Source organism: Cottoperca gobio, chromosome 17, assembly GCF_900634415.1.
Source record: "Cottoperca gobio chromosome 17, fCotGob3.1, whole genome shotgun sequence".
Taxonomy (NCBI): domain Eukaryota; kingdom Metazoa; phylum Chordata; class Actinopteri; order Perciformes; family Bovichtidae; genus Cottoperca; species Cottoperca gobio.
Genome location: NC_041371.1, coordinates 21,142,550 through 21,407,188, shown reverse-complemented (window position 1 = coordinate 21,407,188; position 264,639 = coordinate 21,142,550). Strand labels below are relative to the sequence as shown.

Here is a 264,639-nt window from a genome sequence, read left to right as displayed (position 1 = left end):
TGTGTTTCTTGAAGCCATTGTGGAAAGCTTCAGCTGCACTGCTTCGTTCTTTGTACGGAGAGCCTTTGCTGTTTCTTCAAGGATAAAGGTTGTGTCGCTCTGTGTCGAGGAGTGCATACACAAGTATTTCACAATGTGGCTCACTTGCGGCTGACACCCACACTGGAATGATTGTGGATGTATGAGTGTCTTTAACATTTTTGAATGATTCTATTGGAGGTTACCTCACGTGGTGTACTTGCTGATCTATATTTCTCTTTCTCTTTCACCATCATATTTTGTTGTCATTCTTTCTTCTCTGGTGCGATTATCGTGGAGGCAAGTTGTATGTCTTTTCCTCACGTTTCACACATCTTTCTGTTACATTCCTTCGAGCGATGACCAGATTTTAAACAGTCAACGTACAACTTCTTCTCTTGAACAAACCTTTCTTGGCCCTTTTCCGTTAACTTGCGGACTCTTTGGCTCCCTTGTGGCTCTTGTGTGGAAAGGTTATCAGCTCCTGCGCCTTCAGTTGCATGTGGTTGCTCGTCTTCAACTACACTCACTTTATCACTCTCAGTAGGAAACTCAAGCTCTGACATTTTTACTTTTTTTACTTTGTTTGATTTAACTTGAATATTTCCTAAAGCTAAGTAGTTAGTCTGTTTAGATGTTACCTTTAATGTGAAGCTAACATTCACCCTTAAATGCACTTTGTGACTTAAACAAATACATAATCGCTGCCGAATCGCGCCATTTTTCTCGTCTACTCTTGCAGAGCAGTCGAGTTCTCACTGGAGCTGCCTCCAGTAATGAACATGAGGCCGAGGTCATGTTTTAGAATACGGGGTTTACGCTCATCCTTAACATCCTATCCAACCCGTGAGAACTGGGTTAAAACAGAAAACAGAAGTGAACAATAAATAAATATGTATGCATATGAAATCGATATCAATGCCGCTAAATTACACAATAAGCGGCACACATCTAACACGTAGCTTATAGCACAAGCTAACACATACAAGCATGTAGCACGTGGCATATAGCATTCATATACACACACATAACCTTCAACTCAGACAGTTGCCCAAAACATTATGCAAACATACCTCGTATGCTGCTTGTCATCTAGAGGGGCTGGTGTCTTAAAACTTCATCTTATTGAGTTTTATATGAGTTTATACTCTGCGAGATCGCAAACTCACACTGTGCTGCAATGGTCTGGAGCCGCGAACACTAAGTGCGTCGAATAAATAAACCGTGTTACACAAACACCGCAGATTAGCTCCGCCTCTATGACCTTTTACTTTAAAGGTAGGAACCAAATTAAAGTGCAATACGAATACATAAACAGGGAAAACGTGCAGACAGTTATATTCATTTAAGAAGGACGTTTCCGTTGTCTGCTCTTATTAATTTGTCATGCAGTTAACACATCAGTCATTTTGTTTTTTATAAAAGCTCAACTCCTGGTGTTCTTCCCCACTGTTTTCTTAGAAGGACATAACGGGCGTAACAGCTTTAAAAGTGACATATTCTAAAGTGTTACATTTAAAAACTGAATATGGTGTGGTGATGGGGAAACACTGAAGACCATACCAACAACATTTACTTTACAGACATGTGGAGTAGACATGTTGTAACTGTAAAGCAAAACACTAGCAGGATTATTTCTGATTTACTAACATGTACTTTCAATACTGTAATTATCCAATCCGTAAATGTAAGGTACAGTGAGCACAGTGAAGACTGTTACCTTGTTTTTCTTGGCGTCACTGGGGATTCCCTCAGGGATAGACGGGGCCGCTGAGGCCTCGTCCAGGTAGGAGATGTCCCGCTCTGAAACAACAGTCACACTGTCACTAGTACTGTACACACTTGAGTTAGGCATCAAGACAAGAACATTTAAGTTTTGGTCAGGCTCTTATCCCAACAACTGATTTCTCTGATTATTAATGACTAGTATTTTTCTTTGTTACAATTTGTTTAATACAACATTTCCAGAGCAGTAGTTATATTCTAGTTTTCAGCGTTGCTTCAGACTTTTTAAAATAATTAGTTGTTGAAACTGCTTTTCCTTCCGGGAAGGGGCTCTCCCATCCAAGACCTTATCATCAACATCGGCTCCTCGGTTGTTTCCCCAACTCGGACTGCAAGTAATCTGGGTGTGACACTGGACGCCAACTTCGCTGCAACAACCCGCTCCTGCAGACACACTCTGTACAACAGGCGGATACGTCCTCTACTGACTCAGAAGCTGAGGCAGGTTCTTGTCCAGACTCTTGACATCTCACGCTTTGACTACTGCAACTCCCTCCTGGCTTTAACCTCCCCAAGTTCTCCCACATTACACCGCTCTTCCGCTCCCTTCACTGGTTACCAGTGGTGCATGGCGCTGATTCTATTTGGACTGTGAGTGTGTGTGTGTGTGTGTGTGTGTGTGTGTGTGTGTGTGTGTGTGTGCACGTGTGTGTGTGTGTGTGTCGGGAGCGAAGTCCCGCCCTTTGCAAAACACAGCGGAGAGAATGTGAATGCGCGGGGCTCCATTGAGGGGGCGCGCGCCCCCTGAAACAATGTTAGGGGAAACACTGCATATTGTAAAGCCTGATTGTCGAGCCTCGATCTGAGTGCTCACACTGTCCTTGTAAAATAGAAAATAAGATGGCAGGTCGGCCCCTGAGGAACGTTGTGGCCACAGTCAATAAAGATCACTTAGAAAGCTCAGAAGCAGGTAGTAGTTTGTTTACTAGCAGAGGTATGTCACGTTACACCATACAGTTCACATCTGTGCAAAGTTCATCCTGTGTGTTGAAACATTTTATTTTAAAAAGACCCAGCGTCTCCAGGAGGACGTGGACAATATCAGAAAGATAAAAAATACAGATACAACTCCTCAAGACCCAAGCTCAAGGTCCTGTGCCTTCTTAGTTTTTTTTTTTTACAAAAAACATAGATTGTTTTTATTTATAATGTTTGGAAGTAATAACATTTTCTAATCATATTTTAGTTGATATAAATGTAACTGATTGGCTTTTGATATCAGACATAGCCCATTGGTTCAATGGAGAAAGCATATAGCATGCCCGACATCGAGCAGCCCTGTCTAACCCCCCTCGTTGCCTTAAAGGGTCTACTCAGACAGCCATTGATTTTCAGCACACTCTCAATGTTCTCGTACATTACTTTTATCTTGGCGATGAAACCAGGGCTGAGGCCAAACCTCTCCAGGACTCTCCACAGGTAGCGGTGCTCAACCCGGTCAAACGCCTTTTCCTGGTCCAAGGAAATCAGACCAGTGTTAATGCCCAATGAACTCGAGACTTCCAAAAGGTCTCTAATCAGCGACACATTGTCTACTATGGACCTGCCAGGCACACAGTAGGACTGGGTCCGGTCGATGACCTGGTCCATCACCTTCTTCAGCCTGGAGGCCAGGACTTTGGAGAGCAGTTTATAGTCCGAGCAGAGCAGCGATACAGGCCTCCAGTTTTTAATGTCCTGCAGATCTCCTTTTTTGGGCAGGAGGGTTAAGACCGCTCTCCTGCAGCTTTGTGGGAGGATTGAGTCTTTAAAACTTTCGTTAAAAACATCTAAAATATCTGTCTTTAAAACCGCCCAGAAAATTCTGTAGAACTCTGGTGGTAGGCCGTCTATTCCAGGGGCCTTCCCCCCCTGCATGCTGTTCAGGGCCATCAGCACCTCCTCCTCCGTCAGAGGCCCCTCCAGCTCTTCATTAGAGTCCTCAGAGACTCTAGGCAGGTTACTGCAAAACAGATTAAAAGCCTCTGTATCTTCCCGGTACTCTGTTTTGTAGAGTTCTGAGTAGAACTCCACCGCTCTCCGACGAACCTCTGTGCTTCCTGTCAGCTGTTGTCCTCCTGACGACCGTAGAGAATGGATCTGTCTGCCCTGCCCGTTCTTCTTCTCCAGGCCAAAGAAGTATTTAGACGGTGAGTCCATGAGGGTGGTGTTCTGGAAACGGGACCGGACCAGCGCCCCCTGTGCTCTGGAGTCTAGCAGGTCTGCCAAGATGGCTCTTTTAGATTTGAGGTCCTCAAAACAGCCTCTTTTTCCTGTGGAATCTGCAGAACTCTGTAACTCCACTATTTCTAACTCAAGATCTTTCATTGACTTAGTAATGTCTCGAGAAACATTGAAAGTGTACTGTAGACAGAGCTGCTTTATGTCGGCTTTCCCACGATCCCACCACTGTCTCAATGAGTTAAAATCACCCTTTTCTTCTCTAAAACATTTCCAAAAATAAATAAAAACCTCTTTAAAATGTGAGTCTAAAAGCAGAGCAGTGTTAAAATGCCAATATGCAGATTTGCACCTTATGTTGGCAATAAAAACATCACAACAAACAACAGAATGATCAGTAAAAGCCACAGGTTGAATAGTGCACCCTTTAAAAACATTAAAATGGTGCTTAAAACAATAAAACCTGTCTAGCCTCGCCATTGACATCATACTATCTCGACATTGAACCCATGTGTACTCTTTCTGTCCTGAGTGATGCTCTCTCCAGACATCACTCAGACTGTGAGCTGAGATCATCTGCTTCAGGGCTCTCCCTGAAGCAGCATGAGGTTCACGGTGATTCCTGTCTACTGTACAGTCTGCAGTGCAATTAAAATCACCCCCTAAAAACAAGAACTCCTCTGGATCACACTCACTTAAAAACACACTGAGGTTTTTAAAAACTCAACTCGTCGGTCCCGAGTTTGGAGCATAAATATTTATAAAAACCAGATTAAAAAGCTCATATTTAGCTTTTACTACTAAAAACCTGCCTTTTATCTTTTCCTCCACAGTGTAGGACTTTGGTAAAAAGTTTTTAGCAAAGAGGATTGCCACTCCTGCCCTGGTGTTGCTAAAATTACTTAAGACCATGTCCCCATCCCATTCTCTCCTCCAGTCAGTGCTGTTCACAGTGTCGCTGTGAGTCTCCTGGAGCATTGCGATGTCTATTTTCTTCAGTTTTAAAAACTCAAAAAGACATGCTCTTTTTTTCACATCTCTAGCTCCATTTACGTTGAGAGAGGAGATTTTAAAACTGCTCATTATGCTGGCTGTGAGGAGTGACACACACATTAAAATGGACAGTAAAGAGACTGTCTCAGGCCTTCTCTTTTTGTCCTTCATTTGCAAGCTCTGTTTTTAGTCTTAAAACCAAATTTTTTAGTCTGTAGTATTCACGGTCTGTGAAACCCTCTTCCCCTCTATTGTTCATCTGAGTTCTTACAGACAAGAGCAACACACTCTTATCTACAAAATGATCCTCTATTTTGACTTGTTTGTTTTTTGTGTCTCTCAGGAACTTCTGTATCTCCTGCATTGTGTGCAGCTTATGCTGTGCTGCTGCTGCGCACTGAGACTCGGAGAGAGGCTGGCTGCTCTCAGCACAGACCTCCTGCTCCTCTTCATCCTCCTGCTCCTCTTCATCCTCCTCCTCTTCCACCACCACCTGTTCCTCCACCTCTGCCTGTTCCTCCACCTCTGCTTGCTCCTCCATCTCTGCCTCAACCTCGACCTGCCTCTCTTTCTCCTCCTCCTCCTCCACTTGTTTCTCTTCCTCTGCCTGTTCCTCCACCTCCATCTCTACCACAACCTGCCCCTCTTTCTCCTCCTCCTCCTCCACTTGTTCCTCCTCCTCTACCTGTTGTCTCACCTGCTCTCTCACTATTTTTCTGGCCTTCGCGTCATCTCTTTTGTCTTTCTTTTTCCTTTTTTGTGCAGGTGGTTTGGCACAGTTTTTCCCCTCAGCTGTTTCCTCAGTGAGGTTTGCAGGGCCCACAGTCTGCTCTGTGGCTGCTGCAGCACCAGGGACTGTGGGGTTCTCAGGGGAACCTGAACCAGGACCAATAGTCTGTTCTGCCTCCACTTCACCAGCCCCTAGGTCTAGAGATGGCCCAGCAGAGGCAGCTGGGATCACATTCTCTACACTGTCAGCATGTCGTTCTCTGCTTGGACCTGCTTCAGTCTCAGACTGAGCCTGAGGGGCCACCACCGGCCCCCCGGACCGAGCCCGAGGGGCCACCGCCGGCCCCCCAGACTGAGTCCGGTCAGTCCCACTCCTCTCTCCCTCTGTCTCAGGCTGCTTCAGATTCTTTTGTGGACATGTTCTAGCTATGTGACCCTCTTTCCCACAGCTAAAACACCTCCAGTTCCCTGAGCTGACAAACATGACATAAGGGAACTCATCAGCCTTCAGTTTAAGGACCAGATTGAGCTCCTCGTCTCTTTTATTAAGAACCATCAGGACCTGTCTCTTATCAGATATACAGTGTTTTAGCACTGTATTCTTGGATCCTGTTGATGGGAGCTTCCTCATCTCAGACACTATCTTGCCATACCTAGACAGCTCTCTCTTTAAGTCCTCATTCTCCATCATAGGAGGGACATTTGATATGGTGACTTTAGTGGCCGGTGTAGTTAAAGGAATCACTGATACGCTCATCTCATTCAAGACAATACCGGACTCCACCACTGCGTTAGCCTTCTCAATGCTACTCACAAAGATCACCACTCCCCCTCCCATCCTCGCCGCAAACATCACACTCGGGTACCCTACTAACTTCCCCACAGCCAGGCTGACCTCCTCCACGGAGCAGGGGAAGCTGGGGGACACTTTAAACCCATGTTTGCGAGTCAGTTTGCGGTGGGGATCCATGCCGGCAGCTGCGCGCCGCGCCACTCACACACACACACACACACACACACACACACACAGAGACACGCCGCCCAGCGGCGGTCACAACCTCTCAAACTCTCTAAACCCCGACAAAACACGCCAACAATAAACGACCAAACACTCATCAGACACCCATATAACCCACAACATGAAAGAAAAGTCAGCTAGAAAAGTGAAACGGCTAGCAAACTCACGCGATCCAATCTCCCTCTCTCCTCTCTCCACCGTCACCACCACAAAGGGATAGATGATAGATAGATAGATAGATAGATAGATAGATAGATAGATAGATAGATAGATAGATAGATAGATAGATAGATAGATAGATGATAGATAGATAGATATATAGATAGATAGATAGATAGATAGATAGATAGATAGATAGATAGATAGATAGATAGATAGATAGATAGATAGATAGATAGATAGATAGATAGATAGATAGATAGATGATAGATAGATAGATAGATAGATAGATAGATAGATAGATAGATAGATATATAGATAGATAGATAGATAGATAGATAGATAGATAGATCCTCGCTATTCGTATCGATCGCTCTCTCGCTCGCTATCTATATCCTCTGCTAGCTCTCTCGCTCTCCTCGCTCTGACTCGCTCTATCTCGCTCGCTAGTCTCGCTAGCTCGCTCGCTCGCTCGCTCGCTCGCTCGCTCGCTCGCTCGCTCGCTCCGCTCGCTCGCTCGCTCGCTCCTCGCTCTGCTCGCTGTCGCTCGCTCGCTCGCTCGCCGTCGCTGCTGTCGCTCGCTCGCTCGCTGCGCTCGCTCGCTCGCTCGCTGCTCGCTCGCTCGCTCGCTCCTCGCTGCTCGCTCGCTCGCTCGTCGCTCGCTAGCTCTCGCTACGCTCGCTCGCTCGCTCGCTCGCTCAGCTCGATAGATAGATAGATATATAGATAGATAGATAGATAGATAGATAGATAGATAGATAGATAGATAGATAGATAGATAGATAGATAGATAGATAGATAGATAGATAGTAGATAGATAGATAGATAGATAGATAGATAGATAGATAGATAGATAGATAGATAGATAGATAGATAGATAGATAGATAGATAGATAGATAGATAGGTAGATGATAGATAGATAGATAGATAGATAGATAGATAGATAGATAGATAGATAGATAGATAGATAGATAGATAGATAGATAGATAGATAGATAGATAGATAGATAGATTGATAGATAGATAGATAGATAGATAGATAGATAGATAGATAGATGATAGGGGGAAGGATTGGTATTTATGGTGACACACTGTCTCTGGTGAAACACAGAAAGAGAATAGTGAGTGTACCCCTAATAGCAGTAACAGTACGTTCTTGTTTACTGAATGCGAAAAAATAAATGGCAGAAAACGTTTGCTTCCATCTTCTCATTTATATACTACATAGACCAAGGTCAATTTTACATCAGCAAATATAAACAAAAACATACAAATATAAATTGAGTAAAGAATTATCTGAAGACCTTAGTGCAGTAGTGCAAATATTCAGCGTGAGGGGAATGCTGCAGAATAACTTTTAGTTCAGTGAAAATGTGCCACCGTTTATGTGTAATAGTTCAGGGCCAGTTGTAAACATGCCTGTTCAGAACGGTCTGAATGCTCGGCCTGTGGTATTGCTGCTTTCTTGAGAACCTCTCATCCAAATAACTTCACACTCAACTCTGTGCTTCCTGGGGTCCTGAGCAATACACCTGCTATGACATTGTTGTGTCACACACTCAAGTCACGGCTACTCCCAGTCAGAAACACCAGTGAGATAAACTCTGGTTCACAGGGAAAAACCCCAGAGGCAGACTTTGCATTAGGCAAGGCAACTGTCTGGGGTCCCCGACTAAAAGGGCCCCATAACAGCTGTTATTATGGATACATATGAAAAATATTAAACTATGTTACTATTCTAGCTCATTGTACCCATAAATAACTTACACAAAGCTTCCAAACACTTTAAAAATGTGCAACTCATCTGTATACTACTACTGTACTGCTACTTTAGAGGAAAACATTGTACTATTACATTTAACTGACAGACAAACGTTTCTCGTTACATTGCACATTTAGATTTTACTCACAAAATATGACAATTAAAATGCAATGTATTATTACTATTGCTGATAATGCCTCTCTTTCACTCTTCACTTTTACTGTGCAGAATAGTTTTGAGTACTTCTTCTACCACTGTGAATATTCCCAGCTAAATGTATTAGGCTGTATACTCTGGCTTGAATACATATAGTTGTAGGTATAGCTCAATGTAAACGTTGGAAATGTAGCTAATACAAGCGAAAAGAACAAAAAAGTTCTGTTTTTCTGGTTTAGGAAGTTCTATTTTTGGGCGCCATCTAGAGCACCTGTGCCCCCTAGCTCCCCAGGGGCGGAGACTAGAAATGCAAGTTGAAATAGATCTTCCTTGCATTCAACTATGTCACTGTCGTGTCTAAAGGCTGCGCTGGATGCAGGAGGAACAACAGATTTTGCAGCTGCGAACTCTCGGTCAATATAACACGCACTGAGGGATTCATTGCTTCAGTCGACTACATTTGGCAAGATCTTGAGTTGTTAGAGTGTAATGAAAAGTGGTTGTCTGATTGTTACCAAACAAAAGTGCACTCTAATGTGTCTCCAAGTCATGAAAAAGTAAGTGGCATCTCACTTGACAATTAAGTTTTAAAAACCTCTTACCTGTTTTGCTTCACGGATTCTTTTAACATATCTTAACACATCCGGAAGAGTCTGCAATGTAAACCAAGATATTAAATGTATTTATAAATAATAAAGCATTTAACTCTTTACAATAGTGACCATAGATCCGACAATAGATCCGAACGATCAAATGTTTGATGATGCTGAATCTAAAACAGAGGAAAAGACAACGGCGAAATTAAATGTCACATTTTCACACACACAAATGATCAGGAGTGCTACACACAGTCCACTCCCATTACATTATAAAACACAACACGGATTCTGTCCACTTACTTCAAAGTCCAAGTTGACATATTGCCTCGGTCGCCCATCAGTCCAATACAATCCCATTGAATATGACTTGTGAAAACCAATCCAAAGGTCTGTATTTAAAGATCAGATATTTGCATGGTAGTCCCCCCCCCCACCCCTCTAGTTAAACCAAAATATTCATAAAACATAATGCTATTTTTCCCTTTACTTCTGGATGTGCACTGTACAGTACATCTGTTTCTGACATGTAGGTCGACTATAAACCGGACAACAGCAGACATCAGTGATATTCACTGTAAGGCTGCACGATTATAGCCAAAATGATAATCACGGTTATTATTTTATTCATTGGTTTTAGTAACAACATTTTTTATTGCGCTTTCACATTAAATAAACAGAGCACTGCTTTGATTTCCATGTTGTGCTACAACACTACTAATGTACAAATTAGGTTTGCACCATATTAGAAAGAAACTGACATTGCAATATTACTTTTTCTGCAATATGCATTGCGATATGTGGGAGCCACAGTGGCAGGGTGATGAGCCAATGCGTTTACAGATGGACTCATCCCCACAACTGTAATCATACCAGAACCCTGTGAACAAATCTAAGACATGAAAATCAACATGTTAACAAATATTCGAATTAGAATGTAACATCAAATATGGGGTTAAATTCTAAATACTTAAGATTTCACAAAAAACAAACCACATTTTTTAATGGAGTTTTGGTCAGCATTTGTTACAATAGCAATAGCAAATGTATATTATTTTTCAATTGTTTTTATCTGCCATTTCTGCGCTAGATTCAAATGACCTACTTAAGAACGAGGGATTCATCTAGTGCAGGGGTCACTAACAGGCGGACCGTGGTCCGAGTCCGGACCCAGACGCCGACTATCTTGAACTATCAGAGCTGTATTAAGTTACTCCCAATGCAAATGACACATAATACTGTCGCTGCCTCACATTAAAAGCGTTTAACTGGCGAAACACTGGGTGGCTTTTATTGTGAAGGAGCCACAGGAAACGTATCTGTCACCTTGATTAATGCTTATCGCAATCGTTCATCAAAAGTGTGTCTACAAAACAAGGCTAAGGCCATTTTCTGCATTTTTTGTCAGCTTATCAATTTTTATTTTTACAAGTCTTTTTCTTACTTAATGTTTGCTGTAGTTTAAAACTACACGTGCTGTTACCACGGGTGTCACTGAATTAACCATGTGTGAAATCTTAAGGATTACAATTTAAATGCTTTGATTTCTCATTTGCATGTGTGTCAGTGAAGGTGAATCATATTCCAGTTCACTCACCAGTAGCATACTCCATGACAGCACAGTTCTCATCATTATTCTTGAAATCAGGCTGACCTTCAGCCCACATTTGAAACACCACCGGAGAACCATCCATCCACCTTAATACAACACAAACAAAGCAGTTGAACATTTGTCACAAAAACAACTAACTGTCAGTGATTTCCCAGGGTGGTCATTTGAGTGGGTCCCCAAATGTTTTTGTGTTTTTTGTAAATGCAAGTCAATGCAAACCATCAAAAACCATTATTGTCATCTATAGTGGTTATTATACACGTCTAAAGGCTTATGTGTGTTATTCTTCCAGGTTCAAAACTCAAAAACAAATAATAAAGTGGCTAGATAGTGGAAGAAATAAGGATCAACTTTTATGTTGTGACTAGTAGTAACTCTGCCATTAGTCTGTAATGTTTAGAACGAAAAACAAATAAAGTTACAGAAATGTTGTCAACATATTTGAGACATTGTATACACTTCATACTTGTAATGTATTTTTTCTTGGGACTTATTTTTCAGACTTTATTTTTATTTGTATTGAATTCATACTCACTGGAATGTTCCATCAAGGTCTATGTTCAGGCCTATCCAGTAAGAAGTTTGAGTTTTGGATGTCTGCACACACAGACAGAGGCAGACGCTAAAACCAGCAGTACTTCCATTTCAGTTTGCGCTGAAGTTATATTCTGAGCTGCAAAGTCAACAAATGTGCTCAGTTTATGAGCCGAATGCGCGGTCAGAACACAGCGGTGGAAATGGTTTGTCAGTGTTTGGAAACACGTAGTGACCAAAGTTTTCTTGCTGCATCAGAGTCTCCCACAGGCAGTTTGGCTTGGAAAGCTTTCACTGCATCATGTTCGTGATCACACGCCCGAAGCTGGAGGTTTAACAGTGAGATGCTTCGTTATGTTTCCCTCAACTCAGCCATCGCACCGCCATGTTCAGAATGTATCTCCTCAGGAAAATACTTAAATTGGCTCTTATAAAGTTTCCTGTCTGTGTTACGGTGTTTATTACATGTTCCATCTCCAGAGCTTTACAACACAGCGCTTCCTGGTGTGTGATGCGGTGATGCACCGTGAGCTCACCTGCACAGTTCTCCCGCTGCATCTTCTCCCGCATCCTGCACTAATCCGCTCTTTTCATCACATCGCAGACTCTATATCTGTCGTCAGTCCCGTCAGTTTGTCCCGGGGCAGTTTCATTTCTCACACATTTAGATACTTCCTCAAATATATATATTTCCCCGTGGTTGTGCCATGCATTGATTTAATTACCAAAACCGGCGGGACAGTTATGATAGACATATGATATTTTCTCCCACATATAATCGTACCACTTGCCTTGAGTTTGACACCCGTTTTTTAAGGCATCACACTTGCCACACAGTGAACCGGGTTCGTCTCTATCATCCCAGTGGAAAGTAAAAGCACCACAGGGTACAGGAGGATCAGGAAATACATTTACTACTTTACTTTAGCAGCAACTAAATGCATGATGGCTTAACTAATTAGGCAGTCTTTGCATGATGTTGCCTGCACTAATTCACATTTACATTCAGCCGACATTTCTATTCATTATTTTGTATCTTTAAAAAAAACAACACCAACTATGTTGACATGGTTTATTCTTGGTTTAACTTTGTAAGTGTGCCCTGGGTCATGATGGTGTTAAGTGTGGGGATCCTGGCTGCGTGTGTTCATCACCATAGATCATCATACACGTCTCTTATATATAGAAACACCTCTACACATACAAAAGTCCAATTTACGATCGTTACAATTTACTGTATTCGCTCACGCACACGCACGTTCATTAGTTCTTGTCATGGAAACAGAACGTTGACGTTCTACGAGGTGATGTAAAAGCTGCAGGTCTTCAGAATTGTCTTTTGCGCTTTGACTTGACTCGAGTTGACTTGTGAAACCTGGAAAGTTGAAATCTTGGATATCTGATCGCCTTAAAAACAACTTTTGGATAACTGAGCTGAAGAAAAACCTTTAGAGTAAATCTACAGAAACCTTTCTGGTTGAAAACATGGCTTCTGCTGGATCCCCTGCGGAGGAGCGCCTGCTGACCCGGGTCACTCGGTGGTTCTTTGCTTTTGCAGGTAAGACATATTTTAATTTCATGATAAATATATTTATTAATGTTCCTTAATTGCCTAAAAGTTAATTTCAGTAAGAAATGTGCATTTAATTATGTTAAATTGTTGAATATAGATTAAGGTTAATAGAATGTTGGTCGGCCTGAAGGAAATAAATGATTTTGGCGACAGGAGACGTTTCTTCGGTCTAAAACAATAATTATGTGATAAGAATGTAATATTTTTCGCGGGGCAGCTGTGGAATGTGTTAACAATGGCGTAGGGGTTTGAAAACACCGTTATTTTTGTTTGAGGGTCTCAAATTTCGAAATTTGGCGTCGAAAGTTTAGGAAAAAAGATGGCCATTTTTTGATTAATGCCAACAAATTGTTATTTTTGTGCACCATGGAGATAATCGAACGTTTTAGGAGGAAACGTCGCGACGTCAGAACGTGCAGGTGTAAACAGACCAGGGCACGTTCCTCTGTGGGGACAGTTGAGGTTGCTGCTTAACATGTATCCGGAGATGTTGTTAACTTTGAACACGTTGAAGCGTGCGTAATTGTGCCCTTTGTCTGTATCTCAGTGTTTTTCAAAGCTTATTATATATTCTCAGATATTTTCTTAGAAGAAGATAAAGATTATTGTGTAGAATTATGTCATTAAATGGACTGATTCTTCCCTAACTGAGCAGAGACAGTAGTACTGAATGTCACTTTTAATAAAAAATGATTAACTAGGCCTTTAAACCCCCTGTTTAAGTCTATTTAATGGAAGTGCAGAATGTGACTTTTTAAATACATTTTTTGTTCCTCAGGTGGATCTTCGTGGCCTCTGAACAACAACCGCCCCGATGCTGAGAGTCCTCCCGACGACCCCGTCCTGCCTGACTACGAGGACGAGGACGCTGTGGACGGGCTTCAGGAGGCTCAGCCTCGTGAAGGTAATGGAGATAGTGAGCAGCGCCTCCCAAACTATGGGATGGATGGACAACAACATGGTCCTGCTGCTCCTTCTCCTGTTTACTGCCCTGTTTACTACCCTGTTCCTTATGCTGTTCCTTACGCTGTTCCTTACGCTTTCCCCCATGCTGCTCCTCCTGCTTATGTTAACGCTTATGCTGATGCTTATGCTGACCCTCATGCTGATGCTGACCCTGATGCTATTGCTTACGCTTATGCTCACGCTCATACTCACGCTCACGCTCACGCTCACGCTTACGTTTATGCTCATGCTCACTCTTACGCTCATGCTCATGCTTACACTCATGCTCATGCTTACACTCATGCTCATGCTTACACTCATGCTCACGCTTACGCTGACCCTCAGGCTTACGCTGACGCTCACGCTTGCGCTGACGCTCACCCTCACGCTTATGCTCACGCTGAGGCTTGCGCTACCGGTTGCGCTGCCGCTCGTGCTGACGCTGCCCCTCATGCTGACGCTCACGCTCACGCTAACCCTCACGCTAACCCTCATGCTATTGATGATGATATTGCTGCTGCTGTTGAGGAAATGGTTCGCGGGTACAGGTATAATGTTGAGCAAAGGTTTGGTGGGTACAGGTATGAGCACCAGGAAGACAGATCAGAATGGGACTCGGACTCTGAGGTCGATGTCGTGGGACTTGAAGACGAGGACCACGAGGTTGAGGACGAGTTTGTGTACGATATCCCTGTTCTGGATGTTGAGGACATCAGGCCATTTTCCCCAGAAGATTGTTCCGAAGACTCCAGAGATGCAGAGGTTCCTGGATCCCCCTCAACTTCTGACCACGGCTCCTCCAGAAGAAGACGCAGAGAAGACAGCGACGAGGAGGAGGCTGCCGCGAAGAGGCGGAGGCGGTTCTGAGGACTCGGATTGACTCTACAATGGATGGGCTGATAATCCTAATGGAAACATCAGAGCAATCACTTTGTCCATATCTGCCCTTCATCACTTCTAAATCACAGCAGGACCAATGATTCTCATAGAAGCCTTTGCGTCCAGGGAGCGTCTTGCACCGATTGGATCGACCATTTTCAACATGGAGGAGCTTGCCTTAGCATCTGGCTGAGCAAGCAAGCCCCAGGAAACGTCTTGCACCGGGACCTTTTTTAGTAGTATCTCCTCATTTGTTGCACTGTGGATCGATCTTTCTTTCTTTCTTTCTGTCTTTAATCCTGAGGATTTGTTTTGCCCCAGGTAGCCCTCGTGTCTGGCAGGGCTGTCAACACCTCAGGAAGCGTCTTGCATTCGGGCATTTATGTAACGTCTCATCATTCTTTGCACGGTGGATCGATCTTTCTTTCTTCCATCCTGAGGGCCAGAGTTGCCCCAGGTAGCCCTTGCGTCTGGCAGGGCGAGGAACCTTCAGCTTGGTCGTGTGTTCAAATGAACACAATATTCCTTCTCGCAGCACCAGTGGCTCCTACTGGTTGGTCCGCAATTTGCACAGCGGGAGTTCTCTTGAATCACCAGTGAAGCTGTCTGCAGTCCTCTCTAGGTCAACACTAAAGATATCACTGAAAACCACCGCACTGATAAAAGAAGAAGCAGGAGAAAAGAAGACAAGGCACTTTATTTTCATACCACCTTCATTTGCCAATTGACAGGTAATGCACTGGACCCCTACAAAAACATCAAAGCACAACGTATTTCAGCCACTACTTATCTACGTTCTCTTCAAAGCCACCGGACTTCATTCACAACAGTCACTTCACCTTGCAGAACACAGGAGCTGCAAAATTTACCGCTGCCTCCATCTGTTAGTTCATGTTATTGTGTAAACAAAAGGTCTGACCCATCCCTTTAATATGGCCAAAAAAGGTATGTTAACTATAACAAAAAATATATTGAAATAATTCAAAGAATATTTGTCTTACTTTACTCTTATCTTCCTCCAGCACCTGAGATCCTGACGGAGGGTAAATACCTGGAAATTCTGGACTCCCTGAGATGTCAACCAAACCACACAAAGTCAGCATCGCTGCCGTCTACGGAGCACACTAAGCAGCCTAACCTCTCACCGGTTTATCAATTCAATAAAACACCCTGAAATGTGAATTGAAACTGAAAACAATGAGGATGTTTGGCCTGAAGATGGCGCCAGAGGTGCGGCCATGTTGTTACGTGACAGAAAGCTCTTCACCAGTGTAGGCTGGTCTCAGTTTGACAAAATTATAACCCGTGGCGGGCCATGCATTTCACACCTAGGCCTTCAGTGATGTCCTACACAGTCCTACCTGAATTATTCCACCTCTTAATACCATCATTATGACTCCATGGCTCTAGAAACTATACATTTAGACAGAAACGCAGTATAACCGGGCGTTGCACCACCTTAACATAGTCAAGTACAACAGAGTTATATTAATATTACCGAAACATTTAGTTGTAAATAGCAGGCATTCCCAGCAGTGATTTGAAAGTGGCGGACAAACCCTTTTCCCAGCTGTGATAGGCTCGCTAGCGTTGGGGTTGGCCGTTCGCTTCTCGCGATGTCTATCTTTTCTTGAAAAGTTTGTCTTGAAAATGGCGTTGTAATTATATCTGCGACCAAATCGATCTCTTCTCCTCCTTCAGCCATTGTGGGTTGAAAAAACAGCTTGTAGAAATCTACACAAATTAGCTTGTTCAAGGTCAGTTGCTAGCTCTGCATAGCTCTGCCTCTCAATAGTGCGTATCCAATCAAAAGACGTGGGCGTGCTGACGTTATCGTACACCTGCTAGCTGGTCCCGGTGTCCCCAACAGGCGACCGCACTGTTGATTCTGAAGGCCTCAGGGCAGATTTCGTGGACCCTGGCAACACATTATGGCTGAAATATGATTGGATAAAAGCTCTAACATAAAGGCCAGCCCTCCAAATCTCCATCTGAGGCTGGAAGCAGCGCAACCAAGAGGAAAGCTATGAAATGAAGAGAATAGACTATGGGGAATAATTTAATACATATTTGTGGAAAAAATATATAAAAATTAAATGTATATTCTGATGATGTTTAGGCCAGCAGAGAAGGCCTTGCTGGCCCTGACGGTCCACCACTGATTATAACTATACATACAATTACATTTTAACAGTTGAGAAGATGATATTTTTGCTTGCTGGAACAGTCGTCCAAATTACAATTTAAAACATCTGCATGTTGTGATTGAGTAAAAGGCCTTCAGCAGTGTTAAAAATACAAACCACCAGATTAAAGAAACAGGCAGGAAGAGTTTGTACCATTCTACACACACTCGTCTCTTCCAAAAACCTCTGAAGCATTTTCATATTTTAAACTATAGTCATGTTTGCACAACTTTACTTAATTCCACACATCAGTCCTCATCTAATCATTAATGTTTACAGCAGCAAGAATCGGAATCAGACTCATTGTATTGGGATTATTGGTGCTATAGGTGTTGTCGTAATTTATCTCTCTATAAATCTCTTATTCTGTTTGCAGCCTGTAAACACATACAGTCTCCCTGTACCTTCAACTTTCCATTTGTTTCGTATGCACTGTGATATTCATTTAGTGCAGAAGATGAAATGAAGACAGGAGAATCCTTGCTAAAGAGCATTAGTTTATATTCCACAGGTTACTTCAGAAACAGGTAATTATGTACAAAATCTGGAATATTGGATAGATGCATATCAATCATCATCTCACTAAAACGAGTGGCTCTGCATTGCTGGTTTTACAATCGCAAGTCACTAATGCCGTTATTAATTATTTTCTCAATTTTTTAAGATATTTACAATTTGATTAATAAGGTGTAAAAACCACAGAAGACTGTTAAATAAATAAGAACAATACGGGAGCATAAGAAACCGAGCAACATGAACGAAGAAAAATGTGACATTTTTATCTCCCTAGATCAGGGGTATCAAACTCATTCACAGAGAGGGCCACAATTAAAAACTGGGCCTACGTCGAGGGCCAAACACGGTCCACATATATTGAACAGGATAGACTTAGATAATAACCCATATGACCGTTACAAGAGCAAATAAACACATTTTTGTGACTAGACAACACTAGAGGTCATTAAAAAAATATTTCTCTAAATTGGGACTCCGTTAAAAAAAATTATAATAGAGAAATACACTTTATTTCAACTCTGATTACAAACCTCATCACATTATTTAGGCAAAAACTGTGCCAAATGTATTTATAAATATTGTGTGTATTGTTAATGAAGCTAAGTTTTTACTAAGTATCAAGTGCTGAATAGTGTGAGTCAGTGTGAACATCAGCCAAAGACTGATGATGGTTTTTAAGATTGAATCTGTATTAAAAAAACAAAATAAAGACTTGTATATTCCACTGGGGGCGCTATAATGAAACGTGTAAAGAGAGCAGAGGACATATAATTCATTGATTGTATCTAAATGATGAAGCAGCAAAAACATAGATTTTCATTTCAAGTGTAAGTGTGCATAATTGCACACTTACCAGGAGCGACAGGGTCTGGAGGTGGCTTTGGAGTTGCTCCTGTAAGGACATAGATTACAAATAAATATATTATATAGAGTATTAAGTTGATAGTGGGCAACTCTGGTTTGATATTAACACCTGAACACACATCGCTCGCTCAACTTTTAACAAATGTTACAAAAGAATTTAGTCACTATTTCTTTGAATCCCCACGTAACCAAATGAGTAGGCTGTACCTGCACGGATCTCACACAGCCATCTGCTGTACTTCTCACATTGGACAGCATTCCAAGGATCTAAATATTTCCAACCAGCTCTAGTTCTGAATTGAGCACAAGATTGAACATTGTAAATTCTAAATATGATTTACTCAACCATTGTACAAAGAGAAAACTGTGAACTCACTGGTGATCCATCGCTCCATATGTAACCGATGTCTGGGTTGGGGGCATGAAGTCCAATCCAGACTGGTCCAGATCTATAATGGACCAATTTATATTAATGATTTAAATATGAAACCTGTGTAAAATGTTTGCCTAATTTCATGGTTATCTAATGATTCTATCCCAGTGTTCTCCTAAACACTAGCCACCTTTTATATTTAGCCAATTTTGAACTCTCTTGAAATACTTGAATTTGTTATGTAATCTGTAAATGATCATGCTCATGATATTGATATTAACTTTGTCAAACAGGACACATTTACAGCATCTTGGATAAACAGTGATACTTGATGCAACTCATGGTGATGGCCTAGTGGTCTAGTGGTACGCCTTCCAAAACAAACACCAGAAGGTTGTAAGTTCAATACCAGTGCTGCCACCATTGTGCCCCTGAGCAAGGCACTTAGTTAGTTCTCTGTAAGTCGCTCTGGATAAAAGTGTCTGCTAAATGACCTGTAGTGTGATTTAGACTGAGACTGGGTCATACTGCACCTTTGTATATGTATTAGATCAGTAGCACTGTGGATGCTGAGCAGGTCTCCTCCGATGGCCCTGCAGTAATCTCTCATACCAGGTCCTCGTATGGATAGTATTCTGAAAATAACTTAAACACAAGGCAAAAAAATCCACTTTAATTAAAGGTTTAAAGTAGTTTCACTTTACTAAGATTTGGTAAAGATGAGTTTGTCTCAAGTTGTGCCTTATCAGGGCATATCATGCATAACTTATAAACATTACATAAATTAGTCCAAACTCTTGCCAGACTCATCAAGCTAACTTAACTCAATGGCAGAACCAAGGTAGCATATATATTAGAAATGCAATGTTAAGCTGTGTTCGATTTTACCTTATAGCAGAAACTTCTTGTTACTAATTGAGTCCAGCCCTCCGCGCACATGGGAGGGGGAACAGTCGGTGGTGCAGGGGTTAGAACTGCCCCCTCTGCCAGGTGTTTACAGATGTATGTCTCCTCATTGGTGCAGGGCAGCACATCCCAGAGGCCAGCAAAAACCCCAGTTTGCATGGCAACACAGGAGGGAGAAATTGTAAACTGTCAATTGTGAAGCCCCTTCTACTACATCCTATAGTTGAGGTTTAAAATGTCTCCATACCTGGCATCTGAGCGTTCCAGTAAGTGTACCTCACAGAGTCTGTGTTGTTCCACACAAATAGATCAATGTCTTTCAGGTTTGAGAGGCCGAGCCAGAAGTATTTCTCTGGTCTCTTCCCCACCAAGCTGACAAGGAAGGCATTGTCCACCCTGGAAATATTTGCACCATTAGGATCGCAGGATTTCACATAATGAAGTACAGTAACATGTTTAGTTTGAGTTGTGTATGGAAATCCTCAAACGTCCCATTACATCGGAGCTTCTGAAATTTAACTTGCTCATTTTTAGCAGCTCAGCTCAGAGTCAAAATAATAGTTTTTACCCTTTTGAAACATCAGACACGAGTCGGAGCTCTTGCAGTCATCTTTGGCTTCATCAAACGTCTTTGTCTCTGTTCCTACAAAGTAGCAGTAGGAGCCATGTCTTTTCCACCCCAAAAAAGGGAAAATAAGTTGTTAGTGTGAATATTACATTTTCAGAGAACACAAAGCTAAACAAAACAACCATAATATTTGACACTATTCATTTCTTTGGCTGAGTATTTCACAATATGTTGAGATATCTGACGTTTCTGACACTTTCCAGCATGTATTCTCTCTTTGAGGTAAAGCTTCTTGCTGAAATTGTGTCTGTATTTAAATTACACGTCATTCAAGCTATAGGAAGTAGAGTTTGGGGCTGGCAATAAAAACCATCAGTCACTTTCAAATGAATATTGTACTTTCTCAACAACTTTTGCAAAATGTAGTTAAAAGAAACAAGAACCAAGAAGGTATTTAAGCGTTTGGATCCAACTTTCTGCACCGTCAATGTTTTGTGGACACAAATTGACAATGAGAAAGTTTTGAGGTAGAATACCGAAACCTGTATGAGACACTTTAGGGTTTAACTTTGTTTATTCCCCAGAGACAAGCGTGTTTTCATGCATTAGAAGAAGTGAAGTTCACGCACAGTCTTGCAGTCTACATCCTGCTCCACTTCATCTCCAGAGGGTTGAGAGGCACTCCTTTTCATACAAAGGAAGCCATGTTTCTCGTCACACACACGGTCAGCCCAGTTCCCATTCTGCAAGAAAGAAGCACATTAAAACATTTATCTATGTCAGGGGTGTCAAACATATGGCCTGAGGGCCAGAACGGGCCCACCAAAGGGTCCAATCCGGCCAACGGGATGACTTTGCACTGTGTGAAAATTGAAGAGGAGTCATTAATTCCTCTGCTCTGCTGTTTGTTCACTGGGGGCCACGCTGTCCTAATAAGAGTAGCAGGTATGCTGTATACTCTGCTATAGATCCCAGGTGCTTACGTACAGACCATGTGACACATTACTGTCAAGAATAGGCTGCTGTTAAGCAGGAGGTGTTGAAAATGTATTTTTGGACACAGAGTGTGACACAGGTTCCTATTTCTTCACAGAGGTAAATGGGAAGCCAGTGTACTTGGTTTGTTCACAGCACCTTTTAGAGATTAAAGAATATAGTATTCGACAACTATCAGTCTCATCATGGAGAACAATTCAAGAAACTTGCTATGTTATTGAGGTGCTACACATAATGAACCTTAACCCTAAAGCATTCAAGGTACACACAAGGCAACCATACAACTTGCAGGAAAGAAAAAAAGAAAAAACAGAACGACTTGCCAATGCTACATGATGAAATACAAAACAAGATGCATCAGGATCAGATAACAGTTAATTATCAGTCACGTTGCTTGTTTCAAAAAGCATCTCGGTTTTTACCAGTTGGGAAAAGTGGAAGCAAAAGAGCTTAATCAGTTTCTAGGAGGTGGAAATGTGTAAGGAAAAGCTCACTGCAGAAGCAGAGCAGCAGAATCCAAAGTTAGTTTGAAGTTTGATAAACTGGACGCACATATTGCGTTTATCAATATGTTACTTAAGAATATAATATTGACCAGTTGGGCTCATATTTTAAATTTCCTGGGGAAAACCGATTACCTCCCTAATCGCACATATTAAAAAAAATGGGAGTATAATCAAATCAAATCAAATTAATTTATATAGCCCAATATCACAAATGATACATTTGTCTCAGTGTGCTTTCCAGACTGTAGAGGATACGACACCCTCTGTCCTTAGACCGTCGCATCACACAAGGAAAAACTTCCTAAAAGAAACCCCAAAATTAAAGGGGGAAACATGGAAGAAACCTCAGGAAGAGCAACTGAGGAGGGATCCCTCTCCCAGGACGGACAGACATGCAATAGATGTCGTGTGTACAGGATAAACAACATAGTACAAATACAACATTTGACAGAAATTATGTTGTGTTGGAAAAAAAGAATAGAAAGTATGGATGAATCCAGGAAAATGTCAATAAGGCTTCACGGTGTCCAGCAGGACCAGGTCAGCAGGCGCTGTCACGATTCCTGATCCTGACGTAAACTTTATCAGTGGCAACCTGCCACATGAGACACAGAAACTCCGGGGATGATGCCCCGGATGATGAGTTAGTAACATACATTTACATAAATGCATACAGATAGAGAGGGAGAGGAGGGGAGAGGGAGGGGAGGAGAGAGGAAGAGAAGGAGGAGAGCAGGGAGGTGTCCCCCGGCAGTCTAAGCCTATAGCAGCATAACTAGGGGCTGATCCAAGGATCCTATAAGCTTTATCAAAAAGGAAAGTCTTTAGCCTGCTCTTAAATGTGGAGAGTGTGTCTGCCTCCCAAACACAAACTGGAAGCTGGTTCCACTGGAGAGGAGCTTGATAGCTGAAGGCTCTGGCTCCCATTGTACTCTTAGAGACTCTAGGAACCACAAGTAACCCTGCAGTCTGGGAGCGCAATGCTCTAGTTGGTTTATAAGGTACTATGAGATCTTTAAGATATGCTGGACCCTGACCATTAATTGATTTGTAAGTCAGGAGAAGGATTTTGAATTATATTCTGTATTTTACCGGGAGCCAGTGCAGAGCAGCTAATACAGGAGTAATATGATCCCGTTTCCTTGTTCTTGTCAATACACGTGCTGCTGCATTTTGGATCAACTGAAGAGTCTTAAGGTACTTTTTGGGACAACCTGATAACAATGAGTTGCAGTAATCCAGCCTTGACGTAACAAATGCATGGACTAGTTGTTCTGCATCATTTTGAGACAGGATGTGTCTTATTTTTGCAATGTTATGTAGATGAAAGAAGGCAGTCCTTGAGATTTGTTTTATGTGGGAGTTAAAAACCTCTTAGAGTGTGGGCGAATTTACCTGAAAATACCTACAAAAGACATACTTAAAGTAAATTGAAAGCTGCTCTTCAACTATTTGCACCAGCTGCATGATTTTGGTCTCATTCAAAAGATAACTCTCTTATTGTTCTTGCCAAACAGTGAATAATCACTCCAAGTGCTTCTGGCACTGAGTAATAGTGGTCTGAATATACTGAATTTGAAGAAAATACACTCCGCCAGAATTTCTTTGTTGAAAAAGATGCCCTGAAGATAGGTATAGCTGGTAGTCCCGACCTGAAATACATAATAGAAACATAGCACAAAGTGTTATCAAGTTCACCACCAAATTTCAGATAAAAAGGGATAAAAACTTAATTTGTTAGACAGGTTTTTCTAAGAGTAACACCAGGTGTACACCAACTGTGCAATTTGTACATATATATATATATTTTTATAAATATTTTTTTTATTTATTTATAAATAACTATTATATACCCATATTCCCTGTTAGTAGTAATCACACAGAATTCACAGAGTAAGTGAAGTATAAAGACATTTCTTTCTAATATTTTCATGTTTTTTTTGTATTTTATTCTGAACAATAAATAATAAATATAATTTTGTAAATACATTTTATTTTGAAAAAACAAACCATGGGAAGTGACGCATGTAACGAACGAGGGGTTCATTGTCTATACAATGCGTGCGCCACCAGGACGCTGAGCGCAGCCTGCCAATGAAAAGAGAGGGTGGGCACTTTCTTATCAAGTTGACTCTGGCTCATGAAGGTTGTAAAAAACCCATCGAAGCTCCGATTGGCTCAAATGAGGTGTCAATCTAATGCTGAGAGCCCGCGCTAAAACCAGGACGTGTCTGAACCGTGATGAGCGCACGAGATATTAAGTTATGACTGTTTATGATCACACAATGTAAAAATCGATCAGCTGATTTCACAGATTGCAACACCTGTTCATGGACTTTTATCGATGTGACGATGTTCACAGTGGATATCTTTTTACCGGAAACGAACGTGTGGACATCTGGCAATGCCTTAGGAGCGTCTTTTTCAAAAATATTGCTGAAAAGAGGATATTTATGAGGCTTTATAGGTAAGTGGGCTCAAAGTTATGATTTTGATTTTGAGTGTACTTGCTAGTTTGAGGAGCTGATTGTACCGCTGTTGTGATTTTCATCTCAATATCTAAATAGACGAGATTCTAAGCTTTCCAAAAATCGAATTTTTTTAATACATTTTTTTTATTAGAAAATTCACATGTACAGGCGCAATAAAACTCCTGCTACCGCTACCGCACACGGTAAGAGGTTTAAAAGACAGATCCTGATCAAAGATGACGCCAAGATTCCTTACAGTGGTGCTACAGTGGTGCTGGAGGCCAAGTTAATGCCATCCAGAAAATGCGTTTCGGAGGCGTTTAGGGCCAAGTATAATAACTTCAGTTTTGTCTGTGTTTAACATCAAAAAGTTGCTAGACATCCAAGTTTCTATGTCCTTAAGGCATGCTTGAAGTTTAGCCAATTGATTGGTTTCATCTGGTTTAATTGATAGATATAATTGGGTATCATCCGCATAACAATGAAAGTTTATAGAGTGGTTCCTTATAATATTGCCCAAAGGAAGCATATATAAGGTGAATAGAATCAGTCCAAGTACAGAACCCTGCGGAACTCCAAGACTGACTTTGGCTGTCATGGAGGATTTATCGTTAACACGTACAAATTGAGATCGCTCAGATAAATAGGACTTGAAGCAGCTTAGTGCAGTTCCTTTTATGCCAACACAATGTTCCAGTCTCTGTAGTAGAATGTCATGATCAACAGTGTCGAAAGCAGCACTGAGGTCTAACAAGACAAGAACAGAGACAAGTCCTTTGTCTGATGCCAATAGAAGGTCATTGGTAACTTTCACCAGTGCCGTCTCTGTGCTATGATGAACTCTAAATCCAGATTGAAAAACCTTAAATAAACTATTATTATGTAAAAAATCACACAACTGTTTTGCGACTGCTTTCTCAAGGATCTTAGCGAGAAAGGGAAGATTAGATATCGGCCTATAGTTGGCTAAAACCTCTGGATCAAGACCAGTGGTTTTATTACAGCTACTTTAAAGGATTGTGGTACGTAGCCAGATAACAGGTTGATCATATTTAATAATGAGGAGATTAATTTTGTCTCTAATAATTATAATTTTATCGTTAAAGAAGCTCATGAAGTCGTCACTACTGAGAGATATAGGAATAGAAGGCTCTGTAGAGCTGTGGCTCTCTGTCAGCCTGGCTACAGTGCTGAAAAGAAACCTGGGGTTGTTCTTATTTTCTTCTATTAAGGAAGAGTAATAAGCTGCTCTGGCATTACGGAGAGCCTTCTTATACGTTTTAAGATGATCTAACCAGACTAAACGAGATTCTTCCAATTTAGTGGAACGCCATTTACTTTCAAGATTTCTCGACTTTTGTTTTAGTTTGCGGATTTGTAAATTAAGCCATAGAGCTTTCTTTTTCTGTTTTATGATCTTCTTCTTTAGAGGAGCGACAGAGTCGAGTGTTATTCGCAGTGAGGCTGCAGCGCTATCAACAAGATGATTAATTTGGGAGGGACTAAAGTTAGCATTGGAGTCCTCCGTTATATTGATATTGAGTCCTGGTATTGAATTAAGTGCTGATGGAATCATTTCCTTAAATTTAGTCACAGCACTTTCAGATAAACATCGAGCGTAGGATATTTTGCCTACTGGCTTGAAGTCCAGTAACAGAACTTCAAAAGTTATTAAAAAATGGTCTGATAAAAGAGGATTATGTGGACACACTGATAAACTTTCAATTTCAACACCATATCCCAGAACAAGGTCCAGAGCAGGGGTGGGCAACTGGCGCCATGGGCAGCATGCGGCCCTCGCCCTCACTTTGTGCGGCCCGCGAGTCAATTTTCAGAAATCAATCTGTCGAAGTTCCGCAAGGGTTCTGTCGGAGCTCCGTGAAGGGGGGGTGCAAAGTGGCCCTCTGGCAGTGAGGACACACTTTTTAGCCTGTAATCTCTACTCCAGGGATGCCCCGTGACATTCAAGTTTTATATTTTTCTTTTCTTGCCTGACGCATTCACATTCCCTCCTCCCCTCTGTTTCGCTCATACATACACACACACACAAACACACACACACACACACACACACACACACACACACACACACACACACACACACACACACACACACACGTACGTACATCAGGCTGATGGTGCTTCATGCATTAGTAGTTTCTCAAAAAGTACATTTGTTTTTACAGAGAGAATCCATTAGCAGTGCCTTCTTTTCCCTGCAGCTTTATTCCATTTACTGGGAGTGTTGCACTTGTAGAATTGATTCTGCTCATGCATGCATGGATTATTACAATTATTTAAAATTCCGTTTTGCTCGTTATTCATTTGTGATTTGATGTCATTTAATAAAGTCACTTCTAATATATATTAGGGCTGTCAGGTCATTAAAATAATTAATCTAATTGATTACAAGCTTTGTGATTAATTCATCTACATTAATCGCATATATCAATATTTGCTGTGAGAAGCATTTCAAAATATTCAAATGGATTTTTGGAAGATGAGTGAATCAATGAGTAGCATTATAAACTGGTCAACATGTCTTTTATTTTAATACTCTTTCTCCAATATCTTGTTTGCCACAATTATCTTAAACAACACAGACCAACAGTTTGACATAAAGTGCAATTTCAAATCTGGCATAACATCTTTCATTGCACAATAGACAATAGCCTATGTTGTGGCGGGTTAAAGGTTGTGTCATTTGACGGCTTCTGTAAAGCCGATTTATTTATTTAAGAAATGTTGCTTTATCTACAGACAATTTTGCGACTCCCCCCCTGCAGTAGCTCCGCAGACCCCTTGGGTGTCTCGGACCCTCTGTTGAAGACCTATGGAGTAGAGATTAACGATTTATAAAGAAATATCTCATTTGCGATTATTTTGACTTTGATTCATAATATCGGAGGGAATGTTAATTATTTTTTTCTCTCCAGCCGATGATGTTTTAACTAGGGCTGTCGAATTAACGAGTTAAGTTCGATTAATTAATCACCCGTTTTCCCCTGGATTATCCCGTATTTTTCCTTCTATCCCGCTGTCCTCCCGCTTAAATATTTTCCCGTAATTATCCCGTATATTTAACCTTTCAAAATAAAAATAGGCCTAATATAAAAAAGTGTACAGTGATTAAGTGGCCTCCAGTAAATCAGGTGGCAGTATTATGTTTAACTTTAGTTGAAAATCGTCATCCGCCAGTAAACACACAGAAGAAGAAAACAGGAACAATAACACAGAAGAAGAAGAGAACATATGGATGAGAGTCACAGTGAACGGGAGATAGATGGAGACGCAGTTGTACCTGCCAAACAAGTTCAAACTTTATGGAAGTAACTAGAAAAATGGGAGGAGACCTTCACTTATTTAATAAAAAGCAGAGTCGGGCACCTCTCTGGGAACCATCACCTTATCGTGGTGGAGAGGTTTGTGTGTCCCTATGACCCTGAGAGCTGTGTTGTCTGGAGCCTAGTGCTCCTGGTAGGGTCTCCCAAGGCAAATTGGTCTCAGGCGAGTGGCCAGACTAAGAATGGTTCAAAAACGACTTCATGAAAAAAAGGGAAAGGAAAGGAGAGACCCTGCCCGGAGGAAGCCCGGGGCCCCCGTCTGGAGCCAGGCCCAGAGGGAGGGCCCGACAGCGAGCGCCTGGTGGCCGGGTTTGCCACGGAGCCCGGTCGGGCACAGCCCAAAGAAGCTACGCGGTGCCTCCCATCCATCCATCCTGTGGGCCCACCACTCATGGGAAAAACCGCTGGGGTCGGGTGCGCTGTCACACGGGTGGCGGTGATGGTCAGGGACCTTGACGGACCAGACCCGGGCAGCAGAGGCTGGCTCTGGGGACGTGGAACGTCACCTCTCTGTGGGGGAAGGAGCCGGAACTAGTGCGGGAGGTGGATCTGGTGGGGCTTACCTCCACGCACAGTCTTGGCTCTGGAACCGTACTCCTGGATAGGGGTTGGATTCTATTCTTCTCCGGAGTTGCCCAAGGTGTGATGCGTCGGGCCGGGGTGGGGATACTCACTAGCCCCGGCTGAGCGCCGCTACGTTGAAGTTTACCCCGGTGGACGAGAGGGTCGCCTCCCTATGCCTTCGGGTTATGGGGGGGAAAACTCTGACTGTTGTTTGTGCCTATGCCCCAAACCGTAGTTCGGAGTATTCGGCCTTCTTGGAGACCCTGAATGGAGCCCTGCAGGGGGCTCCAGTAGGGGACTCCGTAGTCTTGCTGGGAGACTTTAACGCACACGTGGGAAACGATGGCCTGGGAACGCCTCAGGATCCCCCAGTCGGAGCTGGAGGGTGTGGCCCGGAGAAGGGAAGATTGGGGTTCCTTACTGGAGCTGCTGCCCCCGCGACCCGATCCCGGATAAGCAGTAGACGATGGATGGATGGATGGAGAGTCGGGCAAACTCGTGCTTTTTGTAAAGTGTGCCATTCAGATGTTAGCATCGCACACGGCGGAATAAGCGATGTTCGCCAGCATGAAATATCGTCCAAGCACAAGCACGCCAAGAGGCACAAAACATACACTGTCAATGACTTCATGTGGCACAAGAACTGTGTCGGAGGCAGACCAAGTGACCAAAGCTGAGGGAAAGATGTCGATGCTTTGCGCCAAGCAAAGTCTGCAACCTATGTTTACAACAAGTCCCTTGCAGATGCTAGAGACTCCCACACTGATTAAAATGTATATATGCAATTAAAATGCATAAATCTTATAAACATGTATGTACAAGTAATACATACTTTAAATAAATATGTAATTCCTGAACCCGTCCCTTATGTGTTTACATTTACATTATAAGGGTGGGGGCTGGCTGGCTCAGAGCTGTTAAGGTATGGGCGGAGTCCTCCAGAAAGTTTCCCTTATTTTGAAACTCCAATGTTGACAGGTATGTTATATAGTGTTGCTGATGACCTCATTCTGTCCAGCTTTCGGATCCCAGCTGAACCACTCCCGACTCTCCCCAGCAGGAGGCACCATGGCCACAGTCCACCGCCACACTGAGTTTCTTTTTTAGTGTGATGTATAAACTATAATGAAACTGTGTTGAAGTGAAAACCTCAAGTTGTCCTGATTACTGTCTTACCTAAATAGTGGTTAGGATGTGTTGAAATATATTGATACTCATATCACAAATGTTGGCATTGTGTGGTGAAGGAAAAGTAATCATCTAAAAGTTGTCAAGTTCCTGGAAACTTCAGTGACTTAAGGAAGTTAATGCTGCGAGCCAAGAAACATAATTTACATAGAAATCACACTTTCTTTTGTTCGAATTAAGTGTAATAATGTGTTGATTTTGTTAGCCAGTTAATCTGATCCTGGTATAACCTTTACAAATAATAATTAACCAAAGAATTCAAGGTTAAGTTAAAACACATAATTTATTTTGCATGTTTAAAATAACCTGCAGACATTTGAACAGGTTCAGTGGGAATTATCTCCACTTTTGAGAACTCTTTTAAAAACAAAACGGTAATGACCGAACAACACAAAACTAGAATACAAATAAGACAAATAAAAATAAGCTTGGTAATACTGGTGATGGACGAGACTGATGAAGAAGTGTTAGACAGAAGAAAAGGGGAATAATGTTTTTACAACAGGATCAGTATGTTACAAGGCCACATGCTTGCACGGTAGTGGTAATAATACACAACCCAACACCAGCACAGCTTCAAACTCGTAGTGTTCTTAGGCCAAATGTTTTGCACGTATAAATGTTACTCTACAGATAAAAGTGTTTTCAGTTGAAGTTGTTTTTAATCCATTCCTTGTTTAAGAGGCAGGAATCTGTGGCAAGCCGAACTCATCCACCAAAACGCCATCCTGAAAACAAAAAGAAGAACGATAAGAAAACACTTGAATGACTGCGTTACATTTCAAGTGTTATTACTCTTTTAGATGTTAAACGATACGGATTCAGTCCGAGGTTATCAGAGCTGCTTGTAAACAGTGTAAAACACGAGTGTTTCCTCTACATTCATTCTGCAGCGGCAGAATTATGAGCACTGCTGCTAAGATTTCACAAGATCCTTAATATCCTCTGCTGCAGTGTTTTCATCCAGTGGCTGCATTCACACCATACAGCAGGGGTATTCAACTAAAATGCAAAGAGGTCCAGTTAGAGAAAATGGTCTGGATGAGGTCCACCTCCAAAAGTACATTACAGGGGCAATGGAAAGATATGGGCTAAAAAGAACAAACATAGCCACCACCAGCTACAGGAGGACACCTGACAGGAGGAACAAGTGAAGAGGAAGATCTGCTCAGCTGCCGAAGACCCAAAAGGTGCAACAGCCCCGTGAAGGAGCACAAACATGTGATTGTCATCTGTGAGGCATGTATGCACTGAGATGGCAGTTTGCGCTGTACCCATATGTTTTTATTTAATCAGTTTCTTTTATTCATTCATGTTATACATTCACCACAGTTTAATATCAATATCTTAGTGTTATTATGTTATGTGTCAGGCGACAAAGTGACAAATAAAGATTTCAAATATTAAATGTATTGTTTGGTCCAAACCACTGCTATAATAATTAGTTTTAACAACATTCTTGCAGGTGCTTGGTCCTTTGTTAGTATTGAAGGTGTTTAGCCAAAACTATAAATATATATTTGCTGAGTAATAACTAGGCTCATCCCCCTGCTGGATGATCACCTCCACCCTGCCCCCTCCCTCAACCCCCAGCTGAAAGCTACTCTACACACCTACTCTGTCTCCTGCTTCCCCCCCCCCCCCAACTACCTCCACTTTGTCTCACAGCCAAATAAGTGAGGAGAGAGCTCAGAAGGTGTATGTTCTAATGCAGGGGTCTTCAACGTTTTTCAGGCCAAAGACCCCCAAACTGATGGAGAGATGGAGCAGGGACCCCCTACTATATATATTGTATAAACTTGTGTTTTATATTAAACTGGGCCTAGTGCCATGTATAAACATAGCTGCCCTGTTATTGTACATTCAATACTAAGCTATTCAATTAATACTGAACGTGTGCGTTGCTGACTGAAAGATAACGTCTTCTGCCTCCATTTATCCGTCTGCTACAATATGTTGGTTTCATGTTAATGTGTATTTAAAAACATTTAAATATGTTGAAAATAAATTGGTTGGAAAAAAATAAATAATAATAAAGAATTGTCTACTCCAGAGGTTCCCAAACGTTCTGTGGCCAAGGCACACCAAACACCAAGCCAAAATCTCAAGGCACACCTGTGTTCATATCCAGCCAGAATCCCCTCTCTAACACATAGTGTCACTGTTATCACTCTGTGAACATTTATTTAGTCTAGTCCTTGTAAGAAGCTGTTCTCCTTCACACTAGCAGAGAGCCTTTGATGTGTCACACTCTAATATTTCCCACCATGCGCGAATGGTTAAAACCAGGTTCGCTTTGACAGATTTCTTTTTAGGCCAAAGCATATAAGACCTATTGTTTCTATATTGTGAAATAAGTGTGTAAGACAAAGTGCCCATAAAGTACAGTGTCAGAGACGGAGCGGAAGAAAGGTAAGGAGAGAATATATAAAATCTGCGGCACGCACGGACCTCATCCAGCCCAGGCAGCACCAGGTGCCTGCAAGGTGCTAACTGGGTGTCTTTTGTTTTTTAAATTAAAATCTTATACGGTCTCCTACTGTGTATTGCAACTGTTGCACAACAATTTCCATCGGAATAAGTAAAGTTATCTCTCTCTCTCTCTCTCTCTCTCTCTCTCTCTCTCTCTCTCTCTCTCTCTCTCTCTCTCTCTCAGTCTCTCTCTTTCTCTCTCTCTCTCAGTCTCTCTCTTTTTCTCTCTCTCTCTCTCTCTCTTTTTCTCTCTCTCTCTCTCTCTCTCTCTCTCTCTCTCTCTCTCAGTCTCTCTCTTTCTCTCTCTCTCAGTCTCTCTCTTTCTCTCTATCTATCTATCTATCTATCATGCAGAAAACACTGGAGGCATGTTTGCATGGTAATCTGCAACAACAATACTATGTTTCCATTCCAGCAAATGACCCATGAAATATGAAGATATGCTGCAATAAAACCCGTTCAGAATGACATTTTTATGATCTTTGTTTAACAACTGGGCGTTCAGACTGATGAAGTGCATCAACAGAGCAGAGGCTTCCCCCTCTCCAGCCCAGTATTGGATCTGGATCTGAACCAAACTCTCACTCAAACTGCTGTAATCAGCAGAGTGCAGCGGCCAGACACTACAGGAAAATCAATGAGCGGGTACAGAATCAAATTAAACTGCTGCAGCTACAATCATTCCTGTGGCCTCCTGAATGTACAAAGCCATCCTGGAAGTACAGAATAAGATACTCGTCGTCAGATCAGCTATATTTCACACTGCACAAATCCAAACCTATTTAGAGATGCTGCACTGACTCTCCCTTTAGATCCAGAATTGTACCACTATATGTTATACTGTATATCTATCTATATATAACATTCAATATCAGAAAAAACTTACAATACAATAAATTATTTCTTAATGTAAGTAATCAAGTGGGAAAGTTTACAATTCATATCTTTAAGGCCGTTTTTCTCAAAATGAGTTTTCTTCTCATACCTTGAAGGCTTTTACAGAGAGGTTTGTTCATACATCATTTACAGCCTTAAGATTTATAGAACGTTTTTTAAGTGATTTCTATTTAATTAATTAAATTAAATTAATTAAGTTAATTTATTTCCCCCTAATCCCCTGTAGTGTCTTACCTTAAAGCAATCACATGTCAGAGGTATAAGGACGTGTGTTAAATGGATCATACAGACGTGCCTGAAATGTAAGCACTCCTGTCTAACTTTGAAACACTCCCTCCTATATTATTCTATCTTTGTCTGTGTAATTACCTGATGAAGAGGTATTCTGTCACAGCTCTCAAAAGATAGTGACCCAGTTCTAAATATATATTACTCAATGTTAATACTTTCTTCTCACTCTTTAAGAGTTTAAGTTTAAGAGTTTGCTTTAATTGCATTTTATAAATGTATTGATTATTTGTTGCTCAAATAGAAACGCTGGAAATGAAACTTCTTTAATGGCCTTTAATGTCTGATGCTCTGTTGTTATAATATGTATACCCTTGTCAGTGGTTGAATTAGTACATTCACTTGAACGTGAGTACTCTCACAAATACACAAACTACAGACTTTACACTTGATGACATCACCAGTCTGAGACTTCTCTGTTGCTGGCTTTGAGAGAGACGCTCATGTTCACAAATATTGATTAAACTTTCCTACGTCAGATAACATACTGGGACTCTGAATTTAGGTGGTGTTCCCCTTTAAATTGATCTTGAGGACATCCTTTGTCTGTTCTTTATGCTTAATTTCAGAATGACATATTGTACACCACTACATGTATTTGAATACAATTACAATGTACAGAATACAGATTATAAATATGGGATGATTTGTTACAAATGAAAGTAACCCAACAGAATATAATGTAGATTTAATTTGCTTTAGCAACACTACAATGCTGCTTATTGTTATAACAATATAACAATTTGCCTTTTGTTTGCATAAGAAATACTTTTCTTGTTTTAGAGAAGTTTTTGCCTTGACTTTGACAGATGACGGTTTAGACATTTGGGAGTGAGAGAGTGGGACGTTGCAGTTATATGGCCGGCGCTGTAACCACTTGTCTACCAAGGTACTCCTACTGTTCTTTTGAGTTTTAAAGGAGGCCTACATTTAGCTGTCGTAGTCTTCAAATATCTGAATACTTCTTCCACTGCTGCTTTACTACACCAAAGGTTTTTCTGTGTCCAACCTGCAGAGGTCCCTCTCACCTGATTTTAAGCTGTTAGGCAGAAGATCCTCCAGTGGAAGCGGCACAGCTCAGTTCACACAGCACCGATCAAAACAGCCTCATCTATTGATCCACTCTGCAGTCAGGACCCAGGACGATCTGGGACCATCATCTCTTATTATATGTGTTTTACAGGTTTGAAGAGCTGTATGACGTAATGTGGAGCACGGGTTATTGCAGTGGCCACCAGTTTGATTAGTCCATGTGTGCTTTATTATGATATATATCATGATATTGATTTAGGCTGTATTGCCCAGTCATTTGAGACCTCAGACCTGTCTCTGACATATTAAATATACTAAATATATTATAAGAACGGCTTCGCTCCCACTGATGTAATTTATGGGGGTTCACCTCAGGGGTCCCTCATAAATTACAATAGACGGAAAGAAAAACAACCTGCCTGCTGACTCACTTTCTTATTATTATATCTGAACGTTGGAATATTTTTGGTTAGGTATGAGTTGGCTTTACCTGTGCATTTATTGTCCTGACCTGCCTCCTATTCTCATTGTTCACGTTTTATATTTAAATTAGATTTAATAAGCAGTGTTGAGTGAACTACATGTAATTAAAATTACTTTAAAAAAGTAAATGGTTTAACTACATTTTGCAGTAGCTTGCTGGTAGTTCAACTACATTCATATTTGCATCATGATACAAGTAGAAAAGAATGATTTTACAATTGCTTCTCGACTGTAATCGAACCTCTTTGATTCTTCTCTGACAAGTAAAAAGATGAGCCCATTTAAATTTCTTTCAAGTGTTTAAATTGTCTTAAGGTGAAAGTAAAAGACTGTTTTAGTTGTTAACATTGAACAAGTCAGATGTCACAAAACTAACGAGTAAGACAGCAGGCACATTTTAGTTTTTAGACCAGCGATCAAGTTGATCAAATGGTTTAAAAAGATACACATTTAATATTGTTTGTATCAGATGTGTTTTTGTTGTATGTGTGACCTGTGAATAAGTGGCCACTGTTTTAAATAAGCTTTTTGTTGGCATGTGACTTTTTAAAACTCTCATTGAAACTCAAAGCAGTGTAGCTCTCAGTTCACTAACACTTGCGCTGACCTCCTCCAAAACCTGGATCCCTTTCTATACTAAACAGATGAGCGTCTCCATGGAAACAAGGGTCTCTTCCTCCATATTTGTCAGGATTAAACACGGGCAGTGCGTTTAATGTGTCTCCATACTCTGCACCACACGTGTGTATGTGATGCATGCACATTATCATGTCACCATTTTAATTCCATGCTATGTTAAGCATGAGTTTGTGATACAACACAATGACAATTTGGTTGACAATATGATCAAATGCAGTAACATTAGATATAATAAAACTCAAGGGAGATACTCACATGCAGTCTAAAATGTTTCACTAAAAAGCATCAACATGAATACAAAAAGAGCTTTGCTCTCTGCATTGAAGGTGCAGCAATCAGACACAACTTCCTTCAACTCAGCAGCCTCCTCCTTTATAGTCGGCATTTCACAACCTTTCACACAAATCTTCACTTTTTCCACAAGCAGCCGAACCTCTCCTTTGACTTTCAACTGCAATATAAAACTTTTCTAAAGCTTGTCTTTCCTCGTATCTTATGAGTATTTTCAAATTCTCTCTCACTCTGGCGGATGCATATTTTGGATCCTTGACAAGAGTCTCTAAAATATCCAGAGCAGCACGGCCAAGATGTGGACGTAAGTGATTTATAAACACAAAGGCGCTGCCAGGCGTCGCTGCTCTGGCTGCCTGCCTCCTCCCATCTGAAGAAGAGCGGGAGCCAATTGAATTCAAGAACCTTAAACTCTGCTTTCCTGAATAATGCCACACCTTAGCTCAAGAAACATATTGAAGGTAGGTTAATAAGGGTCTCCTTAAATATATCATTTCCCTTCAGGGCCCCAGAAGTAAACATGCAATGCTTTTATTTTGCACTGTGTTGGTTTTGAAACATGTGTTGTGGACCGTGATGAGTGGAAGGTTAAAGTAACATTTGTGAACGACCTACGCTATTTTTCCTGTTCTGTTGAAAGTTTAGATTTAGTCTTTTTTATTGCTCTTTTCTTTTAATATCAAACAACAATATAAATGTAGCATGAGTATCAAGATAAAAGTTTTTTCTATGTTAAATAAACAATAACTAATATATATATATATAATATTTATATAATATAAATAAACTATTTATTTATTAGATTCATTGCTGATTACTTTTAATTCTGGTTTGTTTTTAATGCAAACTGTGTAATAGACATTGACAAATATATTCACATGCACATCCGGTATTTCTTACTTAAATATGCTGGTGGGTTACTCAGTATGACCTCGTATAACTCCAGAAATGTTTCTCTTTGAGCCTTAAACAAATACAGCAAACCGTCCACGTGGCAGACACATGGTTCTGATCATGAGACATGGAAAGTCAGAAATTATATCTCTGTTGTAAACACACACTGACTTTACCTCTATCAATATTGGGAGCTGCCGGCTTGTAGATTTAAAGTAGTATTTCTGAGTATTTAGTATTTTTTCGCTACTTTATCGCATACATTTGAATTAAGTGTTTTAAATGTTCCTATTATCTGAATTACTGAATATTGCTGTTACAGGTGGCGTGCACGAAAAACAGCAGAGAAGTCTTATAAATGTCAATGTTTACAGGAGGGAAGCCAGCATGGGATCATGTCATTTCTCTGCACTATATGCACATGCAACTCCAGCCTGGAGGGGGTCCTGGAGGGGGGGATATTTTGAAGCTCTGGGCAGGATACGGTGCCCCGATGTAACTTCAAACTGTCAGTTTAAATCTCTGCACACCATGTTTCCAGTTACTTTGGCCAGGCTGTTCTCATACAGTACACTGCTCGTAATAGAATGTGTATACAACTCACGTAATCATGAGCCAAAGTTCGCAAGGGGAGCAGGTCGGGGTTGATGGGTTGAAAACAGAGGATTTACACTCAGGAGACCGATGTTCGTGTCCCGTATGAAACCAAAAGTCAAGATTGACTTTTTTGTTACGTGCATTAATATAGCAGCATACAGATATTTGCTCAGCAAAGATACAACGTAATGTCTACCTGAGCAGAGAATAAAGTCCCTCTCCATCTGTGTGTTGTAATCTGAGTTTCTCTGTGCTTTGTTTACGTAGCCGAGTGCATGTGATTCCTTGTTGGTGTGCCCCTCTGGCTAGCTAATGGCTGCCGCGCTGTACTGCACTCATACAGCGGAAACGTAACGCCCACCCTCCGGTTCCCCCTCAGGTTAACACTGTTTGCTTTGTTAGCACTGTTGTCGTTTTTTTGCACTTTTAGCCCCGTTCACTGCTAGCCGGCGGCTCAGCGGTCGCCATGTTGAGAGCCGTGTGCAGGCAGGCCTTCTGCTCTTCATTTCTAATTGAGAACCTTTAAGTGACGCCACCTCTTCATTGGTTGATTTTGGGTCTGAGCTGAATAATTAGTTCTGCTATAAGACAAAGAGTGTTTGTTTGAGCCAAATGAGGCAATGCCACCTTGCAGCACCATGTTGTCTGTAGCAAATGTATGAAATCACAGAATCCTGACAATTAAATGATTAAACTGGGATCACACCTGCAGCGACGCCAAATTGGGCAAGGAATGTAAAGTGGGGCCCTTCTCCACTTCCTACCCTCCTTCTTCGGGCGCCCTTGCTCGGACCACACCCATATTTGAACTCGACCTTCATTTTGATCTCAGCTACACATCTGTAAAGTTTCGTTACTGCATCTTGCACAAGTACTCAAAGCGGCTGTGTGGTAGTTTCTCATACAGTGAATACAATGTCAGTGTTGCTTTCGCGGCTGGTAAAGAAACATTCATTTTCAATATGCTAACAATTGGTGAACCCTAAAATGATGACAGTTGGGGTTAAAAATCTTTCGCATCTCAAACTGGTTACCAAACAAGGGAGGATGTGGTGTGACTTGGCCTGGCCAACAGCATTACCTCCTATCATCTGCCGGTCATGTGGGCAGATCCACAGCCCTCCCTGCTCCTTCATGACACTCTGACTCGCTCACATTGAAAAGATACAACATCAGTGTCTCACTTAATAATCCTGATTTAAAATGATGCCTTTGTTTCAGGAGTCTGAATCAAATCCTTTCAGTCCAATAAAATAGCTGGATTTATTTTCCACCTCTTGTTGCATGAAGTCATAGATCATCATCAGTGGTGCCATTACTTAACTGTACCTTGACTAGGTTTGTTCCAGGTGATGAGATCTGCACCCCGTCGTCCAAAGACCTGTGATAAGGACAATAAACCTTCACTGTAGCAGCTGTGCTTTTGTTATTGGCCAATCCTGAGAATCTCATTAAAAATCAGTTGTGGAAAGTAAAAACATTTACTCAAGGACTTAAAGGGATTGTTTGGAGTGGGGTTGTATGAGGTTCTCATCCATAGTCAGTGTACTGTAATACTTTCCTCATCTCTTCTTCCTCTGGCACTATGCTGCAAGACGCAAGTATAGCTGATTGGTGAAAACGCAAAAATGTAATGAATGTCAAAATATGAATTATTTAATTAACAATTAACAATTCATAAGTATCAGCACAGCTTTTGGAAAGAAGATCACTGAGGTGACAATCAACCTTTTTGATGTCCACTACAAGTCTATAGTACGACTGTGGCCGCAGCAAAACGTATTTTAGACACGAAAGGCCCACATAAAATATCTATATCAGTTTAAATGTATTCTCTACCTCACTTGGCTTGGGAACTGGAGGGTCGCTGGTCCAAGTATCCAAAAGGATGCAAAAAGATGCAAAGATTCAGACGCATGAGGCGAAGAAAAGACGCATTTCCTCCTGGAAAACTTGGGATGAAATAAATAAACAACAGAAATTAGTGAAATTATTAAATGATCCGTTATAAGGATATAGACTGGGTAAGAAAACTGGTAAATTGCATTATATTTACATAAAGCATGTCACTACTTCAATATCCATGAACACATTTTAGGGGTATTAAAGGATCTTCTCGAGGCGCTGACACAAACTAAACAGTGTGAAGCACTGTACAGCTTTGTTTTGACACCATGTTTGGATCTGTACTCAAGAAGCAGGACGTTTATGTCTTGAGGGTTAGTAAGATGACAATTTCAAAGTCTTACTTAAGCTAAGTGACCTAACATAACAGTCATAACAGAAATACATTTAGCTGCTGCCCCCGTCCACAGCAGGACATTGTTAGCTTCTTGTTGGAAAAATATTCCTAATAACACAACAAAGTCAGGATCCAAATAAAATAAAAGGTTTAATCAATATTCTTGCAAGAAGGAGCCAAGTTTATTCATACAAAGGATGATCAAACTCACACATATACAGGTTTGTAAAGTCTGCTGTGTTGCTCACCGGAGAAACTCTCCCAGCCTCAGTATTTATACCCATTCAAAGGACAGGAAGTTATGAAGAGCTTCCAGGTCAGTCTTCCTTTGTTCTACAACATGGGGGTTTACAGTAAACACAGATGTACTAATGAACTCAGGTCCCAGACGTGCTAATTCAATCGACTGAGGACTGTTCTTAGAAAGAGCAGTTCACCTCCTGTCTCCTGCTGTGTTTAACACTCCGTCGTTACTCCTGTCTCCTGGTTTACAATCAGTATTTCCTGTATTTTCCTATCACTTCTGTGTCGTAGCTCCTGACGGTTTCTCCAAACTGGAGGTGTGCTGGTCGTCATCTACTGTAGCCAATACACTGACTCTGGGTAAGTACCTCATACAACCCCACTACAAAACATCCAAACTGTCCCTTTAAGTACAATTCTGAGGTACTTGTACTTTACTTGAGTATTTAGATGTATACTTCTGAGGAAAATAATGTGCTCCACTACATTTATCTGACAGCTGTAGTCACTTATATATAATAATAATAATAATAATAATAATAATAATAATAATAATAATAATAATAATAATAATAATACTAATAATAATCTTTATTTGTATAGCACCTTTCATACAAGAATTTCAGCCCAAAGTGCTTCACAGCAGAAACATAACAATTAGTACAAGGACAGAATAAGAGCATTTACAGTACAATAATCACAGTGTAGATGTAAATGAGTCTGAATTACCATTATAAAAATAGTATAAAATAGCAGAATTAAAATAACATTGGAAATCATTGCCTAGTTTCCGTATCTGTGTTCAACTGGTTTACTCCCTTTGCTACACATTCTTGGTAGTCTTCCCGTTTCATAAACAAACCCCAGTCTGTTAAGTTTTATTAGATATATCGGTTAAAGCCAGTTTTTCTCCAAAAATATTCTTTAATCTTTCACTTTTCCATTAATTGTGTAAAAAACATGCAAACCCATTTATCAGAGAAACTTCCTCTTTTCTCTTTTTCCCGTCTATTTGAGCTCAAGTTTTTCTAAAATACACACTCTGAAATGTATCGAAGTTACCTTTACACATTCAATGTTAAACCAGGCATAGAAAAAACCAACAGTACAGAATGAAATCATTTAAATTAGTTTAAAGTGGAATAGAGTAGCAGCGTTAAAAAAAAAATCCCCATCACCATCACCATACTAAAGTAAATAGATAAATAGCAGAATTAATAGTCTTTACAGAATAAAAGCATTTAGTAAAAATATATATTAAAAGGCTAATAGTAAAGAGATAAAATAGCAGCTTTAATAAAAGCATTTAAATGAGTTTAAAGTGGCATAAAGTAGCAGCATTCAAGATTGTATAAAAATGTATTAAAATAGTATAAAATAGCATTGGAAATAGTAACAATGAGTTAAAATGTTTCGGACGAAACACCTTACAGAATTAAAGCATTTAAATGAGTGTAAAGTGGCATTGAGTAGCAGCATTAAAGATTGTATAAAATATCACTATTAAAAGGCTAAAGTAAAAATATATAAAATATCACCATTAAAAGGCTAAAGTAAAGAGATATAAAAAATCACTATTAAAAGGCTAAAGTAAAGAGATATAAAATATCACTATTAAAAGGCTAAAGTAAAGAGATATAAAATATCACTATTAAAAGGCTAAAGTAAAAATATATAAAATATCACTATTAAAAGGCTAAAGTAAAGAGATATAAAATATCACTATTAAAAGGCTAAAGTAAAAATATATTAAATATCACTATTAAAAGGCTAAAGTAAAGAGATATAAAAAATCACTATTAAAAGGCTAAAGTAAAGAGATATAAAATATCACTATTAAAAGGCTAAAGTAAAGAGATATAAAATATCACTATTAAAAGGCTAAAGTAAAGAGATATAAAATATCACTATTAAAAGGCTAAAGTAAAGATATATAAAATATCACTATTAAAAGGCTAAAGTAAAGAGATATAAAATATCACTATTAAAAGGCTAAAGTAAAAATATATTAAATATCACTATTAAAAGGCTAAAGTAAAAATATATTAAATATCACCATTAAAAGGCTAAAGTAAAAAGATATGTTTTTAGCTTACTTTTGAAGATATTGAGCGAGCTTGCCTCCCTAATGTCTGCAGGTAAAGTGTTCTATAGCTTTGGTGCATAATTGCAAAAGGCTGCATCCCCAATTTTCTTTTGGATGTTTCTGGGAACATTTAATAAACCAGTAGTGGATGATCGCAATGTTCTTGGGGGCACCTAGTTGATTAGAGAGTTGGCAGTGTAACTTGGTGCGGTTCCGTTTAGGGATTTGTATACAAGAAGGAGGACCTTAAAATCAATTCTAAAAGTTACTGGAAGCCAGTGTAGAGCGGCTAACACTGGACTGATGTGGTCTCTCCTCTTGGTTCTAATCAGCAGCCTCGCTGCAGCGTTTTGGATGAGCTGATATTATCCAGTATATAAAATAAGATACGGAAAATAAAACTACCTAATAGTTAATAAAATAGTTTCATCTCAACCATAACTACATCATCTGCTTACATGTTAATGGACCAGTAATAGTATAATACATATTTAAACTATAAGTACATTTTGCTGATATTACTTTTACTTGCTGAAGTTTTCCTTGTAATTAATAATATGATAACCGTTACTTAAGTAAAGGATCTACTACTTCTTCCACCTCTGTAGAAACACAGAGCTCCTGTAACACTTGTTATTTGTTGTGGGGAAACTGCCGGAAGGGGACAGTTATAAAATACTCCTTTCACATTTTTAAAGCTCAGCTAAAATTGACAGTGTAAACTGTTACATAAGTGTGTAATGTGGCATAGGTAAATGTCTAAATCAATCCCGCTTATAAAGTCATGCATCAAAAAAGGGATTATTGGTTGTCTGTGAGCATGCAGCTCTAACAGGACTGCTGTTATTGAAAATAACTCTATAGACAACTTAATCAATTGCCATTAGTTCTAAAGTGGTCATGGGAAGCTCAGAGCATCCAGATTCAAGCCTGGCACAGTGTGTATGCAGTGTTCTCATCTGATCACATTTGCAAAGAACATGCACGTGTCAGTCCGAGAACAAACAGAAGACGACAGATAGAAGACAACAGGAAGCTGTGAGCTGCTGTTACTTAATTCTGAAACAGGCCAAAATGTACCATGTACCCCTGTACGCCTCAGGGAGACCTTCAACTGAGTGTCTCTTTGGGGAAAACTTATAAAGACCACAGAAGACAGCTATTCAGTAATGTTTGACCATTATAGGAAACATGGGGTGTTTTGGGAAATGCGATTATTTACTTTCTTGTTGAGAGTTAGTTGAGAATATCGATACCACTTTCCTTTATTTTGAAATGTTTTCATTGTATTTTTCCTACATAGGAATTTACTCACATCACAACATGACACAGATGACAACATCATAGCTTATATACCATATACCAATGACCCAATACATAAATAAGCACACACAAAATAAATAAAAATAAGTAGAATAAAACTCCCAAATCTTTGTTTAAAAAGTTTGTTCAAGTTAGGAGAGAAAAGGCTTCCAGATGTTTTTGCTGAGAGATGATAGTGCACAGAGCCTTGAGGTTAAAGACTGCAAAGTTTCTATTTCAGTATTTCAGCCCAGTATTGGGGTAAAAAATGTATACACAATAAGCAACTTTGTGGAAGACCAACACAAGAAATTTGGCATTGCCAATCCCCCATTTTTTCCCTTTTTGGATATGATTCTGAGAAACTAAAATCAAGGTGTGACGTTCCCTTCGACAGTTTTTTCTACCAGCCAAAGAAATTAAATAAATAAATAAAAAATGTAGGTAAGCCAATGTATCATAGACTAATTTAAATTGAATAAAAACACTTTTCAAGACTTTATGCTAAGCTAAGGTAGCAAGCAGCTGGTGGTAGCTTCAAGATTAGGGTACAAACATGAGAGTGTGTATTGATTTTCTCATCTAACTCAGCAAGTGAGCAAATTATTAATTTAATATCCAGTTGCCTTCTCTGGGAGCTTGTGTGATTTTCCAAATTAGTTTTTGTTACTGGTTGTTTGTTTCGGGCTGTGACGTGGATAGGACGACCAGGGGAGAGAGAGCTCAGGTACACAGCAGGGTCAGTGCTCAGCATCGATTATAGACCCCAGAGAGCGTTGGTTGCTAAGGCTAGTCTTGGCCTTTATGCCGCGGGTCACTAAGTGTTCATTCGAGAGTGATTCATCCTTCTGTGGAACAATCAAAGTGGTTGCTGTCGTGCTGGTTCGGGAGAGGAGATATCGCATTTAGAGACCACACACACACAGCATGACACGCACACAGACTGGTCAGGGATGGAACTTGTGTCAAGCAATACCACAAACCATTTGAGGATACAAAGCCAGCGGCTCAGGGGAGATAATCTGTGAGCCCAGACTCCCGCACAACCTCTGTGAAAACACACGCTTCTTTGATAAATGTTCAATAACTTTTCATGAGGCATTTCCCCTGTGGTTAATGTTGCCCGAAAACATTTTATTTTTCACCTTTTAAGGAACAGAACTAATGTTTCATTTTATGAGCATTTTCTGATTTTCTGCCTCTACAATTAAAGCTGCTATAATTAATCATTTCATTTTAAAATGGATCAAACTACTATGTGTAACGGGAAATGGGTTATTTATGGGACACACCGCCGCGCAGTAACTCGTCGCCTCCATTCATCAAAATGAGGGGAATGCGGCAGTGAGGAAGTGGTTTCCATGACGGCGGTAGGGACATGAAGCAGTTGCCGCCCATGTGAACACGCACAGGTTTTACACACCGTGCTGAACTTCTGCCGATCACTGCCTGGATTTGGCCCACATTAGACAATGATCACTCAGCACTGCAGCTTCCCTCAGCACTATGGAGCGTTTTAGCTTCCTTCAGCTCATTGTTTTTGTTAAACAGACCACAATATGGTTCATTATCAGCGTCGTTTCCAGCCATAGTTGTTTTCAGCAAAAGAAGCTCTGATAAACCCAGTTTATACTTCCTGCTCAGCACCAAACAGCAGACATTCACCGTTAGGGACTAACTGGTGAACAAAGTGGAGCATCCAGCCAGATGTTTCCTTCAGGAGTTGGTGGAGACCAAAGAAAATAGATAAAAGGGAGAGAATATTGATCAAAACCACGACTTCAAATCATTGCTGATATTTTACTCCCTGTCTTCTGGATGTGTAAACATGATCATGAGGATGACACATCAACTTTATCAGTATTGTGTTTAACGGTTGCGTAAAACTACTTGGCAAAGGTTAGAGACTGTTGGTGAGACAGCATCCGCACTGCAGTCTTCAATGTCAAAGCCACAGACTTTGCAGGCCCCCCCCCTTTTTTTGAAATGATAAAGACAAAATTTCCAGAAGCTAACTAGAGCCAACTTACCAACAAAACCAAGTCCCTATGCAGCAGTCAGTTTTACCGTGGGCTTGTAAGGGTGACTGCTGTTGTCAATGAATGAGTCAGTATGTGTGTGTGACATCGGAGGAGTCAAAAGTTTCCACTGAGACAAACAAAAAAACAACTGTTTTAACAGCAACAATCAGTAACCTAATCACGTGTCGTTAAATGGCCAGATATGTCCTGTATATAGGTAACATGGTACATTTATTGATGTTATTACGCTAAGTGTGCCAACTGCTGTGTTCAATTTTCTTTTCAATCATAAAAAATAGCTGAGTTTGACAGATACAAGACATAAAAACAAGTGCATGGGGGATTGAAAAAGCATTAGAGATCAAATATTTGTCATTGCTTTGCATGTTTGCTAAGTTGTCACATATTACTGTATGGCAAGTAATGCATATTGTATCTCACCTGCTCTCTAAAGGCATATTAGGAGCTTTACTTGATGATAACTATCTAAACAGGAAATAACAATTTCTCTTTTAATAGGAAAGTCGCCAAAGGGGTGTGTGCGGATTAAATGGAGCACACCATCCACCAGAATATATCACCTTAACAAGTGTTGCAGCGTTTAAAGGTTTATGTGGCTGGTGTTTGGAGAAAAAAAAGGATAGATTTCAGGGCGTCTACGTGTATTTAGTCATACACTGAACATTGTGCACCTAACTGTGATCCCTTCACGCTGCCTGCCAGGTATTGCACTTTGCACCTCATGTTCATATCACAGTTTGCGTCAATGGTGTCCACTGAATATGTCATCAAAGCAAATAAACAGGCAGTTGTTGTTCCTATAATCCCCATGCATTTAGTTTATTCATCTTGTCACATTTACTTTGATTGCTTTCTGAACTGTAAATATATGAACCTATACAAGATAACACACAGTCAAGTATGTTTTCCTTGAATCTCTCAGCCAATGAAAACCCTAAAAATAATCTTTACTATGAAAACTGGATCTGCATGTTAAGTACATTTACGACTCCAGTCTTTTGGGTGGTCTTGTAAAAGTTTATTTTCCCCAGTTTTCCAGACACTTTATGTCTTTTTTTTTTTAACTCCTTCTTGCCTCATACTTTCTCTCTCTCCATTCACCTTTCCACATTGTGAAGTAGCAAGCAATGCTAAAAGTTTTCTTCATTTAGAGACTTAGCCCGGAGATAGTCTCACATTTTACAGCCAGAGTAAATGCCAGGATGATTAAAGTGTGTTTTCAAGCCATCGGTCAAACAAAGCAGGGCTATATGTGATGGTTTCCATCCTCTCGTGTGTCCTGACAGAGGAATGTGATCTCTCAATCCACCCGGATCTCCTGTGGCCGACTGTGAACTGTGTGTGAACTGTTTGACCTGGACGAGGATCATCAGCTCTCCCAGGTCACGGATCAATACTGGACACTGACATAACGTTTTTTGTGTACCTGTTTACATGTAAACTAAAGAATGTGTTGCATCCAAATCTGTATAAAAGAAGTGCAAGAAGTCACTGTGACGTCACGTATTGGTTTGTGGACTACAGTTTTAAAGCCTTTTGAAGGTATTTTAGCCGTCGTCATCTTGTTTTTTTTTTTTAACCAGATGTGACACAAGAGGATGGAGCTAATTACAACCAAACACTGAACAAGACATTTTTTGGCGACCAAAATGTTACAATTCACTTTCATGAACTGAAAATACTGTGAAAGGTTTAAAGTTGTAAAAGGAAAACATGGACAACACCCAAACCAGACAACACCGTGGTAGCGACCTGTCAATCACAAGGTAGCCCCGCCCTAAAACATACGCTGCTTTATCGTCAATTTCACTCTAAATGGAAACATAATTTACTAAATGATCATAATGCTGTGTTGAAGAAGACTTGAAACTAACGAATGAAACTCATCAGGAAAGTGTTTACTGAGGTAATAAATCAAGTGAGAAGTCAGGTCATTTTCTCATAGACTTCTATGCAATCTGACTTATTTTTGCAATTAGCGGAGTTGCCCCCTGCTGGTCATAAGAAGAATGCAGGTTTAAGGGATGTTGCCACTTGTATTCAACGCAGCATTATTGTAAGACACAATACTATTTTGTTAATGTTAATAAATTGTATTGCAGTTAGGAAATAATGGATTAACAGCAGTGGAATAGTTCTGTTCCCCTAATGCCTTTATTCCAAGCTGTCGATACAGTAGTGAACAGTGTGGATTACAGCCAGGAGCCAATGTCTCCAACAGACGTGTGATGTTATTATATTTCCTACCTCTTGTCTTTTGTCCATGTTACTGCACTTCAGAGCAAACTGATCTAGGCAGCAGACACTGACTAGTCCTGGAAATCTGTCACCTGCAGGTGTCAAATACAGGGCCGAGACATGACCTGTACCCAAATAACCCCCGATCATTTGTCACTTGTTCGGTGCTGCCCTCTTTCACACCTCCCTGTCGCTCCCGTGTGGAGCAGTTGTTTACCTCTAGCTCGGGTTACACTTGCGGTTGTGCCTTAGCGAGTCTTGTGAAACCAAAGCGATGACCTGGAATTCTATCCTTTGACCCCTGTGTGAAAGGTGCGCTTGTGACGAGGCTGCACTCACATGATTGGGTTCTTTCTTTCTCAAAACCCCCAAACCATTTATAGGCAAGAGAGACATGCACAATCAACACAGCAGGCTACAAAATAAAACCATACCTACACAATTCAATACCATAAACATCTAATTATGGGAGAAATTTTTTCATTCAATACGTCAGGGCAAAACACCACGGTATCATATTTCAGGTTATACTCCTCAAACTACCATCTCGGTGTATAGCCCGACCTTGAATGGTGGGAATGTGAGCCACAGTTCACACAAGGCAAACACAGTGCATATTATTTAAACACATGCTAGCTTCCTAGCAAAGGGTTATTTCAGTTATGTACAAAGCCTGTTTAGGCACCACAACAACAAGCCGCATTAAGAGAGTGCACAGCAGCAGATACAAAGGTGAAATATTATTCAATTCTTATGACCACAACAGGAAAAGTGACAATTATAGCACCTTCCAGTTACTTCAAAGAGGAATAAAGATAGACTTATCGCTCTGTTAGTATCAGTGTGTGCTAGAGCAACTCGGGACAGAGTGAACTGAACAAAAAGTTAAAGGACACAATGTCAAGCTCACTGCCGGACAGTATTGATGAAGCAATGGATATTTGTTCATCATTAATTTTTAACTCAATTTTCAACTGAAAATTTCATGTCACTAAACAATAACTCAAATTTCCAATTGGCCTCCCAATCCTCAACAGTGGACCACATGCTGCACAAGTTGAATTATTTTGGTTAAGTTATGCTTCGTTGAGGTTTTTGGCTGCTGGGATCCGATTCCTTAAAGTGCTATGTTGTTATCCATGGCTTCACTTTTTTCAGATTTCCATGAATCTTATGGACCTCACTTGGTTTTCCTCATGCTGACATGATTGTTATTTTGGCTTTCAGAAACAGTGGACTCATCACATCACTGCAAAACAACAGCCAGCCTGGAACTCCGATGGTATTAACATGTTCATGATGGTGTTAAATGAAACAGTGAAATAAAGAAATTGCTAAGAGTATTGAGTTTTAGTGCATCACAATACAACATGTTTAAAAGCATAGCTTGGGGAACACTTTGGGGAATACGCCTGTTTGCTTTCCTGAGGGCATTTAGAGGAGAAGAAACTCTTATGATTGTTAAATCTGAAGCAAAAGCCAGTGTTGTCTATCTTAATTTAGCATAACATTACATTCATCATTTAGCAGACGCCCTTATCGAGAGTGACTTACAGTGAACTAACTACAGGGGCACAATGATGGCTTGGTATTGAACTCACAACCTTCCAGTGTCCTATTTAGAAGCGTAACCACGAGACCACCATGATAAAAAACACAGGGAAACAGCGAGCATAGGTTCTGTACCAAAATGACAATTTGCGGTTAGCCTTTGGACAGAGCCAAACTAGCTGTAATCTCTATAAACAGATTCTGTGTTCATATGCATAAGATGTTGGCATCGGCAGGCTTTTGTTTAATGCATGTAAACAGTCCGTGTGGAGAGCGAAAGAGGCAGAACTATGGGGATAGATTTGTCTCAATATTATTTGTGTGAACAGATTAACAATCTGTGTGTAAATGTGTAATCTGTAAATGTAAAACACCTCCCACAAATGCAAATAAAAGATTTGTAAACTCAGAAAAAGATTTGGCAAATATAAAACAGATCTGCAAATACACAAACAAATTCCACAAATAAAAGAAATCTGTCAGTACATTAAATTGATTTACAAGTAAAGGAAAAAACATTTACAACTTTTGAACAGGTATTTGTGAATCCAGTTTTTATTTGTGGACTTTTCACCGATTGGAAACAAAAATCCGCTTCATCATTCTCTTATCATTGTCAGAAAGTATGTGATTGCCTGTTGCCTGTTCATTTCCGCATTTCAAGTAAGAGCATGCAGTCTATATGACCAGGTTCCTTTTAGTTTTTTTTAAATAGCGACAAGTAACGTGCATTCATTATTTTAGAGACGGAGACGGCTGCCACACAGTTGGTTAATTAGTTACTTAGTTAAGGGTAGGCTACACAACTAAAAAGTACTTTGTGACTTTTATCCACCTGAAAGTAAATGAAAAGTAAAGAATGAGTTTTCTGGACCTCAATTGAATAAGCAGCTCACAAACCCGAGCTTCCTCCTGCCTTTTAATATTCAAACACAAATGTAAACAAAACTGGTTACTTGTGAAACAACCTGTTCGTAGACATCGTCGTCTCTCAACTCCAATTCCCTTCTTGTGTCGCAAGTTGCTAAACGGACTGTAAACAATAGTGATGAGATCGTGCTGTAGATTCTTATTTTCCATACAGACATAAGACGAATGAGCAGATTTCCTAAAATTTCTAAAATATTCCTTCAACTGTTGTAAAGAGGAAATAGCAGAGACAAATGTACCCTAAAGAGACATTGCAACAGTAATTAAGGAAAAGTTGTTCAACAAATGTTCAACAAATTGCAAGAAATCACTATCGTACTCATGAAGAAGCTCGTGAAACAAAACAGAAACTGTGCATGAATAAAAGCCAAGCTTTGTTTTACTACAGTAGAACACTAAAGTGGGCTGACCTTCACAACCATAGTAACCTATATTGTCATTGATTAATAAAGTGTCTCTATGTAAACCATGCCCAGTCCTCTGCAGTCTGTTTGGACAATGGCATTTGGCATTTGGTGTGTAAGTAAGAATTCAAGTAGTAAAACATCAAAAGCTTCGGAGCAATATGGATGATTAAAAGCATACCATCTGCTGTGTGAGTGACACTCCCTTTTTACCATGTTCTAACAGCATTCCTGAAAGTAACAGCACATATATTTCAACTGTCAGATGAAAAAACAAGCCACGTATATCTCCCACACAACGCTGCAGAGAGGGGCAGACATCCACTGCTCGGGGATATTATATTTTCTGAGCAGCAGTTCAAAAGTTTTGTCAGACATTAACGCTGGTTATACATTAACCTGTTTTCTAAATACCTCCACAGCAGAACCAATGCAGCTCTATGTTTGATCGAGGGCAGATGTTTCCCTCTTAGAATGTGCAATAAATCATAAGATGTTCGGAGTTACGAAAAAGGTTGAAAACCAAACATCTTTCATATTCCGAACTTGCTTCCGTGAGAGGATAATGCACCGTCTTGTTTGTTGACTATTCAGCTCTCCCCTCAGGTGCTGGCACTGCAAACTGAAAGGGGAGTGGCAAGGACTCACAGTCCTGCAGACATCATTGCTAGTATTAAAGCTGCCATGAAGAAAAGGATTATTGTTAAAGAAAATGAATAATTTCCCCCTATCGCAATAGGTCAGTTTGCACCAGCTATGCTCAATGAATCACATATGTCCCTCAGGTTACACAGTAATAGATATCAACAGTGGTAACTAAGAGACCACCCTTATAATTCACTTGTCCACTATAAGCATGCTGGACTGATCTCCTGGAGACCTCCAATTACAGTCACTGGATAGCTTGAATATTAACAGCATGCAGGGATGTTGCGTGGTTCATGCTTCATATGCAAACCTCTGCTTAAGGTCGAGCTCGGATCTTTGGCAGGAACATGCATGGAATGCTTCCCTCATGGTTACCAGCAGGAAGCTGCCCCTGACAGCCATTTCCACAGACAGGGGATTCATTATTGTGTTACATGTGCCATAGATTTGGCATTTGCTGATTATCAATGCCTTTAATTTTCTCTGTGTTTGAATGTGTCCTGTTGCAGTTCAGGTTTTATTTTTAACGTCACATTTGTATTATCAATGCTAAAGTTACTGTCCTGCCTCTATATGTTTTGCACATTGGTGATAATGTGAAAATGATTACGCCATTAACATGTTAAGGTTTAAATTGGAGTACACCACCTTCAATGATTTCTTTTTGTTTTAATGATTAATACACTCTGAATCATACAAACCCAATAGTGTTGTGTTACTTTAAGATATTGTGGGAAGTGTTGCAATGTTTCTCTTATTCACCACCAATTGCCTGTAGTAACATATGACTTTGATTGACATTAAAAGCAAAAATAGCTGTTTTATAACCTCAGCAAATGTAGAATGAATGTTTGCTTGTCCTCAGAGCCCAGTGTTCTCACTTTCCCTCGTCTTCTCTTTGGTATGCAGACATCTGATATCTTCAATGGAATCTGTTTTTTATATTGAGTGACTCACCAGCATGGGACGAGGTGAACCTCTGGATTCATCACAGTTCACCAAGTTATCTAATTCACACATCACATCCATATTAGCTGCTTGTCAGCCTGTTGGTCTTATGACAATTCCCTCTGAGGCTGCAGCTGGCGCCCAGACTACCACTAATATTATTAGCTCTTTGAAGCTTATCTCCTAACCTCAAAGTTACAATCAGCAACCGCTCTACCTTCTGCTGCTTTGAGTCTATTCATTTTTGATATAGTGTTTTCTTTATGGCATAAATAGTGCAACAAAATCATCTCTGATCATTCTGAATCTTATTTTATTCTTAAAGGCATTCTTGTTTACAATAAAATATAATAAAATCCAATATAACATCACAAACTATGGCCTCATGTTAAGCAGCTCCTATACACTGGAACATGTTTAAGTTAGGCGGCAAACCTGAATTCTCATTGGCCAGCAGGGGGCGACTCCACTGGTTGCAAAAAGAAGTCAGATTGTATAGAAGTCTATGAGAAAATGACCCGAGTTCTCTCTTGATCTATTACCTTAGTAAACATTTTTCTGATGAGTTTATGTCTCAATCTCTAGTTTCAAGTCTTCTTCAATACAACAGAATGTTCATGGTCCCAGTTACAGTGAAATAGACGATAAAGCAGCGTATGCTTTAGGGCGGGCTACCTGGTTTGGGTGCTCTCCGTGTTTTCATCTTACAACTTTAACCCTTTCACAGTGTTTTCAGTTCATGAAAGTGAATTGTAACATTTTGGTGGCCTAAAAGTATCTTGTTCAGCGTTCGGTTGTAATTAGCTCAAATCCTTTCGTTTAACTTCTGGTTCCAAAAAACCAAGATAGCGACGGTGAAAATGTCAAACTCAAGGCCTCAAAACCGAGTCCACAAACCAATGGGTGAGTATGTCCACTTGTTGTATACAGTTTATGATTTAAGCTGTCCTTTTCAGATGTAAGATAATCATTGTATTTGTACAATGTTCGATCAATAATGCCAAAAAACCTTAATGTTTAGTAATTTTACAATGCAGTGTACAAATTAGTAGTTTGGATTTAGTCGATGGAGTCTCGTTTTAATTAATTTCCGAATGAATCCTAATCTGTCTTTCAAGCCAATCATGCTCGGCTGTTGTTATCTCTCCCGCTGCTCATTTGAATAGAGTTTGCACGAGATGCAAGAGATAGCTAAAAATAGCGTGACTTTTTGTGTTTAGTAAATTACACATTTACATCTATTTGTTCTCGAGGTTATGACAACAGTACTATCATTTTCCTCAAAATACGATCCTCTGGTACGACAGTTTAACATTGCCCATCTGTCAACGCTGTCTCCTTTTGACAAGTGACTGGTTTTATCATCAATTATGTGGATATTAGGTTTCATTCAAGGTCCTTGTCCAAATGAAATTGTACATTCATATTGATATTGAACATAAAGCTGTAAATCAACTACTCTCTGCCCTCAATCAACCAGCAGCCTTTCAACATCATCCAGAGCCACTGTTTAAACTTCAGTGACATTCACACAACTGCCCACATTGCTTTGTGTTTTTCATCATCTCTGGGACGAAGAATACAAACCAAACAGGTTTTTGCCATGTCCCATTTTCAGTATAATTGAGTGCATGAGACGTCTCAAATTTCTAATTAGTAATAATATTCATAAAGTGGAATTCAGCTTTGTAAATTGTTATTTTCTCAAGCTGAGAAATATGGTAAGCATTGCATATGCCTGTGACATAGAATAGATGTGCCTCAAGCTCCTCTTTAGAGTTTTTTTTTTTTTTACTTTTTACGTGGGAAACCTGTATTATTACATACTTTAAACCGTGTCCGGAGGCAGACATTATATTCTAGAACTACAAATAACAAATTTCAAGACTAAAAATACTTCAATAAGACAAACTGATTTGCATGTATATTTCATAAAACACACTTTTTCAGCAACATTGCATCTCTGCCACATTGAGTAACAGTGTTCTTCTATTGCCCTGCAGGACACTGCACTGTTGGACCTACTTAGACAATTGAAGTACTGTTACTTAAAAATGCTAAGTTTCATTGCATTACTTATTATTTTAACACATTTTCACTTTGAATAAAGACATACATTGTTGGCCTGGACCAGCACTGTGGCACCTTGCCAGCTTATAATTGGCAATCTCACTTAATGTTTGTAGTTTATTGACAAATAAAACAACTGCCATGTTCTCTTCACAATTGTTCATGTCGTCGGTCTGTATCTCACTGCAGCTGCCTTCGCCTTAGCAGTGGAGAAATTGTGTGAAGAAGCCAAGTTATCTACAGTCAAAAACACTGACATTTTCTCGGCCATTTGACGAATATGGATCACTTGACCTCAAGTTAAGGAGGCTACACCATTTTCTCTTTTTGTTTTACTGTGAGTTAATTTAGTTTATTTACATTTTCAAATATTAACTCTCAGTGATTCCAGATGATGCAAACAAAACATGGTTGTTAAGTTGTGTTGGGGGAGCTACTTTGAAAGCATAGCTTTCCAAGCTACCAATAACTTTACACTGGAAGAACCACAGCAAAGCTACCCTGGGGAGAAATGTAGTTTGGTTAACTAAAGCTCCTTGTACATTTTTTAAAATTGATAATGTGATCTAAAATCATAATAAAATATAATTCATAAAAGTCACATGGCAGCAAAAAATGCAACTTAATTAAGATTATTCCAATAAGGAGCAGCTTGTTCAAAGGTCAAACATGGACACACACAACCGTGGGCTTTCCCTGCAACTTAAAATGCTGAGTTGAATAATCAGGCAATAAGTTGATTTTACTGCAGATTTGAAGTAATTTAAAAATATGGCTTTCATTGTAGTGCTGAAAATGCTACTTCCAATGTATTAGCATTCAAGTCAATCATTCATGTAAAGTCAACTTGTCCGGGTTAACAGGGTGAAAGTAGTTGTTGAATTGAAAGACATAATTCTTCATTCATTTTCCTCATCCAAATTTTCCCAGCTGCTCTATTGTGGTGGTAAATTTCCAAAGCTAAACCACTGGAGAGCTCATCACATCAATAACTTCCCTCATTCTCTCACATGCATACACACACAAACATACTCTCACACACCCCCACCTCCGTGCAGCCCTGCCCCCTCCCCAAGGCTTAGTTGTAAAACAACAGGGGAATCCGCCATAGTGACACGGTGTCCCCTGGTACTTTTCCACAGATAACATGTAGTGCGAGGTAGAGTGTTGCAATATGTGTTTGCATTGACTTTGCACGTTTATTGCCTCTAATAAAATCCAAGGTAAACTTTGCTTGATTCTTCCTTCAGGATAAAAGAGAAGAAATTAAAGCATATAAAGAATAGAGCTTTAAAGAGACCTGGCCGTCAGACAAGCCTTATGGTGACACATGTGTTTCCATTAATATATTTTCAATTAACTCCGACTGAGAAGTGTGGGCTGTCCAGAGCAGCCCAAGACAGTGACACAGCACTTTCCAGATAGGTCTCGATGCAGTAGTCCTCAGAATTGGCTTTTCCTCTGGATGTACAATCCATGTAGCCCCTTACAACTGAGGATGCATTCTCTGAGGTGCAACAAAGGCACCATTCATGTATCCCTTCCAGGCATTTTATTTGAGGTTGGACCACGCGGACTTGAGTCCCTGTCCTAAAGTCCCTGTCCTCAAGTCCCTGTCCTCAAGTGACCTGAAACCAAAGAGATGACCCAAATATTGTTATTTATATTTTGGTCGGTGTTGAGTAACTCTGCAAACTGCCTGTCTTTGTTTCAGCAAGTGCTCAGGAAGTCAGTGGAAATGTTGCATCTAAATGAATGTTTTAAATGTTAAAGAATTGTCTGTTACTTTCTTGACGTAACATAATTCACTAACTTTTGCTCTTGTTAATTCATAGCTGTTATGATCTCGATGGAACAGAAATGCTCTGAATTCCTTTGTATGCTAAAAGGATCTGTGCACCTGCAAAACAACTAAAAAGCTCCAGCTTTGACAAAAGTAAAATGTGCTGGACCATTTTGGCAACAAAAAGACCCCCATAAAACACAGGATTGATATGATTTATATCACAAGCGCTGAGAGGAAAATTGATGGTCTAATATGAAAATTAAAAGAAGCATGTCCTCGTCTCCGGTGCCGAGCCAAGTTGTGGAAACCACAGATATGAATCTAATGACGAGCATGGGTTGCTGTTGATGTTGAAAGAGCAAACTGTATTTTTAATTGCTGTTTACCCCAATACATCAAATCAGAAAACATGCAGATAGATGTGTTCTGAATTATTGACAGATAGTGAACCATGTTTCAGCTGTCAGTCTGATCTGTGTCCTTTAACATTTTTTATTTAATGTTGACACTGTTCAAAAAGATATGCATGAATGCTGTCTGCTCAAATTCATAATAAACCAAACCAAAATGGGACCCTTTTGACCAGGGATACTCAACATGCTTTGCCCAGACCTCTGTTATGTTAGAGGGGCATTTTCAAAAGAATTATAAGAAATCTCTTCTATTTTTATGTTTTTTTTTAATGAACTTTGGCACCTTATTTATATATTTAAAAATATATATAAATAAGCTGGCCAGCAAGTTGCGTATAAGAATCTAGTGTCTTAGGACAACAACTAACAATTATTTTATTTACCATTAAATCTGTCAATTACTTACTCAATTCAGCAATCATTCTTCATAAAATGTCAGTAAGTATTTTAAATGACAGTAACAAATTCCTGAAGTAGAAAAGAAGAAGAAGAAGAAGAATGTATTGAATTATGTTCATCATGACGTTACCGCTCCGAGCTACCATTGAATGAAAACTGTTTATCACTAATGTGAATCAACATCACATCTTCCACTCGATTTGACATTTTCCCGGTTTACTTTAAAGGTTGAGATTCTCATGTCTTTTTGATCATAAAGCAGGTCTATGTGCCATCTAGACACTGTGAAAGCATCAAAACACTCACGCACACAGCCTATATTCAGAAAACTGAGCCTTTAGACGACCTGTAAGGACTTTGTTGAGTTAGTGATGTCACAACTATACATACATATGAATAAAGTATCGTTACACTGCGTTACAGCCATTCCCCGGCTACAATGATGGTGCAGAGACGCCAAAAGTGCAGATAAAGAAGACCTGGAAATACTGACCTAATGAAAGCAGGTTTGGCCTTTTCAGACAGACGCTAAAAGGCCTAAACGTCACTCGCCATCGTTTGTAAATATTTTATCCAACGGTTAATTATTTAAAACATCTGTCATTGGACATGCATTGTTGGGCGGTTGAGTATGTGCAGTAAGCATCTCAGACATTCTAGCTAATCTAGTATACATCTGGGCATGTCTCACAAAGTCCACATACTATGCAGTCGGAACACACTACATACTCAATTTGACGTCATAGTATGAATAGTATGTTAGTATGTGATTTTGAACAGATCCATAAACTGTGAATTCATAATTTAAATTGTTGATGGACTAATTCTTTCCGCTCCACAGTGTCTCGTGTTGTATTTAATGTCAGCTCATCCACACTCGATTTGATCAGCTAGTCTCATTGAGTTTTAGATTAGGCCTGAGAACAAAAACACTTCAGGTTGTTCACACTCATGGTAAAATGTCATCTGCGCTGAACTAACCCTAACCCTAACCCCCCCCCCCTCCCCCTTATCTGTGCAGGACAACACTCTATTGGCAGTTTGAAACCACAGTATATTCGATGCACCTGCAGTTCACAGGTTATTATGTACAAACTGCATATGACCAGCAGTTTAAATATGTACTTCTCACGATGGTCCCACGCAGGCTGCATGAAGCATACCTTTATGTGGCACTTTTGTGGTTTGTAAAACAACATTCTCATATCATATCATTTTTTCCCCCAAATTCAAGTGCATGCTCCTAGTTTAACAGAAACAAATACTTCCCTTTTCCCCCCCCCGAAGGCTACATGTCTGCAAAGACTGGGCTAGTTTAAGAGTCATATTTTACTGACGTGGCCTTTGATCCCTGTCAGGGAACCATGTGCCTGGGTCATGTTTTAGGACAGACACGTTGATATCCGTCTGCGTCTCGGGCCCAGGTCGGCGGAGTTCATGAGAGGGGGTGGGGAAGCGCTTGTTAACACATAACACGGCCGATTTCACTGGCAGAGAAGGAGAGGGGAACTGCAACACATTGATTCCAGCGTTGGTTGGAAAAATCACATTACGTGTTGTTGTTCATGACATTCTTTAACCGAGCCCTCGAGAAAATGAAAAAGAACCTCAGACGTAATAAGAAACAAATAACGGGTTTGTTTTTGGTTAATCTTTCTGCAACATTTGTATTTTAAAAAAATATATTAAAAAGGTCACTACCAATTTCAAACGATTTCCGTTTACTGGTCATGACACATGTCTTCTGTGTGGGGGAGCTCCCTAAATCAAGATAACATCATCACGGTTTATTTCGGAGACTAGTGTGGACTTTGAACGAAGTCGGACATTATCTGGCGAGGAGGGTCTAAGGACAGTCAGGTATTCATCCAAATGTATTTCACATTTTTACCGAATTTCGAGAAAATCTGCAAAAGAAAATGCCAATGAATGCTTGCTTCCATCCCCGACAGTTATGCGATTACTATGAGTTATTGATTGAGACAAGCAGATACGCTACGTCTCCAGTCAACAAGCCATTATACGCAGAAGAAGAGGGTGCAGCAAGATGACGTGATTAGAAGAGCACCAGTTGAACCTGTGATGATTTCTTTTGAAATTTAAGCGTTTTCATTCACAAATTGAAATTAAGCATAAAAAGAGGTGGGTGGGAATTGCATTATGGGAAATGTAAAATCCAGAATTTTTGGAATTTAACCCATACGGATTAAAAGTCTGGATATCTCAGTTTCTGCTGCTTTGATTTTTTACCATTCTTTTTTAATATGTCTCTTGAAAGGCCCACAACATTGTGGAAGTATTAATACAAATTAATTAAATAATAATAATGAAATAAATGAATTGCTCTGAAACCAATCTCTGTGACCAACAGCAATAACAGACACATTTGTTGCACTTTCAGAAGATTGAGGTGATATATTTTCATGGTGCAGAAAGAATCAGACCTTCCTAGTAGAAAAACAAATGAAGTGGCACAGATTTATTCTGCAAATCGAACCAGAAGCAACATGTTTGTGTGATTAGACTCTTAAATGTGCAGATATCTACCACACAGCAGCAGTTTGTGTGTGTCATATCTGCTCTAGCTTATCAGTTATTGCACTGCAGCTAACGTGACGCTAAAGATGCTGCAGCGATACGAGCAAAGGCTGCCTGAATCTGCAAATCTATGCATCCTCTTGCCTGCAAATAAACAACTAAACCAGGAAATCAGACGCTTCTTTTTCCGCCAAGGCTCTCTGAACGGACTGAACAGTTCTGTCATTCAGAGCAGAAGAAATCGCTTCTTCCAAAAGATGTGAAGATTAACAGACCACAGATACTTGGGCCACTAAAGATAACCGAAGGGAAAAACATCTCGAGTGAAAACATTAACTAGAAATAGACCTCTTTGTTGCCATAGCCACCTGAACAGCTGTAATTCAGACCTGTTGAGCTGCACTGCACATTTATTTCACAGGGAAAAATTCAGTCTGAGAGTTTTTCTTTTTTGCAACATATCCAGTATATAGTTAACATAACAGTAGGAAACTTTGCTGTTTTTCTCCCAAATGCTTGTTGTGCACAGTTTTATGTGAGGATGTTAATTCTAGCAGTCATTTCATATTTTTTTGAAGAGTTAGGAACAATAAACATATAGTTTCTACTGTTACTTGTGCTTAATGTTTGTAAATATGACCTCTACATTGGAATGTGTTAATACCCACTTCTGACCCTGATGAGGTTCCTTGCAAGATTCAAATGTTTGTTGAGACTTTTTGGAAGCGAGCTTATTAATGGTTAAAAAGCTATTGCAGAGCCAATATGAGCAGTTGAAAATATGCACGCTGTTGATAAAGGGGCATGGAGTTCGATTGAACAAACATATGCAAAATAGAAGTGGATCAGTGAAGTCTAAATGTTTTCAGTGACGAACATGCTTCTCAGTAAAGTCATTAGTAGCTCTAGTTCTAAAAACTGTGCTTCTGCTTTTTCCTCCCACTGAATCGTCTAACCTGTCTGAGTGTTTGTTTAGTAAGCCGCACTGCAGCGCACTGTGATAGTGAAAGGTGACGCCAACAGAAGGTAACTCTGTACATTCAAAAACAAGTGGAAAACAAAGAAAATCTTTTAGTTTTTCACATTTAGATTTGACTAAATCAGGGAAGTAAAACAGGGAAAAAAACATCATGCTTATGCATGCTTATAATTTGCCATAATTCAACACACAATTATTTACAGAACATAATGTTTTTATAAAAAACACTTCATAATTAGCTAAATACAGTATTACAAGTGTCATTTCAACATGGGCAGGGGGATAAATAAGTGGGGCTCAGGAAACTTTAAGCGTTACACTTCCTGCATTCTGGTGAATTTTTATTCACCAATTTATAGTGGAAATGTCTTTATTTATTTTTAAAGGAAAACAATAAATTCAGGCACCAAGTGACATTTCAAAACCTAAAAGTATAATAAGATATACACATGTAGACATGACTTACTCACGTAGCGTACAAACTACACGTAGAACTGCAATACACCAGTAGTACAAAATAATGGCAAAAGTGTATTAATATTTATTAACACATTTGCTAATTACTTCGGACGGTGGTGCGGGGTTCCCTGTTGTAGCAATTGTTTACCTATTTATATATTTTTTATCAATATACAGGGAGGGACAGTTGTTCAGGAACTTCTTGTTAGTTGTTCATTAAAAAGTAATTAGTTCCTGATTTGGTGACTCATTCTTCGTAAGTAGCCTACTCAGGATTCTGAGTTAGTCAGATGAGTAAACAGCTGTGATGGTGAGACAGGAAGTGGTGGGAACACAAGACAAGTGCAAGTGAGCTTTTTGGAGTTGAGGACTTTACATACAAACACTCGTGCAAACACACACACACACACACACACACACACACACACACACACACACACATACATACACACACACACACACACACACACACACACACACACATACACACACACACACACACACACACACACACACACACACACACACACACACACACACACACACACACTGCTTTCTATCACCTTTGTGTGATATTAAAAATAGGATGCACTTGCTCTCAGATGTGAGATAAATGATCAGTATTGCAGAATTCCCCAGGAGGCCAATTGTTTACTGTAAACTTATATAAAACGTACTTAAAGAGAAAGCATTCTCATTAATATATTGACCTAAATGTGTTAATTTAAAGTGTAATCAATTCAAACAGATGAAGCATGGCTCCAGGCCAAAGCAGAAACTTACTAAACAGTTAAATCAGCATTGCAACTTTAACTGGCTGCTAAAATACAGCTCGTCAGAGCGAGCAAAACATGAAATAAAACATATGACACAAACGTGTGGTGGGGAGATGTTAAAGAAGAATAACAATACAGAAATAACTGGGATATTGTTTTTCTAATTATTAGAAGATAAGATGACTGACTTTTGTCAACTCTTCGTGGCAGCTCATGCAGGTTAACAGCAGCAACATGCTCTCATATTCCCCACGGTATTTATAACTCGGTCAGCTGACCTTGCACTTGGACCCTTCCACTACACGGGAAGATTATCCAACAGCGAAACTAACTAACTAACTACTAAAAATCTGGCAGATGTTGTAAACAAACCCTACTGTTATGTTGTAAATAATAGTTGTTAATGAGTAACCATATGTTGTGCCGTACAATATTGACAGTGTAGTGTTGAAATGACGCAGATGTCGGTGAGCAGCTCCCCGTCCAGCAGATAATGGTACGGTCTTCTGTTGAAATTCCGAGAATTGAGCCGCTGTGTTTCTTAGAACTGGATTCTCAGAACTGGTGATGCACAGAGTTTCGAGGAAACTTTTACAAGGTGACTTTTTTTCCTTTCTATTTTCTCAGCATTGGGTCAGAAGTGTAGTGAAGTAGCAGATGCTCATGTGGCTACTCCGGGGCTGGAATCTTTTGAATATGTTGTGATACCTTTAGATAGAAGCGAACGAACATATTTGAAGTATGAGAGTTGACTTTGACAGCTGCATTGCTTTTGACTGTTTTAGACGGAAGTGCGACTTGTTTCGGCTGTGTGCGGGTTAATGTGATCACTTGTACTTTAGTAGCTGTTGTTACACTGAAAACAAGTCTCGCGACGCAAACCTTTAGTTAAGGCAGCAGTTTGAGTTTTTAGCCATATCTCAATATTATTGACACCCTTTTTTACAGTTATATTTGATACAGCATTTGGCAATAGAGGCTACCGAGGTGGCGCAACAGGACTAGTCGGTCTGATTCTGTGACGTCTCATTTTCCCTGCGCATTTTCTCACGTCGAGAAAATAATCTTTTAATTTCATTAAATGTTTCCAACGCAGAACCGAGAAATTTCCATTATTAGTTTCAATCGTACAAACACTGTGTATACATAAAGCAGTCCCCTGACATAACCTAGTTTCTAAACTTGAACGGACTTGTGCTGGCCTGCTCGGTGGCTCACAGCCCAAGAAGTTAGTCCGCAACAACTAACCACTCCTTGGAATCACGAAAACATGCCGTCTAATGTCGAGATAGCTCGGGAGATTTGTTTAGCAGGAGGAGGGAAAATGTTAGTGGGTTAAATTAGATGAGTTCTACTTATACGGGGGAACAGGAAACCTCTCTGTGCTGGCAATCTAATCTGAGCAGCACAGGACGGAATGTGCTCAACGTCAAACACGTTTACAACCTACAGGCTGCAGGCTGCCAGCACTGCTGCATGCTGAGAGTCTGCAGCAGGCATGGGGAATTATAGCACACTATGTTATCCTTCACAGTCTGCAATGTAACATTGTGTTTTGCATGTAGCCTATACTGTATGTGTGCGTTTGCGTGTGTGTGTGTGTGTGTGTGTGTGTGTGTGTATAAATTGTCAGTGGCCAATATTTGTTCTGAAAGCGTTGTTCTAATTTTATAGTCGTTGAACCCACTAAGAAATATCACTTTTCTCAGTAATAACATTTTAAAATATTGATCATAGCGTAGGTGCACAGTTTAAAGTAATCTCAAAAGGTTTAGAGAAACTCCCTTTGACTCTCTGCAATGGCGCCGCTCTTTGATGAAACGCTGTCAGGACACTTGTTGGGCCCAACGCTTGTTTTGATCAGAACCTCTGAAGGAAGCTGGCTGGTGTTAGAGACGTATGAGCCAGAGGTGATGACGTACGACATGAGTGTTTATTATCCTATTTATTGAGTGTTCATTTATCTATAATTGACTATGTATTACAAATAAATAACTGATTGAGTTAGGTTTGGTTTATTTCTTAAGCCTTGAAAGATGATTTCCTATTGCATATATTATTATTTAGTAGTGAAGTAATGTGTCTTAAAGAGGTACTTAAACATGTGTTTTTGTTGTTGCTATAAACTTAATACAGTGGTGGAAGAAGTACTGAGTTATTTGAATTAAGTACAAGTAGTAATACCACAGTGTACACATACTCAGTTACAAGTAAAAGTCCTGCATTCAAAATTGTACTTAAGTAAAAGTATAAAAGTATGAGCATCAAAATAAAAGTACAAAAAGTAAAAGTATTCATTCTGCACACTGGCCAATTTCAGAATCATATATATTATATGATTGTATTATAATTATTGAAGCGTCAATGTTTTCATCACTTTAATGTAGCAGCTGTTTAAGGAGGAGCATATTTGTTTACTATATAAACGGCAGGTAGCTTGTGATGTAGCTACTGGAAATGTATCTTAACCTGTAATAATACATGATCAATTATTTGCTCATTTATATTTTGTATTATTAATCTAAATATTCAAATCAACTAAATCTGTCAAATCAATATAGTGCAGTAGAATATTAGCCTCTGAGCCGTAGTGGAGTAGAAGTGTAAAGTAGCAGGAAATGGAAATACTCAAGTAAAGTAAAAATAACTCAAAATTGAACTCAAGTACAGTACTTCAGTAAATGTACTTAGTTACTTTCCAGCACTAACTAAACTGACTGTACTGTGATGAAAGACATCAATGCTGGTGTTGCATATTAGTTATAACATTTCTTAGCAAATCAGCATTTCATGGGTTGAAAATGGCTCAACGCGCCACCTGCTGTTTTAAATCTGCACTGAACCTTGCAAGGCTGACAGTCGACCGGTTGGGACTCAACTATGTCATGAAATGCATATAAAACCACACAACTTTTAAAGCATTTTTCCAAATGATTCAGTGAGAGGAGCTAGGCTCAGACCTGGGGGTGTAATTACACTTTAAACTCAAGTGCTTTTGTCTGAAGGTCTGCTTGAGTTATGCTCATATTGGTTCCAACATGCCCACATTGTTATTTGTCTACCCAGCCTACAGTGTGTGTGTGTGTGTGTGTGCTTCTCTTGTGTGCCTTTATTTAACAGCTGGTCACTTTCAGTGTCCCCGATAATAAACGCACATTTTATTATTGTTACCCTTGCTCAGATTTCGACAGCAATGGGCTCGACTGCAGATGGCTGCATTCAATTCACACGCCATGCAGGCGACGTCCTGCTCAACTTCAACCGCCTTCGCAGCCGGGATATCCTCACTGATGTCACCATACAGGTGGACGGACAGCATTTTCATGCTCACAAGGCCATCTTGGTAGCCTGCAGGTATGCACCATCATGGGATCTGACACATGAGTTCAACATGAGTATGTAAATGTAATTGTTTCCAATTTACCTTTGGATAAGAACCTGACTACTAGCCCTGACACCACCACACCCTCTAATGTCACACCTGAAATGAATAATGTTCTATAACATCTATGCACATGTTCAACACTGAACCACCCTCTCTCTTCTTCTCTTACAGTGGCTTCTTCTATTCTGTGTTCATGGACCCCAAGAACACAAACCTCAGTGCCATCAGCTTAGACCCCAAAGTGGACCCCAAAGGGTTCTCCATCCTGCTGGACTTCATGTACACGTCCTGTCTGGACCTTAAGGACAGCCTCGTCCTGGCCACCATGAACACAGCCATCTACCTCCAGATGGAACACGTGGTCGACACCTGCCACAGGTTCATCAATTCCAGGTGCATAAATAGAGAAAGTGACACATTCTAATATCTTGGTTAAAATTGAAGAGTTGGAAATTCAACTTGTGATTGAATATGTTTCTGCAGCCATCAGATTGAAGAGGCACAGATCAACTCATCACATCTGGCTGAGGAGATCCCTGCTCTGAGGCCTGTTGATGAGAACGAGCCGGAATTTAGAAACAACCACACTTCAATCACGTCCCCTCTCCGGGAGTGCAGGGGCTACACTACCAGTGTTTTCAGGGGGATCAACACCTCCGGCTCCTATCATGTCTACGGTGATTCCCACGTCCCTGCTGGGAAGCTGGAAGGTTCCCATAAGGTCAGCGACCTTCCTAGAGGAGGGGCTTTGTCCCAGCAACGATTCTCACAGGTACCCAGCGCCAACATGGGTCACAAGGAGTCCTCCACCATCATCTCCCACCCCAGCTTCCCCACCACTATCATCCGACCCGCAGGAGCCCAGAGGCCCGTCTCTCCCATGGTCGAAGAAAGCATACAGCATCCACAAACCAGCTGCCTAAGATCGTCTCCAGGTTTGAGCAAAGGTGTGATTTGTAGCCCTCAAAGCCCCCTCAGATCTGACTGCCAGCCCAACTCGCCCACTGAGTCCAACAGCAGCAGAAACGCCACGCTGAGCCTCAGACAGCCCTCAGACTGTCCCAATGACAGCAAGGCCCGCAACTGGAAGAAGTACAAGTTGATCGTTATGAACCAAACTCCTGACGAGAATGAAAAAGAAACTTGGGGAGGCAGCGCTGAAGCTACACACATGTCCCCTACCCTGAGCCCCTGCAGGAGTGCTGCAGCAGGTGGACACAGTGAGGTGCAGGCCGAAGAGGGAGCCAGCGAGCACAGAGAAGAAATCCTCATGTCTCAGAGTGTCGACAGCTGCAGCAGCAGCACCTGTAGCAGCATCAGGTAATACTCATTGCGCGAACACTGTAGATTGGAACTAGATATATGTTTGTTAAAGAGAAGAACTTATTTGAACATTTTGGTCCTTTTTCTGCGTTTAGCTACCGCAGATGCTCGTCCTGCGGCTGTGACAGCTCCCAGTGCATGGACATGGGTCACCTCTCTCCTGACTCCTACGGACGAGATGACACCACCAAGCTACACTCAGAGTATTCCTCCTCCGGCTGTGGTAAGTGCACTCCACAAGTGCCAAACTATCAAGCGATATTGAAGTTTGATTATTCTAAACAAAACCTTTGTTACATTCACATGGATTGTATTGCTTCTTTGTACAGAAAGCAACATCTACTTCTGTAACGGGTGTGACTCCAAGTTCCCAGAGGAAGATTCCCTGAAAGAACACATGGCCCAGGTGCACAGTGACAAGCCATACAAGTGTGATTGCTGCCAGGCTGCGTTCCGCTATAAGGGCAACCTGGCCAGTCACAAGACCGTTCACACCGGTAAGAATAATCAAGAAGCAAGAAAGAAATGTTATGTATGTTGTTGTGTACTTACATTATCCTAAATGTTCCAAACTATTTGTTATTTTAATCAAGTTAAGGGTGCGTCAGAGAAGCTGACTGTAATGACAAACTCCCATGATCCCACGCTTCTTCAAGGCTCCGCCAAACTCCGTCTTTTGTTATTGTTTTGATGGAGAGACCCCTGGTGGCAGCAAATGACACATTGTGTGTTTTAAAGTACCATCTAGTTGACTTTATGGGTCTGACTGTTTCATTCATGGCACAACCTGCTGATCTTATCTTCCAGGTGCGAAGCCCTACCACTGCAACATCTGCGGGGCTCAGTTCAACCGGCCAGCAAACCTCAAGACCCACACCCGCATCCACTCCGGAGAAAAGCCATACAAGTGTGAGACATGCGGCTCCAGATTTGTCCAGGTGAGGAAGAGAAAGGACGGCTTTGCCAATGTAAAAAAAACACAGAGTTGTGACTCAAGTCAGACTTGAGTCACAAATGTAACATTAGAATCGACTTGCAACTTGACTTGGACTCCAGACTCAAAGTTTAGGACTTGGGACTTTTACTTTAACTTGCAAAACAATGACTTCCCAAAGCAAACCACTGTCTTTATTATGTATAATCTATATTTAATTTTTCCTCCAGGTGGCCCATCTCCGCGCCCACGTGTTGATTCACACAGGAGAGAAGCCGTACCCTTGCGAGATCTGCGGAACTCATTTCCGCCACCTACAGACGCTCAAGAGCCACATGCGCATTCACACTGGAGAGAAGCCTTATCATGTAAGCTTCCTCGTCACTGCCTCCCTCCTTATCCACAGTGCTGGCTAAAAAGAGAGTAATCCCTTCTCCCCAATGATCCATGTGCCTATCAATAGTTATAAATCCTAAGTGGTAATCCTGGAGGGCCATGAACTGTCGCTGTGGGGGTTGGGGATGAATCTGTCCCTTAAAAATAAAAGAAAGTGATTATAAATGTTCTCTTTTTTCTCAGTGTGAAAAATGTGACCTTCACTTCAGACACAAGAGTCAGCTGAGGCTTCATCTGCGACAGAAGCACGGTGCGGTCACTAACACCAAGGCTCAGTACCGCAGGACTCCCAGCAACATGATCACGGGCCTGCTGAGCTCCTGCTGAGCCCGCTCTGTCCGCTCTGCTCCCCTTTTGCATCGGCCGCAGTGTTGTCAAAAGATTCTTTGTTTTTTAACAAACAGAAACATAAATATTATATATATGTTTGCCCTTTATGCATTAGTAAATGATGCACATTTCTTTTTGGTATTTCAAAGATTGTAGAAGTTTATGCTTTCGCTGTGAATGTCTTAACAGAATGTACGTTTTGAATGTGAATGAGAGCAGGCATTTCTCTTTTTGGCAAATCACTTAACAGAATGTCAGCGTTGAAGGACGGTCCTCTTTCTTATTCGGACACAAATCACTGTTACAGTTTTGCTTTGGATATTGGTATGAATTTTCCCAGCAATGTGGTCACAGTTATTTTTCATTAGGTTGTTTTTTGTATATAAGATAATATATATTTTCAGATTGCCATCTGCTGGCAGAGTACGAATATATTTGCGTTACGATTGTCAATAACACAACGGCTTGTTATTTTTGCCATTTTGTAGTTTGTGGTACGTATTGTGATATGTACATATTGTCATTCATTTAAAAGAAAGATTGTTATGTATATATTCTTCTTTTTTTCAACCATTTATAGCCTGTTGGTGTTTTGCACATACTCATAATGCTATAATTCATATATTTTCATACTTTTCATTCAGATAATTGTACTTTAAAGCTCTTGACATGTTGACATTGTTTGTTAGACCCAGCACTTGCTATTTTCTTATTTATACTCATTTGTCTTTGCTGTATTCCATTACATTTTGGTGCTGCAATGATCCAGCTGGATTCATAACATTTGATCCTATTTTATCTAACCATGTGTATTATAGTGCATCTGTACAAAGCAGTGTATTAATAGTGCCTTACATTCAGACTTCTGTATTTGCTACCATCCCAGTCTACCTATAAATATGTTATAACTTTGACGATATGAAAGCTACGGTAGTTATGAACTGCTGTTGTGATGCAGTTCACTTTTGGTAAATTGCCCTGTTGTCATGTGTTTGCATGGCTGGTACTTTTGTTGTGGAAGCTGATTATCTGTTGAGTGTAGCTCTTATAATGCAGACGCACCAGGCCTCAAGCTAAAAAACGCTCAGGAATATTAGTAATATGTAAGTAAATGTCTTTGTAACTGCAGATTATATATATATATATATATATATATATATATATTAAAACAAATATATATATATATGATACATGAAAATAAAAATGTATTATGTAGCACTAGTATTCATTATTTTCAAGTAAAGATGTAACTCAGCCTTCAAGTATGTCACAGTATAGTTCTGTAGATCTGTTAAGTATAGCAGCTTCTCTCTGGCGCTCCCTGATGTTCACTCTTGTGAACCATCATTTATTCTCCTTTATAGAAAATTCATTCAGCATTTATTTATTATTTGATGGAGTCTTTTCATCCTCTTTAAAAACCCAACTGAAAAATAAACTTAGATAAACCCCTGGAATGATTTAGTGATGTTTAGCGCCCCCTGCTGGCTCATTAGGTTGCAATTAAGTTATGAACTACAACAGCATAGTTAAGTATACAAAGAAAAAAAGTGTAAAAAGATTTTACTTTTTAAGTTTAATCACCCTTCTTTCAAGCAGATACAGTATAGATGTAACAACATTGTTATCTTCATTATTTCCTTCAATGATTAGCCCCAAGTGTCATAGCTGTGATGAAGCACATCAAGGAGTTCTGCTACAGAGTCAATATTCATTGTACAATGGGCCATCTACCACAGAAACTTATACCGGATAACTACACAAAAGCAACTGCTCCTGTAGTGCTGTCCATCAAACATGAGACATGTTTTATGAATTTTATTTAGAGGCTATTGGATGTTCTCGTTCTTGTCAATCCCAGTCTGTCGTCAACAGGTCAAACGATTTGGTCTGAAGCATTGTGGCTGCTTCCAATAATATCAGAAGACATATGTGATGAATACCAGACTTCCACTAGAAGTGTCTTTGATTGACAGAAAAGTGTCCATCTAAGCTAGCGATACATTTTGTTCCTATGCGAAGGCCTCAGACTATGATGAAAGACGAGCGGTGAGCTCTTCTGATCCCTAGTAGCTGCTAGGCAACTCTTCTCATTCATACAAATACATATTGTGTACACACACACACACATACACATAGTGCAGCATTTTACAAAAGAGTTGGCAAACAAAACAAAAAACTGTATCCAAAAGTAAAAAGTCATATGAATGGGCGTATAAACTAATTATAGTATACTTGCAGTTGATAAAAAGAAAACTAAAAAGGTAAATGAGTGTTGTTGGCAGCTGGGAGAAGTCAACCCTCTTTGTCCAGGACGGCTTTCACATCAGCAAACACCTGAAAGAGAACAGTCGGTGTGTGAACACAAACCTGAAGCCTGTAACACTTCCATAACTGTCAACATTGGAATTTCAAAATAAGGGAATTTCTTTTGCCGGACTCCGTCCATACCTTAACAGCTCTCAGCCACCAGCCCCCATATAATGTGAATGTAAACACATAAGGGACGGGTATATACATTCAGGAGATACATGTTTATTTAAAGCATGTATTACTTGTACAGTCATGTTTATAAGATTTATATATTTTATTTGATGAGTTATTATCATCAATTTATTTGATGATGGATGAGTCGGGAAACATGTCCGCTCCACTGCGACTGAAATCATCACAGAAGCTGAAGGCGACATTATGTTTAGCGCAAAGCATCGACATCTTTCCCTCAGCTCTGGTCACTTGGTTTGCCTCTGACACAGTTCTTGTCACACATGAAGTCATTGACAGTGTATGTTTTTGTGCCTCGTGCTTGTGCTTGGACGATATTTCTTGCTGGTGAACATCGCTTATTCCGCCGTGTGCGATGCTAACATCTGAATGGCACACTTTACAAAAAGCATTAGTTTGCCCGACTCTGCTTTTAATTAAATAAGGGAAGCTCTCCTCTCATTGTCAGGTACTTACATAAAGTTTTAACTTGTTTGGCAGGTACAACTGCGTCTCCATCTATCTCCCGTTCATTCCCGTTCATCATATGTTTCGTCTTCTTCTGTGTTATTGTTCCTGTTTTCTTCTTCTGTGTGTTTACTGGCGGATAACGTTTTTCAGCTAAAGTTAAACAATACTGCCACCTGCTCTACCGGAGGCCACTTTACACTTTTTTTAGTTAGGCCTATTTTTTGTTTTTTGAAAGGTTAAAATACGGCATAATCCCGGGAAAAACGGGAGGGTTGACAGGTATGAACACTTCCCATATTTAGAACTCTGATCACAAGTCAAATACATTGAAAAGCATTTAAACATTCAATGTTGGGCATCATTTTTATTAGTAACATCTTACTCGTCAACTTTGTGGTTTGACGATGAGGTGACATGTCAAGATCATCAGACAGGTTTTATCAAGTTCCCATTCCAAGGATATTTTCTCATGGTTCTCACGGCTCCTTGAAGTTCCCCCAAAGTTTTTGAAAGTAGCCGTGGACAGACATTTATATATTGTGTGCAAAAATAGAAACTGAAGTTCTTCGACATTTGTTTCTGTGAGCTTCTGTAATGCGTACTAGTTCTCGATATGCATCAATATCTCAAATGTTCAGTGTTGTAACAGAAATAGTGCTGCAATTTAGGATTATTGTCATTATGGAATATGATTATTTAATTAATCATTAAGCTTTTCTAATCTAATAATAAGAGGATTGTTGACCAACAGTTAAAAACACAAATATATTCATTTTTACAATAATACCAGAATCAGCCAGTGAATGTTAAAAAAAGCGATTGATCAATTAGCTTAATAGTTTCAGCTCAAATCTGAACTACTTATTTGGAAGTGAAGAACAAGTGCAAACATGCTAAAAGTGTCCCAATCTTCCTGTCAGACATCACATGTCACACACATGTCACACACATGTCACACACATGTCACACACCACTAAAGTGCAGAAGGATTTCTGCCACATCTGATGGATGTTCACAACCATGACGTTGGGTAATATTCTAATATCTGCCTTTGTTTTCACTTAACATACAACTTAAAGTGGATATGTTTAACGACGCCCTCAAGACAAGTTTTTATATTTGTTTTTTATTCCACAAGTTTCATTACCAACCTAAAAATGAGATCTACTCCTTTTTCTTTAAGAGCATCTAGTGGCCAACAGATGAACTACATGTGAAGGCTGCAGAGGGTTCCCTTCTGCCTGACTAGAGGATTTCCTGATTTCTTTTCTGCAGATTCAACAAATTAAATGTAAGACTTTTTAAGACCACATCAAATACAATGTAATACCGATATGCGTTTTGTGATCATACTGGCAGAAGTATGACCTCTGCTTCAGTGCTGAACAATATTGAGAGATACACGCCGTCTGTTGGCGAGTTTTCATTGCGCCGTTATGTTTTTCTCATTTCATGTGCGATTCGAACACTTTGATTATTCATGTCAAACTTCTGAACGGGTTCATAGAAAGGCTTCCACCACATATTCACATTGCATCCTTTTTGCAATTCACACTTCCCCATCATAGCAAAGTGAAGCCGAATTTAATCTAGCTGAATCTAAATTTTAAGAAGCTGGTGAGGTCGCATCATAGTCAACATGGAGATCATGACGCGCTTCATGGATGTGCTGAAGTCAATTCTGAACAGGGTGGAAAACATTTAATCTGACAAAAGATAAATACATTCCGAGGACCCTCTCGATTGTTTTCAGTGAACACGACAGTAGAACATGTATTTTAAGACCTATTAAATCGTATTTAAGACTCTTTTAACTTGAACTTTTTAGGCCTAAATTTCAGACAGTTGAATTTAAGACTTTTTGAGGACCCGCAGAAACACATTATGTGCCAGTGTGTGCCTGAGTGTCCTCCGTTTCCTCTCATTTCTTCTCTAGAAGTATTTGACAGAAAAAAACTGTTTGACTACTAATGAGGTCCTGGAGGTAAATGCTGCTATCTGACAAACTTTATTCTGTTTGTTTATTTGGTCCAATCTTAAAATCCTTTACACCCCAGTGTTCAAGCCAATGTGGAACTGCCCGACTGTGGACCTTGGTGGGGAAAAAGCTTTGCATGTCTCGTTAAGGGATGGTGTGACCTTATTGACAGATTTATCACATCCTCCCAGGCTCCATCTTTACAAAATGCCCTTTCAGAAATCTACGAGTGTTGATCATAGATGCTTTTCTACAGGCGATGCCATTTACTCACCTTATCCACAGAGCGAGAGGCGTCTACAGTGCGCACCTTGCCTAGTTTCTCATACAGGTCAATGATTGGTCGTGTAGACTGCAGGTAGGTTTGGATTCTGCAAGAAAAATATGCCTGGTTATTGGGGTCAGATGCCACAGGGGACCCAAAGGAGACACAAATTAGGCCAAAAACACATGCAGGGTTTCAACTAAATGGGTCAAACAAAACTATACTGATCAGATAGTGAGATTAGTGTTTAAAGGCAGCAGTAAACACTTCAACGTGACTGTATTTTGTTTATGTTGCAGGAGTGTACCTTTTCTCCAAGCTTTCCCTGTTGTCATCAGTGCGTCCGCTGCTCTTCCCTCTCTCTAGACATCTGTCGATGCAAACCTGAGGACAGAAAACACCGAAATCGTGTTCAGTGTAAAATGTGTCAGAGGATATCAGCTCACTTCTCTGTATGCATCTAAAAACAGCTGTTTTAGCTTCCTAGTTTCCATGACGCACCTCATTGCCACAGTCAAAGAAAAGCACAAATTTGACATCTGCTTTGCCATCCATGACAGTGTTCCAGCCCTGGAGGTTGTCCTCGTTGCGGGGGAAACCGTCTATGAGGAAACGGAACTTTTTCTCATCTTTCTGCATGGTCTCCTCCATTGCCTAAGGAAACAGAAACAACAACACAGAAAGGTTTAACTCCTAACGAGAATTCCTTGAAATAGTCATTTATTCAAATGACAAAGTCCAATCCAAAAACACAATGACGTATAAAATTCTACTCAATGTGCTCAGTATAATTCTAAGTAATAAAACCTGTATCATGGTGCAGAAAAGCGTTCAGTCTCACAGTTAGGGGTGCAACGATCCAACCATCCTGGATCAATTCAATGATCAATGACCCAAAGGTCATAGAGGCAAAATAAAACCTTGATACGTATCGTCATCTTTAAGATACTCCTTCATATTGCAATTCTTTACTAATAAAAAAATATTTGCACTTAAACAAGAAGAAACGTGTCACTTTGTAGTGAACAATTCTTTTTTATCAAAAATAATAGTTTTTCATGTAAATGTCTAGAAGAACACAGTAATAACATTGTTAAATCATATTTGAGTTGCTTTTGTGAGTTGATATCGATGTAACCGATTGTGTTAAATGGACTTCTGATCTCGTCTCATAACGATGAACTGATTTGAATAGAAATCGTATCGTGGCACTTTGTGATATCAGCAAGTATCGTATCGTTATATGTACATGTAATGTGTATATTAGTAACATCAATATATGCTAATTGTATTCTAATTTAAATATTTGTTCTGTGTGTGTATATTCAGTTATAATTCATTGTGCAACTCTGTGTTGTAAAATGACAAATAAATGAACCATGTGACCTAAAGCGATCAAATTATTCATCGTGTTCATCGTAGATTATTCAAAAGGTTTTTTCTTGAGTCTTGAACAAAAGTCGAGCTGAGTTGCAAACAGCTCCTGAATAAAAGTGTCTGATCCAGGCAGGCAAACTGATCAAGGTGGCCTCTCGCTATATGTACCTGTATTTACATGCAAATCCGTATTCGGTGCATACCTTCCTCAGTAAGTTGATGGTGATTTCCACAGGGACAATTTTGCCCTCCTTGATGTAGTTGGAAATGAGCTGCCCGAACTCTGACTCCACTCGAGCTCGCTCTGCCCTCAGCAAGTCCCCAGCTGACAAATGGGTGTAGTTGAAGCTCTGAGAGACACAAACTTTTTATTAAATGTTATAAATTGATCTCATGTGATGAAAATCGTATTTAGGGATGGGAATCGAGAACTGGTTACAGTTGAGAACCGGTTACAAATTGTCCGGACCGTTTGGAATCATGTGCCTCTGAGGTTCATTATATCGATGCCGGCATGAAACATGCAAAATAAGAAGGAATAATGGCGGAAAGCAAGAAATGCAAAGAAAGATGACAACAGTGCTACTTGTAATGTCAGTAAAATTTGTCATTTATTTTATCATGTTCAGATTTATTTTAGAAAAAGAAAAGCCGCGCTGACGCTGGAAGCCTGTGTAGGCATACTTTTTTTTATTCCACACCAAAAATTGATCTTGAATCAATAAGACAATCGATAAAAGAACCGGACCGATAAGCAGAATCGATAATGGCGTTGGTATCAAAATCTTATCAATTCCCTTCCTAATTGTATCAAAGCAAAGCACTTTGAGATCCGTCATTAAGAGAACATTTCTGGTGAGGAGAAAGTGACAGTTGGTCATTTAACAAAAAAATCTGCATTTGAGAAAACAGCCTTTACAAACTAAATTCTTCTCTCACAGACCAGGAAGAAGTCGGTCCTTGTGTGTGTTGAATGAAAGAAGCCCTTATGCATAACTGTCATTCAGGCCTAACCACCGCAGTTGACATTTGCAGCCAACACCCAGTAACATCCGTGAACAGAAGTAGTTATAAAGTCTCTCTTATAGAAGCTCTCTCTCAGTTGAACACAAACATCAAAGAATCAATGTTGGCCCCCAGTAGAGCTGCAGCTTCATGAGCTTTCATGAGTTTGACTTTCAGACTAGTCAAAGCTGCATCCTTAAGTAAAATTATGTCTTTTTGGTTGGCTTGTTAAAAATTAAGAGACAGACCATTGGATTATTTTGCTCTTTATCCATGCACCCAGTTTAAAGACTCATCTTGATTAATGAGATATTATTAATAACAATACAAGTAAATGCAAACAATTACAGGATAAGTGATTATCTGAGCACAGAAACCTCAGAACAGGCTTGAGTAAATAAAAGAGTGATGGATTGAAACTGTAGCAACAACTTCTTAAATGTACAGTCCAAGTTGAGCTGAGTTATGCATGTTTAAGTATGACTCATCACGTAAAAAGTCCCTCAGACGTAAATGTGCCTACGTGCCCATCTGTTTCTGCTTGTTCAAAGTCAACGGTGGAGAGACCAAGCCCACTCCAGACTTACACTGACCATTACATCACTTCAACTGCATACACGAGCCAATTACAACAGAGCAAATGTCAACAGGGCATCTCCTGCTAGCTCTATGTACTGTGTGAAGCTCATTAGCAGACATTTAGCCTTTTCATTCAGACGTTTGACAGCTCAACTTTAAACAGTGGGCTAAAATAAGTTGTATTCTTTTACGGTTTTGTCTAAAGGTGTCAGAAATGAATACTTAAAAAATGGTCATTTGTAGCTCCTGTATTCCTGAACAGGCTTGTATATGAGCACATACAAATGACTGTGTGGCTAACTAGCTAGCTGCTAACACACAGGTTCATTTTAGAGGACAACCGGAAGTAAATTACATATAGACATTACCTTATTAAAAAGGCGGTAATAAAAGGCATAACCATCCTAAAATCCACAACATACAATTGTCGGCACGGCATGCTAAATCCTAACATCAAAGTGGGTATTTTTCATTGTCCTTTCTCTCGCCATCTCTCGTACCTCCACGATTTTGGAGCACTGGGTCCCTTTTCCGGCGCCAGGCCCGCCCAGCACGAACACAACCTGGGGCTTCATCATCAACGACACCCGGTACAACAAGCTCGGCACCCTCTGAGACACGTTACCGAACAAACGGCAGATCATAAACCAGCAGCTACAGGCGTGAACAGGGTGGGGTGGGGACCAAAATAATAAGCCGAGCCGACCGGTGAATGCGTGTCAGTGTCGGTGGTAGGAAGTCGATGAGCTAGCCGACACTACTTCCGCTGTTGACTGCAGCAGCCAATTGGGATCCACATTGGAGTGATGCAGGCCTGTAGCCCCGCCCCCTGCACTTGTTTTTTTTTTTCAATGCAGAGGTCGGGTGACGCCCCTCCCTGCCTCTCTAGCATCAGCACCTCCAAACTGAACAAGACGGCTGGGAAAGGATGCTCTCCGGTCCGCGATGCTCACCAGCTCGAGGACACTTAACGATGAGACGACTCACCGAGGGACGCTCGAGCGTCCGGGTATAGTGAGTGCTTTATGCACGTTTATGCTGCCTCGCTGCCTCCATTCATGATGCACCATTCATGCATCCCCAAGAATGGAAGCACATTGCGAGGAAAACATTAAAATAGCCTGCTATAGCCCCACTGTCTCGCCTTTATGAGACACATCATTGCTCATTTGACGAAGCTTCTTTTCATGTAGGTCAAGGTGATGAAGAGCCCGATTTTGTCTTTTGAGGGCGCCGCGCGAATGTAGGGCTAATACAGGAAAAGCCAAGCAAACAAAAGGCATCCAGCCCCCCTCCTCTGACGCACCTGGCTGCCCTGTCGCCACTTGACATGACAGCGCAGAGCCGGGAGCAGAGCAGCAGGATCAAGGGGCACCGACGTAGAGCCGGACGTGTGGACTCGACAAGGAATAGAGGAGCCTCCGGACGCACGGCGGAGAAGCAGCAGCAGCCCAGGGGAGGCCGGATTGCAGTTTCTGGGGACGAGCGCCAAGGGCAGTGCGGCAGTCAGCAGGCAGACCGGGGGGAGGAGGCTGCGGAGATCTGTGATACTTCCCCCCCAGGCCCCACTGGGCTCTCACCTCCATATCATCCTGAAAATATGACGGTGGACGCTTGTATGGTTGATGAATGGTGACTGTGATACTCCCCATCTTTTTATCTCCTTTTTCCCCCCTTCCCAACCAGTCAGTAATGATGCTCAAGTAAAAGATCTGCTCTTCAGGCAAGGGTGGACCCCGCAGGGGACCGATGTGCATACTGGCCAGGTATCATTTGCTCCCTTCTTCTCTGGTTTTGCTCATTTTGCTTGTCGCCTGCACTATGGGCTGTATTCAGAGCATCGCATGCAAGCCCCGCATCAGACGGGAGAACATTGTGGTGTACGAAGTGTCAGCCTCTATTGACCAGTGTCCCACCATCATCGAGGAGAACTCACCGATTGTTCTCCGCTACAAGACGCCTTACTTCAGGGCCTCAGCAGGAGTTGTGATGCCGCCAGTGCCCCGCAATGAAACCTGGGTTGTGGGCTGGATCCAGGCTTGTACCCAGATGGAATTCTACAACACCTATGGTGATATTGGCATGTAAGTGTATAGCAACAACCTTTTTCTACTGAATGAACTCAGTGTGTGTGTTAAGGTTGGTAAAGTGTTTGGATGTGCACACCTCTCCTACACAACCCTGCACCCGCCACTGTTTCTTATCCTCTCACTCTGTCCTCTTCCGTCCCCCATCGCAGGTCCAGCTGGGAGTTACCTGAGCTGCGAGAGGGTCGGGTGAAGGCTATCAGCGACTCAGACGGCGTCAGCTACCCCTGGTACGGCAACACCACTGAGACAGTCACCCTGACCGGACCCACGTCCAAACCGTCCCGTCTGACGGTCAGCATGAACGACAACTTCTACCCCAGCGTGACCTGGGCAGTGCCCATCAGCAACAGCAACACGCCCATGCTGACCCACATCACCAGGGACCAGAGCTTCATCACCTGGCTGGTGGCCATGAACTCCATCACCAAGGTAAGACAAAAACACGTAGAGCAGCCCGACATTGGAGATAAAACAGTTTGTTCCCACATGCTTTAAACTCACTTCTTAATAATGTTGTGTTATTTTGCAGATTGTTATTTATATGAAGAACACTGGCTTCTCTTGCATTACACACACAGACTGACTGATGCAACGTTTCCTTTCTGGTGTAACGTTACAAAGTACCTCATCAGAGGCTTCAACTCTGCTGAATAAAGCCCCTTCAAAGGCCCATTAGGAATCAGTCTAGCTCAAAATGTGAACCACAATATTCACAGCATTCATGTCTTTCTGGAAGAGTTATATTCTTTTATGTTATTATAGAGAAGTTTGTGAGGCATGCTTTTCCTAGCGTTGGTTAATGAGTTAAGAGCAGAAGATTGTATCTATGGACAAAAAAGTAGTGTTAAAATTCTGTATTTTAACTAAACTCTTATTATAAAAATAATATTTAACTAAGCCAAAGTAATACATGATGTATTAGGATGCACATTAACTGCATGTCTATTAGCAGGAAAGCACATAATACACAATCAATTTAGGCTTAAACAAAACACTCTTCCTATGCTTAAAATAGACAGCGCTCTGCATACACATATACTGTATACCATATCTACAGAAACACTACAGGCAAAAACGTCAAACTTCACTTTTGAGTGTTTGGGCTAGCTCCTATAACTTCTTCTTTCAGACAAGAGGAAAGAAAACATCAAAAATACACATTTAGGTGTTTTATTACTAACAGTCTTTTTGTGTCAGTAGATTTCTCACCAGAAGTTAGCATTAGAAAATACCTCATTTGCATATTTAAACATAACATTTCAGAAAACTTGTAAAACTGGGGAAGTTTCATGGTGATATCTATTTGTGATTTTGTTTTTACCCTATTCATCTGTAGTGTCTTGCAAAATGTATGATACATACATACATACATACATACATACATACATACATACATACATACATACATACATACATACATACATACATACATACATACATACATACATACATTTCTCAGCCTCCATCCATTCATAGCCTGATTTATAATGGAAATGGATTTTTCTTTTATGGCTGTTGTCAGTGTTTTCTAATTGATTGAGTGATACAAAGCAATATCCACACTTTTCTCTGTAAAATCAAAATCTGAACCTGGCTTTATCCAATGTTCAGATTTCTGTTCTGGAAATGTATGCAAATTAGCACATTTTTAACAAGATAATGCCTAATTTGCATTTCAAATCTTAACATTTCAGAAAACTTGTGATACAAAAATGAATTGTCTCAATGTTAGTAATGAACTGGGGAAGTTTCATGGTAATATCAGCTAGTTATATTTCTTAACCTATTTACTTGTCATGTCTCCCCTTAACATTACGCCCCTCTCCTCCAGGAGCGAATTGTGTTGCAGACGGTGCGGTGGCGGATGCGTGTGGACATTGCTGTGGACCCTGACATGCCTCTGGGCTCTCGGGCCTCATTGGTGGGTCGTCCCTACCAGGAGCAACCACACATCCTCAACTACCAGGAGCCCATCCCTCCCAACGCACTGGGGAGGCCGAATGCCAACGATGCCCAAGTGCTAATGTGGAGGCCACGGAGAGGGGCGCCACTAGTGGTCATACCACCAAAATAAGAGGGTCAAATGGTTGCACAGACAAAAGTATAATTGTTCCCTCTTGCCGTAAAGGTGATGAAGTCATGAAGCCTATCAGGGAAGAGAGAACTGATGGTTTCCCTGCGCTCGAGATGCCAGTGGCTCATAATCGCTGAAAGATTTAAGTGGACCCTGATGACAAGCCTGAGTGGATGTTTCATCTAGGATCTGACAGCACGGTGTCACAACAGAAGTCGACAACAGACTAGTGTCAAGAGCCCTGGTTGCATCAAGGCTTTTTTGGCCCGCGACAAGTTTTGGACTGCATTTAAAGAGTTCTGCCTGCTTTTTAGCGAAGAAGGAACGCTGTTTTTAGACGTATCACAGAGTTATTAGACCACAACGAGAACTGCATCCTGCATCCTAATGTAGATCTTATTGCATGAGAGAGTGAGAGAGACAAGACACTGTCCTTGAGAAGTTTAAGCATAGCATTTGTTTTGTATACCTTGATACCTGAAGACATTTTGATTGAAAAGTCAGCCAAAAAAAACAAACCTTGCGGGCTGGTTAAACCTCGTCAGTGCCAACAAAGGCCTTCAGCACACTCAGTACCAGAGTTAAAGGATGTATTCAGAGAATTTAAAAGAGACAAAGTATTATATGAATCTTTTTAGGTTAAGATTAACTCATGCATCAATCAGATTGTATTATGAGCACCCACCTTGTATAAAAGTCTGGAAGAAAAATCTGCTGGAGTTTTCACTGGAGTTTTGCTAATACACCAAACTTATGCACCAACATATTTTCAACTCCCTCGTTTCTGTTGTGCAGATGATATTTTATTCAGCTGGGTGATAAACTATCAGAGAGAGGAGCTGGACCTGTTACCACAGGAAATACATAATGTAAGCTCTGCTTTCATTAAGTGTGGTGTAAATTACTTGTAATGGTGCCATACAACAAATTGAAAAGGGTGATAGAATTGTAATCTTCCTTAAAGGACAGTTCACCCCAAAATCAAAACTACACATTTCCCCTCTTACCTGTAGAACTATTTATTAATGTAGATAGTTTGTTGTGAGGTGCAGAGTGTTGGAGATATCAGCTGTAGAGGTCCATCTTCTCTCTAATATAATGGAACTAGATGCTCTCTGCTTGTGGAGCTCAAAGAGCCAACAAATACATTTTAGAAACTCAACAGTAAAGTTTCCAGAAACCATGACCTGGTTACACAAGATAATCCACAGAGCTGGTTGTGAGCAGGTTCATGTAGGAACTATTTTCTTTCTACAGAACTACACTCACCAGCCGTATCACCGTGCAGCAGGAAGTGTACATGTACTCATGGACGAGAGGCTTGTGACAGCACGAGATGTAAACATTAATGGCTTCCTCCTCGGCTGAGCTGTAACATTAGAAAGGGGTCATGATTTCTGGAAAGAGAATCTGCTGTTGAGTTAAATGTATTTTTTGGCTCTTTGAGCTCCACAAGCAGAGAGCATATAGTTCCATTATATTAGAGCGAAGACAGACATCTCTACAGCTGATATCTCCAACACTCTGCAGCTCACAACACAACTATCTACATTATTAAATAGTTCTACAGGTAATGATTGGGATGATTATGGGGTGAACTGTCCCTTTTAAGGAAGATTTGATGTGGCTCTAATCAGGCCATGTTGCACTACCAAGTTACATACATTGTCCTACTATCAGGGAATCTAAAGGTACTCTAAATAGTTTCCTTGGTGTGGAATTAAACCAGACTGCATTTTGAAAATGATTGACTTAGTACCGGTATTTAACACTGGTCTGTATGAGGTCATATCCCAGCTTCTTCTCATATGGTATTATTTTGCAGAAGCGCCTACAGATAGTCAAGCTTTCATGTGTCATGGCTGTGGTCTGTCCAGTGGCTCATCCTGGGCTCAGTCCAAGGCCCTGCCTGCCTCTCCACACAGGAGTCACATGACTCATCCTCCATCTGTGCTTCTCTTCAGGTTCACGCCTCACCTTCCCAATCTGTCCGCTCCTTTTCTCCCCAGTCTGTCCACCTCATCTCACACACACAATTTCCATCCAAATATACTCATTTGCTCTGACATCCACAACTATGCAAAGATTATCTGTGACTGTAAACAGGGAGAAAAACTGGCAAAATAGGAAAGATGTGTATTTTTGTTCATCTGCCTCAATCTCTTTTTTATTTGTCAGGGTCATTGTTCAATAAAAGTTGTAATTGTAAAATACTAAAAGAGGTTAAAATAGGTTATATTAATTCAGTGTGTCTACATTTGTCGCGGCACCGCAGCTCATTCTGCCATCTGTTGCTATAGAGACTGGTTTGGTTTTTCTGAGCGTACTGCAACTGGAGCTAAAGAAAAAAACAGTTCAAAATATTCATGGGTGTGCCTAGCTCTGTGTGTGCATTAGTGTGTGCGGGAGAGAGGGCGCACAAACATACACACTGACAGCGTCAATGTATCCATTCATTTCACTTTGAAGTAAGAAAAAAAGATCAAGGCAGAGCTGGTGGTTTCAGCAAAAAAAGATGGCTTAATTTATTCATTTGTTCTTACATAAAGACCCTTATTTTGCACTTAATTAACAGTAGAATGGGTGCTTTCGATATAAATAATAAGACTTTGAGCAGCAAGGTCGAAGCATCCATATCATAGCCATACCCTATCTCATCTCATATAAAAAAGGACATTCAGCATCTTTGACCAAAGATAACCCCTCCTCTTTGCAGCAAGTTTGCTCCTCATTCCACCACTAGATGGAAGCTCTGTCGAGGCAGGCACTCTCAGCACCATGAATACGCTTTTTGTTTAGTAAATACACCCTATTCCCCATACCACATAACATATAAATACATTTACAGTAAATACAACTATAAATTATCTGTTAAAAATATCAACCATTCCATAAAGTCATGGTTTAATCATAATCTCTGTAATCCCTGTAAATTGCATTTACAGTAAATTTCTATGGGATAATTCTGTCATACACACTGTGGGGAAGATGACTTTTGGAATGTATTAGATTACATATTTATAGTTACCCTGTTAAAGATGTAATAAGTAATTTAACTATTTAAATTACTTGGTCATTTATTACATTTGATTACTTTTCTAAAGAATGTTTTAAACCGGGCAATAAAGATGAAAAGTCCTAAAAACCCACAGAAACCAGGCAGTGTAAACCTCAGAACAACACTGATTACTTTCTAACTTAAAAAGTGTAAAGTTCTTCAATATAACTTAAATTAAGATTGGTACAGAGCAACTGAATGAATGTTATATTCTACATATAAGCTTTTTACCAAAAATAATATATTATTAGGATGTAACCCCTTTGTAATCACCAACATTTTGAAAAATCACTGTAATTTAATACATATTTTGATTACAATTACATTTATTTCGTAATTAAATTACATAATTGCATGTAGTATATGAGTTTTAATGCCACAATGTAGGCCTAGTCCTGTTAGTATGTTATAAGAAAAAACTAATGTATTTCATATTATTATCATATTATCTTTTGTACAAAGCAGCATTTTCCTAGAGAAGAGATGGGGAACATTCAGCCTCAACAGCCTCCAGCTGTAGTTGCTTTATCACTTCCATATTTTCCCGCTTTATTCATTTCCATACGCCAAAATCAATGTCACAGTTTATAGAGTCCTGCTCAGTCTATGTTGGGTTTCAGATGTCACTTCTATCAGGTAGCGCACTTCAAACTTTGATGGCGCCACCACTGGCGGGTTTGTGCTCGTTGCTGTACAGAAATGTGGCAGCAATAACCAGCATTGCCCCTAGGAAAAATAAACTGAGAGAAAGGTGCAAACAGGAAACAATAGAGAGAAAAATAAATAAGAATTAATAGTGAATATAAAAAACAAACAATTGTGTGCTCAGCTCATGTCATATAAACAAGTTTACAGCCATGCTAGCGGCTCCTCGATGCTGTACTTGAGCTAAATACTAACTTCAGCATGCTAACATGTTAACAATGACACTGCTTACATTACATTACATTTAGCTGATGCTTTTGTCCAAAGCGACTTACAATAAGTGCAAACAATCATGAGGATACAACTCTGAACAATAAGAATCTTGCAAGAACATTAGCTTCAAACAAGCCGAGCCAATGTAAGTACAACATAAAGGAACGATAGAATATAAACTCAACCATTAGCTAGTTACATACAGAAATAAGTGTTTTGTTATTGGTCAAGGTGCTGTTGAAACAGATGGGTTTTCAGTCTGCGACGGAAGGTGTGAAGACTTTCTGCTGACCTGATATCAATGGGGAGGTCGTTCTACCATTTTGGAGCCAGGATACCAAACAGGCGGACTTTAACTGAGGGGAATCTGGGTCCCACTCGCAGTGAAGGAATAGCGAGCCTATTGGTCGATGCAGAGCTAAGTGATCGAGCTGGGGTGTATGGTTTGACCATGGCCTGGATGTAGGAAGGGGCTGATCCATTCACAGCACGGTAGGCCAGCACCAGAGTCTTGAAGCAGATTCGGGAAGCTACTGGTAACCAGTGAAGGGAGCGGAGGAGTGGTGTAGTGTGGGAGAACTTGGGTAGGTTAAAGACCAGTCGAGCTGCTGCATTCTGAATGAGCTGTTGAGGTCGGACGGCACATGTAGGCAGTCCAGCCAGGAGGGAGTTGCAGTAATCAAGTTGTGAGATGACAAGAGCCTGGACCAGAACCTGTGCTGCCTTCTGGGTCAGTCTGGGACGTATCCTCCTGATATTGTAAAGTGTGTATCTGCAGGAGCGGGCTGTTGCAACGATGGTGACAGTGAAGGATAGTTGGTTATCAAGTGCTACACCCAGATTCCTTGCAGTCCGAGTCGGGGAAACAACCGAGGTGCCGATGTTGATGGTAAGGTCTTGGATGGGAGAGCGCTTCCCCGGAAGGAAAAGCAGTTTGGTCTTGTCAAGGTTGAGTTATAAGTGATGTGCGGATCCAGTGAGATATGTCAGCCAAACAAGCAGAGATACATGCCTCCACCTGGGTTTCAGACCTGGGAAAAGACAGAATCAGTTGAGTTTCAACTGCATAGCAGTGGTAGGAGAAGCCATGAGAGTGAATGACAAAGACAAGTGAATTGGTGTACAAAGAAAAGAGGAGGGGATCCAGGACGGAGCCCTGAGGAACCCCAGTGGTGAGTTGACGAGGGACACTGTAGGTAGGGTTTGAGCAGGGAGAGAGAAGAGCCTGAGACTTCCAGTTCTTGGAGGGTATGAAGGAGGATCTGGTGGTTCACTGTCTCAAAAGCAGCAGAAAGGTCCAGAAGGATGACAACAGAGGAGAGGGAGGCTGCTCTAGCAGTGTGAAGTTCCTCGGTGAAAGCGAGGGGACAGTCTCAGTTGAGTAGCCTGCCTTAAAACCAGATTGGTGCGGATCAGGAGGGTTGTTCTGGTGTAGGTAATACGAGAGTTGATTGAAGACCAAACGCTCAAGTATTTTGGAAAGAAATGGAAGAAGAGAGACAGGTCTGTAGTTGTTCACTTCAGAAGGATCGATTGTGGGTTTCTTTAGGAGAGGGTTCACTCTTGCCACTTTAAGATTGTTTGGAAAGCAACCAGTTGTTAAGGAAGCGTTGATGGGTGAGAAAAGGAAGACGGTCAGGAGAGATAGACTGAAAAAGGTAAGAGGGGATAGGGTCCAGAGGGCAGGTGATAGGGCGGGCAGAGGTAACAAGAGTTAGAACTTCATTCTGAGAGAGGGGGGAAGTGATGTGGATGGTGAACAGTCGATGTCAGTCGGTAAGATGGAAAAGGAAGAGTGTATGTCATCTATTTTTTTATGGTTAGGGTTAGGGTAGATGACAAAGTGGCATGGTAGAAGGGAAGAAGGAGGTGGAGGACTGGGGGGATCGAGGATGGTGGAGGATATAGAGAATTATTTTTTGGGGTTGGAGAAGGAGGTTTGAATTTTAGATAGGAAAAAAAGGCTTTTTGCTTTAGATATAGAGGAAGAGAAAGATAGAGAGCCGAGTTTGAAAAGTAGGGAGGTTGTCAGGGTGTTTTCAACCATTTTCGTTCTGCTGCCTGTAGGATGGTTCTGTCAGCACGCACTGAGTCATCCAACCAGGGAGCTGGAGGGGACTGGCGAACCTGCGAGAACAAGCGGAGGGCCATTTTCAGGGATGTTAGAGAGGAGAACGTCCAATTCCTCCAAAAACTCCCCCAAAGAACCACGGACGGCATGAAGTTCAAAAGACGAAGGAGTGAAGTCTGGCAATGGGTAGAGAGAAAAACTCCATTTGGGGGAGATCAGTAGACCAGTGCTAGTTCAATCCTATTAAAAGCAAATACACATTAATTTTGTAAACTATATTCTCACAGTCAGATCCTTTTAGATTCCAATGCACATCATGAAAGTTTACATAGTCTAAATGTCATGATGTTTAGCAGGTATAATGTTTGCCATTTTTTGCATCTGGTGCCATGCCAGGCCCATTGTTCTGTTAACCCAATAGTCTGAAAAAAGTTCCATTGGAGCAAAAACCCATTTGTCCGACAGCCCATGACCCAGAGAAAAAAAAAACATTACTCTGAAGGCCAACTGCTCCGAAAATACACAATCTCCCTGCAACAAACACACACACAGCAAATTATTATGCCAAATGACAGCAAAGGCAGGACTTGCCCCACTCTGCCTCTTACCATTACAATTACCCTCACCTTAAGTAATCTCACTGCTCATGCATAACCCTAACCAACCTACGATGTCAACGACTACTATCCAATCAGTGGCAGAGTAGGGTTGGTCATGCCGTCTGTACAAAACTTCATGGAAAACCATCTGATAGTTGTTGAGATATTTTAGTCAAAACTACAAAACATCAAAGTGGTGCTAGCGGAAATATTAGGGGATCATTAAAGTATGTAGGATACATCACCTGAGAACCACAAATGTCTGTAATAAATGTCATGGCAATTAATTTAATAGATTATATATAATAGTTGGATATTTCAACTGACAGCCTGACATTGCTTTCCTTAAACACACGCCGCTAGCATGGCTTAGTTATGAATAATTATTCACAAATTAAAATTGAGCCTTGAGGGAGAGTGCATGAGCATGCATGTGTTTACCTTGTAGGGCTAAAGTCTTCCATCAAGAAATAAGAAATGAGTGTGGACATGATGATGGACAGAGAGGTGGCGAATCCTTTGAGGATGTTGTCTGCATATTTAATGACCACTGCTATGACCAACCCGCCCAGAGCCTGTACACAGAGAGTTTGAAAGTACTCAGACCAACATACTAAACATGAAGACAAATCTGGTGCGTGTACACAAAATGCATTTTGATGACAATTTGACAAATGTCAGAATGAAGAGAAACGTATTGATAGACCTGTAAGGCAACAACTGTGCAGGTGATGGTGTTGTAGCCCTCAAACATTCCTGACTGGCTCACACTCTGGCCGTCATAAACTATCATTCCTATGAAGCCAAACACAAAGCCAAACAAACCTGGAGGAGAAAAGGAGAGAAAGAGAGGTGAGTTTATTGCACTTACGTATATAAGAAGTGGATGTAGTCACCGCACGTCACACCTTGGTTTATGGAGAAAATACCAAATCTTACATAATGTTGCTTTAACAAAATGTAACATTGTTTGCTAGCTAACTAGTTAGCTAAAAAGTCAGTTAGTTAGCCTAACGTTAGTCATCATGGGTCGGCAGGGAAGCTCTAATTGCTCCTCTGAGAAAAACTTAAAGAAGCATTATGGCCAAATAATAGATTTGCAGACAGTTTAAAAGGATTGACTGGAATGTACAATCACCACCTCTAGGAAAGCTCTTGTATGCCTTCATTTGTGCGTTGGTTGCCCACGACGTTTGAAGCACAAGGTAGTTCACAATATCAGGATATTCAATCGGCGGTAATGAATCTAAATCCTCAATATAATCCGACGGCTTTAGCGTGTACGGGTCACGGCCGCAAATTTGGACTTTTTCTCTGAATCCTGCCTTTGCAGAGGACTCCAGAGAGTCACAATACTTTGAAGAAGTCGGAGTTGTATTGTTGTTGTTGTTCGCTTTAGACGCCATTGTTGATTTGTATACCAACCAACATGGCGTCGCACGCATACGTCACACAGTTTTGTCACGTGTTTGCACACGAAGAATTCCAACAGTGTGCAATTATCACTTTTTATAACTTTTGCAATTACACTGTCATGTGCAATATTCACTCCTACACATTTTTTTCCAATGACTGTACTTATATTACTTATATTACTGTTACTGTATTTTTATTCTATTTAATTGTTACTTGTCACTTTACTCTCTTTGCTGTAACAACGTAAATTTCCCCGTCGTGGGACAAATAAAGGATTTCTGATTTCTGAAACAAAGATAATTAAAATATATATATATATACTGTATATCATAAAACTCGATTGGGTTGAGTCTGTCCCTTAACTTTCTTCGAGGGGACTTGATTATCAATGTCCCGTATTATGAAAGTTAATACTGGATCACATTTTAAATTTGAGTTTTGGTGTAACAGTATAACATTTAATCTAGGTTTAGAGTACATCTAAACTGACGTTTATAGAGAGGCGTAAATGTAATTTTTTTTTTTCAAAGTTTGGTTTAACATGCTTTATACCACGATTAAATTAGATTTAACACACACACACACACACACACACACACTCACACACACACACACACACACACACACACACACACACACACACACACACACACACACACACACACACACACAATACTACAATACTCATTGAATTGAGAGAAGTTTCAATAGAAGGAAGGAAAGATGAAAGATGAAGACAGAGTCTGTAATCTTTGAACCTCCTGCCCTCTGCTGTTCTGAACACTTTGGTTGTTCTGTCCCAGCATTTTGTGAACAAAGAACACTTTTACAATATATATGAGAATATAAGGGTCAATTGACAAGTCATCTTAGCAAGTGTGTCGCTGGAGAGAGAGACAGCTTTTGGTGAAATAAGCAGAAATTAACAAATACTAAAATCTAATTTATTTTAGTTTTTTTCAGAACATCTTTCAAACGGAAAATCAGATGCCTCATCATCCTATCATGTCATACATACACACAATATATTGTAAAAGATGCTCTTATTATTTATAATTTCCCCAAATTCCCTTATTAATATTGTAATTTACAACTTCAAGTTTTGAGAGAAAGTTAACTATTATATTGGTTTTGTTTTCCATATTTTGCAATCTTCTAGTGATGAGTGCCCACTAACAGCTTGAGTAAGCAATCTAATACCAGCCATGTGAAAGTTATATCTTCTCTTGTAATCTAGTAACGCAGAAATAATATTATGCCAATGAGCTTTAATGTAACAGAACCCCAGTTTCATTGACACGCCTATCGCTGGCACAATCCCCTGCCACCTTTATAGCTGTAAAGTAATTGATATGTCTGGCATGGAGAAAAGCAACAACCCCCTTGAATCAGCCTTGAGCAAAGCACAATGGGATCACTCTTGTAACGTAACGTGGCTCTTATTATCTGCAGAAGGCCACAGCTGTTAACCTGGAATATAAACTCAACCATTAGCTGTGTTACGTACAGAAATAAGATTTTCTTTTGTTATTGGCCAAGGTGCTGTCGAAACAGGTGAGTTTTCACTCTGCAACGGAAGGTGTGAAGACTGTCTGCTGACCTGACATCAATAGGGAGCTCGTTCCACCATTTTGGAACCTGGATAGCAAACAGGCGGTTTTGTTTGAGGAGAATCTGAGTCACACTCAAGGTGAGGGAGCAGCGAGCCGATTGGCCGATGCAGAGCGAAGTGAACGTGCTGGGGTGTATGGTTCGACCATGGTATGGTTATTATAAAAACTTTTGTGCCTTTACTTTTGTCTGCAGCAACACCTCCATATCTTTAAAGATATAAATGTGGCAGTGTGCCTTTGTCAGTAGATTACAGTGACCTGGAAGAGCTTAGCTCCTTTTTGTATGCAGACAGCATTATTACCATTTTCTAATCAAATTTGTGTCTTAATCAAATCAAATGCTAACCCTGATGACATCATCATTTCCTCACATTTGAAAACCTTTAATATCCAGAGCCTCAGAAGACATTATGTTAATAAACCATTCGTTAACTCTTAATAGGTCAGTAATAACCCATGAAGAAGACCAACTTTTGGGTTGCCAGGTTGCCAAAACTTAAACTTCTCAGTTAAATGTGGGGGATGACATTTCAGAGGCTATATTACTCAGGCAGTGAGCTACAATTAGGAAATGATTTGGAAAATGATGAAACCTTATATCAGTTAACGTTTGTGAGAGTGTGAGAGGGCAGGCTATTCTTATACACTGTTCGTACTTATATAACAAAGTTATGAACTATAATTTGTAAATAACCAATGTGTCTGTAAGCCACGTAATCGCGGGTCAGGACAGGTCACGTAGTATAAAGAGTGAAAAGGTGCATGTAGGGAGGATAGGGTGGCTAGGTGGGTCCAAAAGCAGCAGACTTTTACCCAGGAGACCGCTGTTCTTGTTGTGTGAAAACAGAAGTCAACATTTACTTTTTGTTACGTGACTTCCGAACTCAAGTAACGCTACTTCCATAGTTATTTTAACCTAAACCTAAATCTTGTTCTAAAAAGCAGCAGAAACTCTACAAATCTTTTTTACGGGTTGTACCACATAGTTGAACGCAGTCATTGTAAGTAGCTTTGGATGAAAGCTTCAGCTGAATAAATGTAAGGTAATGTAAATTGACACATATTTGTCTCTCTCATTACGCAACAACCAGAGGCTATAGTTACTCACCCAGCTGTATGTTACGGACCCACACACTCTGCTTTGTTTCCTTCAGGATTTTCTCAAAGTAAACTCCAGCGAAGCCACTAGACACACAGGCCATCAGCACAGCCATCAGTCCCACAAACTGGGAGCCTGCAGTCAGGATCTTCTGCTCAGAGTCACCTTCAGATTCTGTGGGCCACTGTGGAGGTTAAACAGGCAGAGTACTTTAAATCTGTCATTTAGTAAATTGCTCAGGAACTTTGCAGATGCAGCGTCTGCTTGTACCTGCACTAGAGTGACTCCAGCCATGAGGACGAGCAGGGAAAGCCACTGGTAGAAGCCTAACCTCTTCCCCAGCATGGAGACAGAAAACAGTGCTGTGGTGAGGATCTTCAACTGGTATGTGACCTTTGTGGAGGACAACACAAACACACCACTTAAACAGAAAGTAAGGTGGGGTATGTAAGTATAACAGGAGAACATGAGTTACATCAAACTAAGCAAAAGTCACACGGAGGGCTAAAGCTCTGCCAGTCCTGCTCAGTTAGTTCCAGCCTGTCATGTCATACAGGGTTTCTTTCTCTCTGAAAGTCTGAAACGTTAAGTTTACTCTCCATACTTTAAGATAAATTGGTATCTACTACTGTACTGCGTAGAACAATGCCCCACCTAATTTTAAACAAGAAAAAAATGGGATACATCCCATCAATTGTAGCCATTGGTAAACTGACTTCACCGCTTCATGGGAGCTGTAGTTGTGTAATGCTGACCAAATATTATCTTAATATTTCATCTTTGTTAGAATCTGCAGCGCTCAGATGTCCTATACAGAAGTAGAAATCCATTCGGCTAATATTACAGAAACCCTCAGTTTATGGGTAAAAGCACTGAGCTATAGGGAGGCTAAGAAAGGGAGTCAGGACATGGGAAGTTTCACTGCCCTTGAATGGAACTCATGAGGATGCATTTTTGAAATGAGAAGTTGAGAACACTAATAGTGTTCATGTAGTTTCAGCTGTGAGAACGGTGCTATGCTTTGTTTCAAAAGTACATTATTCTGAAACTCCAATAGTCCGAAAAATGTCCCATTGGACCAAAAGCCCATTTGTTCGACAGCCCGTTACCGCAAAAACAAACACCCATTACTCCAAAAGCCCATTGCTCCGAAACCATATTTATATTTGTTTGTTTGAAAGGAGGTTTTGTAAATGTATGGCATGGCCATATTCAGAGGGGTTCCTTGACTTCAAGATAACCTAACCTAACCTCAAGATATCTGAACGAAAAAAGCTTCCATGGATACCCACCAGTTTCTCCTTTACATACATGCACGCTAATAATAATAACAATAATAATCCCATGTCGTTTGGGGCAAAAAAAACATGCTGTTTTCATGTTGTGACACCATTTTATGAATATTTGACTTCACTGTATAAAATGACCTGTTGTGACCTCTAGGATAATCACAACCTTATGAAACTTAACAACCATGAACTATAGACCTAGGGCATTCAGGGGATGTATATCCCTCTAGGTATATGAACAATAACAGTTTTCTGAGAAGTTTCCAGAACAGAAATGCTCGTCATCCAATTGCTAAAACAAAATGCAATCTGCAGAAATGCTCCTAATGTTGAACGCTTTCATGCCAAATCACAGCACGGATTTTTCTATGGTGTTCCTCAAGGTCTTGGTGTCTTAATGTCGTATTTTGAAGGATTTAAAAAAAAAAAAACTATTCTTGAGTGGCAAAAATGTTTTAATAGTATGAACCCCAAAATAGCTGCAACAACTCATAAGACATAATAGAGCATGGGGATGGCCATCATATACTTTCATCATAATGTTCTCAGAACTTATGTACTCTAAACTTATAACATTTGAATACGTGCCTAACCGAAACACAATGTTTATTACAGATTTATGACTGGAAAAACTTGACCCACAGTGTTGATAATTAATTTTCATGTCCCCAGCTTTCAGATAATGTACACCACTTATATGTGGCATATACTGTTGACCTGCTATATCCCCCTAAAGATCCCCTGTCCCCCCTGAAAAAGACAAAGATGGGTGCATGGTAGGTAATGGGGGAGCAGAAGAGGTTAAAAAGAACCTCTGACACATAACAAGCTCTGTAAATGCATGGCTACACAGTGAGGCCAAACCATACAGAAATCACACACACACACACACACACACACATTCATGGGTTACCTGATAGGTGGCTGCGTCCAGGTTGGATAAGGCAACATAGAGCAGATTGTTCTGCAGTGTGTAGATCCCTGCAGGAATGGCCAACTTCATGGTCTCCAGGGGCTTGTTCACAATCTCCTCCTTCAGCAGGCGCACACTGAAGTCTGGCAGAGAAAGAGTGTTGCCAGTAGTTTAATCCATGGACCACCCATGGAGTGAAGAGACAAAGAGAGGATCTGACAGTTAGCTGTTTAAAGATTGGAGGAAAAAAGAAAAAAGAGAGAAAACGCTTATTCTCATCCCACCCTTACTTACTGTTCTCCATGAAGACGAGGAGGGTGCAGGCGAGGATCTTCAGCACCTCGGCCGACACCACGGCAGAGGAGGCCAGGTAGCGGGGACCGTCTTCCTTCAGGGTGCGGGAGTAGCGCATGGTGAGCACCAGCGAGGTGGTCTGCAACACCAGCACCCCCAGAGACAGATACTTGAGTCTGGGGGAGTGTGGCGAGGACAACACCATCGTTGAGGAGTCTGTGCTCGAGGCAGCAGACAAGAAAGAAATCTTTGGGGTGGACGGAAAGAAAAAAAGAGAGAACGAATGAATGAGTCTGGTTCAGTCAGAGAAATAAGGCATACCCCTACAGCTCCTACCCATCGCAGGGACTAATGGAGTGTCCTTAAGCAAGAAACCAACTTCTGCTTTGGGAAATTTATGTATAATATCACAAAATTAAGTACAAACTATGGAGGGAGCCTGAAAGCACAAAACAAAACAATATAAATCCTGAGGGGGGGGGGGTCCGAGAGGAGAGAGTGAGTGTAGAACATCAGGAATGCTGGTCAGTAGTTAAAGGCCCGTTAAACAGAAAGTCCAGCCTGAGGCAGTGCAGGGCATTTACTGCAGCAAAACAAAGATCAGACCAGAAAGAAGAATGACAGGGACAAGGGAAAATATACATTTCATTTACAGGGAAGAAGGTTTGAAACAGCTGTCATGTTCTCTGTACGTTGTATGTACATCTGTCATCCACCAAGAGAAACAAAGTGCAGACTCAGGAAGGAGGGGTTGGTGAATGTATCCCAGGTGAAGCTAAAGGTGAACAGCACCACTAGTTTACAAGCAAAAAACATAAAATATAAAATAATGTAATAGCGTAATACATCCCTCACAGGGACTATTTTCTGTAGAACACATGTTTTGTTAAAGGCTTTGAACACATTTTACAAATTAAGACCTTTATCTTAAGTAGGATGTTGAATGCAGGACTTTTATTTATAATGTAGTATTTCTACACTGTTGTATTTGTACTTTTACTTTAGAGGAGACACTACGGGTGAACAGGGTCAAATGAACATTTCCCAGTTGTTTACTTTTACAATCTTTCTGAATGTTATGTATAAATATCCAAATATGGCATTACCTAATGCTAATTTTTGGTACATTTACACACACACAGACACACAGACACACACACACACAGACACACACACACACACACACACACACACACACACACACACACACACACACACACACACAGTCACAAGATGTCAAGGCTTTAGCAGTCAACAAGTTTGATGTCATTTTCTACTACAGCAGTTTGTATCTCATCTCGCCTGAGACAAAACACGCTGTCGAGCGTTTAAGTGTGTCTTGTTATTCATAACCTGTCATGCATTACTGGTTATGTTGGGAGGAATGAGATCATTATTACCAGTAATGCATCTTGGGAGTCCTGGAGGCTTGCAGATGAACATTCTTCCATCTTTTGCCTCACATTTCCTGACTGATGTTCTCTGAACAGCCACTTTCACTTCTTTTCGTCACCTCATCCACATGCCACACAATTAAACAAATATTGTGCGCAGAAAGCAGTATATAAGAGGAAAATCATAATAAACTTCTGCAGCAGTGTTCATTCTTGAGTCAGTCTGCTACAGCCTGCAGGAAGCGATGGGAGGAACATTGGCTGTTTTTTATAAAGTACAACTGAAGAGTGGGAATGGTTTAGGTGGGATGTCTGCACCAGTGTATAACCAGCCCCTGCTACCACCAGCGCCATGTATCAGTACGGCCTTCACACAATCGTGTGGTCATAATCCTACAGTTACATCTCTTGTTTCAAGCACCTGAAACAAACTATTGTTATTTGGTATAAACTACACGGGAGAGTGAATGTGTAAATTTCACTTTTACTGATTTTCTAACCACGAAGGCCAAAGAAGTGTTGACAGAGCAAGAGGTGTGGTGTGTTCAACACACTGACCTCCTTATGCAGCAGCTCTGCTGAGCAGAGGGGCACAGCTGCACAATCCCTCTCTGTTTGTGTGTCAGTGTGTGTGTGTGTGTGTGTGTGTCAGAGTGGGTGTGTGTCAGTGTGTGTGTGTGTGTGTGTGTGTGTGTGTGTGTGTGTGTGTGTGTGTGTGTGTGTCACACCCAACAAACTCTCCTCTCTCTCTCAACGCACATTTTAAGAACACTAGCGACCTTCATTTTCAGTTTCCAGCCATGCAAGGCTCTTTGCACCTTGTTATAAAACTGTTTGCCAAAATGTACTTGAGACAGCTGGAGGATTATTGAATATTTAAGGCGAGACACTGCAGGCAAAAAACATCATTTTTTCATGCACTGGTCAATTTTGAGAGCTTGTGCGTGTTTATTTACTAACTTTGTCTTTTTGTGTCAGTAGATTTCTCACCAAAAGTTAGCATTTATTTAAGTTAGCAAGTATTTAAACATAACATTTCAGGATAATAATAATAATACAAAAACGAGGTGAATAAATGACGCCAAAAAACACAGAAAGACTGTCTGTGCCTGAGCACAGGAGCCCGTACATAGAGCAGTAAAATAATAGCAGTTATCTCTTGTCGTCCATATTGACAGCTTAGACCAGGGGTTCCCAAACTTACAAACATACAGAAATACATCATGAAGTGCCATAACATAAAGAACACAGCAAACCATACATTTAAAATGTATATGAAATGTATTTATTTCATTATAAAAGTACATCACAGCAATAACTTAATTTGCTGAGTGTAATTTTAACTTTCACACCAACTCATAACAAACTTGTATTGAAAAATGAGGACAGAGAAGCTGTAACGCTCTTCTATTTTAATTATGAAAATAAACTCACATATCATATCATTGTTATGCATTTGACCCTAACTTTGGGAAAGACTGGCTTCAACAGTCAAGACAAGTTTTATTCTCTTCGTGCTGTATTGAAGAATCGAGCCCATTCCTCTAAAAGTTCTAACAGTCCCATCAACATGAAACACACAAACATGAAAATATTTTCTTTGTGTGTGTAACAGAGACTCTAACACTGGGCTCTGTGCCAGACGCCTGTATGTACACACACAATCACAATCCAGAGGAAATTGAATCAGAAAACACAGTCAAGCTCAACGGCCTGAAAACTGTCACGGAAACTGCAAATATTCCTTAAGATAGATGCATCCCCTCAAACTCAGTGAGGAATTCAGAAAGGTAGGAGTGCTGCCAGTACAGCTCAGAGTAGAACAACGTCATCTGTACAATATTATCGACATCGTTATTTTAGCCGTCCTTGTTTTTTGTTGTGGGAGTTATTTTTACTTTTCTTAAATTGCGGAGATGTGTTTTTGACTCCAGGATTGTTTTTGTTTCGTCTTTTTACTTTGAATGTCTTGTGCTTCGTTGTGTTTTCTTTGTCTTCTAACATCTTGGTATCATGTTGGAAATAATCAATCAATCAAATAACTGAACCAAGGACATTCCCATGAATAGGAGCAGAGCTGATTGGGCATTCTTTATGTTTATTCTTTATGTTTGTTTTATTGGGAGTTGAACTAAATCAATATTGAACATCACATCATCAGGATGTAGATCCGTCAAAGTAGGAGGGAGAGTCTCTGAAGGGGTCTTGACAGGAAGGCCGTAATTATAATATATATATATATATATATATATATATATATATATATATATATATATATATATATATATATATATATATATATATATATAATGTGTGGGATAATGTATGTATTTCTTTAAATATTCTCAATTTATTCTCATTAAATTATGATTTTATTATCGTTAATGTAATTATGTATTACAACATGTTTTCATGCTACATGTATGTATTCACAGATATGTTACTTCCTCAAACAACATTTCAAAAGAGTATAGAAGAGTAAATAATGAGTACATGTATGCTAACTCAGCAGCAGGGATAACATTCAATGAGAAAAGTTAATCATTTAGCGCTTAAATTTTGTGTTGTCTTTTACATAAATTAAGACATTTCCACCACATTTTGGGGAATACGAGTTCACCAGAAAGCAGGTAATAAAGCTGGGGAACTACTCCGAGAACCGCCCCCCCTCCCCCCCACTAACTTCTCCCCTCCATGTCTGAAAGAGTCCCTCGCCCCTCCCTCACAAACTCTCCATCAAACTATCTTACCTGAGGACGCGATGAAAGAGTGCAGACGCAGTCTTCTCCTCTTTACTGCCCTATACACGTGTTATAACATTCATAAAGTTAACCCGACCAAACAGAAAACTCTCACAGCGGTAAGTGGGGATATGTTGCTGTATACCCTGAGCAGCCTACACACAGCCAGGACTGAGTCTCCCCCTCTCTCAGCTGAACACAAGAAAATCGACATGACCACATAGTCTAAACATCTGGTGACTCCTACTGGAGAAAAAAGTAATTACTATAGTGTCCACCATAATGCACAAAATGAGAAACTTATAATATTCAAATTAATCCTTATCTACCATATGGAAACTAAATAAATCCTTACTTACAGCTAATATCTAAACAAGGTTTACCAGCCTTCCACCAAATTTAACTGAAATCTGCTGGGAATTAAGAGAAGAAAGCAAACTGACAGAGGGTGTAACAACGTACCTGTGGGAGGATTTCTACGCTACAGATGGAGCACACATGTGCACATTGAGGTTCAGTGTAGGTGAACGTTCTCATGTAATTCAGCTGCAGATCATTCTGGGTACATTTCATGTCCACAAATCTAAATAAACAGGCGCCAAATCCTGCTTTTTTTCTCCTACCTTTTACCGTGTAACTCCAACAGCAGTGTGGCATCTTAATTAAAAATAGCTTACAAAAATGTTTAACTTTCTACTATAATAGGAAGTTAAATGAAAATGTCTAGCTGTCAGTATGTATTAAGTTCCGTAAGTATTAACACTGCATTTGTGTTTGACTTAAACCTCTTTGTTTTGTTATTTTGGAAACTATGATAATGATGTAAGACAAACTCACAGGAATTATTGTTTATTATATATTAGTTTACTGCCTTGTATCTTATCGGGGGGCGGCACAGTACATACAGAGTTACTGTAATGTTTCTATTAAAGGAGAAACGTGTTAGCGCACGAGTTTGAAGGCAGAGACGGTAAACGCTGTGCAGCGGTAGGTGGCGCTGTGGCCCACGTTCACTTGGCGTTCGACTTCATACGGTCGCAGAAGAAGAAGAAGAAGAGCAACACGTGCTTCCTGTGTGTCCTCTTCATCCTGCATGGAAAGGAGCCTGTCTTGTCTTGTAAATAAATTGTATTCAGCCAGCGAAAGGCGTTAAAATGGTTCGTAAATTAAAGCACCATGAACAGAAGTTGTTGAAGAAGGTTGACTTCATCAACTGGGAGGTGGACAACAACCTGCACGAGGTCAAAGTGCTGCGGAAGTATCGCATTGAAAAAAGGGAGGACTACATGAAGTAAGCAACAGCGTCTGTGTGGATAGTTCTGCTGTGTTTAAGCCTACATTATTTCGCCAAATTACGATGAAAAACACGTTTAACGTTTTAATATTTAGTCAAAAGAATGTGTCCGATGCTGAAGTCTACTTTCAAAAGGCTTAGGTCGAAATTAGGCTCGCTACAATATTAGCTACACTACATGCATCTTGCCAAATACTAACGTTAGATATCAGAGCCTAAAGACCGTTTTAAACTTCGTCAGAGTATTGGACCTTTATTTTAATTGTAGCCTATACAATTAATGATAATAAGTGAATCCTTTTACATCCCCCACTAAACATTGCACATTCTTTCCTAGCTCTTTCCCTTTTCAACAGTTACAGTGAACCTATTTTTAAGTATTTCCATTGTCATTTTTTGTCTTCTATATTTGTGTTTGACAATAATCCTGATTATTTGATTGAACCACACATTTTAAATATTGAATGAAATTAATTATCTCTCTCACTATATATATATATATATATATATATATATATATATATATATATAGTGTTTTATATTAATAATGTTTTATTCTCCTGTGTCTCAGGTACAACAAGCTGAGTCGTAACATCAGAGATCTCGTACAGAAAGTCCGAGACCTGGATGAGAAAGATGGCTTCAGAGCTCAGAGCTCACATCGACTACTGGAAAAACTGTGAGTTTCTCCTTGTGATATTGTTCACCTTGACAGAATCATCTATCTAATAACTTTTAGTCAACACCTGGGGGGCATGTATCACTGAGCGAGAGCAAGTGAGTTATCCAGCTCACTTTACGCTTAATTGAATCCTGTATGACAAAGGTGGCTCTCTTTTAACCACGATACATCATCATGGTAACCTTCATCACACAACAGCGTCGACCGCTTGTGTGGGCATCGACGTACACCTATAAATCAGCCTTAAACTGAACTCCCTTCATGGCTCCTCTTCTGACTTACAGTGGTGTTTTATTTCCTTTGCTTCGGACAGTCTTGCTTTATGCGTTTAGAATCACTGAATCCCACTGATCATTTCACTGTTTCTTCACACAAGGTACAGTATCGGTCTCCTGCCCACCAAACAGAATCTGTCCCTCACAGAGAAAGTCACAGCTTCTTCCTTCTGCAGGTAAATCCTACAAACATATTAAACTGTAATTGAGTCCTTGGATTCGATCATATATATCACGCGTCTGTTTTCTGTCATTCGATCCACCTGTGTGACTCCTGCAGGAGGAGACTGCCCAGCATCATGCTGAACCTGCGTATGGCTCAGAACATGAAGACCGCCATCACCTTCATCGAACAGGGACGTATCCTTCATCACTGCAGTCATACAAGAGTTTACTTTTGAGAGTGAAGTTTTATGTCTTGAATTTCCTTTGAGAGATTAGTTAGTTTAGTCTACGTCCAGGGGTAGAAATAGTTTTGCTGTGTTGACCTTGACTCCGTCTCAGATGTGCGTGTTGGCCCGGAGATTGTCACAGATCCAGCATTTCTCATCACAAGGTCAGTGTCCAACATTTTGTTTAGTCTTCTCATAAGTTTTGAACCACTTTATGCAGCAGAGGTATTTCACACAAACTGTCTATTCTGCACAAACCAAAGCTGGCAGTATAGACGCATGTGAAAAAGCATCTCGAGCGATCAAATATTGACACTTTTACTTTTTACAGAAATATGGAAGATTTTGTCACTTGGGTGGATTCCTCCAAGATCAAGCAGCATGTCCTGAATTATAATGACGAGGTGAGTTTTCAGCATCTTTTTGACGGACAGGGTCCTAAAAATTCTTGTTATTGTCCGTTTCAAGTTTTATTTGTCATATGCAAGTTAACACAAAGTCAACAGTACAATGAAATGTGTGCGAGAGAGATGTCAGCGCAATTAAAATGTATATAAATGAAATATTTTAAAATAAGTACTGTATACAATTGAGTTAAACAATAATAATAATTTAAAAAAACTTATGTACATATATGAAGAAGAAGAAAGGTGGGTTGTGCAGTACAATAAATAATAATATTTATTTAGTGCAGACAGCAAGTGTCTGTGGGTCTGGAGGTTGAGAAGCCTGATGGCTTGGTGATAAAAACTGTCCCTGAGTCTGGAGGTGCAGCCGGGCTCCTGTATTGTCTGCCTGACGGTAACAGGGAGAACAGTCTGCTGGGTGGCTGTGTCCCTTATGATGCTTTGTGCCTTCCAGAGGCACCGCTGTTGGAAAATGTCCCGTCATTTTAATTAACATTTTGTTAATGATAATTGGACCTTTTTAATAGCATTTAATACTTATTCATTCAGTCTTTAATTTCTTTATAATTAATATACAGAAGAATGTTATAGATTAGACATTTATAAGGGCATGGAGAAGCAAGATGAACAGAGACCGTGGAGTCACTTTAATGTCAACACGCACATATGATGCATACAATTTTACAAAATGAGTTTTTGCCTCAGGCGACAGCTCGTAGCCGCTTGAATCTAGTTCTGAAGGCTGAACTCGCGGCACTCTGCTGCGACACTGGAGACTGTAATTACTGTACCAGGGACGGTAACGCCAAAGCTTTAAGTCTGGGAACTTTTCTGCCAAGGAAGTGAGACTGAACGTGGGATTTCCAGATCCTGCACGCACTCACTCCACTGAGAGGAAACCTCTGACGCATCGTAGACACGCTCCGAGTCCTGCAGACCGTAGCTCCTCAACGGGCTGTCCATTACTTAAAGTTAAAGTTGCGGTAGATCAAAGGCCTTCAGATTTGAATTTATCACAGTTTTTAAAAAACGGATGGAAAATATTCTGTTTTCTGTCTTCATATTTTCACTGTAACGGTTTGAATTCAAATGTCCATGTTCGTGTGATGAGTCATGACAAGTGAAATTGACAATTTTGCGGTGCTAAAGCAAAATGAAGATATACAACTATTGTGTTTTTCTTCTGCAGAGGGACGACTTTGATCTGGTGGCATAAGTCTGTTGTGTGACAGCCATTCATCACCCTGGAGGACCGGGAAGAAGGGACAAGAACTCTGCTCCTGAATAACTCCACAACCCAGGAGTCAGATTGAAGCTGCTCTCAACTTGGAAATAGTGTGAAGAAAAGAAGTGCTCCTCAACAACAACTGAAGTTTCATCAGACAAGGACAGCAGTGCACGTCCAGACTTCACATTGTTCACTGAACACTTATGTTCTCTTATGATGTTGTGCAGCTGAAATCTGATCTCCTGACCGTTAACCATCCTACATGTCTGGATTCATCCCCCGCTCCTCCACCAGCAGCACAAGAGCACATAGTCTCAGCTGTTCCCTCCTCCTGTTTCCAGCAGAGACACTTCCAACATTGGCCGTCATCCCCCTGGTTGTACAGAGCAACTTCCAGAGTTGTGAAGGGGACTTTTTCTTCTCCTGTACCTCAACGTTGTTTGCCGTGTGTTCTGTGTGAACATAGGCTGGCTTCCCAGGCTGTGTGTATGCATTAATGTATGAAGGCTGAACAATTTAGAAAACAATGTAATTGCGATTATTTTTGATTGATTATGAGATATTCAAAGGAATGCATCATGTTCATTAAAAAATAGATTAAAATGACTATGGGTTATATTTACAAGTTCCAAACAAAGACCCTTTCTCTGTAGAAGAGGATTTGTAGGCTCAGACATTTGCAGCACCTCATTCAGAATGTACTTTTGACACGAATGCCTTTTAATAAATATTGCACCTCCTGCAATTTGGATATTGCACTAGTCCATATTGCTATTCTGATACATTTCTGATTATTTGTTCAGCCCTAGTATGTACAGTTGTGGTCAAAAGTTTATATACACTTGTAAAGAACATGTATGTCATGGCAGTCTTGAGTTTCCAATCATTTGTACAACTCTTATTTTTCTGTGATGGTGATTGGAGCACATCATTCTGTCACAACAACAAATTGAAGTTTAGTTATTTCACAAAAATGTTTTATGGCTCTACTGAAAATAAGACCAAATCTGCTGGGTGAAAAACTTACATAGAGCAATGCTAATATTTGGTTACATGTCCGTTGGGCATTTTCACCTCAATTAGGTGCTTTTGGTCGCCATCCACAAGCTTCTGGTTGAATCCTCCACAGAATCGGTGCAGTTAAGAGACATTTGTTGGCTTTCTGACATGAACTTGTTTCTTCATTACTGTGCACATGTTGTCGATGGGTTTAAGTCAGGACTTTGTGAAGGCCATTCTAAAACCTGAATTCTAGCCTGATTTAGCCGTTCCTTCACCATGCCCATGTAAAACAGGCTGGGCTGTGGACACCTGTGTTCCAGCAGCTTCTAGTTCACAGCAGATGCTTTTGGTGGTTCTCGGTTGAATCTTGACCATCCTGACCAATGTTCTCTCAGCAGCAGGTGATAGCTTGCTGGTCGTGGAGGTGACCCAACTGCGCCATGCTGTTTGCACAGTTGATCTTGGGACCTGTAGCTGCTTTGAAAAGGTGACTTTCAAGTGAATGATCCACTTTTTCTGATCCGTGCTGAGCTCCTTTGACTTTCCCATTGTAGCATTTGTGGCTGAGTAATGATTGTATCCAATGAGCCTATTTAAATGGGCTCACCAGCTGTAGTCAATCATAATCACTCACAAGAGGTTAACAGGCCACACCACAAAGATCATTTGATTACCAAAATTAATAATTCCTGTTGCTGTATGTATATTGGTATATTTTTGACCCAGCAGATATGGTCACATTTTCAGTAGACTCATAAATTCATAAAAGAACCAAACTAAATGAATATGTTGTGTTGAAGTATGTGCATCAATCACTATCACAGAAAGATTCTACAAAGAATAGTAGAAATGATTGGAAAGTCAAGACGGCCATGACCAACCCGCTCTGTACACGTGTAGGTGAACCTTTGACCACAACTGTATACGAGCATGGAAATGCTGCTTTGTGAGTATGTACACCATAACGCTGCCTATGTATGATGTTCACATAACTTGTCATAAATACAGCTGTAAAACACTACAATTTGATAAATATTTAATATTTTCAATAAGACTTTGTTACAATGTAAACATTCTTTTATCACAGTATTACAACTTCACACCACCGTGGTTTCTCCTGAAACTCTGAAAGAAACCCCTCCACCACTTTTTAAATATCAGTAAGTCCTCAACACCTGCTCTTAATATTCCAGTTAACAGAGGTACATGAACTCATCATGAAGCATGTGCTTCCATACAGAGAAGACCTATGGCTCAGTTTACATTATACTATACTTTGTATTCAAAGCACAAGACAGACCACAGAGAATGTCTACCTTCTTTAGGAACAGACTGTATATGATCCCTTAAGGCACCCTGCTGTATAAGAGAAATGTAACTGGATACTTGAAATTCCTTGCTTTTGAAAATCAAACACCCTCTGCCTTATGTCAAAGTCCTTGTTTGAGCCACATCAGAGCCACCAGAAGCGCACATAGATGATGAGTGTGAGGAAGGAACACGGACACAGCAGCCACCTTGGCGTATGTGGAGCGGGTGTTGAGGTCTTTGGCATCGCTGCGGTACTTCTTCGACAGGCTGGACAGATTGCTAGCTTTTGTGTCGAGAGCTGAAGGGGAGGAAGTATGTAGGTTAAGATGAATTGGACGTTTACTTAACAATGAATGTACATGGCATCATGTTGTGTAACAGTGCTGACTAAATACTGTGAGAAACGTACGGAGACATTTGACAAAGGCAACATTTGTATTGATTTAGGTGTTCTTGGTGTTTTGTGCAGGCACCCTGATCAGGACTGATATGTTTCTGTACTTACCAGAAAGAGATTCTCCTCTTTGCAGAACTTCCTCAATGTTTGCCACCATAATTCTCTGGACATCCTGTAGCTCTGTGTTAATACTGCCAAAGTTCCTCCTGGCCCTGCTGTCAACGTATGACTTCTTTGTTTTCTGGATGTATGTGTCTGGAACGATGCATAAGGATGTGGATTGTGTAAAAAACAACGTTTCTTGAATGCACCAGATCACAAATACTCTTACCAAACTCGATGAAAGAGTACGGCCTCGTTACTGTCGGCACTCTCCTTCCATACTGGTCGTAGAACTCACTGTGAAGGTCTGCAAGGTATGCAAAAGCCAACTTTTTGGGAAATGAAGCCTCACAGAGGAACAGGTAGCATACACCTTGTGCTATTAAATAGCTGAAAACAAAAAAGTAAAAGTTCAGTTCAAATCAAAGAGTAATTATAATGAATGTTGCCTCACCTAACTCACTGTACAATGTTACAACAGTAACGTGGACTTTCCCTTTCAGAATACACAATAAAGGGATAGTTTGGATGTTTTGTATGAGGTACTTATGTAGAGTCAGTGTATGAGCTACAGTGCATTGAGGTCAGCACGGCCCCAGTTTAGAGAAACAGACAGGAAACTTATTTTAGCCACCTAATAGTCAAGATCAGTTTAAGTGCACGCATAAGTGCATATTTTTGCCACTTTACCTGGTGGTCATTCAGCGCTTTCCGACGGGGAACTGAAGCCGAACTGAATCCATCTATGCTCCCTTCAAAGCCACCCGATCTTATTGAAACAGTGATTTTACCTCACAGAACACAGGAGTTTCTGCCTCCATCGGTAAGTTTGTTTGGGTTATTGTGGGACTTTGGTGAATTCGAACTAACAAAGTCCCACAAAAACACAAACAAGCGTACCTTTTCTTTAATGGAGGCTGGTGGCTTTTGAGAGAATAGGGAACAGCTTCAGTTTCCTGTCAATAAGGGCGGTCAGTAAGGTGCAGTGGTGAAAATATCCTAAAGATAGCGCGCACTTAAACTGATGTTGTTTTTAGGTGGTTAATATACATTTTGCTGCTGCGCCCGTCAACAGCAGGACATTGCTGAGCTTAATGTCAAGTTTCTCCAAATTTGAGGCGTGCTGACAGCCATCTACTGTAGGTAATACCCATTACCTCATACAACCCCACTTCATACATCCGGACTATCCCTGCTCGTGCTGGGGGTAACTTACTGGAAGTTCATGTCCCCGGCCTCCAGGGTACAGCGGTCCGGACTTTGAGCATTCAGTTTACGGCACAGCTGCTTGGCTTGGCTCTGGTAGTGCTGGAGGTCTCTTCCTGACTGACAAAGATAAACACAATCAGGATACTCTCAGAGCTGCTGTACGTATAGTTGTATTGCAGTTGTAAAATAATCATATCGAGGCCATTATGTTTTTTTGGACTGAGAAAAGTAAATTTAACAATTCAAAAGGTAGAATTCTCTAACTAGTGCAATCTTAGTTGAGAACAATCATAAAATGAACAAACATTATCAACAGAATGGGAAGAGGTAACAGTGTTGACGTTATGTCAAAGACGTCTGTGTGTTGTGTTGCAGAGATATCTACTGAAGTTAGCATCTAACTGACGAGCTCCGTCCAGTCTGTAATACCACTTGTTCCTCTAGAGGTGGCGCTGCACCGAGGGCTTGTCATGCACGTTGAAGGTACAGGGTCTGTGTACACTTTAGTAGTTTATTTATTGGATTAAATCCAAAGTGGCAGAAACAAGAAAATTATTTATGTTTTTGTTTTGCCCTCCCAGCCGCCGGGATGCTTCTCTGGGAGGAGTCTTGCCGAGAAGCTGCCGCTGTTTTTTTGTTCCTGCAGCTCCAATAAATAAACTATCAAAAGTGTGATAGTAAACACACAGCTGGCTAACGTACAGTATGGGCCGATGGCCCACAGGAAGATTATGAGATAGCAGTGTTATTTTAACCAGCTCTCAGAGTTTCAGCAGATTGGTCGAATTCTGCGTATTATTGCCCTGTTGCTAGTTAGTTGTAGGATTTTTTAATTAATTAATTAAATAACTGATGACTCAGTTTCAGATTCAGATTGTATGGATTCAGTAGTACAGGTGAAATGCTGCCCCCTATTTGTTTGGAGCATGTAGCCAGACATTACACATCGCACCTTTAATGTACCTCATGATTATTGATGAGCAGAGATAACATTCACTGTTAAGGCTGAAACCCTTTAAAAATTATTTATCAACGTTTGCGCATACAAACCAACACTATCCTTTTTTATTTAAATAAACTTTGAATAGGTTCTATTTATTTCAACAATTATTTTCAGATAACTTATTTAGACAGAGTGAAGGACAACAGCTATGTAACTGCGTACGGTGACCTTTACATTTAAAAATGAAGATTTATTCAAATTAACTTCTGCTTCGTTGATATCACATTTCCCAACTTATAACCTAGAACCACAATAAAGTCTTTATTCTTGTTTTTGGGAGGCCTTTGCGGATAAGCTAGCAGTCGTTCTTCATCATCATTTTTGAATGGAGTTTGGCGTGTAGTTGTCTTCATATACAGAGGCTACATAGGGAAGCTAGCTTGCATTTATACCTGTTCATCTTCCTGTATGGACGCAGCGAGCGGTAGTCCGTCTGCCACACGAGCGATCATTGTTAGTGAAGTCATAGTGATGGAGGTCAATGATCGGCGGCGTCAGCTGCTGGTTTTTGTCAGAGGCAGTAAACTTTCAAAACTTTGTATGTTTTTGCTGTCAACTTTGATGATGCAGAAGGAAGGAGCTGGACGGAAGTCCCTGGTGCGCCGGTGAATTAGGCCCGAGTGGCAACTGATGAAATGCAACTTCGTAGTCAAATTTCCATCACATAAAGAGGTAGGATGCTTCCAAAAATCGTGTGGAAAATGAAGTGGATTGTTGTGTATAAATATATATCGCATTAGCTGTTGTTTGACTCGTTTCTTTATTCTTTAACCCGTATTTGCTCACTTAAGCAGAGCATCAGGCCATGAGCTCCGAGCAGACAGCTGGCAGACGGACTGACTGCAGCTCCACTGCCGATGCCTGTGTTGAGCCGAGCGGTGCAGATGCGCTGTCTGGGTCCTCCGTCTGGAGTGAAGCCTCTCTGAACTAAAACCAGAGGAACCATGGACAATCCAGAGAGGTAATTTTGCCCCATTGCTGGACGTTTATTTTGCTATTGTTTGTTTACCTGGTTCCCTAGATATCACCTCGGCGTTTCCTGTTGTCCGTGGAATGGCTGCGCTTCTTTTGTTATTATTTGTTTAAGGAACCCTGATCCTTATCTTCTCTCTCCGATGTTGTGAAATGAGACGATGGTTGAAATATTGCAGCTTGAAGGGGAATGCATTTTCCTCTCACCTCTCTTCTTGTTTACTTGCCAAATTGTATGAGATACCCCAGTGATGCACCTTTTATGAGCTGCAGCTTTTATCTATATACAAATGTAAGCTAATAGTGAGGAGGGCAGTAATGTGTGCAGAGCAGCTGACTGCAGCTGGACTCAGCTGTGCGGTCAATCATACCATATGGGGATCAATCACTCTGCATTTCCCAGAGCCTGATGCAAAACACTACCGAGTGATTTGATCCAACACACCGTCATGTTAGCCATGTTGCTGCGGGTCTTGTAACGGAGATGGGAGCACTTATGCACGGCCACAGTTTAATCCTCTGAGCGCCGCAGAAAACCCCCATTCACTAATAGAAACGAGCCGGCGGCTTGGCACAGCGGCACCCCAACAGCTTGAAAGGCCTTATTGTTGCGGTGCAGCTGGCACCGCGGTGCGCACGTTCTCATTGGTGTTTTCCCAGACCGGCAAGTGCATGATTCACAACCCGGCTAGACCCTCTATTTTACCGTCTTTCCAAGAATAGATAGGGATGCACGCGTGTTTTAATTCTAGGGTGGGGCGCTTCATGACTAATTGATTGTGGAAAATGTGTGATTTCCGTTCAGGGGAATTATTCCTCTGCGAAAAGAAGACCAGTTCACTTCAGTTCCTCCCAGAGGTTGGCACTTTTGGTAATGATAAGCACACTCCTCTGGTGTCTGACAGATGCTCCTCAGATGATTTCCCCAGAGACAAAAGCTTCATCAAGAAGCCTGTGTCTGAGGTTTTTCTGCTTGGGGGGAGGTCTTTGCTCACAAATTAAGTTTGTGAACTCCTGATCTACACATATTTAACCATACTTTAACCACCCCCCAGGTGTGCCTGTACTGCTCAGGGGTGAGGAGGAGAGCAGTTGAGGAGGAGGAGATGGGCTGCACCTCTGCCAAGCAGGTGTCTGCCGTGCCCAACGGTGAGGAGGGCCAGAATAAAGCCTACAGCAACGGGGACCTCCTCTCAGGTCAGTACTACTGCACACAGATCACATGTCCTATGCTCAGCTGGTATTCCACTTCCTCAGTAACCGTGCTTTAATTTGGGTTTCGACTGGCCTTATGTTAAATATGCAGTATTTGCCAATAGGGCTGGGCGATATGAAGAAAATCAAATATCACATTATTTTTGACCAAATACTTCGATATCGCTACTGCAACAATATTGTACAGTTGACCATCGGTGCTTTCACAAAATATTTACATAGTGAGAAATCTAATAAATAATCATCATAATGTGGGTATAATGTATAAGTGGGTAAAGGTGAATAATAGAACAGCTGGAACAGTCGAGTAAGTTCAGAACATTACATCACTTTACTGTCATGCAGCTTTTAAAACCATGAAAAGACGACACTCACACCATATTACAAAATCCAGATCTGAGACGATGTCTAGTCTCATATCACGATATCGATATGATATCAATATACTGCCCAGACCTTTTTGTCACCATTCTTCAAAGTAATTCACTGCCTACATGGAAGTACCTTTGTGAGCCTATAATACATGCATTTAAAAAGAATATTAAGCCACATTTATATTGATATGGTTATTTAAATTATATAATAATAATCCATTATGCAGATGGTACCTTTTTAATAAAGAATTTTGAGTAGATGATGAGGACGGAAACGTTAATTAGTGCACATGAAAGGTACCAGAGCTACGAGGTGCTTACCATCATCTGTAAAGCGAGTGTCGTCCAGGGCTGAAAGTAACTAACAATCATTGCACTGTCAACTAATGCGCAGTAATATTTTGGTAACTGTTTAGTCTATGAAATGTTAGAAAATTGTGAAATATGGGTTAGGGTTGAAGGCTGTCGTAACTTCTCAAAGCCCAAGAAGTCATCTTAGAATGTCTTGTTTTATCTGACCAGGAGCCAGTTAAGATATTCAATGTACAATTATGATACAAAAGCAACATATTGTCACTGTGGAGAAGCTGGAAGCAGTTTCACTGTTTTGGCATTTTTGCTTGAAATGACTCCAAACGATTGATTATCAAAATTGTTTCCTTTTTCTGTTGATTTTAGTCGATTTAAGCAACCTAAATAGTTTTAGCATTTTTTTATAAATATATTTAAACATAAATACAGTATATATGTTGAATGATTTTTTTTATACAATTTCTTTGTAAGTAAAGACAGTAAAAAAAAAAAAAAAGAGCAAATTTCTGCTGCAAGCGAGCGTTAGTCACTGCTGGATGTAAGAAACTTCCACTGTCGACATGCAGTAAGAATATTTTCATAGGTTTCATTTCAAGTTCTCATTTGAACTGGCGGCCTAATGGGACAGAAAGGTTCTGCTTAAAAAAATAATATATATATATAATTATTACGATATTAATAAATAATAATAATAAAACACAGTATAAATACAACCTCGTTTCCAAGAGATCATTCAGGGACGACCCCCATTTACAATGACACCAAAGACCAACATAAAGATGTACAAACAGAGAAGAGGCATGCCATTGTAAACATAGTATAAGCCATTAGTAGGGAGTAGGGAGAATCATTTGATAGATACATTTATTATTTATGATGTCAAACAAAATACAGTATGTAAAAAAGTTCTAGGATTTTGCAATTAGGATCGATCATTTGACAGATCGATTTAAATGTAAAATAAACGATTCCAAGTACAAGTTGGGAGATCTAAGATCACATTAACAAGTATAAGTATAAGTGACCTGATTTTAAGGAGGTGATGTATTTCCAAAGTTCAGACCTTCAAAGTGCTGCGATGAACTCTCAAGCTCTTGACCAGGACTCCCTAACACACCAGATATTGTACATCATTTAAACCTCTCTGGTTACATAAAGGATACAAACAGAAAAGAATAGAAGCCTTAATTAGAGATGTATTGTATGTATGTTACAACAGTTACACCTGTACATGGTGCTGCTATCATCTGTTAGATAAATGTCTAACAGATGATATCGTTGTTAAAGCAGCTACGGAGGAATAATAAACTGTGAACTACAATAATAACTTGCACAGAGTTTATCTGATGTCTTTCCTCCCTGCTCAAAGTGTGGTAGTGAGACAGAGCAGGGGGCTGTGCATGTGCGACGATCAGGCTGACAGCTCATGTGTTCGCAGCTCGCCGACCATTGTTAAGAGAGGATTTAGTTAGGAGCGTGAGAACTCGAGCACATAATTGCTTTGCCCAGTAGTGAACTGTGAGAAGTATTAACCCGGAGGATCGGTCATGTACTAATAGGAGGAGATGTGCTCCTCTCTTTCTCCCACTCTGTCACAGATGAGTACAAGATGAAAGGAGTGGAGAAAGTCAAGTACATCAGTGGAGAAGAGGGAGGCGTGGACGGCCAGGACAGCACAGTGTGTGATTCTATTGCACTCTTTGTATTCTTTTATGTCTAGAGCGGGACATTCACTGTCTCTTATGACGGCTCCTGCTCATCCGTAATAATAGTCCATTTGTAATCAAAATAAGTGACGTAAACTTCCTATTCAGACACATTTGGTTAGAGTTAGCTTTGCATACATCTGCATATTAATGAGGGGAAAAAAATAAGTTTAACACAATAATGCTAAAAGATAATTGGGTTATATTATTATCACACATTTGTTATGTAAATATTTAATAGGGATGCACAATATGGATTTTTCTTTTGGGTCAAAAGGGCAAAGATGTATTAATTCTGTAAATGATATTCAATAGGTCTGACCAAACCAAATCCAACTGGCATCACTATTGTTAGCAACCAAAACAAAGAAAACTTCTGACTCTTAATAGTTTTTCTAGTTAAGTACCCCAAAAACCTTGCTTCCCTTGAACCTTTGCTCTCGTCAGCGTGCGGTTATCGGCACCAATGTATATCGTGCATCCCTAATACTTAGTACATTTTTTAGGAGTGTAATTAGTTAATATGAATGATTTAGAAATGTCATGATTACGAAACAATATAATGTAACTGTGGAACGTCTCAGCTAATAATGTGTTTGTATCTCATGCTGTGTTTTCCATTCTGCTGAGTAATGGGACATCAGACACCTGTCGGACCAGGTGGTTGATTGTGTGTGTGCTTGGATGTCCTGCAGGAGAAGAGTGCTCTCCTCGGTAAAGGTCAACACATCGATGAAACAGGGTCGAACGGAAATGGAAAGATTCTGTAAGTGTCACTGACTCGTGATGCTATTACAACATTATTTACATGTATTCAGATGTTGTGCTTGTTCAGTCATATGGAGTCATAGGAGTGGCATAAAAAAGAATAAATCTGTAAAATAATAAGAAAGTTAATGTGGAAATATAAACAGGAGCAAATAACTTGAAATTTAAAAACATATAACCAAATATAAAAGAAATAACCCTAGGATAATTTTTTCCCCGTTGATTTTGCTCTTCCATATATATATATATATATATATATATATACATATATATATATATATATATATATATGTGTATATGTATATGTATATGTATATATATATGTATATGTATATATATATATATATATATATATATATATATATATATATATATATATATATATATATCTATATATAGATAGAGATAGAGATAGAGATATATATATATATATATATATATATTTTTTTTTTTTATATGCAAAAAATATATACTTATAAATAAATGAAAATTCTTGTAATTATTTTTGTTATTTGTCTGTATTTCCACATTCATTTATTCTTTCATTTATTTTCTTATTCTTTTATAGATTTATTTTTTATGACACTCTTATGACTCTATTCTGTCACCACCCTGAGTTATTCTGCCAGACTCTAACCTGCTGTACCATTTTCCTTTGCAGGATCATCCACTCCTCAGAGAGTCAGCAGGAATTCTTCAGGATGTTGGACGAGAAAATTGAAAAAGTAAGGGAATACAACAACCCGTCATTGGAGCATCACTTTTTGTTTCTGTTTTTGTAAAAAGCTCCTGCTCGATGACATACTGGAGGTTAATCCCATCCCTGCAGCAAATCTGTCAGAAGTGAGGACACAGCAGACGACATTATGAAGCCTAAAAAAAGCCTCAATCTGTTGTGTCCTGTGCTTTCTACTGGTGTGGTTATTTAAAGTAACTATTGTTACATTGCATAACATTTAGCTGATGCTTTTGTCCAAAGCGACTCACAATAAGTGCAAACAATCATGAGGATACAACTCTGAACAGCAAGAATCTTAAAAGTACATTATCTTCAAATAGGTGAAATCCTTTAAGTGCAGAACAATAACTTTAAATAAGACAAACCAAGTGTAACATACAGAAACAATATTTAGAAAGTTATTTCACTGAGTGCTGCAGTGTAACTAGATGTGGACAAAGAGAGCTTTAACTCTTGAGTTGTGTTGTTTAATGGCATTAAGGGGCAGTTAAATGATATCCTGTCTATCGGTATAAGGCTTACATCATTCTATACTTTTCTCATTTTCAACAAATGCCATGAAAAGAGAAAAAACAGCACTGACTTGATTCTACTATAGTAAGTATTCTCAGTGTATCCAAAGCCAGTTATTGCTTATTCCTATGTGACATAAAAGCTTTATTGTCGTCTATAAACTATATACTAAAACACATCAATGAGGCGCTCTTCCACTGAGCACAGGCTCTGCTGCAAATACTCACACCAGATGTGTATTTATCCACTGCTAAAAATAGTCCCCAACGAATGCACTATTTACTTCTGTATGAGTACTGTTTGCTAAAAGCAACAGTGGCCAGCTGTTTAGGGGCATCATTTTTTATAATATTTACCCTTGGCGACAGCATGTGGCATGAGATGTGTCATCAGGGTTTTTACATTTGATTTCTATCACATCTGTGGACACATTTTGTCACCACAATAGCATCACACAAGTGGAGTTGAGATCAAAATGAAGGTCGAGTTAGAAGACGTGGGTCAGGAAGTACCCCCCCCCCCCCTTCCATGTCTGGAGGAGGAACAGACTTGCGTGGACTTTTAATGGGATTTGTTAAATATAAAATAACGAGTCTAATTATTCTTTCTGCTTGTTTCTGTCTCCTTTCAGTAGAGAATGTTTTGCCTTCAGATGTGAGCTATAGACTGTACGTGTTTGTGTGCATGTGAAGAGCACTGATGACAGTTACTGAGCAACAATTCCCAGGTTCATATAGAATTAAGTTCAAATGCAACATGTTGCCGCGCTTTGGTTCTGAGGATACTAATGGCCTGTGATTGGCCTCTTAGTCAGTGAGCGTGTCCCTGAGTGAATGTTCAGTATGTGATGTGAGCCTAGAAACAAGGTCTTTATCTTCAGACTGTAATGCAAAGGAGTTTGTTTCATCGTTGACATTTTGTTTTTTTGTCATTTAATGTCCTCCCTTTCATCGGCTAATAATTGTTTTCTTCGTGCGATTTATTTGGACGTCAATACAATTTTTACACAGAATGCAAATATTACTTTTTTTCTTTTGAATTGTTTTTGTACCTCACCATTTGTTTTATAAAACAACACGGAGGCTTCATAGTCCGATCCAAGAAGGCAACTTTTATTACTCTTTCTACCTTGACAAAGGCAGCGCTGACCTTTCACAATAATAGCCTCAGACATATTGGCAGGCGATTATCTTGCATTCTCGTGTCGTTTATTCGTCAGGTGTGTAAAGGCCTTTTTATGAATATGAAATACATACCATGAAATAAGACTAACAATGTAACACACACTATCATCTCTCTTGTGTTCACAGGGCCAGGACTACTGCTCAGAGGAGGAACGCATGACATAGCACTGTGCTCGTCTCCATCGGTCCAATGTGAAGAGTGTTACAGACGGACCGTACCATGTGCTACCACGTGGGGGGGGGGGGGACTGTCCCTTGTATATACACACCTGAGTAAAATGGATTACTGACTTGAATGAAGCACCTTTCTGCCCTCCTGCTCACAACCTTAGTTCCTGCTCATATGTCAACCAAGAGAGAAAGGAGCGCCAAAATCAAAGATGGTTTTGTGTCTTTAAGCGTTCAAGGTTCTCCAACAGAACATTTCATTTTAATTACTTAATGAAGCCATGGCAGGTACACATGCTTTTCTTTTTCCTTCTTTGATAAATCCTGGAAGATGTTGATCTCATGGCCGTCACCGAGACTTCTTATAGACATTTGAAACATTCAGACTGTTGCACATTTCCAACAGCAGAAGCAGCCAGGGCTCTCGTGGACACTCGGTGAAAATAATGTTTATCTGCATCATTTAATATTTCATCCTTGAATGCCTCCCTGGAAAGTCAACAGGTTGGAAACTTCCTGCATTCCAAGACACAGTATGAACCTCTTTTCTACAGTACGTCGGCCAGTACAGTGTGTATCTACGGAAGAGTATTAGGGCCGCACGAGCGGAACAAATGAGGAAGATTTTATTTACTTTGAATGTCGAGAATAAAGTTGAACTGTCACTATGTGCACTTACGCTAGTAGTTTGATTTGTTCTCAAAAAGGTCGACGTTTATTCTCAACAATTCAACATTTGCGACTTTATTCTTGAAAAGCAAAAGAAATCTAAAATCTTCTTCCCAAATGTTCTACATGCCTGGTCCTGACACTCCTGTAGTTTGTCTGTTCATGTCTGTTTCTGCTATGATGTAGAGTATTTATGTTGAATAAGGCTCAGGGTTGAAGTGTTGTAATCTTTGTCTCATGTAGTCAAGTCGTTGCTCTCATAAAGACACTGTTGCACCATGAAGACGACTCATGCACTCACGCAGCAGGGTTATTGATGTCCCCTGCTTCAGCATCTGTCCCATGTTAAGCCTCCAGGGTGGACACTGCTACGTCACATAGAAGTCTGATTATGTATTTTGCTCACGAGTATTATGTTGTTGTGTTCAGTTTTTATGTTGAATTTTTGTTTTTCTAAAAAAATAAAAAGTGTTTTCAGGAGCTTATCTCCACAGCTGAACATATTGAACAACTTGCCGGATGAATCATTTTGTCAACAATATACTCATTGTAGCTTGTGGAATGATTCAGATTAATACTCTATTACTGCGTTAACAAATGGTATTAATATCTCTCATTGCATTTAGGGAACACCCAGCCAACAAATCTCACAGAAATGGCAGGTTTGAGGGAACAGACCGGCGTTCTTCAGTGTTTTAAATCCCTGGTTGGATGTAGTAAATGGTTTCTTACTGAGAGCACTTCTGTCCATTTGCACCTGCTGCCATGTTCTCAGTACACCTTTGACTTTTAGTTGTAAGAGCAGCTTACACAGACGGCGTCGTCTCACTGCAGCTGCTCAAAGCTTCCGAAAGCGTCCAGCTGCAGAGCTCCAGCCTCGGACGCAGCTCCGGGAAGCATGGTGGAAAATCATGTTTCATCGCGCTTCCTAATCAATAATTAACGTTTACGTGCCACTGTATTATATTGTGTAGCCTACTCAGCGTATATGTAATACAATGCATCACGCTCATGCCACCTGACCTCCACCAATAACACCAAGGTAAACAATACAACCTTAATATTTCGATACAATTGTAAATGATAAAGTTAGGTAACATAAATTTAGGCAGAAAATAACTTGTAATAACCTTAACGTTATAGTACATCAAAATATTAAGGTTGTATTGTTTACCGTGGAGATATGAACGCATGCTATCGTATCCTGATGATCGTCTCTGCTGTACACGTTTCAGACGTCACTTCCTTCTACAGGCTCGGGACCTGAAAGGGTCCAGCGGAGCAGGTGGGCCTGAGCCTGGAGCTCTGCAGCTGAACCCTTCTCAATGCTTCTGCCGCCTCTTGCGGTGCTGCTTGCGTCCCAAATCCTTGAAGGGGCCAGCAGGAGGGTCTGGTGTCACCAACCCATCAGTCATCCTCTGGTAAACCAGGGTGGAGTCAGAAGCCACAGCGCACAGCAGCATAGGGAAGCCTCTGTCCAGCACGTGACGTATGCTGCACAGCAGAGAGGAAGAAGCTGTGAGTTATAACAACTTGTGATAGTAAAAGTCTTTAAACCAAAAGAAGGAGGCGGGCAGTATGTTTAAGAGCTTCTCCAGTGTCTCATTACCTTTTGTGGCTCAGCGGTCGGTGAGTTGGCAGGGGAAGAATTGTCTGGACGGGCGCTCCTTCCTTCTCCCTCCCTTCCAGCAAAACCACCTGCAGCTCAGGACTCTTGACACAAGACACCTCCTTCCACTGACGCACTGTGGAGACAAGAAACACAGTGGAAGAGTGAGAGAGTGGTAGAATAACTGGGTCTATGCTAACTATAGGGGGTCCTCCAACTGGAGGATTACAAATTAATATAGTTTGTTACTTATGTGCACTGATAAGTCCGAATTGTGTGCACCGATTACATGGACGATAAAGGGTTCAGTGCAAAAACCATCTGCTAATCTGTCAAATAAAAGAAAAAAGAGATTGCTTGCATCAGTAGTGAGCTTTAGTTAACCGTTTATCTTTATCTCAGATCCGTTTTCTGTTTCTGGAAAGTTAGGGAGTTTTAATGACCAGAGGAGGAGTTTACAATCAATCATCACTTTGTGGCCTCGAAACACGCATCTTTAATGTTTAAAACTAATAACAAAGGGATTCATCATGTCTGCGTCATAAGTATCTATTAGGTGTTGAAGCAGCATTTAAACCATAATGGTGGGAGATACACTTTACAGTTAACACAATTGATCTTTGTTAATTGAAAAAGAAGAAAAGAGTCGGAAAACTCTTCTGTCAAACTCACCCTCGGCAAGATCCATGTACACGAGGAAAGCGGCATGTACTTGTGCACTGTCCTCTACCTCCAGACTCTTCATTTGCTGATACTAAAACAACAACAAGAATAAACGCTGGTTATTGCATGATGTAGCACCAGACCTGTGAATGCAGCACAGTCGCTACTCACTGTTGGATGCAGAAAGATCCAGTTGGGAGGTTTCTCTGCTCTGTTTGACGCCTCCGACATTTTTAATGACTAAAAGTGTCTCCAGGCTACTGTCTCATTAACCACAGGCTAATGTCAGGACCTTATATTCAGGACACACCGCTGCTCTCACACCGTCACTGTCACGACATGCCTTGAGTTGTGTTTTCAGGTTTGCCGGCGTGCTACAGCGTCAGTCGTCCGGGTGGAAAATGTTACTCATTCTTGTTTGCAGCGAAAGTGTGTCTGAATCATGGCTCAGGATGAGGGACAGCAGCTGCCTTACAGACTAGACTAAGGGCAGACAAGCACAGACACCCACAAACCTGCTGAAACATTTATGTTAAATTGATTATCTCTCTTTTTAGGTTGAATATTTATATTTACATTTGGACAAATTGTATTTTGGTACTTTGCCAAAATTGTTCTTGAAACATTTTTTTCCCAGTAAAGCCCCTTGAATTGAATTGTAAGAGAAAAAGATTGAAGAAAACCTACACAGATGTTAGAAAAGTTATATTCTTAATCTCATTAAAATGCATTGTAAACATAGAAACGATCTATAATGTTTTCATAATATTATTTTATAATTGCAATTTCAGTTTTTAATGTCGAACCACAATTTATATATTTATTTTCATCTTGCTTTTACTTTGTTAGTTTTTATTTATTTATTTATTATTATTATTATTATTATTATTATTATTATTATTATTATTATTATTATTATTATTATTATTATTATTATTATTATTATATTTGACACAAACAAATGACGGATGAAAAACAGAAAATGCAAGTGTACATACAGTATGTAAAAACATTATACATACATATATACATTGTTTATAAGATTCAAAACCTTTTAATAAAAGAAGAAGAATATAACTTTTCTAAAATCTGTGTTGGTTTCTGCAATCTCTCTCAATTCTATTTGGTTTCAAGAACATGTTGCAAAAGCAAAAATATGTTGACAGTGCACAATAACATGTAATATAAATATTAACATCCCACCTGTGGGGGGAGTGTGTGTGTGTGTGTGTGTGTGTGTGTGTGTGTGTGTGTGTGTGTGTGTGTGTGTGTGTGTGTGTGTGTGTGTGTGACAGAGGGAGAGAGAGTCTACTTGCAGCAGTCTGAGGCTACAGACACATCAAGGTGCCCTGTTGAAAATATGCCTCTTGGATTTGTGGGATTCAGATTATATTTAGTGCTTTTAGCAGGAACGCTCTTCGGTCACAGCAGCACAGAGGAGCTGCCAGCTGATCATCAGGAGTCCTCTGTGCTGAAGCCCACTGTGCTGATCACCATCCTCGCACGCAACGCCCGACACAGCCTCCCCTACTTCTTAGGATGTATAGACAGACTGGACTACCCAAAGGACCGCATTGCCATCTGGTAAAATTACTTTTATTGCGTTGATCATTTGATTAAAATATGTGTTCACATTATATTTAACTTTTGTTTGAAAGAAAACTTTTTTCTGTAAGAATCACAGAATTACTGATAACAAGGTGCTGATTTGATTTAGAGAAATTATGCAAAACAATAAGCAAGTGTTTAAACTGATCAGTGAGAATACTACACAAAGAGACGGGAGAGAAAGGAGGAAATACAAAAGGAGAGAAGTAAGTAAGAAAAAAATAGAGAAAGAAGAAAAAGAAGAAAGACATTTAGAAAATAAGTAAGAAAGAAAGAAGTAGAAAAAGAAAGAGATAAGGAAAATGAGAGAAGTGAAACAAAGCGGTGAGTGAGTTGTTGCTTGTGACCTCAGGGCAGCCTCTGACCACAGTGTGGACAGCAGCTGGGCCAGTGCTGCAGGAGTGGCTCAGAGCAGTTGGACACCTGTACCACTCAGTGGAGTGGAAGCCCATGGAGCAGCCCAGGTGAATCACTTCCTGTCCACCATCCTGATACTGTTATAGATCTTATGGAGTCCTCTGATCCAAACATATTCATCATTATTCTGTCCCTCTTTTCCCAGCTCTTATGCAGATGAGCACGGTCCCAAACACTGGCCCGACTCTCGCTTCAGCCATGTGATGCAGCTGAAGCAGGCAGCACTCAGAGCTGCCAGACGACTTTGGACTGACTACATCCTGGTGAGACAGTTAAAGAAAGGCACAAAGAATTAAAGGGATAGTTTGGATGTTTTGCAGTGGGGTTGTATGAGGTACTTACAGTAGTCAGTGTGTTAGATGCAGTAGATGACAGTCAGCACGCCCCCCGTTTAGAGAAACAGTGTTATTGTGTGACTTTGGTGAATCCAAACTAATTAAAGTTACACAACAACACGAACTAACCTTTCGAGGCAGCGAACAGCTTCAGTTCCCTGTTGATAAGGACTGTCTGTCTGCAAGAATAAACTGTGAAATATTCTTAATATAGTGAACATTTAAACTCATATAGTTTTTCTTTAGGTGGGCCTTTGTTTTAGGTGGCTAAAAGACATTTTGCTGCGTCCACAGCAGGACATTGTTAGCTTCTGTGTCGTAGCTCCTGTCATCTGCTGTAGCCAATACACTGAGTCTGGATAAAAACCTCATACAACCCCACTACAAGACATCAATTGTTCAGAGGAATGATCCATGTTCACAGTATCTGATGTACCAATATCACCTTAATGCTTCTTCCTCAGTTTGTGGACACTGACAACTTGCTGACGAACCGCCAGGTGCTGTCTGACATGATGGCAGAGAATCTGACCGTTGTTGCACCCATGCTGGAATCAAAAAGCCTTTATTCCAACTTCTGGTGTGGCGTGACTCCTCAGGTAAGGTTTGTTGGAGAATATATATTTCTTGTGCATAATTTGAAGTTAAAACTACATGAAAGAGATTTTTCTGGATCTTCTAATACGCACAGGGCTACTACAGGCGAACCCCGGAGTATATTCCCATCCGTAAACGGCAGAGGCAGGGCTGCTTTGCCGTCCCCATGGTGCACTCCACCTACCTGCTCGACCTGAGGCGCAGAGCCAGCCGAGCGGTGGCCTTCCACCCCCCTCACCCCCACTACCCCTTCGATGTAGATGACATCATGACCTTTGCTTTCTCTTCACGCCAAGCAGGTTGGACATTTGTCAAATATTCTTAATTTAAGTTGCAGCTCAACTTTCAGTTTTCATGATGATAGTTATTTGTCATTGGAGGTGTGTGTCAGTGTGTGTGCTTTACTTATCTGGGAGACTTCGCTGCCACCAGTTGTGAAGGCAATAGATATGAGAGTTTTACTAAACTGGATATAGTGAGAAAGGTAATGATATCAATCAAAGCGTGGACATATTTTGTGTCAAATTATTGTGCATAATTTACCTCCACCGATGCTGTACATGATTACTGTGTCTGTTTGTGTACATCAGTATATGATGAGCTTACACTAATGTTAATCCTTATGTGCAGCGATCAACAATGTTAGAAACTTTACTACACGACATTTAGGAAGATGTCTCAACGTTTATCTTTACAAGTGGAGAAACATTTAATATGCAAATGAGGCATTCTCTAATCCTACCTTTTGGTGAATTTAAGAGAACTCTACAGACACAAACAGACAGAGTTAGTAAAACAAACTACTAATTGTGTATTTGGGATGTTGTAACATGTGGTCAGACTATGAATTCGTGGCTACTTCATGCTCTTGTCATTCCATATGCTGTGCTAGTCATGAGATGTGAAATCTATCGGCTCCTGCATGTCAATAAAGATCTTTGCACTGAGACTGGATCTGTCTGCTCTGCTGCAGGGGTTCAGATGTATGTATGCAACAAGCACCATTATGGATATTTACCAGTGCCCCTCAAACCAGAGCAGACCCTGGAGGAAGAAGAGGAGAGTTTTACCCACACGCTGACGGAGGCTCTCAGTAAGCACTTCCTCTAATGATGCATATAATGTAGTTGACTGATAATTGGCCATTCTGAACAACAGGAGGAATTTCAAGGCTCTCTGTCTTCAATCTTCGCTCGTATTTCCTTGCTTCTGTGTCAGCAATATTTGGTCCTTTTTGCTCTCACAGTCCTGACACATGTCTCACTCCTCTGTTAAACTCCACTGCCTCTCTTTCCCTCTCCTCCCCCTCATATTTCACATCAGTTAGATGTTGAACCGATATAAGAAATTCCCTTGAAACCAAATAACTGTGCAGGAAAAGGCAAATTTACTATACATGTGAAATGTGAATGTGTAACTTTACTTTCCAGTTTCCTACACCGTGGAGCCTTCACGCTATATGAATACTTTGCCTAGAGAAGCAGGAAAGATGGGGCTTGATGAGGTACAGATATATTTATACTCGCTAAAGAGAAATCTTTCAGTTATGGAGTGCTGTTTAAGTGAACAGTCACTTTATTCTCCTCCACTTCTAGATCTTTCTGATCAATCTGAAGCGCCGCTCAGACCGGCGGGACAGGATGTTGACTTCTCTGGCTGTCCTCGGCATCAACACCACCCTGACAGAAGCCGTGGACGGCAAGTATGACAAACAGTAACAGTTATGTTTATGCAGTGGTGGAAGAAGCATTCTGATACTTTACACAAGTAAAAATAGCATACCGCACGTATGTAGGTAAATGTATTATCAAAATTACAAACGGTATTAAAAGTATAAAAAATAGTGATATCATATTGAAAGAAGTTATGTATCGCAGTGGTTCTCAACCTGGGAGTCGGGACCCTCGAGGGGGTCGCAAGATCATTTCTGGGTGTCGCGAGATGGTTGTGGAGAAAAAAAAAGAAAAACATATAATACATTTAGTTTTGATTTACATAACATTGCCTATAGCAGTGATGAGTTGCCCTAGCAGAGGCCGAACGCACATCTACCGCTACATGTGGAGGAGGTGCAGACAGTTTATCGTGTTTGCATCGGTGGGTCGCAAACACCAACCTGAGTATTCTGGGGGGTCGCGATTTTAAAAATGCATTAATGTATTATTTTAATACTGATGTATCTGTGTTATAGCAGGTTGAGGTGAAGCTCACTTTAACTCAAAATGATTGTAACTCAAGGACCACTTACTTGCTGTTTTGAGAGCTTTTGACCATATTAAATTGTCCTCATCAGAAAAGCCAACTTTTATATCAACATGCATGAGAAGCCGTAGAGGTGCTCACAAACAATGGAAAGTTTGAACATCGACATTTCCCTGTTGGGCTGTACTAACAATATTTTTCATTATCGATTATTTTCTCGATTAATTGATTTTACAAAATAGTAAAATATTGATCTGCAAAGTAAGTAGTGACTCTATACAGAATTAATGTTGTGGAGTGAGTAAAGTCTGAAATGGATGTAATAGTACCTCAAAGTTGTCAAATTGTACGGATTTATACGCAGCCTGAATTAGAAAACACACAAACAGAATATTCAAGTACCTTTTTTACATGTGTGCATTCAGCTTTATTGCTGTAGAAACTGGCAGTGGAAATGAGGCCTAAAGAACTAAATGTCTTAATGACTGTTATGAAAAGGCAAGCAAGAATTATATTTCTGGTAATCCATTTTATAAGTCTGATCTAAAGTGTTTTCTCTTCTGCGTTTACCACTTTTCATACCTTAAATAGATGATTTAACAGATGATTTTTCATTTTATAAAAAAAGTAATAAAATATTTATTTACAAACAGTTTTCAAGACAAAAAAAAGTCACTTAGAAAAGATATCCTGGCCATAATAAATTACAAAATGGACCTGTTTCCTGTTTCTCAGATGAAAACAAATTCGGAAACTTCTTTCTTTCACCTAAAACAATTTAGATCTTTCTTAGAACATGTATCACCATTTCTTTATTCTCTCTGGCTTTCCATAGACTGTAATTATGAGAAAATATGTTTCCTTGTGTTGTCCGCAGAGCCTTGAACTCCTCTCAGCTGCAGGCCATGGGTATAGACATGCTGCCCGGCTACAAAGACCCATATTCAGACCGTGTACTGACTAGAGGGGAGATCGGCTGCTTCCTCAGTCACTACAACATCTGGAAACAGGTACAGCTTTGCTCTGTGGATGTTTCAAACAAGACGGATCTAAGTTCAGTGAAGCTGATGTGGCAGTATGAGGAGGTGTGACAGTACGGAGAGGTTTAGGCTGTCATGTGTCTCCCCCTAGGTGCTGCAGCAGGAACTGCAGCAGGTGCTGGTGCTGGAGGATGATGTGAGATTTGAACCCAGGTTTTGCAGCAGGCTGGTGACGATCATGGAAAATATACAGAGAGTGGGACTTGAATGGGACCTCATGTTAGTGACTCAACACTTTAATGTCCTCACTAAGAAAACAGCAATGGTTGGGGCATTTACAAAAAGCAATGTTTGTTTTATTACCAGACCCCACAGTTTCTTAATATCGGCCTCTCGTGGTATCAACATGCATTTACAAATACCTTTTTAAATATTTCTTTATTTTTAGAAAAAGTCAAATAAAATAATAACTGTTTGGAAAGAATGAATCAGACTTGCTCAACTGTGTGGTGCAGCAGCACAAATGTTTTGGGCATCTTGAGCATTTTGCCAGAAAAGTGTGTCGATATTTACCATATTTACAGTACTTTGAAAACATTTCAGAAATGTTAAAAAAATACTGATATAATCTTTTTCATCACATATATAATGTAATAACATTAATTATATGTTATTAACAATATTGAATGTTCAGATGTTTTTTTATTTCATAAAAGGTGTACATTTATTATCTTATCATCACAACCTTTATCACTAAAAAAAACTATTAATTCGTTTAGACAGTAAAAATGAATACATCTGAAATTATTTCAGTAAATATATATTGGAATTACATAACATTTTATCATATTAAAAACAATGAATGATTAGAAGTGCTTTGTTGGTCAACCATTATTACATTAGCTTCACTACCTTTACCATAAAATGACAATTGCACTTTTTGGTAAAACACGTTTTTAGAAAATGATTAGAGTTTTATTTATTGTATCAACTTACATAACTCTGTTCAGTAAGACTTCTGAAACTATAATATGTTGAAGAAACAGGCTAAACTTTGACCTGACGGAGTCCTCCTGTCTGGAGTGACGTTCTTGTTGCTAACTCCTTGTAACGATGCAAACTGAAAAGGCAAACTCTTAAAGAAACAGTGACATCTAGTAGATTATTTTTTAGCCTAACATACCCAAACCCTGTGGTAGAGATCACTTAATCACATTTTTCAACGCACCACAGATCTGTCACTCACCTTTCTGTCCTCCTAAAGTTATGTAGGCCGTAAGCGGCTGCAGGTGAAGGAGCCGGAGCTCTGGGTGAAGGGAGTCAGTAACCTTGTGCACCCAGACTACTCCTACTGGACCTTGGGTTACTTCCTGTCCCTGAACGGGGCCCAGAAGCTCGTGCAGGCAAAGCCCCTGAACAAAATGCTGCCTGTCGATGAGTTCTTACCGATCATGTTCAACAAGCACCCCAAGTGAGTGTCACCCACTGCATGCACCTTAATGTGGAGTTATAGGAGGGCCATAACAAATAATACATTTGTAAAAGAATAAGAAAATAAATGTGGAAACTTTAAATTAAATAAAAAAAAAAAAGCGGTGGACGATGGATGGATTAATTTAAAATTAAATTAATTAGAAAGGAATTTTAAAAAGTAAATACAAATTGTGTAAACATAAAGAGAGAAAAAAAAAGTGGAAATATAAAAAGAAATAACAAAATATAAAAGAATAATTAAAACCATTTGTGTTTATTTTCTATATATATATATATATATATATATATATATTAAAAAAAAATATATATATATATATATATATATATATATATATAGAAAATAAACACAAATGGTTTTAATTATTCTTTTATATTTTGTTATTTCTCTTTATATTTCCTGTTTCTAATCTTTTTATATAATGTTATTTTCTTATTATTCTACAGATTTACTCTTTTATGACTCCATAGTTAGAGCTTTTTGAATACAGTAAAGTGTTTGTGTCCACCTCCCTGTCCCTTCAGACACGAGTACATGCAGTATTACGAGCACAGGGACCTGAGAGCGTTTTCAGTGGAGCCTCTGCTGCTCTTCCCCTCACACTATACCGGCGAGCCTGGCTACTTCAGCGACACAGAGACCTCCACCATCTGGGATGACGAGGCCGTGGGAACAGACTGGGACAGAGACGGAGCCAAACACCGGCGTGGCAGAGACACTGAGGACGTCGGGTTTCTACCTGCAGCTCGTCACTCTCGTGGAGGCGTGCCTCCTCTCTCTGCCAGTGGAAACAGAGATGAACTCTGAGGTAGACTTATGTCATGTTACACATCATGGACAGTTTAACATCCTCAGAGGGACACCGATGGGGCTCCTATCAAACCCAATTTCTCCCCCACTCTTTGCAATGTGTAGTTTTTCTAAGATGGAACAGATTGTATGTGTTCATTTGATAACATTTATGCATAAGACTGAAATAATGATGGTATAAGTACTACATTTTAGCACAAAGACCCTCTCCAAGACCCATACTAATCATCTCAGTTGATATTGGGCTACAATGGCACCACAGTAGTGTTGGAGCTGTGAGGCCGCTGAGCAGTTGCTTGGTGGTAATCCAACCTTCCATTCACCAAGACCACCTGTCGAGACCAAGACGGGCAAATAGCACATGTGTCCTTCCTAAAGCAAAATGTCTTCAGTATTATGAGGATCCATGTATGACTGTTCGACATTAAACTAAGTTTAAGTAATACAAATCTGTTTCATAGAAAGACGAACAATACAAATAAAATAATAAACACAGTAACTCATTCACTGTTAACATATATTTGATCTCTTCTATGAATAATTACAATTTCCTCTGCCTAAATGTGGGGTGAAAAATGTTTGAAAATATGGGCCAGTTAGGGGGGGCCAGGTTTTATATTAAGGAGGCACTGCCCCCCCCCCCTGCTCCCTCAAACTGTCCTTGGAAATGTTTCTTGTTTTAATGAGATAAGTCTGTTGTGTTTTAACGCAAGACTTGTTTTTACAGGATATTTTGTTTAATAATGGGCCTTAATTGTTTTGTGCTATAACTAGATATCATGGTGTGTTGTCATAAAGAGAAAGGTTCCCTTAAACATCTAATAGTTTGTTGTGCAGTAATAACAACAACATGTTCAACGTGGCGACATCATGTTGTGTAAAGCCATGCGTTTAGGATTATGACCTGCAGCACTTTAAAAAGGTTATTGTTATACATGTTTGCCTGTAGTGCAACCTCATTGAGTATCGGACTAAATAACAAAAAGATGAACACAGCATTCAACTTATGGATTTTTATTCTTAAAAAAAAAAGCACTGGTATTTTCATGTCAAGCAAACAATGGAACTATTTAATATTAGTATTGTTCCATATCACAAAATGAGTTATGAAAAGAATAATTAAACCACACAAATGATACATTTTCTTTTTTGGAATAAATTAATCAGCATAAGAAAAGAAAAAAAACATGCTTGTACTTAGGTGTTGCACAGGAAATATTGAAAGTCTGCTCAAAATTTAAGACACCTGAGAATATAAATATCAAAACAGCTTGTTGCAGCAATTATTTAGTTCCACGGTTCCTCCGATTTAGCATAACTAAAGCTTTGATAAGAGGATTTAAAAAAATTACATTAATGTAAAAATTAGGCATCAATTTAAAAAAACATCCATTTCTGTACAATGTGCATATCTGAATTATTGTGGTGACGAGGAATTGTCGCTTTTTCTTTCCCAGCGCGGCAAATTAAATCCAAAGGGGATAACGCTTGTCTTTCATCAAGCCACATTCAGTGATATGAACAAATAGATTTGGACTGAGCTCTTTCAATTGAAATCTGCAGTGAAGTGACAGTCTACAGGTATTTGTTTAACATTATAATACCACTCTTAAGCCTCTACCTGAGGCAGCAGGGAGTCTTTCCCTTGATAACTGAAACTCCTGCTGGGCTTTATGACAGGGGCTGGATTTATCCCAGAGATTCATTTGCTACTGTCTATTAACAACAGAAGTTCACTGAGGCAGGGGAAAGGAAATGCTGCTGCTACACAGGTAGTAGTGATGTTGCATAAAAAGACAAGAAAGGGACAAGGGTACACAGCAGACCATCTAGCTGATAAAAACTTCTCAAATCCAAGGCCCAATGACTTTCTGAACGACAGGATGGATGGATTTTGTAAAGATAAAAAAAAAAAAAAAAAAGATCGGTGAGGTATGTACGGTAGGTTGTGATATTATAGCTTTGAGACCCGGGCGGGCAGAGTCTGTGTGAGAAGACACTCCATCTGTGAGTGGAGATGAGAGCAAATATTCCCATTTGAAGGCGTAAAAACTAATATATTGTGTTTCTTTGCTAAACAGTCCATGTGTTCGTGGTTACTGCCAGCAGCAACCACAAACTGCCAACAGATCGAACCTCTGAAGAAGGAATGTGTACAAAATTTCAAAGCATTTCATTCACTCTGAGTACTGTTCCCATGAGATAAACAGTGAAATGGTGGAGATGGTTTGACATATGAATGAGGAAGACATCTAAAGTTGACAGAACTGGAAACACAAATGAAGTGTGTTCCATTTACAAAAGAAATAAAAACATTCCACAACAAGAAATGGTCTGGATGACTAAGCAAACACTATAAAAAGAACAAAAAACTAAATAAAAACCACTTCTTTCATCACGCTTTCAAAAGCACCTGGACAAAAAGGCAGTTTTACAAACCATTGGTTATCAACACATCAGCAAAGTTCCACAGTGCTTGCTCGTATAAGCAGAGAAACAGTGCAAGCCATTACACTATTCAGCCCAAATACACCGGTCAGAAAAAAGTGCCATATTGCATAACGAGTATCTGTGATGAGCCCACGGGAGGGCATATATACCTATACAATGATCCAACTGTAAACATGGTGCAAAGTAGTTATGACATAGTTTAAGGCTTTAAGTGTTCACTGAGATAAAGGAATATGTCCATGAGCTGGACAAACAGTGTGGAAACATTTAAAAGAAAAAAAGATTCAACCTCTATACTCAGACCTGGATATTGTGTGTACTTGAATAGATTTAAAATATCTAAGTTTCTTCATGGCTTGGTAATAAATGTTATTTTTCCTGAAATACATGAGGATTGTTAACTTTTTTTGGCATATAGAAATATTTAGGTGAGTTTTCTTAAATGTACCGTTTCTAAATCACAGTGAACATGTTGACTTGTCAAACACAGGTGGAACGAATAATATCATGAATGGCTGCATCCCATGTACAAGTACCTGCTAGTTCAATGACACACCCACATAGAAAAGAGCCATCACTGACTTATTAGTAGTAGTTAGTAGTAGCCAAAGACTTGATGTTTATGGCTGGGTTTGTCTGTCTGTCAGCAGGTTAACGGAAAAAACTACTGGTCTGAATTTCATTAAACTCGCTAGAAGGGTGACGCCAGCATGGGCTCAGAACCCATTATGTGGGAGCAGATCCAAATCAAAGGGCGTATTCACAAATTATGTTTGTGACGTTGACATTGCAAAATTGCACATGAACAAGTCAGAACAACTGGGAAACAAAGCGTGTTGTTTAAACGCTCCGATCTATAAAATAAAACGCCTCTTCTTTGTAGCGTCCATGTTTTTTCCACAGTAGGACTTACAGCTCATAAACATGCCGAAGTCGGAAGAACAACTTCCCACCTCGGGAAATGGAACCATCAGAGAAGCATGTGAATGCACCATTGGCCATTAAATTAGGTACACCTGTGCGTTTTGACAAGTCAAAATGTGCACCTCCATAAAAAGGTACTTGTATTAGCCGCCCTGAATTATTTTTTTTTTATCCCCACACAAATAGTTATGACCTAGCACACCTGTTCCTGAAATGCGTTCTGCCGCCTGGCTCCACACCCCTGATGAGTGGGGTTGAACGCTTTTATTTTGAAGGCAGCGGGCTTAAAAGTCAAGCTCAACTCATGTCGCCTTTTCCCCGCAAAAAAATATATTTTTTTAAATCGCATACTTTTCCCAGTTCTGTCACTAACAAAAATGTAAATAAAAAACACATACACACCAACACTCACAGGCAATGCCATCCTATCAAGAGTATACCGTTACCCCTAATATAAGGACTACAATTCATCACATGTATTAATTCTGCTGCTAGTAGCATTACCATTTATCTACAATAAAAGCTTAAAGCTTATATACATTTGCATCAGTATAAGACATAATACTGTGTATTACGTGCCCGCATTTCATGGGTGATAACTGATCAAGCCTTAAGGATGGCGTGCAAACAGCTCTTCTACAGTGAAGTTTGATCCACTTTCTGGTAAAAATCAATATTTGATCTATAGTTAATTTGGATATAAAGAAAATATTACAAAATTGTCTCGATGGTTACCAATGCAATAAAAATGAAGGAATGTGTCACCACTAAAACTTTTATATGGAATCAGCCAAGCTAAAAAAAATGAAAAGCTAAAAGGCTTCTAGTCACTGCCTCGCTACCTAACATCACAATCTTGTGCTACTCATGGTAAATAAAAAGGTACTGGAAGCACAACAACAATCTACAAAGTAACCACAAGAGAACAGAGGAGATTTGGCTGATAATGAATGTGCAGAATATTACAAAAAGTTTGAAAAATCCCTGCAATCTGAGAGTATTTGAGAAAATGAGGTTATTTTTAGGGTTGGGTTTATTTTATCAATTCAAATCTGCTTAATGATTCCCATCGTCATCGAATCCTGAGTAAGAAAAGAAACCAAAGTAAGGCGAAAGTAAAAACTTTGTTTATTTTCATACGGTTTAGGCTGCCGAAATATTTTGTGATTAGTTTTTGGTTAAAAAAGAAATGTAAAGATTCTGTGCCATTTTGAATGATTTTACATTTGATTTTGCATTAAAGCCTATTTAGTCACGTTAGGCAAGGTTACAAATCAATGAGCAGAATTGCTTTATAGCAGGGGTCCCCAAACTTTTTCCTGTGAGGGCCACATAACTTTTCCCTTCTCTGATGGGGGCCGGGGTCAGTTTGTAACAGAAAAAGTGTGACGATCGCAGGGGTGCCTAAACGTAAACATTTACTGTTTTCCAGAAAGCCACACATAACCAAGCTGAGCTAACAGTCCACTTTTTAGCTTTGAGAGTTTGTCTGCTCGCATTTGGCCTTGCAAGTTATCATACTTGTCTTTGTGGCGGGATTCATAGTGTCGGCGCAGATTGTATTCTTTGAATTCCGCCACCGCCTCTTGACAGGTGAGACAAACAGCCTTTTCTTTGCATTGAACAAAAAAATAATCGGTTAAATACCCTGCATTCTGAATCCATTTTTCTCTTACCTAACCTTTTCGCCATTATTCCGTTCTATTTGACAGGGGCTAGTCTAGGATTCACGTGGCCAGAATGAAAAAAAAATCATAATGCGTCTCTGGTATTGTTCAGGGGGCCGGGCCAAATGTGGAGGCGGGCCGTATCCGGCCCGCGGGCCTTAGTTTGGGGACCACTGCTTTATAGCATTATTGTTTTTTACAGAAGTGTTGCATCAATGTGATGAAGTACCTTGATCTGCCCTGTATTTCATTTAGTGGATTAACCAGAAACAGACATTCCCATCTGATTATTTGATCTATAAAAAGGTTAAATTTAAATCCACTATGACATGATACAGGACAAAATCATTATTATAAAACGATCTGATTGGTTCTTAGCCGTGGTACAATGAGCGTATATCACGGGTAGAATTCTCGTCGGGCCGAACCGCGCCCCTTAACTGTGATATAATGACCATATACCAAGGCCTGTCGTGAGCTATTGCTTAATTATACCATTCTGTAGTAAATGTGTCGTCATGTTAGACAACACTTCCTTCCCTTGAGGGTTTTTATTTCCATGCAGTGATTACATTTCACTGCATCATTACTGTCTTTTGTGAAGCGCAGCCGCACTTTTGAAAGCTACTTTCAGTCCGTCACATTGTAAACATTATACACGTACTTTGATACACGTGTAACCGGCCTCGTAAATGAAGTGCAGTAGGTCCAAACTTAGCTTTTCAGGAAACGATAAGTGGAATCGAAAAGCACATTTCTTAAGAAATACCCACTTCTTAAAGATTTGGAGCGTTTCTCGATACCCAACCCTAGTTATGTTGAGCAGGTGGATAGTGGTCACATGACTCATCTGTGTTGATGGAGGGACGAAGCTGCTTCCCCCTCACATCCAGCTCTGTGTGAGTTGTGTATGCGTACGTGTTATGTGCACATTTTTGAGTACAACGCAGGAATGCTAAATCTTAACCAGTGGATCTGATTGTAGCTGGTTAACTTGAAACCACCGTGACCTTCTGTGCTCCCCCCCGCCCCCCAACCTAAACCTCCCTAATGGTACACGGCCGGGCTGGGAGAGGAGGATGTGCCCTTGTTGCGGCCCAACATTGAGGGCTGGAAGTCAGGATGGCGCCGGGCATGCTTGATCAGGTGGTCGCTGCGCATGAAGCGCTTATCGCATAGAGGGCACAGGAAGCGTTTTTCCCCTGTGTGGGTGCGGGTGTGGCGGGCGAGCTCATCGGAGCGGGCAAACTTCTTCTCACAGTCAGGCCAGGTGCATGGGAAGGGCCTCTCACCTGGAGGAGAAGAGAGAACCATTTAACACCATATCATTTACCATACCTTACGCGACAAGTAGGCAGCAGATTTTTTTAATGACTGAAATATGTTACTAACACATGGGGAGGAGAATTTATTTCCATTCTACACATTAATTACAACGAAGACCACAATTAACGATTAGTTTCATTGTAAATCGATCTGTCGATTAGTTGTTTTATCTATAAACTGTCAGAAGATGTTGAAAAATGTGGATCAGTGTTTCCCAGTGTGCCCAAAATGACGTCCTCAATTTTTTGCCCAAAACATATTTAGTTGATATTAGAGGAATATAGAAACCAGGAAAATATTCACATTTAAGAAGCTAGAATCAAAGAATTTTGACTTTTTTTCCTTGAAAGTATTACTCAAACGGATAAAATAAATTATCACAATAGTCTGCGATTAATTAAATAGTTGACAACTAAAACATTTAGTATTTGCCGCTTTAATTGAAGCTAACCAGTGATGCACCAATGTAGTGTATCGGCTAAATAGCAGCCAATTTGTATAATTATTTCTATTATCGAATAATCAAAAGAAATTCTAGATTAATTAATTGTTTGGTCTTTAAAATGTCAAAAGATAGTGAAAATTCACATTTGCAATTTCCTAAAGAACAAAGTTCAATTTACTATCGCAGAACAGAGAGAAAAGCAGCAAATCCTCACACTCAAGTGTGAAATTAGAGAATGTTTGCACTTATTTATCAGACGCTCTTATCCAGAGCGACTTACAGAGAACTAACTACAGGGACAGTCTCCCTGGAGCAACTCAGGGTTCAGTGCCTTGCTCAGGGGCACAATGGTGGCAGCCCTGGTATTGAACTCACCATCCCTTAAAAACAAGGAGTTAGTCGACAATTAGGCGATTATGTAATTAATTTTGGAGACAGTTTTTCAGTTACGGTATGTGGAATTAATGCCTATAGAGCAAATAAACAGATAAAATAATCATCTGCTTTCAAAGTAACAACATGGGGGAAGAACACATTTGCATAGGAGGTAGGAATTATGTGACTACATGTCTAGAGCTAAATTAAGTGTTAACTGAGCGAGGGCTGCAACCAACGATTATTTACAAGATAAATTGATTAATCGTTGGGTATACGTCTCGTTTTGTCAGTGTAAACCCCAAATATATCATATCACTGTAATATGGTATAAAACAGAAACGAAACAGGAAATCTACATATTAGAGAGAGGGAGGGTAGTTTCAGCCACCTTTGAAAGAAGTTACTTCAAAGAATAATTGATTAACAAAATAGTTGGCTTTTATTTTTCTGTCTATCGATTAATCGTTGCAGGTTTAAACTGAGCACATTAAATAACAGGAAAATGACACAAACCTACAGCATGCATTACTTTTTGAAATAATAATAATAATAACGTGTAGACAAACATTGTAATCTATTCATAGTTAAATATGTGACAAAACATATCTAGGCTTTTAGATTCTCCAGATTAGTCTTCCTAAACTACTACTAGCCTTAATCTCTTGCAGGCAACATGAGCAAAACCAGGATAAGCGAGTGGGATGCTCGGTGCCATTTTCAAGATCACAAAGCCTGGCCACGTTGTTGTTGCAGAACTCTTTGTGGGCGTTCCAACCACCGTTTCTTTGAGCCGTTTCCTGTCCTTAATCCGTTTGCGCCTGCTCAGTGACCCTCAACAAACCGATTCCCCTCATTTTGTGAAAAAATCGCAGGCACGTTATAACTCAGTAGTAAAGTTGTTTTCATTCTGACGGGTGGATCCATTTCCACTACATCTAGCGTTGTACGTCGTGATAATAGACTTTTGAGAAGTTATCAAACGGATTGTGAAGTGAGGTGCAACTACACATTCAAGAATGTTCCTCAGCAAACACCCAAAAAGAAATTAAAATGTGTTTATTCAGACATGGGGTGACGCATCTATTATCGGACGCGCCTCCTGCAGCTCTTCTACAAATGTTGTATCAATCATTTACACATTGTAGTGAGTAAAATCGATTGTAGTTTGTCAGCAGATGCAGGGAGAAGAGGTGATGACCGAAATAAACTTCCATCCAAAACCCCATCACTTGCTGCTGCCCTCAACAGGAGAGGCTATGACTGACAATGAACTATCTGCACTCGACGTTAAGGTTTCGTCTTACGTTCATTTCATATGCAAATCCAGTCGGGAGGAAGACCTTCGTCACCGGTTTTAACGTCCAGCCCAGTTCTTTTGTTAGTTTACTTCTTTGTCAGCGTCTCTGAGGGGAGTTTTCTTTCTTTCCCTCTTTGTTTGGCCACGTTATTGTACCAAGTCGGGGGTAAATGGGGAAACATTTGCCACCAGCAAGCTACGATTATCTAATCCCATAAAGTTTAAAAGAGCACAACACTTCCCTCTGGTTATAATGGTAATGATAATGTGGGTATGGATGTCATCGACAAAGCAGAAGTCGGGTACAAAGTTTATATTCAGGGTTTAGCTGGCTATGTATGTATACAACACGTGAACTGCTGATACAACCAAACTGTTGTTGTCTCCATACCTGTGTGTGTCCGGATGTGTGCCTTCAGGTGGGACGATTTCCCGTAAACTCTGTCGCATCCGTCAAAAGTGCACTGATGTCGCTTCACCGGAGACCGCGGAGGCCCCACACCTACTCCCCCCCTCAGCTGCTGTCCGGGGACCGGTGTGGCGGAGGGGGTCATGGTCGGGGTAGTCGGGTCGGACAACGTGGTGTAACCGCTCTCCCCACCACACGAGGAGTTGCTGCTCTCCGAGTAGGCCGACATAGGGCGGAACTTGACGTGTAGGTCGGTGAGGATACCGGCCACCGCCATCATGTTGGCCCCCTCCAGCCTCAGTGTCTCCCGCACTTCCCTGTCCTCGTTCGATACGTCTGGCTCACCAGGGAGCAGGCCCACCATGACCGGCTGGCTGGCGGGGGCGACCGGGGTGGGTCTGTGCAGGACAGGACCGCTGGATATCGATACCAGACACTCGGCAGCGAAATAATCAGACGAAGCAGTCAACGACATTGTTATCTGCGTTGTTTTGTTGGTGTTATCTAGAAAAAAAATAACGAAAAAGAATCCGCCAGGAGGGGCTAACGGTAGTTTGAGCCTGACCTCGTTTTCATCAAACTCGACGAACAAACCGTTTCCAGTTGAGCCTTGTAACCGCCATACAGTGTATCAGTAGTTTGAAAATGACTAAGTTAATTAAAGAAAAGGCACAATTGAGAATAATAATGTGCTAAAAGCGTGCCAATGCCTCAGGCCAAACATGCGCGCCCCTCACCGTCTGACGGTTCATTGTGTCTGAGCCTCTGAGAAGCCGGTCAAACCTACGCCCCCTAGTCCGGACTAAGGATGCGTTCAAAGCCTATCGGATATAAATCGTAAGGTGGTGTTTAAATGTCTATAAAGGCCGTCCTTGTACTTTCAATCTGTCACTACAACTACTCCAATATTGATTCGATAATTTATAAATTGTATTTTTGCATTTAACTCATTATAGAAAATCGCAATAATAAACAGAAACTGTAAATAAAGCATTTTGTTGTGTTTTAGTTGTCTATTTTATCTATTACCACTAAATCATAAGTATAATGTTTTACATTTGAGCATATTAGAGCATAATAGGCTTAGTTAATGTAACATAATACACTTCTACTACTACTACTACTACTACTACTACTACTACAATTTCATGACCTAAAAGTTGGGGTAAAATCGGGTTAACGGTATTTGTTATAGGAAGTTGTTGAATACAATTTTTCCTATGCGTGAACGCAACGTCAACGAGTAGCACGCAGTGAGTGACGTCGCAGCACGGGCGTGGACCGCGGCGGCGGGTGCATCGTGGAAAGTAGGTAGCAGGCAGCTTGAGTAATGATGGGGGAAGGAGATGAGGATAAAAAGCGTGATGGGTAATTTAGTTTTAGCCCACCCGAAAGGCTAATGAAAGTGGCTGAGTGTTGCAGGGCTTTTTATTTCAGACGTATGGCACACTTAATATATGAATAGCCCCTTAAATCTCTACTTTGTTAACAGTTTTCATCCATAAGACCCAGACACTAGATGTCTCTCTGCTTTTACGTACGCATACCTCTCTCAACTGTAGTTGTGAGTCTTTAGAGAAGTTTATGAATGAGCTTTTAACAGATTAGAGTCCACACTGGTTGTGTGGTTTATTGATTATGGTCATATTGACAGTGTGTGTGTCCTCGAATATTCTCCATGCAAGTTTTATTGTTGAATATGTACAATAGCAAGAACACGTTTGTAATTATTATTACAGGTTTTGTTTTGTAGTGCTAAACTATTGTACTATAAAGTTGTTTTTGTTATTTAGACTATCCCTGCAGATAACTATGTCTCACATTGGATATTATGCTGCCATAATCAAACTAATTCAAACTGTTTTACTATCATGCCATAAGTTGAATTTTGTCTTATGTCTGTCCAAGTTTATGGGGGGAATAAGAAAACCTCTTCTGCCAGTGCTGTGTGATTGGCTCAGTGAGTGTTTGTAGCTCCAGCTTGGAAGGCATTTTCTGATTGGTCGCTGTGAGCACCATGGGTCACTGTGGAAGCCCACATACAAGCCTGGTCTTTCAGTGGCTGTGAACAGTGCTTGGTTTTCATCTCGCTTACATTTGGAGGCAGCCAGACCTGAAGTGACTTAGGGTTGCTATGGCTATGTCCTTGTTACTTCTCAATTGTCTGAATGTTCTTTTTCTCCTGCTACATGGTGAGTTTGATGGCTTTTGTTGTGTGCTTTATTCATTCTTGGTGTGCCATTTAATGAAATTCAATAAACGAAAGCAGAGTTGACTTGAGTAGGTGTCAAGATGACACGAGTGTTCAGTATAGAGGTTTGGCCATGTTTTCTTGAGAAAAGTTATTATTTCTTCATGTCTGAGAATTTTTGACCAGATTTTCTTTGCAGTAGGTGATTGCTTTCAGACGGAACCAAATCTTTGTGATTCAAGTTGTGCTGGTAAGAAACCAGTTGGTTGCTTGTATCAAATACGATGCATGTATATATGAGTAATGATAATAATGAGATTTGTTTTCATGCAAGACATGACATTATTTGTACTACAAAATTTGCCCTATTGAAACACTTCTTTTCTTTGAATGTTATGATTATTATTTCATGTCTGTAGGGTTTCCGACCCCTGACTTGTCCTATCAGAGAGGGGTGAGGTATACTTACAGGTATAGCACAACAATTATCACAACTCTTCATGGCTCCAGTGCTGGCAGGAATGGACTGGCTTTGGACTGTGTGGTTGATATCGACGTGGTTTCCAAATGTCACCTAATGATGCAGGTCAGCTTTTATAAAAAATGTTTGTGGAAAAAGACAAACAAATAAAGTACTGCAAAAAGCCATTGATTTATGCATACACTTGTCCAACAGATTAGGAATCCACAGATAAAGCGGCTTTCCCCGCAGAAAGAACATTCTGTGCAGCGTTTAAAGAGCTTGAGGTACAATTTGATGCGTTTTTCTAAGAATGAATGTTATTTTACATGCATCATGTGGTTGTCTGTTCTCAGTCTGCAGCATTCAAAGGGTAAATCCAGATCATTTTGGAATGCTACAATTGTTTTTCCTATGAATGTGATACTCTGTTCAGATGCTCCATTTGTCTGTGTTCTCGGGTCCCGGGGGGGCTCATCTGGTGTTTTTGTTTATCAGGGAGTCACTGGAGAGAACGCGCCTCAAGTTCTCCCTCCAGGGGGGAAAGGTCACGGCCCTCTGTCTCCAGGAGGGGGAGCAGGTGTGGGCCCTCAACATTAAAAGGGCTCTACTGAGCATGCTCCAGACCTCCCGCATGGCCTCCAAACAGGAATTAGAAAAGGAGGTGAGGGTTAATGAGGGCTATGTTCTGTGTAGTACACACAACATTTCCTCCGTCTTCAAGGATATTTCAAAATAAAACTTATTTTAGTCTGACAAATATCATCTCTACTCATTAACATCATCTTGACATAATGTAGTGCATTATCTGACTTTTCTTGAACGTCTCTTTCTCAGACTGATGTGTATGGGACGTGCAGCAGCAGGTATGAGAGGAAAGGACATTTATTGCTGAAGAACAGGGATATAAAAGAGTGCCAACAGTCCAGACTGGCTAACTTCTGGCCCCATTCAGTATCTTTAACTGAAGATACAGTGAGTTTACCTCTGTTCTTTCTTTGTCAGAGACACTGTAGAAACTGGGGCCATGTACTTTTTATGGAAAGTTTTTAAGGGGAATTTGGGTTCTTTTAGCAACATGGGTAGATTTGACATATTACAATTAAAAACGTAAACATGGTGGTAATGTTATAGGCTGATTCCAATTGTATTAGACTAAGTAAAACATTTTGGTCAAATAAATATTTAAATGATTAAATATTTCTCTAATTGATTTGGAGCTTTAAAACAGCATTTAGAACAGGGATCCCCAACTTACGTTGCTTGAGGGGCCACTTTTACAAAATGATGGGAGCCCAGGGCCAGTTAGGACATTCTCTTTGGCACTTTTTTTTCTTCATGAACAAGCTGTATTAGTCTATTGTAATGCCTTTTTATGCACCCTGGGCACCTTATTTACACTAAAAGTAAAAAACTAAAATGCATTGTTGGACTTTGACCTAAGACATCAGTACTTCTAAAGTCCTAGGTATGGCCCTGGTGGTATATTATACTTGTAGATTGCTTTTTATCTACTCTCTGGTATCTGAGTTTTAAAAAAAAGTGGAAGTTCAAAGTGGGTGATTTCTGCACCACGGAACAAGCCAACTATCATCAATATTACATCAGTAATGTGTTGCATTTAATTCATGCTTTTATGATGGGAGGTTTATTTTCTTGTTTGTTTTTTTTGCTAGTCAGTGCAGTCAGAGCTGCACTGTGCTCAGAAGCATGGATCTACAGTGATGGAAGAGGTCAACTGTACTGAAGTTGTTTCCTTGGCAACATGGTCCGGGACTGCAGGGCTGGTGAAGACCCAAACGGTGTCGACCTTGCTCCTGCTCAGAGCCCAGCCAGGGAACCCCTCAGGAGCAGGTTAGGAGTAGTACTAACACTGTAGCAACTGTACTGTTTTACAGACATGGACCCTGATGCCTGTTCTCCTCAATGCTCATACAGATTCCTTGGGTCTTGGTGTGCTAACTGACCTGCAGTTCAAGGACGAGGGGGCTGCGATGCCAGGAAAAGCTCAAGCGTCAAAACCTCAGCAAGCCAGTGAAACTGTCAGGACATTATGTAGCCTCACATCAGATCCACAACTGGTAGGACTCAATAGGTTCCAGTCAGCTTTGAACTGTATTTATGTGTAAGAAACATTTATTGTATGTTTCAGTTTGCCTACCTTGGGCTGCAGGCTGCAGTCCCATTCAAGAAATTATATGAGTAGCCCGTACCCTAATTTCTATAGAGAGCTTAGAAGTGTTCTGGTTTCCGTTTGTAGTTCTAATAGTATTGACCAATCACGTTTGAGTGGGCTTTGTTTGAATGCATGTAAACGGTCCATGTAGGGAAGCAAAAAAAGGCCTAAAGGCATTGGCCGAAATGTAATCTCGGAACCCATCAGCTATCGTCTGACGATGATTTGGCTTTTTATAAGCTTGTAAACTGGCTACTGGCAACTCCATTCTCACATCTGAAGTTGCTAATTGGATTGTAAACAATGAGTGGTGCACTGGGGCCCAAAAATATATATATTTTACTGTAGACTTTAATTGTGAAAGAGACTTCTGCTAATCAGTCCATCATTTAATAAATCATACATTTGAGCTTCACAACCCCTGAGAAATGGCTTTTTTATTGTTAGAATTTTAATCCATTCGGACAGAAAACATTTAGAAAAGTCTAGAAGAGCTGCCTGATTGAATTCTTTTATCCCCATTCAAGTTAGCGGATGGCTAAACCAGAAGTTAGCTGCTGGGTTCCCAGATTGCCCGTACCCTGCCAGACCACTGCTGGCTTCTTTGTGTTTGTATTCATGGCCTGATTCCCCTGGGGCTTTGCTGTGTATCATTTTAATGTGTCCATTCACAGGAGGAAGGTCAAACCTAATCTAGCAGCCTTAATCATCGTCTGTTTACATGGGATGAGTTTTAAAGAGGCCTGACACACTCTTCGATATAACTACTGTGTGGGAGGAAATAGTGTGTTCACAGTTCTGCAGGAGGCGATTCGTTCTGGTTGAGCAAGAAGTATTTAGAAAAACTGGAGAGTACATTTATTTCGTTTTGATGCTGTTGTTTTGATGCTGTTTGGATTTTCTCTTAGATATCACACAAGGTCCTTGAACTGGCTTTCCAGTTAAGAGATCTGACTCTCCCTCAACTCAAGACACTTTGGCAAGAAGCGTCTTTCAAGTGCCTCAATGACTGGTCAGTAATTTCTGAGTATTATATAATGGAGTATCTTATGTCTAGTCATTCAGTTCTTCATCAATGTCTCCATATGACTGTTTGAATTGGACATTTCCACATTCATTATAGTTAATAAAATATCTTGTGCGATCAGTAAATCGGATTAAAGCTGAAAGGACTCTTGGGTTATGATTATAAAATACTCGGCCACTGGCAAAGTGCACAAGTAAACAAAAGACAGTCTGTGCGTGACAGTAGCCAACTTAAGAAACTACTCTGAGACATAGATGACTTACTACCCTCCTTAGTATCGTCTATCGCAGAATATAACAAACACATCTTTATCTTGACTTTGACTTGTCAACACAGGTGTAACTGATAACATAATAAGCGCAGATCCCTGCCAGGTGTGTCTCTCTCTCCCCTGCCAGACAAAGAAGAGTTTAATCTCACTCAATTGTCCCTCCTGGCTCCCTTACACTCAAGAGACCACACTTTTACATTGATGTCAGTTTTTGAGCCACGATGAAGGCCACTAGAGACTATCTTATGATGGGATCATATCAACACGAGGCCAAAACGGACCATGGATGTAAAGTTCCTGCCAACTTCCTCCCGCCTACATTTTGATGTCAACTACACATCTACAAAGTCTTGTGATGGCCAATCGGCTCAGGGCCGTAACGTGGAGGTATATAGTTTGGGGGGGTTTGGCCCCTTGGCCCGCATGGCCCCTTGCTCGGACCACAGCCATCTTCAAACTCCAATTTAATCTCAACTACACACCTGTACATTTTTGTGACTGAATCTTGAACGGTTGCAAAAGCAGAAAACCCTGTCGCGGCTTGTAACATTTGGCCTGCAACAGACTAAGGCTTGTTTTTAGCCAAGCCGATTGCCGGAAATGCCCTTATCTACTACTTTTTGATCAATTGCGGCAGCCGTTAGCCTAGCATAAAGACTGGAAACAGGGAAACAGCAAGCAGCCATTTATGCAAACATTTATACTGATGCTGATCAACTGGTTGGACAGGCAGCCTTTGTTGGACGCATTGCCAGCCTGTGGATCTGAAAACTGCATAATTCTACTGACTGACCTAATGAGGAAGAAAGAGCTGGAGGAGGAACAGGCTCACGCTTTTCTCACCACCATAGCCCTCATCCCTCACCCTTCACCGCAGATCATCGACTCCATCAATGTAGGAACCTCTATGTGACTTAATGATGACCTAAACCTGTTTGCAACGCTACGTTCTATATTCACTCCTGAGATATATTAGTTAAACTAATGTCAGAGATACCATATAGAAATGTGTAAGATAAGTAGCTTCTGAATCCATCAAGTAGACATCCTCATCCTCTCTTATAGCTTGTGTGAAAAAAACATTAAGGCCTCGAGGCTCAGTGCATACTGTATGTCTGCTGTCTGTGTTAGGCCTTATTGGAGGTCCAAGAGGTGCGGTGCCAGGCGCTGTTAGCCGGATCATCTCTGGTCTATCAACTGTGCCAAAGGTCTCAAGCCTCCTGTAGAGAACTTCCTCAGGTGCAGACCTTCATACACACGCTTGAGGAAACCCTGAAGGAGGGCTGCGAGGGAGAACAACCCACTCATGTTAAGGTGCTTTCAAACAGAGATGCACACTATGTTCATTACCATGTACTGAACCTGGTGGTTTTATGTAACTGACGGGAGCATGCATGTTTTGAAACTATTTTACATTGCTAATAGGCATATAGCTATATGTTGTCGCCCGGCAGATTTTGTATGCACTGAAATCCGTGGGAAACACTGGTCTGTCTGCTCCGGTCTTCATTCCTCTGCTAAAGTGCTTCATGCTCGGCCACTCAACTGCAATGGAGCTGAGACTTGCTGCTATCCAAGCCTTCAGACGCTTTCCCTGCTCAGCTGATGTGAGTTGATTTGGAAACAAATACTTGATTCATTTGCAACAAGACATCATGAAATGGCTTTCGCACATTCTTTCACATGTTGTTCTGTTGGATTTGTAGAAAAACAAAGCTTAGCATGCGGGGAACTCTACATAATTCGAAAATAATTCGACAAGGCACTGATCCCGTATCTATTAATGGATTATAAGCCAATGTTCAGTCTTCATATCACAGGGGCTAACTTTCTAATTGATTCATGATGAGTTAAAGTGGATGTGAAGATGTGATGGGCAGTCTAACATGAGTGACTGACAGCAGTTTCCTTCCTTCAGAGATCTGTGCTGTTGCAGCTGTACCGCTCCTCCCAGGAGGATCCCGAGGTCAGAATCACTGCATACCAGCAGCTCATGCACTGCCCCGATCAGGACGTGTTTGAAGTGGTGAAGACCACGCTGAGAGACGAGACCTCCAGCCAAGGTCTGATTGAAATCTCTGTGGTTTGTAGAAGGGAAGCTCATAGCAGCTTCTCCCACTGCAAATGTTTAGCAATTGACATTATTGATTAACTATTTCCGCTTTCATTGTCAAACATGTGAAACATTCCTTATTGCAGCCACTTTATTTTCTTTATCTCTGAGAAGTGGTGTTGGACCACAAGACTTAAATATGGCTAACAAAATGTCTATATACAAAGCTGATGATCTATGTTGTTTTATTATAATTATAAACCAATTTCAATTTAGCCATGTTAGCCAGGAAAATTGTATAAAAAATTATTCTTGTTTACTTAAATTCCATCTCTATTCTTTATAGAATGGATCAGTATCAGTATGGCTTTCACAAGGACAACTCCACTTACATGGCTTTGCTTCACTTGACGGATAAAGTCTCACTAGCACTTGATAATAAACAATTTATTTATTTATAGAAAACGTATGGCTAAAAAATTATATTTGTAATAGAGAACAGTTTGTTGAAGATTGGTTGCCATTCTCACAGAGCGCAATCACAGTATGGTGTGCCCCAGGGGTCCATTCTTGGGTCGCTATTATTCCTCAGTTATATAAATAATTGACCAAATGTGTCCAACATAGTTTATCCCATTATTTTAGTCTTTGATTGAAGAAGATAACTTTGTTTTATCTGATTATGCAAAATGGTTCAAAGCAATTTTTTGTCAAAGCAGAATTTTCAGTAGAAAAACACATGTTGTAAAAACTCATCTTATGAATAATAATATGCCTCATGACTAAGCATCTAAATTCCTTAGAATAATAATTGATAATGTGTTTAAAAAGTAACCAAATCTATTGGGATAATTTGGCAATTGGACAAACAATCTCTTCATACCATTTATTATTGTTTATTCATCCTTACTTCTCATATTCCAATATAGTCTGGGCAAGTTTATTTATTATAACTCCTCACAAAATCTTTTTTCTACAGAAAGTCTTTGTCAAAATTGGAACCCACTCAAATATTTATAATAACCTTTGAATCTCTGAGCTGTAGGTTTGATTTGTGTTAATGAATTTGTTATTTTGATTTATAGAGTTAAATTAGTTGAGGGAGTTTCTTGAATGAATGATACAGTAGTACTTCTGAATACAGGGACGTGCACAAGGCAAGTCAATGTTGCCTGACAACAGCCTGTTTGCCCTCTTTGGCTGAGCTGCCCCTGTAGAGGAAAAACATTGAATAATTGTTTTATTTTTGCTATTGGGGTTGCATAAATACAAGTAGCCCATAATTGCTACAAATTAAATCACCATATCATCTAAAATTTTATTAGCCCTCACTTCAACATTTGACATTTAAAAAAACACCCACACATTTGCAGGGGCCAAAAAGTCGACAGATAGCATAAATGCAGGAAAAAAAGGTGCAATTTCAAATGAACCAGTTTACTTTGGACATGGGCTTTATGTTAACTTATGTTAACAGTGTGCAGTTTTTTTTTTTTCATTAATCTTTCAATGTATAAAGATCAAAGTCATATATTTACAAGAAAAAACACTTTTCTTGTAAATGTGAGATTAAAAAAATGGAGATTAAAGTGGTAGATTTATGAGAAAAAATCCACTGAAAAATTGTATGGATTTTATGGTGAATGAATCACATCACTTTGCGTTGCAAGGCTCGATCAACCTCATCACTCCACAGTTGCCCTTTTTTCATGTTAGAGCAACAGCCCCATAACATGCCTGTACTCGTCCCTGACTGAATGTAGTGACAGATAAAAAAAAAAGGAAAAAACAAGTTGATTGCTTTTCATAACTTTCTTATTGTAAGACTTATTTTGCTTCTCTAGTGGGCTCATATGTGTGGAGTCATCTGACTAATGTCCTGAGGAGCGAGGACCCCATGAAGCAGGCCCTAATCGAGTCACTGCCTGATGACATTATCAGCAGAGACTTTGAAGCCGAGTTTTTGAAATACTCCTCCTATTCAGACTACACTGTTTCATCAGGTAATGATGGCTTCACTTCAGCTTCAAATTATCTGACTTTTCCATAATTGCAAAAAATTACCCTATCATGCATTTGCACAATACTGAATGTAACACTACTAATGACGTGAATAGGAGTTGAAGATACATTTAAAGGTGTAGCTTGCACCCACAACTCTGTTTCTTTGTTTGTTTCAGGCAGGGGAATTATAAATGTGGAAACGTCTTTGGTTTTCTCTCCCAAATCCTTTCTTCCAAGATCTGTCACTGCTAACCTGACACTATATTTTCACGGCAGAGCCCACAACCTTCTGGAAGTGAGTTTGATATTCATTTGATTCCTAAAAGTATGTTCCCTCAGATTATGTTAAATGCATGCCTTTTGTATCTTAACTCAGGTGGACCTTCACATCGAAAATGCTGAACCCCTTTTGAAGAACGTTTTCGGTCAGCAGACCCACGACTCCGATGGAGAGTCGGTGGCTGGAAGTCGGAAGTCACAGTCCAAAGAGGCTCGGAGGACAGGAAGAAAAACAGATGATGGCCATAGAGCAGAAAAAGAAATGTGTTTAACTGACACTAGCAGTTTTCTGAGCCAAGCCAGGGCCATGGTGAGCTCACTGTGATGTTTTTGCAGCGGACTAGTTACTAGTTACATTGCATTTTATATTTCAGACTTTTGGTCAAAACTGTTATGCATGACAGTGCATTTGTAAAATGGAACAGAGGTCTTCAAATTGCTTTGTTTTGTTGGACCAGCAACCCCAAACCAAACCAGATTCTCACATTTAAGAAGCCGGAATTATCAATCATGTTCGGCATTTTTGTGTGAAAATTACTTAAACAATTAGTCAACAATATTTGGCGATTAATTATCTGACGTTGTATTGATTAATGTGGGAGAACTATTGATCAAAATATAGCTGCAGTTTTATACTTTCAAAAGACAGATAAGGATAACATAAGAGGATCAAAAGAAAGGCAAACACTGTTTGACACATATAAATAGTAAAAGGCTGTCTAATAATTATGAATGCCTCAGTCCATTTACATGTTCCACATTCCAATAATTTCTCAGAAAAAAATAAATATATAGACTTATAGTAAAATATAATTACACACAACTTTTTAACAATTGATATAGGGTTTCCATTGCAGGTAAATCTTTATAGCTTAAGATTTCTGTTCATGTAAAGTTTCAAGGGAAATTAATTTCATTCATTTTCCCCCAGTTGTTTGGGAGGAGGAGAACGGAGGGGAACAGGCCCAAGTGTCGGGTCAGTGTGAAGGTGTTCGGCAATGAGCTCAGCGTGTTCACATGTGAAGATCTCTACAATCAACTCGACCAGCTGTCGCTGAGCGTGGCAGGGATGGCTGTCAAACTGCTAAAGGTATAGTGGAGGTAGACTGTTCTCACACTCCCTACTCTCTTCTCTTTTTAACTTTATGTTTGATATTTTTATTAAGAGATATGGCACATGAAAAAAGGAAACAATGTCAGTTTAACAATGAGAATCACAGTTGAAAAATAGAAACGTATTTATTCTAATTCTAATTATTAATAATAATAATAATAATAATAATAATAATAATAATAATAATAATAATAATAATAATAATAATAAGTACTGCTCATCTCAATGGATCAAAAGAAGAAGTATCCATACTTTCTGCAATTTAAAGTTAAAATCTACAAAAATAAAAAAAGCAAAACAAAAGACAAATTCAAAAAAAGAAGAAGAAAAAAGAAAGAATGAACGACACTCCGACCTCCGACGTAGCATTCATGGGCTCCTCGGATGGTTCCATTGCCAAAGTTGGGATGTCTTTCTTCAGACTTGGCTGTGTTCATGAGCTTTAAGTTGTTATGTGGAAACAACATGGACGGTACAAAGATGTGCTGTAGGCCTTCCTTATTGCTGAGTGTTGCCAATATTTGTGTGGCAACGAAGAGAAACGGATCAGGTGAGCAATGAAATGTGTACTAACATTTTGGACTTCCTGAGTTGTTACTCTGACTTGATTTTCCCAGTCAGAATTAATTAATTAATGTATTCGATTTATTCCGACATTACATGAGTGCAGCACAAATGTCTCGCAATGTAAACGAAAGTGAATCTTACCCACCTTTGATTCGAAAATGTAATGTGTTCTTCTTTAGTGAATATGCACCCTTCCACAAGTTTATCTCATTCCTTGGAAGGGGAACAGTTGTAGTCTTCTGCAAACCCAAATATGGCAACATGGGAAGAAACATTTATAGTCATCGACAGTACATAATATCAAAGTAGTTATGCCAAAAGCTAAATAATAATGGACCAGAATAGAACATATGGGTTAAGATTGAAGCATGACATCTGTAACAGCTATAGGTGATAGTAGGATACATTTGTGATAGTTGAGACTTGGAAAAATGAAGAGTATGTTGAGCTGTGTGACTGTGAGACAAGTTGTGCGAATTCTGTTAAGAGCAGCATCCCAGCAGATTAAACCCTGTCTGTTTACCCAACTCTCATTTTCACACACACTGCTGTTTTCTCTCTCAACCCTCCTTCCTCTCTGTCCTCCAGGGTCAGGAGGTTCAGCTGAACCACAGGGCCGTGCTGATGACAGACGAGCTGGTTTTACCGTCTCTGTCCGGTTTGCCCGTCAAATTGGGCATCAATATGACCTCCTTCCTGTCGCTGCGTCTGAAGGGCAATGTCAACTACAGGGATACTTCTCACTTCTCCCTGACTGGATACATAAAACCCAAGTACTTCCATATAATCACATGTAACAGATGCTCCAACTGTGACATTTCTTACAAACTGTAAAGTGTAATTGCTGTCTTTATTCTCAGTGCCTATGTGGGGCTGTCTGCCAGGATGGGGGTTGATGGTGCGTTGGGTCAGGCTGCAGTAGACTGGGTCTCTGAGCTGAGGAGCTCCACCAGTCTGGATGGCAGTGTTCAGCTGCAGGAGGGGCGGGATATCAGGGTCACACTTAACACACCAGAGGATGTCATGGACATCATCTCTCTCAGGTAAGTGTGGGTATTTATAACCAAGATTGAGGGGGTGCTAAACACATATGTGTGATCAGACCATAGACTGTATAAAAGTAGTGGATGTAGTCATCGTGATGTCACCCATTGGTTTGTAGGATAATGTTTTTCAGCTTTGAGTTTGGCCTTTTGGCCGTCGCCATCTTCGTTTGTCGGAACCACAAGTAACACGAGCCAAGACATTTTTAGGTGACCAAAATGTTACAATTAACTTTCATGGACTGTAGGTTTAAGGCACTTACCCATCGGCTTCACTTTTCAGACTTGAAGGTTGCAACTTGAATAACATTTTTAAAACGTTATTGTTAAATTGGTGAAAATGTGTTTTTACTACATTTGATCGATATTTGACAGCGTCCCCAGTTGGTAACTATACTGACATCTCTCTGTTTGTTAGTGTTTATGATATTGCACTTTCAAGAGTTGCCTAAAGAGTGTGTTATTGTTGTGCTGACCAGCTCCAGAGTGTTTCAGCTCAGTGGAGACCACAGAGAGGAGATCAAGGGACCAAAGAGTCGAGTGCAGAAGACCACCTGCACACCAAAGACATGTAAGTCCTCAAACACTGTGTACATTAGACAGTTGCCTTATTATTCTATGAGTATGTGCTGTTGATTAATTAAAGTGCCAATCCTCAAGATTTCAGTCCTGGTTGATTTGACGACACATTGGCCTTTTCCCATCATTCTGTGAGCTGATCTGTGATCTGATTTTATGCTACACACTCCATGAGTCTGCAAGTAGTTGGTTACCTGGCTGAGAAGTTGGAGGTGCTCAGCTTGTTGCCAGCAGGCAGCTCTCCATCTAGTAGCTCACTGTGGCAGCTCCTGACTCTTCCATTACTTCCTGCAATATGCCAACTCATCCGCTGTCAAAAAATGCCGAAAAATGACCGTTGTCTTGTTCTGTAGTCAAGCTCACTGACAAAACACATTGCCACAGACTCCGCATTCCTAATACTGCAGATACACACATACATATTCCTGTGTGTGTGTGTGTGTGTGTGTGTGTGTGTGTGTGTGTGTGTGTGTGTGTGTGTGTGTGTGTGTTTGTACGTGTTCATGTTTTATTCTCTGATCTGACATAAATTCAAGTGAATCAAAACATTAATCTCACAAAGTCAAAGTCAGTAATTGTGTGATTGATCAGCTGACTTGGTCACATGATGGTCACATGTCAATAGACACTGATCTCTGCTTCCTTTGCTTTGCAGGGTCCAAGATGGTCGGCTGGCAGCTGTGCTCCAACGCCTCTTACCCATCACCTGCCACAGATGTTTCACTTCCTGCTCCAGGACCCGTCCACCTCTCCTTCCGGCTGCTCAAGCTGGACAGAGGGCTCCATTACTACATGCTGGAGGCTGCCTACTCACTGCTCCCTCAGGTGAGAGGCAACACAGACATCTACAGATGAGTTCCATCATCGAGATGATTCTCTCTTTGTATTTCCCTAGCTGAGATCTCTTTATCTAGTCTCACAACTTATGTTTCAGAGAGGCGCCTGGCTCCCCAGAGAGGCCTCCATCCACATCCTCCTGGCCACACCTCAGTCCTCCATCTCCAGGGACATGTCTCTGGACCTGACCTTCAACCCTCACAGACTGCTGCTGAGGATCACCCATCCTCTGAAAACCCTCCACATACAAGGTCGGTCACAGAGAAGCAACATAGCAACAAAAGAACGATCAGGGTTTAATGGTTTAAATGTGTTGTTTTCTCAGGGCAACTTGAACAAGAGAGGAACATAAAGTCAGGAAAGCTGGAGCTGGTGATTGATGGTGTTCATTATTACATTATGGTTAGTTTTTATATTTTCTGAAACATTTCATGAAAATAATTTTCCAGTCATAAAAGATGATAATTAAGTTTGTTTCTTTAGGGTTTGGTCGACACTCAGGCCATGCTGCCAGAGCAGAGGACACGCTATCACCTTGAAGCCAAAATGGCCACTGATGGACATCCCATGATCCTCTCTGCTAATGTTACTCGTGGACTGGGCAGGAAGACCAGCTTCTCTGCCACTGTGAAGAACGTGTTCAGAGAAACTGCATCTCTGTCAGGTATCCAACTGAAAAGAAAAATAATTAGCATATTCAACATTTCAATTTGACAAGTAAGTTAGCTGTATTCATCATTCCCCTCATCAGTGTCCCTGGAGCGCAGGCGTGATGCCAGCAGCAGGCAGTACTCTGTGGAGGCGGAGCTCCTGCTACCGGGTGTGGTCGGCACCAGGATGCTGGGACTGATGGAGCAGAAGGGCTCACTGTGGAGCTCCGCGCTCAGGCTCAAATATGGTCTGGGAGGTGAGTTACTGAAAAAGGTTTTGAAGCCACACAACAGTTTAAGCAGGAGTAAAGTCTAAACACAGACACGCTTTCTACAATAAGCAGTAGTCACGGTATTTATCTGCTCCAGCTCAGATCGGCAGTGATGGTCACATGACACCCTGGTGGACACGCTCATTTTTCACCTCTGAAGTGAATATATAACAAATAAAATCAACAGGGATTTAGACAATTATTATAATTTATTAATGTACAATTAAAATGCTCTTCTCTAAGCCATCAGACTCTTTTTATTAAAACAGTCATTTTTATCTCGCTTCTCATTGTAAAACTCTTTATTCAAAACCGTCGTTGTTACTCTTTCCACTGTTCCAACACACACCAACTCTGCTTTGAGAGCAACACAGAGACTTTCTCATCTTCAGGGATAATATGTAGATCACAAATAATTCACCAACATCAGTTTGCTCTGACCTTTGACCCCTACACAGGTGACGCCCGGCACCTGCGTCAGGAGTGCTACACGTCTCAGAGACTAAGGAGGGAGAGGGACTCAAACCTCACATACACCATGAGAGCAGAACATGAATTTTACTGCTCCAACACGGCTCCTATCAACCACAAGGTACCTGGAGACCCACAGCGTGTTAGTTCACACAAGTCGTTAGGAATATCCGAAGGATAGTTTGGATGTTTTGCAGCGAGGAAACAGACAAGAGTCCCAGCATAGAAGCTAAACGTATTTTAAACACCTAAAACCATGTGTACGCTATATTTAGATCATTATCCCCGCTTTACCTTGCTGTCAGACAACCCTTTCTGACGGGGAACTGGAGCTGTTATCTCTGCGCTCTTCAAAGCTACCAGACTATTGAAAACAACAGTAGTTTTACCTCACAGAACACAGGAGTTGCTGGTCTACCGCTGCCTCCATCGGTTAGTTAGTTTGTGTTATTGTGGGACTTTGTTTAGTTCTGAGTCACCAAAGTCCCACAATAACACAAACTAACACCGATGGAGGCAGCGGTAGACCAGCAACTCCTGTGTTCTGTGAGGTAAAATCATTGTTTCAATCCACCTTTATTTATGCACTTTTTAAATGTGCGCATAAAAAAGGTGAGTGGAAACGCAGAACATTTGCAAACAATTTTGAAATATCCAAAAGATTTTCTGACTGCACAAATGGTGCCTTCTACTTGCTTACCTCGATTAACAACTTCTTATAATCGCCTAACGCTAGTGGATGGAGATTAATTTCCATTTTCTTTTGCGATTTTCTCAAACTTCGGTTGAAGTGCAATACCTGACTAATGCTTTGCTTCTGTGCTGTAACTCCTGTCTGTTTCTCTGGGAGCCTGCTGATCATCATCTACTGTAGGTAATACACTGAAGATGGATAAATATCTCATACAACCCCACTACAAAACATCTAAACTATCCCTTTAATAGGAATCTTTATGTAATGCTTATCATATGCCTTCAGAGACTGATCCTAGTTGGGTGAACTAAGTAACTGAGCAGCAGAGCTTTTTGGTTTCTCTTCTCTGTGCGTCCGCAGATCCACCTCAGGCACGAGGAAAGCCCCGTCCACATCGAATCCTCCCTGGACATGAGCTACGGCAAACACTGGGATGAGATCAACAACAAACGCACACTTCTTCTGAGCCAGTCTTTCAAAAACCAATCTACACATAATCACACCAGCTACACACTGGAGGTAAGCAGACCTCTGTGAAGGCTCAAAAAGCTTTTTATTCAAAACCAGCACACATGTACATTTATAAATGCCCTGGTCAGATAATCCTTGTATTTAAATTATCCAAGCATGAACCCCATCTTTTTCTTATCTTATTTGTTTCCAAAATACAATATAATCTTGCCTCTCATGTTATTCCAGTTCAGTCTCCAGGTGCCGGAGAAGAATTTAAACTACAGGACTCAGCTTCTGCACTCTCACCTGAGGCAGCTCGGCTCTGAGAGCAGCACTCACCTCAAAATCAACTACAACAACCTGATGCCACTGGTGGCTGGACTACACTGGAAAAGCCCTCCCAAAGACACCCTGCAGAAAAAATGGGAAGGTAAAACGACTATATTTAATTATGAATGTTTAAGTTAGTAATGGGGTCTATACCGGCAGTCAGGCAAATCACGTCTCTCTTATAATCGTCCAGGCACATTTAACATGGACACGCCGTGGCTGTACGTCTACACTACCCACAAAGTGAGCCAGCAGCAGTGCCACACGCTCCAGCTCACCTCAGAGCTGACAGCCAGCAAGTGGCTGACCATCCGTAACCTCATGCTTGAGGCTTTCTACAGGGACAGGGGCAAAGAGAGGGAGGCCCGCCTGGAGCTCCACACAGCAGCCGCTACCTACATCCAAGTAAGGAGAGGAGAGGAGGGAAGGGGAGAAGAGAGGGGAGGGGAGGAGAAGAGAAGAGAGGAGGGAAGAGGAGAAGAGAAGAGAGGAGGGAAGAGGAGAAGAGAGGAGAAGAGAGGGGGGGGGAGGAGAGGAGGGGAGGGGAGAAGAGAGGGGAGGGGAGGAGAAGAGAAGAGAGGAGGGAAGAGGAGAAGAGAAGAGAGGAGGGAAGAGGAGAAGAGAGGAGAAGAGAGGGGGGGGGAGAGGAGAGGAGGGGAGGGGAGAAGAGAGGGGAGGGGAGGAGAAGAGAAGAGAGGAGGGAAGAGGAGAAGAGAAGAGAGGAGGGAAGAGGAGAAGAGAGGAGAAGAGAGGGGGGGAGAGGAGAGGAGGGGAGGAGAAAAGAAGAGAGGATGGGAGGGGAGGAGAGGAGGGGAGAGGAGAGGAGAGGAGAGGAGAACAGAAGAGAGGATTGAAGAGGAGATGGGAGGGGAGGGGAGGAGACGAGAGGAGGGAAGAGGAGAGAGGAGAGGAGAGTAGGGGAGAGGAGAGGAGAAAAGAAGAGAGGATGGAAGAGGAGACGGGAGGGGAGGGGAGGAGACGAGAGTAGGGAAGAGGAGACGAGAGGAGAGGATGGGAGGAGAGGAGAGGAGAGGAGAGGAGAGGGGAGGAGAGGAGAGGAGAGGAGAGGAGAACAGAAGAGAGGATTGAAGAGGAGATGGGAGGGGAGGGGAGGAGACGAGAGGAGGGAAGAGGAGACGAGAGGAGAGGATGGGAGGGGAGGAGAGGAGGGGAGAGGAGCCGAGAGGAGAGGAGGGGAGAAGAGAGGGGAGGAGAGGAGAAAAGAAGAGAGGATGGAAGAGGAGATGGGAGGGGAGGGGAGGAGACGAGAGTAGGGAAGAGGAGACGAGAGGAGAGGATGGGAGGAGAGGAGTGGAGAGGAGAGGAGAGGGGAGGAGAGGGGAGGAGAAGAGAGGGGAGGAGAGGAGAGGAGAAAAGAAGAGAGGATGGAAGAGGAGACGAGAGGGGAGGAGAGGAGAAGATACGGGAGGAAGGGAGAAGAGGGGAGGAGAGAAGGAGAGGAAAGGAGAGGAGGGGAGAAAGAGAGGGGAGGGGAAAGGAAGGGAGAAGGGAGGGTTATGTGTTTATATGTGAGGCACCATATGACTAAGGTAAACAGGAAAAAAAGAAAATAAACTACAATTATAAAAAAAGAATGCACTAGGAGGTTTACAAATAATATATCAAAAACAAGAAAAGGTAACGTACAAATATCAGATTTTTACTACACAATTATCGTGGCCTAAAGAAATCACAATATTGTTGTGACATCTACAGAAAATTATAATAATTAAATTAATATTATCAGTCAAATTCATCAGTTGTTTTCATGATATGGATTTTATTTGTCACGACCAACTAAGAACATTTTACAAAATGTTTCCTTGCATGTTGCTCTCCAACTCCTCCTGTCTCTCTCCAGGCACGAGGGTGGGGCGTGGTGGGGAAGCGAAGTGTGAAGGCCTCTGGCTCATTGAGCTCGTTGTGGACTCCACCCTTGAAAGGAGACGTTTCTCTGGAGACCTCTAAATCCAGCCACACCCTGCAGATGACCTCCACCTATGGCAAGCACAACGTCAGCCTCACTGCTGCCCTGAACACTGTGGATAAGGTGGGTGGTGTCTGTGGATGGTGTGTTCAGTTAAATGCTTTTACACTTTATATAATGACCATTGGTAGATCATCAGATAATGGGGCCCTGGGCACAGACACGTAAAGAGCCCCCACCCGTAAGAACAAGAGAACTTCTGGTCGTTTGCGTTGTTTTGGTCGTATTTTGGTCGTATTTTGTCTCTTTCGATCATTTTGTGTGACTTTTTGGTTTGTTTTGCATCTGTTTTATTTTTTTTGCATCTCGTTTTGGCCATTTCCCGTCTGTGGTTTTGTGTCACTTTGTGACTTTGTAGCAAGAAATGGTAGTAGTAACTTCAAACAGCCCAGCAGGCCTTTTCAGTAATCTGTCCATGAGAGTGATTGATCTACTAACTTCTTTAAGAATTTGAAAAAGAGGCAAGCAATACTGAAGATGACCTTCTCCAAGCCGAAGAGTGCGTCCACAGAGCTGGAGTTTGAGGGCGTAGTAGAGGAGCTGAGGAAGGACAAGAAGATGTATCAGAAAACAGCAATGCTCCAGCTCAGGTCTGTGCCTCTATGTGAATGAATCTGTTGATGTATTTTCGGATGGTTGTGATTATATTACAAGAAGCAATGGTTGCGTGAACAATGCTGACTTTAATAGCGACGCCATATCGCACAGACAGCCCTTCCAGACCGTTCCTCAGACCCTCCTCCTGCGGGAGACTTTCACCGTCGACCTCCTCAAAGGCCTTTACATCCTGGAGTCTAAAGCGGGTTTCCATGGCAACAGAGAGGTCGTCCACACCCTCACCCTCGGCTACCAACCACCAAGCCCTTTTGTAAGTTCAGCGCGAGGTGAAACTTAAACAGGAAGTGAGGGAGTATGTTTTTACTGTGCTCTGAGATTAGTATTAATTGTGGCTCTCCTCCATATTTAGGTTTGTTCCGCTCTCATCCATCCGTTCAGCTCTGACACTCTTCCATCAGACTCAGAGGTCTGTGTGACCATAACCAGCAACCAGGTAAACTGGCAGCCTTCGAAACGCCAAACACTGACTTAAAAGAGATTTTAAGTCATTTTAATTGAATCCAACATTTAAGGAAAATATCATTCAACTTCCTAAGCTCAACAAACATATAATATATAATATTTCAGTAATGTTTTTGTAATAAAATAAATAATTGTCTTAATGTAAGTAATCAACTGGGGAGGTTTCATGGTGATATCTATTAGTTAAATCTTTTACTCTTTTACTCTTTTACTCTTTTACTCACTTGTAGCGCCTTCATTTCTAGTCCATGTCCCAATGTGTGATATGAAACATGTAAAATATAAATCTAATCATACACAAAACATGCAGAGTTTCAGGAGAATTGAATGTCAGAGCCATATGTTGGATTTGAACATTTAATTCAGTGTATGATAAGTATACTCTAACTGAAGCGAAATAGTCAAAGTGCATGTAAAAACATGGAAAATGTATTATCTAACTTGTATACTGTAGGGAAATATTGGGAACCTTTGTGTATTCAACACATGTTTTCTATATCCGTTGTTAGACCCAGAGAGACATACAAGGGAGGCTGCGTGTTGGCAGCAAGGAGAGACTGACTTTCTTTGGACAAGTTCAGTTAGACCCTTTGCACTCAAGTCACCAAGCAATAAAAGTCAGAGCCAACTTCAGCCATCAGCTCCAGGTAGACCGACACGCTTCCATCAACATTTTACTGATGAAACCCTTGCCAGGTGCTAATTTGTGTGATGTATGGTGATTGCAGTCAGCATTGTAACAAGTGATGTAAGTCCACCTCCAACAGCGTACAGTACAGTTTACAGTAGAATAGGCCAGACTTGTGACCAGTTGGATGTTATTACTGTTACAGCTGCAGCTCCCCTCCTCCGCTACAGTGGAGGGAAATGTATGTTGGAACCCCAAAAACAACACTGACTTTGATTATCAGGCCAGAGGGAAACTGAGAATAGAACGACAGGAGTGCCAAGTGAGTAAAAACCAACTCAGCGTTTTAATTGCTTAATCTGCAGCAGTTCTGATCATTTTCTTTTCTTTTTAGCTTTCTGTGCAGCTCAATGGAACGTCGGGACGAGTCGGTCTTTATTCTTCTCTCAGACATCCCTTCAAATCAAAGATTCCACAAACATTAGAGGTGAGTCTCTTCTGTGTTTCGTCAAATGATTCAGTGGTCCAAAAATGGTCAAATGAAAAAGAAGTCTTACAACATATTCAGTTTGGGAAAAAAATAAATAACAGTCTCTGTCAGGGTCTTTTAGCATGTGAGCTTTCTTAGCTATCTTCTCATTTTACTGATTTTACGTTAAGGTAAAGGCCACTGCAGACGTTTTTGCAGTGGCTGGCACAGGAAGTAGCTCAGTACATGTGAGGGCTGATGGGAAGGACAGGGTGAAACTGGACACCCAGATGTCCCACTCCTTCCAGAGGGGAGCCAGAGCCGTGGGACTGAGGGTGAACGTATCCCAGAGCCTGCTGCCTTCGGCCACTGACCTGCATATCAACATGGCTGCCAACATTACCTCGGACAGGTATCATTTTTTGTCAGATATCACAGATCTACAGTGACGATAATATATGTAATAAACAATGTTGAATGTCTCTTTATGGACTTTTGAACTCATTGCATTACTGTGCTCTGTCTCCTCCAGCGTGTCTCTACATGGCTCCTATACACAGGGGCACGAGGCTCTACTGGCTCAGGTCAAAGGGTCTCTTAAAGACACCCGGGGCCTCCAGCTGGCTGTGTCCGGGGACCTGAGGCACTCTATGGCCAACCTTGCTATTTTGCCTCCAGTCCTGGGCTTAGACGGGCTGCTGGGACACTCTGACACCCTCATTGAAGGTAGAGGTTCATTAAATGCAGAGTATTATGTTCTGCCACCAGGGGTCTCTCAATCCAAACAATAACAAAAGACGGAGTTTGGTGGGCTCGTGAAGTAGCTTGGGATCATGGGGGTTTATCATTGCAGTCAGCTTCTCCCGTTTAACATTCATTGTTCATCGATCAGGAGGTTTTTTCCAGGGAGGTGAATTATCCGCTAAGGTTTCGTTCTCTCCAAAACAAAAGGATCGGTGATTAAAACCGGTAAAAACACTGAATAAAGTGGTTTCACGTTAAAAATCTTTCATCCGGTTAAACTATATATTTAAAAACCAGCAAGATCGAAAAAGTGTATCGTGGCAGACAGATTTCTCTAGGTTTGAAGATTGTTGGAAACATTTGGGATAATGTAAGCACACAACGGAAACGTTATATGTTATACTTTTAATAATACATGGCATGTCATTTAGTTTGGACATTGCCTTTATCACTTTTACTTAATGTCATTGTAGGACAGCTGAGAGTTAGAGTGATGGAGACCTTGTACAGTGTGGAGCTGAGACATCAGGAGGAACCCGGAGAGTCTTCAGACAGAGAAGATGAAGAGGGCATGATGGGAAAGAAATTTCATGTGGCCCGTGATTGGCTGTGTGTTTGGTCAGGGGCGGAGCATTTGTGCGTGAATGCAAGCCGCCGACTTGGGAATGGAGGGACGGGTGAGGTCTACACCAGACTATCTCACTCCTTCCACCTGCTCAATGCCACAGGTAAATCATTACTTTATACATATACACAGAATAATGTGTCCTGGAGTCTCAGTGTCTGTGTCTTCTGGATACAGGTGTACCTGCCAGCAGTGATGCCCAGGCGAGGTGGGCCCAGGATGGCGGTCGACTGTCAGTCCTTGCAGAGCTGCACGCTGGACCAGAACATCTAAAAGCTGAGTTTAATGGAGGCAAGACAGACCAGGTAACACCACGATGGGAGTACTTCTCCAGGCTGCAGCATCAAGTCAAAGCCCTGCTGAAAAGAGGTGTATCAAGCTCCATACAAGCCGAAGCACATTATCAGGTGCAGGACTATCTTCTATTTTCCTATCCCTAGCAAGTTCATATTTCATTTACAAGCGTAGATGCATCAATCTGTTGTCTTTCCTCTATCGTTATTTGTTACGTTTTTCTTCCCACTGTTAGTTAGAAGCAGGAGGCCTGGACACAGGCTTGGTCCTTCACATGGGAGACGAGAGAATGGTTGACATCGTCTTTAATGTCGGATTGAAAAACAGCACAGCTATATTGGTAGTGTCTCTATGGCAACAGATGAAGCTGCTCCAGGAAGTCATACCCACCTCTTTACAGGTGAACTTAACATCACTTACACAAACATTAGAACTCTGGCTGTGTCTTTATTCATCTTAACCCATGATCTTTAGTTGTAGAGCATTGTGTTTAAGTCTTAAGTATCACTATGATATGAAAATATTGCTTTTTGAAATAAATGGTAGACTGTAAAAAAATAGTTTATTAATGTAATCACAATTTAATCGTTATCAGCTCTTTTCAGGTATGATACAATATATCATTGATAAACTAAACCACACAATAAATTATACAAATCTAATGATTCAATATCATTAGCATTACTAAAATGTATTAAACATTCTTAATTATAATTTCATTGTTTGTTAACAAAAAATAACTATGAATTTACCATTTATTAACTAGTTAGCTGTTTCCCCCTGTTTCCAGTCTTTATGCTAAGCTAAGCTAATAGGACACTGGCTGTAGCTTCATCTCTACCATACAAATCTTCTCGTCTGAAGAGAACGAGCACATTTCCACATGCACATTATTTAAGAGTGTGCAACAGCACACCGTGATCACTAGTATCAGATGAACCACTAAGAACAAAACACAAATATTGCTTCAACAATAAACATGTGTTGTTTCATAATAAGAGCTCAGATTAGCATGTCGGTGAACCACAACATTTCATGTGGCTGGTCTTAAATTCAGTCTCCTCCTTCAGTTTCTTCTTTGAAAAACAAACTTTGCAACAGGGGGTTTTTGTTTTCACAGATGAACTGCACAGGGGACGCCACTGCAGAGCGACTCTCAGCCCAGTGCTATGGAAATGCAGCAGGTCGCCCTGTGGAGGTACGAGTCTTTCGCTCCTATAGACCACACAACAGGCTCTGCTATGGCCTGTCGCTCGCTCACTTTAGCCTCAGCGTTCAAGCTAAAGGCTGTTACAGTCGCAATGGCCCGACAGAGCTCAGAGCTAACCTCACTCACTCCTCCGTGCTACTGCTGACGTATCTGGGTGTGCCCAACAAATCTAGTCTCAGGCTTCTGCTCCGGCCCGGGCCTCAGAGGTGGACCCTGGGGGTCGGGTTGGTTGTTGGCCCTCGGAGAATGGACTTGAATGTGGTACTGAGACTGGAGAGGCCCGAGCTATATGGCTGGCACGGGTTGCTTGAGTTTGGGAGCCGCAGTGCTACACACAGGGCGGAGGTGACAGGTCGGATGAGGCTGGAAAGCTGGTGTCACATCTGGGCAGATGTCAGTGTAGCATGGGACTCAATCACCTCAAGTCTGTTGCTGTCTATGCGCTGTAAAGGGGTGGGGAGGCTGACATGGTTTCAGGTGAGGAGAGTTGAGGGGGGTGTACCACATACAACCTCTTTAACAGTACATGGGCAAGCAGGGAAAGATGGCCTTAAAGCTTCTTTGGGTTTAGAAAACGAGCAGGACTCCTGTCAGTGCCTCTTGTCTGTACTGCTGAATGATGGAAAGGCGGAAGTAGGCTGGACCCTGCAGCATCACTGGGCCGCTCTTACCTCCCTTATCCCAAACAGAATAGACCTTCAGGGGTCAGGTCAGCTCAGTGACACTTCCCTCTCTGGAAGTGCTCGGTTCTCTTTCAACACCCGCTCTGCTCCGGTGGACCTGACTGCTGCCTGGGAGCCCTCCACCCCATTGAGGGTCATGCTTCAGAATAACCTGACCACCACGGGTGTACCAGGGGAGCTCACCGTTAGCTTGTCGACCACGGCTGGTCGGGCCGAATTGGAGGTGGAAAGTGATGCGTGCTCCGTGCTTCTCCTGGCATATCAACGCAGAGGAAGAGCAGACAGGAGGAGCAGCTGGAGCTTCTTTGTCCACCAGCGATGTGTCTTACTGAAGGTCAGAGAGGAAACAAGGAAAAGTGGCCGGAGACTTGTTTCCCAGCAGGAAGAAAGCAAAAGAAACATCTTCACTTCGGAGATGACTCTTGTCTTTCCATTACAGTACAAGATGCATTGATAAAACAAATACTGCGTGATAAAAGTATCAACAAGACCATGGTTGAAATTAGCGTTAACGTCTGTCTGTCTGTCTGTGTGTGTGTCTGTCTGTCTGTCTGTCTGTTCTGTCTGTCTGTGTCTTGTCGTCTGTCTGTCTGTCTGTCTGTCTGTGTATCTGTCTGTCTGTCTGTGTCTTTCTGTTCGTCTGTCTGTGTCTTTCTGTTCGTCTGTCTGTCTGTCTGTCTGTCTGTGTATCTGTCTGTCTGTCTGTGTCTTTCTGTTCGTCTGTCTGTGTCTTTCTGTTCGTCTGTCTGTCTGTCTGTCTGTGTGTCTGTCTGTCTGTGTCTGTCTGTCTGTGTGTCTGTCTGTCTGTCTGTCTGTGTGTCTGTCGGTCTGTCTGTCTGTCGGTCTGTCGGTCTGTCTGTCTGTCTGTCTGTCTGTCTGTCTGTGTGTCTGTCGATCTGTCTGTCTGTCTGTGTCTTTCCGTTCGTCTGTCTGTCTGTCTGTCTGTCTGTCGGTCTGTCTGTCTGTCTGTCTGTCTGTCTGTGTGTCTGTCTGTCTGTTCGTCTGTCTGTGTCTTTCTGTTCGTCTGTCTGTCTGTCTGTGTGTCTGTCTGTCTGTTTGTCTGTGTGTCTGTCTGTCTGTCTGTCTGTCTGTCTTTCTGTTCGTCTGTCTGTCTGTCTGCCTGTCTGTCTGTGTCTTTCTGTTCGTCTGTCTGTCTGTCTGTCTGTCTGTCTGTCTGTCTGTCTGTGTGTCTGTCTGTCTGTCTGTGTGTCTGTCTGTCTGTGTCTTTCTGTTCGTCTGTCTGTGTCTTTCTGTTCGTCTGTCTGTCTGTCTGTCTGTCTGTGTGTGTGTCTGTCTGTCTGTCTGTCTGTCTGTGTCTTTCTGTTCGTCTGTCTGTGTCTGTCTGTCTGTCTGTCTGTCTGTCTGTCTATCCGTCTGTACATCCCTTTGGTCCAGACTGAAACATGTCAACACCAATGGATATATTGTCATGAATTTTGGTACCCAAACAGAATAAAATGTTATAACTTTGGTGAACTTCTGTCTGTCCTCCAGCACATCATCAGGTCAGGTCAACACTTTAAATTGTCCAGTACTTTGGTTTATGACCGAGTACCTGCAAAACTAATGACGTCATAGTTTTGCATCTTAACAATGTAAACCCTTTTGCACTTTATGTCAAATGTAATGCAGGGAGTCCTTTCAGCAATGGTCTTGTTTGTGTATTTCAGTATATATGTTTTAAATAGATGTATTGATGATTAATTAATGTTAGGAAGATATATATATATATATACATGTAGCCAGTGTCAAAAGGGAGCAAAGGGAAAAAATGCCCCAAAACATTTCAGTATGCCCCTAAAAACTGTGAGCAAGGGGTAAAATTATTTACCAGTTTAGTTCAATATCCTAATCCTACATTAAGCCTCATACAATTCATTTAATTGTATGCACTTTATGCATTAATAAAAATGCCCCCAACATTTTGTAATGCCCTAATTTTGTAGACAGTGGGTACAAAAGTTGCATCACCAATTATTTTTAAATTACCTACACTGCACTCTACATGTGTCACAAATATGTATAGAGAGTGACTGTATCTTATTAGCAGAGATGGGGGACTCGAGTCACATGATTTAACTGGAGTCAGACTCAAGTCACAAATTGGAGAACTTGAGACTTGCTTGACTAACATTGATCTAAGACTCAACTTGTCTTTGACTTTGTATTTATGACTTAGACTTGACAAATGAGTCGAAAGGAGTTTTTGCATTGAGCTATGCATATTGCTCTCACTCTCTCTCACTCTCTCGCTCTCTCACTCTGTCTCTCTCTCTCGCTCTCACTCTTGCTCTCTGTCTCACTCTCTGTCTCTCTCACTCTCTGTCTCTCTCACTCTGTCTCTCTCTGTCTCTCTCTCTCTGTCTCACTCTCTGTCTCTCTCTCTGTCTCTCTCTGTCTCTCTCTCTCTCCCTCTCACTCTGTCTCTCTCACTCTCTGTCTCTCTCACTCTGTCTCTCTCTGTCTCTCTCTCTCTGTCTCACTCTCTGTCTCTCTCTCTGTCTCTCTCTGTCTCTCTCTCTCTCCCTCTCACTCTCTGTCTCTCTCACTCTGTCTCTCTCTGTCTCTCTCTCTGTCTCACTCTCTGTCTCTCTCTCTGTCTCTCTCTGTCTCTCTCTCTCTCCCTCTCACCTTCTGTCTCTCTCACTCTGTCTCCTCTCTGTCTCTCTCTGTCTCTCTCTGTCTCTCTCTTCTCTCTCTACTCTCTGTCTCTCTCACTCTCTGTCTCTCTCACTCTGTCTCTCTCTGTCTCTCTCTCTCTGTCTCACTCTCTGTCTCTCTCTCTGTCTCTCTCTGTCTCTCTCTCTCTCCCTCTCACTCTCTGTCTCTCTCACTCTGTCTCTCTCTGTCTCTCTCTCTGTCTCCTCTCTGTCTCTCTCTCTGTCTCTCTCTGTCTCTCTCTCTCTCCCCTCTCACTCTCTGTCTCTCTCACTCTGTCTCTCTCTGTCTCTCTCTCTGTCTCTCTCTGTCTCTCTCTGTCTCTCTCTCTCTCTCTCCCTCTCACTCTCTGTCTCTCTCACTCTGTGTCTCTCTCTGTCTCTCTCTCTGTCTCTCTCTCTCCCTCTCACTCTCTGTCTCTCTCACTCTGTCTCTCTCTGTCTCTCACTCTGTCTCTCTCTGTCTCTCTCTGTCTCTCTCTCTCTCCCTCTCACTCTCTGTCTCTCTCACTCTGTCTCTCTCTGTCTCTCTCTATCTCTCTCCCTCTCACTCTCTGTCTCTCTCACTCTGTCTCTCTCTGTCTCTCTCTGTCTCTCACTCTGTCTCTCTCTGTCTCTCTCTGTCTCTCTCTGTCTCTCTCTCTCTCCCTCTCACTCTCTGTCTCTCTCATTCTGTCTCTCTCTGTCTCTCTCTATCTCTCTCCCTCTCACTCTCTGTCTCTCACTCTCTCTCGCTCTCTCACTCTGTCTCTCTCTCTCGCTCTCTCACTCTGTCTCTCTCACTCTGTCTCTCTCTCTCGCTCTCACTCTCGCTCTCTGTCTCACTCTCTGTCTCTCTCACTCTGTCTCACTCTGTCTCTCTCTGTCTCTCTCTCTCCCTCTCACTCTCTGTCTCTCACTCTCTCTCGCTCTGTCTCTCTTTGTCTCTCTGTCTCTCCCTCTCACTCTCTGTCTCTCACTCTCTCTCGCTCTCTCTCTATCACTCTCCCTCTCCCCCCTCTCTCTTAGAATCAAAACAACTGTTGATGTATGTCATTGTATAATTGGGACGGTCAGCATTGTGACTTGCTTGACTTATAACAGGAACTTAATTCTTATTACAGTAACTTGGAGCTTGCTTGGGACTTGAAGGTTAAGACTTGAGACTTGCACACATGTGACTTACATCCTCCCCTGCTAATTAGTTTGGAAGCAGTGTTGCATAGTCCTGGTTCTAATCTTCCCTTCTTCATTTCCCCTCTTCAGACTTTCCTGCCATCGCAGACTTCAGCCAACATCACCATCTCCATCTCTGGCTGCTCCACTAATCTCAGTGCTGTTCTCCAGGCTGAGGGGGAACAGAAAGGCAGCCTTAGTCTGAATTTCACTTGTCCCCCCCACCTTAGTCTGAAAGCCTCTGTACATCACTCTATAGAGGCGATACAGAAGCTGGGATTTCCTGCTCACGGAGCTTTAATCCTAGATGTCTCAGCTGCACATCTGCCTGGTGTGGATGTTGGCCTGGAGCTTGGTCGTTGTTATTTCAGGGGTCATTTGGGTAAAACCGAGGCTTCACAGACAGCAGTGGAGCTGGCTTCCTACGCTGTAAATGTGACCAACTACTGTCCAGCTCTACAGGTCAGACAATCCATCACTTCTGTGTGGAAACCTGAACAAACTAATATGTTGAAGTTGTAAATATTACTGTTACCTCAAACTGTGACAACACATTGTCATTTCTTTCATCCCAGTTGGTAGAACTGAGATTTCATACATGATTAACCCCTCTGCATGTTTACACAATTTCCTTTGAAATACAGTTTCCAGCTCATTAGAAGGTCAAGCTACAGGTCATTTATTATAGCAGCGGAGCAGAACAACACATCCAGCTGCTAGAGAGAGACACAGTGTCAACTCTACGTCCACAGGAGGCAATATGAGTCCCTCAACATTACATGGACTGTACATATTCAGAAAACAAGTGTAAGAAAGTATTTAATGTAATGAGATGTGAACGTGGGGCTGAGAGAACAGCCTTGAAAACCATTTACATAAGTATATTAGCTTTTCCATCCCTGTATCTCAAAGTCCAAGGTGATGTCTTTGAATGTCTTGCTCTGTCACTCCAAAACCCAAAGATATTCACTTTAACATGATGTAAAACAGAAAAGCGACTAATTGATTAGTTGCCAAATCATTGCAGCTGTAGATCTGCACCAATATATCTCTCAAAAATGAGAAAATATTCAATATCAGGCTTTGAGACAAGTTCAGGTGCTATTAACCATAACATCAACATTATAAGTGGAAATGTGAGAAGTTAAAGAGTTTATCTTTCAAATACTGAGATGATTCAACAGATACTGAAACTGTTGGGGAAAGAAGAGTCAAGTCAAACCACTCTCAGTCATACATCCATAGATACTTCTTGACCCTGTTGTAGATCTCACATTAGCAAAAAGAACAATGTTTATTTTACATCCGAAAGTAATAATAGCTTTACAGAAAATATGTACAGATTAACATTCTCCACGTACTGTATGTCTGTGCCACAGGGAACGGTCCTCCCGGTGTCCCTAGTTCTTCAGGGCCTCTTATCAGTCGTCCCCTGTCAGATCACCATGACCTCCTCTCTGAGGGCCGACAGTCAGGGCCTCTCCCTGGAGCTGAGTCAGTCCTGCGGGCCTCCACGTCTCTCTGGAACCCTCACGCACTCTTTCTTTGAGCTGAGGAGCCATGGTGTGCCCCAGATGATCACCATAGAGGCCACTGCTCCTGAGCAGGCTGGGGCCCTGCTCATCAAGGCTGGAACATGTTACATTAGAGCCAATAGAGTCGTAGGGGCCAAAGGAAGGACACAGTGGCTCTTTGCTCTGGAGGCAAAGTGTCCAACATTACAGGTACTCTGAGGTTTGCTGGATGTTTATTAAAGCTTTGACATAGTAGAAAGTTATTAAAGGAATCCTTATCTCACAAAATGACCGTTTGTATATCAATTGTTAACCCTGTGTTACCTTGAATTCTTGAAGAAAACTTTGTTTCTCTCCCATGCCTTCACGCTGAACAAAGAACCAAAAGACTTGATGAATGATCTACGTCTGCAGCATGATCCATGTCTCAAAGTCTTGACTTATCCAGTCGTATGCTCACTACTTCCCAAAGACAAGACATAAGACATAACTATTTAAAACACTTCTGCATGAACAGTGTCATGCTTGCGCAGGCGCACTACTCATCCGAAGTGTATGAAATCAACATATACTATACAATGGTTTGTAAGATATCTAAATATATAAAAAGTTATAACCCTTTATTTTTGTCAATGTTACATGCGTACAGTCTTTTCAAAATAAACGTCCATCTTCACAGGAAACAAATTGGTTAGCTTTAAGAAAAGATCGTGGTTTGGGTTAAAATAACGATGTAGGTGGCGAAGTCACGTGACAAATAAGTCAACGTTTGGGTTCAAATAACCACAAGTTACGTCTCTTCGCTCTTTATACTTCCTGGTTCACAATTACATGGAATATACGCCAATTGATTTTGTGGGACATATACAAATGACGGTGCATTACTTTCCATAGGTATAGCTTCGAACATTGTATGAGAACAGCCTGAATAACCAGTCAGTTTTAGAAAACGCCTGTTTGTGAAGTAGTGAGCACACGACATGAGACTGTGATTATACTGCAGAGGTGTGTGAGAGTTTGTAAACAGGTGTTTGGATGTAGTTGTGCGGTTGTTTTGGATTCTTCTTTAACCGTAGAGGCATGACAGGAAAACTAAGTTTTCTTCAAGAATTCAAAGTAACACGGGGTGAGTGATGGATCATTTTGTTGGGTGAAGTCTTTCTTTAAACTGGGTCTCTGCCTGTATGTCCATCGCATTAATAATGTGGGAATCTTGCAGTGTGTGCCAGTCATTCGGGTCGACTTGCTGACAGTTACACAGTTAATGGTGTAAATGAAACTCTTACAAACATTATTGATCGTCTAAGCTGGTCATTTTGACCTGTTTTCAATGCAGACATTTAGACATGTCAGGACAAGCACAGGTGTAATAATTAATACCATAATTAGGACTCAATTGAACTGCGCCATCGTTGTTTTATTAGTTACTGGGTCAATGTTTTACAACTTTACAGGTCAATGTTTTACAACTTGGGGGGGATTTTGACAAAGTGTGGAAGAATGAGGAATCTGTCTGTTGGAAGATGTATTTATTACTACCAGTCATAATGATGTTCTGTCCTCGCTAGGCTCATTTGAATGGCTCAGTGTGGCAGGACCCTCAGGGTATCTTGACAGCGACCGTGGACACCGAACTAGAGGGCAAAAGGGGTTTCCTGAGGCTGAATGCAAGGGCCTGGCCGGAGCTGAGTGTGGAAGGCGAGCTCAGTCACAACCTTCCTGCTCTCAAAGGTTTACTGCAGCACAGCAGACTGAGGGTCACCTGCAGGGCCGGAAAACAACGATATGACAGCGAAGCCCTCCTTCAGATGGAGGAGTGTACCGTCAGAGCCAGTGGAGCTGTGATGTCACAGCCTGGCCTGCAGGGGGCGCTGCTGTATCACAACAACTGCACCATGATTCAGGTAAACATACCAGATGATTATATGGCTGCAAAGTTATAATAGTTTATAACTTTCAGTTAGTTTTTATTTAATTTAATTTTTAATTAGTTTTCAGAGTGTGTTTGCTTCGTTTAGTTTCAGTTTTTCAGAAAGGTTAAGTTTTAGTTTTTAGTATGTACATGTACATACAAAACACTCTTTTAATTTGAAAATCAGGTCGAGTCCTCTTTTTCTACCAAAACTTGGTTGAATATCATTTGATCATTTGAATATTTAAATCATGTTCTGGTTATTTAATTCGACAAGACTAGACTGCATGTGAAAAACAGTAGGGATTAATTGTGAAGCAATTGCAGCATAGCTCCATGTCATGGAATGTAAAGTCTGTTCAATTAGACAGTGATTCATGCAGCCTCAGTGATATATTACAATTGAAAATCTAAAACAGAAATAAATTGACCTTCATTTTCACTCTATTTAAAAAAATATTTTAACCAGACAATATTGTTACGGTTTGTTTCAGTTTAAGACAATATTTTTCACTGCTTATTTTCATCTTAGTTTACTATAATAACCCATATTGAATACATAATAACGGCACTATCTCTCTGTCTAATGATGTGTGTAGGAGTGGGGTAGTCCGGACAGGATGCAGTCTTCCGGGTCGTTGGTTGTCTCCCCAACTCTTGCAGAATCTCAGGTCTCCATAGCGATAGATGATGCAGAGTTACAGGCTTCGGTGGCTCTTAAGAAAACCAAGGTCTGGAAATGCATGAAAACATTTGTTACCTAAAACAAAGCCTTTAACATCCAATGAAACTTTTACTTGTAATACAAAGAGACGAAGGATGTGACGCCATGTATCACCATCCAGTGCTGTTGTTTTTTCAGGATAAAAATGAAGCATCTCTCAATCTAAATCACTCCGTGCCCCTGTTGAAGGAGCTGGGTCTCCCTGTTACTGCTGCACTGACAATGAATTCTGGGAGTCACGGCAATGGCTCGTACTATTACCTTCTACATAGCAGCGCAGGAAGCCAGAAGGTAGGAGGCAGCATTAGCACTCTGTGAAACAGTTTCTTGGGATGTTGGGATGAAATGCCAGGACCACAATGATCTACTGTATATGCATCTATAACCACAGCAACCTTCTACTGTATGTAACCGCTGCTTCTCTCAATGTTTCACAGCTAACTCAAGGGATGACTGTCTCAAAGATGTCTGAAACAGTCAGAATGAAAAGTTATTTTAGACACACAGTGAACTATCTGAAGAAAGTGGGAGTCCCTGCAAACAACAGCATCCAGGTGAGAAACCAGAAGCTCAAGAAGTGACGGTTGAATGACTTGAAACAGCTCACCGAATGAAGGTGGACGTGAAAAAGTGAAGTGCCAATGGGCCGTCGGACATTTACATTTCCTATGTCTGATCTATAAAGTTAGCAATTGCAATTTTGGAAACAAAGCAACTTTTTAATCCTAGAAGTAGGTTGTGTAACATTTAACATTAGGGCTGCAACTAACGATTACTTTCATTATTAATGAATCTGCTGATTATCTTCTAGATTAATTGATTAATCGTTTGGTCTCAAATAGTGAAACACATCCATCCCAGTTTCCAAGTCAAGTCTTGTTTTTCAGTCCAAAACCCAAATATATTGACTTTATTATGATATAAAACAGAGAAAAGCAGGAAAACGACATATTCCACAGGCTGAAAACAGCATTTTCTGACATTTATGCATGAAAAATTACTTTAACGAGAAATCCATTATCAAGATAGTTTGACTAATCAAAGTCGCATTGCTGACCTATTTAACATCTTTTTTTTTCAGCTTTACTCTCCTCAATTCCATCTGCTTATGTGTCAAAATAATATTTTCTGTGCTTAACAACAGACAGAACTCATGAATGGGCTGATTTGCCGAAATGATGATCTTCCAGCAATCAAACAATGTAAACGGTGCTTTTAACAGATAGTGCTGTTAACTGTCCGTATATTCAGTTTGACTTATTGTCTTTGTTTCACTTTGTTTCACTTCGTATAAAATCTCCTGCTTAGTTTGGTTCGTATGTGGTCAGAGCGATCTGCACACAATGATGAAGTGGCTCATCTGTGCTCTTTTCATGGCATACATGTGTGAGAAACTGGACTCAATGTGTATGTTGAGCCAAACACAGTTAGCAGGAGAATGGCCAACCTTCTCACATTCAGGAATTTCTCTTCATATAAAATACATTTTGTTTTCATATTTGTAATTGATCAGAAGAACAGATTTAGTTCGACAAAGGGCCAAATTCGGCCCACAGGCTTAAAAGAGTGGTGTACAATATCAGATGGCTGATTTAACAGTGACTGTGTGCAGGTAGAGCTCGGCTCAGCTGAAGGGAAGGCCTTGACTTTACAGTCCCAGTTTGGCGGTCAGCAGGCGGGAGTGAGACTCAAGATGAAATGTCTCCCAGTGAGCAAAGAGATAAGAGGAACCATGTGGCACAGCTGGTCCTGGCTGCAGGACAGAGGACTGCCTCTCAATATAGAGGTAACATAATACAATATCATGTTGGTTCTTCATCATATTGGTTTATTGAACTGGTATTTATATGAGTGGATGAAAACCGCACCTCTCTTCTGACTGTCCTTCACAGGGCCTATGTTCCACCCAGGGAGTCTTATCTCAGCTTCAGTCCAGGTCTCGGCTCACTGTGGACGGACACAAGCTGCTCGCCTGCGGCCTGAACGTCAGTGTGGCGGCTGGACGTCTGGCCCTGCTGCTCTCCTACTCTCCACCAGCTTCTAATCACACAGGGTCACGGCACAGTCTGAACACGACACTGACTGCTCAGTTCAAAGGTTAGATTGCATTAACAGCTGGATTTCATGTTTGTGTTTTAACATTGTTTCCTGGAGTTTGGGACTGCTGCTGTCTCTCAGTACCTTTTGGAGGTGAAGATACGGAAGATATTCCGATAAGCAGCACTATCTTAACTGATGTATTTCATGTGGATATTTTCCCTCTGTGTCATCCTGAGGTTTTACATTGAGACTTATCACTTTCTCTTTGCAAAAAACTAAAACACAAAACATTTGTATTCTCATGTTTGAAGGGTTATTTTAAGTGTTCTCTCATGGTTCCTTGAAAACCTTGAAAGTTTGTAAATTTGATGAAAAAAAAAAAAGGCCTTGGATGAGTATTTGAAGTCGAATGATGCAGCAGCAAGCGTTAAAGCGTTACGATTACGTTCAGCTTTGCCTGCGACTTGTACATTCCATGACTCGTGGCTCCCCAAAGACATTTTCAAAGACTGGCTTATTAAAAGGATGTGGATATGGACATCCATATGGCCCGATGCAGAGCCTGCAGCAAGTCAATAAAGCTTCACGCCATGACCTTAATCTGTGTCTCAAACTATGCTGTGTTGGGTCCTTGAATTTGAGAGAATTGGGCCTGGAAAGTATTTGAAAGTCCTTGAATTAGATGTTTAAGAAGGTTAGGAATCCTGATTATGTATTTTACCATAACTAACAGTACTGATCCTCTCTGCAGGTCCTCTGCGGAGCGCCGCAGTAGATATTCACTGTCACGACCGGAGGGTCCGAGTGGTGGGGGACGTAGGAGGCTGGGGGGCACATGGAGGGTCCAAGGAGGCCAGAGTCACACTGAAACACACAGTACAGGGACTAACTAGGCCTGTCTTACAGGTGAGGGTAACATACACTAAAAATTCCCACAGCTGTCTTCCTCTGTGCTAACCCTCTGTGTGACTGTGGATTCAGGTGGAGGCCTGGGGAAGACTTACTGAGTCCCAGCTGAGGTGCTCCATGGCTGTGAACCCTGAACTCAGCTCCTCACTGGCACTCATCATCCAGGGACACCATCTGCCTCACAGGTACTGTAAACACACACGGCCTCCAAAACATCTACTGTCAATCAAACACATGCACACACACATAATTAAGGCCAGAGGTTCTCAATAGTTTTTCAGCCAAGACCCACAAGATAGAGAACATACCGGGGACCCCCTCATGTATGTCCCTTGGAATAAATTGACGTTGCCAATTTTTTACACTTCTATAGTCTTAGTTATGTGAAAGAACAACACGAGAGAATTGTATTAGAAAGATAATAGATACAGAATACCCAAACAACTGCAACTGACATCAATTCAATTAGTTTTAAGTAACACTATACCGCAACAAAATGTCAAAGGCAAATCAAGAGTCTTTTCATTTTAAATTCTCACCTGGCACCTGAATTTAGTATTTTCCTTTTATATAAATAAAGACATTTCCACGATAATTCCATCCATAAAAATTAACCAGAATTCAGGAAATGAAGAGTTTGACGCTCAAATTTCCCTGGGAGAGGACCTCGGACCACAGTTTGAGAATGACTGCTTTAAGTGACAGCTGTTCTTTTGTCCAGCAAGGACCTGATGGTGAAGGTGGTCCAAAATATTCCCAGGATGTTGGTTTACCTTCCTACTCAGCTCAACGTCCGCTCTCAGGTGGGTTCTTATTCTCAAAGGCGCTCTCATTTAATCCTGTTAAAACATAATGAATGATTCTTTTTCATGACCGTGACATGTCACAACCTGCGTCGCCGTCTCTCTTCCCTCTCTCCAGCTGAACCAGTCTCAGTCCAGTGTGGCAGGTTTGGTGGAGGTGTTGTCAGGCAGGAGGAGGCTGTGGGCTCTGGGGGAGCTGGCAGCTATAGAGAGTGGATACAGACAGGCTTTGGAGCTCAAACACTCATACCCACAGGTACTGCTGAGCTAACATATCTCTGGACTATCAATATAGTTTATAGATATTATATTTACACTCATATTTAAAGGGGAACTATGCCCATTTTCAAAATTCATACATGTTATTCCTATGGTCTAAGACAGTCAGTTAAAATCAGTAAACATTAACAACTTTCTCCCAAATCCAAAAACTGGAGTGTTTAGAGTCTATGATGTCATCACGTCTGGAGCGGCTCCATAGACAATGAATAGTGAAAGACAGATCACAGTGAGAGCCCCCAGGGGAACATATGGGACATGTTCTCTTTCACAACTGGACACTACAATAGAAAAGCTCATTTGGTTATATATATAAAAAACAAACATTCATTGTGTGTGGAGCAGCTCCAGACTTTACACTCGATGACATCACCAGTCTGAGACTTCTCTGTTTCTGGCTTCGAGTGTTCATGTTCACAAATATTGATTAAACTTTTCTACGTCAGATAACATACTGGAACTCTGAATTTAGGTGGTGTTCCCCTTTAAGAATAAACTCTGTAATTCTGGTGTTGACCAATACCACACCCTGAACACAGTTCACCCACATCCTAAATGTTTCAGTGATGGCCCTTGTTCTGTAGTTGAAGCCGCTCCCCAGGAATGTTGCAGTGAGGACAGTGTATGAGGCCAGGAAGTGGAACTACCAAGTTCAACATGGAGCTGTGTGGGGCAGTCAGGAGTTACTCTTGTCTGGGCTCTACTCTGCACCCCCGGACCTGCAGATGGGGAACCAGACCCTGAAAGGTAAAATGTTGCTCACAGGGACAATGGGCCTCAATCACCAACCAAGAACACATTTAAGAATAAGATTTGGAAGATAATGGTGAATGAGGCCCAATGTCTGTCCATTTCCAGCACATCTACCAGGATGCATACATCAGGGCTGAAGATAGATGGAAGATGCAGCTATCGATGAGTGACCACCTTCGATTTTGTCTGACTATCTTTCTCTTGTTCTTGACTTTAGTTCAGGTCGACTGTATTCCCCGTCGGACGAGTCTGGAGGTGACTCTGGAGCGGTCCGTACACGGCCGACTGGACAGTGTTTTACTGGGCTGGACGAGGCACGGCCGACTGGAGCAGGTCAGACTGTGAAGGGCTTCATTCAAATAAATATAAATAATATATATTTTGTAATCGTATCATCTGATCTGAGGCTGCATGTTTTGGACACTCGGGTGAAGAGAGCGGAGCTGTCAACTGATCACCATCTGGTGGTGAGTTGGATCAAGGGGTGGGGGAAGACTCTGGACAGACCTGGTAAACCCAAACGGGTAGTGCGGGTGAACTGGGAACGTCAACTCACACCTCCGGCGGAGCTTTTCAGACATCCCTTTGGAGGTTGGGGGCATTGAACCTGAGTGGGCGATGTTCAAACCTCTATTGCTGAAGCTGCGGTGATGAGCTGTGGTCTCAAGGTCTTAGGTGCCTCAAGGGGCGGTAACCCTCGAACACCGTGGTGGACCCCGGTGGTCAGGGAAGCCATCCGACTGAAGAAGGAGTCCTTTCGGGTTATGTTATCCGGGAGGACTCCGGAAACAGTTGCAGGGTACCGAAGGACTAGAAGGGCGGCAGCCTCTGCCGTGTCAGAAGCAAAGCAGAGGGTGTGGGAGAAGTTCGGAGAAGCTATGGAGAAGGACTTTAGGTCGGCACCAAGGTGCAAACAACTCCACAGTGGCAAAGCCGCAGGGGTTGATGAGATCCGTCCAGAAATGCTGAAGGCTTTGGGTATTGAGGGGCTGTCTTGGTTGACACGCCTCGTCAACATTGCGTGGAAGTCTGGGACAGTGCCTAGGGGGTGGCAGACCGGGGTGGTGGTTCCCCTATTTAAAAAGGGGGACCAGAGAGTGTGTGCCAACTACAGTGGTATCACACTTCTCAGCCTCCCTGGTAAAGTCTACTCCAAGGTACTGGAAAGGAGGGTTCGGCCGGTAGTCGAACATCTGATTGAAGAGGAACAATGCAGATTCCGTCCTGGTCGTGTAACAACGGACCAACTCTTCACTCTCGCAAGGATCCTGGAGGGATCCTGGAGGGGGCCTGGAAGTACGCCCATTCGGTCCACATGTGTTTTGTGGATCTGGAGAAGGCGTATGACCGGGTACCCCGGGTGATACTGTGGGAGGTGCTGCGGGAGTATGGGGTGAGGGGGTCACTTCTGAGGGCCATCCAATCCCTGTACGCCCAAAGTGAGAGTTGTGTTCGGATACTCGGCAGTAAGTCGGACTCGTTCCCAGTGAATGTTGGCCTCCACCAGGGCTGCGCTTTATCACCAATCCTGTTTGTGATTTTCATGGACAGGATATCGAGGCGTAGTCGTGGAGGAGAGGGGTTGCAGTTCGGTGACCTGAGGATCTTATCGCTGCTCTTTGCAGATGATGTGGTCCTTATGGCATCATCGATCTGTGACTTTCAACAGTCACTGGATCGGTTCGCAGCTGAGTGTGAAGCGGTTGGGATGAGGATCAGCACCTCCAAATCTGAGGCCATGGCTCTCAGCAGGAAACCGGTGGATTGCCTAGTCTGGGTAGGAATGAGCCCTTACCCCAAGTGAAGGAGTTCAAGCACCTCGGGGTCTTGTTCGCGAGTGAGGGGACGATGGAGCGAGAGATTGGCCGGAGAATCGGAGCAGCGGGGTCGGTACTGCAGTCGCTTTACCGCACAGTTGTGACGAAAAGAGAGCTGAGCCAGAAGGCAAAGCTCTCGATCTTCCGGGCGATCTTCGTTCCTACCCTCACCTATGGTCATGAAGGCTGGGTCATGACCGAAAGAACGAGATCACGGTTACAAGCGGCCGAAATGGGTTTTCTCAGACGGGTGGCTGGCGTCTCCCTTAGAGATAGGGTGAGAAGCTCAGCCATCCGTGAGAGACTCGGAGTAGAGCCGCTGTTCCTTTACGTTGAAAGGAGACAGTTGAGGTGGTTCGGAGAGATTATATCTCCTCACTGGCCTGGGAACGCCTCAGGATCCCCCAGTCGGAGCTGGAGGATGTGGCCCGGAGAAGGGAAGATTGGGGTTCCTTACTGGAGCTGCTGCCCCCGAGACCCGAACCCAGATAAGCGGTAGACGATGGATGGATGGATGGATGGATGGATGGATGGATGGATGGTTTATGTTTGTATTCAACAGTGGAAATGTAAGGAACATTTTGAGGGAAAATGTTTGACCACCATAAAGTGTTTGATTTGCCGTTGTTATCACTTTCTATGATGCTCGTGTCTATATTGCATTATAAACATACTTATAATTCGTTCAAATCTGCCTATAGTACCGTAAAATTGTAGAAATAAATATTCATACCACAATTATAACACATGATAGAGCATTTAAAATGAGGTATAATGATATTAAGTATCCTAATACTTAATTATTGCTGATCACTAACTGACAACCCTTTTTTGCAAGGATCATGGTGTATTATAATACATATATATTATTAATTGAATTGAATTGAATTGTAGATATAATTATGTTTATAATGCATGGCTTGCAAAAAAATAACAATTAGACCATCAATTATTATTGTATTAGTATTATGATACTTGACCTTATAAGTTATTATAAAATGCTTAATAATATGTTATGATTATTGTTATAAAGTATTATGAATATGTATCAGTGTATCAGTATAACTATAATCAAACAGTGCTATAAGCAGATTATAATGCATAATTAGTATGTTTATCAAACATTATAGACATGGCCGTCATAGAAAGAGATACTGAAAATTCTCTTTCTTGTTCTGTGGAAACAAACTTTGCTTTGTTCCTCTCAAGGTCCGAGTTCAGAGCTTGTGGAGTCGCTCAGAGGAGACGAATGAGACCAAACTGGAGCTGAAACATCCCTTCTCCTCCACACTCAGCCGCATGTCCCTTCACACTCTGACACACAGCTCACAGAGAGAACAACGCAGCAGCCGCCAAGTAGGCTGCCACACTTTAAGCTCTATTTTACACTATTAATATCTCAGATAGTTCTTTAGCGATACGTTTCACCATTTCTGTCATGTGATTTGACACAGTCATGTTCTCAAAACATTTGAATTTCTTCACCTCTTTGTTTCTAAGAGCTCAAATGGAGCAGGTCACTGTTTTTCAGGTTCTAATATTAGTGTAGTGCAGGGTATACGCAGGTATTACCTATTACCTGCTTATTCATTGTGTATACCCACTTTTAAATCATGAGAAACAGTCCTGCACATGAGAAGCTAATACAATCGCATGAGAATAAATGCAAAAACACCCAAAAAGGAGGTTATTTCCATATAAACAGAGGCTGACATGTCTCTCAGAACTATACTTTCCTTCAGATTCTCCCTCTCCAACCTGTCATTACCTCAAATAATAACGCAACAAAGATGAATAAATATATTAGCTGTTTTAAGAGACCGTTAACAAAACAACTGACCCAAAGACTTAGTAGTAATAGTTGTGAGTATGGACTAAGGAAAAAGGAAAAGTCTTTGTTTTTGTCAGTATTTATTTATTTTTGAACATGTTACACATGCTGTATATTCACTGTATTGTACACCATGCATACTGTTCTAACTACATTATGAATAAATCCAATTCCAAATAGCATTTTGTAATTTAAAATGTAAGTACAAAAAGTGTAAAATTAAGAGTTTCATTGTATATGTGTAAATTATTATTATTGTTATTGTTATTATTATTATTGTTTTCATGGTTTTATTCTGCATACAGACCCATCTGTCATGGGACAGCACAGTCCCTGCCAATATCTCCATCAGCCTGAACAAGCAGTGGCAGAACAACTCCAGCAGGGGGCAGGCGTGTGCTGTGTTCTCAACACAACAGGTTGGTGGACCCTCCTCATGTTGAGTATGATAGGTCTTTATTTTGTTACTTAATCTGTATGTGTGTGTGTGTGTGTGTGTGTGTGTGTGTGTGTGTGTGTGTGTGTGTGTGTGTGTGTGTGTGTGTGTAGATGGCAGTGTCTTCTGTCAAAGGTTGTGTGTCGGTGGGTCAGGAGGGAAACTCGTATTCACAGAATGCAGAGCTAAGATGGGACAACAGGAGCGTCAAGCAAGGCATGAAGTACCAGGTATACTCTATACTGCAAGATAGACCCTCCCACAAACATGTATGGGCCACTGCAAAGTGTGTGTACAGTAAATGGGCCCTCCCCAAATCTGCTTTACTCATATCAACGCTCTCTCCTACTAAACGCATACACGTAAACTGGTTTAAAGGCCTTTCCAGTTCCCTCTTTTTCTTCTCATTTATTTTCTGACATCCTGATTTGTGTGCAGGCATAGCATGAAACACATCCCAACATTATCTAATAGTTAGTTTGGATCGGTACATTTCTCAGGTTATGAGATCGGCCGCCCTGAAGGTTTGTTTTTTTATGCAAAAAAGTCTTATTTTTCAGGGGAGGGAGTTTTCATTATGACATTATGAAGAGGCTACATTTTACTAAAGCAACAATAAGCACTATGTTATCATTACTTATGTTGAGGATGAACATGATTATTGCTGGCCTCCTTTGGCCCCCTCTAGTGTCTTGGCCCCATGAAAGATTTCCCACTTTTTACCCGTCCCTGCTGAAAGCTAACACTGTCAATTCCTATGTATTATTCTCTCATGATGTAGATGGGCTTATGATTGTGTCTCTGTTTTGTTTTTAGAGGGGTCCACGGGGAATGCACAGCCTTCAAGTGAATGTCGGCCTGGACAAAGTGTCTCCTGCGCCCTGTCCTTCACACACACTCCTGACTAAGATTCAGACCAACCTCAGGGATCGCCTGGAGCACACAGTGCTGCTGGGCCTGTGTCCCCCACAGCCTGTGAGTCAGCACATCCTTTGTTCTCACTGCTCTCCTTCTCATGCAATAATACAGTTTGGGTTTTTACTCGCACATTTGAAGACATAGGGAGATTGTAGCTGCTGTGTCGGTAATGAGTAATTGTTTGTCTGCGTGTGGTTGCACTGTGATAAATGTGCATAGTGTCTGAATGTACGTCCCAGGGGGTAGAAGGTTAGTTTTCACCACGTTGTGTAAGTTTTCAGACTCGCAGGATGCCGCTGTGCTTGTTTCCTTTCTCCAGCTGTTGTTTATCCTCTGTGTGTCTCAGACTTTGTCGTGGTCAGGATCTCACAGAGTGAACTCCCGAGAGGAGTTGCTTTACACACAGTCTCGCCTCTCGGTGACAGGGCGGCCCTACCATTGCAGCCTCACCATCGCCTTGACCAACTCCTCCACTGCTCAGTGCTCCAACATGTCTCTGTTCTCCGAGGTGAATCATTTATCAATAATGTGTCTCGCTCAAGAACTTCAGTTAGAAAGGGCCCTTCATGTCACTTTGATATTACTGGGCATGATGGTTTTATTACTTTGCTGACGGAACTTGTTGCTACTCTGTCTGTGTGCTTTTGTATTTCTGTCTTAAAAATCAATATCACTTTAAGTCTCTACCGCTGCCTTGGTCTGTTTGTTAGTGTGTTATTGTGCGACTGGTGAATCTGAACTTCACACAAAGTCACACAATTATACAAGCAAACTAATACTGGTATTTTTTCAATTGAGTCTGGTGGCTTTGGCGAGAGCATAGATGGATAACCGCTTCAGTTTGCTGTCTCATGCAAGGTCTAGTAGATAGATAGCCAAACTGTTTCTTGGCTATTTTTTGCTGGTTGGCACTTAGGGCTGCTGGCCAAGAAATAGTCCGACCCTGTAAAACCCCCAATAATGCTTTATTTTTAATATCTGTGAGGGTCCTTATGAATACACAAGTACAACCATGTGCGTGTGTGTGTACACTACACAGTCTAGGATTGGTAATTGGAGTGTGGAGGTGGGGGGCAGTGTCCTGTCTTGGCCCCGGGGGTCTGGTCTCCAGGTGCAGGCCAGACTGGACCGCAGAGAGAAGATGTGGCTGAACGGATCTGCAGAGGGACGATGTCTGCAGACGACAGCTGGTTACATGAACGGTAAGTACAGATTCATCTGAAAAATACACATCAAAAAGACAAAAATATAAAAAACTAGGATTATGAAGAGCTCAATCTGTTCATGTCCAGGTCTGAGTGAGGACGTCACTGTTGTGGCGTGTGTGGGAACAAATGGCAGTTTGATGCTGGATGTGCAGAATAGAGACGGCAGCAGCAACGGAGCTGAGTCTCTGGGCAGTGTGTCTGTGGGAGCAGCCAATCAGAGGCTGGTGCTGAGAGCAGGTGGCTGTTTGCAAAGTCTCACTGCAGTGGAGGTATCACTTACACATGACATCACATTACAGCCCGACACTTTCAAATACTGTTTTTTATTTTGTTTTATTGAACACAAATTAAACAGCATACAAGCACTCGTAGAGAATACACACATGCTGTTTAAAACAATACAATACAAACGTTATTAATAGACAAAGAAAATTAAAATATGATTGATTTATATGAAAATATATATACAAATATAGAAATATCCCCACACATCGTTCTTGCAATTTTACTATAGTAAAACAATTTAAAGAAAAAAATGTTTTAATCATTTATAAACAGATGAAGGAGGGCTAACTGCAGTGGTTCCTAAACGTTCTGTGGCCAAGGCACACCAAACACCAAGCCAAAATCTCAAGGCACACCTGTGTTCATATCCAGCCAGAATCCCCTCTCTAACACATAGTGTCACTGTTATCACTCTGTGAACATTTATTTAGTCTAGTCCTTGTAAGAAGCTGTTCTCCTTCACACTAGCAGAGAGCCTTTGATGTGTCAAACTCTAATATACCATGTGCAAATGACTAAAACCTGGTTCGCTTTGACAGATTTATTTTTAGGCCAAAGCATATAAGACCTATTGTTTCTATATTGTGAAATAAGTGTGTAGGATAAAGTACAGTGCTTCCCTGAAGTAAATAACAAATCATTCATAACCTTGTGTACAGTTAAATGCAATAGGCCTAATTGTTTCAAAATCCCACGGCACACCGGGATTTGTCTCACGGCACACGGCACACCATTTGGGAACCACTGGCTTACTGTTTCTCCATTTGCTAGTGAATGTGATATTTACTCTTAAGAATTATCAAATAACCATTGTAGAAAAAGATCAATTTAATTTATCCATAATAAATAACAGAAAAGTGAAATGTCAAAATGCCATTTATCCAATTTTTTATATCTAACCGAAATGTATTTGAGACAGGGCATGAAAATGTTCTAATGTTTGGTCTGTCACATTATGAAAGGTAAAAGGGTTCACTTCACATTTGAACCTTTTTTTTTTTTTAAAGGAACTCTGCAACTGGGTTAACCTTATTAATGGGTTGACAAAACTGACGAAGTATCTGATTACATTTAAGATGTTTTAGATTAACTGAATCAGCAATTCTGGAATCGCTTCAAAGATCTTACTGTCAATTTAAATCATATCTACCTAAAAGACCCACACAGTCCAAAAGGTTACCATTGCAATCCAATAAATCATCAAGAAACAAGATGCTTTTGATTATATGTAATCACTCTATTGTTCCATAGAGTTGATCCGTGTGGAGAAAACTGAGTAAATGTAATTTTCCAATATTGAAGACTCTGTTCAGTATGTTGTTGTTTTCACAGGCACGCATTCAATACTTGAGCTCTCAGATACAGAATAAGCTGCTTGAGAGAATCAAGACATTACAGCATCTCCTTGATGAATTCAGACGGCAGGTAACCAAACTTCTGCAGGACACTGTAAACAAATGCATGGAACGTCTAACTTTAATGTGCAGTATGTTTTTAATTTGGTTTCTCTTCACAACTTTCTCTCTGCAGTCCCGGGACAGTGAGTTACTCCAGGAGCTGAGCTCGGTTCCCCTTCATGTTTCCCAGCGAGCAGAGGCTCTGCTGGTGCACAGAGGCAGAGCTTTGTTGGCTCTGTGGCAGCACAGCCCCCCGCGTCATATTGTGACCGACAGCCTGCCACGCTTTCTCAGCCTGCTGCAGCACGCCTCTCTGCTGGGACAACAGGAGCTGAGGAGTGAGTTACTGATGGGGTCATGCATTTTGTGTCACTGAAAGGAAATTGTAGAAAGAGAAAGATTGAGAGAGCAGATAAAGGAGATGGCAGCCTCTCTGGCTGCCTTTGTTTTACCTTTCATTTCATATAAACATAATATGGTTCCTTTACTTGAAAATAACCCTTTAACGTCCAGTGCTTTTTTAATAAGTTTCTCACACGAATAAGCAACAACCATTCCAGGATAATTGGTCTCCTACACCTCACAACCGCACAGCTAAACAATAAGGCCGTTAGAACAGGACATTACACACCCACTCAACTATTCCTCACCTTAAGGGGATAGCTTGGATGTTTTGAAGTGGGGTTGAGGCATTTATCCAAAGTCAGTATATTCACTACAGTAGATGACAACTCCAGTGTAGGTCAAATTACAGTAGGTTTCAAGAGAGCGTAGATAGCGTCAGAAAAGAGCTGTCTGACAGCAAGGTAAAGGGGGGAAATATTCTACATGTAGCGCACACTTACTATGGATAAGTACCTCATACGAACCCACTTCAAAGCATCTTACTCTCCCTTTGATGAATATGCTCACTGAATAGGCCTCAGTACTGTTGTATGTTGTTACTGTAGTCTGTTGTATGTGCCGCTGTCTGATACAGTGCTGTAAGGAATTTCCCCTTGAGGGACAATAAGGCCGAAAGTAAAGTAAAGTCTGTTTGAAGAAGACAGGCACATGAGAGCTACAGAATGACAATTCTGTGGTTAACACAGTAAATATAAACATGCCCAAACACAGTCTATCCCTGCCTTTCCTCACAGGAAGAAATCTAATTTCTTCAAGAAACTCTAGATTGCAAACTAATCCTCTCTTCCTTTGCGTATGATGCATGAAAAGCATCTCTTCTGTCTCAAAGTACTTTTTTTCCTACACAGCATTTTCATGTTGTCAGGATACTTTGACCTCTACTCTTTTGAGTGTTGTAACTTCAATGTGAGAAAACAGTGTATCTGATGTTGCTCTTAAATGATCCTAATGATCCATCCTAACGCATGGAGTGTTGTGCTTTGTCCTCAGGGCCCTTGGCCACTCTGGCAGGCGTGTACCAAGATGTGAAGGGCCAGAGACTTGAGGCGCTGTGGAGGGAAGCTGTTTCGTTGTGGACAGACAGGCTGCTGCAGGTCCTACATGTGCTGTTAGAGAAGCGTCAGCTGAGGTCGCTGGCTCAGGCCAGTGTCTCCACGCTCAGAGTTGCCCTGGATGTGGTGAAAAAAGCTTTTTCTTTTGCGTTAGACTATTATACCTTTATACTATTATACCATTATATTACATTTCGCTTTGCCCAATTTAAAGCATTCTGTAAACATGTTTACATGTTGTGTCAATGAGTGTGTTTACTAGTATCCCAGCTATGATTGGGTTTTTGAAGTAACCTGTTTATGTTTTCTGCTGTAAATATCCAGGTTTCAAAAACTCGGATGAGCTGTTTTCCTGGTTTTGATAAACATGGATATGCTAGAAACTGATGTGCTAAATCCTCTCAAGTTATGTAGTAAAACTAGTTATAAAGAAAGAAGAAGAAAGTCCACTTTATTAATCCTGCAAGGGAAATTCACTTTTTTGTTTATACAGTATTCACACACACACACACACACACACACACACACACACACACACACACACACACACACACACACACACACACACACACACACAGGGCTAAATAGAGTGCTGTAGGGATGATGTATTTTTGTAAGACTTTAACATACCCCTTGTTCCCTCAACAAAAAGCCAATGAGATTTTTCCATCTCCAAAAAAACTCATTTCTGCAGCACAGGTATTATGTGGGTTATGTGAGATGTCAGAGCAAGGAAGCTGTCTCCCAGGATGGCGCCCCGAGACGTTGGGGGTTCGGTGCATTGCTCAAAGACAACCCGGCAGTGCCAAGAGGCAAACTGGCATCTCTCCAGCTACCAGTCCACAGGTCCAGGCAGGGACTTGAACCAACGCCACTCCTGTTCCCAAACCAAGTTCCTATGGACCAAGTTTATGCCGCATACCTGATCCCCACCATATGATGATAAACTTGTGAAATGTAATGATGACCAACATGCTAAAATAAAAGTGAAAGTCTGACTTTGGGAATGCAGAGTACAGAGAGGGGCTAAATCCAGTAATGTTGAAGTAACTCAGTCAGACAAGACAAATCCAGGATAAGACTCAAAACAGCATACTAATACGCATGCAAACACACACACAAACGGAATGTGTATTAATGGTGGGTGTTCTGTGATCCAGGCAGGACAGCATACCTACCACTGGGTGGAGACCAGGTTGGCAATGGCTCTGTCTGGGGTCAGGAAACGACTGGCCTCTGTCTACAAACTCTCCCCCAGGTACTGCACATGTCTGACACATACATGAAGAAAAGCTCTCTGCACCACATTTTTCATTCTTACATTCCTTTCATACAGTTACGTAAAGTGGTCAGTGGAGGGACATATCCTTCATTATGTAATATTCATGATAATAATAACTTTATTTATACAGCACCTTTTAAAACAAAGTTACAAAGTGTTTTACAATAAACAATAATGAAGCTAAAACATGTACAATATATAAAAAATAGGCAAGGTTGCGTATCATCTGCATAGCAATGAAAGTTTAAACTATGGCTATGCATGATTTGAAATGGACCCCTGGGGCACACCACAAAAGAGAGGAGAATGAGAGGAGGAGGCCTCTCCAAGCATGACAGAGGAGGACGCGTTTGACAAATGGGAGATGCACCAATCAAAAGCCATATTCCTGTTACCAGCATAGTTTTTCAGGCGGTTGATTAAGACATGACCACTGTGTCGAAGGCTGATCTGAGATCAGGGAAAATTAAACTGGAGTAGAAGCCAGTGTCAGCGGCAAGAAGTAAGTCATTTAAGACCTTGAGCAGAGCTGTCTCAGTGCTGTGTTTAGAGAAAAAAACTGATTTAGTTATTACAAAAATGTGGTTGTTTATAGAATAAGTTGTGTAGAGAAAACCTTTTCTAAAATCTTGGATAAAAACAGGAGCTTAGAAATGGGTGTGATCTAGAGAGGTCTTCTGTAAGAGGGGGTGAACAGTGGCTAAAGGGCCAGTAGATAGGGAACAATTAATGATGGTTAAAATATTTCAGACCAACCGCCTGAAATACAGCTTTTGAAAACTAGGTGGGAATGCAGTCTGAAGGCCAGGTGGATGGTTTAGAAAGTTCTAGGACAGATCTCATGATGTTCATGTGCTGCTGAATCGCCACTATTTTGTCTTGAAAGTAGTTAAGAAATTCCTCACATCTCTCGGGGGATGATTCCAGTGGCTGGCTACGCAGAGGAGCAATAACCAAGTTTAGAGTTTTAAATGTTTAGCGATAAATTGAGAAAAATGTGTTTCTTGCTTCTTTGGTAGAACACTGATAAGTTGACATCAGATGTTTGAGAGACAAAAGGGAGACACTATGTTTATCTTACTTCAATTTCTGCTCTGCTTTACTGAATCGTCTTTATTTATAGATTTAGCAAGAATTTAACTTTTTTAATCTGACTGGAGTTTTAGAATCTTAATTCTTCGTGCTGGAATTATTGCAAACACTGAAGCTTCTCTACCGTAAGGCTCTGGTATCGATTGGTATTGAAAAACATGTTTGTGGCAGTAAAAGCTTGAAGGAAGCGGCAAACATGGGAGTTTTGGGGTCAGGAGAAAAAGGTTGGACCTGGGAAAGTACTGCCTTGTGATCGGAGATGGCAAAATCAACCAAATTCACATTTTCCACCCAGAAACCAAAGGAGAGCACAAGGGTGTGCCCTTTGTCATGTTGGGTCTAGTTAAAAGAATCTAAAACGTTGATAAATTCAGAAGTTTTTTGGATTTTTACGTCTTTCAATAGTATTTCTGTGACTTTTTTTCAATTTGAGGCAGGTCCTAACTAAAGTTTTTGAAATATAGTCATTGAAATGCTCTTGAAACAAAAGTTACAACAATAATTTTAGGTCAGTATTAACCTGCATACAAATCACCAAATCACACATTACTGCATAGAAATACAGCGATAAAGAGTTATTGAAATTCATATGAACTCGAGCATCAAGATTCTATATTTGCAGTTGAATTGCCAAATCAGAGCAAAAGAAATGTAAGAAAAATATTCCAGTAAGATATTTTGAATCGGGTGTTTTTGTTTTTTCCAGCGAGTGTTCAGTGGTTGTGTCAGTGCCGCTGCCACCGCTCCCGTGGTCCAGGCTGCCCGAGGCCGGACTGCTGGAGATACTTCTGGAGGAGTGGCTCCTGAGGCCCCTGCAGACCCTCGCCTCCATCAGGCCCACCGCTGAGCTATACCGCCTCAAAAGGAAGATCATGGACAGCCCGTTTAAACGTAAGACTCGTTTATCAGCCAAATACGCATGATGCAACATTACGGGAGGAATAAAAGGAATACGTCACCCACAAGAGGACCATTTGTACATCAGTTACTCACCAAGTGTTACCTTGAATACTTAAAGAAAACGTAGTTTCTCTCAGTGAACACAGTGATGGAAGAGTGCTTGAAGTCTTGGTGAATTTAAGTAAATTGGAGAGCGTTTAACAAAAGCAAAACTATATTAAAACATATGTTTACAAACTCTCACAAAACTCCTGCAGTTTAATCTAAGTCTCGATTATCCAGTACTAAGTTCACTTCCCAAACACATGCATTTTCACTAAAATCTTACTTACTGTTAAAACACTTCGGACTCGCACAGGCGACTAGTATGATGACATGACCTCACAAAAAGATTTTCTTGAAACCCCAGACAAACCAAAAAAAAAAATGTTATAGAAAGAAAATAAGATGACGGGAGAAAAAAACAAATAAACATTTCCCATTTAGCAATACGAATAACTAGGTTGTCTTAAATTCATATTACTTCTTGATTGAGCTTTAAATATAAATAGTTTACCCAACAGAATAATTGTATTCATTATTTTTGTTTCAATTTTCATCCAGAACCCCGAACATAATATTTAAAGGTGTACATTTAAAATAAAATGTGACTGTGTTGTCTTATTTCACAGTTTGTGGGTTGGTAGGCACTAAAGTGCACAAGCACTGAAAAAGTGAGTCTTCAAATTCATTTTACTTTCATTTTATATAGAAAGGTTTTAGTGAAAGTACCTGAGCACACGACTGGATACAGGAGACTTTGAGATTATACTGCAGGAGTTGTGTGAGAGTTTGTAAACAGATGTTTTGATGTAGTTTTGCTGTTGTTGAACGCAGCCCCATTTACTTCAATTCATTCAGACTTGATTCTTTGTTCACCTTGGATGCATGTATTCGAGGTAACTCGGGGTGAGTGATTGATATACAAATGGTCATTTTGTGGGTGAAGTTTTCCTTTAATCTTATTGTATTGCTGTCCTTCTCCTTCTGTTCCTTTCTATAAGACCAAGCTCTGTTGGTGGCAGATCAGTTTGTAGTGACATTTGACGGTCACCTGTATGAGCTCCCCGGCTCTTGTGCACTGCTCCTCGCTCAAGACATCAGCGCTGAGCCTTCATTCACACTGCTGCGCAGTTCAGACTTCCTTTTGATAGGAATGAATAGCAGCACCGTCAACATTCAGCACACTGGACAGGTATGTGATAATGTTGGTGACAAACATTGCTCAGTGAACACCAGAAACAACTTAACAGAGTGGAGTGTGTCAAGTCAGAGAGCAAAATGAACAGTGCAGCAGAGAGGTTTCCTAAAAAAATAAAGCAAATGTTTGTGTCCCAGGTGAAGGCCAACTGCAACAACGCTATAACTCACACATTTCACAGTGACAATGGAGTGGCTGTCAGAAAAGTGTCAAACCTTGTGCAGGTATCCAATCAGAATGGAGTGTCAGTGTCATGTGACCTGTCGCTTGAGCTGTGCAGCTTCACCCTCGATGGATGGTTGCATGGTAGGACTAAAACTAAAGATTCAACATAAGTTAGGAGAACAAACATCATAATTGCTGATCCTCATTATTGGTAACAACATGTTTTATCTACACAGGTATGTCCACTGGTCTGTTGGGGACCAATGACAATGAAGCAGGGAACGATTTTTCTTTGCCTGATAGTTCTCAGGCTGAAAACTTGGAGGAATTCTTCCACAGTTGGCAGGTAGGACAATGTTTGTACATCGAATAGCAAAGCCAATGTGCTTAAGGGCCTTAAACATGCATTCTTTCTAATATCCAACAGGGGGCGACTCCACTGGCTAGCAAAAAGAAGTCACATTGTATAGAAGTCTATGAGAAAATAACTCGACTTCTCACTAGATTTATTACCTCAGTAAACGTGTTGCTGATGAGTTGATGAATCTCTAGTTTCAAGTCTTCTTCAATACAGCAGGATGTTCATCTTGTAAATTCAGAGACTTTTTTCACCTAAAAATGTCTTGTTCAGCGTTCGGTTGTACTTAGCTCCACCCTCTTGTGTCGTTTCTGGTTCCAAAAAACAAACTCAAGGCTTCAAAACGATTGTTACGGGTTAGGGTTAGGGTTAACACCATGGTTAAGGTTATGCACTGACCTTGAACGGTTGTGGTTAGGATGGGCAGCTCGTCTCGCAAAGGTTTTCAACTGTTCTTTTGCAAATCTAGGACCATCTAGACACAACCCTTCGTAACCGTAGTCCACACACCAATGTGTGACGTCACTCAGGGTGACCACGTCCACTTCTTATATACAGTCTATAAGAAAATCCTAGAATCTTTACTGCACATTCATGTTGAAGCTTTGTTGACATGATGGTATTTCAGTTCTCACCTGCAGTTTGCTCATTTGTCTGTGTCTTCAGATGAAACCGGAGTGTAATAACGCGCCAGGTGTAATGGAGCACTTTCCTAAAGCGGCCATCAGCCCTGTCAGCTGTGACTTTCTGTTCTCCTCTCCCGACTCTCCACTGACTTCCTGTTTCAGAGTGGTGAGTAGAAAAATATGACCCAAGCTTCCTCATCGTCTTGTGAGGATGTATGTGGATGTAAGACACTGTAAAACATGTGTCTGGCACAGCGCCCACCAGCCTGTCCTAACTTATGCTAATGGTTTCATGGTCGAGATAAGACAGACGTCTTAGACGTGATGATAGATGTTCATGTATCAGAATAAACATGATCCATCTGTACTGAACTTCACTCATAGAGTAGATGAAGCACAAACTTGTGTTAATGTATAAATATAGCTTCTAGATCCTGCCAAAAATAAATAATGCAAAAACAAATGTACATATGTTTATCCAAAGCAGAGGATTCAAAGTGTGAGGCGAGCTGTGTTAGGGGAGGCTCAGCAAACGGAAGGGAACAAATATTACATTAGTTATTACAGTAGGTAACAAAGGAAGATCACACGGAAGCCTTAATGTGTGTGGTTTGGTGAAGACACAAAGTAGTTCTGGGGAACTTTACTGTTTTTCCCACTTTCCCAGAGTCAGAAACTGATGAACATTTTAGCAGAAACCTTTTGTTATGTTTGTGGTGTAGTCTGAAGGCATGTCAATCAACAACATTAGACCATCTTGGCTCAGTTGTTGAGTGTCTATGGGCTCAAATAACATAAGCCTGATCCTATAGGCATGCAGGGATTGAGCCAAATTTAGCAAGTAAACTAAGAGGGGTGAGCGGGCGCTTTTTTGTTGTTGATGAAAAGCAAAATGTTTGACTAAACCATGAGCATCACCTGTTTGTGATTCATTCTGAGCTTCATTTTCACAACATGTTTTTGTCGTCAGGTGGATCCTGGTCGGTTCTTGTCGGTGTGTAAATCGAGCTCCTCCAGAGCACCCTGTAGATTAGCATCTGCTTTTGTTCATCTCTGCCAGCAGAACTACATACCTCTGGAGGTCCCTGTCCAGTGCTGTAAGTTATGCCATTATAGGGTCGTTAAGTACGGCACAGATAGGGAAACTAGGCCAATGTTATTTTAGACCATTTTAATTCTGCTATTTTTATAATGGTACTTCAGACTCATTTACATCTACACTGTGATTATTGTACTGTAGATGCTCTTATTCTGTCCTTGTACTAATTGTTATGTTTCTGCTGTGAAGCAGTTTGGGCTGAAATTCTTGTATGAAAGGTGCTATACAAATAAAGCTTATTATTATTATTATTATTATTATACAACCAAGGACGTGCATACACTCAGACTCATTTACACTCATACCGGGTTCTTTTATCTGTGATACTGTACGCTCAAGATACGGCTAATGTTTCACATTTGTCTTTTCTTTTTAGTGAAAGTATGAAGAGAGGACGAGCTGATGAAGAGTGAAGACAGCTGATTCATGACCTCTGTTAGCTGCTAAAACTGACACATTTACACTTTTATACCACTGTTTGTGCTACATTACTTATATACTTATATTTTGTATTACAATTTGTACTCTATTGTATAGTAACACATATTTATACCTCATGTAATGTACACCTTTGTCCAGTTGAGACATGCAGATATTGCGTATAATAATAATGTGAATGTGAACATACCAACTGAAGCGAGTTTACTGTTAATCACAAGGCCTCAGTGTTGTATTTTCTGTGGTCTGTAGTACAACACTGAAAGTATTTGTGACTGACTCTAAAGCACCACCAGTAACTTGGAATATAAATAAATCAACAAAGATGTTTTTGATGAAGTACATTTATTACCTTGTTGTATTCTAAATATCAAAAGGAAACTTCCCCGGTTGATTACTTACATTAAGACAATTCTTTTTTGTATTACAAATATTCTGAAATGTTTAAATATGCAAATGAGGCATTATCTAATGCTAACCTTTAGTGAATTTAGGAGAAATCTACAGACACAAATAGACAAAGTTTGTAATAAACATCTTAATGTGTATATTGGATGTTTTCTTTCCACTAGTCTAGAAGAAAACATGTTATAGAAGCAAAATAGCCTTAAATCAAAATAATTGACCAATCATGCTGAGTTAATTTGTTGGAAGATAGGTATGTAGTTGTGTATCTTGGACTTCTGTCGCTGTGTGACACATTCAGCGATCCAGACGATGTTGCGACTCTCCTGCTCCTTCAGTTTGATGTAGGAGTAAAACACTCCAAAGTGGAACTGCTGCAGGAAAGCAAGCATGTTCAGCCTCACCTGAGAAAAGGTAAGGATGAGAGACACAGAAAAGCAGGGTTTCATATAGCTAAGATAAACAGTTTACACATGAATCCGGTCGACTTGTCAAAATATTTACTTTTTCGTATTGTCAGTAAAATAATTGAAGCAAACTGCCCATATTTTCTACGGAAGAGGATTAGGGACACAATCAGGATTTTAAATTCAGAATTCTGACGTTAGTCTCAGGAACTTTCTTTCACATGTGGCTTTAATCCTCTTGCTTATACTATCAAGCTAAATTTGAGAGTATTGGTGCAAATATTTTTACTAAAGGTTCAACAGCTGGAAGCTATATCCTCATAGGACACCATACACTGAAACAATGTTATATTACCTCTTGTTCAAAGAATCTGTCTTCCAGAGTCCTGCTTCCCGATCCTGGCTCAGGGTCATCAAAAATGATCTTATACCCCTGCAGGGAGGTTAAGGTTAAAGTCAACCATGTTTATGGCTTTAGTTAACTGCATTATTAACAGAGCAGGAGATGTGATGAGACTCACTGGGTAACAGTCTGCCACTGCCTTGACCTGCTCATGGTCCTCGGCCCTGGCCAGCAGGCACAGCCCTTCAGGGTAAAGTTTGCCACAAGATGGAAACAACGCACTCCTGTCGGCACCGCTGAGATCTGTCCCAAAGGAGTTTACTGTGATGATGAAGGCCCGCCTGTCTGCCTCAAACTGCAGCACACACACATACAGAGCAATTTTCAGAAAAAATTATCTGACATCATAAAACTTCAACAACTGTGGAAATTGTCACAGTACCTCCAGGACAGGACACATGATATCTTTTGTGGCACCACCGATGTTATTGCAGTAAGAGTGGAAAGACTCTAAATATGCCTTTGAATAAAAAAACACATTAATCATTTCATAAAAGGTCTTTAAGTGTCCGTAACATTAACCCTAACCTCAACTGAAGAGAGTATGCACATTGTCGTAAGAAACTCGTGTCAGTAACTCTAAAGTCCAACATTTATATGATCACACATTACAGGTTTTATATCATTTCACCCTGTAGTCACCTTAAACAGTTTGCTTCTGAGAATCTCAGCTTCCATTTCATCTAGGTTGGACTCAGATACAGCTTCCTGGAAAAACTGAGCTTTGACAAAACAACACAGAGAGCATCAGTTTGTATTATTAGTCTGTATTAAATATCATCGTTTTATCTAGCATTCTTCAATGTATATTATGCAAATAAAACAAGCATGGTAAAGTCAACGTTCTGCCAACTTTTATAAGAACTGTAAAGCAAATTAGGCAGAAAAAACATCTCATTCTGATGAATGAACTTTGACCCGTTCACCAAAATAAAATAATCTTGACAGGGCTGACAGTGGAGGACAGAGAGCCAGAGATTCAACAACTGAGAAAGCTCCGATAGATTATTTGCTGTGATGCTTGCCAACAGGGGTCCGCCATGTTCAGGCAGGAGATCATAGAGACAGATGTTAAAGTCTGAGTGTGTGTTCAGCTCTCCGTACTTTTGTAGCTTCTAACTGAATCTCTGTGAAGATTTGCTTGATTTCCTGACTTTGCTGCTTCATTATAAAAGCTTTTAAATAACAAAATGTATAGGAAAATTAAAAAGGTTATCACTGAATTTGTGGAGCTTTGTAAGCAGCTATTCTTCAATGAAAACAAGTCTATTAATACTGCAGGGAGAAAGATAACAGGGGACTTTTATTGTGACAAATTTATAGGAAATTAAATGTATTTATCCACCGTTTTTACAGCGGCTCCTTTGACCAGTAGTCACAGCCAAAAATTAATTAAAGACACACCTTCAAGTGGCCCTGTTGTGATGGAAACGCAAAACCCTGACGTGCTGAGTCAAACTAAGTCAAGCCAAGCCAGCACATGTGTATTGAAAAACATCAATAGGCCGAGGAAACACAGGCTGAGGGAACACAGGCTGAGGGAACACTGGCTGAGGGAACACTGGCTGAGGGAACACAGGCTGAGGGAACACAGGCTGAGGGAACACAGGCTGAGGGAACATTGGCTGAGGGAACATTGGCTGAGGGAACACAGGCTGAGGGAACACAGGCTGAGGGAACACTGGCTGAGGGAACACAGGCTGAGGGAACACTGGCTGAGGGAACACAGGCTGAGGGAACACTGGCTGAGGGAACACAGGCTGAGGGAACACTGGCTGAGGGAACACAGGCTGAGGGAACACTGGCTGAGGGAACACAGGCTGAGGGAACACAGGCTGAGGGAACACAGGCTGAGGGAACACTGGCTGAGGGAACACAGGCTGAGGGAACACAGGCTGAGGGAACACTGGCTGAGGGAACACAGGCTGAGGGGACATTGGCTGAGGGAACACAGGCTGAGGGAACACAGGCTGAGGGAACACAGGCTGAGGGGACATTGGCTGAGGGAACATTGGGTGAGGGAACACAGGCTGAGGGAACATTGGCTGAGCGAATATTGGCTGAGGGAACACAGGCTGAGGGAACACAGGCTGAGGGAACACTGGCTGAGGGAACACAGGCTGAGGGAACACTGGCTGAGGGAACATTGGCTGAGGGAACATTGGGTGAGGGAACACAGGCTAAGGGAATATTGGCTGAGGGAACACAGGCTGAGGGAACACAGGCTGAGGGAACATTGGCTGAGGGAACATTGGGTGAGGGAATATTGGCTGAGGGAACACAGGCTGAGGGAACACAGGCTGAGGGAACATTGGCTGAGGGAACATTGGCTGAGGGAACATTGGGTGAGGGAACATTGGCTGAGGGAATATTGGCTGAGGGAACACAGGCTGAGGGAACATAGGCTGAGGGAACACAGGCTGAGGGAACACTGGCTGAGGGAACACTGGCTGAGGGAACACAGGCTGAGGGAACACTGGCTGAGGGAACACAGGCTGAGGGAACACTGGCTGAGGGAACACAGGCTGAGGGAACACAGGCTGAGGGAACACAGGCTGAGGGAACACAGGCTGAGGGAACACAGGCTGAGGGGACATTGGCTGAGGGAACATTGGGTGAGGGAACACAGGCTGAGGGAACATTGGCTGAGTGAATATTGGCTGAGGGAACACAGGCTGAGGGAACACAGGCTGAGGGAACACAGGCTGAGGGAACATTGGCTGAGGGAACATTGGGTGAGGGAACACAGGCTGAGGGAACATTGGCTGAGGGAACATTGGGTGAGGGAACACAGGCTAAGGGAATATTGGCTGAGGGAACACAGGCTGAGGGAACACAGGCTGAGGGAACATTGGCTGAGGGAACATTGGGTGAGGGAACATTGGCTGAGGGAATATTGGCTGAGGGAACATTGGGTGAGGGAACACAGGCTGAGGGAACATTGGCTGAGGGAACATTGGGTGAGGGAACACAGGCTGAGGGAACATTGGCTGAGGGAACATTGGGTGAGGGAACACAGGCTAAGGGAATATTGGCTGAGGGAACACAGGCTGAGGGAACATAGGCTGAGGGAACACAGGCTGAGGGAATATTGGCTGAGGGAACACAGGCTGAGGGAACATAGGCTGAGGGAACACAGGCTGAGGGAATATTGGCTGAGGGAACACAGGCTGAGGGAACATAGGCTGAGGGAACACAGGCTGAGGGAATATTGGCTGAGGGAACACAGGCTGAGGGAACATAGGCTGAGGGAACACAGGCTGAGGGAATATTGGCTGAGGGAACACAGGCTGAGGGAACACAGGCTGAGGGAACATAGGCTGAGGGAACATTGGCTGAGGGAACACAGGCTGAGGGAACATTGGCTGAGGGAACACAGGCTGAGGGAACACTGGCTGAGGGAACACAGGCTGAGGGAACACTGGCTGAGGGAACACAGGCTGAGGGAACACAGGCTGAGGGAACACAGGCTGAGGGAACACAGGCTGAGGGAACACAGGCTGAGGGAACACAGGCTGAGGGGACATTGGCTGAGGGAACATTGGGTGAGGGAACACAGGCTGAGGGAACATTGGCTGAGCGAATATTGGCTGAGGGAACACAGGCTGAGGGAACACAGGCTGAGGGAACACAGGCTGAGGGAACATTGGCTGAGGGAACATTGGGTGAGGGAACACAGGCTGAGGGAACATTGGCTGAGGGAACATTGGGTGAGGGAACACAGGCTAAGGGAATATTGGCTGAGGGAACACAGGCTGAGGGAACACAGGCTGAGGGAACATTGGCTGAGGGAACATTGGGTGAGGGAACATTGGCTGAGGGAATATTGGCTGAGGGAACATTGGGTGAGGGAACACAGGCTGAGGGAACATTGGCTGAGGGAACATTGGGTGAGGGAACACAGGCTGAGGGAACATTGGCTGAGGGAACATTGGGTGAGGGAACACAGGCTAAGGGAATATTGGCTGAGGGAACACAGGCTGAGGGAACATAGGCTGAGGGAACACAGGCTGAGGGGACATTGGCTGAGGGAACACAGGCTGAGGGAACACAGGCTGAGGGAACACAGGCTGAGGGGACATTGGCTGAGGGAACATTGGGTGAGGGAACACAGGCTGAGGGAACATTGGCTGAGCGAATATTGGCTGAGGGAACACAGGCTGAGGGAACACAGGCTGAGGGAACACTGGCTGAGGGAACACAGGCTGAGGGAACACTGGCTGAGGGAACATTGGCTGAGGGAACATTGGGTGAGGGAACACAGGCTAAGGGAATATTGGCTGAGGGAACACAGGCTGAGGGAACACAGGCTGAGGGAACATTGGCTGAGGGAACATTGGGTGAGGGAATATTGGCTGAGGGAACACAGGCTGAGGGAACACAGGCTGAGGGAACATTGGCTGAGGGAACATTGGCTGAGGGAACATTGGGTGAGGGAACATTGGCTGAGGGAATATTGGCTGAGGGAACATAGGCTGAGGGAACATAGGCTGAGGGAACACAGGCTGAGGGAACACTGGCTGAGGGAACACTGGCTGAGGGAACACAGGCTGAGGGAACACTGGCTGAGGGAACACAGGCTGAGGGAACACTGGCTGAGGGAACACAGGCTGAGGGAACACAGGCTGAGGGAACACAGGCTGAGGGAACACAGGCTGAGGGAACACAGGCTGAGGGGACATTGGCTGAGGGAACATTGGGTGAGGGAACACAGGCTGAGGGAACATTGGCTGAGTGAATATTGGCTGAGGGAACACAGGCTGAGGGAACACAGGCTGAGGGAACACAGGCTGAGGGAACATTGGCTGAGGGAACATTGGGTGAGGGAACATTGGCTGAGGGAATATTGGCTGAGGGAACATAGGCTGAGGGAACAGTAGGCTGAGGGAACACAGGCTGAGGGAACACAGGCTGAGGGAACACTGGCTGAGGGAACTGAGGGAACATAGGCTGAGGGAACATAGGCTGAGGGAACACAGGCTGAGGGAACACTGGCTGAGGGAACACTGGCTGAGGGAACACAGGCTGAGGGAACACTGGCTGAGGGAACACAGGCTGAGGGAACACTGGCTGAGGGAACACAGGCTGAGGGAACACAGGCTGAGGGAACACAGGCTGAGGGAACACAGGCTGAGGGAACACAGGCTGAGGGGACATTGGCTGAGGGAACATTGGGTGAGGGAACACAGGCTGAGGGAACATTGGCTGAGTGAATATTGGCTGAGGGAACACAGGCTGAGGGAACACAGGCTGAGGGAACACAGGCTGAGGGAACATTGGCTGAGGGAACATTGGGTGAGGGAACACAGGCTGAGGGAACATTGGCTGAGGGAACATTGGGTGAGGGAACACAGGCTAAGGGAATATTGGCTGAGGGAACACAGGCTGAGGGAACACAGGCTGAGGGAACATTGGCTGAGGGAACATTGGGTGAGGGAACATTGGCTGAGGGAATATTGGCTGAGGGAACATTGGGTGAGGGAACACAGGCTGAGGGAACATTGGCTGAGGGAACATTGGGTGAGGGAACACAGGCTGAGGGAACATTGGCTGAGGGAACATTGGGTGAGGGAACACAGGCTAAGGGAATATTGGCTGAGGGAACACAGGCTGAGGGAACATAGGCTGAGGGAACACAGGCTGAGGGAATATTGGCTGAGGGAACACAGGCTGAGGGAACATAGGCTGAGGGAACACAGGCTGAGGGAATATTGGCTGAGGGAACACAGGCTGAGGGAACATAGGCTGAGGGAACACAGGCTGAGGGAATATTGGCTGAGGGAACACAGGCTGAGGGAACACAGGCTGAGGGAACATAGGCTGAGGGAACATTGGCTGAGGGAACACAGGCTGAGGGAACATTGGCTGAGGGAACACAGGCTGAGGGAACATTGGCTGAGGGAACACAGGCTGAGGGAACATTGGCTGAGGGAACACAGGCTGAGGGAACATTGATTGAGGGAACACGCTTCCACTAACAGTTTGCAAGCTTACTAGCCCGGAGAGCTATTTTCCTCTTTCCATAAGCGTTGATTAAAATGGGGTACATCTCTGAGAAACAGTCAAGGACAGAGAAAATAAAAAGAAGCTTGGAGAGCTATATGTTACTATCCAGCGCTAACCCTATTGGCTAGTGTATTTAGCGGTTAGCTCGCCAGTTATGTTATTTTACCAACTAGATTTGAGTTAGTAAATTGACTAACCATGAGCATCATCAGTCACAAATGGGCTTCCATACTTCAAACTATAAAAACCCCACTTCCACTGTAAACTGGTTGATCATCTCAGGTGACTGTGAGTAAAAGGGTATTGTAATTATTGCTCATACTAAAGTTTACAATCTTTGCAAGTTAAACACAAATGATTTGATGAATCTACCAAGTGGTGTGTCCACCAGGATGGCTGAGTAGAGCTCAGTTGGCGTACGAGCGATGCCTACTGCTGCCATTTGGTCGAAAGCGCCCAGTGGGTGACACCGGGGGAGGAGCTCTGCCACATCTCTCTGTTTCAGAGCCCCTGTGATCAGCATCACCACATTGTCGATCATGTAGCTGTAGCTATGGCAACACAGAGAACAGAGTAAATGAATGAATCTCTTTCAAACACAGTAAGGATATATATATATATTTATGTATATCTTTAAATGAAATGGACTACATTATAACAATATTTTCCTAAACCACAATTTTCTTTTGGAGATAGTGAAGATAAATGGTTAGAGAACTACAGGAAATAAATAAGTATGTCATGTGATCTTTGTATCATTTACAGTTAGCGTACGTTATATAGTCAAGGAAGGTCGATAGTGGAGGAAGGGCGTTGGAGCGAAGGCAGCTGAATTCAGTCACCAGGTTCTCCCTCAGCTTGCTGTCCACCAGAGACACAGTCAGGTCCTCTTCAGACGAGGACAGCATCTTACCGTAGTCTGTGCTCTGCAGATGCAGCTTCATGTCTGAGGAGACGAGAGGAAAGACATTACATTAAGGTTTTGCACTACACTTTTCCTCATAGCTTCACTTGTGCATCACTGCTCAAATCAGAGTTTTTCCACTGCGGCTTCCTGCAAGGTAGCAGTTACAAAGAAAACAGGAAGTTTATACAGTGTATAATTCACACATAGCTCTCTCTGACTTTTGACCAACACATTTCAGCTGATGATGACTAATGACAAACACATGTCAAATAAATAAACGGCAATGAGTCTTTCCAAGAATCACTTGCCACCGTGTCGACAAACTTACATAACTGGTGAGTGGGAGAGTAAACATGTCTGAAAATATACAGCTCTGAAGTTACACATCTCATTTCTCTTCATCCACACTGAATTGCCCTGTAGCCTATGTGTGTCCCAGAAAGGAATGTCTGGTACATGGTAAGACAGGTGAGATGACAGGTGAGATGATCCCTGTCAGCTCCTCTGCAGCGAGACACAGGAAGACAACAGGTCCATTTTCTTTACACCAGTTGGTCAAACCAATACTATATAAGATACCAATTAAATATAGGGATATCTTTGTTGTTGTTCATGAATGACCTGTAAACAAGTTGCCACTTTTTTAAATAAACTCAATTGAATGACATGTGACTTTTTAATGTATAAAGTATTTCAAACTACTTCTTTCTAAGTAGCTTCAGTTAACCAAACCAGATTTCTCTCCAGGACAACTTTGCTGTAGCTCAATTTCTTCTAGCTTGCAAATGACTTTTTATTACTTTTTTAATACCATTGCCAATATTACTCACAATATTATGCACAATGTTAGTTTTATTCTAGTTTACTTATTTTACAAAAAGTTTCCTTACTCTTATTGTTATTCTATTTTGCAGTGTTACTTTTTTTGTATGTATTTTTGGGAAATTTCTGAGAATTTCCTTCGGGATTAATAAAGCTCTATCTTATGTTGTGCTTTCAGAGTAGTTTCCCCAGCATTGAATGTGCTTACCCTCAAGTGTGTCGCACTGGGCCAGATTGTGATAGTCGGTTTGAGTCAGGATCCCGGCCTTCATTCCACGAACCAGACCCTCCAGATAGCCATGATCCACGTTGAAACTGAGCTCTGCCATGACGCCAACTATCAACAAGCCTGAGTGCAGTTAAAGTGATGTTCCCTGTCCAAATGTGTCTCTCTTTGTGCTTTTTTTTACAGTAACTTCTGCATTAATCCCTCTCTGACTAACATTCATGCAGTTATGTTCCCTTCCTCTTTGACACCAATAAATTCCATAGCTGCCCTAAAAGTGTTTGCTGTCTCAGTTCCTGCTCTCAAGTACGTTCAGTCTGGCTACACGGGTTAACAACTCTGTTCTCGAGAGTACTCTACTCAGTACCCAGGGACAGAAATATATATATATTTTTAAACCAGTGTATGAATATAAATCAAAGACCATGATGCTCTTTGGCTCCACATCACGCAGGAGTAAAAGGAATGACGCTAACTCACCTCTTTTATAACAGACAGTAGAAGAAAAATGACCTTAACTGTCCTTGCATCGTAAAATGCTCACAATATTTATGGGCAATCAATCACTTCATACATTTTTGCATGTGTGAGCATGTGTGGGAATAGCTCTGTGCAAAATCAGGCAACAGAACACAGATCGTGTGACAGACACAGTACATGTAGTTCTAATAACTTATTGCTCCATTACTGAAATGTCAATATGGCTCTTTTTATGAACAAGCTTTGCTGTCTTAAACTCCTTCATGGTCGTTGCCTTGCAGACAATGAGTAAATAGATTATCAATCAAGACATAACAGCTACTGTCACATTCAATTAGGTGTGCAAATCTTTGGAATCAGACACAATCAGACACCACAAGAGGAGCAGACAGTGTCCAGTACAAATTAATACAGTATGTGGACCACAGATTGGCCAGAAAGGATTTAAGAGATGCAAAATTGCTTTATTTTGAAATTCACAGACTAACATCAACATGTGTCCAATATGCACATCCTCCCTGGATCCTCCCGGCTCCCTAAACATAAAGTTCACGTTCATTAACTTTCAGCTTTCAACATTATCAATCCTGGAAAAGAATACAAAGATGCTTTAGGCCCTTTGTTTTGATAATGTGCCTTATATTCCTAAACTAAACATGGTCTCCCATAAATCCACATACATGTTTATTTATGTATGCATTGTAGGATATTTCCACTGGGGGAAAAGAAATCGTTAAGGAAAAGAAGAAAAACACGAGGATAATATTGGCTTATGATATATTTATTCAATAGCAAAAATAGAAAGTAAGTTTAACTCATAGATCCACGTGAATAATTAATAATTCTACATTTTGGGACGTATCTCTTCTGCAAGGCATATTTTCACATAGGAACAGAATTTATTTATCCTTTTTTTCCTTCACATTTCGTCTGTAGAGCAGTGAGAAAAAAAAGAAATATTTGTTCTAATGTAAATCTGGTTGTTATGGGTTCCCACATGTTTAACAAGGCAGGAGTGATAAAGCAGCGATAGTGTGGGAAATGCCCAAGGCACAAAACAGAGTTTACACGTGTCTACATACATGAAAAAGCTTCTGTCGCTCATCCTTCGTTGCACCTACAGTACATACTGTATGTTCTGTAAACATTGATCAGAGTATTTTTCTAATGCAAAGCATCTAATAAAGACTGACACAAGAAAACACAGGCTTCACCCCATCATTCTCATCTCCCCCTCCATCACTCAAGTGTTGAAGAAAATGGAAAGTTATTTTTTTTTTTTTTCTTCATGATAATATTCTCCGAACTGCCCTGACGGGCCAGAGGGCAGCATGTGTGCATTTCTCTATTTATATAGTATGTCTATCACTGTCCCGCTGCTGGGCTGTATGTATGTGTTCAACTACGTCTTCTTTAGGCACAGGGGGTTGATCCTCCAGCAGTGACAGATGGTGTTGAAGAGTCGACAGCGGCAGGAGGCACAGGGGTCGCAGCACGGGACGTATGCGGAGCAGCTTTCCATCAGGCGGCCGCAGCGACGTGCAGGGGTCATGTGGTTTGACCTGTGTTTCTGAAACAAGAGAGAGACTTTTGATAAAGTGTCTCACAGCAACATTGAAAAATGTGTTAAACAGGTGCAACAAATACAAAACACACACTGCCAGCTGCCCTGGCAATTGAGCCAAACACATTCAGAACACGTCTTACTGGAAGGTTAGTTTAAGGCAGTTTAAGAGGAGCAAAGAAGGCTTACAGGAGCTTGACTTTCCTGCGGTGGAGAAATCTTTCGCCTGGCAAAAAGTCGTCTGGTCCTTGCTTGGCTCCAAACTACAGTGGGAAATAACAGAATAAGTAATGTTCAATGTTGAAAACATTAAATGAAAACTCCTTATATTGATCTCTTTACTTGTTGTTCATTGTTGGTCAATTCCATTTCTAAGAAAAAACAAAAAACCTCACCACACTCAACAAGCTTCATGTACATTCTGATCTGTGTTCAAGTGTTGACAGATCAACACTTTGCCCCAGAAGAGATGTGAACATGTAGAAACCGGCCCACTAAGGATATCCAGATGAGTGTTGTGGGTCTGCCTTCCAGTCGCACCTGCCGTGAATTTCTCCACTAGTAGGTGTACAGGAAGCACCCTGATCAGACGTCTACACCACTTCAACGGACTACTTCTGAATGTGAGATTCTTTTTGATGTCCGCGCCCTTTTCGGGGAATCGGCATCTTGTTAAGGGTGAACGGGTTGGTATGTCCCTGGGAGCTATGTTGTTGCGTGCAGAAGGTTTAGGAAAGGTTCAGTGTATTGCCAGAAAACTTGGCGCACTGACACCCATTAACAGAAACTGGATTTTATTTAGTATGTGGAATTTATAGCTATATTAAATGCACAAAGATGCCTCACTGATGATGAAGCCCTTCCATGTGCAGGCTGTCATCAGGTGGGTTTACCTTTCAAAGGCCTCCCCTGAGTAAGAACAACTAGAAAGTCTTTCTTGGCCTCTTTCTGTGCTTTATGGCCATCCTGATTCAACTACTGGAAAGAGTTTAACACTTCACACAAGTATTACAAGAGAAGCAGTCGTGCAAACTGTGTCATCCGGCCTTTCTGAGCATCCTTTGTCGGCCTGTCGGCTTTGTCTTAAAGTGTTGTGTTACTGTTCCAAGTCTCTCAGTACAACGTTCTACTGCTATTACCAAAACATTTCAGCAACAAGAAGATTTCCATGAAATTTTATACAGATGTTTATGGTCCCCAGGGGATGAATAATAATGACTGCGGTGACCCCCTAACGTATTAGCAAATGATAGCATGCTAAACTTACCATTGTCCACTATTTACTTGCTAAACATCTTAGCGAAGGAGATTACAAATGAGTTGGGCTTTTATTCATAATTAAGGGTCATTCTTGGAAATAGTAGTTTGACCACTTCTCGTGGTCCTCAGAGGACAGCGAAGAATAGACTGAAGTTCTCTTTACGGTCATGTGATCCGGTCAGGCTCTAAGGAAGATGGTAGAAAGTGGACCTTTTTGTTTTGTTAATCAAGTTCAGGAGCGTTTCTGTGAAGTCTCCAGTTTTAACTGAAGCTCCAAACATTGGAAATGGATCACGACAATCAATGGTTTTGTTTTAGACTTCTAACAGTGAAAAAGAGCGTGGAGAACAGTATGAAGAATACAATAAGTATAGTATGTTTCCCTTGCCACACTAAATTAATTCACCATGTCAGATCAGCTGCACAGATGGGCATCATTTAATGCAATATTTACAGCAACAACAACTAATATAAATTGTATATAAATCATCACGAAAACAACCTTCATATTGCAATGCAAACTGCAGACACGGGCACCTTCAATTGTACCACAGTGTATCGTTTATAACCTTTGCTACGCAAGTTCACAAAGGCAACAAATCAAAAACCCTGCTCCTTGGCTCAGAGTTCTTCGCTTCTGCCCCATGACTGATAGCTGCTGCACCCTCCCATCCAATCCAGCTCAACACCTTTGGCTAGTTTTTGGCCAGATGTTTAGAGCACAGAAAATGCCTTTAGCTCAGTGGTGTTCATGCTTGTCCTCCTGCTGAGGCCCTTCTCATCTATCTATCTCATCCCTTTTTAGACATATCTACATGACTTCTTGAAAAACAGCATTTTTCTGGGGAACCAAGATGTGTCTTCTCAGAAAGATGTAATAAAACACTCACTGTGCCCCTCATTCTCCCATCCTGTCCATACTACTATAATAATAATAATAATAATAATAATAATAATAATAATAATAATAATAATAATAATAATAATAATAATAATAAATTGTATTTATAAGCGCACTTTTCATTTGCGTAAACAAAACTCAAAGTGCTAGATATCTACATCCTAAAAGCTTCAGAATTAGAATAAGAATCCATTTAATCCACACTTCCTTTTAGTATTAAAGGAGACATACTGTATCACGCTCATTTTCAGGTTCATGGTTGTATTTTGGGTTTCTTCTCTCATACTGTCTCTCTGAATTAAGCTGTATTCTCCCTCCGTCTGAAACGCCTGTCTCTGTAAACTCTCTGATCCGATCGGCTTGTGAGAAAAATGTGGCGCACCTTTGTAAAAGTAGTTCTCAAGCCGTGGGTGGAGATTCTCAGATGAGGGCGGTATAATCTAATATTCCTGCATGTGACACAGTAACAAAAGCCAAATCTGAGTGTCTTGTTGAATCACATGTTTTCTGAGCCCACAGAAAGCAGACTTTATTTCAACCGGTGGGTTGTTAAGCACTCCATATACCCAAATGTATGCGCAGAAGCACTGACAAAGTACGTTCTTCATAATATGTCCCCTTTAATGTTCATATCGGTTTTCTGAATAATGAAATGTTTATGCACCTGTCCTCTCCTTATTTAAATCTAAATCACACAATCTTAAATGCTTAATGAGTAACCTAAAGTCAACCTCAAACCTCCGTTTTATTGACTCCTGGATGAAAGTTTCCAGTCTACAGCACCTCTGATCCAGCACAACTGCTGGGTGCTCCGTTGCACCTGTAGCCACATCCTCAGGGCACTTCACTGCAGCAAGAACTTAAAACTGCACCAATTATTATTTTCAAAGTAACAATGGAAAAAAATGATGTTGGTTGTCAAAATCTTTTGAGTTACGGCCAGGCCCTTAAGTTTCCCCAAGCTCAAGAGTGTTTGCATCTTTCAGTGTTTTACGGCTGCAACACTGTTTTGGTTAACCTTCTGGTGAACCCCTTTCTTTTCAGAGTTAGCGACTAGCGCGTGAGTGAGGTATTTAGCAGATACATATTTCCCCCAGGAGGTAGTGGCGATCAGACACAGAGCTAAAAGGACAGTGAAGAGACACAACTCCAAATGTATGATGTCGTTCAGTGTCTAGTGGCTGTGTATCAGTTTGCTGACACGTGTTATATCAACTTTAAATCTCTGAGCTAGTGTTAAGTTTAAAAAAGGAACAATTCCTGATCCAGGACTGGGGTGAGTCATTCCAACAAGACAATTACAAAATCTAAGTTGTTAATGTTTCTGATGCTGTTAAAAGTTTGTCAATAACATTTGCAGCAGTATACACGTGAACATTTGTTTTCACTTATCCTTCAGTCAACCTCTTGTTCGCAGTAACTACAGTTTTGAAGTACTTGTACTTCAAATATTTCCATTTGGCTGCTACCTTATATTTTTTCTATATCACACTATGATGTATTATTATAGATTAGCTATCCAGCAGCCGATAAAGAAATTAAAATGAGCTCCACCTTTACCAGCTGCAACCGTAAAGTGATGGACACAAATATTGCATCAATAATATAATGTACATTATTCTGAAATGGGCCATTCTGCAAAATGAGTTATTTTACTTTTGGTACTTTAAGTATATTTTGATGCTAATACTTTTGTACTTTTACTTTGAGTAAGATTTTGAATGCAGTACTTTTGCAAGACCTGAGCACTTCTTCTTCTCCCACTGTTTATTTTACTTGCTAAGGTCAAAAATTAAGTTTGACAGACTCTGCACATTTCCTGCTCATACTGTGTTGCAACTCTCCCATCAAAGAAAACTAACTGAATCGAACCAAAATGAAACCACACTTTTCCCAAGTTACAGCTGCTACATAACACTGAGATGGTCTGATAGTAGTCCAATTGCTTCAAAAACCTCTTTTTTCTTAAAAAAGTATAATCATACCAGATGTACCAGAGCATTTGTTTATTACAATAACATGTAGACTTTAAATGGAAGAATTTTTCCAAATGTTTGCATAAATGTAATTATCTTTATTAAAGTAAAGCTCTGCTGTGATCAAACAACTTCATATGGCATGCATACAAGCAGCTATAAAAGCTGAAAACTAACAGATTTCAACATGTCCTTAAAGAGACAAGGTGTTGATAACTTTAGTTAGACCAGAATAATTGAACTCATAAATATTGGTGGGGACTTGTAAAAAGCTTCATTGTAAAACGTCATGTGAACAGATAAATAACTGTCATAATTAAATGTTATGATAACAAATACATGTAAATACACATTGAACCGTGAGCATAAATAGTCTCCTCCTTAGTTATTCAATATTTGTACTTTGCAAATAAAAGGCCAATGGATACTCTGGTTAGTTAAAGACTTAATATATTATATAAGGGCACTATAGAAGAATTATCTATTACATTCTTTTATCCATGTTCCTTTATAATCCGTGTACTTTTAGATCAATCGTTTTTCTTTCTTACAAGTAAACAGAAAAGCAAATGCAATAGTTTTTTGTTTTAGCTTTTGACGTTACGAAATGGTCAGTTTAACATTGGCTCCCGAAAATAAGGAGTCTGGACAGCGGCGGGTGGACAGCGGGTGGACAGCGGCGGGTGGACAGCGGGTGGACAGCGGCGGGTGGACAGCGGCGGGTGGACAGCGGGTGGACGGCGGCGGGTGGACAGCGGGTGGACGGCGGGTGGACGCGGTGGGTGGACAGCGGCGGGTGGACAGCGGGTGGACAGCGGCGGGTGGACAGCGGGTGGACAGCGGCGGGTGGACAGCGGGTGGACGGCGGCGGGTGGACAGCGGGTGGACGGCGGCGGGTGGACAGCGGGTGGACAGCGGCGGGTGGACAGCGGGTGGACGGCGGCGGGTGGACAGCGGGTGGACGGCGGCGGGTGGACAGCGGGTGGACAGCGGCGGGTGGACAGCGGGTGGACGGCGGCGGGTGGACAGCGGGTGGACGGCGGCGGGTGGACAGCGGGTGGACAGCGGGTGGACAGCGGGTGGACGGCGGGTGGACGCGGTGGGTGGACAGCGGCGGGTGGACAGCGGGTGGACAGCGGCGGGTGGACAGCGGGTGGACAGCGGCGGGTGGACAGCGGGTGGACGGCGGCGGGTGGACAGCGGGTGGACGGCGGGTGGACGCGGTGGGTGGACAGCGGCGGGTGGACAGCGGGTGAACAGCGGGTGGACGGCGGGTGGACGCGGTGGGTGGACAGAGTGGCAGCACTGCAGCTCTACTCCGGTTTGATAGACATGTGGAGAGTGTTAACATATGGATATTAATAACTTTCGCTGCCTCATCACTGGAGAGACTCTACCAGCCGACACGATCCCTTACTGCAGATCAGTTATTGATCGGACTGATCTCTTACATTTCAACATCGCTGTAGTTTCATACCGCACTGAAGTCCAATAACTTCAGAGAGAGTAGAAGAGTTTGGAAGAAACACTTTTTACATTTACCGTCATTTCCATTCAGTCACAATGAGGCTCGTTATTCCTGAGTGTCGGATTTGATAAGAGTTACATCATGTCAACTTTCCCTGAAATATTAAGCCTAATACAGATATTTACAGTGTTCAAAATACACCACAATCATATTTTAGGTTAGTTAATAATTAATTCACAGACGCAAATAATGAATAATGAATATAAACGCATTCTGTGGTTTTCAGTGGTATTCAGTGGTTCGTGATCCTTTGAGCAGGACACAGTATTATAGTGTTATTTGTGTGCAGGTGTTTGTAAAACAGGTACCTGCTGCTCCTGCGCTGATCGTAATAACTGCGCCTTTATTAGTATTAGCACAGTGAACATCATGTGCAAACACAAACTCAGTCAAAAGTCTCTACATCTGTTAAAGCTGATCAGCTGTGATCAGAAACGCTTCAGAGGAAAGGGCGTCTAATTTCTCTAAAAACACATTTCCTATTTTCCTCTCCTCGCATGGTTTCCCTGCGGGACTCGGACGCAATGAAAGGGAAAAGTGAGGGTAAATGCAATTTAAGATGCATTCACAGACAGGTAACACATCTCTTCTTTTGGGTGGGGGGCATTACCGCCTTTGACTGGATTGAAATTAAGAATCAATTATCCCAATCTCCTAATTTAACTAAAGCAAACAATACAAATAAAGAACGTTTTCCTCCACCCCGTTTTTTGATAGAAGAGCGGTCTCTCTCAACAGCCCCTACTCTTCCTCTCCGGTAAATCCCACGATATCCAATAACTTTCTTGTAGAATCAAAGCAAGTGTTTTACCAAGCGAAGGCTTTTGTTTTGAAATTGCTTCTGAGACTTCCGCCAAACCCTCGCCCCTAATGTTCATTTTACCATTTAGTAAGGCAAAAAGCAACGTTGCAGTCGCTTTTCTGTACACTAACACTGGTTTAAGAGAGAAATACGAGAAATACGAAAGTTATTTATATTATGAGCTGCACCATTTTGAATTAAAACGCATTTCAAGCAGATCATGATTCATAATCATTAAAAATAAAAATAAAAAAGAGGAATCCTCACCTGTGTCATTCTCAGTCTTTCTCACATCTTTCTTCGTGTCCTCTGCCCAGGACAGCGGGAAGGCAAGCAGGAAGAGGCACAACAAGTGTCTGACCGTGATCTTCCTCATGATGGTGAGAACTGTTGATGACTCGGTGAAAAATCACTTGCAATGAAATAACTCCCAGACTGTCAAGTGCTGTGGTGGGGAAGTGCTCTATGATTTGCACACTTCTTCTCCTTTAATACCTCACTTTAGCTCCCTCGGGTTTCTCTCTCCGGCTGTGAGGAGGTGTCTGCCTCCAGCGCAGGGTGCGCGACCAACGACAAACACCGAAACCCGGCGCCCCCACGTGACGGGCTCGACGCACGGCAGGAGAGGAGTGTTGCCCCGGCAACAAACAACAGATCCGTCTCAGCGGTAGGTAATTGCTTTGTCCCAACAAACATAATAAAGACAGGCATGGTGGATTTAGTGATTTGGGGGCCACGAGGTAATCCCACCCTCGTGCCTCTCAGCCTTTCACTGATTAAGAACACAAGGAGGTCAGTGATTATCTTCAATTCAATATTGTAGTGAGCTGCTAGCCAGCAGTGTGACTCACTCAATGTACACACAATAATTGTAGGGGAGACCGGGTTGGGTGACACACTTTTCACTCCCTGCTGTATTTCTCAATCATAATTTATATACAAATATTCTAACCAGCAGCAAATGAAAGGCAAAAAAAGTTCAATTTGTAAGATATGCCAGAATTTAAACTTAAAACAATGAACCATCGGACGGAGGCGGCTGCCGGCTCTGCCGACCCCTCTCCACCCTGGCAGCCTGCTCTCCTGGCTGCGCCGCCACCGGGAAGATGAGACAAAAATGCTTGTCGTTTTCTAGTTTCTGCCATTTTGGATTTAGTCCAATAAACAAACTAACAAGCCTATCCACCCATGTTTACTGTGGCACTAATGTTAACCAGGGCTGTCGTCTGTGTAACGTTACGTTAGTTTGTTTATTGGACTAAATCCAAAGTGGGAGAAACTAGAAAACAACCGCATATTCGTCTCATCTTTCCGGTGGCAGCGCTGCCAGAAGAGCATTCCGCCGGGTGAGGAGAGAAGTCGGCCGAGACGGCACTCGGCCGCCTCCGTCAGACGGAGCCCCAGTCAGACGGAGCCCCAGTCAGCAGCCGAAGAGACTTGAGCTTAGCCAGAACAAGCTCCAGCTGTGCAGTCACAGGAGCTGCTGGACCTGTGGAATGGCAGCAACAGTTCTGGCATATTTTACACATTGAACATTTAAACGTTGTTTTAGTCAGCTTAACTGACAGTTTCATCAGGTTGGTTTCACCAGTGAGTAAACTCACTGCAGCTTGAGGCATCACTACTGTTGCCATGGTTACCTGCAGTTTCCATGGCTGCTCTAAGCTCTGAAGTAAAGCAGTCAATTCAATTTTAAATGTCATGTGGCAGACACCGACATGGCGTAAACACAGTCGTGGAGTGGACTGATGATATTGCTTGTTAATGGCAAAATGTATTTGGTTCAACATACGACTCAAAAAGTTCCTATTTTTATACATAATGAGAAAATCACAGGTATTCATATACCATCTGCTATCCTGGAAAGACCACAATGAAACAGTCAACAGTAAAATGACAAAACATAATTAATTGTCTTCTTCTGTCTTTTGGCCAGTAGACAAATTATTTAGTTTTTTGCTTCTGTGATTATGAGTGGTCTACAGTTAGGCCCAGGGATGTGTGGTCAGGGGAGGCATCATGAAAAGACAAATAATAAAATTAATATTAATATTTGTCCACTGGTCTGTCATATAAATGTATTTTCTGTATGGTTCCAATAATTTATTCATAATTCAATTCGCTCATTTTTATAGTCAAAATCGCTGAATGTGCGTATTCTCTGTTCAGACACAGGAGAGCTGCGGTAGCAACGAGCTGAGCCTCACCTCGGATTGCGCAATCCCTCGCAAACTAGGTTGAGCGCATGCATTTAGCACGTGCCTGTTGCTATCTCTCTGTATGTCGCCAATATAATGTTTACAGACCCTTTTATTACGTGTCCTGACTTTCCATAGTCCAGTTTATGTATGTAATGTATGTCTGTAACATATTTAGTCTTGCTGATGTGACATAAAACCACCTCACCTGGAGAGAAGACACAGGTGAGGCAGACAGTATTCTGCTGCACTGATTCTGACACTGTTCGTGTTGCTGTTCTTCTATGCAGAGTAGGGGTGGGTGATACTGCAAAATTTGGTATCGATCCGATACCAAGTAAATACAAGGCCAGTATTGACGATACCGATACGATACTTTTTAGCAGCTTATTTACTTTTGTGTAGAGCAGGGGTATTCAACTATAATTCAAAGGGGTCCAGTTAGAGAACATTTCCGCTGGATGAGGTCCGTGCGATTTATTTTGTTCTCTCCGCTCCTTTCCTCCGCTCTGTTTCTGACTGTAGGTGTGTGCGCACGTGTTTGTGTGTGTGTGGGAGGGGGAGGGGCAGGGGCAGGGGCAGAGTGATAATGATGAGCGTGAAGTGAGCGAGTGGAGCGGTGTTAATACTTAGTTTGCAGTGCACATGCAAAAGCACGATGATTTAACGGGACTTGTGTACTAAACGTAAAGGAGAAACTGAAACTTAACTATCGATCTTATAACGCAAGTATTGATCGATACCGATACCAATGTTGGTATCAATACATCGACATTTTAGATCGATCCGCCCACCACTAATGCAGAGACAGTAGTGCCAACAAGCTAGCTAACATCAGAGTCAGGTGCACTGTAGCAGTCCGTTTAGTTTAGTTTTTTTCTCCGATTGACAGCCAAAAATGGAATATTATACATCTAAGCTTAAACAATTCTCCAAACTGGACTTTCAATTAAAACAGGAGGTGATAAATAATGGAAGACCAACGCAGGAGCTAAAAGGTTAGCTTCAAACATCGGGACAGAAGATGACTTGCTCTTTTCAAAAGCAGTGGTACACCCGAAAAGACTGGCTGTCCTATGAAAAACCGCCTTTACTGCTTTCCCTGCCTTTCGTTCTCAACCTGTGACTGTCTGGACTAATACGGGATTTTGTGACTTGAAAAATGTACCAAGAAGCCTAAGCAAACATGAAAGATCAACTACTCACATTCAAAGCCAGATCGCCTAAAAACTTTTGGAACCTCAAGGATCGATTTGGCTTTGAACGAACAGTGGAGACTAAATATTAGCATTCAAAATGCTAAGGTTAAGGAAAACCGAGAGATTTTAAAAGACCTCATTAATGCAACCTGCTTCCTAGCCAAACAGGAGCTGGCATTTTGTGGTAACTATGAGTACAAGCTCTTCTAATCGTGGAAAGTATGTAGAACTATTACATGCTTTTGCTGAGAAAGATAAAACGTTAGCTAGACATTTGGAGACATCCACTGTGTTTTATGGCTTGTTAAACAGAACGATTTAATTGAAGCAGTCGGTGATGTGATTAGAAATGATATATGTAGACGAGACAACGGATCACAAACAAAGCCCAGATCTGTCATTATACGCTGTCGTGGCTAAAATTTAGAACACATGGAGGGTGCAGAGTAAATATTGTGTGTGTGTGTTGAAACATAACCATTAGTCAATGTTCATGCTGCCAAGAAATTATGAATAAGCTACTCAGATGAGTTCATATATTTGTAAATCTGACAGAAAGAGTCAGTGCCTCCCCAGCCATGAACCTCACGTCACTGGTTAGGCCCATTGTAATACTGGTATCAATCAATCAATCAAAAAACTTTATTGTCATTACGAGATTATACAATGTACAATTCAAATGAAATTTCGTTGTCCTGGCTTACTGTAAAAGTGGCTGTAAAAGTGGTCATAAATATTTAAAAGTGTCGTGGTGCTGATGCATGAATATAAAATAAAATGTGGAATTAAAATATAAATGTACTTTATATAAATAACATATATACACTCTATAAAATATATACATTTAAGAGTTCTTAGAGTGGAGTTCACATCTCATTGCTCAGGAGAAAAGTTATTTTTGGTTCAACAGTCTGATGGTTTGGGGAAAGAAACTTGCAGAGTCTGGTTGTTCTGCTCCTTATGCTGCGGAACCTCTTGCCAGAGGGCAGCAGGGAGAACAGGCCGTGGTGGGGGTGAGTGGGGTCTTTGATAGTGTTCTGAGCTCTGGTGAGGCAGCGTTTATTAGCAGTGTCTCTGATGGAAAGAAGAGACGTCCCGATGATCCTCTCCGCTGTCCTCACCACTCTCTGCAGAAACTTCCAGTCAGAGGTGTTGCAGTTTCCAGACCAGGTAGAGATGCAACTGGTCAGTATGCTCTTTATCCACCAGTATGAAATCAGAACTTATCCATCGCATGACATCAGCTCAAAGACCGTAGGTCAGAAACTCTTTACCTTAACATAAGCCTGGCCACCAATATGGTCTCTGAACCCAACCACGTGGTAAACTCTCAACAGTGCCTCCACATTTTTTTGGTAATTCTTAACATTTTCCCGAATAACCTTTGCGCAGAGAAGATAACATTCAAAGCTTATTTACCGTAACCAACTCCTTAAAGAGTTTATGAACACAGATGCTGTGCCGACAATACTGCCAAGACCCCAGCCAGCACAAGCCACCATGCCTATTCAAACACGTCCGTCGATGCAGAGTCCTCCACCAAAGAGACGACGAAATGCATTCGCCAAAAGGGAGAGCGAATGTAAGCCGTGCTACTTGTTTAATTTATTTATTGTTTCAAGCATAAAGCCATAATCGGTCTAGGCCTACTGTATGTAACGAGTTTACCCCAGGCCCTAGCCGATATGTGTGTTATTGTTTGTAATATTAATAACTTTAGCTAATTACACTTCATTAGTTCATTCATTACTATCCATTAAGTATAGATTCAATGTTTATAACAGGCTTCCCCATTTTATTCTGTAGATAAGTAAAAGCTTGAGTCTATTTAACTTTTAACTATCACCCTATTGTATAATAATATATATATATATATATATATATATATATATATATATATATATATATATATATATATATATATATATATATATATATATATATAATAACCACATAAGTATTGGAAACATTGTTGAATGAAGCCACTGACAGAACTGAGGATACCTGTATGATCAGCGATCATCTATTGCAGGGGTCACTAACAGGCGGACCGCGGTCCGAGTCCGGACCCAGACGCCGACCTATCCGGACCCAGACGCCGACCTATCCGGACCCAGACGCCGACCTATCCGGACCCAGTCCTATAATCAATAAATTATTAAGGGATTTTCAATTTTGACGGGGCGCTTCTATTTTAACCGGCGTAGCTTTTCTCGTTTTTACGGCACTGGTTTAGCGGTTCAGGAAACTCACAGACCAATTACATACGCGTTAGGCCATCCCACGTGATACTACTCAGCCAATCAAATCTGTGTATTCCAATCGGCAAACATTGCGACAGTGAATACAGACAGATGAGAGGTGAGTGACAGACAGAAATACGAGTTAGCGATACAGGAAGAGAAGACGGAGAAAGGGAGAGAACCACAGACGAAGAGACGAGTGAGCGGCAGACAGGGGGAGAAACATAACTACTCATGGCGCTCTCCAAGAAGAGAAAAGTCAACAGAGCTTTCAACCCAGAATGGACTCATTCATGTTCATCCTTCCCACTGGAGCACAACACCAGCGTCTCATATGCTCAGAGACCGTGGTGCTCATTAACAGTGGTGATGTGAAACGCCACTATGAGACAAAGCACAACGTCTTTGACCAAACAAACCCTCTCAAGTCTGAACTGAGGGCACAGAAAATAAGCACTCAGAGCCCAATATGATTTTGATTTGTGACAAAATAAAGCAGATAGTCCACCTGTCAGCATCATCAGCCACAGAGAGCAGTTTAACCCAGGATGTGCTAGTCTGGGTTAAACTGTTCAATTGTTAAAATGTGTTGATTTATTCACTGGTTGAGAGTTAAATCAAGATGTGAAACAGTTAAAGAAAAAGGGAAACTCAAGCTGCTGCTACACTTTATTTTATGTTTCTAAGATTAAGCACTTTATTTTAAGATGCACAATTTTTCAAAAGCTATTTTATTTATTTTCTCAATTTTATTTTTAAATGCAGCCCAAGAAGAACATTATACATATCTACAGTATTATATATATCTGTATAGTTCAATGTTAAGTGACAATAAATATTGTCAAATGTTTTTAAATTGTACTTTCTTTATTAGATTTGACAGTCAGCTGTTGATGACATGCAGACGTTGATACAGCTACTAGACTTCAATATCTCACACTAATTCATAACGCAAGTTAGACATTATGATGCTCCGGACCTTTGCTTGTGGAAATGTTCTCTAACTGGACCTTTTAGAATTTTAGTTGAATTGTCTATTGGACATCCACACTGGGGAGGAAGCTGTGTGTACACCAGTAAGTATACAGACTGTACATTACAGTTGTAGTACCAGTAGACCTGCACATGACGTGTTAAAAATACAATGTATAGCATCACCACATGCATGTACATAATTCATATATTTAATTGTTTGATATTATTGCTGTCTCAATCAATTCAACCACATCTTTTATTAGATATTTTCTTTACGCAGACATGTATAAACGTACAATACAATTTCAAGCTAGTTTGAAAGATTTATTAGTAATGAGAGATCGATAGATAATGCTTGATTATAAAACATCTTTTTTGTAGAGTATGTTACTGAACTCTTGACCGAGACTCAATGCTTTGTGCCAAGACAATGTTGATGAGGAACCTTTTGAAGTCCCAGCTCCACTCAGCAGTCGGTGGAAGAACCAAACAAGAGGGATGCTGTTGTGCTGTATAGAAGCAGATTCAATCACTGAACTGACATTGTGTTTTGTTATTGACTCTAATAAAGTGCTGATACTTGAACCAGCAACATCTCACCAGCTGTATGCCACATAGTGATACATTCTGTAACACACAAGATAATACATGTCAATGGTAATCGCTTCAACCTTTTTTATCTATTTATTCTGCAACTGTGCCAGAGTGACCATTCGACTTCCCAAAAATACATCAAAGTTTCTGAGCTCTACACATTTGTGCACACAAGTAACTTCCTCATTACGTGGCTGATCACCTGCTTGTTGTCTGTCCCTCTTCGAATACCTTTGGTAGGCTGTCTGCAACACCCAAACATCCAGACACTTTGATTTGAATCCTGGGTGATCTGTTGTGCAGGTTATGTTTGCACCATGTCCCTCATATTCATTGAGTTCCTGCATGACATCCTTTTCTTGGCAGCAGCTCTTCAATTGCTTCCATAATTGTACAGTTTGCAGATGTACACCTAAATGTACAAAAGAAGAGTGATAAGGACATGTACACAATATGCAATATCCAGAAAAAAGGCCAATATTAACGTCATCTTAATTTCATACTATTTATATGCCTGTGTTTGACGACAGGCTCGTAAGCAGCTCATAAGCCTGTTATGGTCGTACGGAGGCCTTTAAAATCAATATACATGCAAAGCAGGTTTTACTTTATGATGGTATGTATCCATGTAATTAAATACGAACATACTTTGACTTTTAATTGATGGTTTACCATTTACAATGTGAGCTCCCTTTGTTGTGTGACGTCAGACAGCGGCTTCTTCATGAGCTCGGTGTAGAATAGAAGGATTTGCTCGAGTTTACAAGTAGGAACTCCGACTTTGCGTGTCGCTCCATTGTACTTTTTGTAGTAGGTCGGATATGTTCGTGTTCAGAGGAGTCTGGAACGCTGCATTAGGCCCGCAGTGAATGTTCCTGCAACACACAGGTGTTTTCACTTATCCAGGCTGATTAGACTTCTGCTCATGGTAACATTGGGTGGTGCTATGTCTGATTTACGTGAGGTCACCTTTCACTTACGTCTCTGCACAGTTTGTTAAACTTGTTCTAATCAGGCAAGTGAATACACCTGTTTGGATGAAACGCACAGGTGTAAATGATAAAATGAATAATAGCTGGTTCAAGGGTCCCGGTATTGTGCATGCTGTTTTACAGTCACATCATGGCTTTAAATAAAACAGACTTATCGTTACTGTTATTAGTAACATCTGTACTTTGCCAAATGACTGCTGTTAAAAAGGTGTGATGTCAAACCCATAAGGTGTGATGTCAAACCCATATGCATCAAGTCAAAAACACTTTATTAGACTTAATTTTATACTGAATCAACTAATACTAACCCTATTATTCTACGTTTACTATAAACTACATGCTAGCATTCGAATAAGATAACTTAAAAAAATTGTAAATACTAGAATAATGGACTCAAAGAAGAATGAGTTATAATGTGAGTAAAGGTTTCATGTATGTGTTTACTGTAATTAAGCACAAAGAAAATATACAATCATTAAACAATGCATGACTAATAAGCAGAGGTGGACAACATACTCATCAAAATATGATGAGTATTCTGCAGAATGGCTAATTTAACAATAATTTATGTATTTTTTATATTATAATTAATGATGCATTAATGTGTTAATCACTTAATTGTTGCAGATGGTGAAGGAGGAGCTTTAAAAAAGAATACATCAAAATTACTTGTCGACTATATTTTGTATTATTTATCTGAATTTGAATCTCCAGAGTAACTTAAGTTATTAAATAAATGTAGTGGAGTAAAAGGTACAGTATTTGTGGAGTAGAAGTATAAAGCAGCAGGAAATGGAAATGCTCAAGTAAAGTACAAGTACCTGAAAATGAGTACTTAATAACAGTACTTGAGTAAATGTACTAATCTAGATCTAATTTAAGTTGATTTGTTTTTGTATTGTAAGCCTGTACAATTGACCGTGTTCAACACTAAACAGGAACCTTGGTTACAGCCTTGGAACACAACTAAGTACAATAAGCCATAGTACTGACGGTATATCGTTCATATTTAATGTAGCTTGTGCGAGTTTCAAATACTTGTTTGACAGCTCCTCATACAGGACAAATGACAGCGAGAGAATGGTGCAATGATATGGGCTCCTGAATAGTTTTGGTTGGATCTGTACTTTATTTTCCTTTCTTCACAGTTGTTCTCTGATGTTGATGTAAAGGGAGGTGAGGTTTATATTAGCACAACGTTAAGATATTGCATGTCCAACCAAAGGTTAAGATTATTGTATGGAATTTGAAGAGTCCAAGAAAACTTGGTATTTTTACTGATAACTCGCCTGCTGACAGGAGATGTCAAAAATAAGGATAAATAGCAGGGACAAGTTCAATCCACTTCTTATGTAACAGAACCTTGGTCAGATTTAGTTTGAAGACCTAAATGAAAGGTTGAATGATCCTTTTGGGAAAAAAAGATGATCAATGATGATCCCATATTTGGTTTAACTCACTTTAATGCAAGAATCACTTCTTCATTTCATGGAAGATCTCAGTAAATACTCGGAGACAGCCCAGCTGCAATGCTTTAGTATAGTTGTGTAAGATTATTCTGCTGGAAGATGGATTTGTGGTGATTCACAAAGCAGTCGTTCTGGTATATCCATTAGGAATTTAGAATTACTTTACATAAATCCAGTCAGGACAGGTTTCAGGACTTCGCTTAGGGAGACGGCTTCTTGTATACCAAAGGAGAACTTGACATTTATTTTAGAAAATAAGTCAAGTTTATGTTAATGTTGGTGGAAGGTTCTGTGGTTAATGTTCTGTGTCCTGGCAAACCCTTAAGACTGCTGATGAATGTTTTTAAAAGCCACTCAAGATCAATGTTTGACAAGCGCTAATAAAATAAATCTAATTGCAAGTCATGTGGACGGAGCAGTAAAGGCACAGAGAAAGAATCAGATTAGTGGTACAATAATAGAAACAGCCACTATAAAACCTCAATCTCTCCCGTAAGGCTGCCTGGTGTGCTGCTTCTGGCCATTAATCATAAATCTCCACAAGCAGCAGTCCCAGTCTGCAGCTCTTCACCAAACAGCCGGCGGACTGAGTGCCCTTTAAGCGTGGGGAGGAAAATGTGTCCTGGGTGGATGTGAGCTTCTGGAATATGCTATCATATTAAGATACTTCTACATCATCATCATCATAGGTCATGCCCTCTCTGCGTTTGAATCTGTGCTCTTCCTAATAATCCTTACTGATCTATTGCAAATTTGTTCGAGAAGGTGCAGCAGGGTATACACTGAAATGATAAGAAGTGTGCGGAGTAACCAAGTAAATGTTGTTCTTATTACTGCACTCCATATATTTGACAACTTTCTTTACTTCTACAACATTAAAGTGATGATCACAATAATTATAATTCAATAAGATAATATATATAATTATGAGATAAAAATGGTTGTACAGAATGAGTGCTTTTATTTCTGGTATTTTCAGCACATATTGATGCTAATACTTTGAATGCAATACTTTTACTGGTCACAGAGTATGTCCGCACTGTGATATATATATATATATATATATATATATATATATATATATATATATATATATGCTGTCCACCTCTTAACATAAGATCATTTTAATATCTTTATTATTTGTAAATACATAACATATTCCTAAATCCATGTATTTTTAATCAAATGACCACAAACCTTTAAATTAAAAACAACAATGATAGTGTTCCAGAATATTAGTACTTGTCTGTTTATTGGGGTTTAAGGCAAAATATAATGATGTGGCATGTATACGCTGTGTGCACTGCATGAGTTCATGGTGGTGTAGGCAACACCATACTCTCACATTGCAAAGAATGTGGGAAGAACATAACAATCGTGCCCCAAGGCCCCTCAACCGGGTTAATCCAGCATACAGACTGAGCTCAACATCCTCACCTCCATAATCAAAATCATGTGCATCAATATCCTGGAAGCCTTCATTCATGTGAAGGCTTTTGTATTCTTGTATTCTGGATGTTGTATTAGTGGACTCAAAAGCTTGACAAGGTATTCTGCCACACAACAATAACCTCAAGACTAAAACGAAACAATTCTCTATCATGAGTCCCCTCCATGTTGAATTTCAACTTCTGAGCGAAACAACATTTTTAATATTTCTGCCTCTTTTGGAAACATGAAACTGAATAAAGTACGAGTCTGTCTTGATATTTTAGGAAGTCTTTGATGTTTTGACTTGTTCATAAATTATTAAGGATAGTATTTGTTGTAAAATCTGCAATTGATTATGAACACTGTAACCCTGAGTAATTTGTAAGGAGGATGTTCCAATGGCGTTTTTCTTCAGTTGTTTTGCTTTCAGGTTTTGACACTTTTTCGACCTAATTTATGGGAGCGATGAATATGTCTCCCGGCCAACTTGTAATTTGTATTTGTGGTCCGTGTTTCTTTTCCTTGCTTTGTTGTTTTTACTGTGGAGTGCAAAAATGCTGGTTCCAAGGGACAACGTAGGGGATGGATTTGCGGTTTGGGCTGAAATATGAAAATCCACATTGTATTTGTTATGTCTTCTATTATTTTGACACTGACTCGTAGCTGGCAGTTAACTGAGCTTCTGACGGTCTGGCCCTTAGAGAGTACGGGATCCACTTCACAGCAGAACATGCTTCTCCAGGGTTGTCACTTCTAACTATCAATACATGCAGGTCTGTTTACAATTTGAGTGCAGGCACAATGTGTGATCCAGATGTTAAACCATCACAATCAACAGGATCCGTCTGTCACTCCCAAATGTATTTACATGCGCTTTAATAAATGCGTCCACATCAAAATCTCAGTTTTTTTGTTTATTCGTTTTTTAATGCAGTCAGTTTTGTTTTCGCCCTGTCTTTGTTTTGCAGGTAAAATGTTGTGTTTTAAGTTATAAATAAGTAGTTATTTGTCTGCCTGCTGGTCTGCACCCTTGCCTTCCTGCTCGTGCGATGCCATTGTCTGCTGTGGCATTGATTTAAATGATCGCCTGTTGCCAAGAGGATCACTGCACACTCTGTACAACACACTGTTTCATCTTTGGCCATGGGGAGTTGTTCCAAGTCAAAAGGGCTCAAGTTCAAATGGAGTCACGAGTCTTGGGTGATTAAAAGTCTTTTTTGTTGTCAAAAGGCCTAAAAACACTCCAGTTGCTTTTCATTTGAGTCACTAACAACTTACCTACTGCTCCATGATGTGGATGCATTTTATGACAGTCAACAATTCTTTATAATTATGTGTTTTCTCTCATGATAACACATGTGATTAAATACATCAATGTATACATCAGTGGCTCCCGTCCATCTCAAGACAGTATTTCACTGGTTAGTATGAGTCTTAAGTGAGGCCAAAGATCGTTTATCAGCCAATTACAGCTTTTCAGAAAATGTCTTTGAAACCCAAAATGTATTATATATATGTTCTTTTGATTGCGTGTGTATTATTATTCTTGCTTTTGTAGTTATTGTTCATTACTGTTCATGTCCTGGTCAGGCAGTGGGAGCACTTTTAAATGCATTCAGTTTGGCAGTACGAATGCAGCCTGTGCCCTGACCTCTGAATCATTCGTTCTGTGACACTAATAGAATGAATGAAGCATCTCTTCACTTTGATGATGAGGTTCGTATGAATGAGGCTGTGACACACACACATATTGTTCATTGATTCACCTGGAAACCCATTACCAAGGAGAACTGTGTTCAAGGGTTAGAGAGAAGTCCTTGAGTGGGATGAGAACAGAACATCAAGTTCCCAGCATCCCTCTCAATCAGGTGCAGCGGCTCTGTCTTTGGAAACTGTTCAAACATTGCCCCCTTCTGGTCACGTGTGTGTTTAGCATCACAACACAGCGCTTCAACACATTATTAATAACAAGTGTCATTATTCACATTACAGGGAAGGAGCATAACATTCCGTTATCAAAGCAACATAATACACAGGTATCTAACGTGAGTTTGATAATAAGCTTTATTCTACACACATATATAGCTATATGTATATATCTATATATCTATATATCTATATATCTATATATATCTATATATCTATATATAGATATAGATATATATATATATATCTATATATATATATATATATATATATATATATATATATATATATATATATATATATATATATAGAGAGAGAGAGATATATATATATATAGAGATATATATGTGTGTGGAATAAAGCTTATTATCATTATTATATATATATATATATATATATATATATATATATATATATATATAATAATAAGCTTTATTCCACACACATATATATCTATATATATATATATAGATATATATATATATATATATATATAATAATAATGATAATAAGCTTTATTCCACACACATATATATCTATATATCTATATATTTATATATAGATATATAGATATATATAGATATAGACATAGAAATATATCTATCTATATATATCTATAGATATATAGATATATGTATCTATATATATCTATATGTATGTATATATATATATATATATATATATATATATATATATATATATATATATATATATATGCATATTGTATACAAGCTATGGTACACACATAGTGGCAAATACAAATATATTTAAAAAAAAAAAAATTGGCATTTCAAGATTAAAGTCAAATTGGCATGAATAAAGAGTAACATTTTCATTATATGCGCGAACGCTAGCAGTTGGATTTATTCTCAAAAGTTCGACATTTATCCTCAACATTTCAACATTATCTTCAAAATGCGAAGAAAAACAAACAAACAAACTTCTTCCTCTGATTTTATATTTATTTTTTGGCTGGCAATAATATTAAAAGTTGGACCTAATTCTCGATATTTCGACTTTATTCTCAAAAAAAAGTATTTGATCTGGACATTTCGACTTTATTCTCTTTTACTCTCTAAATCAGCGAAGAGATAAGGACAGACAGAATATATATTGGAGGACTAGAGGGTTGTTTGCTTTGTTCCATGCATTATGCTTTGAAGAAGTATCCTCTGTACTAATCCCTGTCTTTGTTTCCCTCCATGTGTTTCTGCTTAAATCCATTCACACCTGTGTCTCCTTCTCTGTGTGTGTCTGTGGCTAACGTTGCTGTTAGCTGGCGAGGACCCTGAAGCCCTCCGAAGAAAGTGGCAGGGATCTGTGTGATAGGAAATCATTTCAATACAGTGTACAGCACATGTGATACCTCTAATGTTTCAGTGCAAAAGACATATCTTTACTTGGCTTTCTTCACAACGAGGCTGATGTGGTTTTCCTTCTCCTCCAGGTTCTTTTTTCTGATTTTCCGAGAATTCTCTCTGAAGACGATGGTTAGTCTTCTCCAGAGTCTCACAAAACACCTGTTCTCAGAACAACAGCCAATAGTTACAGCCAACATCCTTGACCTTAAGCCCTTGAGCCAATATTTATGTGAAGAAAGTGACCTCACTTTCCTCCAGGCTGTCAAATGGACTCGGCGGAACAACCAAACACAGAAAGAGTCTGACAGCTTCACTGAGATGCAATAAATTAAAACCTCCAAATCAAACCAGGCTGATATCTGAAGAAGTGTTGAAAGAAGTAAGACATCCTATCGCCACAACACACCTGCTGATGATGTCTTTGTGTAACAACAGGTTCTGCAGAAACGTCTGCCTCTTCTCTAGAAACTCACCACTGTAGTTGTTTCTGTGCCAGCACTCAGGTGGCAGCGCCAGACTGGAGCAGGGAAACAGCTCTTTAAGCTGCAGCAAAGCAATGAACATGGGTTAGCAAACAGGAAAAAGCTACAAAGATGTTTGGAGGCGGCCGACTGTATAATCCTGCAGATCTGTCCCTGAACAAAGAGTTTAGAGCAGGATTATATGGTCTACAGTATCTCCATTAACAAGCTACTCTGGGAATTCCATGGTTTGTCATTTCACACCCTGATGTCCTTCAAATAATTGCGATATTATTGTCATTTTAAGCCACTTGTATAATGATTATATAATAGCATAATAATGCAAGTGCACCCTTTCAAAGAGCAATGAACTTTAAAGTCTTAAGAATATTCAGACATTCAAATGAAATGTGAAAAAAACAAATCTAAATATCCTAAAAAAGAATGGACACACAAATGTGCAATGTCTTGGTCTTATAGTAGAAGGGAAAACCCTGCTGTTTATTCTGACATCATGTCGGCTATAATGTTAGTGACATTCTCATGTCAACAAACAGACCTGTAAACACAACGAGCAACATCGATCATGTCCGTATATCACACGGCAAGTCCATAATGTAAAAGTAGCTGCAGACAGTCCAGATGTCATTCACACTTTTTACCTCATAATCTTTCATATTTGGTCATGAGGAGTTATTTTAAGTCAATAGACTCAAGTTTAAGTGAAGTCACAAGTAATTGGTGTCTAGTTGCAAATCTTTTATGTTGTCAAAAGTCTTAAAAACACTCAGTTCCAGTGACGACAGAAATAAACTTATTAACATATTGCTCCATGTTGTGGACACATTTTATTGAGAAATGGATGCAGCCTAATGATGTGTTTTCTCTCATGTAGTGAAAAACATCAATGTATTTATCATTTGCTCCCGTCCATCTCAAGACAATATTTCACACACACACACACACACACACACACACACACACACACGCGCACACACACACACACACACACACACACACACACACACACACGCGCACACACACACACACACACACACACACACACACACACACACAAACACACACACACACGCACACACACACAAACACACACACACACACACACACACACACACACACACTAATAGAACATTGATTTTATTTATTGACTTATTTATTCATAAGCAGATAAAAACAAAACAATATAAATTATTTTGATCACTTTTGATCAAAACACTCAAAAGTCATAACACGGTAACAAAAAAAAGTAATGTGAAACTAAATGATCAAAATAGAATAAACAACTCACTCCAAAAAAAGAACTAAGACTAAAGCCTAACTAAACTGCACTTCTAGGATTATCTAAACAATGTGTGATGCTTTTAGACACTGACAGGGACCTGGGAGCTGATTAACATTGTTCAATATGGGTCCGATACACAAAGTTGGCTGAGGCGGGTTTAACAAGAGGAATGTGAAGGTCGGCTCTGCTAAGATCTGAGTTGAAGGCAAGCTTTCAATCTTTTTAAACAAATTTGCATCCTGTTGATGTTAAATACAATTCAGTTTACAAAACAATGAAGCAGATGAAGCTAGAAAAAGTAACAACTCTAACATATCGTTTCTGAAGAAGAGAAAGTGTGTTGATGGATGTGATGAAAGTGTTTGCTCATACAATACTACAACAGGAAAATATGGATATATTAAGCTACAATTAAGCATTAGGAAACTTAACTTAAACTAAACATAAAGCCACATCCTCGGAAAATTGGGGATTTTAAGTGCAGCTGCTGTTGCAAAATGCTCTGAGATGCTCACACTGTGTGACTGATATTCACAGTATTGTGCACACACACGTTATGTAAGCTCTTTTTAAAGAGGAAGTCATATGATGTGTGTGTGACATCACATACATCGTCAGATAAAGTCAATGTGTTTTTAATTCACACAACCGTTCATCACCCCACTAGTGTCCATCAAGGTTTAACCTATAAATACAATGGATCACACAATTTTGAGTCAGTCTGAGTTCTCTATTCAATTCTTTTCTAAACTGTGCAGGTACTGTCTTGTTGATAATCTTGTTGGTTCATCAAAAATTCTTGTGTGAGAGCCACGTAAGCAGCACTTACACCGTGGTTACTGATTTGTTGACGCCCTCTACTTCACAAGGGTTTAGCAGTGGCTCCAGGCAAACACGTGCTTCAGTCCCATAGACAGGCAGGGACTTTCTTTCTGATAAATCATAAACTTTTACGATGTGACTTTATTATCCCACAGAATTAGTATGATGTTTTGATTAGGATTTATAATTTTGGTAAAACCAATGTTAATTTCTGCATTACTGTGTTTTATACGTTAAAAGGTCAATAAAGAGGTTGACGCCGTAAACGTAAATACAAGGGTCAATAAAGAGTCTGCCAAAGACTACCAGGAATGTGTAGCAAAGGGAGTAAACCAGTTGAAGGGCCACAGGGGCCCATTGTTGATCTCATACTTTCAAAATATGGCTCTGATAGTTTAAAACATTTACAAGAATGGTGTGCCAATGTTATTTTATACTATTTTAATTTGTCTATTTTTATAATGGTACTTCAGACTCATTTACATCTACACTGTGATTATTGTCCTGTAGATGCTCTTATTCTGTCCTTGTACTAATTGTTATGTTTTTGCTGTGAAGCACTTTGGGCTGAAATTCTTGTATGAAAGGTGCTATACAAATAAAGCTTATTATTATTATTATTATTATTATTATTATTATTATTATTATTATTACACTCAGTATTCTTTGATTTACTTAAATATTTAATTATATCGATCTATCTATCTATCTATTTTATTTTAGGAGTATGGGAATAGACTTTTGTACATAATTAACTTTGTCTGCCTTTTGTCTATGGTCTTCTAAAGTTCTACTTACAACAGGATGTCTAAAATAATACACACTAAGTCAAACATTTTCAAACTGTTTATTTTCCTATTGCTAAAAGTAGGGGAGACATCTGAAATTTCACTATGATTCCTCTCTTTCCTCCAAAGGACAAACTGATGTCTCCAACTTGTCAATGTTTTTCTATCAAGACTTATTTGAGGTATGAAAATCATTAGTAGATGATAAATAAATCTAGTTTTAAGCAACATTTTATACAAAATAGTTCATGAGGTTTTTGAATAAAATCAAAAACGAAAATTGTTCAATGTTTTACTTTAATATGTTGTCACATCACAGTTAAGTAGGAAATCCCCACGTTTGGGAAATTCCACCAGCAAAAAAACAAACCGACATGAGACATTGTATTCAAGCTCAGAGGAGGTGTTTTTAGTTCCAACGAAAGTGAAACAAAAATGCATTTGACTTGAAGTCGAGCTATAAACATTACATCATTTGTGCGTGTCCCTAGCTTTAATTCCTCTTTGAAATGTTGTGTGTGCTCAGAGAGCAGCTTGGAAAATCAGCCCCACAATAAAAATACAATCAGGTCATCTGTCTGAATGTCTCGAAACGCATGTGCCTGAACGCATCTCGCAAAAACCCGGAAGCGTGTCGTCATTAGCAACAACAAACCCACCTGGCGGCGCTCTGCAGCTCGCTGTTGTTGTTCCTCTTTGACTCAGCCTGTGTGACAGCTGGTTAGAGGCAGCCTGGCAGCCTACCATGAATAAACGGGCAGGTGAAAGAGCCTACATTTAAGTATAGTCGTTGTGTGCTCGGCGTTTTTTGTCTGCAAACGGCTGAAACAGTTATCGGTTGCTCTCTGTCAGCAGTCCTCCTCCGCTACAATAGCTTAGCTTGCTAGCAGTCAGCGACATTATGACATGCGTGTGAATGGAAGAGCGCTTCCTCATTGCAATTACCATAAAGGGGCAGTTCTGCTTTCAGTGGCTGACCTAGTGGATGATAAATCCTCAGTGACTTCCCGTAAAAGGCTCACAAACTGCTATGGAGCCAAACCCGGCTATGGGCTGTGTGAACATTGGCAGTCTGACCAGCACCTTGCCGGTGATCCCCTACCAGAAGCTGACAGACCTGTACTACCTGAGCAGAGGGGGCTTCGGCACCGTGTTCAAGGCGCAGCACTCCGACTGGAGAACCACTGTGGCCATCAAGTGCCTGAAACTCGACTGTCCCGTTGGAGAAAGGTACCCTGTGTTGCTGTGACCGCCTTATCTAACAATTTAGGCCAAATAAGCTGCACTGTTTGGAAGGGATTTTCAACGGCTGTAAAGAGAAATTATTCAGAAACTTGTATTGTATTATTCCAGTGACGTTTACAGAACATTTAGCACCTGCTGACTGTGCAGTCACAGAAAACTGTCTACGGTGGAAATGAGAGTATCAAGACTTGAAGTGGCGACATTTGAATTTGAAAGTGTGAGTGTTGCGGGCACATTTCAATCATGTGTGTCCATAGTGTGCCAGGCTTGTTCCAGTGCCCTGTCTATGGAGCAGCTGCACTGTCTGTCTCTGGATAACATAGCACTCAGCCTTCGTGCAGCTCAGGTAGAGAAGTCTGCACACATTTCTCAAATATATTTATATTTATATTTATATTATATTTAAAGTTATTTTAGGATACATTCTGAGAGGACTGTGACTAGAATGCAACGCTTAGTCGACTAATCGATTTAGTCAATCGACCGAAAAACCATCACCATCTATTTTGATAAACGATTAATCGTTTTAATTCATTAATTCATTCTGCTTCGCTCTGTTTTGTATCATCAGTGAATATATTTTGGTTTTGAGCTTACAAAACTAGACATTTAAACAGATCCCCTTGGACTTTGAGAAACTTGGATGGACATTTTTACTATTTTCTGACATTTCATAGACCAAACGATAAATCTAGAAAATAATCTACAGATTAATCAATAGTGAAAAGAATTGTCAGGTGCAGCCTAACTGTGACTCCCTTAGTGGTCTGTGTAATGACAGAATAGCTGTCCCCTTTGACACGCCTCCCATAACTTTTTGTAAAGCAAAAATAAGCTCCCTGATACTGATTTTTTTGAAGTGATTCTTGAGAGTTTAAAAATATGATAATAATAATTATTGATACTGATTCCTTAAATGTGGTTGTGAAATAATTGTCAGTTGCCACTCAGTGCTCTCTGGTGCTCAATCACTCTGCCTTCCTGCAGTTGAGGTTTAAGAGAAACGTACTTATAAACACATTTAAAGCTGAGCTGCACAATCTCTTTTTATCTTAGTGAACCCCTTACTCGCCTGTGTAATGATGTGATGACAGGAGTCTGCTCAATACTATCATTTATGGAACTTCAAATGAATGATTCTCAGTAACCTTTTCCCAAAAACTATTATATAATAAGTGTTTTGTTTGACACATAAAAATAGTTTGGCTTCCTGACACATAAAAGTAGGACACAGGTCACCATTGATCATTTGACCCGTGATTTGGCTCAAATTGATATAAGGATTCCTACCTGAGACGATCATCTTTGAGGATTCATACTTCCCGTAACGCTGTATACACCCACAACACCGCAAATGTCATCACTGTTTTTGCATTTGTATCACTCTGTGTGAGAGTAAAGACTGAATCTGTGTCACTGGCTGTGTTTCAGAGAGAGGAACTGCCTGCTGAAGGAGGCAGAGGTGCTCCACAAAGCCAGGTTCAACTACATCATCCAGATCTTTGGCATCTGCAACGAGCCCGAGTTCTTCTGCATAGTCACCGAGTTTATGAGCAATGGCTCTCTGGACCTGTTGCTCCATGAGGTAGCTATATGTCATAGAATCATTTCATAACACTTAGTTATTTATTCAGAAACTGATCCAGTCCTAACATCAGAATTCAAGGCTCAATCCTAAAGAATTCATATGGATTAAAAAGACAGCAGCTTTCCTTGGCTATAAGGCATTTATATTGTCTTCACTCAGGAAAGGAGAACTAATATGAACAGAAATGTGTTGAAAGTATTTTGTATTCAAATCAAATGACAGTCTCAAATGTAGAACATCTAAACGTGCTGCAGTTCTTATTTCTGCACTTTTGTTTGCAGACGTCTGCAGTGAAAGAGTCTCTTTGTTGTTTTTGGCAAAGTGCTCCATCTGTAGCTCTGTCTCACACCTCACTCATCATGTACCATTTAATTTATACCCGTGGGACAGCAGGCACAAGTGAAACTTGGAAGTATTCACAGTCTCTTGTGAAACTTTAAAACAAGCAGATAAGATAAGACGTAATTGTCTGTGCTCACGGAAATATGTCTAGCATCTCATGCTCCAAATAAAATCTGACGGTTATAGTTTGTCTTGGTGTAGTAACACGTCAGTTTGTGCTCATTGCATTGCTTTGTTTTGTAGTGGAAATTAGGCCTGGTCCAAAAATATCAAGATATATGGTTATTATTATTATTATTATTATTATTATTATTATTATTATTATTATTATCAGTTATCAGACCCGTAAAGGAATGAGAATTCTAACATATAGCGTGGCGGGGATGTTTTTAGTTCACTCGTCTCCTATCCTCCGCTCTGTCTATGACTGTGTGTGTGTGTGTGTGTGTGTGTGTGTGTGTGTGTGTGTGTGTGTGTCGCAGCGCCCCCCCCCCCCCACCCCCCCACACACGGTATCCTGCACCTGCCTAAACACAAGTGTGACTGATCCTTGTAGTTGTCTGTTGTCTCTGCCCACAGAAGGACATGTACCCCGGGCTTGCCTGGCCTTTACGACTGAGGATCCTGTATGAGATTGCCCTGGGGGTTAACTTCCTTCACAACATGAACCCACCTCTCTTACATCATGACCTGAAGACACAGAACATACTGTTGGATGGAGAATTTCATGTTAAGGTTTGTGCTGCGGCAATAATTAGTAACGGTATGAGCTGAGTGCGGTTGTCTACTTACTTTTATAATCATGTGTACAGTTATCACATATTCAATGGATTCCCATGTTTACCCACAGAAACCATACATTAGGGCACACAACTATTTTCATTTATTTAATTTTTTCAGTCATTTTTCAAGCAAGCTTTTAGAAATTCTGTGTTTTTAAGGTGTTGAAATGTGAACTGTGAGGATTTGCTTTACTTTGTCAGTTATGATAGTAAATTGAATATGTGAGGGATTTGGACTGTTGCTCTGATAAAATAAGAAGTCTGAAGAGGCTCTGGGTAATTCTACTGGATATCTTTCACATGGTTTCGTAGGGCTGTGCCGAATGTCATTTCTTTACAAAAGAATATTGAGGTTATCGAGTCATATTTTATTACGCCAATGTCCTAAAAAAAAGATTAGTAATTAATGAGATTAAATGAGTCAGTCTGGTTATATAAATGTCATTTATATCAACGTTTTTCAAATCAAATCAAATCAAATTTATTTGTATAGCCCAATCTCACAAATGATACATTTGTCTCAGTGTGCTTTACAGACTGTACAGGTTACGACCCCCTCTGTCCTTAGACCCTCGCATCGCACAAGGAAAAACTTCCTAAAAGAAACCCCATAATTAAAGGGGGAAACATGGAAGAAACCTCAGGGAGAGCAACTGAGGAGGGATCTCTCTCCCAGGACGGACAGACGTGCAATAGATGTCGTGTGTACAGGATAAACAACACAGTACAAATACAACATTTGACAGAAATTATGTTGTGTTGGAAAAAAAAGAAATAGAAAGTTTGGATGAATCCAGGAAAATGTCAATAAGGCTTCCCGGTGTCCAGCAGGACCAGGGCAGCAGGCGCTGTCACGATTCATGATCCTGATGTAAACTTTATCAGTGGCAACCTGCCACATGAGAGACAGACACTCCGGGGGTGATACCCCGGATGGTGAGTTAGTAACATACATTTACATAAATGCATACAGATAGAGAGGGAGAAGAAGAGAGGGAGGGGAGGAGAGAGGAAGAGAAGGAAGAGAGCAGGGAGGTGTCCCCCGGCAGTCTAAGCCTATAGCAGCATAACTAGGGGCTGATCCAGGGCAAACCTGAGCCAGCCCTAACTATAAGCTTTATCAAAAAGGAAAGTCTTTAGCCTACTCTTAAATGTGGAGAGTGTGTCTGCCTCCCGAACACAAACTGGAAGCTGGTTCCACTGGAGAGGAGCTTGATAGCTGAAGGCTCTGGCTCCCATTGTGCTCTTAGAGACTCTAGGAACTACAAGTAACCCTGCAGTCTGGGAGCGTAATGCTCTAGTTGGTTTATAAGGTACTATGAAATCTTTAAGATATGCTGGAGCCTGACCTTTAATTGATTTGTAAATCAGGAGAAGGATTTTGAATTCTATTCTGTATTTTACTGGGAGCCAGTGCAGAGCAACTAATACAGGAGTAATATGATCCCGTTTCCTTGTTCTAGTCAATACACGTGCCGCTGCATTTTGGATCAACTGAAGAGTCTTAAGCGACTTTTTGGGACAACCTGATAACAATGAGTTGCAGTAATCCAGCCTTGAAGTAACAAATGCATGGACTAGTTTTTCTGCATCATTTTGAGACAGGATGTGTCTTATTTTTGCAATGTTACGTAGATGAAAGAAGGCAGTCTTTGAGATTTGAAACGCTGAACGGCAACAAATATGGATTGAAGCAGAATTTTAGAAATTATACCATCGATCCTTTGTCAATACAATTTGACTTTTGGACTATACAACGCTCTAGTCTATACTAGTAATTTTTAAACACTTTGAGAAACACTTTAAATGTGACCAATGTTCTCACGGACCTCTCTTTGAGAAAGACTGGTTTAGACTAGAGTTATTGGAAAAGTTTGGGATGTGGGAAAAACAATCCTATGCAGCCGCCACTTGCATCTGATTCTAAAAATAGTATAATACGAGTGAAGTCTAATCTTTATCTGCAACTGTGCACAAATACCGGCTTTAAACACAAGTGGAAAAGTGCACTCGGTAGAGATGTGTCTGATGTTGGAGCAGGCCTTTTACCACCGTCCAGGAAGAATCCTGGGTAAAACATTTAAACATTCCTAAAATCCAAATGTTGTTTCTCTACCTTGTTTTCATCTGTAGTTGTCATTCACACACTCGCGCACATTGTCACAGAAAATAATAAGCAAATTCATCGATAATGAAAGTAAAGGTTAGTTGCAGCTAATTATTATTTTCTTTGAATAATTGAAAATGAGCTGCTTCATGCTCAGAAACTGTCATGTGTGTGTGTCATCGTCGCTCCCACTATAATTAATGGGACATTCTCCCACGACAGAGCTAATGTTCTAATCAGAAAAACATGATCCAAGAAAAACAAAACATGTATATAGTATTATGGAATAGTCTAATGTTGTGCTATTGTTCTGTCCAGATCGCAGACTTCGGCCTTTCAAAGTGGCGCCAGCTGTCCGTCAGTAAAGGCTCGGGGTCCAAGTCCACTGAGATGGGGGGCACGGTGATCTACATGCCCCCCGAGAAGTACGAACCATCCAAGAGCCGTCGGGCCGATGTGAAACACGACATGTACAGGTGACACATCAAACCTCAATAACTAGCCGTTAGAAATAACCAAAGAGTGTGTTCTCCATTATTCATTTCATGAGTTTAATTTAAATATGATTTATGTATATGATGTTCAATTGGTTAGTGGTCTAGTTATTGAGCAGAATTTATGAATAGATTAACTCTATGACTTCATCTGATAGAATACATATTTGTTCAGCAGATCAGGGAAATAAGGCTCTCCTGACTGCCAAGGTGTGACAATGTGCCGGCATGGGGTTGGATTGTTAGCATACCAGTACAGAACAGTAAACCTGACAATCACGTCGGGGAGATGATTTCAGGAATCTGTGTCAGAAAGAGGGAGTGGTGACTATTACCAAAGAAGTAAAGAAACAAAACAAGAACTCCACTTTCCTCTGTGGCTGCATATGAATCTTTCCTGGCCTGCAGCTGATGCAGTCTCTGAACGATCCCCTCCTCTCCAAAATGTGTTTTTCTTATGTTTACTGTACGTCCTAAATGTGTGACTTGTATCTGTGCAAAGTGTGTCACTAGAGAGGTGCTGTAGGGGATATGTCTGTGCACTTCCCTAAAATCTGGGATTCAAATGTACCCCGGCCAAGCTAGATTAGGTACAAGGCCTGTCAGGATAACTGCTCTTGTTGTACGATATAATGTCCCAGAAGTAATTGCGATAAAACAATATTATTGTCTTTTTATGACCATTTTATGCCACTGATATAATGACAATATAATAGCTTAATAATGCAAGTACACCCTTTCACCCAAAGAGCAGTGAACTTTAAAGTCTTAATTCTTAATATTCTGACATTAGAATTGGAATGTGATTTAAAAATATCCAGAATAAATTAAATAAAACCACAGAACCAAAACAATTAATAAAATGGGCTCTCGGGGTTTGTTAACAAAAATGTGCAATGTCTTGGTCTTATAGTGGAAGGGAAAACTGCTGTTTATTCTGACATCATGTCGGCTCTAATGTTAGTAATAATATACTAATAATAAGCTTTATTTGTATAGCACCTTTCATACAAGAATTTCAGCCCAAACTGCTTCACAGCAAAAACATAACAATTAGTACAAGGGCAGAATAAGAGCATCTACAGGACAATAATCACAGTGTAGATGTAAATGAGTCTGACGTACCATTATAAAAATAGCAGAATTAAAATAGTATAAATTCCTGCCTAGTTTAGTATCTGTGCCGTACTTAACAACACTCCTGCCGGGAAACCACATTCATCACACAATTCTTGTAAATGATTTAATGAATTAGTTAGTGACATTCTCACGTCAACAAACAAACCTGTAACCACAACAAGCAACATCGAGCTCATGTCTAAGTATCGTATGATAAATCGATAACTTAATTATCATGGCAGACCTATTTGGTATGTCACAAATTCAAAAGCCAATCGCTGTCTAATACTCAGACACGGACTTATCAAGACAGAGAACAAGAGTTAGCATTAGCATAGTAAAAGTTGTGACAGCTAACATGTCGAGCGTGCAGTTTTTGGATGTAAACCGCACCCTTGACCTTCCTTCTACCAAAATATCCCACTATATATATGTTTATGTTTCACAACCACTAACGATGTGTCAGCCACTGGTAGTGACAAGCTAACAAACAAGGTGAACAAATAAAAGATGCTAACTCTACTTAACATCCTGATGCATCTGCTAGTCGCCAAATTCAGTTCACGACAGACTACTCAAAGATCCAGAATTTCTCAATGAGGGAAAAAAAGGTTTATTTTATGTGATAAGCCCACGTTGAGGAAAATATTAATCATAGCAGAGTACGTTTACATACTTTAAAAAGTGTCTGTAGGGGAAGTTTAAGCATTTGTGCAATAGGTTTGGATTGCAGCAGCGGGTCAAGCAGCCGGGGCCCTTCCTCTAAGCAGCCTCTCTTTAGTCGTAAAGTCCCTCAGCTCTGAAGGGGAAGACCGCTCCAAAAGGATGATGTAACTCTAACTTCTCTTAACTGTTTCTCTCTTTCATGTTTACATCGAAGCTATGCCATCATTATGTGGGAAGTGCTGTCCAGGCATATTCCATTTGAAGGTAACACATTTTGTTTTTATCACTCTCCGGTTCGTCTGTTATTAAATGTATATCCAAGTTTGATTTGTCATTCTCTCATTCTGTTCAGTTGCTACTCGAGTGAACTTTCATGGTGCTAGCTGACTAATTGCTGATCTGTGTTTGTGTGATCAGAGGTGACCAACCCCATGCAGATCATGTTCAGTGTGCTCCGTGGGATGCGTCCTGACACGGGTCTGGAGAGCCTGCCTGCTGACATCCCCAGCAGAGAGACCCTCATCAGTTTAATGACCTGCGGCTGGACCACCAACCCTGATGAACGACCTTCCTTCCTCAGTAAGCGCACACAAATAACTGAACGGCAGGAACATGACATATTCCACCCTCTCGAAGGGTTGCACTCTCTCGTACCAGGTTAACCTTTTTAACAGTTTGGTCTTTTCACATTGAGTAACAGACATATCCAATTAGTCAGCGCTACAGTTTACCCTGACAAAGCAGTGACTAAGTATCAGCTTCCGGTCTGGAAATGAAACCTGTCCGGGTCCACAGCGCATGTAAGCACTTTGCATTAGGGCATGGTCTCAATTTGAATATATATTCGATTGTTAAATTATTTTGTATAAAAAAATTAATAAAAAGATTATTCAAATATATAAATATTTTAAATTAATGTTTTAATTGTAAATAAATTGCGCTCGAGATCAGACTGGAGACGTAACCACTTGAAAGATGGGCGAGTAGTATTTGTTATCTTCCGACGTTTGTACTTTTTAAACCACATCCAATAATCCAACAGCAGGTAGGAAACCTTCAGCCAGCTGACACCTTATTTAGGTTTGTGTAGTGAAATCAAGCGACAAGAATAGATAGAAACAGTGCGTCTGACTGACGAGTCCGCCGTGAACTCCAGTCAGGACGCGTGTCATGGACATAATGCCTATGTGTGTTTTTAAAAGGAATTTTTTTTTACTTCATTTTTGGCCAGTTTTGACAGATTTCTATGCATATCAAGTCCATCGCTCATGTACTGCTCAGCATAGTGGGCTGAAACTAATATCTTTAAGGAAATAGACCCACAAATGTTTTATTTTTAAAATGAGAACAATAATTGAAACAGTCCTTGACAAATGCTGTTTGTATTTCAGACAAAATAAAACTATAGTATAATACAAATACAGAGTGAAAATAATCCGGTTCTCTTTAGTGAGCTGCGTGTCATAACTTCTCTTTACGGCCAAAACTGAAATGATCAAAGCCCCTTTTTGATCATCAGAACAGAGCAGATTTATGAACTTAGTGTCTTTTTCCAAAACATAGAAACTAACTGCTCACCGACGTGTGTTTGGACAATAGTCTTCTTTCTCTCCCTGACTGCAGAGTCACATTACACAGTGTATTTTCCACATCGTTGGAAGAAATGAAAGTTTAGGTTTTTCTGTCAACATTTTCTTGTGGTCACCGTAAAACAATTGGCGCTAACTTCTTCCTTTCATCTGTACATGAAAGTACCCTACTCCAGGGGTTCCCAAACTTTCTGTGGCCAAGCCACACCAAAGACCAAGTGTTCATATCTGGGCAAAATCCCCTCTCTAACACATAGTGTCACTGTTATCACAGTTCGCAGAGGTTCACTTTGACAGATTTCTTTTTAGGCCAAAGCATATAAGACCTATTGTTTCTATATTGTGAAATAAGTGTATAGGACAAAGTACCCATAAAGTACAGTGTCAGAGACGGAGCGGAGGAAAGCTAAGGAGAGAACTTAAAAAATCTGCGCCACGCACGGACCTGATCCAGCCCAGGCAGCACCCCGCAGAGCAGTATACCTAGGGGAAACACTGAAGTAAATAAAAATCATTCATAACCTTGTGTACAGTTAAATGCAATAGGCCTAATTGTTTCAAAATCCCATGGCACACCGGCATTGGTCTCACAAATGGCACACCATTTGGGAACCACTGGCCTAAACAACCAAACGTGCACTTAAACCTCCAGATAACATTGGTAAGTTTCTGAATCAGACCACACCCCGAGCTACTGGTGGAGTACCATCTCAGTTCAACTAGTTTAGTCCTGCAAACTGTAAAGATCAGACAGTAAAGATGTGCTGTTTGTCATTTCAGAGTGTGTGATTGAGCTGGAGCCCATGGTGAGGAAGTTTGACGAAATAGATTTCCTGGAGGCTGTGTTGGAGATTAAGAGGTCAAAGGTTAGTCAGCAGCCTTCTCACAGTTCTACAGCCGTGGCCGGAGGTTGTCCGTGCGTCTGTCCCATTCTCAGGAACATCTTGGGGCAATTTCTTCAAATTGGGCCCAAACGTTCACTTGGACTCAAGGATGAACTCATTAGATTTTGGTGGTCAAAGAAAGGTCAAGGTCACTGTGACTTCACAAAGCACATTATTGGCCATCACTCAAAAATCCATACTCTAATTATGACAATTTCATACAATAAGGAAGTCATGACGTTTTGCACAGACACGGATGTAAACTGCTACTTGACTGGTTGGTGGAGGCAAACAACCGTGAGGTGCTAGTTCTAAATGTTATGAGCATTTAAGGTAAACCTAAGGGACACCGGTAACGTATCGTGGTGCTCAGAGGGGCAGGTTTCATACTCCACAGACTGTCATTTTAAATGGGGGGGGGGGGGGGAGTCTGAGTGCTAAAGTCAAATAGAATTGTTTTCACTATTAGTTTTAATGAATTAATTCATAAATAAATAATGGCAAGTGCTCATCACAAGTAACCAGAACTTAAAGTGAAGTTATAGACGGACAGTATGTTGATAAATGCTGTAACCAGCGAATATCTGGTGTTTTCTTCTTGGTGAATGACGACTTGTGACCAACTCACTGTTACAGGTTCCACGTCAATTCAGTGATTCATCATGACGGCGATGCGACTGTAAAGTAAAAGTTTTAAATGTGGTTAGTAAAAGTAGTGTGACAGTAGATAGATGAAGGAATCCCCCTGTTGTGGAATACAAAGTTAGCTAACAGCACACAAAAAACGGGGCTGTGGCTAATTTGGTAGAGTTTCAATTGTGCTATGACCAAGAGCGGACGAAACATGTACTTCATCATTTCCCCTTTAACGTTTCCTTCCTCTTTGTGTGTGTGTGTGTGGGGTTGTGGGGGTGGGGGGGGGGGTGTTTATCTGGTAAATTCTGCTTGTTCTATAAGTAAAATAGTTGCCTTTTTAATTTCTCAGAAACTTGCCAATTTCAAAAGTAAATTGTACATAAATAACATGAAAAACTGGTATCTTTGACTTTGTGTGTAGGATTACTGTCCATCAGCAACAATATCTAGCCTCTATTGTAAAAAAAACAAAAGTTTTTTACAAATCATTGTTAGATGAATCGTTTCCCCGCCCTAGTGCTAATATGTCCCTACGGCAATGTATTAAAATACCTGTGAATCATTTTGGGAGTAAGAGCACATTCTAGTCTTGTGTTTTAAATGATGTTGCTACTAATAAATAGTCACTATTTATTACTTTTAATTGATAAGAACTGCGATACTAAACGGGTAGTATTTGGTGTCCAGCTTTTATATTCAGATGTGCAGTACGAGCAACACTGCCAAACTTCCACCAGGAACTAAAGAGGTTCATATTTAACTGTGTTCAGATGCATGATACACTTCTGCTCCACAAGCTGTTTGTATGAAGGGTTCTCTGGGTCACGTGTATTTGATGGAACATTCTTAACATGTGATTGTGTGATTCATCCGTTCCTCTCCCTTGTTCCTCCACAGCTGAGGCGGGGGTCAGGCTGTTGTTCAGCCCAGTCAGTGAGTGAGAAGAAGAGTGACGAGGGGTCCCTGAACATACTGAAGGACAGGCCCAGCCCCTGGCCGGTCAGTAGCTCAAATGTCTGAGGAGATATCAGGATAAAGTCTAATAATAAACTTGGTACTTTATTGTGTGGAAATGTAAATGATGTTCTGCCACAGGAGAGCCTCACCTCCACCTCAGGCTCGGGCTCTTGCTCCTCTCAGGACACAGACATATCTCTACCATGCCCCCTCACCAGCAGCAATGCTGCACCTTCTAGAGGTAATTACAGACTCTGAGCGTTTCATGTATCGCCATCACAGGACAAGCTCACAGCACCACACAGCAGCTTTCATGTAGAAATCTGTATACAATATAAACTTTGTCACACCTCTTCTTCCACTCGTTCTGATGTAGAGGGGCTTCCGTCGTCATTTGAAGCTCATACTCTGGAGCCTGAGTATTTGAAGGACGACTGCACAGACAACAATCTGAACAGCTACCAGAGTGCCAGGCCCATGAATTATATGAACATACCCGTCAAACCAGGCCCGCCCATCACTGAGTATGAGACACAGCTGGATAACCTCACCCTCAATCCTCAGCCTCAGCAACAAGGTACAAGCAGTTAGTTGTCCATTGCCGTCATTGCAGCTTCTCCCGGTTAGGATTCCTTAACTGTTCAGTGTTGAGGAGGTTTTCACCGGGAGCAGAATGATCCGCAGAGGTCTCCTCCTCTCCAAAACAAACGTACTCGCTGATTTAAAAACGGGGAAAAACACTGAATAAAGCAGTTTCATGATAAAAATCAGTGTTTCTCTAATAACCTAAGATCCAGACTAAAATCCTAAAATATATAGTTAAAAACGACGAAGATCTAAAAAGTGTATCGTTAAAAAGTCAAGTTATGACAGCTTCTTGCAGACGACCATAACATGGACAAAGTGGATTAGTCGCCATTACAGACGAGCAAATGAAACGGACCGTTACGTGATTAAAATGATTAGATTCTGATTAGATAACTCATTCAACATATGTCTATTTATTTTTAGACATTTTAATGCTGAAATGTTGCATGTTATGTCTTTACTTTAATGGATGAAATGTGTGATAATGATAAGTGTTTTTATTGTTTTACCAAAATGTACAACCAAAATCTGAGTCACCCCTCTCTCCTCGCTTGCAGGAGATTACTCTCCTCCGTTGCGGCACTCCTCCCCCTCAGAAGGCCCAATCGCCCGGTGGATCGAGTCCCGGCGTGAGGAGATCGTCTGCCAGATGACGCAGGCCTGTCTGAACCAGAGCTTGGATGCCCTGCTGGCCCAAAAAATGCTGATGCGGGAGGATTACGAGCTGGTGGTGACCCAGACCACGCGCACCGCTAAGGTCCGCCAGCTCCTGGACAACTGCCACCGGCACAACGAAGACTTCTGCCGCATCGTCGTCCGCAAGCTGCGTGACAACAAGCAAATGGGCCTGCAGCCGTACCCGCCTGAAATCGGGTCTCCTACTCTCTACCCCAGCGCACCGCCCCTCTCCACATCCTACAACATCCCCAGGAACATGTAGCAGCCGTCACAGCCAAACAATGGAAACTATCCAGATTACAGTCTGTGCAAACTTTACACTACACTTAACTCTTACTGGGTCCGCTGTCGTCAAAGATGGTCACCATGGTTCCCGTCAAAGACGCTGAGGGCTGGGCGAGCAAAAAGAGCCGCAGGTACTAAACTAAGTTTCCTGGCTTTGAAGAATATTCACGAGAGACGGAAGGTTATCTTCCGTACAATCAGAATCAAAAGATTTAGTCAGAATCAGTGATTTTAATTTAACAATGTCATGGATTTAAACAGGTGATTTATTTATTGTGTGTGTGTGTGTGTGTGTGTGTGTGTGTGTGTGTGAGAGAGAGTGTGAGTGTGTGTGTGTGTTCATTTGATCTGAGTGACAGGAAGACTGTTAACATGCTGGAAAACGAACTGAAAGCAATCATAAAGTAACATGATGTTTAACACCTGAGTGAAGTGAGTGAGTATTTTGCCCTCACTGTGTCTTTGTATTGAAGAAAGCTACATTAAATATGTGTAAAATGCAGTCAAGTGTTGTGCTACACGACTTCAGAGCTAATGGTAACTAACTCTGGAGTTCTTGAACGTTAACGGCTTCACGTAACTGAAGTGTTGGACTGAACTTGGTAGACTGTGACTGTATGGAAAGTGTTTCTCCCAACATGGGCTCTTTCTCTTCCCTTTTTATTTGAAATGAGCACTGAGCGAAAGAGAGTCGTTAAGTTAAGCGTATTGTAATATAACACTCAGAATGAGAGGGATGCGTGTGTGTCTGCATGTCTGGATAAAAAGTGGACCAAAGTGATCTGATTTCTTTTGGCCTTCTCAGTCGTGGCCTCACCTCTCAGTATTCTGAATAATGTAGACACGTGTGACTCCTCTAGATTCTTCCAGAGTTAGTTGATCTATGTGCTGAGCTGCTCCGCAGAAGAGCTGCAACACATGAACAGAGAAGATCAAACCCGCTTCGTTCACCAGCTTTAGTGCAGTCTGAGCAGTCACCACTGTCTCCTGTAGCCGCGCTTCCTAATCCGCTCAATACAACAGTAATGTTTTCAAAGACGGTTGCCCCCGTTTGTCTGTATAAGTAATACTGAGTAATACACTTTTGTTGTTGCTTCATTCACTACGTATAATTCTTTGTGCCAAAATACACCGGAGTTAAGAAAGCCATTATTTCTGTTTCCATGACACAGTTGTTACTTCCTCATAGCCATGTTTGCATATGTGTGTGTGTGTAACAGGACCGAGCATTTTCATTATCAATATTGCCGATTTATAATCGTTTGGTCTATAAAAAGGTTGAACATGCAGTTTACTGTTTCCCAGAGCCCACGGTGGCATCTCTAAATGATGTCCAAAAGCCAAAGTCGTTTATTTAGTTTACTGTCATTGAAGACTTTAGGAAGCTGGGACCAGAGAATTGTTGGTATTTTTGCTAATAATTATTATTAATTCATTTCTATATTATTAAAGTAATTGCAGATTAATTTCCTGTTTGAAGAATCCATTTATCATCTGATTGTTGTTCAGCTATGTGTGTGTCGTGTGCATCTCATTAAGCCTCTTCATCACTGCCTTCACTTCCCTCAGAACGGGTGCTTAACTTGCAGTATTGTATCTGTGTCATTACTCTCTGTAACTCCACAAATGAACCTTTGTTTGTCAAAATGAGTTCCAAACTAGTAAATTGCAGTTGAATAAAGACAGCAGGTTCTTTTTGAGACTCATTTAATACACAACAGGAAGGTCGAGCAAAGTCGATACGTTTCCAAAACGTAGGACTTGTTTCCTTGTCTTTGTTAAATGTGCCTCATATTGTGCTTAAACTATAACTATAAAACTATAGCAACGTGCACAAACCTTTTACACGCACATCAAGAAAAACGTGTAAAAATGCTACACATTTGATAGCTTCAATATGTTGTCACATATTTTTTTACTGTAGATGATTTTCATCTTTTTTATATATATAATATATATATTTCCATTTGTGGTCTCTTGTTAAAAGCTCATTGTTTTTGTTAAGTGATGATTCGATATTCCTCATTCAGTGCCCATCTCATTATCAGTGTCGACAATAATAACGCTCAGTTGATGTTTAACCCTGGTTTCAACAGAAACTAGAATTTTCCCTATATTGTATCACACGCTTCATTAAATGATTCTCTGTTTGTACTGCCTGCTTTCTTCTTCATTTATTTGTATGTAACATTAAACCAACGGCAGTATTTTCTCTTTTAGCACACTTACTAACTCATAATGTTTTCCTGTGTAAAGAGCTGCTGGTTGCGACGCCTTGAGGGTTAACGTACAGCCAGACATACTGAACGCTCCTCACGCCAGTGTTGGGGAATCTACTTTGAGAGCAACCAATGACCCTAGGGAGAAATACAATTTGTTTAACTAAAGCCAGAAGAATGAGTTCAAAATAACCTGATAAAGTGTATTTGATACAACATTATAACAACAATATTATTGCAGTTTTGGTTCTGTAGAGACCACTTCCCACTTGTAAACGTTGTATTTGTGTCCCGGTTTATTTCCTGTTGCAGTGTATGCTAATGACATCAGCTGACAGGAAGTACACATGGACCCAAGCAGTTGCCTAGCAATACAATTCCATTGAAACAGTCTACACAGGTGGCGATGCTGCACGCCTGCTCAGCTGGACGTTCAGTCAGACTAGACGGTTAAATACATTTAAAGAATCTTCCTTCCCTTTTATGGTCCAAGATTGTTTGTAGTCATTAAAAACACAAAAATGGCAAAGAATGATGTAATTATCAATATGCCAATATGAATGTAGTATGTAGTAGAACTATCAACAATACAGCAACATGTAGTTCATTGCTCCCCAACACTACCAGACCAGGGTCTGAGCAGCAGGCGGCTTCACCGGCTAGATGTCACTGAAAGAGACTCAAACCACCAGGTGATGCCAAACAACTATAAAGAGACACAAAACAAGTGTAGGCTTTAATTAGAATAGTTTCACCGCTTGTTGTCAGACTGCCCTTCCCAACAGGGACTGTGGAGCTGTTACATCTGCCTAAGCGCTGTTTGTGTTATTGTGTGACTTTCGAATTCACAGAAATCAAACAATACTGCAAACAAACTAATCGATCAAGGTAGCAACTGAAATGAGTCTGGTGGCTCTAGCGAAAGCATAGATGACAGAAACAGACTGCACAGCTGTCTGACGGCGAGGAAAAGTGGTAAAGATATTCTCAATATAGCGTACCCTTAAACTTTTTTTAGGTGGACCATTCTTTTAGGAGTCATAAATATGTGGTGTCTAATGAATAACAATTTTGCTGCTGCCCCCGTCCACAGACATACATTGCTTTGATCCCATGCGGTCACTCCTGTCTGCTTCTCCAAACTGGGGACGTGCAGACCACATCCTACTGCAGTAATACACTGACTCTGGAGAAGTACCCCGTACAACCCCACAACAAAACCTCTCAACTATCCCTTTAATGACCAAACACATAATATGTTCTGAATCATACAATCTTCAGAGCGCATCCTGTTCTAGAAACAGCTTGGCTCCCTCTGTGTTCGCTGAGGGCTGCTAGGGGGAAGGGACGAGGTCTGCTTGTCTCTGAAAATAGCACAAGAGGGGAACACGAGAGTGCGGTTCGCCTTGTATTGGAAAAACATTCGTTGTGGATGTGCTGGGCTGCAGGGATTGCAACATCGGCACCGTCCTGTTGCTACCACTCAGATGTGACGTCACAAATGTCTCACTGCCCGCTTCAGAGGAGCAGCAGGGAGACTCTACATGTCCAGAGGAACAAGTTGATCTTCTATAAGTAAGAGAATCAAGTAAGTTCACTTTGTGTCCTTTTTACACATTTGCCTTTTATGGCATAAATGAAGACACCTTAAGTATGCTATGTTCAGGTCTGGATGTTTAGTACACTATGGAGAAACATGTTTGTGTGAGAGATCCTCACTGGGAGATTTGGCCATAGGCTTGACCTTTTCTTGTATACTGGACATAGCTTCTCAGTTTCAGGCTTTACATCTACCTTCTGAAGGTTTTTTCCAGAGGGGTGATTTATATCACATTATATTCCTAAAAACATGGTGAAAATTATTTTTTCTTTCATATATTTTCTGATTTATGGAGTGATACAAAGACATATCCCAAATTCCCCCAATAAAACACTTTAACTGTAACATGTCAACAGAAGGAAATAATCATTTTAAGCCTGTCATTATCCAATGTCCAGATTTCTGTTTAAAATATATTCAAATGAGCACATATTAAATAACACCTCATCTGCATATTTAAACATAACATTTCAGAGAACTTATAAACCAAAATAATACTGTTTTAATGTAAGTTATCAACTGGTGAAATGTCCTTGTGACATCTTTCAGTGAAATGTTTCTATTCACCTGCAGTGTCTTGCCTTAATTCTTGCCCTGTCATCTCCTCAGCAGCACTGGACTAATGGAGGATCTGAGGCAGAAGATGGGGGTCATGTCACAGACAATATGCCCGAGTTTACGGGCTTCATCTGACTCGGACTTAAAGGCCCAGAATAATGTGAAAGAAGAGAAAATGCAGATGAAGAGAGAAATCTCCCTCATGAATGGAATCTGCCTCATTGTTGGGAACATGATCGGTTCCGGGATCTTCATCTCGCCGAAGGGTGTACTGATACACACTTGCTCTTACGGGCTGTCGTTGGTGATTTGGGCTGTTGGAGGCATCTTCTCGGTGTTTGGTGCTTTGTGCTACGCAGAGCTCGGCACCACCATCACCAAGTCCGGAGCCAGCTACGCCTACATCATGGAGTCGTTCGGAGGCTTCCTTGCTTTCATCCGTCTGTGGACGTCCATCCTGCTGGTCGAACCGGCCAACCAGGCTGTGATTTCACTGACCTTCGCCAACTACCTGGTGGAGTCTTTCTACCCCACCTGCCGTCCACCGTACGATGCTGTCCGGCTTATCGCTGCAGCCTGCCTCTGTAAGAAGCTCTCCTGTGTCGGTCTATAGTTCCCCCACAACAACAGCAAGAACTAGACTTAGAAATGTGCGTCTTCTACCATGAAACATAGACATCTGTAAAATAATACTGTTTACTGCCATCTAGTGTTTGAAATTCTGATGCCCACTTTGGCCTCCCCCAGTTCCTGACGTCAGCTCAACCTCTATCACTGTTGTGCTCCAGATAGGAAAAGGCCTAACGTTACAATCCTTAAGATTTTCATTGAGTCAAAAACTGTTTTTTAATACTATTTATTGTCTGCATTTGTTAAACAATAGCCATTTGATTTATTTTCATTCAGTAATTACCTCTCTATAGTTAGTGGCGGAGACATTCCCAAGCTGGTTTTAAATTGCCAACGTACACAAGAGGGATTCACGGGAAACGATGCAGCATGTAAGACCAGCTTTACTCTTTAAAGTGTTATGTAATTCGTATCAGCCTCACACTTCTAACTACGCAGTAATAGGGCCGGCTATAAGGGGGAAAAGGTACAAGGTAGCCCCGCACAAAAGCAAGGGTACTAGATACAAATCTTAAAAGATACAAAGATAATTTTCAATAAGACAAAGGTCCGTTTACTAAAGTCAGTCAAGCTTTTAAAGTATTATAATAGGATCCACGCTTCAGGGCCTAAAGTCCACCCTGCTTCCTATTTCACTCTAAATGATACACTATCATGTTGTTGTTGAAGAAGACTTGAAACTAGCGATTGAGACCATAAACTCATTAGGAAAATATAAAAACAAGTGATTAGGGTCATTTTCTCGTAGACTTCTATACAATCTGACTTTCTCTGCAACCGGTGGAGTCGCTCCGGCTGGATATCCTGTTCGACTCAGGCCTGTGAAGTAATGAACATAATTACATGAATACGGTACACAGTGTATATGTACAGAAGAGTATTAGAGAATAATGAGAGGAGGCAGGTTTATTTTAATTTAGCAAAAATCCAAAAAGTTAAGAATAAAGTTGAACTTTCAATAAATGCGCTTGATTTGATTAAAGTTAGATTTATTCTCAAAAGTTTGACGTTCACTCTGGAAATGTTGACATTTTTTCTCTATTATTACAAGTTTCAAGAAGATGAAAATAGCTTTAGTTTGACCTCTTAACGATTGTATTGGCAATAACAAGTGGTGGAGTGGCTCTAACATCTCATTCATCCAGGTACCAGACTCTGTTACTCTGTGTGGAGCTCTCATCTGCCATAGATGCTGCCACTTCTGTAAAAATACCAGAGTGGTGTACAGCTTTGTGCTGTGAAGAATATAGTTAGCAGAAGTGGTATTTAGGTGAGAGAGCAGCAACACAATGAGCTGTCCTACTAAGAAGTGAGTTTCTGTTTCCATACAGACTGTGGCCCTTGTGACACAGAGGAGATGTTCGGCGGTGACGGGGATGAGAGATCTAGTACAGCTGTTGAAATTCAAAGTATTACATATTAAGTTTCAGAAACCACATTGTTTAGCCTTGTTTCATGATTTCAACTAACATAAAGCAGAAGTTGCACCAGAAGCTGTGTTGGGCCTTGGTGTATAAACGAATGTCTGTCATGCAGGAGAAAGTTCTATCATTGCCTTGTTCTTCTGTTTGTTTCCAGGTATGCTCATCTTCATTAACTGTGCCTGTGTGAAGTGGGGGACTCTGGTCCAGGACATTTTCACTTACGCCAAACTCATGTCGCTCTTCCTCATCATCGTTATAGGAATAATGAAAATATCTGTCGGTAAGATTACATAAAGGTTTGAATGCATCAGGGGCAACAAGACAAACACGTGCTTTAAACTGTGACCGCTCTTTGTGCAGGAGAGACAAAGAGCTTCGAAAGTTCCTTTGAGGGCTCCTCCACAGACCCTGGAGCCATAGCTTTGGCCCTCTACTCAGCTCTGTTCTCCTACTCCGGATGGGATACACTCAACTTTGTCACTGAGGAGATTCAGAATCCAGAGAGGTAAAGCACACGTTCACAGACACACGAAGAGGCACGCTCACTTAGAGTCATGGAGACACGTTGCTTCTTTGTGGACAGTAAGAGCAAACGGTAACAGTTGGAGGCTAACAATGCTCTGGTTCAATAAGGTAGTTCAGGTGGTGGAAATGAACCAGTGGGAATAATACAAATGTTTTTGGATCTTACTCTGTGGTATGTATTTGTCCCAAATTAAGTTAACAGTCCGTCATTTGTTTAACTGTCAAAAGACAGTAGATACCCAACTATACACTTCCTGCCCAGCACCAAACAGCAGATAGTGGAGCACAAAATAAATCATTCACCCAGAGTTACCTTGAATTCTTGTACAACACTTTGTTTTTCTCACAGGCTGAACAAAATCAAAAAACAGAGACACTTCTTGATGAATTGAAGTAAATGGGGCTGCGTTCAACAACAGCACAACTATTCTAAAACATCTGTTTACAAACTCTCACACACCTCTGCAGTATAATCAGAGTCTCATCTATCCAGTCTGTGCTCACTACTTCACAAACTTTACTATTTCAAACACTTGGGACTCACACAGAAGAGTCGCGCTCCTGCGCTAGTGTGGGTCTGTTTTTGCAGAAGTGCATTGAAAAGTATGTTTGTAATGAAAATGCATGTGTTGTTGAAGTAGATAACATTCGACTGGATAAATGAGACTTGTAAAATCATTACTGAACAAAGGGAAATGGGCTGAAGAGGTTGAAATAGATTTCTGCTGCAAGGATGATGTTTTACTTTGTTTTTTTGTAGGCCAACCCCGGAAGTGAGCATCAACCTGGTTTGTGTTATTGCAGAAAATAAGCTCTTTGGCAAAAAAAGGTTTATGATACTTACACGTTTGTTCAGTGAGATTATCTTCTCAAATGAACATCACTTTTATGATTCTTGAAACGTAAACACAATCACCAGAAGTAAAAAAACGAACTACACCACATCACCACCACTAAGTCGATGAGTTTCCACGTGTTCAGCGTGAAGACGTTTAACGTCCCGACACACTCTCTCATTTCGTCACTTGTTAGGGACCGCTGTGGCTCAGGAGGTACAGTGGTCGTCCACCGGTCGGAGGGTCGGTGAGAGAGAGAGAGAGAGAGAGAGAGAGAGAGAGAATGGTTATCACTCCTGACGAGCTGATGTGCACCTTGTGTGGTGGCCACTGACTGTGTGAATGGTTGAGTGGAAAGACTGGAAAAGCGCGATATATGTGTAGACCATTTACACATTTATACATTGAAAAGTTCAAGAATGGGTTATTTAATGACGTATTTTAACAAAACGTGAAGATCTCTTAGACTTGTGTAAACCATAGACCTTATTTCAGGCATCTGACCAAAAGTAGAAGTGCAAAAATGCTGACTCATTTCCCGGTTACAGGATTCATCACTGCATCACTCTAATGCAACTTGGGTAAAATTATATTGTCATCACATAATCTCCCTGTAATCTGTTTACTGCAGCTTTTCAGTCAGAACACGCTGTGTGTTTACTTCTTGTAGGAATCTGCCCCTGGCCATTGCCATCTCCATGCCCATCGTGACCATCATCTACCTGCTGACCAACGTGGCGTATTACGTGATACTGGACATGCCGTCTCTGCTGGCCAGTGACGCCGTCGCTGTGGTGAGACACAAACAGTCCCCTGAGAGAGATGAGTCACTCTGCTGCTAAATATAGTCACGCTGAGCCCGGACGACTTCAGAAAGTGTAATAAACCATATTAATCTGACCCCACAGACATTTGGGAATGCAGTCCTGGGGCCGTTCAGGTGGATCATCCCTGTTTCAGTGGCCATGTCCTGCTACGGGGGACTCAATGCTTCTATCATTGCTGCCTCACGGTAATCAGGGAGTTCTGAACTGGCACTGACCAGGCTCATATCGAGTGTTCAGCCAATAACTCTCCCTCTTTGTTGATCATGCAGGTTGTTTTTCGTAGGAGCCAGAGAGGGCCACCTCCCCAACAGTCTGAGTCTGATACACCTGCAGCGCTACACACCCATTCCTGCACTGCTGTTCAATGTGAGGACCAATCATCTTACTGAAATACAAAACAGACATCAGATTCCTTAAATGCATACGTGCCGATTTAACAAACACATTTTTTTTTATATTTCCCAACTGGAACATAAATATATGTATCTGTGTTGTGCAGGGGTTAATGGGTCTGATCTTCCTGTGTGTGGAGGACGTGTTCCAGCTCATCAATTATTTCAGCTTCAGTTACTGGTTCTTTGTGGGTCTGTCTGTGGCCGGCCTCATCTACCTGCGCATCACTCAGCCAGACAGACACAGGCCTCTGAAGGTGCTGCCTTTTCATTGTTCAGACCATAATGAATATAGTTACATGCATATGCATAAGAGTGTTTGGGCTAAAGGTTAGAAAATGAGAGGAAGAAGATTATATTTATTTTGTATTTTGAGAATGAAGAGGAACATTTAGTATATGCGCTAACGTCAGTAGTTTGATTGATTCTCAAAAGCTTGAATTTGTCCTTATGTCTGCCACAAATACTGAAAGTTTGAATTATCCTCGACATTTCAACTTCATTCTCAAAATGCAAAATGCAAAAAAAAGAATCTTCCTCCTCTCAGTTTTTGTTTTGTATTTCTTACATGCTCATGCAATGCAGTGGAATACTCTTAAGGCTGTGCACGAAGGATTAATAAATAGAATAAGAGTTCAACTAAGAAATAGAAAGAGAGATATATGCAGAGTAAGTATTACGTTAGAGTGTTTGCCAAGTGTGTAGGTGGGCTGTACAATTTTTCAGTATGTAAAATGTTTTAAAGTACAGTAGGTCAAAGTTGTGACGCAATGTGCGGGGCAGTGCATGAGATTCACAACGTGCTACACAAAGACGAGGATATACAAACCAGAGGAGGAAGCCTTTTCTTTATCCTCCTCTTAGCTTGTTACAGCCCAAACTCAGTGACCTTTTGTGTTAAATGAACAAAGAATCATGACTAAGGCACTGAGTAGAAAGCTTAATGGGTCATGTTGTGCTTCTGAAGTGCTGATAATAGAGTTTCCATAGTTAACATATTGGTGTGAATCATTGCTCTGCATGTAGACAAACACGATTCTCAGACCTCAGTTTACAAACTCACCGCATCTTTCTCTTTCTCTCCACAGCTGTCCTTGTTCTTCCCCTTCATCTACTGTCTGTGTAGCCTGTTCTTAGTCATCGTCCCTCTGTATGCGGACACCATCAATTCTCTTATAGGAATTGGGATTGCACTGTCTGGGGTGCCGGTCTACTATGTGGCCATTTACCTGCCTGACGAGAGGAGGCCCAAATTCATACGCACGTTAAACGGTAAGTCGAAGGCTCAAATGTCCGCGTGCAGAAAATGTAATATTTCTGAGTACAGCAGGATGTGTGTTTCTTACCGTCCTGTGTTTGTTGAGCCATCATCAAACCATGGACCAGACTGTAAATGTAGATGGACGACGCATCTCCACCTCCGCCTACTATACAACAATGAATTCAAACTATCTCGGCTACGGGAGATGCCATATTGAGCTTCGGATGTAACTTGTCTATGCAGTAGTGATCGGGGGGTTGGAACAGGAGTATCGGGGTCCCGCTAACACACCCGCCCGATCCAATCACGAGCTGAGCAGGGCCACAGCTTGTTAGCGTTAGCCACCTTGCTGCTACGTCAGCACCGTGGTAGCTACCTAGAAAGACACAACAACTAACCGTAATATCTCTATATATACATTTATGATCAAATTGACACATGTTCTATTACACAGACGAGCTATCCTAACCCTTAAACATTTGAGGTCAATGTCTCTCCTCTCGCTAGAGTTGCGCAAATCGAGGTTGACCTTACATACTGCATACTACATACTCAATCAGTATGTACTGCATACTGCATACTAAATGAACAATTAAGTATGATATTATAGACTGTTCACACTGAAGTATACTCAAGCAAGACTGCGTCACATGACTGACGGCTGGTCTCAACCCGCCAGCGGCTCCAACACATACAGTATAAGAAAACGGTGCAGCAAAGGCTTTTAGCTTGGCCTAAAATCTCACATGACTGCAGCCGGTCTCAAGGCCCCCCAGACGCAATGCATTATGGGGCAGTTGAGTATGTCCGGTAAGCACGCGCTGCCTACTCAGAAATTGATGTTAATGTGAACATCCAGGCGTTCTACAAAATCTACATGCTATGCAGTCGCAATGCACTGCATACTCAATTTGACGTCATACTTAGAATCGTACGCTATATACAGTATACATGGCGTGGTGATGGCCTAGTGGTACGCCTTCCAAACAAAACACTAGAAGGTCAGGAGTTCAATACCAGGCTGCCACCATTGTACCCCTGAGCAAGGTACTTAACCCTGAGTTGCTCCAGGGAGACTGTCCCTGTAGTTAGTTCAATGTAAGTCGCTCTGGATAAGAGCGTCTGCTAAATGACCTGTAATAATGCATTTCTTTAACACTATGGTTGAAGAGGAGGTGACGAAAGGAAGACATTTCCTGCACATGAATATTTTTATATATTAAGTTTATCATTACACAATCATACACCCTTCACTCAGTTGGTCATCTGACCCACATGGTTTTAAATCACTTTAAAATACAGCATTAATCATCTTGGATTATCAGTCAGCTGTAACTGACCTCCACATCTTCCCTCCTCACCTCTTTGCATCCTCCAGCCTTTGCCACCAGAAACGCCCAGATGCTGCTCTACTGCTGCCTGACTGAGTTTGACACTGAGGCAGAACCACAAGCCGACGATAAGACGCAGTGAGCTGCAGACAACCCATCGCTCATTCTCTGGCTTTCTGCCGGAGGCCTTGGTCCTGTCCATATGCTGACGTTCATTACTCCCCGAACGCAGAAAAGCAAAGCCTTGCATGGACCGAGCGCCGAACCACAGGCCTGCAACAACTGTGAGGAATACTCTCAGGTCAGGTTACAAACAGGCCTGACATCTCAAATGACTCACCACGAAGGAGCAGGCACTTAAAGAAACTGTTGCTTTCTTCTGAAAAATGCAATAAACGTTTCATTAGTGAGAAAGAAATATCTTCTATGAGGAGTTGGTAAAACTATAACAGAAATATGGAGCTCACATTTGTATTTTTTAGCCGTGTTATTAGTCTTTCACTTTAAATGGCTGATTACATATGAACACAACTTTATATTATCACCCTGACTGTATTTCTGTCAAGAATGTATTTTGACTATTAATGAAGTTAACACGCATTAATCATGCGTGTGTCATGGTTTACAGTATGTATGAAGAGCCTGTTGCACTGCAGTCTCTTCTCTGAACTGTAACACGTGCACTTCTGTGTTGTGATTTAACTGCATCTGTTTTTTTAAAGGAATACGCATTGTGCTAATTTTCAGGTTCATATTTGTGTTTTTACCAGAACATGTTTACATTCTTTAATGTTCAAAAATACTTTTTGTCTCATACTATCTGTCTGAATGTACCTGTATCCCCCTCTGTCCTAAACGCTCCGTCTTAGCGTCCGTCTCTTTAAGAATTTCCGGGTCTTTCTGCGTCTCTGCACTTTCACAGCAGTCGGGGAATTACAGTAAGGGAGTGTAGCGACACTTTATACTTATGTATGTATAGTTGTGACGGCTCGTTTAAAGGCACAGTTTCTGAATACGAGCTGATTTTGATAATTTCACAGTATTTATAAAGCCCCTAGACCCGTTTGGAAATTTGAAAAACATGGAAATGTTTGAAACTGTCACTACATCCTGACAGTAGTGCATGAGACAGATCATCTGTAAATAAAATCCTGTTCCTCTGCCTCCCCCTAGTGCTCCTAATGGCATTTGAAAGATTTCAAAGAGCCCGAATGAAAGCAACTATTCAGAGCCGAGGAGTCTCTCACACAGTCACTGCTGGTGAACTCTGATCAAACTGTCAACATGTGCAGCGCTGATCCAATATGAATCAGGACTCTGTTACAGCGTTGCCTATTTCTCGCCTCGAATTTTTTCAGAGACATATTTCCGTGTACTGTTTAGCTGTAAAATTAAAAATGACAGTTTCAATATGACGTATGACTTATTTTTAATAAAGTTACCAACTGCAGCTTGAATTACTTATGACCATTTTCTAAAAGTCAGAGTTCACATTCACAAAAATGCATCATTTCTTTACAGATTTGCAAATTCTCCCATTTATACTCACCTTCACTGTGATTTATTCAAACACATATCATTCTCTCAAATAATTATTGTTGCATTTTGTTTCTAACTTGTTTCAGAGAAGCTGTCATGAGAAGCTCACAGAAAAGCTGTGTGTTTAGATTTATTCAAATCATTTATGGTCAAAACATGTAATTCATACAATATGAAACACTATTGAGGGGCATCAGGTAAGGTGCAGTTGGCGGTATCGAAGCCGGGACAGATCCACTTGTTGCTGAACTGTTTGTATCCCTCAGCACTGACCAGGTCACTCCCTGAACAGACAAACACATCACGTCAGCAAACACTGATCAAGATTAACGAGTCATTCAGTGACTACGAAAAGATCGACTTTACTGGTATCAGATGAAATATTTACCGTTCATCAGGTTCTGCAGGCTGCAGTAGTTTGTGCTGTCATCAGCTGCATCTTTGGAGAACTCAGATACAGCGTCTCCCTGCACGTCACACACATCAAAGAGCAACGCCAGCGGCTGAAGCTTAAACTTCTAAACTCTTTCATTTAATACTTGAGCTGCATTAGCCTGGTTACTGATTCAGAAAATAAGCACACTTACAGTCAGTCTGCAAACGGTGGACTGCTCCAGAAGAAACTCGAGGTCTGTGACTTTTTTGGTTTCTGGAGACGTGTGTGTGGCTTTGATCAGGTAAGGAGCTGTCGACACCAGCTGCAGAGCATTTCACATTCAGTCAAGTCCAGGATATTTTCTACACTGTGCAGCAGCTGCAACAATCATAATGCCAAGCAGCCACTACAATGGCATTGTGCACAGATATATGCAGTTGTATGTGTTTATTAATGTACAACATTAGTCAACAATTACAATTTATTTTATGACAGCTGTATTTCACTGTATTCATTATGTGATTATGCACATATGGGTGCACACATTAAAAAACACTTGTATCTGCTTACAACTATTATAAACCATTTATTAAGTGTTCATACATTACTTTAAATGCTAAATAGTGGGGTTAAAGTACCCAGTGTTACTTAGACTCACAAGATATGAAAGTATAAATATATTCCATTTTAGTTGCTACATTGCATTTCTAATGACGCTACTGCAAGCAAGTGGCATTATACTCTATGTAAAACCTTTAAATGAAGAATAATGTTCATTGTGTTTCATGTGAGGAGATTCTAAAATGTTTACATCTATCTGCTGGCTCCCTGCGTTCTGACTGTCATTTTAATGAATGCTGAACATGTGGATTCTTTTCACAGAAACTTATTTATTATACTTCAACAACACATGAGCTGACTGAGATGTTTCTGACCTCGTACGAGCACTTCTCTCCTTCATATTGACAGCTTTTCCCGATCTGCCAGGCTTTAATCTGGCTCACTAGCTTTCCAGTGACATCTTCGCACGAGATGCCAAACAACCTGCAGAGCAGAGAGTGTTGAAGGTGTTCAAAGCAGAATGAGATTTAGATTCTGTTGATCAGCAAAACGTTCTACATCTCTGTACAAACATGATTAATGTGAGTCTCGTGAGTCCTGTCTCCCCATATCAAAGATAAAATGTGTGAGAAATCAGGCTGGACAGAACTGTGAATTCCTAAGCACCTTGTCTAACATGCATGAGACCCTTTTACACAGTGAGTCTCACGCAACCTCAACAACATCATAAAGCATTATCTGTCTAGCTGGTCACATGATGCAGCATCTACTCTGTGAAAATTAACAGCTGCAGTGTGGACATGGATGGATTACTGAACGGGCCGACAGGGCACAGGCCCAGGGCCCTAAGGTGTCAGGGGCCCCCCTGGCCTTCACCTACAAAATGTCTCTCAAAGTGACACGTAACGACCAGGAAGAGACTCACATGAAGAAACATACAACTACAAAAAAGACTAGAAAGAGACCAAAACAAAGAAATACAAAACAGCTGCAAAGAGATTCACAACTGTGAAAAGGGGAAAAGCAATTACAAAGAGATTTTAAGAGACACAAAGCAACTACTTAAGAAGGAAAAACAACCACAGACCAGATATAACTACAAAATCAACCAAACTATTACATGAGACTCAAAACAACTACAAAGACATTCAAAACAATTACAAAGAGACTCAAAACAATTACAAAGAGACATTCAAAACAATTACAAAGAGACTCAAAACAATTACAAAGACATTCAAAACAATTACAAAGACATTCAAAACAATTACAAAGACATTCAAAACAATTACAAAGACACTCAAAACGATTACAAAGAGACACAAAACAACAATACAAAGCTGCTGAACTATGAAGTCTGTGTGTCCTGCTCCTATGTAGAAGAGAAGTAGTGGCCTTTTGCATGTCTGGGGCCCATTGTCTCATAATTAACAGATTAAATACAGAGAATTCACTTACAGATTCCCTAAATGCACCCACAGTACATTCATATACCGTCTGATTCCCCACAGGTTACTCAAATCTATAAATAATGTACGAAATAATAAGATCTACATTACCATTTGACTTTGCACTGTGAGTTTTGTTCTGCCAGTGAGATGGTGAGTGTGGCCCCCAGGAGCAGAGCTGAGGCTGCAAACAGGAATCTCAGGTCCATACTGAAGGCAGCGAGATCAGGACTGAATCCAGTGTGCTGCTCTTCTGAATGTGTCGCACCGATCTGCCCGGACAGCTTAAAAGAGCAGCACACAGATCATGTGGAAAACTGGAGAGGACGACATCGATTAACACGGACCACAGCACGAGAGAGAATCAGAGAACTGAAGAGCAGAGATAACACAGATCACTTTTACAACATTCAGACTCTTTTAAAACGTTTGTACATGGAGTTGGGATATTATGTGCAGAGGTTCTGAGATATTTGCCTCTGGGATGCTGCTGCCACCTCGATATGATGAATGGAAAGTGAATGGAGATTTGTTTGTGGTGCTCACAGCATTACAAGATTACATAAAAACAATTAAAATGGCAACATTTCTTATTGCACACATCGTCCCGTGTTATTCTGGATAATGAACAGTTTTAATAAAGGACTCCCCTTCACCGGCTCTTTGTCTGCTAAATGCCACATTCATTCATTCGGATGAAATGAAATCTAAAAGAAACTTCATAGTTGACAAAGACGTAAAATAAATGCTTTGAAAGAATTCCTTCTCGAGTCAAATGTTCTCTTTGTTGTCAGGTACCGCCTCTCTAACAGTGACCTAGATTCATATCAGGAAGAAATCTTCATTCAGACACTGAAACAAAAGTCCTAAAATCAGTGATAGTGATCAGTGAGTAGAAGCAGAAACAGTCTTCAGCAGAGGCCGAAGACAAAGCCTCTCCTTTTCACTCACATGCTTGATGTTACTTCAGATGTGGGGAGTGGGGACTGTGTGTTTAACCAGAACAGTCCCGTTGAGATGAAGAATCTCTCTTTCAAGGGAAAACTGGCCAAGACACAAATACAAACACAAAACACACACATTTCAAGAGAACTTTAAAAGAGACAGTTTTGTAAACAGCATTAATCCACATTATTTACACACAAACACGGTTCATACCAGGGATATGTATACAAAGGAAAACAAAAATAAGACAAGAAAAAGAAAATAACATGAACATAAAGTAAAGTGGTTCGTAAAATATTCATCAAATTAGTTTTGTATTGCCTTATTATTCTTAAGGTCTCTTGTCGTGGCGCCGTATTGATGCAGTTCTTGGTGGAAACGTGCAACATTTGGTTTGGTCTCTTCTTGAGGATGTGGAGTTTTCCAAAAAATAAAATTAACTGTACAAAAAAACCCAATATCCTTTTCTTTCACATCACCTTCGAAACATATTAAAATGTCTTTATCCTGAAATTGTTTTCAGAGTTTTACAGACAAGTTTACAAACACATTTCAAAGAGTTTCTTCTAATTCACAGAAGGAACACAAATATTCTAAATATGTCAAATGTCTTTTATGCTCGATACAGTCGAGGCAAATGTTTAATGAAAACTTTATTAACTTTAGTATTAAGACAAAATGTGTCCCCAATTTGTGCCAATTCATTTCTCCATAAGGCGAAGCCCGAAAGAATCTCTCTCCCTCTCCTTCACGTCAGAACACTGCGGTTGCCAGTTCGATGCACAACCTGCATATTTAATGGACAGTTAGTCAACTATCAAACCTCAGCTTTAGTTCACGGGACAAGAAGAGTAGTGGCCGCCTCGGCGCGGCTTGTCAGCCCTTGGGATTAGTACCGGAGCGAAACCGGGCGATAACCGTCTGTTTGTTTAAAAAGGACTTCACAATCATAAAATCATTTAGGAAAAGCAATACTTTTATTCTACACCTTTTTAAAACCTTTGTATGTGTATTATTTTTAAATAACAGGGAGTGCCCCTTTGGCTCAGTGAAAACATTTCTTGAGCTACACAAGACGTGGTGGAAACTTATTGATTCAGCAAAAGCATTTCAAAAAATAGTTTAAAAAAATTTAATGGCACCTTCTTCTTTTTTTACTCACACAAACATGCAGTCTATTGTCAGAGAGTATCATCTTCATTATGTTCTGTTCTATTATTGCTGCCACTCACGCCATTCAAACTGGTTTTGATAAGTGGACAGGTTTTTCTTTGACAACATGCAAACCGTGCGTCACAACGTGCAACAAGCAGCCACGAAACTTTACAGATGTGAGGTTGAGATCACAATGAAAGTCGAGTCAGAGTTGACTCTACACAAACCCCACTAGCTTTTTGTACTTATTCACCTGGTGGGTGGTTTGCGTGCGTGGCGCGGGGAGATTGTGTGCGCGTGCGTGGCGCGGTTTCTATTTAGTTCTCCCCTCTCCTTTCTTCCGCTCTGTAAGTGTGTGTGCACTTGTAGGTGTGTGCGCACGTGTGTGTGCGTGTGTGTCAGCTGCGAAGCCCCGCCCTTCGCAAAACGGAGCGAAGGAGAGAATGTGAATGCGCAAAGTAGACAGTACAAACTGAAACGTGCACATCAATTAGATCAATAACATAAGCGTTTAGTTTATTTAATAAAAGAGCATCTGTCAATGTGAAAAGTGAGTTGTGAATAAAAAATATATATTTATTTTATTAATCCGAGAAAAAGAAAAAAAACACCTTGAATTTCAGGCAGGGCGCTGGGCTCCGTTGGGGGGGGGGCACTGCAACAAGACAATGGTAGGGGAAACACTGTGCAGCATTATCTATTTTTACATACCTCTCTTTGAGCAATCAAAGCAATGCGGTAAGTGTACCTTTATCATCTCAGATCTACAGTCTTCCACAATTACATTTTGTCAATCAAACTCAGTTAACATTTTGCCCTCAGCGGTGGTATCCTCCTTATCCTACTGTATTAGGGCCAGGCATAAGGGGGGAAGTAAAGGGTGGAAGATTTTTTTTATTTTGCATTTCGAGAGTTAAGTCAATATATTTAGAATAAAGTTGAAAAACCATTTTGAGGGAAAAAGTAAAAATGTCGAGTAAAAAGTTAGAATTGTTTTTTATAATACATCAAATTACACTAGCGTCAGCGCAGATACTGAAAGTTCGACTTCATTCCACGACATTCCGACTTCCGAAATCTTCCTCCTTGAATGTCTGGCCGTAATACTCCATATTATCCACAGTGTCAGTGTCAGTAACGGAAGATCTTGGCACAATTCCAACTCTGGTGACTTTCTTCACTCTAATACTGAATCTCACATCTTCTTTGAACGACCATATCAAATTTCTGAGCTGAAAGACACAAATCATTTTAAACACATTATGTTCAGTCAATAACTGTCATCAGATTGTATTCTGCACACATCATATCAGATCGCACAATCAATACGGAATTGCTTTTTTATGAATGTTTTTATCATAGAAATTAAAGACATAATTGCACATGAATGTGGATTTGTGAAGACAGAACAAGGTCAGTGAGCTACCTGATACACCACTGCACCTGCTTCTTTTTCATTCAGGTCCAGAGAGGACCTAACACCTACCACGAGGTATGCCACTGTGGGACCTGTAAAGAGAAACTCATTAAAATGGTGTTAGACATCAAGTTGAATGACATTGTGCGAGCTGATAATGTGTTTACCAAAGTTTATCTCTTTAAAGGGAAGACGGCTCTCTGGGTTTAAGGAGGTGGTGGGCGCTGGGGAAACATTTAGAGAAATTAAACACCATTTTAAATCTAGACAGAACTTCTCACTACAAACTTCTGCTCAATAAATGTAGTTAACAGTAAGGAGCTCCTTTAGATTACAGCCTGTGTACTCACCTATCTGGGCAGCACATGAGACCAAACATCCAGCAAACAGGATCAGCAGCAGCATGTTGGAGCTTTAGTCCAAAAAACAAGTGAAGTCTGTAAAGTGTTCCCTCGGCTCCCACAGAGTCTCTGACTACTTCTGTCCTGTACAAGGAAGTATATCCTAACGGAGAAGGTGTGGCAATAAACAACAATAGGTCAACTGTTTTAAAGAAGACTTAGAGGGAGTTTCTAAAGCAGGTAAGAAAGATAAAAGAAAACCAAATGAAATATTTAGTTTAATGCTTCTGCAATCTCTGATGTGCGCAAACAGTAGTTCCAAGCTTTGTCCGCTACTTTTATTTAAAAAATGTTTAACATAAAAACAAAAACAGGAAGAAAAACAAGAATCATGTTTCTTTTTTAAAATAAAAAGTCCGTCAACACATCGTGGGCGCATCTAGTTTTTAGATATACATGAATAAATATAATAACCACAAAGTCAAAAGAACAAAGTTTACACATAACACACATAACAGATTTATTGATGCATTAAAATTATGCCACTTTCAGAATTGATGAGACAGTTGTTCTGTGCAGCTATATAACTATATAGTGTAATGCTCTGTCTCTTGCTCTCTATTCACAGCAGTAACTAAAGAATGATAATAAACACTATGGGTTCTTCAACTTTCTGCTGCTGCTCGCAGAGCTAGAACGTCTGGAGGTGGTGAGAGGAGGGGAGGTCACGGTCAGATCCAAGCCCAGTTCCACAGTCTTCAGCACGGGGGAGTGAAGGGCAGACGCCCTGGGGCTGCTGCTGGCTGAGGACGCAGGAGACCTACAACAGACAGGAAACAACACCATAAAGATCCAGAGGAAGAACGGTTATCTTTGGCCTGATAGAAGTACACAGGGTGACATATGAAGTCCTCCTCAGCTGAAGTTGTGTTCCATTGACAAGAGCAGTATTCAATTATTTTCCTCATTCACACTTTTATGATCAGTTCAAACTCATGACTATCTGACAACAAGCCCTAAATATTTTTGCTAACTTCAACTATCTCCTTTTCTGGAGAAGAGGTTTTAGTAACCTTTTAAACTTCCCTAGGACGCCACCATGTCTTACATATTTTGAGTTCTGTTATTGGGCTGGTTTTATTAGCCGTTGGTCTGTATTTTGGACTCGTTGGGCTGGTTACTGCATAGAGCAACATAATGCAACTAAATGGAACCTCGCTCCGTTAAAGTTAACTGTTAGCATCGTTAATTAGCAAGCAGGACTCTGCTGCCCACCGGCTGCTAACAGCTAACAGCTAACAGCTAACAGCTAATCGCTAACATTAATTGGCTCTCCTGCCCATTTCAAAACATATTTGTTGTTCACAATGTAGCATTATTAACATCTTTGAATGGACCCCTCCTGGGCCTTGGGCTGCTGTCATCTGTACCCTTTGACCCTGACCTTTGACCCTGACCTTTGACTCTGACGGCGGGCCTGCCGCACACCCTAAAATAGCTTAATAAAAATGGGTTCTATGGATACCCATAAGGTTTCCCTTTTCAGACATGCCCACTTTATGCTAATCACATGCAGTTTGGGGTAAAAAAAGAACAAGTAGTTTTATCCATGCAGTAAAAATGTGTTATTTTCGCGTATTCTAAAGATTTTGTATTTTAATCTTTCTGCATACTTTGGTCCCTAAACAGCATTGGACTTGCACAAAGCAGGTATGACTAGAAAGCTGAGACTCTTGTGGATTCAATGAGCCCAGTTCGTCCCCATAGCAGTTACAAATGGTATCAACAACTTATGAGACATAGTTGAGCCTGGTCCATCATAATGTTCTAAGGCCTTATATACTTATGTAACATTAGAATAGGCCCGTATTCAAAACACAATGATTATTGCATATTTATGACGAGAAAAACTTGACACAGCTGCATCTCAAATTGATCTTTAGGATCGCAGCTTTCAGCTGATGTATACCACTTCAATGTGGCATACACTGTCGAACTGCTACCCCCCTTAAAAACAAAAGACAAAAATGGATGTATGGTAGGGGTGGCAGGGGGGAGAGGGTCAGAAGGGACCAGGTCTGACCTAAGAGAGGCAGAGCTGCGGGCAGAGCTCATATTGGAGCTCCGATGGCTGGAAGGAGTGGAAGACGGAGAAGGAAGAGACAGATTGGCCTGAGAGAGAAACAAAAACGACCTCAAAGTTAAGTTCATATTTGAACTTGCATCTCATAAATGACGGTAATGTACAGCCTGTCATGGCTAATTGTTTTATACCTGCAGGAAGTATTTCTCCAACACTGATCTGAGGTCAGGTTTGTCCTCCATGGTTTCATTCAGCATCTTGTTGATACTCTTATTGAATTCTTTCAGCTCCCTCAGCTTAATGTCCTTCTCCTCAAAAGTCTCGGTGTTGGTGCTTTTTGCTGAGCGGATCTCTTTTGTCAGCTTCGAGCACTGTGGAGGACCACACAGAATTAAAATGTGATTATGGTTACAGCTATTAAATGTTTGGATACCTGTACTGTATATACACACAACATTCATAATTAATTTACTTCTCACACCCAGTGCTTAGAAAAGAAGTGGAACAGGTAGATATCAAACCTGCTTTGTGGCTCTGACAACCTTCTCCTGCTGTGAAGAGATCTCTTTGTTCAGTTTACTGATGAGCGACTGTTTGTGCTCTATTTTGTGTTTCTCCACCTGCTCGTCATGCAGCAGACTCTCCAAGGTATTGTTCATGTCCTGGAAATGGAGACACACACACACACACACACACACACACTGGATGAGTCAGATAGATGGAGTTTCTGAGCGAGTTTATAAGTTATTATGTATAATACTGAAGAGGAGAGACAGAAATGAAGGAAACACGCCTTTACAAAGAAGATCATTGCAAATGGCAAAAAAAGAAAGCAGACCAGAGATCTTTTCCATTTCTTGCATTTCCTGCTTTCATTTTTTGCCATCTGCAGTGCCAATAAAGGTTACAGTTTCAGTATAAACTGCTTTGGGCTGTAATACAATAAAAATGTTTGCAATACAAAGGATTTCTATTCAGAGCGGTTTTGTTTTAGTTTTTTGCCGCTAACTTGCTAGTATAACCTATCTAGAGTGGATAGTAAAAGAAGAAGTGGAATATATAAGTATATACACTAGATTAAAACGCAGTTTACTTGTAAACTGGGATGTTTTTGAATTATATGTCACAAAGAAAATGTGCCTAAAATTAAACAAACAATGAAATAACATCAGTTAGGTAAGCATACAAAGATATTTCCAACTGCATACACACTGCTGACTCTGAAAAACACATTTCTCCTTGTACTCATATATATAAAGTCACTGGAAGTTAGCACTAAAGGTCCACTGTGTAGGATTTAGGGGGATTTATTGGCAGAAATGGAATATAATATTCATAACTATGTTTTCATTAGTGTATAAACACCTGAAACTAAGCATTGTTGTGTTTTTGTTAGCTTACAACAAACCCTTCTTATCTACTCTCCTTGGAATCCACAATCCGGACGTTCACTACCGTAGTGATGAATGTGGGGAAACAAACAAAACAATGTTGTTGACAATAACATGTTTAAATTGTAGGCTGACCTCTTCCCGAGAGGCAATCTCCAATACCTCCTTCACATATGGATATGGGAAGTCATTTTGTCAAACTGGAACGAATGATGTGAAACAAAAGAAGGGTTCCCTGAGAACATGTTGCAAGATGTGGGACCCTTTTTGGAGTATATATGTGGAGTAGATATGTATCCCTGAACGACTGATCAGCCTGCAGACTGACCAACAACTATATCCTTGTGTTTTAGTATTTCATCTTATTATTTTCATCATACATTTTTATTTGATTATTTATTCATGTTATGTCCTTAGTCTTGGTCTAGGTATTGCTTCTGTTTAGTAGTATGTGTCCTGTTGTATTGTTTTAATCTCGTTTCTTTGCTTTTATGACCAAGAGTTGTTGTATTCTCTGAATAACCTGTAAGTCCTGCTGGAGCTCTTGGACTTGTCTTTTCTTGTACTTCAGCTTCTCTTCAGCCGCCCTTAGCTGCTCTCCCAGCTTCAGTCTTTCCTTGTACTCTGGACCTAAAACAAAAAAAGTCGTAATGACTTTGTGACCAGTCATAGCAGCTCTACTGGTTTTAACTGACAAAAAAAACAAACATAAATCACTTCCTGCTGATGATCCCTGTTGAGAAAGTTGTTTAGTTTCATTCAGTCTACCTGGTCACACGTACTGGATTCATTGACTTTGTTGAGGGATTTGCGAAATGTTGAGTTACTGTTGTTGAACAACTGAATGGTGTTCTCCAGAGCTCTGTTTTCCAGCTCCATCTTGCGGATTTTAGCATCCAGACTGTCTCCCTTACGCTTGAGCTCCTCTTTCTCTTGTGCAGCCTAATAAAAAACACACAAAAGTGATTCAAAGTGCCGGAACAAATCTGAGCTGTAAGCTTCAACAGACTCTGTTTGTAACCTGGGGGGGTCTTAAAGACCTCTTACCTTTGTGATATAGTAAGTCTGCGATTTCTCCTCTTCCCCCTCAGGAGCTGCCATTGAAAGCGTCACAACCTCAAAGCGTTTCTTCATCATGTCGATCTTGGACAGTTTCTCATTCAGTTCAGCACTGACACAGAATCAATCGCTTAATAAGGTCATCTTTTTTTGTTGTTGTAAAAATGTTCTCAAAATCATGCAAGTATGACATGAAACACAACGTTTTATCTCTCTGACCATACACACCAGGAGTGTCAAACATACGGCCTGAGGGCCAGGACTGGACCCCCGTAATATTAAGCCTGGACCCCTTCTGCACCTCTAACTGTGGCAAATATTTCAAAAATTTTTCACCCCACATAATGGGCAGCGATAAAGTGTAAGTTAACACTGAATATTCTTGCGTTTGTTAGAACCAGACCTATGGGGTGGTTGTGCCTAATATATTTGGTTCCCCTAAAATCGCATGTGGTTCCAGACTGTCCCCCCCATTTGAATGTTTTTCCGCCAACACTATCAGGTGAAAAATACAAGAACTTTGAGAAGATATACTGAATTGTTGGCAGGTTTGAGGAAACAGCAGTCAGTCTGCGGTTGTAGCCGAGAGATCAGAATATGCAGCTGTGAAAGCTAACTACCTTATTGCTAACGAAATAGCATCAGCATCAAAGAATACTCTGAGGGTGAGTTTTGAAGACGTGCACGCTGAAGGCTGCAGGAATCTTGTCCCCCGACAAGCGACAGCTTTTTGCCTGAAGAGAAACTCTGTCGCAGATAGGATTTTGGATCGTGCAATTGAGGACAGTGAGGACATTATAGATGTTGTTTAACTGGCCATATTCACTGAATGTGGAAACTGAGGCATATTGTGGAAATTTCACTTATTTGTCTTTAGACATCTCCGGCTGCTCATCATCTGTTTTGTAAATGGATTGTTCAGTAATTGCGAATGCTTTCAGAATTTACTTTACTTCTTTACACTAAAAGAAAAAGAAACAGTTGGAGGTGTTATTTACAGGCTGTAATGCAATGGTTTGGTCCGGCCCACGTAAGATCAAATTGGGCTGTATGAGGCCCTTGAACTAAAATTAGTTTGACACCCCTGATAGATAATAGACGGTTAAAAGAGCAACGGCTGCAGGAAAATGAGATTTGGGGTCACAGCTGGACTTTTTACCTGAGTTTCTGCCTCTCCTGCTCACTGATCTTGAGCTGCTGGCCGAGCATGTCTCTGTAGACCTTGACCTCTTCCTCTCTGTCCTTTATTGCTTTCTGCAGCTTCAGCTTCCTCTTCTCCAGGGACAGCACGCTGCCCGCCTTGTTGTACAACAGATCCCTCATACGCTTGACTTCTATCTTCATGACGTTGTGCTCCACCATGTTGTCCTGATGAGGAACATGTGAGGTCAACATAGCACATGGTTTTTTCATGGTGCTCATTTTCAGATACATAGTGTCAGCTATGTCAGCTACTACTAATTTCTTCTATAAAATGTCAATAAATAATGTGCTGAAAAATGAATGAAGGTCAATTCATTGATTTGTCAGTCAACAGAAAAATAACTGACAACAATTTGGATGCTCGATTTATTGTTTAAAAGGAATACTTCAACATTTTGGTAAAAGAAACACTCATTGGTTCCTTGTCAAGAGTTAGCTGAGGAGTTTGATCCAACTCATGTCTGTACAGTGAATATGTATCTGAAGCCAGCAGCCTGTTAGCTCATGGGCGGATTATGAGACAACGGGCCCCTGGGCACAGGCATGCAAAAGGTCCCTCCACCTTACATAGGAGCACGACACACATACTTTATAGATGTTTAGCCTCTTGTTGGTTTTGTTTTCTCTCTGGTTGTGTGTCTCTTTGTCATAGTTGTTTTGAATGTCTTTGTAGTTTGTTTGTTTCAATTGTTTTTGCTGCTTTTTGTAGTCATTTTTGTATCTCTTTGTAGTCGTTGTGAGTCTCTTTGTAGTTGTTGTGAGTCTCTTTGTAGTTGTTTTGAGTGTCTTTGTAGTTGTTTTGAGTCTCTTTGTAGTCGTTGTGAGTCTCTTTGTAGTTGTTTTGAGTCTCTTTGTAGTTGTTTTGAGTCTCTTTGTAGTTGTTTTGAGTCTCTTTGTAGTTGTTTTGAGTCTCTTTGTAGTCGTTGTGAGTCTCTTTGTAGTTGTTTTG

The 264,639-nt window shown here is 40.9% G+C and overlaps 17 protein-coding genes across 24 annotated transcripts; 9 read left to right on the top strand and 8 right to left on the bottom strand.

Annotated features, from left to right (window-relative positions):
• The first annotated feature begins 61,534 nt into the window (after window positions 1-61,534).
• On the top strand, window positions 61,535-68,635 carry bcl6ab (BCL6A transcription repressor b). Of its 2 annotated transcripts, none has more exons than XM_029453491.1 (9): window positions 61,535-61,647; window positions 64,231-64,403; window positions 64,606-64,827; window positions 64,918-65,754; window positions 65,853-65,980; window positions 66,087-66,254; window positions 66,565-66,695; window positions 66,922-67,059; window positions 67,271-68,635. In XM_029453491.1, exons 2-9 carry the CDS (start codon window positions 64,243-64,245, stop codon window positions 67,412-67,414), a joined length of 1,929 nt encoding a protein of 642 aa, XP_029309351.1. In that variant the 5' UTR covers window positions 61,535-61,647; window positions 64,231-64,242; the 3' UTR covers window positions 67,415-68,635. The 2 variants fall into 2 exon arrangements, with proteins under 2 accessions (XP_029309351.1, XP_029309350.1); XM_029453490.1 differs by lacking the exon at window positions 61,535-61,647 and adding an exon at window positions 62,681-62,959.
• Window positions 68,636-68,964: 329 nt separating this feature from the next.
• Window positions 68,965-76,334, bottom strand: cmpk (cytidylate kinase). Its single transcript, XM_029453492.1, has 6 exons — window positions 76,077-76,334; window positions 74,196-74,342; window positions 73,117-73,269; window positions 72,923-72,999; window positions 72,625-72,721; window positions 68,965-69,754 (listed from the first exon to the last, which is right to left on the bottom strand). The coding sequence occupies exons 1-6, from the start codon at window positions 76,218-76,220 to the stop codon at window positions 69,713-69,715; spliced, it is 660 nt and encodes a 219-aa protein (XP_029309352.1). The 5' UTR covers window positions 76,221-76,334; the 3' UTR covers window positions 68,965-69,712.
• Window positions 76,335-76,459: 125 nt separating this feature from the next.
• fam78ba (family with sequence similarity 78 member Ba) lies at window positions 76,460-81,956 on the top strand. 2 transcript variants are annotated; one of them, XM_029452649.1, is made up of 4 exons: window positions 76,488-76,585; window positions 76,770-77,660; window positions 77,816-78,095; window positions 79,498-81,956. In XM_029452649.1, exons 2-4 carry the CDS (start codon window positions 77,326-77,328, stop codon window positions 79,738-79,740), a joined length of 858 nt encoding a protein of 285 aa, XP_029308509.1. In that variant the 5' UTR covers window positions 76,488-76,585; window positions 76,770-77,325; the 3' UTR covers window positions 79,741-81,956. The 2 variants fall into 2 exon arrangements, with proteins under 2 accessions (XP_029308508.1, XP_029308509.1); XM_029452648.1 differs by having other exon boundaries at window positions 76,460-77,660.
• Window positions 81,957-82,258: 302 nt separating this feature from the next.
• Window positions 82,259-97,283, bottom strand: slc35a3b (solute carrier family 35 member A3b). Of its 2 annotated transcripts, XM_029453695.1 has the most exons (8): window positions 97,155-97,283; window positions 93,011-93,257; window positions 92,717-92,859; window positions 90,785-90,907; window positions 90,524-90,698; window positions 87,093-87,211; window positions 86,828-86,961; window positions 82,259-83,538 (listed from the first exon to the last, which is right to left on the bottom strand). In XM_029453695.1, the coding sequence occupies exons 2-8, from the start codon at window positions 93,213-93,215 to the stop codon at window positions 83,445-83,447; spliced, it is 993 nt and encodes a 330-aa protein (XP_029309555.1). In that variant the 5' UTR covers window positions 93,216-93,257; window positions 97,155-97,283; the 3' UTR covers window positions 82,259-83,444. The 2 variants fall into 2 exon arrangements, with proteins under 2 accessions (XP_029309555.1, XP_029309556.1); XM_029453696.1 differs by lacking the exons at window positions 86,828-86,961; window positions 87,093-87,211 and having other exon boundaries at window positions 83,488-83,538.
• Window positions 97,284-98,115: 832 nt separating this feature from the next.
• On the top strand, window positions 98,116-101,884 carry imp3 (IMP U3 small nucleolar ribonucleoprotein 3). Its single transcript, XM_029452892.1, has 7 exons — window positions 98,116-98,436; window positions 99,011-99,118; window positions 99,498-99,572; window positions 99,677-99,756; window positions 99,901-99,952; window positions 100,120-100,192; window positions 101,385-101,884. Exons 1-7 carry the CDS (start codon window positions 98,300-98,302, stop codon window positions 101,409-101,411), a joined length of 552 nt encoding a protein of 183 aa, XP_029308752.1. The 5' UTR covers window positions 98,116-98,299; the 3' UTR covers window positions 101,412-101,884.
• A 1,560-nt stretch (window positions 101,885-103,444) lies between these two features.
• On the bottom strand, window positions 103,445-107,053 carry sec22ba (SEC22 homolog B, vesicle trafficking protein a). Its single transcript, XM_029452891.1, is given in 6 exon segments — window positions 103,445-103,920; window positions 103,922-104,034; window positions 104,242-104,388; window positions 104,465-104,625; window positions 105,452-105,561; window positions 106,840-107,053. Coding segments are annotated over 6 exon segments (648 nt in total). The 5' UTR covers window positions 106,915-107,053; the 3' UTR covers window positions 103,445-103,878.
• Window positions 107,054-107,056: 3 nt separating this feature from the next.
• LOC115022070 (uncharacterized protein C1orf21 homolog) lies at window positions 107,057-114,491 on the top strand. Its single transcript, XM_029452894.1, has 7 exons — window positions 107,057-107,119; window positions 107,242-107,408; window positions 108,475-108,616; window positions 110,919-110,998; window positions 111,722-111,792; window positions 112,456-112,519; window positions 114,357-114,491. The coding sequence occupies exons 3-7, from the start codon at window positions 108,526-108,528 to the stop codon at window positions 114,393-114,395; spliced, it is 345 nt and encodes a 114-aa protein (XP_029308754.1). The 5' UTR covers window positions 107,057-107,119; window positions 107,242-107,408; window positions 108,475-108,525; the 3' UTR covers window positions 114,396-114,491.
• tsen15 (TSEN15 tRNA splicing endonuclease subunit) lies at window positions 114,135-117,733 on the bottom strand. The gene is made up of 4 exons (XM_029452893.1): window positions 117,511-117,733; window positions 117,349-117,430; window positions 116,677-116,812; window positions 114,135-116,561 (listed from the first exon to the last, which is right to left on the bottom strand). The coding sequence occupies exons 1-4, from the start codon at window positions 117,568-117,570 to the stop codon at window positions 116,390-116,392; spliced, it is 450 nt and encodes a 149-aa protein (XP_029308753.1). The 5' UTR covers window positions 117,571-117,733; the 3' UTR covers window positions 114,135-116,389.
• A 966-nt stretch (window positions 117,734-118,699) lies between these two features.
• On the top strand, window positions 118,700-125,777 carry LOC115022776 (procollagen galactosyltransferase 2-like). Its single transcript, XM_029453866.1, is given in 13 exon segments — window positions 118,700-118,923; window positions 119,300-119,336; window positions 119,338-119,411; window positions 119,510-119,627; window positions 120,164-120,298; window positions 120,391-120,595; window positions 121,270-121,389; window positions 121,727-121,800; window positions 121,892-121,998; window positions 123,376-123,508; window positions 123,630-123,757; window positions 124,743-124,949; window positions 125,495-125,777. Coding segments are annotated over 13 exon segments (1,845 nt in total).
• Window positions 125,778-130,912: 5,135 nt separating this feature from the next.
• LOC115022709 (Krueppel-like factor 9) lies at window positions 130,913-135,420 on the bottom strand. Its single transcript, XM_029453786.1, has 2 exons — window positions 134,660-135,420; window positions 130,913-132,114 (listed from the first exon to the last, which is right to left on the bottom strand). The coding sequence occupies exons 1-2, from the start codon at window positions 135,150-135,152 to the stop codon at window positions 131,870-131,872; spliced, it is 738 nt and encodes a 245-aa protein (XP_029309646.1). The 5' UTR covers window positions 135,153-135,420; the 3' UTR covers window positions 130,913-131,869.
• Window positions 135,421-136,779: 1,359 nt separating this feature from the next.
• Window positions 136,780-139,534, top strand: LOC115022427 (apolipoprotein B-100-like). Its single transcript, XM_029453403.1, has 8 exons — window positions 136,780-136,869; window positions 137,068-137,118; window positions 137,288-137,454; window positions 137,545-137,615; window positions 137,827-137,992; window positions 139,005-139,182; window positions 139,267-139,370; window positions 139,481-139,534. The coding sequence occupies exons 1-8, from the start codon at window positions 136,812-136,814 to the stop codon at window positions 139,532-139,534; spliced, it is 849 nt and encodes a 282-aa protein (XP_029309263.1). The 5' UTR covers window positions 136,780-136,811.
• A 2,064-nt stretch (window positions 139,535-141,598) lies between these two features.
• Window positions 141,599-189,507, top strand: LOC115022426 (uncharacterized). Its single transcript, XM_029453402.1, has 65 exons — window positions 141,599-141,697; window positions 141,934-142,116; window positions 142,257-142,409; window positions 142,721-142,865; window positions 144,700-144,858; window positions 145,036-145,154; window positions 145,236-145,448; window positions 146,070-146,228; window positions 147,408-147,592; window positions 147,680-147,862; window positions 148,342-148,433; window positions 149,097-149,266; window positions 149,376-149,529; window positions 149,604-149,680; window positions 149,762-149,942; window positions 150,030-150,185; window positions 150,659-150,792; window positions 151,726-151,884; window positions 152,065-152,248; window positions 152,342-152,553; window positions 154,010-154,198; window positions 154,583-154,725; window positions 154,844-155,003; window positions 155,103-155,186; window positions 155,725-155,862; window positions 156,049-156,165; window positions 156,238-156,330; window positions 156,504-156,724; window positions 156,845-157,038; window positions 157,530-157,784; window positions 157,859-158,088; window positions 158,211-158,375; window positions 159,096-159,173; window positions 163,771-164,142; window positions 165,060-165,404; window positions 166,763-167,098; window positions 167,706-167,837; window positions 167,969-168,121; window positions 168,268-168,384; window positions 169,443-169,616; window positions 169,723-169,927; window positions 170,622-170,776; window positions 170,852-170,964; window positions 171,501-171,582; window positions 171,701-171,838; window positions 172,446-172,608; window positions 172,832-172,947; window positions 175,641-175,787; window positions 176,568-176,681; window positions 176,812-176,928; window positions 177,515-177,673; window positions 177,963-178,124; window positions 178,656-178,818; window positions 178,909-179,093; window positions 180,442-180,534; window positions 180,640-180,844; window positions 181,902-182,089; window positions 183,124-183,221; window positions 185,044-185,228; window positions 186,281-186,471; window positions 186,615-186,783; window positions 186,879-186,988; window positions 187,667-187,792; window positions 188,597-188,723; window positions 189,102-189,507. Exons 1-65 carry the CDS (start codon window positions 141,599-141,601, stop codon window positions 189,110-189,112), a joined length of 10,335 nt encoding a protein of 3,444 aa, XP_029309262.1. The 3' UTR covers window positions 189,113-189,507.
• LOC115022943 (V-type proton ATPase subunit d 1-like) lies at window positions 189,492-198,624 on the bottom strand. Its single transcript, XM_029454063.1, has 8 exons — window positions 198,322-198,624; window positions 197,159-197,330; window positions 196,757-196,935; window positions 191,021-191,100; window positions 190,761-190,838; window positions 190,497-190,673; window positions 190,331-190,408; window positions 189,492-189,972 (listed from the first exon to the last, which is right to left on the bottom strand). Exons 1-8 carry the CDS (start codon window positions 198,440-198,442, stop codon window positions 189,793-189,795), a joined length of 1,065 nt encoding a protein of 354 aa, XP_029309923.1. The 5' UTR covers window positions 198,443-198,624; the 3' UTR covers window positions 189,492-189,792.
• A 955-nt stretch (window positions 198,625-199,579) lies between these two features.
• asip2b (agouti signaling protein, nonagouti homolog (mouse) 2b) lies at window positions 199,580-207,419 on the bottom strand. The gene is made up of 3 exons (XM_029452804.1): window positions 207,118-207,419; window positions 200,573-200,646; window positions 199,580-200,389 (listed from the first exon to the last, which is right to left on the bottom strand). The coding sequence occupies exons 1-3, from the start codon at window positions 207,224-207,226 to the stop codon at window positions 200,222-200,224; spliced, it is 351 nt and encodes a 116-aa protein (XP_029308664.1). The 5' UTR covers window positions 207,227-207,419; the 3' UTR covers window positions 199,580-200,221.
• A 17,836-nt stretch (window positions 207,420-225,255) lies between these two features.
• On the top strand, window positions 225,256-240,731 carry ripk2 (receptor-interacting serine-threonine kinase 2). 2 transcript variants are annotated; one of them, XM_029453466.1, is made up of 12 exons: window positions 225,795-225,842; window positions 226,115-226,203; window positions 227,289-227,442; window positions 228,367-228,522; window positions 230,995-231,152; window positions 233,170-233,219; window positions 233,373-233,534; window positions 235,325-235,410; window positions 236,962-237,063; window positions 237,160-237,262; window positions 237,398-237,598; window positions 238,167-240,731. In XM_029453466.1, the coding sequence occupies exons 3-12, from the start codon at window positions 227,407-227,409 to the stop codon at window positions 238,547-238,549; spliced, it is 1,437 nt and encodes a 478-aa protein (XP_029309326.1). In that variant the 5' UTR covers window positions 225,795-225,842; window positions 226,115-226,203; window positions 227,289-227,406; the 3' UTR covers window positions 238,550-240,731. The 2 variants fall into 2 exon arrangements, with proteins under 2 accessions (XP_029309325.1, XP_029309326.1); XM_029453465.1 differs by lacking the exon at window positions 226,115-226,203 and having other exon boundaries at window positions 225,256-225,842.
• A 1,472-nt stretch (window positions 240,732-242,203) lies between these two features.
• LOC115022497 (Y+L amino acid transporter 2-like) lies at window positions 242,204-251,625 on the top strand. Of its 4 annotated transcripts, none has more exons than XM_029453495.1 (10): window positions 242,204-242,366; window positions 243,004-243,533; window positions 245,158-245,283; window positions 245,364-245,508; window positions 247,035-247,158; window positions 247,273-247,376; window positions 247,461-247,557; window positions 247,691-247,840; window positions 248,672-248,855; window positions 250,223-251,625. In XM_029453495.1, the coding sequence occupies exons 1-10, from the start codon at window positions 242,224-242,226 to the stop codon at window positions 250,315-250,317; spliced, it is 1,698 nt and encodes a 565-aa protein (XP_029309355.1). In that variant the 5' UTR covers window positions 242,204-242,223; the 3' UTR covers window positions 250,318-251,625. The 4 variants fall into 4 exon arrangements, with proteins under 4 accessions (XP_029309355.1, XP_029309357.1, XP_029309356.1 ...); XM_029453497.1 differs by having other exon boundaries at window positions 242,210-242,379; window positions 243,001-243,533; XM_029453496.1 differs by having other exon boundaries at window positions 242,211-242,379.
• Window positions 251,626-258,460: 6,835 nt separating this feature from the next.
• On the bottom strand, window positions 258,461-264,324 carry LOC115022148 (coiled-coil domain-containing protein 39-like). Its single transcript, XM_029453042.1, has 9 exons — window positions 264,279-264,324; window positions 263,647-263,855; window positions 262,476-262,599; window positions 262,211-262,370; window positions 261,952-262,058; window positions 260,559-260,699; window positions 260,229-260,408; window positions 260,038-260,126; window positions 258,461-258,774 (listed from the first exon to the last, which is right to left on the bottom strand). Exons 2-9 carry the CDS (start codon window positions 263,847-263,849, stop codon window positions 258,609-258,611), a joined length of 1,170 nt encoding a protein of 389 aa, XP_029308902.1. The 5' UTR covers window positions 263,850-263,855; window positions 264,279-264,324; the 3' UTR covers window positions 258,461-258,608.
• Window positions 264,325-264,639: the final 315 nt, after the last annotated feature.

Coding starts and splice junctions, on each gene's coding strand:
- LOC115022148 (XM_029453042.1), bottom strand. CDS start 263,849: ATGGTGGAGCACAACGTCATGAAGATAGAAGTCAAGCGTATGAGGGAT. Junction 262,059..262,210: donor CAACAAAGTCAATGAATCCA/GTACGTGTGACC, acceptor TTTTTGTTTTAG/GTCCAGAGTACAAGGAAAGA. Junction 260,700..261,951: donor AGCTCCAGCAGGACTTACAG/GTTATTCAGAGA, acceptor CTCCATTTCCAG/GACATGAACAATACCTTGGA.
- cmpk (XM_029453492.1), bottom strand. CDS start 76,220: ATGATCTGCCGTTTGTTCGGTAACGTGTCTCAGAGGGTGCCGAGCTTG. Junction 74,343..76,076: donor AGTGCTCCAAAATCGTGGAG/GTACGAGAGATG, acceptor TGTGTCTCTCAG/AGCTTCAACTACACCCATTT. Junction 72,722..72,922: donor AGGGAAAGCTTGGAGAAAAG/GTACACTCCTGC, acceptor TTTTTCTTGCAG/AATCCAAACCTACCTGCAGT.
- LOC115022709 (XM_029453786.1), bottom strand. CDS start 135,152: ATGTCGTTGACTGCTTCGTCTGATTATTTCGCTGCCGAGTGTCTGGTA. Junction 132,115..134,659: donor ACACATCCGGACACACACAG/GTATGGAGACAA, acceptor CTTCTCCTCCAG/GTGAGAGGCCCTTCCCATGC.
- LOC115022497 (XM_029453495.1), top strand. CDS start 242,224: ATGTGCTGGGCTGCAGGGATTGCAACATCGGCACCGTCCTGTTGCTAC. Junction 247,558..247,690: donor TTCCTGCACTGCTGTTCAAT/GTGAGGACCAAT, acceptor TGTGTTGTGCAG/GGGTTAATGGGTCTGATCTT. Junction 247,841..248,671: donor ACAGACACAGGCCTCTGAAG/GTGCTGCCTTTT, acceptor TTCTCTCCACAG/CTGTCCTTGTTCTTCCCCTT.
- LOC115022070 (XM_029452894.1), top strand. CDS start 108,526: ATGGGCTGCACCTCTGCCAAGCAGGTGTCTGCCGTGCCCAACGGTGAG. Junction 110,999..111,721: donor TGGACGGCCAGGACAGCACA/GTGTGTGATTCT, acceptor GATGTCCTGCAG/GAGAAGAGTGCTCTCCTCGG. Junction 111,793..112,455: donor AACGGAAATGGAAAGATTCT/GTAAGTGTCACT, acceptor TTTCCTTTGCAG/GATCATCCACTCCTCAGAGA.
- tsen15 (XM_029452893.1), bottom strand. CDS start 117,570: ATGTCGGAGGCGTCAAACAGAGCAGAGAAACCTCCCAACTGGATCTTT. Junction 117,431..117,510: donor GGATCTTTCTGCATCCAACA/GTGAGTAGCGAC, acceptor TTGTTGTTTTAG/TATCAGCAAATGAAGAGTCT. Junction 116,813..117,348: donor GTACATGGATCTTGCCGAGG/GTGAGTTTGACA, acceptor TTGTCTCCACAG/TGCGTCAGTGGAAGGAGGTG.
- fam78ba (XM_029452648.1), top strand. CDS start 77,326: ATGTGCATACTGGCCAGGTATCATTTGCTCCCTTCTTCTCTGGTTTTG. Junction 77,661..77,815: donor ACCTATGGTGATATTGGCAT/GTAAGTGTATAG, acceptor CCCCCATCGCAG/GTCCAGCTGGGAGTTACCTG. Junction 78,096..79,497: donor CCATGAACTCCATCACCAAG/GTAAGACAAAAA, acceptor CCTCTCCTCCAG/GAGCGAATTGTGTTGCAGAC.
- LOC115022427 (XM_029453403.1), top strand. CDS start 136,812: ATGGCTATGTCCTTGTTACTTCTCAATTGTCTGAATGTTCTTTTTCTC. Junction 136,870..137,067: donor TCTTTTTCTCCTGCTACATG/GTGAGTTTGATG, acceptor TTTTCTTTGCAG/TAGGTGATTGCTTTCAGACG. Junction 139,371..139,480: donor CTCAGCAAGCCAGTGAAACT/GTCAGGACATTA, acceptor TGTATGTTTCAG/TTTGCCTACCTTGGGCTGCA.
- ripk2 (XM_029453465.1), top strand. CDS start 225,643: ATGGAGCCAAACCCGGCTATGGGCTGTGTGAACATTGGCAGTCTGACC. Junction 227,443..228,366: donor TGGACCTGTTGCTCCATGAG/GTAGCTATATGT, acceptor CTCTGCCCACAG/AAGGACATGTACCCCGGGCT. Junction 233,535..235,324: donor TGAACGACCTTCCTTCCTCA/GTAAGCGCACAC, acceptor TTGTCATTTCAG/AGTGTGTGATTGAGCTGGAG.
- LOC115022943 (XM_029454063.1), bottom strand. CDS start 198,442: ATGGCAGAGCTCAGTTTCAACGTGGATCATGGCTATCTGGAGGGTCTG. Junction 196,936..197,158: donor ACCTTCCTTGACTATATAAC/GTACGCTAACTG, acceptor GTGTTGCCATAG/CTACAGCTACATGATCGACA. Junction 189,973..190,330: donor ACAGATTCTTTGAACAAGAG/GTAATATAACAT, acceptor ACCTTTTCTCAG/GTGAGGCTGAACATGCTTGC.
- LOC115022426 (XM_029453402.1), top strand. CDS start 141,599: ATGAGGAAGAAAGAGCTGGAGGAGGAACAGGCTCACGCTTTTCTCACC. Junction 157,785..157,858: donor CCACCTGCTCAATGCCACAG/GTAAATCATTAC, acceptor TTCTGGATACAG/GTGTACCTGCCAGCAGTGAT. Junction 180,845..181,901: donor GGGACAACAGGAGCTGAGGA/GTGAGTTACTGA, acceptor CTTTGTCCTCAG/GGCCCTTGGCCACTCTGGCA.
- asip2b (XM_029452804.1), bottom strand. CDS start 207,226: ATGAGGAAGATCACGGTCAGACACTTGTTGTGCCTCTTCCTGCTTGCC. Junction 200,647..207,117: donor AAAGACTGAGAATGACACAG/GTGAGGATTCCT, acceptor TTCCCACTGTAG/TTTGGAGCCAAGCAAGGACC. Junction 200,390..200,572: donor CGCAGGAAAGTCAAGCTCCT/GTAAGCCTTCTT, acceptor CTCTTGTTTCAG/AAACACAGGTCAAACCACAT.
- bcl6ab (XM_029453490.1), top strand. CDS start 62,849: ATGGCGCCGCTCTTTGATGAAACGCTGTCAGGACACTTGTTGGGCCCA. Junction 65,755..65,852: donor AGCACCTGTAGCAGCATCAG/GTAATACTCATT, acceptor TTCTGCGTTTAG/CTACCGCAGATGCTCGTCCT. Junction 65,981..66,086: donor GTATTCCTCCTCCGGCTGTG/GTAAGTGCACTC, acceptor TTCTTTGTACAG/AAAGCAACATCTACTTCTGT.
- imp3 (XM_029452892.1), top strand. CDS start 98,300: ATGGTTCGTAAATTAAAGCACCATGAACAGAAGTTGTTGAAGAAGGTT. Junction 99,119..99,497: donor CATCGACTACTGGAAAAACT/GTGAGTTTCTCC, acceptor TCTTCACACAAG/GTACAGTATCGGTCTCCTGC. Junction 99,757..99,900: donor CACCTTCATCGAACAGGGAC/GTATCCTTCATC, acceptor ACTCCGTCTCAG/ATGTGCGTGTTGGCCCGGAG.
- slc35a3b (XM_029453695.1), bottom strand. CDS start 93,215: ATGGTGTTGTCCTCGCCACACTCCCCCAGACTCAAGTATCTGTCTCTG. Junction 90,908..92,716: donor TGGACGCAGCCACCTATCAG/GTAACCCATGAA, acceptor TCCTCCACAAAG/GTCACATACCAGTTGAAGAT. Junction 83,539..86,827: donor GAAGACTTTAGCCCTACAAG/GTAAACACATGC, acceptor CCTTTCTCTCAG/TTTATTTTTCCTAGGGGCAA.